Raw genomic sequence first — 287,295 nt, 5'->3', positions numbered from 1 at the left:
AGTTAGAAGGGGTGTTCAGACACCCCCCCCCCCCCCAGCAGGGCGTGGAAATCCAGGACCCCCAGCCGGGCGCGGGTTAACTAGCCTCATCATGACCCATCACACGCCTACTGCTCTGATACCCAGAATAAAAACACCTAGAAGGCGTCGCGAAATTGTAGCAGACCTCAGTCACCTACCCACCCCTAGGCCATCCCTCTGTAGTGTCGTGCAATTGCAATAACATCAGCTCGCCGGATCCTTCCGCAGCGACATCTATAACAGCTAATGCTTCCATCGTATTCCTTACAGATGTCGCTTCTTCAATATTCGATAAAGCAGGAGCCAAGTAAATGCAAGGTGTACGCTTCATGCTGAGCAATGTGCATGGTAAACATTGATTTCCGATTTTGATAATGGTATCAGCTTTGCAGTGAAAGCCAAGCCGTGGAAAGAGATGCTATTTATCTAGACCAATTGGCTGTCCTCTCGGTGTCTCTGAGAGATTGGAGTGTCGAGAGTGCTTCCGTTGTTTGCTGTATTGCGTATGGTGCAGTCATCATGGGAAAATTTAAAGTTTAAACAACATGAAACACATGAGAAAATTAAAACGATAAAATACAGGGCTGGAAAATAACACAGTTGTACTTCATCATGCATGAACTCGAGCTAAGCAGCGGAGATTCAGAAAGTCACTCTCCCACACACACTCTCACACTTAACTGTCTCAGAATTATGACTACCTACTGTTTGCATCACCAAATGTTATGCTAGTTGCATCGCTGATCCAATGAATCTAAATGGCGTCTGATATGATTTTGGTACGATAAACGAAGATATGCGCGATTGTAATAACTGAATAATATTTTATAAAAAAGATACTTATATATTAAACAGTGAACGAGTGGTTCCAGTGCCGGGACTGACTCCGAAATTTTCATACACAATTGAAAATGTCGGTTTTATTGAGCCTCCACGGTTGCTGTTTCGATAGCCCAGATTAATCTTAGATAAGCGGCAAGAAGCTTACCACCTCGACGGACAGTGATAAGCTTCGATAAGCTGTTAAAAGCTCTGGTGAGCTGCAGCAGGCTGTGAATCTTTAACTGGAAACCCCCGATCAGATTTCGAAAAGATGTTGCACGTCTTCGCAGTTCATGCACCTACCCACAGGTAATAAATTACTTTTAGTATCTGCCACCTGTGCGGCAGCATATAACATGTTGATGCTATTGACGTCATTGCTACATTTATGTGAATTACTCTCGCTGGATAGTCCTCAGCAGCTAGCGAACTAAGCCGCACAATGACACCTACTGACGCGAACTGACTGATGACTTATGACACCTCCTGACAAAATAAAAAAAATAGTTTGAATTTCAAAGAAACTTTTCCTCAATAGTTGATTAAAATTACAATAAAAAGAAATTATTATATTGTTTGTCAAAATTTCGAAAAGTTCGTTCATTCGCAAGCCACATGAAACAATTGACAACAATTGTTTGTCACATGAAACAATTGTCACATGAAACAATTGACAACAATAATTTGTCACATGAAATAATTGTCACATGAAACAATTGACAGCAATTGTTTGTCACTTGTTTCATATGGCTTGCGAATGAACTGTTGTTCGAAAATTTGCCAAACAATATGATGCTGGTTTTTTATTCTTATTTGAACTAGCTATCAAGGAAAAAGGTCATCTGAAATTCAAACTACATGTCGCGTTTTTTCCAAATCCCATATCTGGTCTCCCTTGAATTTCCGACAAGTTGAATAGAAACTTTCAAAAAAGGTAGTCACTCTTTTTTTCTCAAGTTTGTCTGTCTTAGCAGCTCAATCGATGCTAGGATAAGCTTACGGACACACATTTTGATCAGGGTCGGATGACAGGACACTTTTTAAAAGGGATCTTTCGTGCTCCCCGGAAATTCACGGGAGCACAGATGTAGGTTTGGGTAAAAATCGTGTCGGATGTCGATATATCAAGATGTTCCTCGCCAGAGCACTGTGTACTATTTCATAAGAAACAATCTTACATTACTGTTTGCTTATTATATTTTTAATAGTTAACATAATTTGACATAACATATCGACATCGCCGATGTAACAGATTAGGTGCGCTCTTGTTTGAAATTAAAAACAAACAAAAATTGAACTGGCATGTTACCTCATCGGAAAAACTGAGGTTAATGACACTGGGTAACGTGGTATATTGCCGGCAGGGCTATCGAGGTCTGTTTGATTTTTGAAAATTGATCCGGTTGTTTTGGCGATACCAGGAACCAGAAACGACCCCTCTGGGCAAGCGGGAAGGATCCGGAGGTATTCCTCCGTGACGCAAAAACTGGCAAAATGAAGTTCATGGTGATGTCCAAATCCCATATCGGCATTGAAAATTGTTGTATTTATAATTTCCCAGGCCCCACATCAATCACAAAATTATGCCCATTACTTTGTGTGCTTCTTTTGGAACAAGAATCTGATCTAAATAAGAATTATATAGAGCTAAGAATAAAAATGAAATACTTTAGAAAATAACCAGCAATTATGAGAACCAGAACTATGCAGTGTGTGATGACCAATACGAAACTTTGTTTCATCCTTGGGGTGTCCGTTGAGTGAAATCAACAATCTTCCGAATAACTTGAGGTACTAAACCAACCGCTCAGCACTTACTACATCCTCGTGCAATTACATCTTCACTAATGCGTCGCATAAACCTCATATCATGGATTAAGCCAGCCTACCAAGTAAGTACACACACACACATGCAAATACCACCCGCTAAACTGTATGATAGTGGTAACGTATAAAACAGCACGTGCGAGTCAGAGCAGCCACCTGCCGGTCGGCACAGCTCGCCGGCTGAGGGACGTTTCCTGCGCAGACCCGCCGTCGTCAGGGACGGCCCCCACGCTGCCACCATGCGCATGGTGTGGTGCCTGGCCGCGGTGGCTCTGGTGGCCACCCTGATGCCTGTGATGACAGAGAGCAATTCTTTCGGTAAGTGTTACTTGTTGTTTCCTTATTTCTATATTTTTATGTAGTTGTTTTCAAAAGGTTGCCGTCCGCTGTCTTTTGTCATTTCGTTCAGTCGAAGACAATAAATATCGCTACCGATCCATATGATTAAATGATGTTAACACGCGCACCGACGGGGGGGGCGGATATCCCCCCCCCCTGAGGTTTTTCGCGGATAGCGGGAAAACCGCGGCACGAAGCGCCGCGAAATTTGGTACGACTATTCTCTCATCAATTTTACACATGGTGTGCAAGTTTGAACCTCCTAACTTTTAAGGTCAGGTCACCAGGTCACTTTGAATGACCCAACCTCAAGTCACTTTTTTGCAACTTTGTCACCGTGCCAGAGCTACAGTAGATGTCGGAGGCCTTTGAAAGTCGCAGGATGTTATTAGCAAGATACCTATAATAAACAGGTAGATCCGATGTTTTGAGTAAAGCCCTGGTGACGTCACGGATATTTCTTATATGGAGAATTTCACCCGTAAGGAAAATATTTTACATACAAAAATTTGTATGCTATTAGGAAAAAATACAATCTTTCAATTCCACCATGAAAATTATATAATTTAATTAATAAACTCGAAATCCTTTGAGTGTTTGTCCCAACCCTCTGTTATACCTTTGGTCACGTGACTACCATGATACACTTTGCATTTTACAAGGTTATGACTTAAACGGAAGTAATAAATGCTGCAAATGTATTATTTATGATGTTTTAGGCAGCAATCGTGTGAATATATCCTGAAATTATGAATAATCTGCTGAAAAGAAGTCACGTGATGTTACCAGATTGTGCTCGGACAGCATCTTCTTGAATTTCGATTTTGAGTACTTTGTACCTTCATTGAGGCCTAATAACGGACGTTTTTAGTTATAAAATGAAGCACTGAATCTAATTAGGGCAAAATTTAATCATTTTTGCACTTTCAGGCCGGGCTATCCTGGCATGAACTTCGGCAAGTTTGTGTGTAAAGCCTATGGTGAAGGGAAAACTTCACGCCCGGCTGACGTCACAGACCTCGGCTACCAAATCGTGTCCGGTGGGGGCTGGTTATTAGGTCATTAGTAGCTACAATTTGTTTATCTCGGAATTTTGATATCGGTGACCTAAGGTCAGGTCAATTTCGTGACCTCCCCATTATAAGTCAATGGGGGAAAAATCAACTCCCTGTTTTTACCACTAAAACGGGTCGGAATGGCCCCATATACCATACATGACTTCATATACGATCAACCTTCACTACCTTGAGGTCTGTTTTGCTGTTGGGCAGCTGTAAGGTCATGTGACGTCATCAAAGGTCACCAAAGGTTTTTTGCCAATAACTCCGTACAGGAACAAGATACAGCCGCGCGGATGGTCTCATTGTGTTCAGCTCGTCAAGACGCATCGAATGATATACATGATGACCTCGAGGTCACGTAACCTGAGGTCAACCTTTGACCTTGACCTTTCGAGGTCAACATATATATCATTCGATGCGGATTGACGAGAGGATCACGATGATGCCCTTAGTTTGTTCCTATCTTGACTAATTCGAAAGTTATTCGAGAAAAACTCTCTCCATATCTAGCGCCGCCATTTTGACTTTTTCGACCCCTGTGACGTCATCTTTGACCTGACCTGAAAATGACCTTAGTAAAAAACTGTAGACCTTGTCCGTGCGTATCCGATGCCGTTTACCGCTTGTCGCTATCTTGCTTCGTTCTCGAGATCTCAGGGGGGGGGCGGTCATCCGCCCCCCCCCCCCCGTCGGTGCGAAGTTGGCGCAGACCCCCGTCGGTGCGCGGGTTAAAGCAGAGTGGGAAAGAAAATAAAGTCAAATAGTAAGAAAATTAACGTCACTCTCATTCTATCTAAAAGTAAATTCCGAATTCGAAATAAAACAAACTTTTTTAGAAGCTTTCGGCATTGCGCCATCATCAGCTCTGGAGTTTTATTTGCAAACATTTGAGAAAATATGCATTCGGGCTGATAGTTTTGTCTGCAGTATTGCAGTATTGCGTTGAAACATATTCAAGAAAATAAAGTCTGCTGAGCAGACTTTATTTTCTCGCTGTGAGAAACACGTCTCCCCCAGAGAGCAAATATTCGCTGTTTTGTGGTCACTTCTAGAAACTAATTTTGACCTTATTCTTTTATGATGAGTTAAAATCTTTGTACATATTTTTATCCAAATTGGAGAGAGACCTCAGAATGTCTCCCTACATCTCCCTCGCCGTTACCCGTATGTATGGACACCAGGGCCCCGTTTCATAAAGCGAGTCCGTAACTTACGCCGGTTTTTGGTCTTGTATTGCAAGTGCATGTGAAGCGATGACGATAGTTTGAATCGTTGAATTTATTTCTCTTGCAAGCAAGAACAGAAGGGAGAAGGGGAAACAAATTTATCGCTTTACATGCGCTTGCAATACAAGCCCAAAAACCGGCGTAAGTTACGGACTCGCTTTATGAATCGAGGCCCAGGACGACACTCAGTGGTCAATGCAACCCTGACTTGCACTGACACCCACCCGGCTTCAAATTTCCGCTTGATTGATAAAGATAGGGTAAAATTGTGGGAGATGTAATGCGTGTATGTGCTTGTTTTTTTCAGAAGTGAGAAAGGCAGATGCGGACGAAGGATCGAATCTAGTGAAGGCAGCAGATACAAAACCGCTGGCGCAATCTGGGAGCTGGGACGTCGGACATGTTGCGGCAAAGCCACTCTCACTCAACGACGGTAAGCTCCGATCGCCTTCAACATTAGAAGTATAACTACCTGCTTGTTACAGCTACGAGCAGCGCTGAGTTTGAATAGCTTAGTTCTAACAGCGAGCAGCTAATGCTTGAATTCTGCATTGTATACCTGTTCAAGACATGTTGCCTGGTTGCCTGGTTGCAACATATGCCTGATTGAATCCCACAGCTTCAGCTGTCTGTTTTCAACAAGCTCAAATCCTGCATGTGCTTACAGACATAGCGTTCTGTACTTTGTAGATGATATTAAATGCTCACCAGTTTAACATAGATCCCTAAGAGGCTAGAAATAATTAATCGGCGTTACTTAAAACAAAACGCGTATATGCCTAACCCGTTGACGTCCCCGCTCTCTCTCTCTCTCCCTCTCTCTCTCTCTCTCTCTCTCTCTCTCTCTCTCTCTCTCTCTCTCTCTCCCTCTCTCTCTCTCTCTCTCTCTCTCTCTCTCTCTCTCTCTCTCTCTCTCTCTCTCTCTCTCTCTCTCTCTCTCTCTCTCTCTCCATACGCATGCTATTTCAGGTCTTCTTGGAATCACTTCCAAGCATCGCAGACCCAAGAGAGCAGCGAGACGTTATGGCAGAAGGTCATCACGTCGCCGATCGACCAGCAGCAGCAGAAGAAGAAGCTATCGTCAGAAGAAGCAAGTTCGTACCCGGCGGAAAGCGAAGAGCCGACGCAGTCAGAAGTCAAGAAAAGCGAACAGAAGGAAACAGCGTACATCCTCTACTCGCCGCGCACGGAAGCGCAACAGGTCTAATGCACGTAAGCCTAAAAAGAGCAAGAGAGGTCGATCTTCTCGAAATCCAAAAAAGAACTCGGGCAGACGCAAGTCTAACGGTCAGACCAGCAGGAATAAGGGCCGTCGTACCTCCTCTAAGAAGAGCAAGAACGGCGACAAGTCATCTGTGAAATCCCAGACTGGCCAGAGCTCCCTCAGCTCTGCGCAGAATACCATGACGATGGGCCCTCAGGCCAGCAGAGGCATGTCTCCCCAAGGACAGCCCTCCAAGGGGCGCCGGGCGCTGGGCGTCGGTGGTCGCCTGGCCGAAAACGCCGCCCAAGCATCTGTGGGAGGAGTTGTTGGAGGAGTTGTGGAGGCCGGCATGCAGAAGGCTCTAGATAAACCGGACGATGCAGAGGCACCAAATGATGCAGACCAGCCTGCTGATGCGGCTGAACCGACTGATGCGGATTGCGTGGCTGATGCAGAGGATCCGAATGATGCAGATTGTGTGAATGATGCGGATGAACCGGCTGAAGCAGATTACGCGGCTGATGCACAGGAACCGGCTGATGCAGATTATGCGGCTGATGCACAGGAACCGGCTGATGCAGATTACGCGGCTGATGCGGATTACGCGGCTGATGCAGTTTAGCCATCAGCACCAGCCACGGGTCTTCGCTGGAGAGGGGGTGCACCATCAACACCAACCCCAGCCTCGAGGGCGCCTAAATCCTCGGCGACAGGTACTCTCAGAGCGTTGGCTCAGAGTAGCAGCGCTAGCTTCCACGAGCAACCGACCTAAAAATGGACATTTTATACATAGCCAGATCATGAACGGCCGCCATATATTCTGGCGCTGTGCTGTTCTAGAGGAGGACAAACCTGCTTAACAGTCACGTGAAAAAGGCAAAGAAATCAAGTGGCTAAAATGTGAAAAAATCTGACTAGCTTTGATGATCAGGAGCAGGACAGGACGTTGATACGAGTATGCTTGTGAATTTTTGTCGGAATCGTGTAGTGTTTGCATGGCTCTGATGTCCTTGATTATATTGGTGTGGCCAAGTTAATTGCGATCTTCGTTTGATTACCGCCGCATTTTATCTGCATAATGCATGCTTATTCATTCCACTGAAATGTCATCTAATCGATGATATCTTGATCTATGTTTAAAGTGATGTTTGTGAAGATTTAATCGATGTGCATTGCTTATAATCAGAATGTCACTTACGATTTGCCACAACGCTCATGATAATCCTCGTTATCCGAAATCCATTGCTAGCTGCTTCATGAAATAAAACTTTCCGCATGACCGCAGTGTTTTTCGTGTCTGTTGACACCAGCAACTTTTCATGAATCCACTCTAAATTAGGAGTGGAATGTCACACAATTGGCTGCCTGTTTATTCACACACCGGCATATTCACATCCGATGACCATATCGAAAAAAAAATGTTTGAATGGTCATTCTTTGCATGTGAACGTGACAAAATGGCGTCATTCGTCAGATAATCCGTCGCTAAAACGGCCAATGGCGCATCACGGATGAATACTGGCCGAAAAAGTCGCAGAATTGCGTGACCTCCTGAAATCAAGAGAGTCACTCGCAATAAAAGTGATTCCGCATCACAAACGGACCAATGCTCGCATTAGCGGTCTATTTTTAACTTTGCATGTGCCTCTCCACTCAAAGGTGCTCCATAATATAACGGGCATATAGATAGGGTAGGACTGAGAACCGGCGCTTAACTATATCGACTGGCAAACGGAAACGGACGACATGTTGGGTAAGAAGCGTCAGTCAATATGGTGGAGTGTAATTTAGCAAGGCAAGCCGCAGCAGCACGTCAAATGCAACAAGAATGACATTGGGCAGAAGTAAAAGGAATATGACAGGTTACAAGCGGTAGCTCAATAGCAGGTCATCAACAGGTCAACAGGTCACCATCAAGTCACCAACAGGTCACCACTAACAAGTCATTACTAGGTCATCATCTCACCACCATCACGCGATCAACCACTCTCATCATGTCATCATCATTAGGCCCCCCCATCCCTCCCCCCCCCCCACTCCGTCTGCCGGGTCGCGTTGGTCATCAAATCTGTCACGCACGCGATTGGTTCCCGCGGGCGGGCCACTCCGTCCCTGGTTCCTGGAACCAATCGGTTCTGGACGAGAGGACCAGACGCTGGCACTCTGAGGGAACTCCCAGGAGAGGGGGCGGGGGGGGGGGCGCTGATGGATCGTGGTGGTTGGTCAGTATTCGGTAGGTATGCAGTCTACAGTCGGGATGTTTATGGGTAAATTGCCCGGTATATCACGCAGAATAACGACGAATATGCAATGGCAATGTGGTGGGAAGCATAGTAAATCTATGATGATAGCCTTTCTCTCGCCGTTCTCACTGTTTAGCGCTCTGGAAAAGCATATAAAATTTTCGCATGAAAGCGCATTTCTGATTAGGCCTCAGGAGAAACAAAAACGTTCAACAAGAGAGGATAACAGGTTGTTTAAGGCCCAAATATCATGCTCTTAAATCGAAAAAAAACAGCATTACAACTCAGTCTCTGTTCGCAACTCGTATTACATTATCGTAACACACAAATCGCATCATATCGTAAGGTAGACTGGGACATCATAACACAGGCCACGCTCGCACCTTGCTTATCTCGTCCATTAAAAAATTCACGCCAACTCACAACCCTCATTCATGCCTGGGGGAACTTTGCCAACCGGACTAATCCTTGCTAGCTAGGTGTCTATTGTCTGTCGCGTGTCATATCCCTCCCTGTGCGTCTTGTGACATATCCCTCGCTAGCCGCGAGCCGGACGCGTGTCCTCGCGCGCTGCCTGCCGTGTGGGAAGTAGTTCAGTGGGGCCCACAGCCGCCCACCGCACTGTAGGCCGGCAGCCCGGAAAAGCGCTAGAAATTCCCCCAAACTGACTGTCCGCAATATGAACAAAAAGGGGATCATTAAATCCCAAATTGATCGAAGAATACGATTCCGATGCCAGTTTTCCCCTAAGGTCAAAATTCAGGTCGTCAGTTGTCACCAAACACAAGACAATTTAGACTCTCTAGTGGCCACCATATTTACCGATTTTAATGATGATCTTTAGTGGTAATTTATTAGTTGACCAATCGCCGTTTTCAACGAAATTTTCTGTCACACTAGTTCAGGGCACTGTTGTTCACTGTGCCAACAACATTCTTACATATTGCATCGCTTTTCTGTAAGATAAGCTAGATTTTTGCAAGCAGCTGCAAGGCGTAATTGAAAATAATATACAATTCTTTAATTAGACTTTTATAAAAATGTGATTTCGAGCGGCTAAAAATGAACATGCTATACTATCCTCTGATCACTCATCTTTCGTTCCATATAGGTGCTTTGCTGCTTTTCCCTGCTACTTTTCGAGATATGCGCCTGTAAACCACATGATGTATGGGCAATTGTCACCTCGCCGCTATACTGAAGGCCCGACGCTCTTTAAAGCGCTGGAGCTTGTGAAAAACGAACGCTTATAATCTGAATAAAATATATGTCCCTGAGCTCAGAATTGACCAACGCACACGATACTGTCAACATTTTTGGGTCAAAGTCAATAATTCAGTCATTACTAACCCTCAAACACAAGTCAGTGACAATCAACAACAACTTGCTCTTTAGTTAGACTTTTTGAAAAATGTTATTTCGAGCCGCTAAAAATAACCATGACGTAGAAAACACTAATCATATTTCTGTCATGCCCTACTCGCAATTTTTGCCAATGCCTGCTACTCTTCGAGGTCACGTGACCTCACCATTAAAAGTAATTGGGGAAATAAGAAAACTGTTGTTTTTGCGCATGGAATGATCTGAAACTATCTCAAGCACACGGAATCGTGATTTCATGCACTCCTTGCAAGATCCGATGCCTTACTTTTGCATTTTTGACCTTCCGTGACGTCATTTATGATGTCACTAGGGTCATAGAGGTTTCTTGTCAATAACTCGTAATAAAATTGAGCCAGCGACTCGGGAAAGCCACCAATGGACTCGGGAAGACCTCCCGAATCGAATGATATGCGATACGACCTCCTTCGATTAAGTTCGTGGCCTGATGGGCTCTGACCTAACCTTGACTCGAGGTCAACACCTTAAGTTGACCTCACCCGAACAAAAGGCATAGGTACCATTCGACGCGGCTGAGTCAGGCGAACACGACGGTGCCAAAATCGCTGCTCTGCGGCCATTTTTTGCGAAATTATTTACCAAAAACCAAACCCTACCTTGGGCTTTTTTACTTGACCGCAGAGGTTACCGGTTGACCTGGGACCTTAAAATCGGGTATAAATCTCTGCGTCTTGCAACGGCGCACACGTTTGTTTTTTCTGCGAGGCTCTAGCTCTATTAGGGGCGAAACGGCGAAAAGGGGTCGTACCACCCCCACCCTCCCTCGGCCTGCCGAGGGGGAGGGGGTCCGACAATAGGCCTGGCGAGGGTTAAGCAGCCCCACGTCGTTTTTAGCATGTTTGCTTGTCACTGAGATCAACAATTCAATCACAAATAATTTCTAGCGCTTTTCCGGGCCGCTGGCCCAGTGTGCACCGCTCTCCCTCGCCGAGGTAGCGTACCGAAACCTCGCCGCAGCAGGCACAGTAGCGCCACAGCGCCAGGTAGCGGACGGAGGGCCAGTCAGCCGGCGACCGCACTACCCGCAACACACACCGGCACGGGAGCGAGACGGGAGGGGTGGAGAGGTGGACAACGGTGGACAGTGGACGGTGGAGAGGAAGACTGCAAACAGCATACAAGAGACAGTGAACCGTGGACAGTAGGCAGAAAGGGAACAGTGGACGTTGGTCTGTTGACAGCGAAGAGTGGGGAAACGAGAAATAGAAAACAGTAGACAACAAACGATTGACAGACGAGAGTGGAGCGAGAACATTGACGTAACATAGCATCAGGGCTGTCGACGATGGTTTCCAGGGTATAACTAGCGTCCAAAAGGAGCTAAGACGGTTCCAGTCAGTGTGTGTGACCTGTGCTTGGGTCACGTGACTCGTGACCTCTGACGCGACCTGACGTCAGGCTCGGAGCTGAGGTGACCGAGGTGAAGACAAAACGTGAGGTGCGAACTGTGGTGAGAACAGGGAGTGAGCTGTTCACATCGGTGAGAAGTCTGCACGTGTGGAAGAATCGAACGAGCCGCTAGCTGCGGCTTGTGATAAGACACCGTCTCAACGAGTCTGCGATCAGCGATGATAATGCTTGGAGAGGCGTTACTTCTGACGGTAAGTTTCAGTAGTTTGTGGGGGGGGGGGGGGCAAGGAGAAATTCATACGTGAGCTTATCTTAAGTGCAAAGCTACAGCTTGTGAGTTCCTGGCTTCACGAAGTTTCAATTTGCAGTAAAACAGTTTGCTTGGTTCTGAAAATAAGGTGAATTGCAATAAAAATAAGAAAACCTAAGTGTCGACGGAGTTATATCAATTTGTGCATTAAGATGTGGCTTTGTCACATTTGTATGCGACGTTTTGAGCCACTTCGAATTCGTCTATTTGCAGCATGTGTACACAAAAAGTGCGGCAGCTGCTGGGCTTCCTCAACCAAAAAACAACGACATGCGAAAACACCCGCGGAAGTACCGTGCAAACCTTTGTTCCAGCTTTTAATCCACTTAAATACGCTAATTGAAGGGAAGTGGAACTATTTCGTTATTAATGAGCAAAAAGTCGGCATGCTGGGGTGCGAGCGGCAATAATGCCAGCCTTTGCCGTCGGACCTTATCCTAGTGAACGGTAGGTTGTGACATCTGGTCCCAAAGAGCCAAATAAGGCACGGCGCCTCCAAACAATCCCTCTCGTTTCATCTCGATAGTCCCTGTCCTGTTGTGGCGTCGCCCTTCTCCTCGACAGAGAAGGGCTAAAATATGCTACCTAGACTACCAGACGCTATTGGTAAATAGAGAAAGGTGCTACAAAAACAGACGGCCACTGATTACAAAAACAGGTGACGGTGCAAATCTGCGCTGGCCCGGGGCTGTTGTGGCGGCCCTATCCTGGTTTTTGTCCTACCCATCCATCCTTCTGTCCCGACCCACTGCTCCATTTTCGTTTGGCGCTCACCACCTGCTGGTTTCCCAAGACTATTTGCGTGCATTTTACGCTAGAATTAATAGCTGTATTTGCTCGAGCGTTAGACCTGAATCCCGAGCAGCTGATGCCTCGGCAATGGTTTTAGCCCTACGGATGTCTCGGTATGAGGGTGTTTGTGAAGTGAAGGGCAATGAGCCGATCAGCTGTGCCGTCACGACCACTACCGCGGAATGAAAAGATTGGTTCGACAGGCTTTCTTACAGTTCACTTTTGCTTCGATAGATACATACAATACGCAAAGGTTTTTTCACCTAACCGATTGTAGATGAGTCAACATTTTTTTGCCGTTTTCGTCGTTTTACTTCGTGATGATAGATAAATCACAGGTTGATGAAATAATAATCAAACCAAACTTAACTGAACTTCGATGATTTTCTGTTTCAATCCCGCAACGTAATAAATTTCACTATCGCCTGGGTACTTCCTGTTACTTAATCAACTAACCCAGCCCGTCCGGCCGGCCGGCACTCAGCCGTCTCAGCGACCCAGCCCCCCCCCCCCTCCTCCCACTCAGCTGAGCCGCCCCCCCCCCCCACCCTCCCCTCCCCTCCCCAGCAGTGTTCGTTGTTCCGTATCGCCCGCGTCTGAGACCGTGCAGTGACCCGGGTGACCGTTCCGCTCACGCCATCCATTGTTGTCGGTCGGTCGGACACAGAGGGTGGTCAGATGGGTCATTGTTGGACGGTGTTCGGGTCAGCAGCCGAGTGTGGAGGGAACTGTTCCGGAATTTGATCGACGATTTATCATATTCAGTCCTGGATAAAGGGCTGCCTCATCTAGGCGGAAATGATGCTTATATTTAACGCTGCTCGCTTCTGAAGGAGGGACTTACATAGATAACATAGCTGTTCGCTGATAAATCCAGGGCAAATCCACAAGAATCTATAAGCCACGCGTCCCCAGGCATGACCAATCCATTTTTAGCAGAGTGCCGCAGGATATGAAAACGGACAATCCGTCGGGCACTGCTACCTCAGGCTTAAGCAGTAAAGACTGTTGTCACGCAGTTTATCGTACAGTCAATCTTGAATTAAAATTCAAATCGGAACGGAAATGTTACCCTTTTAATAAACAAAACCCTTATCTGATCGCCGGGCGCTACCATCCAAGGATCGCGAGGTTTATTTTAGCGCTCCACCCCGCACTAAGTGTCATTCTATCATTCCACAACAGCAGGGCGCTATTCCACCGTTCTACAATCACACAGTGCCCTACCCCCGCCCCTGTCCGCTCATCATTGTTCGGCCCCTGTCGGGTGGCTGACCTGTTACCGGTCAGTTGCAGAGCGACTTTCCCTCACACCGGCTGCTGCGCTGCCGTCGGTCGCCGTCCCACAGACACCGGCACAGCCAGTTTCACCGTGCCAACTTCTCAGAACAGTGATTAACACCAAGATGGCTCAGCTAGTAATCCGGACAACTAAACCCATATGGCAGGACAATGCAGAGGAGAAAGTTGTGTTGAAAGGGAAATGCTGACGTCGGTAATTACGGAAAATACTTGTTTTGAATGTGTGAAGCACCAATGTGTCTAATTTCAGAGTAATTTACGAGTACTGATGCAATTAACTTCACGCTTGTGCATAACTCAAATGAATACTATTTTCGGATAACAAAATGATTTAAGTTATCTAAAAAACGGTAGGGTGCATAATTGCATAATCTGCCATTCCCCAGAAGGAAGCCGGGTATCTATTTACCACGCTGCAGCCAGTAACCAGTAACCACCCTCTGTTTTCGTTTCAGGTGTGTGCCCTGGCGGCCTCTGTCGGTGCTGTCGAAATGACACCACCCGATGGGTACTACCTGTTCGACACAGCTCCCTTCAAGACACCGCCCAAAGTGCGAAAACCACCGTACGCGCAAACGTCCAAACCGTGTCCAGGTAAATCTGTCGCTCACTGGTGCTTTGAATGTAATTTTGTTGTATTTTTTATTCGATGTCATGGAACAAGAGGAAAATTGACGCCCAGTAATAGTCCAAAGCAGTCAGTTGTAGCAATCGATGTTTTTATTTTGTTGAACGTAATTTTGTACAGCTTCCTAACCACAGAAAATAGAAAACCAAGGTTTCATAGTTTCTCAATTCTAGGTTGTTTCAACATACGTTTTGAGTTCCTGGAGATCCAATTTACCGTATTAAAGTACGTTAAATTAAAGTACTTGTTGGCATTCTCAACATCCTACATCCTGTAGTTGAAATGCCGAACATCAGCATTCCCCACCGATGTGCAGCCCTTCGTTTGTTGAGCGGCGAGTACCATTAGTGGCCGGTTTACGAGTAAATGGATACTTGGAACGGGTTATTTACTTCAATTTCAGCAAGCTGCAGCGAGAATTCTTATCATTTCTTATGAGGACTTACATAGATAGACAACGAACAACACTAACTGATCTACTCGCTTTACTCTTAAATGGGCCATTCTGACAGTCATACCACTCTTGGGGAGAGGGTGCTTACGTTTGCCGTTTTTGGCTTAATCGTTCTGGGCTAGAGAATGTGCTAATGTTCATGTGCTTTTCATTTTTTGTCGAAAATGCACAGGGAGTCGCTAACATCGGCACTCGCAGCTATTTCAACTAGAGAGTTGCTCTTAGTTGGCAGGACCACACTGATGCTCTACTTTTACACAACTCAATTATCCAGCAAGCAAAGCTTCTTATGGAAACACGACTCAGAAATGCGTCCTGACGCAGCAATCGGATTTAATTTGTTAGGCCAAATTCATCAGATAACAATGACGGTTCGTAATTATGAAATTAGTGTTGAAGACGCAAAAAAAAATCAAGCATTTAATTATCAATAAACAGATCTTCCCGCAACTTGATTAAACCTCTGGATAAGTGCTTCTTTTTGGCAAACGAATTGAATCCATGAACAATGAATCCTAGCCCGCCTCTACCCAAATACCAGCTCGTCTTTGTTCATTTCATTGTACCTAATATATTTCGTAGATCCAGCCCTTGACTTTTGACGGAGCGTCGTCATATGCTCAGAACGAGCCGGCGAAACTTGTACCCAGGCTGGTTTGTAACGAGTTAACCGAATCTAGATCAGTCAGTCCCTCTACAGAACTTTCCAGTTTAAAACTTTGCTCTCATTTGGGGTTTGGCGCAGCCTGGCCTCTCCGCTCCAATCCGAACAGCTGGGCTCTATTTTTATTGCACGCTGTGCCGATGGCAGCGCACTCGTAGTCTGACCTTTGGACCATATGTGTTCATGTCAAACTTACTCGTTGTTGCAGAAAAATGAAACAGTCTTGTCTAGGGCTGCTTAGTTATTGGTGGCATTTGTGTTCTACTGATGCCACACTGTCATAATCATTTCGACTGCAAAACATTGGAAATGTTTACAAGCAATGCATCTAGTGAAGAGATCTATCTTTTGAAGACTGAAGAGAAAACGGTAGTTTGAGCTCTGACTTCTGCAAACCGTCAAATCCACAACATATTGTCCAGTGACCTCTCTAGCAGATCTCAGTAAGTACTGACAGCGGCACCGGCCGCCACGGAAGCCTAGGGTCCCGAGACAAACGCATTGTTATGCTAGTACAGGCCCGAATCGGTATTCCGGACGACCTTTTGGCCCACAATTGACGACATCCCAGGCTGGACTCCTGGCTGAATCATGGCCAGCCTACGGAATTTCAAATATGGAGCTCTTCTGAATCGTGTAACATAGTGCATCAGTGTTTGGCCTTTGAACATGTAGGATTCTTACAAATGTAATTTGTTTCATTAGGACACTTCGTGACAGCTATAGCCTTTCTTGTGTTGGCTGCAATCTAAAAGCAGGAAAATCACCGTCCTTTGAAGGTGGACTTTTCTTGCATTTCGACAGCTTAGGTGTTTATTCAAATGAGATAAGAAACTAACGCACTAAAATGTGCGTTTGTCTTACCTTTTCTTTTCAACTTGGTATGTCAAACGATCGCAAGTAACTATAAGATGAAGATAGGTTATCTGGCATTTGTCTCTCTTATGACAAGCTTCCAAATACAACTCAACGTATATCCTTTCGTCCTTGAAATGCAACCAATGCAGACTACGGAATCCCGTAGAAAAGCCTCCTGTGAAATATAGTTTGATATGTTGAAGTATTCCAAGAATTCATAAATGCGCAGCATAGTCTGAGTTCCTGATTTAATTATTTAACGGAATAAAAGTGATGCATTTTTCATGCATACCAGGGCCTGGAAGCCATAGATTGGATAAACTCAATATTGAATTTCTGATATGAGAGCGTTATTCGAAGGCAGAATGTAATAACAACATCGCATAGCAATCTCTTTCTGGCCTGCTTTGAAGAGCTACATTGCTTTTGCAGCCTACTGCGGCACATAATTGCTTGTTCAGTCACGCGTTCGGAAATAAAATAAAATATTAAACATCCAACCGAACATCCTGTTGTGCGAGCGAAAGCTTAATTGGATTCCCAGTGGCTTTATTATCTGCATTGGTGGGAGGCGCAGGGTGACCGCGCGAGGCACGCGACCTCGTGACCCCTGTCCCAGTTCAGTGAACGGGTCTCCGTCAACCCCCGAGTAATGAGTTGACGCTGGCAATGACCCTTCATGTGGCGGCAGTGACGCTCCATGAGGGAAATGACCCTTTGCAGGACGGGTAGTGACCCGAGTACCACGCTGGCAAAGGCGAAAGGCGTGTGGGTCGAAAATATGGGCACACGCACGCATGCCATTTTGTGTTCGCCCATACACAACGTTGCCATTGTGAAACGGTGGTCGATCCATAGTGTGGAACTGTTGATGGCGGTGAAGGGAAATTCGTCAGGGAGCCTAGTGAGAGGACTGAGAAAACATTGGACAGACTGTAGAAAAGGCGACAAGCTTGATTGGAGGACTGGCAGACTGTGTGACTAGAGGTCTGGCGGTGCAAAGAATGGGTGGTGCGTTGCTGGCACACGCTTTCATGTTCATTATTTTCCTACTTCTGTTCTTTCATAAAATATGTCATTTGGTTGTCGTCTCGTATTTTTCTCTCTGGTGATTTGTCTTGGCTCTGTCATTTAAAAATCATTCGACCTGACGGTTCCACTGAAAACGGCGAGATATTTGCAGCTTTCCTTCTAATATAATTCCTTCACCGTGGCACCTCGCTCACTCCTGGGACAACACTTGCATCTTTTATCAGGCGGAACAGAGGGAAAGCAACGTCCCCACTGACTGAATCTGACATTCATAAATAATCTAAACAGACGGAGCAAATAAATCCACGCTTTTCTAGAAAACCACCCTATACTCCCGTATCATATCATCTCGTCTCGGTCAGCCACCCACCAGTGCGCGGACGACACGTGTACCGTCCGACTCCCTTTGTCCTCTGTTCCGGCAGCGCCCGGGGCGTTTTGCTCCAATAACCCGGCCACGGGCGTGCCTCTGTAGGCTCTAACGTCAGGTAGCGGGGTTAGTTTATGGAACGGTCTATGAACGGGCTCAACATTGGTCAAAATATCGCCCTTGGTTGAACCCCACACGGTGGAAGGGCTTGGTCAAAGAGCCATGCACGGATGCAGACGTGCACAGTCTTGGTAGCGGCACGGGGCCGGCGGCCGGCCGTCGCGCGGCCGTGGCTCTCCTAACCCAGTTCCTAGGCGGCTGCGCCCAGCTGCCGCCGACCGCCGACCGCCGACCCCAATCCAACATCGTCCAGGGGTGGCGGAACGACCGACCGCGACCGCGACCGCTGACCACCGACCGACCGACCACAGCCGACAGACCGACCACAGCCGACATACCAACGACGGGTAAAGACCAACGGCGACCGACCAATGACAGACGACGAGCGATCGACGACAACTGACGAATGATGACTGCGAAGTGCGGATAGCTGTCCACTGACCTGACCAGTGACCACTATCCATCGAATCACTGACGGCTGAGCAATGATTGCAGACCGCTGACCAAAGTGACCAACCACCGTCTACCATCCGTCCACCTCAACCGTCCACCGTCAACCGTCCCCCGTCCCCCGTCCCCCGTCCACCGTCCAACACCCGCCTCCCCCCCCCACTCCCCCTCTCCCTCGTCGGCAAAATCAGCAAAACACGTCTGGGGCCTGATGAGATCTCGCGCCTCTCTGACCGCACAAGTGGGCACCAATGGACCAGCGCTGATGAGACATGACGGACGATGAACATCGGAGATTGCGCGTCAATCGGAACTGCGAGCGTGCGTGGTCAGGCTGATCCTTTGCGGGAGACGTGCTTGGGTTTGGTGAGTAGGGATGTTTCGGGAAGTGACGCGAGGTAGCAGCTTAGCAGATGAAGGACATATAGGTCGTCAGTCGAAGAATGGTGTTCAGGCTGTGATATTGTGATCATGTAGATGTAGAGGTATGTAAGGGTATGTTAGCAAGCGTGTGTCCGTCAGTTGTTCGGTCAAAAGATTGTGAGGATCCACGGATAGTTTTTCACTAATCTGGTTAACTTATCAGTTGATCCACAGTATAACTTCCCGGTGTTAAATTCCGCTGCTAAACCGCTTTGCTTTCCAAATGTTGTCCATCTCATCGATTAATTATCTGACCATCTTTTGTTCAATGGCATATGTTCTATTAAATAGGTGATTGTAGTTGTCCGTCTATTGCTCAACAGATACGGTTGCACAATGCACATGTTCTATAACTACGTATTCAACCATCTGTCCGACAATCAGGTCAGCCATATGTCCGAGCCATCTGTTTCCACGACCATCTGTGAGATAACCTGGACACCTGGACTTTACGCGGTCAGCTTTCCGGTCATACACACAGCTGGATTTCTTCGTCAGATGTTCGGTTGATTGTCTGGACAATCATGTACATATAGCTGAGTGTGGGACAAAATATGCGATAGACTACTCGGTTGACTAGTTATTTGGTAGCCTTGGAAGATGCAAGATCAGTTGTTGAGTCAACTGCCTGGTTTGCCGCTCAGCCAACTGCGTAATTATGCACCGCGGTCAATTGAGCAGATGACTTTCCGTTCAACTGAGCACTCAAACCCACATGTTCGATCAACTGCGCTTAACTTATTCCACCCCAGTCCCGCCAGCCAGCCTGCAACAGCCTGGATCTGTAGCAAGAGTGAAACTGTCTACAACGTCAGATCAGCAATGGAAATGTGCGAATGGATTCCGCGGCGACGTGCCGTGTTATTTTCGGCAATAGAAAGTGCTGTCAGTCATTTTCACTTGATGACGTAGATGGGCTTCAACCGCAAGTGTTTTGTCATGAATGAGTCATGAGAAATGCAACGTTCAGCTGAAGAGCTGAACCGTAGTATTGCAGCGGATATATCACCGTCAACTGACGATGTTATTGCGTGTCTGAAGAGGGATGAGCGCACTCGAGCTTAAATGATTAGCCTGCAGTTTCAATTAAATCGATCCCCAGAGGACTCTAATGCGAGCGATCCTATTACAAAGTAGTCGTGGCGTGACAGCAACGCCCATCAAACGGGTCCCATGGTAGACGGATATTTATGACGTCATGAGATTAATGATTAGTGAGACTAATGAACCAAAAACACGACAATGCTTTCATCCTTATTTCCCTTAAAACACTCAATTATCTGCCAACAAAGATACATAGGTAACCACTAACCAAGCAACAATCTAATATTAATGTTTGGCCCCAGCTTTTTATTTTGCATTAAAGCGACTAAAAATGAAGAAATGAACATTTCACACGCATGTGTATGCGTCATGTGACAAAAAAATGCAGCACGCGATATTTACACTCGTTCAAAACTTCCTCTCATACTATAGACGCCCATAAGCCTGCCGTTCTCTTCACCAGGAATTTGCATCAGTTGTTGTCTGTTAGGGCTTGGGGAAGCATGCCTTCAGGGGATGCCTAAGTAAAGGATTGTCGCCCCTAACACGGTGCTGATTCTCAGGGGAGGACGGTAGGAAGGCATCTGAGATGTCCTGTGATAGAGATAGAGAGAGGGAGGGAGGGATGGGGAGAGAAAGGGATGGGGAGAGAAAGGGAGGGAGAGAGGGGAGGAGAGAGGGAGGGGAGTGAGGGAGAGAGAAAGGGAGAAAGAGAAAGAAAGAGACAGAGAGAGACGGAGAGAAAGAGAGAAGAGAGAGGAGAGAGAGGAGAGAGAGAGAGAGAGAGAGAGAGAGAGAGAGAGAGAGAGAGAGAGAGAGAGAGAGAGAGAGAGAGAGAGAGAGAGAGAGAGAGAGAGATTACGCTGGTTATCGTCATGCTGAATATAGCTGCCACTGCATCAAGCGTAAATAAATAAACTCAAAACACCAGTGCCATTGGTAAAACGGCGTTCGTTTAGGGAGAGCTCTTGAGTAGCGTTTCACTACGTGACCTGCTTGTCCATCACCTCATAGGACTTTGAAATACCCGAGAGTTATGCGGACATTTCCGGAGGCAAGAACACAACAGACGGATGACAATGCATTAACGCTATATTTAACACCCAGTCGATGCATCTGAAAATTGATTGAACAAAAACACAACAAATCTGCATGAGTTATATAAATAATGGCTTTAATTGACTTAAGCGTTGAGACATTTTTCGACATCATCAAATCATTGAGGTTGGTGGCTTGTTGTTTCTTCCTCCTTCTAACATTTTTCTTCTTCTCTGCCCGCAGGCCTGGACTCGCCAAAGGAGGACATGCGCCTCTCGGAGACGCTGTGCGGAGACCTTCAGACAGGAAAACTGCCCAAGAACCCCATCCAGCCTGAGGGATTCGACGGACATGCCTACCCTTTGTACGCAGGAGCGGGGCGGGAAATCAGTCAGTTAATTAGAACATCAATTATACAGTCGATAGTCGGCTTATGTGAAACGAGGATATGGCTTAGAGGGGAATTAATAGGTCTGCATGTGTAAGTACTGCGCAGCCTATTGTATATGTTGCCTCGCTTAAACCGATGCATCTAAACGTATCCAGACAAAAGTATGCTTGCCCAAGCAAACCAGGACTGAAGATATGCCTGTCAAAATCCAAACCCAATCTGACACTAATATTTAACACGACTCGGTCCGGGTGGCGTTTTACGACCCACTTATGGCAGCAACCCACTGTAGCATTACCGTCACAAGAACTTCAGAATGATGCTGAAATTGTGTGCCACCCATGCCTGAATTATGTACGGCCCAATGTTCCAACACCATGGGCTTGATAGTTCCATTTCTAATTCACATTCTCGCTAATGAATTCATCAACATCGCTAACAGTTCATAGCTGACAGTTTGAAATACCCATCGTGTTGGAGTATAGTCGCTGGCTATTCGCAACTAATATCAGCGGAAATTACGCATATGGGCGCTTGGAAATGAGAACAATCCAAACGAAATGAAAGTAACTAACTGTGAATATTAGGTGCTTTCATCAATTCAATTTCACACCCTATTTATTTCAAATAATTATTTTTTCCAGAAATCACTCAGCATGTTACTGTGTACACTGAACAGTAAACGAAAAATAAACAAGTTTAATTGAATTTTATTTCCGTATTTCTAGAACCTCAGTCCCCCCCCCCCACCCACCCCCTGAGTCGTGTTGTTCGACACCACCGCCGTCTGTCCAGGGCTCGGCCCTATCCAATCAATCTCCCTCCATGGGGACACAAACTATGGCCTCCGATAATCGGCCCCGCACCACCAAATTGGACAGCACGGTCAACAGAGCGTGCGTCGTCGGGTCGGGTCGGTGCGGTCACATAGCAACCAGCCCGGGTGGTGTGGAGGGCTTTATTTATGGAATTTGTTACATGGGCCTGTTATAGACAGGGGTGTAATATGCCGAGACAGCGATATAAAAAGTTAGGTTTCAGCCAGTGGCATAAGGTTTCAGTCGTGAATATCTGGGGCCGATGCTCATTCAGAAGTAACTAACTAACTGGGAGTGGAGTAAAACAAAAACGTAAAAAGCGATTCCAGTCGATCGCGCCGCTGAGATTCGAACCCACGACCGACCAAAACACTATTTGGACGATATTTTGGAAGCGACGGCCATGGAAAGATATTTCTCTTAGCTGTAAGCGAATGAAACTACAGCAATCACCGAGGCGGACACTTCAAACCAGCCAAAAGCCCGCCTGCACCACCACGGTCAATTATTTCCTTATCATTGTGCTTGCGCAAGTATCAGTACATGTGTAACCGGGCGGGCAGGCGGACCGGCAGGAACCGCTCCAGCGGCGGTCCGGCCCGGCGGCGGGCCGGTGACGTCATCAGTGACGTAACAGTTTCTCCCATGGCCATGTGGGGGTATGGTGTGCTGTGTTCAGTTTGTCCAAGTTTACATAGAGCTCCAGCAATTTGACGCACAAACCTGAAACCACTTGACTCTGGTGCACTGCCTAGTGCCTAACCAATCAAAATGATCAACTATCTCTCTCTATTCACAGCGAGCTAATCAAGAACAAATCGTTGGAGTTTTTCGGCTCGACTCTTCCCATTCTGAAGAAGGACCCGACACTGCCCAAAGTGGCACGGTTCCAGAAGCCGAGCAAAATCAAACACCACGCGTAAGTACTCAAATCAATGATTTGGCTGAATGTCAACACGAATCTTGTTGAATATTTGCTATGGTCTCTGCTTGCTGTGCTACTCTGCATTGTGTTATGGGCTCTTGTGATGCAATGGTTAAATTGATCAGTCAACATTTTCTCTCGATCAGGATTCTTCTATCAGCGTGTTAAATTTATACAAAATCAATAGAGCGGTGTCTTATGCAGTCAAGCGGCAAGGCGCCGTGGTTGTGATAATTCCTAAGGCAATGTGTCGAAACTTCCCAACAGTCAACATGAATGTCCGTCGTGTCTTCAATTTCCTTCGTCGAGCGATAAACATCATGTGGGAAGTGCAGGAGACGGGTGAACTCAGTCCTTCAGGTTATGATTGTCACATCGCCCCTCTAAAGTAATATCATTGTATGAACACGGCAAAAAGCAAATGTTACATATGTGCCTTCTACAAATACGAGTCTGAATTATTTTTGTCACCGTGCTACTTCTCTCAATTGCCACAAATATGAGCAGACAGCTCTATAACAGAAAACGACTCAGACATAGCGGCAACTTGTTGCTCCAACGAACAGCTTCAGAATATCAAATCAATCTTCCTAAGAAATTATGTAGCATGATTTGTTTCGCTACCCTCGTTGTTATCATTTTCACGCCCTAGCGACTGCACCACCCTCGTCAGTAATGGTTAGCACTTTTGCGCTTTTGTCTGGGACCTCTCTTATTTCTCTGAGGACGAGGAAAGTTGACGGCTGAGCGGCGACTTCCCCTCGAGTTGGTCACCTGTTGCGCCGCACCCAGAGGAGCCAGCGGGCCTTGGAGCGAGCAAAGTTAGGCGGCCAAATGTCCAGTCAGATGGCCCCAGATGGTGATGGTGATAAAGTTGATGGTGATGGTCAGCACCGTCTGCTGTCAATATGAGGCAATTTTGGCGCTGTTCTGGGGACATTTGTGGCGCAATATTGGGGACATTTTGAAGACACTTCGGAGTGCTGAGAATTGAGATCCTTGTTAGACTGCGTTGGTGCTACTCTTGACGGTTGGTATACATATTGTAGGCGTCGGTTTCTGGCATTGATTTAGAAGCAATTGAGGTTAAGTCTTGTGAGCATTGTCCTGAGTTTCAAGTATAAAGCACAGTTAATAATTCAACACCCAATAGTCATGCATTGTAGCCGCGGCACATACTCTACGATGAACAAACGTCAAGACGTACCCGAACTTCATGTATAGTTTCTACAATAGCCACCCAGCCGTTTCAGGCCCATTTTATTGGTCGCAAATCCCACGACCATTCCCGCTACCCGCTGCGTTATCGGCCGCCTCCAGCGCGTCCCCTGTGACCCCTGACCCCGCCCGACGGTGACCTGTCTGTGACCTTTGACCCCGTCACGGGGGCGCTGGTCGGGTGCCTCCCTCACAATACATAATGCATGGCATGCGGCTCAATGGTGAGAGAAGGTGGGCCGATGGGTGACGCTACTGGTGAAGAATGTACGGAGAGAGAGAGAGAGAGAGAGAGAGAGAGAGAGAGAGAGAGAGAGAGAGAGAGAGAGAGAGAGAGAGAGAAGGAGAGAGAGAGAGAGACAGACAGAGAGACAGAGAGACAGAGAGAGAGAGAGAGAGAGAGAGAGAGAGAGGGAGAGAGAGAGAGGGAGATGAGAGAAGAGAGAGAGGGGGAGAAAGAGAGAGGGAAAGGATGGAGGGAGATGAAGCAGGAACGAGAAAGCAAGAGGAGATAGAAAATAGTAATTGCTGGCCAAGGCAGATGGATGCAAATGCAAAAAAAAAACTAACACAAAAGTAAGTTGGTGCATTGTAGACATCCCCTCTCTTACCCCTCCCTGTCCCGCCAAGGAATCCTCATGTTATTACTGTTTGTTTCGCATTGTTTGACATGGGACAACTGTTGCAGGCAATCAAACGGTCTGTTTGCTAAGCGCGGCCGCGGTCGGCGCTCGGCTGAAGGTCAAGGTCAAGGTCAAGGTCAGCCGAAGGCGGACGCTGGAGACGAGGAGCCGGCGAGGAACAGCCGCGGATTCTGCGACACCAACTGGGGCGTGTGAGTATTTGACGGTAATTATGATATCTCAAATGTTACATTACACCAACTGGAGTGGTACACTCAAAGCTTTATGCATAGGGACTGTTTCTTTACGTAATGCTTCCATCCCTAAAAAGCATTTCTAAGTTCCATCTCAGCCTTCAGCAGACATGCATCTTAGCGTTGAAAAAGCAGGAGATGCAATATGCATGCATTATTTCGTATGCCTGCAACGTTATCCAATGCAACAATAGTTTGCGTCAGGGATTCCTAACTTTTGCTGAAAGATCGGGCCTTGTCAAAGCCAGGCTACCCAGGCAAAACTGTGTTTGTCTTCACAACTTCTGAGCTATAGCTATGCTCTGCTACAATGTTTGCAATGCTTTTCATACTAGACTCTGTTCGGGCTTGGCTATTTCTGATTACGTGACCCTAGCATTCCACAGTTTCGCTCTTTTGTCCTGCTCAGCGAGAAATATTATCTTATGATCTTAAAAAGACATACCTATTACCTACACCGGTCGTTGAATTAATCGAAAGACGCGCTGTTTACTGTAAATGCATCGGTGCCAAGAAACTTACCCAATTGCTTTTGAACGTGGACGAAACAGGAACTGGAAGAAAACAAGTCCTCCATTGTATTTAGTTTAACCCGCGCCCCAGTGGCGGTCTCGGCCAACTTCGCCCTAGTGGGGGAGGGGGGAGGGGGCATATGTTACCACCCACCTCTAACTCAAAAACTAAGAGGGCTAGAAAGACGCGGTAAAAAGCAGTCGATAGCTCTTAATGCGTACGTTTGAAAGTATTTCAGTCATTTTTCATCTTAGAGCAATATTGGGGTCACCAGAGGTCATCAAAGGTCAAAATTTGCCAATTGTCATTATATTTTTCAGAAAACATGCCGTTATCTCAGGAACTATGGTAGCTAAAAAAACGCAGGGAACAGCAATCGATAGCTTTTGAGCTCTTCTTTTGATAAGGTCATTATCAAAATTGACCTTAGGTCAACGGTTTAGCCTCCAGAGGGCAAAAACTCCAAAAATAGCTGTTTTTAAGAAAAGTGTTTTTCGACAATAACTTTCGACTACAAAAAGCCACGACATTTATATTGCCAGAATCGTGTTCCTCTCGCCGAGACGCGTCGAATGAACTATAATTTGACCTCAGGTCACGGTCATGACCTGACCGGAAAAGGTAATGTTGTATATCATTCGATGCGTCTCAACAAGACAAACACAATGAGACCATCCCCAGCGTTCTATCTCTTTCCAATCGCGAGTTATTGGCAAAAATATGCTTGCAGGCGCGTAACCACGAGTCCGAAGTTACTGGGGACCACATGGAAGGCCGCGAAGACCAAATATAATATTTCAGGATCAGCCTTCGCCCGAGTGTGTGGAGGAGGGGGTGGGGGGCGTTTTTGGCCACACCTGCCATTTTTTTTTTTTTGTTGTTGCGCGTGTAAGCACAACCGCGGCGCGCACCGACACAGGTAAACATGACACACTGAACCAGAAAATTGCACCTGTGACCCCTTCTATGCCTCTGAGATCATCTCAGGTCATGAAAGATCTCCAACAGTTTTTTACCATTACTTTAGGTAGAAACATGTTAGAGCGCAAACACCATGGATGTGTTCAACTCAACAATACCAATCGCATGACATGCAACATGACCTTTTCCTTCCATGCGTCTCGAGGAGACCAACGCGATGCCGGTAAAATCAGCGCCATGCAATTTTTGAGTCAAAAGTTATGATACAAAAACCTTTCCCGCAAAACGCCAACCTGGAAGCTAAACCGTTGACCTTAGGTCAAAGCTGAGAACATTGCTCAGAAAGGTCTTTGAAAAAGCTATCGAATGCGCTTTCCCGCAGCACTGCAGCTCTATTGGTTCCTGACGTATGCGCCGATTTGTGAAAAGTTGTCAAAATTGGGAATAAAAGTTTGTGAAAATTTTACCTTTGGTGACCTCCAGTGACCTGAGCGATGACTTGATCAAAAATGACATAGGTAATTCTGAAAGATACTGTAGCGAGCTATCTGCTGCTTCCTACCGCGTCTTTCTAGCTTGCTTAGGTAATCTGGTGTGGCCAAAAAGCCCCCCCCCCCCACCACCACCAAGGCTAAGTTGGTTGAGAGGCCCACCCGGGCGCTGGCTAAGCAAAACATCCAGTTTTGTTTTCCGTTGACTACATATTACTCTTCACGTCGATTTAGAGACAATAATTGGCTATTCAAGCAAATTGAGGTCGTCGGTTTTACTGGGGACGGTCCCCAGTAACCCAAAAGTTACTGGGGACCGGTCCCCAGTGTCCCCAGTGGTGGTTACGCGCCTGTATGCTTGTAGCCTCAAATGACCTCGGATGACCTTTCTAGAGGCTATCAGCAAAAAATGACACCAAGGTCATCACGGGTGGTCCAAATCATTGTGATTCTGAAATATTTGAACTGTTCCTATGCGTACACACAGATCTAGAGGTATTTTCATTTTTCTCCATTGACTTGTAATGGAAAGGTCACGCCACTGACCTGACCTTAGGTCACGGATATAAAAAAAATCCGAGATATACAAATTGTAGGCGCCCATAACAGCATGCAATCCATCAAGTTTAAAACCTTTCTGACAAACACTGCAGGCTGGACGTGATTGCAAACTTTTTTTAGGCTTGGTCAGTTAACTTAACCTGGTGACCTGACCTGACATGATCTGGGGTCAAAAATTTCACTCACACATTGTCCAAAATTGATAATTGATGTACCAAAAGCTACCCCAAGCGGCGCGGCGCTACGCGCCGCGGTTTTTTATTCACACGCAAAAAAAAAAACGCGACAGGGTGGTAACATATGCCCCCCCCCCCCACTGGGGCGGAGATTAATGAACTTTGAGCGTAGTCTTAAATTCATCCGGATTCCTACCATATACGTTAAACGGTATTATGATAAGCCGTATCAAAAGTTCATTGCTTGCAAACCAATCACCCATTGTGCTTATGTTGCACGTTTGCTTGGTTTTCGTCTCCGGTTAGAATTTGATCTTCACAACTGCCGGCAATTTATCTTCGAAACACTCAAACAAGAGGTTTGCGTTATTGATTCTGTGGACATTAGAGAAGCAGCCCGACCAATATCCTCCCACAGGGTCGGGACATTGACGGATGCTCCCCATTAGCTCCCGTTCGGTCTTGTGACGTCACAGGCTCACGACAGTCCGCTCCGAAATCGATGCTGCCGTCAGCTATGACGTCACTCGGGCTTCAGTAGCTGACTGTTCAACTTCGATGGCTCATTTCGGAGTTGGGCTGATTGTGTAATGTGTACCTATCTGAGCTGCCAATCTGGTACAAACTTAAATGAAAGAGAAATAAGGGTTGACGTCATTTTGAAGCTCAGTGACGACTGACGCACCTACCTCTTTGCCCTTTACTGTTACCGATTTATTCGTCAAATGCTAGCGGCTATTGATGCAGGAGTAAATGGTTTAAATAGTGGAACCGCAACAAACATACCCTAATGCAACTTTGGAAGAACCTATCTAACGTAATACCATTGGTAATAGAGGTAATAGGTAATAGGTATTTCGGCTTACGGGCCACCACAGATTGCTGTATTTGGGTACGGTTAAGGAGATCATTTATATGTATCCAGTCCCCATGGCCCATTGACAAGAATACGAGTACTCTGCCTGTTCACCAGTTTTCTCTGCATTCTATCCCCCTGACCCTGTCTCCGGGCTACGCACCTGTTGCCCCCCCCCCCCCCCCCGGGAGGCGCTATTGATCTCTCCGCGGGCGGTACGGGAGTCAGCTGACTGCCTCTGCCTGCCCCCGGGGCACGTGACGTTCGACCAATCAGAGCCGCCGACCGGACGACCGCCCCGGGCGGTGTGCCCCGACAGGTGTTGGCCGTGGTCAGGGTGGGGCCTCCCCGGGGATTTGATTATCCGGGAAACATCATCTGAATAATAGTTAAACTGATCAGGAATGCCGTATTTGTGTTTATAGGATGTTGGATGAATGTGACCTACCAAAAGAACGGTTATCTGTTTGTTTGTTTTTCTTACTTATACATAAAGTGCTGCGTACCAACTTGTCACTAATCAGTGCATTAATTTTCACCGAAATAACTTTTTGAGAATGATGTTGTATTTCAAGCGGATTCTGATTGTTAATATGCCCTGTCTTCGTGGAATCGTAACACCGATAGCCTTCACCGTAAAAAAATGTGAAATAAAATATTTGTGTAGAGAATCTTAGCTTATGGTGCATTAATATTTGCAATAATTTTAGATCATAATTTGCGCGTTATTTAGTGAGTATGTAACCCTACAGCACTAATATAACCCTTCTCTCTCTCTCCCTCAGATTCTGCACCCTGTTCAGGGGCTGGTCGGGCGGCGGCGGCGGCGGCGGGGACTCTGACGAAGAGGTCAGCCAGAGGTCATCCCCTGACCTGACCTCGGGAGACGCGCCGCTGACCCCGTGTCCTTCGGTGGTCGACTACGTGACGCCGGTGTTCGCTCGGAACTACGAGGGGATTTGGCGTTACGTGGTGCAGATTCCTCACGAAGGGTACTTCACTCAGACCATTGAGGTCACCAGCTGCGTGTGAGTGGGGTCAAAGGGCCTGATTGGGGCTTGGAAGTTCAAATGGTATTTTGGAAGTAAAATAGTATTTTAGCGGTCTGGGAATTACGCGAGATTACACAATATTATACCTTTCAGATTCATTATAAATATAGGTAGATTCATTATAACGTTCAGTGTATTGTTTAATCGTTTGCGATAGGTAGCGTGCTTTGAAATGAATAGCAAACCAGTTGATTCACTTATCCAAAGATTGATTAATTATGAGGACAGTGAACGCTAATCTTGAGACATTTTAGCGTTCCGGAAAGTCTCATTTCTCCTAAGCGCCCTTGGCTACTCGAAGTGTCTACTCAAAATACTCAGGTCAACGTACCTCGCGGCTTGCAGCGTAATGCTATTAATTCTAAAACTCATCAAGGTACAATTCACTCTAAACGTCTCACATCTGCGCCGCCCATTTCGCGGTCGACATAGCAGCTTCCGGCGTCTTTCTCTTAAATCTCAGCTCGTCCAATTCCATTGTCAGCTCGGTGGTTACACATTGTCAACCAATTAGGCCAGCCTCAGCAGCAGCGATGAGCGCTGGCGAGCGCCATTGTCTGACAGTGTCCCGGATTTTACGCTGGGCTGATTTGAATACGGTTCGGTCTCAGTGGCCGCCCAGGTCTGGTTGAAGAAAATTGTGTGCCGTTTGGTTGAGTACGCTCCACTAGATCCAGTTCATTTCACTCAGGAGTTGATTTCACTGTGGACTGTGGAGTGGCGTCACTCAAGCTATCAGACGTTTAAAGATCTTCAGGCTAATTGTACGGTACAGAGAACTCGAGTGGGTTTCGATTTCTACAAATGTAGAGTATGCATGGATAACGTTTCAACGTAAGTGCTCTCGAAGCATACATCTCATCTGAATGTCGCTTCCTCGAACGGTAAAACCATTCAGCGAAAATTGGTAGATCTCGGATGGATTTCACCCAGGCACTGTCAGAGCCCAGAGCTGAAATAAGATCACTTTCCGCGGAATCAAATGACGCGGCTCGGCCTGACAGCGTCCCCGGCGAGCTGACTGGTCCCGACAGCCCAGGGCGGAAGTGAGGGATGTTGCAGCAATATATGCAGCAAGTTTGGAAGTTGCTCGGGTAATGGATCACCGTTCTTGATCTCAAGAGGGCGATAAATACATGCAAGTTCTCAAAGATGGGCGGAGTATGAGCCCCAAATGACAGGTAGATACGATGATCACGTGGCAGACGAAAATAATTTCGGATAGGGAGACGTTGAGTGACACAGCTCATAGAAAGTGTGAAAATGTGTAAGGCAACTGGTAATGACCGTATGGCCTGCCGTAGGATATCTGTTCACTGACTTGTGCCCCCTCCCCCACCTCCCGGACGAGTTACTGTCACCTGATGGAGGAATGTGTCCCTGACCTCTCGTCCCTTGCCTCCAGGTCATGCAACTGTCACCTTCTGAAGGGACGTGCGCCTGACCTCCCCCTCCCCTGCCCCCAGGTCATGCAAATGTCACCTTCTGAAGGGATGCGCACCTGACCTCTCCCTCTCTTGCCCCCAGGGCAAGTCGTTGTCATCTGCTGTATGACTCGCGTATCTGACCTCCCCTCCCCTGCCCCCCAGGTCAAGTCGTTGCCACCTTCTCGAAGGCTCATGTCTCTCCTCTCCGCGGTGGATCTCTCTACTAGTCGCCGAACTATTCTACCCACACCAGACCTTCCCCCTGGCGGCGCCTGTGACGCCGCCGCGGGCGCCTGTGAGCGGTCAGCAACCGCCCGCCCCCGCCCCCGCCCCAGCCCAGCTACAGGAGCGGGCAGGGCGGCCGGCGGAGCACTGCGACGGGACAGATCAGCTGGGCTGCTATCAGGTGGGAATGGGAGACGGTGGGTAGGGGGATGGGGTATCCCAAAGGTCACCAATGGAGACTAGAAATCAGATCGTGCACATTCACATCTCAATCTCAGCAATATGACTAGTGGCTTATGTGAATTGGTATAAATGTAACAATGTAACATGCAATAAGGCCTCTATTGAGACACTCGTAATGAAAATTTATAAACTCAAGATCTGTTAATTTTGTAAATAGACCTGTGACCTTTCATAGACCAAGTACCTGTCGTGTATGCTGAAGTTGATGTTCATTAATGACTTAACTTTCAAGACCAGTCAACTTCATCGTCGAGGTCCTTAGTCCAGTCAAGTTTCATGCTCCCAATAATTAAACACGGTAATTTATTCTCACACATTAGGCTTCTCTAAAGCAGACCCACCAAAATAACGACGTCATTATCTAACAGCATACCCCACTATGTCAGTCTATTTTGGTCCTCGTTGCTCGCCAGTCGGCGGCCACGCCTGGTCATAATCCGACCGCAGCGGCCGCTCTGGGGATTCGGCCCGTCTGTTCGGCTATATGCGGCGCTACGTGCCGTCTCCGCCCCGTGAGAGCACCCCTCTCCCTCCCCCCTGGTGGACCATAGAGCTCAGAGGCTGCCGACACTGCCCGCTCTCCCGGCCGCTGCTGATATGAAGCACCTCTGAATGGCCCCGGCACCGCGGGCGCCATACCAGCCCGCGGCGGTGGCGTGGGTCAAAAGAACGGGCGCTGGAGAAGCTCCTGTGGGACGCTGCATTCAATGGTCTTAGACGGACTCAATGGGCGCTCAGAGGTCAAATATTACCACCGCGAGAGCCCCTCCTATTCCTCCCACACTCTCTCCCCCTCCTCCTCTTTCCAAGGTAAAGAAGGGAGAAATGTGATAGACATTGGACAATGTGGAGTCGCGGGACGGGCCGCTCTGAAATCGATACAGCACGTCCCAGCCGATTTAATGGTGGCACCAGCTCTGAAAGGCGTGTTTTTATCGTGTCACTGCGCCCCTGATTGAGTTCGACCGTCCGCAGAATTCGAGAACGATCCGTGATGCCTCCAAGCGGAATGGCCTGGAGCTCCTAGCGGGAGAGCTACCTACTCGAACGTGATGATCCGATGCATGCCTAGCTATATGAATTTGATTTAAAATCTAAACATTACATGCGTCAAATTGGCATATTTCCTTTGCAATTACGAGTGCTTTGCATAGCTCAGCTTGCGTAGCTCACTTTGCTGTGTACACCAGGTCTTTTACTCAACTGAACGACCGTTTGCGATGTTTACCCCTTCCCTGATGTCACAGTCTCTATTCTCTGCATCCCCTTCTAGAGCCCCTGGTGACGTCACTCCGTACCCCTTGCTGGCAGGTTCGTCTCTACTACGACTGGTTCCTGGTGCCGGGCAGCTGCAAATGCTGGAAAAACGACGTGTTCGCCCAGTACCGCGCGGCAAAACGGACCCCAAAGTCCGCCGGCCACTGAGAGGGATCCAAGAAGGCGCCGAGAGGGGACCAAGAAGGCGCCGATAGCCTGAAGAAGACACCGAGAGGGTACTAGGGATTTGCTGAGAGATGACCGGGAAATCACTGAGAGTAATTTTCGTGACACTGTATTGCAAGGTTATGAGAGAGTGCTAAAACGCTCTTTGTGAACGCCGAGAGCGCTGAAATGACTCTGAGAGGGTGCTTAGAGGTCTTAAGGGATATCAAAGAAGGCAATCGATCACCAAGATGTGCGTACATTTTTCCGGCGGTGTGACTGAACAACGGCAGCTTACTAGCAGCGTAGTTATACGATGCAAAGTAAACAAAATATGAAGCCAGAGGTATGCTATATTTGTTATAGTTTAGATGTGTGATTGCGCTTATTGTCAGGTCGGCATCTTTTCGAGTGCTAGAACGAAATTTCCGACATCATTTGGCATCATTCATGTTTCAAATTGAAATTACTCAAGACGAATAAATGATAAGCGTTTCGTGATACCTAGCCCAATAGTTGTTAGGCTCTCATATGTGTATGGTGTAAGTTAAGCTTCTGGTCAAGCGCCTTCTTGGGCTTGGCACATATTTATTTGTAGCATCATTCAACCAACCAAACAAGTTTGTCCAGCATTGATACAGAGTTCATTCATGTTTAGTTTTCTTTGCCAGGATATATTCCTCTCCGAGAATGATCGCAAATGTGCTTAGCTCAGCCATGGATGATATCGGAGACTCCACCGAAATAGAACCGGTTGTTTTGTTACGTGAATGTGTGATGCAGTGGTAGAATAGTTTGTTTACTGTGGATATTCCGTCCCGTAGAAAAGTATGTACTATGTACCGCTAAGTAACTCTGTAATAAATTGAGTTAATGTTGTTCCTCACATATTTCCGAGAGGTTGGGTGTGCAGCTGTCCCGTCAACAGTCCGGTCCCATTGGGATTGGGGATGGGCTCGGCCGCTGCGCCACAACAGCCGGTCGGTATGAACCAGTCTAATGGGTTCCTTTCATCGCACGGGTTTGCGCTGCCTTATAAATACACAGAAAGGGGCACAACGGCCCCATCCAAGCCATCAGAACCTGTTGTGACAACACCAAAACAGAACAAAGATAAGATAATACACATGCAAGATTGAGAAAGAACTAAGAAGAAAAGTTCAGTACATCACCGAGAAGATCCATGGAGATGCTGTCACGTCAGAAGTAACTCCAGCTCAGATGGCCGTCCTCGGGGCATTTGAAGCTCCCTCGGCCATCCACCATCCTGACCCGAAGACTTCAGGGCTCATGCGCACAATTGGTCACTGGTCACTGAGCCTGATCGTGTCACGTCACGGCACTGGTCACAACACCGCTCGCACCACTCACACAAGCACCACTCCGATCTCAGCACATTTCGTGGTCTTCCCACACCTTCACACTTCGTTAACCAAGCACTTATTTCCCCAAATCCCATCACACTCCACCCGTACAATAAGTAATAACTGCGCGCTACATTTCAGACTTATGATTGACCTTGACTTCTGCTTGGTTGGCGCGTCGTACGGAATGCTCGTCTCTGATTGGTCGACACAGCTGTCTCTAGACGCCTGGGGGGAAGGGAAGGGGAGGGGAGGGACCGTATGGTGGGGCGGGGAGAGGCCCTGTCGGGTTTTCCGCGTAGAAACAGGTGATTGCACTCGGCTGACATCTCATGATTTGTTTTGTTGGGTTAGGCCCTTTCGGTCCAATTAGACCATTTCAGAGCCGGGAGGATGATAGGATATAGGGGGAGACATTGGTCTGGGCAGGCACCCTAGTGAGTCGCCGGTGCTGAGCCCGTCCAGAGGACAGGCCACCCAGCCCCAAGGCACTCACTGCACCCGGCTACGGGGTGCGCTCCCTCGGGAGCAGCGGTGCCGCTCCAAGGGAGCAGCCCGCATGAGATAAAGTTGCCTGTCCAGCCCGGAAGGGGGCTGCGGCGTGGAGGAGAAGGATTTCAGTATCCTGAGGATAGAAGCACGGAACGGTGACATCTCATGATCTAGGGTTGATTAATGATTGATGGCGTGCTAGAAGACAGAGTTGAGTATAGGTAAGTTTTAGGCGCAGACCAACCGAATAAGGTCTGAATAGGTTTGTCTGATGCACTTAAAGTGTAAAACATGGTAAACTTCAAAATATATCATTTAGTTTGCCATTACGAGGCATTATTAATAATCCTGTATCAACCGACTCTGATTTTTTTGCAACGTTTACAAAATTTCGCTTTTGCCGTCGTTGTTAAAACCAAGTTAAAACGTGTGCCTTATATAGGTACCAGCCGTAGCCGTTCTTTTTTTCGCGCGGAATTTTTCACATCATCTGCCACCGATTCCATTTCGCTGTCTTTCGCCCATCCGCTGACCGGGGGGAATTTTCGAATCTTCACTCGGGCAGAAACCAACTGAGTGGCTGAGAGCCCGGCCGAGCTGTCAGAGACTCGGAAGTCAGAACGGTAGACAGATTCAGCAGAGTCGTTCAATGCCGGCGCGAACTCCTGGAAAGCGGCTCTAGGCGTCGACTGCGTCAATTTGGAATCTTTGCGACATTCAACGGCGCACATGTGGAGAGGTGAGTAGCGTAACGCCACGTAACGACAGGACGTTACGACAGCACGTAACGACTACACGTGAGTTTCCTGAGGTGTACCGGTATCCCATGGGAGTTATCTGGCCGAAAAGTTACGTCGGAGACGCGCGTGGCTGGTGATGAGCTGGTCAGTGGTTAAGGGGGGGGGGGGGGCCTCTGTGTGTAAGATATGCCAGCATACCGCCTCAGTGCGATCAAGATACGATCCAGAACAAACCAAAATTACAACACATAAGTGCTAATTTTATAGCTCAGAAATGAAGATTAGGCGTTACGGCAATAATTCTTCCTTTCGTCATCGTGCAATGTGCTAAATCGGCTATACATATTCAGCAAAGTGATGAGACATGTGAACACTATACGAATTTATGAATCAGCAAAAAAAAAATGTATCGAATGGTGTAATGCGTAGTGTATTTGTAATGCAAGGCTTGTCCGTTCAAACGAAAAATGAACGAGCGGCCGAACCGTCCGTAATGGAAGACAATGATGGCCTGCGAACTGGGAAAGGACAGTGGATGCCACATATCGTCAGACCCCATCAAACAAAACGTGTCAGCAGTGCAAGACATTATTTTTCATCACATCATTGTCACGACCAGTATCACAATCCGTACGACAAGCATGTTAGCCACCACTTCTACTGTCCAACTAGTGCACCGTACATTGGATCGATGCATCAATTACCTCTAAGAAAAATGTGACATACCTACACCGTGAAATGTATGTGACGACGCGGTCAGCGGCTGCAGAGAGATCCAACCGCTGCCTGTTGCCGCGGTGATGGCAGTTTTTATCATAGGTTGTGTTGGATGATTGCACAGTTTAGCTCCGCCTGGTTTGCTCGTCAGAATGGATCGCTAGTTTGTGATCGCTGTTGCTGTTTATCAATTGAGGCAACGCAAAGGCCGAGGAGCGCTATCTAAAGATGGCTTTTAAATCCGTGTTTATTTTGAAATCCCGGTAAAAATGACTATAGTATCCATAAAGGTCACAGTTTCATGCAGCAATTTCAACATCGAAAGCGGTTCTGTGATATAACTAACGTAAAATGTCTATCCTATGTGGCCAAAAGGGACTCTATTGCGAAATCAGCGAATGGGGGGTAAATGTGAGCGTTGAATTATTCGCGGGGCTACGAGTAAAAGCACTTAGGCGACCTACCAGAGCCGTACGGGTGCATATTCTTCTGACCTTTTCCTGAGACCTTTTCTGGGTTCGGCCCGTTGTGGTCTGAGTAAATTCATTTCAGGCATATTAAACTCACATGCGCTGCCCTGGAACGAAATAAAACGCGTGCCACTGATGCCAGCATTGAATTGACTGGCATGTGGCAGCCTGCTGTTAGGGTTTTCTACCTTCAAAAGCAGGAGGCTGACAAATGGCTTGCGTGCTTTGCTAGCTTCGTTAACCCGCGCCCTGCTGGGGGGGGTGTTTGAACACCCCCCCCCCCTTGTGGTTTTTCGCGAATATCTCAAAAACGGCGGCGCGGAGCGCCGCCGTTTTTGGTACACCTTATCATACATCAATTCTACACATGTTGTGAAAATTTCAGACCAAGGTCATTCAAGGTCAGGTCACCAGGTCACTTGAAGTGACCTCACCTCATAAAAAGTTTCAATGTCTGTCATAGCTACACCGAGTGACCGATCGCTTTGAAACTTTCAGCGATTGCTAAGAGCAATAGCATGTACAAAATGTATATCTCAGAATTTTGATATCGATGACCTAAGGTCAGGTCAACTTTGCGACCTCCCCATTATAAGTCAATGGGAGAAAATTGAAATGCGCCTCTTTTGGACGAAAGACATTATAAACACTCCCAAACACTGAATTACAAGTGGTTTAGACACACTGAACATGAAAATGGTGTCTGTGACCCCTGTTTATGCCCTGAGGTCATCTTAGGTCACGAATGGTATCTAACAGTTTTTCGCAAATAACTTTTGATAGAGGCATGCTAGAGCGATGAAAACGCCTTAGATGTGTTCAGCTCGACGATACGGATCGACTGATATGCAACATGACCCTTTCCGGTCAGGTCATGACCTTGACCTGAGGTCAAATTTTCAAGTTGACCTTTCAAGGTCAAGTTATAGTTCATTCGATGCGTCTTGACGAGAGGAACACGATGCCGGTAAAAGTAAGCTCGTACAAGGCTTGGGTCAAAAGTTATTGCAGAAAAACTGTTTCCGAAAAAATCAGCTATTTTTGCAGTTTTTGCCCCCTGCAGGCAAAACCGTTGACGTTAGGTCAAATCTGAGAGAATTACTCAGAAAGGGCGTTAATAGGGCTATCGAATGCGCTTTTCCGCGGCGCTGTAGCTCTATTGGTTCCCGAGTTATGCGTTGGCTTCTTGGAAATTGTCGACATTCGACCTGGAAATCGGCGAAATTTTGCCTTCAATGACCTCTAGGGACCTGACTTTTGACCTGACCAAAAAATTGACCGAAGTGATTTCCTCATTATTTTTGACGCTCTTTCGAACGCCGCCTTCCGCGTATCGCTACGTGGCCCAGGAGCCGAGTTAGAAGGGGGGGTGTTCAAACACCCCCCCCCCCCCAGCAGGGCGTGGAAATCCAGGACCCCCAGCCGGGCGCGGGTTAACTAACTACAAAGGACGGAGATGCGTCGCAACCTGGAGCACCTGTTGCGATGCATTTGTTTTGAAAACCTTTCACTGGCGCCGTTTGGAATTGCAGTTGAAAACCACGCAGTGTTCTAGCCACTGTGGAGCATGCAGCGGTGTGATCAAGTGCAAATATGTAAATATCTTCTCTGTGCGTAATTCCAAATTCTGACCAGCCTTTAAAGAACCCTGAGCTCCACACCGGCTCTGGATCTCAAACCAAACTAATTCCTCTTCCGGCTGTTTCTCCTCACACCTCTCCTAGCCTCTCCGATCTTTCAGGTACAGCCCCCACCTCCAAACCAGAGCTTCAGAAGTCGAGCCAGAGTCTCCACTCTACCGTTCTCCCGCTGGCGGCGGTGGCGGCGGCGGCAGGTCGATACCGCCCCCGCCCCCGCCCGGGATCGGCGGGCAGACGGCGCGTCGCCAACGACGGTTGGTCATCGTCGGCGTCGATGAAGTCAGGTCCAGTCGGCGCCCGCGGTCGGTGGTGAGAGGTGAAGGGCCGCTCTGTTGGTCTCTGTGAGAAGCGTTGGTGGTTGAACTGTGTGAGGCCGTGGGTGAGAGTTCCTAGTAGAGAGAGGGAGGAGTTTGAGAGTTGGGAGGAACAGGGAGAGAGTTTGGAGAGGAGGCAGAGTGAAGAGGATCAATGGAAAACTGAGTGAGCGAGCCGAGATTACCTGCCGAGTCGCAGCGGCAGCGACCAGGTGAGGGCAGAGGGAGGGAGAAAGGAGAGAGAGAGAGGGAGAGAGAGAGAGAGAGAGAGAGAGAGAGAGAGAGAGAGAGAGAGAGAGAGAGAGAGAGAGAGCAGGGTGAGATGACGGGATAGAAATGATGGAAATGTGATGTGCAGTGTTTTCATGAGATAAGCCTTTCAGTTACTCATTCTAAACCTAATGCATGCTCTGAAAGCAAAGCAAAAGTCTCGTTATTTTCTACTTCGGTGGTACTATTTGCTAGAAAATTGTCTCTTTTATGCGTCAATAATTTTTATATTTCATGCGTGTCGCGTTTTCCAATTTGCTAACCGTGTTTTTGTCACGTTTTACATATTCCTGCGCCCCAATTCGCTGCGTGTTTTGCTACTCTTAATTTCAAGATACCTACTTATCATCAGCCAACTCAAATGATATGTACTGCAAGCGCGCACATCATATTACGCCGGAAGGCAAGCGGATAGCCTCCGTGGCATAATCCCATCGATTTGAGCTATTTTCGAGACTATACGGATGGGATGAATGATATCTAATCATCTTCAGATCAATGGTCGTTGATACCAATGAAAATGATATGGTAGTCCTAAGGTCACGATCACCGAGTTCTGAGTAAACGTTTATTCAGGAACGTCCAATGTCCGAACATCCGCACGCTCATGTTTGAATATCGGCAATTACCAAACGGTTACGTGTAAATGAGGCTTTTACACCTCTTACCTACCAGAGAAAATAGTGAGTGAAATTGACAACTCATATTCACCTCACTTCTGTTAAACACTAAACGTTCCTTACTTTCCACTACAACGTTGCAACCTTCAGTCCAAAGGGTCAGAGTTTGATTGTCAAGGTCACGCCACAGACATTATTATTTTTCCGTTCCCTAAATCCGAAATGTCTATTTCAGTGATATTGCCTGCCACTGTTCCGTTTCCTCACCCGGCCCGTTCCGTCCCCAGGGCCCGCGGCGGCCATGTCGGCTCGTCGCTCCTCCGAGCGACGTCACGTCGACTTCCGGTTCCGGACCGAGCCGGAAGTGGCCTCCTGGCGGCCCGCAGGTGGCCGTCCAGAGACGGTGCCCCTGCTCACCTTCTCACCGTCTCCCAATGTGGATCCGGAGCACAGCGGCGGCGGCAGCACGGGCCCCAGCTCGCCGGCGTCGCTCTCTGCCAGCTCCTCGCCGCAGGGCACGCCGTACCGACCTTGCTCGTCGCCCCAGGGCATGTACACGGCCGCCGACCTGCTGCGGGGCTGCACCGACCTGCAGTTCGCCGACTCAGGTGCGTTCAAACGACTGAGGTCGTCAGATGAGAGTTACCTACTTTGCACTTACTTACAGGTCTCGCGGGTTTTAGCGGTAGGTTTTGCACCTAGATAATCTAGTGTACTTCAGGCTATAGGTTTCTTCGTCTTCTTAAGTTTTAAGTGTTGAAGATGCGATCGACTTGTTGGTTCACAAGCCGGCCATGATCGTGTAAAATGGCTTCATCGTAGATCGGTTAGTTTCTGAGATATAACCGGACATGAAAAAGTGCAAAACCTACCGCTTAACCTCGCGAGAGCCGTACATAGTGAGAGAACTGGATAGAAGTCAAAGTCATCAAAGGTAACCAGCAACACGTCAGTATAAGTAAGCTGCCGGGAGCCCCGTATGAACGAGTTGAAAATTTGTAAAAAGTTGTATGAAAATTTACATAGATTAATGCCAACACAAAGAGCACAAAAGTTGCATGATTGTGAAATGTACACTGGTATTTGCATCGCATTTCCTTTCCGAAAAGTAGGTTTCTGAGAAAATAATATTGTATCGAGTCACTTTACTGGAAATAACTGGGCACGACAATCTCCCTTTATTGCATTTGTGCTGTGCGCCTTTATAGATAAAAGCCTGCATCTCACGCTTGGCCGATTGTCAACGCTTCGTCGAGTTGGACATTCCGCGAAAGGACAACAAAAAATCTGCAGATTAGTTTTGTCAGCGAGTTCGTATTAGTCAGGACAATAATCGCGGACGAGAGAACAGTGGACGCACGATTCTGGCTGACACGAGACGCAATACGGCGCCGGACAGAATGCATGGCGGGCTCTTCTTACAGGGAAGGTAGTCTTGGATGTAGGGCTCAAATGAACAGCTCTGCAGAAAAGACGTGCGCATATGTGCTAGAATAACGTTAGAAGTTACGTGTAAAAGGAAAGTTAGATATTAGACAAATGTAATTTAGTTACTTGCGGCGGCGAGCACTGCTGCGAAAAGAATGTCCCATGCCCCTCCGCAAGGCAGTAGAGCTCGTGAAGTCTTATTTCATCGCAAAGACCGTAGCGAAACGAAAACAATGTTACATGCTCGATCCCATCTTGATTGACTCAGCTAAGGCGGCCGTCTCAAATGGTACTCGACTCGTGGACCAGCATTAAATCTTCCCTCGTTTTGAAGAAACACAATCCTTATCTACTAAGTTCTTCCACTTCCTATTAGCATATTGTCATCAATGATTTTATTGGATTTACTTGCCATTTAGCGTTCGCCAACATGACCGGTTTAACGATTTATCGACTTAGCTTTCCTGCCTATGCTTTCATCGCAGCTGTCATCTTGGCTCAGCGAAGCTTTAGCATACAAATTCTTGTTTTCTTTTCAAATCGAGCCCACCATTTCAACCTAAACCTTTCACAAAGTTGGCGTTTTTCGTCACCACCTTTAACCCATTATCGTTGTTGATTTTCAGCAAACGGCTCCCTCAGTCCCGACGAGCTAACATTGGAGCTGGCACGGGCGAAGCTGAGGAACGACCCCAGTCTGTTGGCCGTGGCGAACAAGGTGGTGCAGGATGTACTGAGAAAGGCGCGGGAGGAGGCCCGGAGGAGGGTCAAACAGGAGGAGGACGCCGCTCAGGTGAGAGGGGGAGAGGAGAGAGGAAGGGAGGGACGGAGAAAGAGAGAGAGAGAGAGAGAGAGAGAGAGAGAGAGAGAGGGAGACAGAGACAGAGACAGAGAGAGAGGGAGAGAGATAGAGAGAGCGCAGAGAGGGAGAAGGAAAGGGATGTTTGCTGAATGAATGAATAGGCAATACTGAGACTTAAATCAACACTCCTGCAAATTGTGAATATGTATCAAAAAGGGACGATTGCCAATCAACAGCACGCCACGAAACTAATACGCAAATGAACCCCCAAATGCTAATATTTGATCTCGTTCGCATTCAACATCCACGCGACATAACTCAAAATCAAATTATGCATACAATCCCTAGTCCTCGTTAATTCCTAAGCCAAACAATTTAACGAAACACATAAAGTTGGGAAAATGTTACGGACTAAGCCTCAGTCCCTACAGGCTCACCAGCAATGCTGATTGGATGTTCGTTCATTGTCCACGCCAAGACGCAGTCCAGACCAAACACTTCGGGCACGGTGATTGCTGTGCCAACACGTCGATCAATAATTGGCTGTGGGTGCTGTGATTCGGAGCGTGTACTCATAAATAATGCAGGCACCAACGGTGTAGGAAATACGCACTGATGGCCCGTGGGTTTCCTAACGTAGGGATGAAAATAGCTCAATGGCAAATTCTGTACATTTATGCGACGTAAATTTAGGTAAATTTGTGTGACGTGTGGTTTGTTTTCTGTATGCATGAATTATCCAATTTGTTTCGGGAATTATCTTCAAGTTAAGAAGGGTGCCTTGTTTGGAGAAATGACTGTATTTGAGGAAGCTTTAGTCGCCATAGCACTTTAAGTGATGTTTGGAGAAAGGCAGAACCAAGTCACCCTCCACCCTACAATCTACACTGACAAACACATTCTCTGCATGCCGTAAATTAGAACTGGACCTGCACGCTCGCTGAAAGTTCACGGTTCAGCACGTGTTATTGCAGCCATTTGGAACGGAAAGAGATGACTCTTTAAGTCAAACTAGGATCTGAGATCCTCTTGTGCCAGCTTATGCGCATTATTTCAGAGAGTCTGAGCAGTCTAAGTATTTGTTCTTTATATTTTGTGAAGCACAGTTACCATTTAACTGTTGACCGTGCACACGGTCCGATATTCAGAATGTCTTCTCAAAACGAGAGTTCTGATGTTCTCGAAATCTCGGATTGGTCCGAATGTTGCCGGGTCCTAGGATGTTTGAAATGCTCCCGGAAATGGTGAGATATTCTGAATATTCACGACATTATGAGCCGGCTTCCACGCATTAATTCATAGTAACCAAAACCATAACCATTCAGTAAACATACCATTCCGAGTGCAGGGGCCAGGAGCCCACTGCAATGATACTGGTTTGTTGAGCTGACTGCAATGGCACCGGTTTGTTGAGCTCCCTGCGATGGCACCGGTGTGTTGATGCCGGTGAGCCGTCGGCTCCGTCGTCGTCCAATAATCATAAACCGGTCACTGCCGGCGGTCCGTCGATAACGATCCGCACTTTACGACACCGAGGCTAGCGCTGGGCCTGTGTGGAGCTGAGCCCTGCGGCGAGTGAAAAAAAAAACTGAGCTGAGCCCTGTGCCTTGTGAAGACACTGGTCTATACCGAGCTGAGCCCTGGGCCCAGTCCGCCCGTGTCTGCGGAGAGATCAGCCTTAGACGCGTTTACATAGGGTTTGTTGCAAGCTTATATCTCCGTCCATGATGTTGCAAAAGATGCCAATGGTGCTTAACAATTTACAAAATGATCCCCTCTAAATATCTGAAGACCACTGCAACGAAATTATCGCCAAATTAACGAGCTAGAGCCTCGTCAAATATGCTATGTAAACCGGGTTCTTGTACAGTCTGTCTTAAAAGTACCGCGCAAAGTGACGGTGGATCCATCAAGCCTGACCAAAGAAGGGCCTGCTATAATTTGAAAGTCACCGAACTAATTGACCTGAGGAATGGACGAGGATGTCAATTGCTTCGGTGACTCAAATTCAGCAGGCCCTTCCTCAGTCAGGCTTGATGGATCCACCATTACTTTGCGCGGTACTTTTAAGACAGACTGTACTTTGTCGAGCCGAGCCCGGTGCCGGGTGAAGACCCTGGTTTGTGTCGTTCGGATCGGAGAAAAGGTTTTGTTTGCTTCCGCGGTGAGGATATGGTCCGCTCTCAGCCTGTCGAGCTCAGACTCCGCTGATGCCGAGCTGAGACTCTAAGTCTGTGTCAAGTTGGACCCTGCGGTCTGTGACTGTGTTAGGCACTGGTCTGTGTTACTGTTGAGCTAGGGTCCGCTTGGTGTAGAATTAAAATTCTGAACTGTGGCGCTTTATCTCTCTATTTTTTTTAGCGCTCGTCTAAAGGACCACCGTCCTCAATCCGAGCCACCGGCCACCTAAGTAATTAACTTGCCTCCTCGGGCCACCACTAAAACTGCACGACAAAGCCAGCGAAACGTCTCCAAGCATTACGACCGACGCCCCGACCATACCACCACAATGCTATTTTGGTCCTGTCCCGACGTCCAGTGTCGCTGGATGACCTCCGCTCGCCAATAACACGGCACCCCGGCCGCTCCAAGCGGTGACAGGTCGCGTCAGGCCGCAGCAAACCATCGACCCGAGCCTTGTGGCGGTGGTTTTGTGGCGCGCACGGCTTGTGGGGGTGTTTAAGAGAGCCCGGACGAGAGCTGGTGGATGGGCGTTATGAGATGGCGATAAGCCGTTGTGATTTGAAGGTACATTGTATTTGGGTGTGAAAAAGTGATTTATGCAGCCTGGTGGCTACATTTTCTGCAAAAGTAGAGACATCATTGTCGTTCACCAAATGCTTGTAGAAAATGTAATTGAAGGTTGCACTTACACCGTGCAAAGTTCATGTGCTCGTTTAGCTTGCTCTGGCAATGGTGTGCGCGGCTCAGTCTATATCCATGCCCTGACTCTGACCCTCTTCCTCCTAACTCTGAGCCAACTTCCCTCCAACTCTTCCCTCTCCCTCTCTAACTCTGACCCCCTCCCCCCCCCCCCGATTTCACAGACGCCATTCGTCGGCGCGGAGTCGGACCGGTCCGGTTCCCTTCCGTGCGGAGCGGCGGCGGCCTCCTCGCAGCGGAGACGCACCGCCTGGGAGCGGAGGTTACGTGCCATCGTCTGTACCTTCTTCTCCTGCTTCGGCATCCGCCGCGGGTCCTTCTGATGGTCTGAGGCATCTCTGGGGATGTGGTTAGCTGTGTGTGACTGGGTATCCGCCGGGTATCCAGTCGGTATCCAGACTGGGTATCCGCCGGGCTTCTGATGGTCTGAGGCACATCTGGGAATGAAGCTAGCTGTGTAAGACTCGACATCCGCTGCGGGTCCTTCTGATAGTCTAAAGGAGTTCTGGGGAAGAGGGTGTTTCTGTTCTACGTGAGTCGGAGGTATTCCTGAGGTAGACTGAGGTGGTTTTAGTGTTACTTAATTGCAGGTTTTTATTGCGCTTAGAATCTTCCCTCACACGTAATTTCAGTATTCTGAAGGAAGTTTTCGACGGACACGCTCAGCTTGTGCTGTATTTTTTTTTAGTCTGATTAGAATGCTAATTTGATTCATTTCCTTTCCGTCAAATCATCAAATTTTGACGGAAAGGAAAATGCTTATCATTATTTATTTATTGCTTGTGTTTTATCTACTCGACTTTGCCTATCATTGGGAATCTGTCCTGTTGGCAATAAACTGAATAAATACAAATACAAATACAAAATACAAAATCAAATAATCTTCAAAGGCACGGGCTGGGAGCAGGATGATGGCTCTTTTGTGCGGCTCTTGAATAAAGTAATTAGGGCCGCTTAAAATAATAAAAAGCTCCCCCGAAAAGGAAGTTATGTGGCACTGTTACTGTGACCCATGTTTACTTAAACTGCTTATATTTGATCAGAAACCTCACAAACTGGTAGGATCATGTCCCGAAGACGTACGCGCTGTTGTTTTGCGTTACTGTTATGTGACTCTTGCCAATGAAAAACGCTAAAATCGGTATTGCACAGCACCTAAACATGGTTATCAGTTGCGAATTCATTTCTAGCACCGGTAATATAGCGTTTTAATTATTTACTTCACCTGATTAAACAGATCTCACCAGGTCCTCTGTACATGGAAACTGAGATTATGACCGTCGCGAATCGCTATGTCGGTCTGCGGCACCCACATTGACCTGCACCTGTTATGGAACTGCTGCAGGTTCAGGAGACAGCTCTTTCCCGAAGGTCTTCTTTAAGCCGCCTCGCTATCCCCCAAAGTGACGTGTCTATGCCACAGATCGTGCGGCTTCTCCGCCCTCAGTAGAATGACGGAGTGTTTGACCTGCTGTCCGACTCTTGTTCATGGATTTCAGTAGCAGCCTGTGTGCTGAGTTCTGTCCGCAGAATGGGGATGGCGCTGTGGCGCGTCGGAGAGCAATGTCGAGGACCTACAATTAGAGTGATGTACCTACTTTAGGTTTATGTGTGCATTGCGGTGATGAACAGATGACCAGATGCTAATGTGGGAAAAAAGGGGAGGACTAGATGTTGATGGAGGGTTCGCTGGGGGATGGGGGCACAGACGGGGAGGGGGGGCTGTCGCACCATCAGAGGGCTGAATAGTGACTAGCTATACGTCGGAGATACATGTTGGATGACTCAATGGCCCGTGCGAACTGTGTTTCATATCATGTTGAGATGAGCGACTGAGGAATGTAGGCAAAGTGCGTGTTCCCCATCTGTACCCTAGGTAGGTCTCTGCCGAAAGGACTATGTGAGCGGTGTGTTTGGTCGACATTTCCCTCAGCCTTATAAAGCCATAGAAATCCGATATTTTCTTCAAAGTTTAAAACACTAGTACCTAAGAAGGATATGTTTTTTTTTAAATGATTGCTATTTCGTGCAAAACATGTAAACCGATAGTTCTTGAAACCACATACCTAACATTTCGCCGATAGCCCTACGATTCAACTTGGTATGTTGTGAAAGAGGTGCGATACAAGCCTTTCACTCCTATCCCGATCGCACCTCCCATAGGTACAGCCAGTGCTATCACTCGAAACCTCGCTATTTTTGTACTTTAACGCTGTGAGCTATATACTCTGGTGATGATAAGCGTAGATCGAACACCGGCGTTGGCTTACTAGAGCGATTATGGAGGCTCCGATGTTCGATTGAGCGGTGGATAGTGAACGGCAGAGCGCATGTCCTGACTGTTTTCACTGAAGCAAAAGAGCGCTGTGGTAGTGGTAGCGATTGTGTGGTATTTGGACCCTGACTGTATTCTGCTTGTACCTGTCGTGATGAGTTTGTATGGAGGGTTGTGCTACAACTCGCGTCGCGCTGAAGAGCTGATCAGCTCGAGCCTGTGAGCATCCGCCGAGCGCGATGAATGTTACGTGTTTCTAAAGCCAACATCTGAATGTAATGTTCTGTGGTATTTGACGGTGGGCGTTTCAGGTCGAATGGATGAATGGCCGACAGAATTGAAGGAATCTAAAACACGTTTTCCGAAATGCGACTCAACACCCCGCCAAACGCTAGGCCGGTTTCCACACACAAATGCAGTCTCCTGACGAACACGCACCACCACTTATGATGCCCTTCTAAGGTTTCAGCAGGATATCATCCGCTCTGTCTGTCTCATATACGTATACCTACTTATGGTAGGCACACGAAGCCACACCGGTGTTATATCGGCTCTGCTCTCACTGCTCTCTCTCTCTCTCTCTCTCTCTGTCTCTCTCTCTCTGTCTCTCTCTCTCTCTCTCTCTCTCTCTCTCTCTCTCTCTCTCTCTCTCTCTCTCTCTCTCTCTCTCTCTCTCTCTCTCTCTCTCTCTCTCTCTCTCTCTCTCTCTCCCAGCACTGGACTGCTTCGTTCCGTCCCTGTGCGTCCATTTCTGTACCTCACCAGTAACCAGACACCATGTGTGTCTCTCTAATGAGTGACACGGCGCCGGAAGGCAGGGGAATAATGACTCCGCCCCTCCCCCCTGCGGTAGGCCCATACTCATTACCAAACACACCCTCTGACAGGGCTGCGGAGTCGGAGTCGGAGTCGGAGTCGGTCGGAGTCGACAGTTGTGACCGGAGTCGGAGTCGATATTGGAAACCCCAGCCGGAGTCGGAGTCGGAGTCACCGAAAATCTGCCGACTTCGCAGCCCTGCCAGGTGTGCGGAGTCGGAGTCGGGAGTTGGAGTCGATCGGAGTCGACATTTCTGCCCGGAGTCGGAGTCGGAGTCGGAGTTGGTTTTTGAAAGCCGGAGTCGCCGTAAATCCATCGACTCCGCAGCCCTGCCCTCTGATTCCTGCCACCGTTCTCAGTACACGCAGTCTACCGTCCCTGCCTTCACTGGACTGTCCTTCCAAATTCCGCAGGGCCTTCAGACAGCTCATTCAGTCAGGGCCCTTCAGTCGGCTCAGTCTTCCCAGCCCTCAATCTTCACCAGACTGGATTATCCGGTGTTCGTTCAGTCCAGAGGCTCATGTGACTGCTAAATCCTGAGTCTTCAGTCACACTATATCATTCTACGTCCGTAGTCAGTACCAATTTTCGCTATTCCTTCGGACACTTACTCATCTGAGTTTGTCCCCTGCATTTCTGTCACTTTCAGCCATTTTAGCCACTTCAATCCATTTCTTCGGACTGTGTTCACTCTCAAATATTCTCAGTCCTATTGCCCTGCGCTCCGTCAACTCAGCCCTCCCCGCTTATTGAGCCCCGCAGCTACACACAGCCCTCGGCTTTGAAGTTCCCCCAACACTGCTCGAGTTTGACGACGCTCAAGGGCTGAGTCCGAGCATCCTTCAAGTGCTGTGCAAATTTGGCGTAGTTCTCGCGTCGGGATAAGTTTAGCCCGGCCCGCCAAAGATGGGGGGGGGGGGGGATACCACTTTGTACGAGAGCGTGTCTTACCCAGAGCCGTTGCCGAACGCATTGCCCTGGGGAGACCATTCTAGTCCCTATATACATTTCAGTTTTCAGTCTCAGTCTACGCAAATTGCAAAACGCCAACTAGCTAAAGCTATCACAATGTAAATTACAGCGAGTGACGTACCAAACCATTTTCGAGTGCTATCCTGCTGTATCATTCGGATCGTGGTTAATTCGTTCACTAAGAGAATTCGCAGGATGACACACCCATACTTTTCACAGCCATCCGCACCTCTACTGTCCCATCCAAAAACTCTCCATTTTTTTGTGTCGGTTTTATTATACAAAATGAAGTCAAACCGCTCTCTCTCTCTCTCTCTCGCTCTGTCCGCGGTCGGCGCCGTTACGGTACAAAACAGACCCGGCGGCGGCGCGCGGTTTCTCGTGTAACAATTTGGCGCCACCGTCCGCCGGCGGGAGGCGGGCGGCTGCTTTCACATTGACAAGGCACCATTGGTGCGCCGTCCAGCACGGCGCTGCACCACACATTCACTAGACTGCCTACGGGAGTGGGGGGGGGGGGGGGACGCGGGGGTGTCACAGCACCCTCCACAAGCAATAACACCGGTTAATAGAGCGTTTTACACAACACAAAATAGACGTCGCCACCGTCGTCGCAGCGCGGCGGCGCAGCGTCGCGCGCTCTCAGCATTAACAAGCACATTTGCCACCAGTCTGCCTTCATTTCGCACCCCTCTATCCGGGGGGGGGGGGGTCGATCCACCCCCCGCCGCCAGCACAGTCAATGGGGACTCCCGGGCTGGGGTTTGACGCCGCTGTGAGCCGGGACTGCCGCCGGGCTGGGCCCTCAGCGCCGCCCTTTCGACCAGTCTGATCACACTGTCGATTAGACGGCGCCTGAAGTCGAGCCTTTCCAATGCACTTCTGTCCTAGGACGAAAGGATCGGTCCAAGAGGAGCGTCCTACTGTCCATTTGAAGACGCCCCTCGAGCCAGTCCAAAGGTCTGTCTGAGTCTGTCATCATCACTGCTTCTCTAAAACAGATGGCGTCCTCATCGCTGGCATCTACGCTCTTCCCCCCTACGAGCGTCTTTGCGAGTCCAACGTAAAACACTTGTCTTCATCCGTCTGTCTATCCACTGCGGGATCCAAGTCTTTAAGCACGTGTGTGTTCTGTCCATATCACGATCACACTATTCAACACTGTCGCCGTCTCGTCTATCCGTCTATCTGTCTCCCTCTTGCTGTCCGCCTTCCCGTCTTCCGTCCGTCTCATGCACTGTGGCGGCTGACTTTAGAAGGCGTCAGTCGGTCGGTCGGCAGTCTAGGTGGCGCTGGAGGCACTCCGAGCTTCGAAAGAGCAGCCGGAGCCTGGCAGCCTCGGCGCAGTCCCCACCGGCGGCAGAGCTTAGCCTATCGAGAACTAGACCCAGCCCGGCAGGACAGCCACTAGCCACAGCTCGTCAGGCTTTCAGGACTATCTCGGGCCCAGCGGGCTTAGAGACCTCAGTCACCAAGCCATCAGCCCCAGCCCGGCGGAGCAGCCCTACCCATCCCGGCAGGGAAGCCCTGACCAGCCCGTCGGACAGCCCCGTCCCAGCCCGGCGTTCCCCCAGTCCCGGCTCGCCTCAGCCGAGTCCCCTCGGTCAGCTAGCACCAGTCGGCCGTGTAGGTGAAGTCGCGGAACAGCGCCTGGTCGGGACCGGTCAGCACGCGCGCCTCCTTGGGCGGCGTCAGAACGGCCCGCTCCGAGGTGAACTCCTCGTCAAAGTTGGACACGTCCTCAACGCTTTTCTGTGGGAGGAGGGAGGGGAGGGTTAGGGACTGGAGATGGCACATTACCTACACTTTGTTAGCACACCGCTACGAGAGTTTCACCCGTGAAGGCCAACTTGTCACACGATGGTCAGATTTAAAACGAAAAAATGAAGCAGCGGTGAACATAAGCAAAGTGTGAAAGGAATAACTACGCAGCAGTCTGTAAATGCATTGTAAACTAAACAGCAGAGAGCCAAAGAGAAAGGGTAACAAAACAATAGCATGTCAAGTACTAAAGCCCACTCATCCGACATGAAACCGGTACGAGCTACACCCCCTAGAAACACCCTCCCCTGTCTCCCGTTACTCACGATGGTGGGCACGAAGGGGGGCCGGACGCGTCGCGCCAGCAGTTCCTCCCAGTCGACTCCGCTGAAGAAGGTCTGCTTCTTGACGTCCTCGGCGTCTCGCTCGCTGGCGCCCAGACGGCGCTCCGGGTTCTTACGCAGCAGCTGACGGAAGGGGGGGGGGGGTCATGGGTGGGAACGAGGGGGAGAAGGCAGATAAATACGGAGGTCTAAATAAACCAAAGAGATGAAGTTCGGTGGCCTGGACACCAGGAAATCGGCATATGAAACTACAAAACAATCCACAAAAAACATGATTGTCTTACTTTAGCTAGGGAAAATGAGAAAATTTGTTATAATATAAACATTGAAAAAGTAAAACAAGGACGTTTCTCTCAATCAATGACTGAAAGCTTCCACCACTGCAAATAACGGCATACCACTCACCGCGCCCTGCCATCTAGCAAAAGTTCTATAGTTTCTTAGCCTCCCCACCAGATGTCTCTCCCATCCCCCGTCCATCCCGCTCAAGTCCGTTCTTTTCCCTATCGGCACTCACCCGGCGCATGATGGCGATGGCCTGCAGCGACAGGAAGCGCGGATATCTCAGCTCGTCGTTGACGATACTGTCAAACACCTCTTCCTCATCATCACCCGGGAAAGGACTCTCGCCGACCAGCATCTCGAAGATGAGCACGCCCAGGCCCCACCAGTCGACGGCGCGCGTGTACGTCTGTTCTGTGAGAACCTCGGGAGCCAGGAACTCCGGGGTGCCGCAGAAGGTGCCCGTCCGGTCGCCGTAGCCCATACCCTCTTTGCAGAGACCGAAGTCGGCGATTTTGACGTAGCCGTCCGTGTCGAGAAGCAGGTTGTCCAGCTTCAGGTCACTGTGGAGGGGGGGGGGGGGGGGAGAAGGGCAGGTCAGGTCAGGTCAGGCCAGTTCAGGTAGCATTGATAGAAACGTTACAAGAACCATAAATCTTCCACAGCTGAGATGTGAGCAGTGTAAAAACAGTAAGGCATTCGTTTAGGAGATCGGTTAATTTTGCTGAAATCATTTTTAGTGTTTAACGCACCCGCTTACAAAAAACAAAACAAAAAAAAATAATAATAATAATGGGCGCAAAATAATCAATGAAACATAATCTTAATCATGCTAATAATATGGAGAGGCGATGAGTATCACTAAAGCTCAATATTGCTTACTAACGACCTTTGGTGTCATGCAAATACTCAATCCTATCTCCCACCGAAAATTTCCATCGTAAAACAGCAGCTACTGTTTAAGGAGCGCGCATAACTTCACACACATTCACTCCCAACATGGCACTGATCCCGTCTGAGCCGGGGATAATCCACAATGGGGGAGGGGGATAATCACATCCAGTCAGAGGTGCGGCACACACGGGGAGGGGTGGGCGTGGAGGTCATAAAGCTCAAGGTCGGATCTCAGTGGCACGTGCCAGTGCCTGTCTTTTTACCGCGGCCATGCGTGATGAAACAGCCACAGCCTAAAAGAGTACAGTCTTTTCAGCCCGGCTGCCGCGTGGTCCAGAGCTATGGCCGAGGAATGCAAGGAAAATAGAACAGGGAGGGCTAGAAAGAGGGCCAGCCCCAGGGCTAGAGAAAGGGAGAGAGAGTAGGATAGAACTTAGTTTACGACTAGGGAAATTGAACGAATTAGAACCAGGGACTAGCCGGGTTAAACTACCATAAGAACGTAGGCTGTAAAAGTAAGGCGAATGTGGCAAGGGGGGTAAGAGCAGCGGCGGTTACGTCTCTTACCGGTAGATGATTTTGTTTTCGTGCAGGTACTGCAGGCCGAGCACCACACAGGCGGCGTAGAACACGGCGCGGGGCTCGGTGAACACGTCAGAGTGGATGTGCATCATCAGGTCACCGCCGGCCGCGTACTCCATCACAAAACACACGTGACTCTGTGGGGAGGGGTACAGTTACTACATCACAAAACACACGTGACTCTGTGGACAGAGGTACGGTTACTCTATCGCAAAACACACGTGACTCTGTGGGGAGGGGTACAGTTACTCCATCACAAAACACATGTTACTCCATGGACAGGGTACAGTTACTCCGTCACAGAACACACGTAACTCTTTAACGGGAGGGACAGTGGGGTCAGCGTTCTCCATCACAACACACATGACTCTGGGGGAAGGGGTATAAGTACTCCATCACAAAACACACATGACTAGGGGTACAGTTACTCCGTCACACAACACACGTGACTGTGGGCAGGGTTAAGGTTACTCCATCATAAGCATTTGTCTCTGTGGGGAGGGGCAGACTCCATCCAATCACAAAATCCAGCACCAGGGCCCAGTTTCACCAAGTGCGGTAAACTCAATTTGGGGTAAAATACCAAACTACCCCACTACGTAACTACAATTATACTACCCCAAAATTAAGTTTACCTACCTTGGTGAGATTGGGCCAAGTGCCCAATCTCACCAAGGTAGATTAACTTACTTTCGGGGTAGTATTTTTCTAGTTACGTAGTGGGGTAGTTTGGTATTTTACCCCAAATTGAGTTTACCATCGACACCTCTTGAACGTTGCCCAGTATGCAAGGTCTCACCGAACGGTTCGCAAGGGCCGCAAAGGCGTGAAAAGTCAAGAAAACTGTCACAATGGTACAACTAACTCGTATTCCTAATATGGACTCTGCCGGCAGGGACACGAACACGCAGTCGACCGGCCCAAACCTAGCTAGTGTTAACAGAACCCCAGATCCCGCCTCTCACCCACTGACTGAGAGAGTCCTGTCATCGCCCCGTTTAACCAGTGTCTCATTAGCACACAATACGGCCACAGCGACAGAGAATACCCCGCCCCGAACCGGGTCAGACACTGGACACGGGTACACTTCCAGTCCAGCCCACGGCTCTCAAACGGACCCTAGTAGTAGAAAACCCTAACAGCTAAGAGTTGGACATTGGTCAGACAGGTCAGACAGGACAGGTCACTGGCGGGCTCGAAACGCTCGCCGCTCGCACCGTGCAATTTGGAACTAACGAATATTTTGATTTTCTTATTACATCCCTTTGTTAGGCCCCATATATCGTAGAAAATTCTCTCATCTATCACACCATGCGTTTTTCTAAACGTTAGAATTTGGGGCTAACATATATCCCTCACAAGCAAACCTTTACTACAACTAGCTTTGATCTTAAGCCTACGTCCCTATCCCTTTTAACCACCTTCCTGCCCACTTCCCCCTCCCCCTCTCTTCCTCCCCGCGGTCCGTACCTCAGTCTGGAAGCAGCTGAACAGGTTGACCAGGAACGGGTGCCGTACAGAGTTGGCCACCTCGAAGATGCGCTTCTCCGCCAGCAGTGACTCCACCTCGTCGCGGGAGATGATGTCGGCCTTCTTCAGCGCCTTGATGGCGTAGTACTCGCCCGTGTTGCGGTACTGAGTGAGGATCACCTGTTGAAGGGGGAGGGTTAGTGTACCAGTTCATAGTACTCGCCCGTGTTGCGGTACTGCGTCAGAATCACCTGTCCAGAACGGGTGTTGGTTAGGAGGTGAAAACAAACCAGAGACAACAGAATCGTATGAATTGAATAAAAGCTCTGCTTGCATCCAAAGCATTCCATTTAACATTGAGAAGCGAACGGTTTCCTGACCGATTCCAGACACTAAGTGGAGGGTTTGAGAAGAAATCAGTTGATGACAAAATATTTATCGAGTCTTTGGACCCCAGTCCAACGCCTAGTTCTCGACACCCCTTTTCACTCGTTCTTTGGCATTGATTTATCAGACAAAAATTACACAATACATTATACCAGTAAAACGCCTTTTGGGCGAAGAACGAGCGAGCGAGATAGTGAGCCCTGCACGTGCGCAAGGGCGAGAGGGTACTTCCAACAGGCTTGTGCAAAGCACCCTTCTAACCGGTCGCTAGCGGTGTGCCAAATTTCAGCGCAATCGGCATAGCCGTTCTCGAGATCTGGAAGCGGCACACTGCACGTGCGCACGTGCAAGCGGGGTTCAAACTGACTTTTGCACGGCACCCTACTAACTGGTCCCCAACCGTGTACCAAATTTGAGCGCAATCGGCCCAGCCGTTCTCGAGATCTGGGAGCGCCCCCTGCACGTGCGCACGTGCTGTAGCACCCCAACTTTAACACATGCAGATGAATTATCTGATGGAGACCTAACTGTGTACCGAGTTTCAATTCAATCGGCCCAACCGTTGTGCCGTTATTGAGGTTGCAATTTTGGGGGTTCTTAAAAAATGTCCAACTTTACCACGCGCCACGTGCGGTGGTTGGCAAGAACGCATGGTGGCCATCACACCACAGAACTTTTACGTCCAAGTGACATTCAGTAAAGAAGACCGCTTGTCAATCGGATGTCCCGTTCCTAAGATATTAGCTTTTGAAAAGCGTCCCCACGGCCGGCCGGCCGGCCGGCCGGCCGCTCATACTCAGGATTTTCCCTTAATTCAGTATGAACTCGCTCGCTCGCTGCGCTCGCTCGCTCGTAATCATTTACCACATGCCGAGATATCCCTTTAACATTAGCACGTGCATTTGGGAAATGGCTTCGGCCCGCCTCGGCTAATGTTGAAGGTATTTGGGAAACGATTCGGCCCTAGGGCTTTTTGATTTTCCCAGACAAAGTTTTATTGAATATTCTGAGCGGAAGAACCAATTCCAAAGAAGATATTTACGGATTGTGTGTTCACTAACAGCAACAGCAAAAGTAAGTGACTGCGTGTTTACTTCCTTTTGCTGTCAAGGTACTTCAACTATAAACAAGGGTATCGTTCCAATGCCAATTTATTTATTGCAGCAGAGCATGGTCAGAATAGTAATTATTACTACATAATGCACGCAAAAAAAAAAACGAGCAATTCAAATGCGAGAGGCATCTTAACGTGCCACAATGAAACATTTGATATTGTTCCAGCTGGGATCCAAGACGCGTTTGATTCAGCGTTTCACTAAATTGTCAGTTTTCCTCACGGTTTCCTCACTCCTGCACTGGACTCCATATACTTCTTTGTTCTACCTTATTGATCCAGCTAGCATTCAAGACGCGTTTGATTTAGCGTTTCACCCAATTTTCAGTTTTCCTCACGGTTTCCTCACTCCTGCTGGACTCCATATACTTCTTTGTTCTGACTTCTGGCGCTTCACCATCTTCATCCTCAGCTTTTTCAAACCCAAAATAAGGGGAAAGTATGGAATTTCATCTTTCATTTTTAACGCAGCCCCACAAAAAAATACAAATATAATATAAACTGTTACGCCGGTACGGCATGTGGTAAATCTCTTCCCAACCTTGGGCTGTGAAAATGCAGTTTTATTCACCTTGGTTTTTTGCTACGGACCTCGTGCCTACCGGCACTCGGTCCTCCGCACAAAAACCTCGGTGAATAAAACGCATTTTCCCAGCCCCGGTCGGGAATATATATTCCTGTATGTTTGATGCAGTCTTGCAATGCAATCCAGCCATCCAAGAAACTTTGCGCGAGACGTTTTCTTGGATGGTTTTCTTGGATAGCTTGATTTCATCGAGGGCTTCTGTTTTAAAGAAAATTTGTAAGCTTTGCTGAACTGTTAAGTAATCAGAACTGCCAGTATTTCAGTATTTAACGTGTAGTTAATGTTACTGTATTTTATTTATGCATATTTCGGCCTTTTTTAAGCAAATAACGAACGATATTAAGAAACATACAGGAATATACATTCTTGGACGATACCGCGAAAACGAAATATTTCTATCGAGAGTTTTCAAAGGATTTCATGCACGAGGCCTTGGCCGAGTGCATGAAATTCTTTGAAAACTCGAGATAGAAATATTTCGTCGCGGTAGAGTCCCAGATATTATTTCCTGTATGTTTCTTAATATCGTTCGTTATTTGCTTAAAAAAGGCCGAAATATGCATAAATAAAATACAGTAACATTAACTACACGTTAAATACTGAAATACTGGCAGTTCTAATTACTTTACAGTTCAGCAAAGCTTACAAATTTTCTTAAAAACAGAAGCCCTCGATGAAATCAAGCTATCCAAGAAAACCATCCAAGAAAACGTCTCGCGCAAAGTTTCTTGGATGGCTGGATTGCATTGCAAGACTGCATCAAACATAGGTACAGGAAATAATATATAGGACTCTACCGCGACGAAATATTTCTATCTCGAGTTTTCAAAGAATTTCATGCACTCGGCCAAGGCCTCGTGCATGAAATCCTTTGAAAACTCTCGATAGAAATATTTCTTTTCGCGGTATCGTCCAAGAATGTATAATCCCAGTCTCTCCTCAGCTCAGTTTTCGATGTATGCTGCCCTTTGTTTCTCTCATCCCCTCTGTGTCCAGTCCGTCTCCCTCCCATTCCCACCTTTCCGAAGTGTCCGCGTCCGAGCACGGCGATCATCCGGAAGTTGTCCAGAGTCATACCGCTGAGCTGGGAGACTCGGTGCGACTCGTAGGCCGAGTCACGGTACTCGACGGCCGTGGCGCGGCGGCTCGGCCGCAGCGGCACCATCGGAGGCTCCTGCAGGGGGGGGGGGGGAGGTCAGTCGGGTCAGTATGGGGGTCACAGCGGCGGCTCGGACGCAGAGGCACCATCGGAGGCGCCTGCGGGGGGGGGGGGGGGGGTCAGTCGGGTCAGAGGGGTCAGTATGGGGGTCACAGCGGCGGCTCGGCCGCAGGGGCACCATCGGAGGCTGGCTTACAGGGGAATAGGACAGGTCAAATGGGTCAGAGGGAGTTTAGAGGAGATCAGAGGCGTTAGCGTTAGTAAAAGCTGGCCATTGGGCGTTGAACGAGGGTAACGGAAAACCAGCCATGACAAAATTAGAACAAAATTAGGTGAGCGTTACGAAATAATCAGAGATTATAGCAGATTTTGTACCCTAAAATTAGCTCAAATTAGCTCATTCGAAGGAATGTTGTAAAAACAACCAACCTTAAACATACAATTAAGAAACAGATGGCAAAAATCAGCAGCAGTGTAGCAACACCTATCAACGATGCCCTTTGAAATGCCAACTGCAGCTGCAGGCTGTCCCAAGCGGCGCGGATCAACCATTGTCGTTAGCCGTAATGATCAGAGCAGTGCCCGATTACATTGACACTATCAACACCAATCAATCCATTGAGGGACGTCTGTCATTCATATGACAGACCTTGGCACAAATGAAAAGATCGAATCTTCTTTCGTTAGCCTTCATTAGCAAGTGTAAATCAACAAAACAATACCACCAGGGTTGCTACACTGGACCCGTCCCAGCCGGTTGCATATATTTCTGTCGGCAAATCCCTAAGATGAGGGCTGCAGCCTAACCTGCACTGGGATTGCTTACACAACAGACCTGACATAAGTTCAGATCAGAGCCGTTCACTAGCCTCCCTCATTTACAGCTCATTTACATCCTGCGGCGAATGGTACGGCAAGATGAGTTACTACTCCCCTCTGGGTCTGTGATCAGCACATTGATCTAAGCCCGGGCCCTTTCAAGGTCGGTCGGGCCGTACCAGCTCCTCCCCAAACCATTCTGCACTGCTGACCAGACTGGAGGGTCTAGCCCAGGGCTGGACAGCTGTATTACGGGGGGAGGGGTATATATCGTCTCCAGTCTCCGGGGACCACACCCCTGCCGCAGGGAGTGCAGTTCCAATGAAGTATTGCGCTGCAGTAGCCGCCCGTTTAAACCCCCCCCCCCCCATTCGCCACGGGCCAGCGGTTTATTTGATGGGATACTGATGGGCTAGGAGACAAACTAATGATTAGCAGGGGCTAATAGATTATGGCCAGTTTGTTGAAGGTCGTGGACATTCACGTCTCAGATGTGGTGACTATTGAAGCCAGTGGGCATCACGGTACCCGACTTCGGTAACATTACTGAATAATATTGAAAGCAATCGGTATCCATATAAGAAATATAGACATTTGAAAAAAAAATGCATAATTGTTTTCGCCACAGACCCAGCTATCTCAATAGCTACAAAACTGACCCAAACCCCATCGGATCTATGATCCTACACCTTTTTGCATTTGAATTCAACCATTCGCCATATCTGTTTGAGGAGCCATTTCGACAATCGGCATTGAGCACAACTATTCCGGCGTGGTGTGTTTCATTTAAGCCATTCAGCAAAACAGATTGAACACTGGAATGAGCGATCTGCAAAACAGTTTAACAGTTCGCCAGACTTCGGCATAGAGGGAGCCAGCTCGGCATATGACGAATAGTTTCGACCATTGACGATTTGTTTTGCACAATGTTGAACCATTCGTTCAATGTCGAGTTGTAGAGGAAGATCGCCGAATAGTTTTGCACAATGGTGATTCTTTGTGACCAACCGCCCATTGGTAGCGCCACCTATATGGCGAATGTGTACAAATGTTTTGCCCGATGGTCAAAAGCTAACGCAAAAAGGTGTAGTAACAAACAGCTTCCCATGGACCACTGAATACCTCCTCCCCTCCTCTCTCTCTCTCTCTCTCTCTCTCTCTCTCTCTCTCTCTCTCTCTCTCTCTCTGTCTCTGTCTCTGTCTCTCTCCCTCTCTCTCTCTCTCCCTCCTCCCCCTACTCACATCATCCTCGGGTTCGACGACGATGGGCTCTTCTGTCGGCTGTGGCGCCAGCCCGCGACCCACCGACATATGAGTGACGGTGACTCCGGCACCCTCGTCCCCGACCTCGATAATGTTGACATGGCGGCTCTCGCGCTGCCCGGGGGCGCCCAGCGGCGATATGTCACCCGGCAGCTGCGGGGGAAAGAGGTCAGGTCAGGTCGGGTCACTTAGGTCACTGGGCAGAAGTCAGGTGAGAATACCGCGCCATTGTCATCCACACAATTTTTGCGAACAAAGTTTCATAAACAGTTGAAGTTCATTAGCAAGCCTACTATTTCCAGCAGTTTGGATATATTAGGTACACAAACTGGTTTGGTTATCACACTAAGCTTGTCCAAGGTCAACTAAACCAATCAGCTGCCCCAAGACCACCAAGTTGACAGTCAGCTAGCGCCTGCAACATTTTACCACGGTACACACACCCCGGTTTACGCAAGCGGAATAACCGGGGTTCGGGCAGCAATGCATAACCAGTCGCGTGTCTACCGGAGCAGTGCCATCTCTGACTGCCCCCCCCCCCCCTACAGCGGGGGGGGGGGGGCTACGTCACAGCGCGGCGATTTGGGCGCGCCGGGACAATAAATGGAGCGGGGCGGAGCCGCGGGTTAACTGGGGGTGCGCGGTTAATGATCAGAACATTACGGCCAAACCACAGCTGCCCGGCCTAATGGACGAACAAAACACTTACCGCTAATAGCACATGAAAACACCTCACACTGAACAAAACACAGGTGATTGTCGAACAAAACGCTTTGACCCAATCACCGGCAATGTGTACAGATAATGGTGAGCACCAACACTACAGGAAGGCGCACTTACCCATACGAGAGGCCTGCACTTACCTTCCCTGTAACGCCCACTGTTCGGACGAGGCTCCGATGGTTTGGGCCGGGGAGGGAGGATCGGATGGTGTTTACCACCTTTTACAGAGTCGTCGGTGTCAATTCACACCCACTCACCTGGTGTTGAAAGGCGAACAGAGAAGCTGGCTTCAATCAGCACGACATTGTAGACACGGATTTTTGTGTATACGGACTGGAGTGGCAACAAGTCTTATCCAGTGAAAATCTCGAGAATACCACGGCCGAACTAAATGACACCTGAGGCCTCTTGCACCAAACTACCTAGCTAGGTAAAATCGAAAAACTGGTTTCAGAATAAGCTAATCTAACGGTGGTAAATTTGTTTGCAATAGCCCAATACATAATCCTACATGTGCTTGCTAAATTTTGCACGCAAATTGTTACATTTAAGACTTGGACTGGGTATACAATGCAAAATAATCCAAGCATTGGTGCAAGAGGATTTTGGTGCAAGAGGCCTCTGTGCTTCAAATAGCAGCATCTGAGTACAGATCCAAAATCGAATTCCAAGCATAAATGCCGTGCATGAACTCCAAGCACCAGTTCCAAGCACCCACTCCGGGTCGGCGCCCGGCGACTCTCACCGACCTGACCTGACCTCACAGAGGAAGTGTGAACACCGTGTGCCGTCTCATCACCTACAAATAATCCCCGAGCCGCGACATGACATTATTTATCCCTGGCATAACTCAGAACCCTGTCAGAGCGTTTCCAACCAATTCACCCGTCTGCAATCAGGGATTTATGTGGGGATACCGCAATGATGACATATGTGGCGCCTGCAACCGGATAATCACTGCTTGCACCACATAGCGGAGTCACCCAGCAATCCACGGATATCTTTATGGTATTTTCAGCATGGTACGGTCGTTGTCCGCGATTACCTCTCAAGAGTAGCGAATAAACGACGGTCGTCGAGCAACCATCGGCAGTGGGCGGGGTCACAGTAACGGTGGGTGTGTCCTCTGCTCTCTATACGTCTCCACTGTCCATCTCTCTGTGCTGCCGTGGGGGCGGATCAACACATTTATCTGCTGCCCCCGCTTGTAACAGCGGTTCTAGCTGCAGTGACGGTCACAGGCGTCGGACGGTCGGTCCAGCCTGCAGTCGCACGGTCGCGCTACAGGCGGCGGCATTTGACAGTGACCGCGAAGGGACGCCCACGCAGAGAACACAGAGGGTGGACTGTCAACAAGCGCGCAAGGCGGCACACAGGCGGGACGAGACACAGGCGAATCAGCATATCAACTGTCCTAAAGCGCCATTTTCACCAGACATTAGCGCACGTCTTTGAAGAATGTAGGCATCCAGAAAATGAAAACAGCGTTCATGCCAAAATCGAGAGCTTACGTAAAATGCATGGCATGCAACATTGCGATATGGAAGTGAGATTACCGAATGGTGATCAGTTGCGTAACCGCAGACAAAACACTCAAAGCTTTGGAACAATAGTGTTAGGACGACACAACAATAGGCTAGTAGTCACTGACCCATAGCTAAGCGGTCAGGAGCTTATCTTTACATTGTCTGTCAGCAAGTTCACTTTTAAAACAGGGGATCACCTGTTCCGCCATCCGGTCCGCCTTTTCTAAGCAGCTGGTCATTGTTGACATACATGTAGATCAGCAGCAATGCGTACCCACATGGGCCAGAACTTTGAAAATGTTATTAGTATTGCAATCCGTCCAGCTAATTTACGAGTGACCAATTTAGCCTCTTGTTTCTATTCTATAAGGATAAATTAGACACGATGTCTGGCATAAGGGTTGAGGTAACGCCAACTTCTTAAAATATCGCATGTAAAACAATTTTCCACCTAACTCCGCCCCGCCACCCGTGCACTGTCGGGTGCGGCCCTCCCCCGCGGAGCCGGCGCTGTTTTCGAGCAGCGCCCATCACGCAATGCCGTCCATCTATCGGTCGGTGTGTCCGTGACGGCTGAGTGTGGGCGGGTGGCGCGTCAGGTGGACGACAAAGGCGGCAGTCGGACCGGACCGGACCAGGACCGACAGAGGAGTGACACGAGACCACCGGCGGCGGACCACGGACCATCAACAAAACAGATCCGGAGTCCGGGACTGCCACAAAATACCAGGAATCAGTGCGCCGAGACGGTATAGAACAGACATCGAACCAGTGCAGGGCCCCAGGTGGCCAACAATGGACCCGTAAGAGACCGCAAATGGGTGAGAGACGAGACCCTGTCAGCCGGCAGAGAAGTAGGGTAGATGCCAAAAGACGGAAATCGAGGACCAGCTCACTCGTGTGAATCAGGAGTGAGGAGCCCTTGTCATTCCAAGATAAACTATAGCGGCTACCCTTAGCAATAGCATAACATAGGATCGGACCAACACCGCTCCCAACCTTGGTGGGTACGCAGCAGCATTCGTCCTGTGTCACCAGACTGAGAATTCGCTACCATCCATTGTTCATAAACCGCCGATACAAACAATAGGGACGCCCCTAACGACGTGTCATCTTCGTACAAACTTGGGAGCGATAGCGACCTACGGGAGAGAACACAAGCTAACGCCATACGTCGACCAGATAGCGCCCTATGCGGACCTTCCCTACCATACATATGGCTAATGGCTGAACGAAGACGGAGACGAGACACGGCGATGAACAAAGAAACATGACAATTACGGATAGTTCCTAGTCTGAGGGCACGCTGAAGATGGTCATGGGACTCGGGATGAGAGATGCTGGTCTGATCAGCTGCCGCTGAGGCATATAGAAGACATTGCTCTTGTATCCCGTTGCTTTCCGATGCGAAGATCGACCTCAATCGTGCAGCGATGCTATTTACAGCCCTCTTAGGCCTAGTAACTAGTCTAACAGCGACTTCTTCAGCAAACAAGGAGCCCGGACAGCCCTGTGGAGGCGGGTTCTCCACACTGATAGATGATGGGCGGAGGCGGGCGGCACAGCTTCAAACCGAGCCGCGGAACGAGTAGTAGGAGAGAGGTAGAGAAGGAGGAGGAAGAGAGGGTTTCAAACTGCACCGCAAACGGGGGGAGGGACAGGGAGAGAGAAACCGGCCCGCCCACCTCGTGTTTATCGTCTATCGTCCCGCCTCGCCACCTCTCTACAGAGCGGAGCCGACACGAGAAACGCGGCGCAGTTCGCCACCACAGCGAATCGGCCCGACTTGGATCCGTTCAATAACGAGCTTCCCGACCCTGCGGCAGGGGCTGTCTGAGCTCTGGAGCCGTCAGGCGAGCTTGGGAGCTGCCGGAGGGAGCTGAGGACGCGGCTTAGCTGGGAGAAGGGCTTAGACTTACTGCTGACGAGCAAGGACTTCAATCGGCATAAATGGCAAATTAGTTTTTCATTAATTGGTTTCAAAGACCTTACTTAAAGTTCGTCTGTTGCCAAGCAGTGAACAACTTAAGAAGAGCCCAAATAAGACATGATCCTTATGAAGCGATCGTTTTAAGCTATAAAATGTCAAATAAGGGGTAAGCAGCACTCAACACAGTGACATGTGGCATTCCCGCACATTGTCTGCCTTTTAATGAGCTCCACTCGTTAAGCTCTCCAAATAGACACCTCCTACACCGTACAGACAGCCTCCTAAGCTGGGATCAATGACTGATGATACAGTCGACGGGAGGACTCCGTGGACAAGGGGCGTGTCACCACGGTCCGATGGGCGTCGGACACCGTGCTCCGCCCTATAGGACGGTGTTCTGATGAGTCCTAACACCGGGACATCTCGTGAGCTACAGAGACACGGCGGGACTCAGATGGAAGCCTCCATCCTGGCTAGAGCAGTCAATGACCGTGGCAACCCATAATCGACGCTTGCCATAATCGACGCTTGATAGCATACGAAGCGAAGTAGCTACCGTCTTTGTCTGGGAAACCAAGCTCGTCTTCGTCTAGGCAACCACGCTCGAATCCAACAACTGGGTAACCGGGTAGTCCCTTGATAGCAGCAACAGCCGCGAGGCCGCTCGCAGACATGTTTGAATAGTTCTCAAGTTATGGCTTTTCAAGAATCGGCCAGAACCGATTGCCGAGCGCACCGTCAGCCGACTTCCTAGCTTGTACTCTCATACACCGACTCCGGCAGTGAACTGTGCAGTGTGCAGTGTGCAGACTGGTAGCCCCGCCGCTCGTTCTATTGGTTCAGGGCGCACCGCTTAGTCAGTGTACCTTACACACACAGAGACTCCGGAACTCACACACGAGCCAAGGACGGTGGACTGTTAGCGCTGCCCGGCGGCACACACAGTGGTGGTGGGTGGAACGGAGACGGTGAGAAGCTAGCTCGCGTAGGTTCAGAGTTCGCACGACGAATGAAGTCACGTGGAGTCATTGGTAGAGTCATTGGCAATTTCATTGGCCATGACTGTAGAACTAAGCGCAGCCCAGCGGAATGCAAATTAATGTCACTGGCTGGGCTGCACTGCGCTGACCATAAAACGATGACATCAACCATCGAAACTGAACGGCCGGCGTTCTTTCGACCCTCCCGACATATACGTCTTCGTCATATCATTTCAACACACGAAATCCCAATCTAAATTTCCCCAGATCTATTTCAGCTCAGCACCTCTCATCTCCGTGAGGGCACTCGACCGTCCCGCTCCGTTGTGTTCCGCCGAGACTGAGCCTGACACAGCGTGGTGCTATTCAGCCCAGGTCAGTCGGGCCACCCGGGGTCACCTCGGGGTCACACCTACCACAGTCGACAGTCCGGGTCAAGTGGCACCTTTCGAAACGGCAGCCCAGGTATCTTCATCAACAGCACACGCGCCGAATGGCACGACATCGCGAGGGGAGGGAGGGATTCGCAGTCTCTTTTTGTAGGCTCTCGCTGGATATTCAACATGTCTTACATCACACCGACAGCAGTGGTAGGGGAACAAAAAGGTAAAACACTGCTCCTGGAACAGCAGCTATTCACGGCGAAAAATCCACAGAGCCACGATGGGTGATGTTACCGACAGCCATTCGCCTCCGTGCTGCCACCCACACATTGATCACAAAGTCAGAGCGAAGCATGTGCCAATGCAGATTCACAGGCGGGCTGAGGTCGCGAGTTTACCATCAGAACCGCGAAACGACCCTGTGTTGACACCAGGCTGGTATGTGACGAAGTGAAACCGGTTTTACGGGCTACTGTTGACATTCGGGCGGCACCTCGGCTGTGTGTTGAATATTGATGTTGGAGGAGCCATTCACAATTCAATGTCACTCCATGATGCAGACATTTGTATACCAAACCCCAACACCGGCAGTCACAAGTGGAGCGAGACTTCAGCTACTCGGCGAAGGGACTAGCCCGCTGGAACCGCAAGCACCATCACTTCTACGAACCAATATCGGCTTGGGGTGGACCGGTTCGTACAGCCTCCCACCTGCTGTGACTTCCAAAGCTTCGGGAGCTGCCCCAGCTCACAGCTTTGGCAGCTCTCCAGGCGAGCGGGCAGAAATCGGGGCAGACCGGCCTCCGACCGGGCCTGGGTCCGGTCTGATCAGGGCGTGGCAGAGCACTTTGGGATGGGAATCACGGACACTGGGGAGGAGCTGGCTTGAAAGACGTCCTCGAAAGATAATCCCGCATGGCTATGCAGGATTTACGATAAAAATGATAGCAAATTGCTATCACTTCGAGTCAGCATTCCACCGATGCCAAGAGTTTAGCGACGCAACAAGATTTCGCGCATTCCCAACATTACCCCACGATCGTTCTCCATCACGAATGAATATCGAAGGACATGAGAGGCTCCGGTACATCAGATGACAGGCTCCATCCACTATCCAGTCAGGTGACAGGCTCCGCCCAGTCAGGTGACAGGCCGCCAAGACAGTCACCCTGTCTGATCCAACCTCAGTGTCCACTCGCCTCCCAAACCTCACGATCCCGCCAATCCGGCATCGCAGACATTCAGGACAGTCTGCCATGTAAATCGGCCTCCGCACGGCCCGACATTGACCGTCCAGCCCGCGACTATCGGGTCCATCTCTGCCGGTAGTGCACACCGCCGCCGCGGGCTGCGGGTGCCCCTGAACTGGGTACCGGGGCCGCCGTGTCCGGTCAGGTAGCGTGACGGTCAGCGGCCGGGACATCTGGTCCGTCCGGCACACGCAGGAGGTGATGTCATCGCAACACCTGACGCCGTGATGTGGTGACGGCAGGAGCTGGATGACAACAGGTGGATGCTGAAAGTGGCATCCATTGCAACAAGCTGCATCTGTGTCAATGAGACAGCGGATTAGCGCCTCGCAAGGAAACTTTTGCCAAAACGTAATGCGCGTTATCAGCAGCAATGATAATTACAGTAATACTAGCACCTTGCAGAACATCAGCAACAAATACCGAGTTGTTGGTAACCGATTGACGAAATGGCCTGCATTTACGAGAAACATAAAAATCACAGGTCCAATGCCAGGTCCTTGAAGAACATCGGCAATAAATCTCGAATGATGCTTTACCGACTGTCGAGACGACCCGTCCACACCAGGCGCCAACCAAGGCCAGCTCCCTGTCCATAGCGGCGCCCTTTTCGGCAGAACTCGCCCCCAGGTGTGCTATAATGACCCAACGCGCGTGCCGGGCCGGGTCAGCCACCACCCGGCCATTACCGTGGTCCGGAAGGTGTCTCCCTTCACCGGAGCGTGCAAAACGTCCACCCCCGTGGCAATCACCGGTTGTGCAACCTCTCAGAGAGGTCGAGCTCTAGTGCACGGTCAACGGACGAGAGTGGACAGGCCATTCAGCAATGATGGTGTCAGCTGTTTAGTGTAGGTGCTAGGCTCGAACCTTCGCCCGGATGTCTATCCATCCAGGTGGCAATCCATCAGTCTCCATACCCGTCAGATACCGACTGCTCCGACCCACAACAAACCCACTCGGCCTCTCACGCCGAGTCGTTTGTCCAGCCTGCGCCGTGTATCACCGGCACACTGTAGTGTCCGGCCGCTGGGGCGGGGTTCCTCCCGGCTGGGGGCGGACGCTCTGCCGTGTCACTGCAGCACCATTGTGCCGAGGCGCCGGTCCACCCGTCTCCTGCAGCTCCGACAGACCCCTCGCAGAGGGAGGAGGGCTGACACGAAACGCAGACGCACCGAGCAATACAAACGGGTCTGAGGTTCCCAGCGAGTGACAGTCAGACGTAGGACAAACAATTGCTTTTTTGTGGTGTTCGGACAAACAAGGGGCCACAAACACTGAGGCCAATATGAGTCGCGACTCTCAACATGACAGCAGGATGATATGTAGGTAGAACAAGAGTTGGAAAGTTAAAACACAAACTACAGTACCGACCAAGATGGGCTTTCGTTTTACTATCGTCAATGGTAGCAAGCCTCCGTTTACACATATGTTTGGTCGCTGGAACACCTAGCCAAATTAATGCAGAGTGGACAGCCAACCAGGTGTCCTTCCGTGCCACCGCGGGCCCCATCAACCTGTCGGCGGGTGTGGGCCGCACAGGGTGGCCAGCTAGGCACCCGCCCTGTCTTATCACACTACCGGAACGCTCTTCAGGGCCGCTGGAACGAGTCCGACCGTCACCGCGACCTACGACCGTTCCGACAGCCACAGACAAGGTAATCACCGCAACGTGAGAGGAGACAAAACAGTGAAATTGAACACGAGCTAGTGTAAACAGCATGGACCATGGTGATAGGGTTTGTCATCATGAGACATTTCCCAATGCAGCAGCCTAATTTCATGCCACCTTAGGAAGCTAATCCGAGTTTTTAGATTAGCTCTGAACAACTGAAAACACAATACCCCGACTGTAAAACCTCCCGCGGGTTGTTTTACCACACCTAATTTCCCCACCTTCCGACAGTTGTTTTACGGGACCTAATTTCCCCCGCCTACACTGGACTCCATAGACTATCAATCGCCAGCTCGGGCCCAAACCTGCGGGAGAGCGCAGCCGAGCGGCGGCAGAGGCGGAACGGCGGAGACCACTCTGTCCGACAGCCCCATTCAGGTGTCCGAAACGGGGCCAATGAGGCGCCATTCATACAGCGGGGCTCACGTGACTCTAACAGCCACTGAGGCTGTCGAGTGAGCAGCCATCACGTGACTTTGGTAGCTGCAGAGAAGAGGAAGTCGTGACCCGGGAGCGTGCTTAGACGGAGAGCCGTGATCAGGGGAGAGAGAGAGAGAGAGAGAGAGAGAGGGGGGAGAGAGAGGGGAGAGAGAGAGAGAGAGGGAGGACACGGGACAGGTAGCGGGTCTGACTCAGGCTCCAGGCCAGGGCGGTCATACGAATGCGGCACAGGACGAGTACTCAGCACTCAGCACCTTACAGGTACTGAAAGTCGAACAATAAGTGGATGAATAGAGGGAAGGAGCACGCAATGATTGAGCAGCATGGAGAAACTCAGGTCAAAAGGTGTGGAAATAGTACCTCAGACTACCGGGGGTATAAGAAAATGAAAGGGAGAGGAAGGGACAGTGAGACAGACACTTGGCCGAAAGGCAAGCGACTATTACCATCACCGACACTGGCTCGGACACTGGACGCATATAAACTCCCCATTGTGAAATAGCGAGCAGATAAAGACTCGGCGACCATTAGTGAAGGGGCCCGGCGGGCAGCCGTCCGCCGGCAGAGGCCGATAAAACCTGAGCGCGGGGGTCGGAGAGAGAGAGAGGCGTGGTCATCAGGCGGCCCACGCGACAGAGTACTGCCGGGATGTGACCGGGATTGTCAGGAGCGGTCAGTTTCCTAACCGGCGCCGAGTCGATGAGAATGTCGATCGATCGATCTGACGCAGCGGGAGGCGACAGACGCCTGTCGACGCAGCCTCCACAGACTGGCGTCAGACTCTGTGCCGCAGACGGTAGACGGAGAATGGCGACACCTTCACACCAGCAACGAATGCACGGCGATTGGCGACAGCCTTACAGGAGGGTGTCAGGCAGCCGCTATTTCACCTTTTTACCAGTAGGACAAATAATCAGGTAAGAACGACGCAGATACTTAATCAGCCGATGTTGAAAAACGTTTTGTTATCCTGAAATACACAAACGATCTGATCGGTGATGTACTAATCAACCCTACATTCACTCAACCCTTTTCCCCCACGTCCCTGTAATCACCTGTCGATTTGCCGGAGGGCTGACCCTCAGTCGAAGGGTGTAGGGCGAATCCGAGGGGCGCACGTCATCCGGCTTGTCCCGCCGCTCCTCGTGCTGTTGGTGTTGGTGGTGATTATTGTGATGGTGTTGATGATGATGGTGCCGTTGCCGGCGAGGATGCGGCGAGCCCGGGTACCGAGTCCCTGGCTCCACCGGTCGCGGGGGTCGGTGTGCCACAGGGGAAGTGTCGAGTCCCCGTGTCTCACGGACCGGCACCCGTCGCCATCGACGTCTCCTATCCAGAGGGTCCGTCTCCGCCTCATCATCTGCGTCACAGTCCCTCTCCGAGGCGGGGGTGGTACCGGGGACAGAGACGGTCTGCTGCTTCCTCTGCCGCCGTCCGCTGTGCAGTCTCGACGGGGTGATTTTCGCACGGTTGTCGCTCCGTCGATATTGACTAGAGTGGTGTCTTTGACTACCGGAAAGACTGTTGTAGCCACTGTCTCGGCGACTCTGCTCATCCTCCTCTTCAGAGTCTTGAAGAGTGGAACCAGTAGTCACCAGCGTCCCTCCCTCGCCGTCGTAAAGGCTTACAAGTTTGGCAACATTTGCGCCACGAGCCCGCTGTCTTTGACAGCCTTTGCCCCGACTGCGCCTCCTTGACAGAAGCGAGCTGACAAACTGCTGGTGGTAGTCAGCCGCCTTATCCTGAAGTCTCTTCACCATGGCTTGGAGCCGCCCGCCTTTTTCCACACCGCCCTTTTCGTGTCCGGCACAGGGCACATAGCGGGGAGTGTTGAAGGTGATTTGTACGACAGCTCCTGGTGGAGGTCGGATCCGCAGCTGATCCTGATCGGCGCTGGGACAGGGGAGGAGGACCTGCCGTACGGCGTGGGTTCGGGCCGGTGAATGTACTGTGTACAGCATCGCGACCAGCACCGGGACCCGCACGTGCGATCACTCGTCTGTTACAAACACAACTCAGCCCAGCGGGGCATATGAGGGCATAACTCCATCTTCATTCACATCACAATCTTCTTAAATCTGTATCAACGGGTTCAGACGCGAATTCTGAGAGCTCAGCCGCTCGAAACCGTACATGCAGCTCTGCAACACCTCAAGCAATGGTTTGACCTCTGATCCTGTGTGTCACGAGGTTAGATACAGCTCTACCGCTCTCACTCGCCCTCACTCTACGTCTCCCTCTTAGCACCTCCCACCACACTTCCCTACACGTCTTTCACAGCCGTCCACGTCCACCGACCTCCGGTCCTCACACACACACGGCCCACCGCAGTCCACTCCAAACCACAGACTGGATCAGCAGTCACTTCTCCAGAGAACCGGACCGAGCTGACGGCGACGGTGGCGCCAGCGGCGGACGAGGCGCGAACTAGCCATCGGGCCGTCTGCCGCTGTGTGCTGGACCACGGTACATCGGCGACGGAAGGCGACGGAAGGTGACGGCTATACAAACCCAAACAGTCTGAACGACGTGAGGGGCGGGGCCGATGAAAAGTGGACACTTTCACTAGCGTCGATCTCGAGCAGCGGTAATATGGTGACGTGGAAAGTGCGCATCGATCGGAATAAAACGATTAGGAGGTGAGGTGTGCCAGGACACCTGCAACGGGGGACGGGGCAGACCGGTCTCTGAGTGTTTAAATTAGCATCATCGAGGCAGCCCCAGCTCCGTCTCTACCGTCACATCTATGCCGCAAAGTATCAGTACATACTAAGTTCTGCCACATGTCGACTGGAGCAGTGGCGAACCCGTCACGTCTTACACAATCCACCGCGCCGGCACGTCTGTGCACGCTACAGCAGCTCTCATGATGTCAGAGCTCCGTGATGGCATCTAACAGCCGGGATAAAGGGGGGCGGCCGGCGGAGCAGACGGCGTCGGTGGTCTAGACAGTAACTGTCAACCGCCATCAGTCACAAATGCATGCACCTATGAAGGTAGCTATGCGTCTCTCTCTCTCTCTCTCTCTCTCTCTCTCTCTCTCTCTCTCTCTCTCTCTCTCTCTCCCTTCTCCTCCTTCCTTTTCTCTACACTCCGATTCGTTTTGAAAGACACCACCATGGCACAGGACATGTATCTCTACCGCACTAAAACAAAGCTCAGCCGACCAACTGCCCCCAGTTCCAACGCCAGTCGGAGAAGGGACCGCCATCACCCGCCAAAACTCACACACTCGCGGAAACTCCCCCACTGTGGGAGCGACTCTGCCCCGGCGGCCAAATCTCTCCCTCCGTGCGCGCTGACCATCGCATGGTGACGTAACCTGTGCAGTGTCCAGCGGTGGCAGGGTGATGAAATACGAGCACCGAGGACCGAGAGGGGCGCACAGCTCTCTCCGCTAATGTGGCCCAAATCTCGGTGTACACCGGGTCTATGTTGTGTAATATAACAACATGATAAGTTAGTTAACAGAGCGGATAAAGATGCATTATCAACTCTCTAAGTAACTCTCTAACACTTTCTAAGTCGAGCAGATAAATTATGCATCAAGAAAGTCGCGGTTCCTTTTCCGTTTTTGCAATAAGCCTTAGTATCGTGTAGTGTCCAGTACTGTGTAAACTAGTGATGTCATTTTCCAAAAAATGTCTGACCGATACCGACCGAAACCAAAATTTGGTGAAAATTTCCGACCGAATACCGACCGATAAATCTCAAGCCAAAATTTGACCGAAATTTGACCGAAATTCTATTTGCTATTACTCTACCCCAAAATTAAAATATTTGGCAAATTCTGATGGAAAATAATGGGAAATGGCATTTCAGTCCAAGTTCAGTCAATCCTTAGCCACTGCAAAATACATTTTGTGGTAGAAGTTACATTGCTGAGGGTAGCAACACATGGACCTCAGCATTTCACAGATTTAGTTAATTAGAATTGTCAAGAATCTACTGTGGTCTATGTAAGGAAGAATGCTCATTCATGTTGCAAAAGCACGATCAATTAGTAAGTCAAATGGTTGGTAATAGGTACCTATGTTCATGACAACATTCCCTAGGAGAAAAGGCGGAATCAACACACCACAAAACACATCAAAACTGCTTGGAAACTTGCCTTGAGCCTTGAGATGTGGTCTGAGATACCCTACAAAGAATTTGACACTGAAAATCCAGCTGAAAAGGCAGGTACTAGGTAGCTCTGAGCTTGAATTTTGTCCCAAAAATGAAATGAAAATTCATTAAACAGGCACTTTGTCTTATCTCTTGTTTTTCTTATCTTTACAAGAAAACAAAATATGCAGAGACAAAACTAATACAAAGTGGCGCCAAAGTGGCGCAAAAGTAATAGAAGAACCAAGGATTGACTTTTTAAGATCCTCTCTTCCCTAACGAAAGGATGTATGATAATGACGTAATATTTATTTATATGCCCTTTTGGTAGAATTATTGGAGGGAAATTAATTTTCTTGTAGTGAATTACACTCACAATGTTGATTTCATTAGAATTAAATATCGTGTTGGATCATATACATCAAAAAAATAATAATTCACGAGTCAGCATGTAACAATCCAAAACTTTTTTTGCAGCAACTTTATCAGCTGGTTTAAAGTCTCTCTTATGGCGCATCTGTTTCGGAATCCTTCCTTGTGTTTGGAATGTGGAAGATTCCAGAAATTGGACATGGGCCGAATCTGTAGTTTTTGTCAAGATTCCTATGTTTTTATGTTGTGGTCATCTAGATTTCAAACATTTGGTTGGTACCTGCAATATTTAAGGAGAATGTGGAATAGTAGAACACCTGTGAAATGTAAATGTGATCACTGCTAAGTGCTAAGTGCTAACTGTCCAGTCTTCAGAAACACATTTCAGTAATCCAAGTTATTTTTGTCCTTGCATTTTTGATGACTGTATAATGATTTTTGCAGGCAATACTTCTTTGATTACAGGTGAAATTTAACAGTTAGACTGGAATAGAGTTTCAAAATTGTGTGTACTTGTGGGGCCAACTGAATCAAAATCAGCCTGCTTGTAGTTGTGGTTGGACAATGGGTGGCTGCTGCCTGCTGGGTGGGATGGCTAATGAAGTTGCCAAAATGTGGCATTTGACATTTGGGGGAAATTTTGCAACTCTATCATTAACATCCCAATAAATTTCATTTTAACGAGGCAAAAATGGAATACTTTCTCTTTTTGAAAATGGTTTCACTGGCAGGGTGACCGAAAGTGTCCGATTTTTTGGGGGCCTGACCGACCGATTACCAAATCGGTCAGCATATATTTTCGGTAACCGAAATTTTCGGTAACCGATTGACACCACTAGTGTAAACCAATACTATCTTAGTATCGTGAGCCGTTACGTCTCGTAAACTACTGCTGTCAGCGCAGCTACTCGGTCAGAGATACTATCTTCGTCGCCGATCCATCAGCGGTCCTTCTGCCTCCGCCACGGGCCCTGACCGATCCATCCCCACACAGACACACACTCTGCTACCGGTGTCCGGCTAATGACGACCCCGATGACGTCTGGAATGACGCCCGCAGTGGTATGCGTTCCACTGAGATGCATCGGATAGCGTGCTAGATGACGCATTATGTGCGATGATTATGCGTAGATGTTGACGGACGCTCAGGCAGGTGATGATGCCCAAACGGTTCCACTTACTGTAAAGTACAATTCCTCTGGCACACATCAAATGATGCACCCCAAGCCATCATCCTACATGGTAAGCTGTTTGACCCGGATGGCCACTTTATCACACGCTTCCCTCCAGTTGACGACTTGCTCACCACACTATCACATCAGCGGCCACATCCATCCCAGTGCGGTGGCCATATCAAACCACAGCTAACCACGGCTACCGCAGGAGCCGACACTAGGCCCCACGGGATGTACCGAGGCACCAGGAATCCAAGAAGCAACGCTGCCGGAGGCCTCAATACTATTACAGAGTCACTTTATGAAAACACTGTATTGAAGCATCAGCGGTAAGTGGAAACGACCACACGAGGACGTCAAACAAGCGCGGAACGCAAACGTCGCCTTGATGAAAGCTCCCAAAATTAGTCTTGTGGTCGGCGGTTAGCCAGAAAGCCACAAACAAGCCGATCGGAGCGCCATTACCAGGGATAAATAGCGTTGCCACTGGGGGCTGACGTCAGGGGCGACCGCCGACAGCCTTCGTGGTCGGGCGTCCTACGAAACTCGCTTATCGATTAGTGTTTTAATTTGGTCGTTGGTCAAAGTTCCTAGTTAAAGATGCAAAGGATAAAAAACAGCGTCGGGTCCTTTTCTCCTGCTGCGGACACACACTATAGGACCAGATCAGTGAAAAACGACTTCAGTCTAGGAACCCAGGCATATTCCCCTTTCTAACGAGACCACCAAATCCATTCACAATTCCATGCTGTGCATTGACACTGAATATGACAGCAGATGGCGATTGTGTGTAGGAAGGCTCCAGTCAGTAAAATGAAGCATCCACTGTGTCTCCATAACCGCCCAGAGCGACCCGCCCAGTGTCATAATTTACATCTCCAATCAGGGCTCGTAGCTGCTCCACCCTGCGGCACCGACGCACGGTGGGATCCAAGCCAAAAGACAGCCGGATCCTACCAAACCACAGTTGAAACCAGACGACACAACAGGAGTCAAGCAGATGGAGGCATGTCAGGGTCAGCAATAGCATGGCCTGGTCAACGCGGGCTCATCACCTGAGTATCTCCCATCCCCAAACCCTGAAATTATGACAGAAAGCGGTGGGAAGAAAGCCCCAATAATGCCACAAGATAACAGATAATAGTGGCGCAAGGGAAGCATCCGACTACTACGCACCGCAGCGGTACGTCTGGGAGGTCAAGTCCATTACCATAAGCTCTAAGCCGCCTTTTTCCTAAACGCCTAGGTCATACAGACCAGTTGGAAGGAACCACTTAGCTCGTGCCCTTGAAACTTCAGTGCGTTGTTGAAAAAGCAGATTTTTGACATCGCCACACGAAACCTGCATCCTCGTCATGAATAAACCATGCATTTCAACGACCCATGCCGGAACTTGCGCTCATGATAATGGCAATAATCTTCCATATTAAATCGGAGTCTCAGTCCCTGAGTACAGACCACATGACCGGAATACGATTAACCGATTATCGTGGATAATGCGACTTGGAATTTGTCAGAGCGTAGGTAGATTTAGATAAACATGGGCGAAACATTTGAAACATCACAGGTGCCGCCTGTTTAACCAGACACATGTCAGTCCATAAATATACGCAGAATTGATATGAGACAATTCCAGGTATTTGCATCATCTTCCGCCATGCACCATCGCCAAACAGACGTCATGAGTCTCAGTCTGAACAAACCCCGACGTCATGAGAACCACGTGGACCCCGACCACTCCCTAGTCACGACAGGCGTACGAGGTGCCTCATGAGCGAACTCCGGGCATTCGCAGAACTACAACACTACCTAACAAGCCAGCGTGGTGCGTCTTATACCAGACAAGATTGCATGAGAAACGTCCGTCTCAGTTCGAACGACATGGCACGGTAAACACGAAAATACGGCATAGACACAATGCCTCTCCGCGAATGGATCTTCTGCGCTACCGTAGTACCAAACGACCCAAGACACCATCCAACGCCTCTCCAGGCACTGCATCTGGTACTTCTCCCTACCACCCTCCCCCGTTCTGGCTTCCTCACCGGCGCCGGAAGGAAACACAGCTCACAGGAATGCTGACGGAAAACAAAGGTGCAGCCTGCACCCCGGCAGCTCCCAGACGCGTGTCCAGCCGTAAGGTCACGTACTGAGCAAGCACACTGCGGAATGGGGAGGGGTCTTCTCAGGATGTGGGGAAAGGAGGGGAGGGCTACAGTCCGACCAACTGGGACCTGGGATGTATGCTTACTTTTTCTCAAAGCTTGAAGGGTACTAGGGTTGCAGCGTTCGGGGTAAGCGTAGAAGAGGGGGGTGGAGGAGAGGTCTTTCGACATTATTCTTGTACATAGTTCAGGACACACCAAATCCCAGCTGTCTTCTAGACAATGTGAAATACAACAGCAAGTTGGTCGCATGCAATAACGCACAGACCCACACTGCATCAGAAGCCGACGTGCCCGACTGCAACTGAAGGCCATCCCACCATTCAATCATGGTCTGCTGGCAGAGGCCTCCCAACAGGTGCGGTCGACTTAGCTCAACGTCAGGAGAGGACCGTCGGAGGCACTCCCGTTTCTAGTCAGGGCCGGACGAAAAGGACAGCCATGGCATGGTGCAAGCGGCTCCCCGACATTGCACAGGTGCGGTTCGAGTCGCGCAGTGCCGTGCGAGAGGATAGTCGGAGGCACACCCAGTGGCTCGTCCTCCATCAGAGCTTGACAGGGACGCTCCCCGCTGAGTTAGCAAACAGCTCAGGTGACCGCTCCCAGTGCTACATCAGTTGAGATCAGCGGGCATTCAGTGACGTCATAGGCGCATGTACGTCATCTAACGTCAGCGGTCAGTGATGTCACAGACACATCATGCAAATGACGGTGGAAAGAGATGATGTCGTTGAACGTTGAACGGGGAACAAGTCATATAGCATGACAGGAGAGCTGCGCACTGCACCGCGTCCAAGACACGCGACATCCAACACTCGCAAACCGGTGTACCAGACTACGCGGGCCATTCGTCTTCGTACCGGTCAATGTAGCTGTCATGACTGTAGTGGGAGAACAGCGCCTGTCGGAGGCGCTGGGGTGACTGGGATGCCAGCCATGCCGGACAGTGTGCTGACCTTCCTAGCAGGGCAAGGCATCATTGAGATGGAGGAAGGGTTCCACCGAGCCATGGACAGGACCGTGCTGAGATAGAGTCAATCACGGAAAGCTACAACTGAATATCTTATGAAACGTCCTGTTAACGACAGATGAAATGTCGCTTCGCCCATCCAATCCAATATACTTCAATGGTCGAGTCAACATCCCTCTCAAAAGTGAGCAGCCAAAGTACCTCAGCACCCATTGTCCGCCCCCCTCCCCCTCCCGCGGGGAGCGCCGTCGGACCCCGTTGACCCTGGCTACTCTCCATTCCAACACCGTCACGGACTATTGCCTGGCTCCCGGGGCTGCGCCGCTCGGCATACGCCGTTCAGCATACCATTACGGCCGAATTATGCCTCAATTGCCGGCCGGCGGCAGGCGGAGTCACGTCTTTAGGTGAGCGGGTAACGCCATAACAATGACGGACGGTAACAGCGGAGCAGCGAACGGGTAACACCGCAACACAAAACAGACGTCGAGCTTCCCTAACATGTGAGGACCTTCTTGTCCAGCCTTGCTAAATACTAAGTCCGGCGTTCAGCGAGCGACGAAAGTCCAGCCCGTACGGTCACCGCTAAATGGACTCACTCACGTTACGCCACACCAGTCCCGGCGATAATTTAACGCCCCGTGACCAGCCGCGATACGAGTGGACCCGTTTCACAACAATAAATCGACAGATCTCTCCGACATCTGTTTGTGGTTCTGCCAACACCTGTCAGGGCGATGTTATTAACTTACACCACCGGCACTACAGTTCCGATCTACCGATCTACCGAGGCCTTTAAATCACCAAATCAGCTACAGGGAACTCACAGGTTTGGAATTCTCATCAGAGCCTTGACAGCACATCACCTTTCAGCGATAAACGATAAACAGCAGTCCCGCGGACAGCGCCAAGACAGACCGCAGCGATTGTAACCAACCGCCGTCTAGTTTGTTGCCTGACCGGTAGTCCACCCAACACCTCATCAGAGCAAACGCAACCCTCAACCAGACCAACCAGCCCTCATCGATGTCTAGTCCCTGACCGATTCTCTCCCGATCATTAACAAAACCAGTCAAGTCGTCCTACCATCCCCATCAACTCACCATTCAAGTCCCAGCAAATCACAACATAATCATCCCCCACCCAATCATCCGTCCAATCCCCCCCCCCCCAATGGCTGCTCCCTGAGCGCCCTTCATGGCCGATCAGATGTGGGCCTAGGCCGACTCCGGACGGACGTGATAACGCCATGACCATTAGTACCGATAAGTCGGCAAACACTGTGGCCGTCACACTGGAAGGTCAACTCATAGTCGATAGCGGTCACCTGCCTACAGGAGGCACAGGACCGGCGGCCGTTCTAATACAGGGGTTATCGAAGAGAGGTGACCACTGAACGACACATGAATAACACTCATGGAAGGACTGGACAACGGCGGGGCTGGCACTAGGATAGCAAGCTTATGAATGAAGCGTTCGTGTGGTCAATTGCACGCCGATTAGGGTATTGGGAAGAAGCTTGGACTTCCGGAGCAGAATGAGACCTTAGCTTGATGAATTATGCGTCGAGCCGTCAGCTGTCAGAAGTCTTGGTATTTAAACAAGGGCAGCTATAACCACCGCGACCATACCGGTGGCAAGTACGACCCGGTACTCCGTCTCCCATTTCCATACCACTCATACATCTCACACGATCTCCGCAGGACACCAGGATATCGTACGAACAAACAAACCCATCCGTCTGCATCACGGCCTGCCGAGCTTAATGAGGCGCGACGTCATGCAGGGCAAATCTGCGCGCTCCCTGCTCATTCATAGAGGAACCTCACAGCACGCCCGGTGCCCTCCAATATAGGGCGGGATTGGCGCCACTGGAGCTCCAAACACCCTCCAGTATGTCTAGCGCCACTGGAACGCCAAACACGCTCCAATATAGGGCGTACGTCTGGCACCACCGGAGCGCCCAATAATTGGCCCTCTCTGCGGCCATATGAGGCGCGGAGGGTCGTCCATAACCCAAATGGAGCGGCGACGTGTCGATACAAGGTCGTCTCGCGAAGACCTCCGGGGGGAGTGAGGACGTCCTCCGGGGATAAGACGGGAAGGTTAGCGGACAGGAAGGTACGACCAGGAAGGTTAGCGAGCCATCATCGCACCTGTAGGTGACGGCGTGTCGTCCCGATATGGCAGCGATATGGCAGCTCTGACGCGGCCCAGATCTGAGGGGTAGAGTGTACTCTCGGAGACTGATGATGTGATCGTGATGATTGATGATGTGATGGTGAGCAGTCAAGGGTACGTCCACAGGACGGAGTAAACATCAGCTCAGCCATATCCAGTAGGGAATAAATAGGCGGGACAGACAGGATAGGCGGGATACACCGGAGAGGCTAGGTGGTTGGACAAGCCGAGTAGGCGGGACCCGCCAGTCATCGTCGCTGAACCGTGACAGCCCGTCCGATACACACACTAACACCATGAGTCGGTGTTTATCTAGTCAAGGTCATCACGCCGTTAATAGTAGGCCACACGGCCGCGCTTATCAATTAACCTGATAGCGACAAACGACGTGATATTCAAATGCGCAGAGGACCATAAAATTTCAAGGCAGCGATTAGTGAGATCGCCCAAAACACTTGCACTTTTACTTAGCACCGCCCGTACGAAGAATCCAGTCGAGATAATTCAGCGACGCCCTTCCGAGACTCAATATTCGGGGCGCCATGTATCTCACCTACCCCACTCACGTATCGTTTAGCCTGGCCTAGCCGGTGGCGGCGGCCGGGGCGCGCTGTGCATATTCATACCGTCTCCCCGCGCCCTGCTCTGCGATATTACGGTCATCCCGGCCTGTCGGACAGGGTCGGGCCGTGCAGCCCGCCGGTCGAGGTCAGGTCATAACTGACACTTGGGACGGCGATAGAGCGACCGAGCGCTGCTGAATGCAGTCAGGTCACGACGCCATGGGGGCGAAATGGACCGCACGCAGGTAAGGTGGCGCGGCCAGGGGCACTGGGGAGCTTTAACGTCCCAGTGAGTGTCAGAAACGCGGGCCCAGGGGGTGAGATTCCGCGAGAGCAGGCTCTGCAGGGGGAGGGTGATCCTTCGGTATCAGGGTATTTGAGATTTGTCAGGAATGATTAATGAGTTACGCAACGAAAATCGCTGTGATAAAAGCTGGGTCAAGCTGATCACCGTAAAAAGGTTAAACCTGCTACGGCCTCGGATTAAATTCTGCACTAACCTCGTTTTTACGAGACCGCCTGCCATTTGGAAAATCCTCTTTCAGCGTCACAAGAAGCGCCGCCACAGAAAGAGTGCCACTACAGAAAGCCTTCTTTCTCAAACGAAAAATGCAGGATCAGCTCCACTTCTAAATACTGCCTAACAAGCTAAGCCAACCTTTCCCATCCTAGCCTACGCGACTGTCAGATATCGCTACCCTCTCTCCCTCTCGCATACAGATTCCCTGGCATGGCGCGCCTCAGCATCCCACCCTGCGCACAGTACTGCGCACACCCCACTGCACCTCCACCGTGTCCGGGTTCACCCCACACCAGCTCCTCAGGCAGCACCCCACCCCTGCGCACAGTACTGCGCACACCCCACTGCACCTCCACCGTGTCCGGGTTCACCCTCACCAGCTCCGCAGGCAGCACCCCACCCCTGCGCACAGTACTGCGCACACCCCACTGCACCTCTACCGTGTCCGGGTTCACCCCTCACCAGCTCCTCAGGCAGCACCCCACCCTGCGCACAGTACTGCGCACACCCCACTGCACCTCTACCGTGTCCGGGTTCAACCCGCACCAACTCCGCAGGCAGCACCCCACCCCTGCGCACAGTACTGCGCACACCCCACTGCACCTCTACCGTGTCCGGGTTCACCCCTCACACCAGCTCCTCAGGCAGCACCCCACCCCTGCGCACAGTACTGCGCACACCCCACTGCACCTCTGCCGTGTCCGGGTTCACCCCGCACCAGCTCCTCAGGCAGCACCCCACCCCTGCGCACAGTACTGCGCACACCCCACTGCACCTCTGCCGTGTCCGGGTTCACCCCGCACCAACTCCTCAGGCAGCACCCCACCCCTGCGCACAGTACTGCGCACACCCCACTGCACCTCTGCCGTGTCCGGGTTCACCCCGCACCAGCTCCTCAGGCAGCACCCCACCCCTGCGCACAGTACTGCGCACACCCCACTGCACCTCTACCGTGTCCGGGTTCAACCCTCACCAGCTCCTCAGGCAGCACCCCACCCCTGCGCACAGTACTGCGCACACCCCACTGCACCTCTACCGTGTCCGGGTTCAACCCTCACCAGCTCCTCAGGCAGCACCCCACCCTGCGCACAGTACTGCGCACACCCCACTGCACGTCTACCGTGTCCGGGTTCAACCCTCACCAACTCCTCAGGCAGCACCCCACCCCTGCGCACAGTACTGCGCACACCCCACTGCACCTCTGCCGTGTCCGGGTTCACCCCTCACCAGCTCCTCAGGCAGCACCCCACCCTGCGCACAGTACTGCGCACACCCCACTGCACCTCTACCGTGTCCGGGTTCACCCTCTGCGCACAGTACTGCGCACACCCCACTGCACCTCTACCGTGTCCGGGTTCACCCTCTGCGCACAGTACTGCGCACACCCCACTGCACCTCTACCGTGTCCGGGTTCACCCTCTGCGCACAGTACTGCGCACACCCCACTGCACCTCTACCGTGTCCGGGTTCAACCCTCACCAACTCCTCAGGCTCCCAGTGCGTCCAACAATAACCCGGAGTTCAGCACACGCTCGCAGCTCAGGGAGCGGCGTGCGGCAGCGGTAAGTGCGATTTACTGGCGTCCCCGCCCCCCGCGACCTCGAGTAGGGAGGGGTAGATTCAGCAGGATGTGGAATGGCGTGTAAACTTCAGCGAGCCAAGCTGCGGTGCAGCCGGGGTGAAGGACTGTGTTGTGTGCGTCTGAGGCCCGTCATCCACCGCGATTCAGCTTGCACCATTGAATACGCCGAGGTCATCCATAACCAACAACAAACTGCATGGGTGACTGGTTATGGTTACGTTATGAAACTTCCACCATCATTCAGGCAAATTTACTGAACGAAACCTGATTGTTAAATTGTCACGTCGCGTGCCATTCACGTTTGCCGAGCCGTGGTCTGAATGGCCAGGAAGCCGGCTATCTCTATTAGAGAGAAACTCGTCTAACAAAGCCTGCAGTGGGCTCACGTGTCGCCCAATGCCGGCTGACGGAGAGCTGTGTGCCAACAGAGGGCCATTCTCTGGGGCCGAGAGTGACGGCTCAATGGAGACGACAGCGGATGGTGTGGGGACAATAACGACCGGGTACTGGAAACCTGGCCGTCACCGACTGTCAACACCGGCCGTCACGGTCTGTCACAGCCTGTCATCAACGTCTACAACCCATCAGTCATGGCCTCTAAGCACTGCCTGTCACGGACTGTCAATAAGACCCATCAAGCCCTGTCAATAGTGTCACGACTTGCCAAGGCCTGCCATTGCTGGCTTTTAGCAATCAGTCATGGCCTGTCGCTTCTGTCTCATTTTTAGCAACACCTCCTTCCAACACACGCCAATACCTTCATTACCCGTCATCCACCCGTCACCTGTCAACACCTGTCAAAACCGCCATCACCAGTCCGTCACAATCCGTCACTGCACCACCACAATCCGTCACCTGTCCACGTCCGTGACAGTTTAGTAACCACCCTTCCCAAAATTACGAAGCTCCGTCCCTCGACCGCATTATTAGCGGTCTAGCTCGGTGCTGACCCAACCAGGGCCCGAGGCCGATCACGCAACACATACTGCCTGCCTTTACCCAATAGCCGCTCTGAGGCGCGGAGGAGGCTGGGGACTGGAGACTGGGGGTTGGAGTTTTTAGGGATGAAGGCTGGAGGCTGAAAAGGCTGGAGACTACAGTCTGGGAACTAAAGTTCTGGGTTCTAGAGACTAGTCTGGAGACAGGAGTCTGAAGCTTAAGACTGGAGTATGGGGGCTGGTGTTCTAGACCTGGAGGCTGGAGTCTGAAGTTCTGGATTCCGGAGTATGGGGGCTGGATGTTTGGTCTCTCCGACAGACAGACCGACCGGGCTTACTCGACATCCCCAGCCGCTTCTAGTTGGTAAGCTGGCAGCCCGAGCCTCCGCAGCCGATTACAGGCCGCTCCCACCGCCCGGGCCGGCACTCCGCGTGCATGCCAGGGTGCTGTGGATCCACCGGAGTTGTACTGCGCAGTGGACACACCTCACAGCTAGATGGTGATTGAGTGCCAATAATGATGATGATGATGGCATACTGATTACGCCGATACGACTAGCATACTGATTCGCCATTGTTTAAATGCCATTGACATTCGAATCAACACGGCAGATTCTTGGCGAATCGCCTCAGCCCGCTCGAATAAAGCAACATCACAGTGCCCCTTCTTTATCATCCCCACCAAGAAACGACAGCCCCAGGCCAGAGGTCACGTGACAAACAGTGGTTACGAGGCTTCGCTGCCCCTCTCCCTAGCACTAGCATCAGCCCGGCAGACAGGGCGAACGAAGCACCGCAACCTCAAACTGCCCTGTTTACACGACACGTGCGCCGCCATACGCGCCGATAAATCCCAAAATGTGCCAATAAATCCCAAAACCGGGCCTCCTGCAATATTATCAGCATGTCGAGCGGCCGAGGAGGGAAGCGATGGATCATTTATCTGAGGGCGTCTGCGCGCCTCTCTGCCCCGACCCTCGCGGTACGCTGAGGAGGGAGGAAGGCAGCCTCGTTCATCACCAGGTGAGCGATCCAGAGATCGGAATCGCTCTCTGCTCCGCCCCTGACTGGCTGCTCTGCGGTAGGTGACCAGAAAGACGCGGCAGGGAATGGATATTTAGCTAGGAAAGTGACCTTTACTCTAATGGAAGCTAAACTAGGAAGGCACAGGTAGTGCTTGCTAGTGGGAGGATATACAACGCAAAAGGGTAACTGGGCACAATTAGAGTGAAACGGATTGCTAAAACGTTCGAGGAATTATTAATTACGCGTCGTGACTAATAAATCGAGGATAATTAGCTAAAATGAAACAAAATAAAACCAACAGACGTCACAGAGGAGATTTAACAAAGACCTCTGAACGTCTCTGGTGAAGTTCGTGACAATTGTAGCACGAAATATGCACTGTGCATTTCTGAGAATAAGCATGCAATAAGGATGTTTTGCACACGTAACGTGCGCATAGCTCTTGAAGGAAAAACGACCCAAACAAAAGATTAAAGGCTAAGCGCGATGCACATTCCTCAACACGAAATTACTTCCACAACAAGCGTGCTTCATTTTCCTACACGTCGCATTTGCTGAGGCCCCACACTCTGATGGAGCGTTCTGCAGCCCTGTTCAGCACTGCGGACACACAGGAGCCGTGTTTTTCTCGGTGTAAACACCGGGCGTGTCGCGGCAGAAACCCCCTACAGAGAGGACCCGACACCGCCCGACTACCGTCCGGCGGGCCTTCAGAACACAGAGACCGCTCCACACACACCTCCGGGCACTGGGCGGGTCCGTACAAAGACAAACTGAGATGATACCAGATGTGGACGGCGCAGGTCAACGACTGGGCACTGAGTGTGGGTCCCTACAACGACCCAGCGCGGATTCACAATGACCCAGGTGTCCTCCCAATGACCGGACAGTCCTCAGAATAGCCGAGAGTCCTCGCGCCCGGCGCCTGTATGTCCTCAGAATAGCCGCGAGTGTCCTCGCACCTGTGTGTCCTCACAATGACCTGGCGTTCCTAAGAATGATCCGGCAAATCAGTACAATGACTGGCACTGGCAGATCGCTCGTTACTTCTGTTTTGCTCCAAGTGAGCTCATCTAGCACTGTCGTGTACAGCCGACAAACAAGACGCACCTCAGCCCACACACGGAGGGTCAACCATACTGTCCTGATGAGAGCCTGCAGGATGAACACTTATCCTACAGGCACGACTTCCAACAATAACAAACGAGTTACAAAATGGATCGCTTTGGTAGAGGAGCTGGAACCCACCAGCGATGGCTCCACGCCCATCATAGCTCAGGAAAGTTGCATTTTAGGTCTAGAAGGCATCAAAAGAGGCTCAACAGGGCACGTGAATGAGTCCTGAATTCCGCTGCCTGTCCCCGGCCTGCAACCATCCCGCCCCGCACACACACCTGCGAACATTAGTCCGTGACTACCGTGGGCGTCTCTGTCTAATTGATGGTGTCAGCGGCCGACACACACACGGACAAACAAGTGGTGTCGGATGGGCGGCGCCCCGTGTGTGTAACGGGAGGAGGATAATTGTCTCACCGGGGTGCCGGGAGTAGACAGTAGACCCCAAGGTTGACTACAATGCCCCAGAGAAACGAACTCCTGTGATACATAGCCGAGAGCTTCGGTATCAGAATACAGCTCAATGCATGGCATGCATGGAGCAATTCGGGCGTACTGTTTCTCGAGCGAGGTGCGTTACATAGCCCACAAGCACGTATACACAGGTGCAGGTGGACGATCATTTCCACCGATACCATCAGAGCGAACACCACCGTCTCCATTCCTCTCCGGTCATCAGGCTCGTATTCAGCACCCCAGGGGTTCGCGGGATGAGCGTCTGTGTGGTACAGTACCGGTCAACACCCCGTGCCACCCGCGGTGGGGGTCATAACTCACAGCGTCCGTCGGCACGGCGCGGCTAGGGGAGGGGGGGGGGGGAGATGGGATATAGGTAGTGCCGCTGATAGACCCGGCAGTGGGGTGGTGCAGGGCACCTGAGCAAAGCGGCAGCGGAAAGGATCTTTAGACAAAGCAACAGTAGTACCAACCAATGATGACAAGGCGCAAGGTTGCCTTGGTGTCGTCTCTGTTTTTGATAATGGTCCTGACCTGACAATACGGCAGCGGAGTCCAACATATCCTACCAAGGCGGCAATGGAGTCCACCACACAACCAAGGCGGTAGCGTTCCGCAATCAGCAGTAGCGAAGCGAAACGCTGAGCTGACTCAGCAGTCGATCAGGAACACTAAACCCAGCCGTGGTATGGGGCGTGTCGTGACCAACAGCTCCGGCTCCGAACATGTCGAGGCCACACCGTGGGAACCCGGGCCTCCCGGAACAGAGCTGGGTTCGGCGCGGCCAGCGCTCACAAAGGCAACACTGGACGAGCTCTGGGCACAGGCTGAGGGCACACTGGGACATAGCGCGAGACAGGAGAGACACATAGCTACCCTACTGGCTACCAAAAGACAACGGCTGACCATGACAGTTAATCGTCAGAAAAGCGTTGTCAGAAGGCGGACGACACACCCTGAACACTTTTCGCAAACTACTGTAACAAAGTGCGACCCGGAAAGACCACGATGTCCGCAGTCAGCGACCTGAGCTCTGTTCGGTCGCTTTTTTATCAGCATGCTGTAGGTTTCACCCATATAAGGAAGTTATTGCTCGCGCTTCTTGGCCTCTCATTGGTCAAATGAGTAGACCATTTGAATTAGACCAATGAGGAGCCAAGAAATAGCAGCATGCTCGCAGCCTGCTGACAAAAACACTGCGACCGAACAGCGACCCGCTCCTGTCACGAGTTCCTCCGTGACAGGAACTGTACCATTCAGCGGCCCCGTTCACCAATGAAAAAGGTGACCGGTTTACACGGACGCGGTGGTCGGAGTTCGAGCGATGTGGTTCAGACAGCTGCACCGTGCAGTGTTAGAGTGGGAAATCGGCGGCGGTGAAATGGTTGGCGTAGCTAATTAACCAGGAAACCATGCTCGACACATGCCGGGTCAGGCTGATAACAGTTGTCGGAACTAAATGGGGACACCGGATTATCGAGCTTGTCAATCAAGATGACCGTGTTATTTCGTGAGCGGAATGCTTTGTTATATCCATCCATGACGAAGTATGGTATGATAGTCAGCGTATCTTTCAGCTCCGTTGATTTCAATCAAAGCGATTCATTCAATCACGTCTCATCACTCAATTTATCATATTCACCATCACTATCAAAACTCACCATCGGAACGTAGTTGCCATCGCTGAATTCCATCTCTAGTATCTCCTAGACCATCCCTCCCTCCCCTTCCCGCTGATCTAAGGGGCCTACCTGTGAGCTCGCACTGCTGACCCTCTGCATCAACGTCTGTAGACGACGGGAAGGACGGATCTCTGTCTTCCATCGATCCACGGGGCGATCCGAGGCGCGATCCGAGGTTCGATCTGAGATCCGATCCGGGGTCGGTCGAGGAGACTCATCCCCCGGAGACCAGTAGTCTGGCTCCGGTGAGAACGGTCGGCCGTCTCGCGAGAACTCCCGGAGGTCTCGAGGGGAGAACTCCCGCGGGTCTCGGGAGGATAGCGAGGGCAGTTCGTCCGGTTCGTAGTAGTCCTTCTCCGGCCGGCCGGTGCGCCAGTCGCTGTGGATGTCCCTCAGGTCACGGGTACTCCGCGAGTGTCTGTGACGAGAGTCGGAGCGGTCCGACTCCGGTCGCCAGTCCCACGAGTAGCCCGAGTCACGCGACTCGTCCGAGTCCTCTCGGGGGGACCTCGTGTTCCACAGGTCTCTCTCAGCGTCTCTGGCGCCCCACACATCTCTCTTAGCGTCTCTGCCGCCCTGCTGACTCCTCTCAGCATCTGTCGGACCCCGTTCTGTTCCCCGCACATCCCCCTCAGTCTCCCATCGCGGCAGTCCAGGCCAGGCCCTTCTCTCCCCCGCCGCTGCCGCCGCGGACCTCCCCATCGTCAGGTGCGCCGAGTCCAACCTCCTCTGCAGCTGCTCCCAGCGTCGATCGCTCGTCCGCCGTCCCAGGGAGCCATATCGCTCTGTCGGTGTCGACGGGGGGTCCAGGATCCAGTAACGACCTGCATCGGCAGCGACGGCGGCCGCGCGGCGTCGGTCCGCCTCGGAGGAGGGGGCGGCTGAGGGGGTAGCAGGGTGGTGTTTGGGCCAACCTGTCCGAGATTCAGAGGTGGGGACGGGAGGGTGTCGCCGCTGCCGTCGACCGCTGTGCAGTCTCGACGGAGTGATCTTTGCACGGCTGTCATTCCGACGGTAAGGACTAGAATGATGTCGCTGGCTGCCCGACAAACTGCTGTACCCGCTGTCTCGTCGACTTTGTTCATCATCTTCCTCAGAACAGGGTACTGCCCCACTGCCAGAGCCATCATACAAGCTCACTAACTTGGCAACATTCGAACCACGGGCCCGCTGTCTGCGGCAGTCTTTGGCGCGGCTGCGGCGCCGCGACAGAAGCGTACTGACGAACTGCTGGTGATAGTCGGCCGCCTTGTCCTGGAGTCGCTTCACCATGGCCTGGAACCTCCCTCCTCCACCATTACCCCCGCCGGCTGGCCGACAGGGCAGGTACTGGGGCGTGTTGAAGGCGATCTGCACCACGGTACCGGGGGAGGACTCCAGAGCCGGCTCCTCATCGCTGGAGGAGTCGGAGGCGAGCTCCGCCGGAGGAGGAGGAGGCGGGGGCCAGATGCGCCGGCCGCGCGGCGTGCCCTGCACGGTGTACAACATCGCAGCCACTCTGTTGCACAATGTGGTTGTCCTCAGTCCTTCAATAGCATTCCATGTCCTCTTTAGAACGCTCAAACACCTCTGCCCTGGTCCCCACAATCGAACCTCGCACACTTGTCAGTCCTCACTGATGAATCCAGCACTCCTCTCTCGGTCCTCACATCACACCTCACGGTTTTCTCTCGCTATGTCCAATGTCACACTCCCGTCACACCACTCAGTCCACACTCCCAACTCCCCAGCACACTCTGTCTGCGCGGCGGCGCCCAGCCAGCCGCCGAGTCGACTGTCGGCTCCGACCAGCCCGTGAGCCTCCTCCGAACGACAGACGGTGGCGCCGCGCCGCGGACAGCGCCCGAACTAACCCAGACGGCAGAGTAGTGGTAGTAACCAGCGCGGCCCGACACTTTCACTGGAGCGCTCAATGGACTTAGGTAGACCCCTAGCCAAGACGGCAGCGGCGGGGGCAGCGGTGGGGGCAGCGTTAGTACCGCCGTGACCCGCTCCCGTGCCATCAAAGGGACCGCGGCGGCGGTCGGTCTCGTTAGGCCCCATTACCCGTGTGGCCAGAGTGAGTACGTGATAGGGAGCGCGGACGGGCGGGGGGAGGGGGGGGGGGGGAGACGTGCCGATGGGCGCCCGGTAGCGCTGGGGCACTGGAAGGCCGAGCGCCGAGTGGTGAGTGGTTAGATAGATCTGAGTTCTGGCAGATATGACGTCCAGTTAGGTGGAAAAGTCAGACCAGTGATACGGCGATTGACCCAGGGCCACGACAAAAGCAGATCATTCATATCTTGCTCATCTTGAGTATGCTTTTGTGGATAACCACGGTAACCACTTTAGGTGATCCACGCCAAAACAGAATACCCACGATCCAAGATACAATACCCAGTATCAAACGGTAGCAAGCCATTATCGATTTAATCTGCACACCTGTCCTCATTTAACATAAATGTCAGGTTAATTACGTCCCATCACCAGCGCAGGCTGGGTTGATAGGGGCAGGTCTGATCATACAGCTCAGTGACCTTGACCCGGGCCAGGGGGTGGTATCGATCCCATCATCGAACATGACAGGAGTGGCATGGGGGGGGGGGGTAAACAGGTGTGGATGAGGGGTAAGAGCTGTAGATATATCACGAGGATACCATGAGGGCTACCCGAGGCGGTTCACACAGCCTTGCAGCCCCGTCAACCAGTTGCAGTAGCTAAATGCAACGGTAGGATAAGATCAGTGGTATGCGAGGAGAGATAATCCAGAACCATGACGGCATTACCTGCTGGTTGAATCAGTTCCACTGGATGAGCCGATGGAATTGGATTGGATGAGCTGATCCACCATTGTTTGAGTCGACACGGGTTAGCGGATGTTTTCCACTCGTTGCACCGTGCAGCGCCGGCGACATTCCTCAGAGCCTTGATAAGAACCGTGGGACAGAACATCAGCAATAAAATGGACCTTCCGCGGTAGCAGCGGTCTACCATGTGACAAAACAGCGGATGGACAGTCTGCCAGCTGTGTCAGTTTCCCCCAAAGTCTAAGTAGAAGCATGACAATAATGGACCGGTAGAATACTGACCGACACAGCCTCAAGAACATGCTTCACGAACGCAATCAGGCGTCTACAATGCGAGGGACAGCCTGAACTGCTGCAATCCATTCAGCTGAGCTGACATACTGCAGACAGGTTAATTGAGCGCAGGACAAAGCCCGTCCGGCTCCCTGCAAGGTTACCCGACAAGCGCAGAGCTGCTAAAGAAAACACCTCCTTTGATGGGGTTCTACGGACGCTGTTTGGCTACTCGTTTGGTAAACGCCGCGAAAGTGTTTTCCCAACTGAGTGCGTTGCAACAGCCCTTTGCGTGTTCTTTCACTAAGTGCCTACACGTCTGAAAAGGCCTTTGTATAGCCTTCGCGTGTTTTTCCTATGCTGTCTATGGATATTTCTTTGATATTTCTGAATGTTTTTTCTATGCTGTTGCCTGTCGCACAGTTTGCGACGCTCTGCGCTCCATCATTGATAACTCCCTGCTAGGTCCCAGTTTCGTAGCGTACCGTGCTAGCCTTCAATTCCAAGTCGCAGTCTCCATTCTGGTGCTAGCCGCCTGTCCCATATTGCAGTCTCCGTCCCAGTGTTAGCTGTTTTCTCTGAGTCGCAGTCTCCATCTCTAGTGTTACCTACCTACTCTGCATTGCAGTCCCCTGGTTAGCGCCCTACTCTTCGTCGCAGTCCCCGGTTACCGCCCTACTCTCCATTGCAGTTTCCCGGCCCGGGGCTGCCTCCCGCTACCTCAAGTTCCCACCCCTCGCCGTGCCTTACTCTCTACTGCATTCTCCACCACCCGCAGACCTGTGCAGGGGACGGCAAACCACGATAACCGTCAGATAGACGGCTGATACGCCGCGCAGAACCCGGGGTAAAGCCGAATCCTAAGACCGGAGCCATAGACGGACAATGGAGCAGAAGCCATAGCCAGAGTCGGGGGTTGGATAACTCAGCAGGGGGCGTATTACGGATGACACCAGAGACATGCGTGGCTGGTAGTAGTGCACGACAGACTTTCGGAGCACTCGTGCTGGTATGCGAGAGAAACTTCGCGATATTTACTGGGTAGGTCGGCTAGTCAAAGACTTGAGTGTGGATACGCGCAGACAAGCAAACAGGACTTCAATTTAAGCTGAAAGTCCGGGAAGCGATGCTAACAAGATCAATCTTTTAGACTCGCTCAATGCTAGCAGCAGTAGCCAAACGCGTGTTTTAGGATTAAACACAAAAATAGCCAGTCACGAGAGAAGCCGCCAAACATCGACTCCAAGAATAACATTTTGTGCGATTAGCAGACCCCAATAGAAAGCTAATAACAAATAAAAACCCGGATATATCGATCAGAAGCTGAGCGATTTATCACTGAGAAACTCAGTTCGCGAGGAAAATTGAATAGACCACACGGGGTGACTGGGATTATTTGGACTGTCTGTGGGGAGCTATGAACACAACTGGAATATATCCCGCAGAGAGGTGGTTCATATAGAGCACACTTAACCTTTGGTGTAATGTAATTCACAGCGGGAGATTCGTCATTTTGCCTGATAATCTTACAACTTAGTCTAAGGCAGTCGTCACATACTGACTTCTTCTATGCCTAATGATTGTCCAAATAGCTCAATCGGATTATAAAATGCATGCAAAGCGCTGAAAGCATAGCCTACGGAAGCTTTACTGCGAATGTTCTATGGTGTTAATTTCTCTCAACTTCAAACACTCAAACTGACTCACCTTCCCTCCCTCCCCTCTCCCCCTCACCTGTCTCCTGGGGGCAGTGGATAACCAACGTGTCGTTCTAAATGGCCCGCGGTGGCAGCAAAAACCGACCTCTGGCCACTCGGAATACCAATGGTAGCCCAGTTTGTTCGTGCCCCCCAGACGACACGTGTCGGAATAACGAGAGAACGACACGCAGATAAAATCACCAGGAAAAAAAAACTCGGGCAAACGCGGGACACTAGCGACTATCTGAATTAGAATACATCATACATCGCATAAGGGAAAATCGATTTCGATTCAATAGCGTGCGCATGTTAGCTCATCGAACTCGCTCGTCATTGACTATAACCGACCAATGCATGTCAGTTTCACAAGCCAATATCTTCACTATCATGCAGGCACTATCCATCATCTTTTCACCGCTGCGGCGAGCGGACAATGTGCAGCCCGCCGGCGGAGAGCGGCTTACGAACCCTCTATCGTCCGGGTTCGTACTGCAGTCGATCGAGAGTTGATAGCGGCCGCACGTGAACTGGGGCGGATGGAGAGGAAGGGCTGGAGTCAGGGGAGTGTAGTCACTGCCGTATAGTCATATATAAGATAGTCGGTGGTCTACGTCCCTCAATGTAGTCACTGCAGTTAGGTTAACTACGATTTACAAACGGCAGTAGAAAAGCGGTGGGCATTGGACAGCAGATAGATCCCATTTCTACCGCTCCGGAAGGCAACGGCCACCGAACGAGAATCTACCCGTCGCACAAACTGAGCTTTTGGTAAACACATTTTCTACAAAAAAAGTTTTTATGTATTTCCAACTTATGTCTATCAGATAGAAATAGCCACCGAACCACTAGCTCGGTAGAGTCAGAACCAACAACCTACTTCGGTCGCCTCCGACAGGCCCCAGCCGCCGCCGGACGTCGATTGGTCACTTTCCCGACACAGTCTGTCACCCAGCGTCACAGTCCTTTACCCAGAGCGTTACTTTCGGACCGTCACTCAGCGGCGCGCGCGTGCCGCCGGCCGTCACGAGCACGCGTCACGCGTCACGGGTAACGCTCAGAGTCGTGGGAAGTCAAGGGACGCGGTGGGAGAACGGGAGGGGAGCAGAGTCTGTCGCTCGGGCAGCGGTGAACAAATCGTCGTCTTTGTGTTGTTATCTAAAGCTTGTCTTAGTAACAGGAAAGTAAAAGTGCAACCTTAAACAAAACTAGTCAATGAATTTCATAACTAGAAGAAAACTGATAGCTTTATGACGCTCTCAAAATAATAGCAGTGCCCCTTCGCTGTGTTTGCAGGAAGGTGAGTTTTCCCCCACCCACACACGGACGACTGCAGACAAATCCCGTCCGCATTCCGCCTCAATAACCACCCACCCGCTCCGCGCCATACAACTCAATCCGCTGCGCATTGCAACACAAAGACGCCACCAAAAACGCCGGGTCGCTCAGTCGCAACTGCAGCTCTACAAAAACCTCCACGCTGTCACAGAGCCACAGCCGTGTCACAAAGCCAAAGCGCTGTCGCAAAGCTATATGCTCGTGTGACGGCGTCACTCGTCATCAATCATCGCGAGTGTCCTTGCGACTCGCTGGTGGTCCTCCCTCCCCCTCCCCTCTCCTACCCTACATGGGCTGTTCTGTTCAGCACCATGGGGCCATTCGAGCATAGAGCGACAGTGATGGTACTGGATAATAGCCTATGACAAAATGGTGGCACGGGATTTAGTAGCCGATTTAGTAGACTAGACGCCTTACAGTAGCCCCCCACGGCAGCATTAGACGGAAGCCAATTTGGTTCAGGACTTAGCAGTGACAGTAAAAGGCAGTGGCCGCGATGAAGTGAGATACTAGAGTGACAAAAGACAGAACCAATGTCAGCCGTGGGGCGGGGGAAGGGGACTGACGCGCGTCAGAGCTGCAGTGCGGTGGGTCTGCGGCCGCTATGGCCCCACCCACTGCTGACAGGCTATCACGACAAGGGCCTCACGACATCACGTCACGATACGGGCCTCACGGTACAAACGCCTGGTTACGGCTTCAGGATAGGTGGACAATAACTTATGTAAGGGTATAGGTGGGCGGGTGAACATGAGGGGATAGTATGGGTAGCAATAATCGAGGATAAGATGTCACGCAATTAAATAGAATGGCTAATTCGGCATGCACATTCTGTTTAACCTTATCGTCTATATACAGGAAAATCAGCGCTCATTTGTCCTCCAATAATTTCAAGCAGCGCTACTGGTTTTGAAGGGCAGACAACCACCCGCAATCTGCGAATAACTTCCCAGTACGAGCTCAAGGTAAATATTTACCAGGCCACTATTGGCACCGTCTCACATTGTCAGTTATTCTGCCAATCACCCCACGGGTTTTAAAACTAGCCGCGTATCGATTAATGCCTATGAGCCGTAAATACTCTGGTCAAAGCGAGACCCCATTCATTGGATACGGCCACTCTACCCCCCCCCCCCCTCCCCCCCGCCCCCCTCCTCCCCCGGCGACCGTATAAAGGTGTCAAGGTCACGGCGACGCACGACCCCGGTCTACCGCCGCGACACAGCGGATCGGTCATGGTACTGCCGAAATTGGCACCGCCGAGACAGACCACAGCTGACGACAGGAGGCCAGACGTGTCACAGAGGTCGGAATGGGAGATGAGACTGCTTAAAAGGAAATGTATGCCCAGACATGTCATGACAATGCCATAGCGGAAGACAAACAGAGAGGAAGGGCTACACATCGAACGGCCCATATCCTTTTCTTTATTGAAAGAATTACTTATTCGAAGGAAAATGTTTGGGAGTGAGACGATAGCAACACTTTATTGTGACAAAATTAATGTATGTCTGCCACGGAAATCAGAATGGACCAGGACGCAAAGCAACCGAAAACAAATGGCCTCTCTTCTATCTCTGTTATCAGCCAGGGAGCCATTCGTAATATCCTCACCGTCCGTGCCTGTCACCAGTACCAGCGGTAAATCATAGCACCACTGGCCCGATAATACCTCACAGCGCCGCCGCACTGTAGGCGATCCATGCATTCTAGCGCTTCAGGGGCCCGAAAAAAATGATGGCAAATATGAATAAATACTGGCGTATTTTGTAGCTAAATATCCCAGCACCCGAAATGTGACACTATTTGTAACATCAAGCCAAACACTTTCAAACCACACACGTCCAAACACGACCTTTTTTGGAGAGGCTGAGCACTGGTGCCTGGTCGTGATTTGATCCTAGTTATATTTAGAGCTGTAAATCAAGACAAAAGTTGAATATATTGAAAACTCTAATTTTGATTGAAACCTCATTCCTTGCGAAGTAATATGCATGCCATACTTTCAACTTTTGAAGCTTCTCTATATTTTTTATAATATTTTGCATTACACCTTTTTGACTGCATCAGTTCAAGACTGTGTACAACGTTTGGCAATGCGCATGTTTTACTGTCCGCGAGATCCGGCCACAAAAACACCATTACTTAGTAGCCTAATGTTTGTTCTCAATACCCTGTTAAAATTGTCTGCGACTTTTTGCGATTCACGGAGTTATGGGCGTTTTGCTCAACCCTTACCGTATAAGGTGGGGGCAGGGCCGAGGGGAGAGCGAAGTACCGCCGCCCAACCGAAGATTCTGTTCGCGACAGCTCCGAACTCACCAGCGATAGAAAGCTGAAACTTGGCATACCTGATCTTTGATTCAAGTCGAATCTTGTGACACCAACTACATTTTTAGGTCAGGTCAGTTCATGGACCAATGACGTCATAAGTGAACCTCTGCACGATCCTCAGATGTCGCAATTTCGCAAAGCCCTCAATGCCAGAGCAGCTTTCACATGGAGATGAAACTTACAGAACCTAGTATCCTCCAGAGGATTCACAGTTTGTATGTCTCGGATTTTCCCTAAAGGTCACATGAGGTCAGGTCGATCACATGACCTCACCATTGTGAGTCAATGTTGTAAAATGAACGCTGCTATTTTGGCGCCGGGAACGATAGCAAACTAGTTCAAGCTTTACTGTTGCAAGGTCCGATGCTTTACTTTTGCATTGTTGAACTTGCGTGACGTCATTTATGACGTCACTATGATCTGGTCATTATAGTTTTTGGTCCATAACTTCCCAACAAATTGAGCTAGCGATTCAGGCAAGCCACTAATGAACTCAGGAAGATCTGCCGAATCAAATGGTATGCAATTTGACCTCCTTCGACCATTTTCGTGACCTGGGAACTCTGACCTAAAAAACTTACAATCGGGTAGGTAGAAATGGCTTCCGTTCGGGGAGAGCAGCATGCCCACGTGGCACCGAAGTTCTAACTCATTTAGAGGCCAAACGGAAAACGAAATTCCTACTCCTTCCTTTAACTCCGTTAGCGTACATTCATTTCGCAACTTTGAATCCCAACCACCAAACATAAGCGTTACACTTACGTTGTAGGTAGACACGATACTAGGCACTAGCTAAAGCTATTTATTTGTAGAACATGTGATCGGAACGTTCAAACAACCACAATTTTTCGCAAGTCATGGTCTCCTCTTTTTTGCTTTGCAATTGCATCTTAGCTTTGCTTACATGCAATTTCAGCGCTAAACCATTTCTATTTCACCGATAATTACCTTCTTCCTAAAACACGATAACTTGCGATCTCCTGAAATGTGGTTGTCTGTTGGTACTATTTTCCCCCAAACAGACCAGTCTGAAAGCGCCTTTGCAACCACAGAGATCTCTATGTTTGCAACAATGTTTTCTTTGCAAAACCAGCACCCGTGGTTTGCGATCAAGTGGTTCATCCGTAACTGACTAGTTGAGAAGTAAGTCATAACACAGACAACACTGTATATGTTTTTGTTAAGCCTCTTCTGTCCTGTGTAAAGCCTATGGGGAAAAGGCATTGCTCGCTCTCTTGCACGTTGCAAAGAAAACCTGATTACTTCTGATGCAAACACTTATATCAGTTGAAGCGCACTGAAACTAGGCACAAAATAAGGGGTTTAAGGATGACTGGTTTTGAGTCTAACTTAAGATATAGCTCATGAAGTGCTAGGATAGCGAAATCGCCTACTGTGCGCCGGTTAGAAGGTAAATCACCCGGCTGTCGCCAGAGATCGCCCGTCCATCCAGGGGAGCGGCTGGCAGAGGCCGGGCTGACACTGACACCCTCTCTGGGTCAGTGTGGATCGACCTAGACCCAGATGGAGGTCCTGCAGACCGTGCAGACGGCGCCAGCGTATCTCATAAGATTCATGCCATGGCGGGCTCGGCGGCATGCATCTGAGATTGACTCACGGAGTTGCCGGATATCTCGAACTGTTTGTGAGGTTTGGAGAAAACCGACTGTCCGTGACATGTTACGATGATGATCAAGTTGGTGTAATGATATTTAAATTTAAATTTTGAGCATTTAGAGCTTTAAAAGAAGAAAATTAGCAGGTCAATCCATGCTTTGTAGCAGGTCACTATAGGCTTTGTAGTCATCCGGGTAAAGCCATCATTTTCTAGGGTAAATGACCAGACCATTTTGACAATGACAAACGTCGCCAAGTATTCCGGACCCGGTCAAACATCTCAGAGCACACGACCCACCATCATTTATCCACTAATGTTTGTTCTCATTTCCACTATGTTCCACCGTGCCCCTTTCTACTCGTTCCAAGTCGCGTTCAGAAAAAGGCAGACGGTGCCGCGAGCCAGTACCGAGGCTCACACCAATTTCTCCTCTGTGAGGCAGTCCATTCAGCCCCTCCCTCTAAAGACGCGCATGTCGGCTCGCGTTCAGCGTGATGTTGCATTACGTGATGCAGAGTTGCACACGGGCGTTTCGCCGCCCACCAGACACCGAAAAAATCGCCGGTGAAACGCTTATGCAGGAGAGCCAGCTGACGCAGCAGTGTGGTGAAAAGGAAAGGTGCGATTTCCGGTTATTTTGGCCGTTTAATCTGACGGGAAGGACTGGTTTAGATTAGTATGGGTGTTGATAATAACACAGTCGGACTGGGTTAATCTGTCCTGAGCCGTTCTGACATTGCAAAAATATGCAAATTTTGGGTACTGTGACCGCAGCGGGTGGTGGTTATGGTAGTTTAGTTTAGTCCCGATAGCTGCCCCCTCCGCTCGTTAGATATGTATTGCCGGCGAGTTGTGTTGCCTACACATGTGTTTAGAAGTTATGTGCCCTGCTTATTGTGTTTTTGTTTTCTCAGGAAACCGCTAAATACAGACTGAGCGGAACAGCAGCTGTGTTGGCGAGTCAACCGAGCGCACAGGGCTTCAGAGGTCACAGGTATGCTGTAAAACTGGCAAGATATGAATGAAATAAACATGTCGCAAAACTTCTCATGGAGTTGCTTGATAACGAGTAAGCCAAAAAAATCCGAAACGACATGCATTAACCCAGGCTTTAACATGAGGCTCGAGATCTGAACCAAATGAGAACGAAAGTAGCTTAGCGCCCAAAGTCCCTCTTGCGTCACAGTTCTAAATTCGAAGCTCCTAACGAAGATCGGTACGCCTTTCCACCGTGGGCCAATCAGGTCTGCCGTCATTGACCGGCCAGTTTACGAGAGTCGGCAACTCTAGTTTCCCCGCCTTCTGTTGCCCGCTTCCAGACAGCTACTGGCAAACAACAGCAAGAGAGGGGTTCTCGAACACTGGTGGAGACGTTATAGCCTGGCTTAAAAAGCAGTGTTGCGAGACAAGAACGGTGCCAACGAGACACAGCAACGGAAGGACTGACAGTACAGCCTGGACTCATCCAATGGTTTCCACTGCCCTGTTCTCTGCGTTGAAGTAGGCGAATCAGATGTCTAAAATTTACCAGGGGGCAGTCGGCTCCATGCTGATTTACCCTGCACATCAAATAAATACCTCTGGGTTGCCGCTATCCGTACTCCAAGGAACTTTCGCCCGGGCCACCCGCTCCCTTTCCCCGAAACCTGCTCGATTTCTGCTCCGCACCCCTCCTCGCTCCGTCTCGGCTGAGTTGATCTCTCAGCCGGTCTAGTTATCTAGCAAGCCAACCAGCCAGCAAGTAAGCTGAGTTGGGGAGTACAACGAGCGACCCTTGAAGAGAAAGTGACGATGGACAGCACGGAAAGATTAAAACGCGGCTGGGCTGTCGGTCAGTCCGGCAACACTAGCAATAAGAAAGGTCTAGGTTCTTGCGCTAAGAACAGACTCGGCTCTTGGTTCATTCGTGGTTTGTGACTTCGACCATCAATCAAACCGTGCAGCCATGAAGTAAATCTGTCACAATCAGAGTTGTCGCACGGATAATTGCCAAAAGCTGAGAAATTCACAGAACGTGATTTATACAGGAGAAAATTTCGCCTTTATTATATTGGTCACATTATATTATATTTGTCACATTATAGAAACACCAGTGAACCAGTTACCACGTCACTCATGACTGGGAATCGTGCATCGTGATTTCAGTCACGAAAAGTGACGGTCGACTGAAAAATGTGCAGTGGCGGACCGTTACCAAAGCTACCAAACAGAGACAGTGTAACGGCCTCACGAAGTGCCGATAAACTGTGTGACGGACGTGACGAACAGACACCGCTCTCGACGCAATCGTGTTTCCAAATCCAAAAATATATATTATTTACGCTTCAGCACTCCAATCACCTTAGTATTGCCATTCACGTCCACCGAACCGGTGGGTAAACGGTCTGTAAAATATGGCGAGAAGCTTTAACGTTAGATCTCCCACTAGTCTAGTACGGTCACGGGTCATAATTAGCCACTATATGCAGCGCCATGGTCTGGAGACCTCTCCAACAGTCCACCTACATCCCAAGGCCGGCCGTCTTCAGTACGCACCGCCCTCGGACGTCAAACAGCCCACGTGAGGGAGGGACGCTCCTCGGCACCTCTGACCAACGCCTGCGCTGACAGGGGAGTCAACATGTCACCGAGCTGAGTGGACGGGGGTGACAGCGAGCACAGCTCCAGTCGAGGTCAAATGAGGACCTGAGGCGACGGCTGGCCAGTCGAGATGTGAGCAATGACATGGAGAGGGGGCTTGCCGTCAACTATAGTAGTGCTACTATACTGCATCCTAGATGCGTTCATTTGCATGCTCATGCAAATGAACGCATCTAGGATGCAGTTTTTGTTTGTAAACCACGTAATTTCAATTGAAGACCGCGTAGTTTTTATGCACCCCAGCAATGACAAGACCTTTCATCTTTAAATTCCCCCTAACCTTGACCTGTAATGACGTCATGGACCTCCTCCCCTCCCCCTCCCCCCCCCCGAATCACAAATGGTATCAGACGACCAGGAAGCCTCCCGTTCGTTCATGTATCATCCCGATACCCATCGCCTCGCGGGCGCCGTCGCGGTCACAGCATCTCCGCCGCGGGGATGCCAGCGGCGCCGAGCGCGGGCACGCACCCACCTTTCACAGGGAACAATCGAACAAAGGGTTTGCCAAGGTCCTATGGAAACGAGACCGAGTCCATTGCGACACTGACCCACCAAATTAAAACCGGCGGTCAAATGGCTAATTCCACTGCCGTCAGCGTCTGTAATAATGCCGGGAGAGACACCCGTCATAGACAAAACACTCGCCATAGTTCAGCAGGGATGACTACAGCGAGCCAACGCTACTTGGCATGCCGCTAGAGCGACTAATTTCAGACACCAACGCGCACGACAAAAGTCCGGCGAGCGATAAGAATCTCCCGGTGTAACAGGGCACATGAGTCGGCCAATCAAACGGTCGCGATAATTTCAATGAGCGGGTCTGTATTCAGGGCGGGACTGGCGCCTGGGACGGGGAGGTATTGGGTCAGCCTGTCGCTCAGTGGCCATATGACGGTCCACAAATCATCAGCTCTATCTCAGATTATACCGGTCGTCATACACAGGAGCAAATGTCATGTGATGTAACCGGAAACAGGGGAGTGAATGGAACATGCATAAACGGAAGGAAAGACAAAACAAAGAACATGGACAGGACAAGTTACGCTTAAAACAAATACGGGAAGAAGGAAACGAGCAAAATGAGTGGAATGGGAAGCATACCCGGGATGATATTATAAACAGAAGCACGACCAGTGAGAAAAGGCAAGGACGGTATGCGCCAATCCATCAGCCCTGTCATAGCTCGGTCAGGGCGGACGTGACGGAAAGGTCTCCCTCCTCTTCCCCTCTCTCCGGAAAGAGCACTCGGACTCGACGGGCCCCTCTCCATCCCCTCAGGCGACGCAGTCTCTTGTCAGCTCCTCATTCAGTAATACTAGTCCGTGACTGTGAAATGGATTGATAGCATGCATCCACACATGCCCTGACAGCTTATAACTAGCAGTTGCTAGACTGAAGTCATTGGGGCAACCAATGAACTCAAGTGCGTGAAAGGCAGCATCATCAGATCTGGTCAGGGTTTCTTTGGGATTATCCCACCCTTGCCAACTAGCTCGTCATCTTGGGAAAGTGGCAGCCAAGTAGCGAGAAGGCTTGTTATCTGCCCGTGCAGATGTCTGAGATACTAGCTAAGATACTCCACTTTAAAGACGTGACGGTGCGACTTTTACTCACGAGTCCATTCATCATTACCATAGTTAGAAACAGACTCCCTCAGAATCTAATGGCTATTCATTATCATAACAAACCGATGCTAGCACATAACCATAAATAAAGCCTATCTTCCGATAGAAACTGACACGAAAATATGACCATTTAGAACAAGATGACCTCCAGATAGTTATCATTCAACACTCAATAAATCGTTACTAAGGCTCCAACAGATAATTACGTTGCCAATCATGCTAATCAGTCGATGATCGCCACAGCGGCAGCGGTGTTACTTTCGAAGAGCGTAGGAGCTCATTGAAAAGATGTTCGCGGAATCACAGACAGGATCAGGCTGAGTTGAGTGTAGTGTTGCCACGGGCAGCAAAAGGGCATAACGTGAAGTCATAAGATAAGTGACAGGTTTTTGAAGGTAGCTCGGAGAGTGGTTACAGAGCCTGTGTTATCGCCAATCGCTAATACATGTCACTATCAAAGTTTGTTCAAAGAATACTCATTAGCAAGGCGGTAAATCTGAGGCAATAACAAATCCAACCTTTCTTCTCGGTCTGTGAGAAACCACTCCCGCTTAGTGTAAATGTCACTATAATCGCCCGCATAACCCTGCCAGCCCGGACCCTAACCCCTGACCCGACCTTCCCCCCCCCCCTTGACACGCGTCCCACCCCGTCATCCTCCCCCATTACCAAACACCCCATCCCCCAATTACCCACATTAGCGAGCAGACCGCTAACCGGCCTATAGCGTGCGTCGCCACCTGAGGACCGCTCTATGTAGATGACACGTCATTGGACGTTCCACGCCCCGCCTGAGGGCATTCCGGTGCACACCACGCGACCCACGGGTGACCTCCGCGTGACCTCTGTCGACAATAGGCCCCGCCCACTGCCGGTGACGTAACCAGTTAAACTGGGGGCTAGCTCACAACCCCACCCCAGGTATGACGTCGTCATAGCCAGCTCTCAATAGACACATCAGAGACCCTTCAGTCCGTCGGCCCACAGTTTGATTGATCGGGAGACACCGTGATGAGAATTTACGCCCGAACCCGCGCAACTACTAAGGTTATCTGTCCGTAGAGTGATGGATAGACGCTTATCTCATTCTCGTCACCAATGAAGAGCGGTTGGGCTGGTCAGGAAACTGTGATTTAGAGAGTCTAAACTGCGTATTTGAGGTCCAACGCGAGAGGAGAGGTCATATAGGTCGGCAGTGGAAAATAAGTACGGAAGGAAGAGACGCACAAGGGTGCGTCTATGAACCACTAACAGAAGACTGCCGCGGTTCAAATTATAGTACGAGCGGCCCGGCATGCTAGATCATGGACTCGGCATGGACCGGGCTCAGCCATGTTCTGACGACCTCTCGACCTCTGCTACTCCTAGAATATAACCAAATTGCTGAGTTTCAATACCACATCTTTCAATACCACATCTACCACATCTCGTAGCTTGTATGCTATCCGTAATAGTCAGACTGACTTCCTGTCTGATGAATAATGTCTACACCCTTTCTGTATCCGTTCTTACATGACATGGTGCACCCCTGGCCATTCCATCTCCCCAGCCAGCTCAACCTTCGACCAACAGCACACTGAATCTCAAACCCAGCACTACACCTGGCGCCGGGCCTCTGCCCCGCTCCCGTGACTCAACATAATCAGAGGGCACCTTCTCTGATTGAACTGTCAAAACAGAGGCATAACTCCAGCCCGGGCCGTGCATACGGGAGAGCTCCGTAATTCAGTTAGTGATGGTAGCTACGAAATTAGACAAGTGCATTGACCAATGAATTGAACCGCTCTGCTTGTATTTATTGCATATGACGTACTCAGGAATTTATTTACCATCACAGAGCACAGATTTTCCGTTCAACCTTCTTCATAGCATTAATTCGCGAGTGCTGGTATGCATTCACTACCTAATGGTTTACAATCCCCGCCCTTTGGCTACCCCTGAAGCAAAACCCCACCCCTAGCAAACCATTTCTACCGTACTCCCAATGCCACCGAACGTTATCTAACGTTATCTTAGTCATCCCGTAACCACAGATTAGGCCGTCCCGCGGCGCTTACATTGCGTGGGCATGGTCCGTTGCACTCGGCTGAACTCGCAATAGACAGCCCGCCGGCCGCGGCCGCGAGCGGCTCTACAAGGTCACGGCGGCCGAAGAGAGGGGCGGGGCGGAGGGAACGTGGCGAAGTGTAGATACTGCCATCTAGGGGAGGGTGGAGTAACCTTAGCTTCAGGAGAGGCCGTGCGGAGCGCTGCTTGATGGATAACTTCGAGTATCTGCTACCCCACAGACTGGACACAACGCAGAATAATCCCTCACAAGAACGAAAGAAACTCAAGCTGTTGGAAAAGCCAAGTCGACTCCGCACCACTCATCAAGAAGACAATGCCGAGAAAACGTCTAGCCCATAGACTTCCATGCCTTGCTTACCAGTTCAATGGAAGAGGCCGATTTTGCAATGCATAGCCCAACTCTGGCTTTGATGTCATCACAGCCAAGAATGACCAGGCCGTGAACACATCTTGGCATTTTGCCGACGTGCCCAGTTTGGGCGTTTCCATGGACTTACCTTGGCCATCGGGTCGGTGGGAGAGCCCAGTTTGGGCGTTCCTGTGGACTTACCTTGGCCATCGGGTCGGTGGGAGAGCCCAGTTTGGGCGGAACGGTGGGGGTCGGCACTGGCATGGGTTTCCGATGTCCGTGTATGCTCGAGCTAGACGATAAACTGGAAACACAGGCACAGGGGTCAGGTGGGGTGGACATTGCGGTAAAGGAGATACACCACGTCACAAAACAGCCATGGAATGACAGTAACGGCAAACAGTAAACACCCTCAGATGGAGTCTACGACGGAAACTATTTTCACATAAATGGCACCGTTGATTACCCTCGCCTCAATGAGTATGTGGTGAACAACAAGTCCCTTTCTTACCTGAGTGAGTATACACTCACGGTGTGTTAGTTTTTGTTTGTTTGCTTATTGGGGCTTTAGGGCGCGCCGACTGCAAAGGTCATTTTGCGCCCTGAGTTAGTTCTTACCTGGGCGAATGTGAGTATATGGTGTAGGTTGTATCTCTCTTACCTGGGAGAGTGTAAGTAGTGTGTTCTGTATCCCTCTTGCCTGGGTGAGTGTGTGTATACGGTGAGTTATTCCTCTCCTACCCGTGTGTGAGTACATAGTGGGTTACATTTATCTCACCTGGGCGAGTGTGAGTATATAGTGAGTTCTTACCTTGGTGCGAGTAGGTATACGGTGTGAGTTATAACATTCTTACCTTAGTGAGTGTGAGTATATGGCGGGCCCCTCTTACCTGGGTGAGTGTGAGTATATGGTGGATTTATGGCGAGTTCTGCGTTTCTTACCTGGGTGAGTGTGACTATATGGTGGGCGTTTCTTACCTGGGTGAGTGTGAGTATATGGTGGGCGGCGGGGTGGTTTTGACGGCCTCGGCCATGGTGAGCGGCCGCGCGGCTCCTCCCTCGGCCGGAGTGAGCAGCTCAGTCTCCATATCGTCCGGCGGCGGCTCGCTGGAGTCCAGCCGGCCCAGCGGGCGCTGGAGCGTACCTGCAGTAGTGCGGAGACGGGGACATGAGTTTCAGGGCCGCCGGAATAGTGCAGGGGACAGGAAGCTATGAGAAATCTGTTTGAAGCGAGTAGGGGAAACCTTTTACTTTTTCGGAAATATTTATCTTACATGATATTCGACACTCAACTGTATTCATTTCGCAAGTTCCGCACAAAAACAGTGGCCATAAAAGGCATCATCTCCTCAAACTCACCACTCTCATTGCACCCTCACTCCCCGCTCTCTCCTTCCTCCCTCCCGCCCCCTCTCTCTCCCTCCACTCACTACTCTGACTGGACGGCTCCCGAGGACACCTCCCTCCCTCCCTCCCTCCCTCTCCCTCTCTCCCGACTCACTGCTCTGACTGGACGGTCCGGAGGAGACCTCCGACCCCTGCGCCGCCGGCAGGTCGCGCTTCATCAGACGACCCCAAGTGGCCACGTTGATGTTCATCTGTTTGGGACGCAGGATCGTCTTCCCCTTGTGCTTGAAGATCTTCCGCTGTCGCTGCAGCTTGGGCCGGCGCGAAATCATCGGGTTCAGGAATTTAATCTGCCGCCGAGAAGGATGACAATCGACGGGTTAGCGTTAATATGTAAAAACATACCCACCAAAGCTGCAGGGAGAAATGGTGCATAAACTGGGCGAATTAGAGGATCCCTTTATTTCATGCATTGGCTTTCAGCAAAGATGTAGCTTGGTCTAAGTAGAACCTCGAGAAATGTGTTAGATATCCGCAGAAAAGGTACCTGACCTTACTCTAAGTTACACCAACAGATTACGTCTCTACCATTCCCCACCAAACCTTAGCGACAGTACCGTTCATAACCCTCTGAGCAGTACCAGCACACTGTACTTCAGCGAAGAGGAGTCCCTCTCCTCCCCCCAGGGTATCCCACTGAACTAACACACGGTACCTCAGCGAAGGAGAATAACTCCGCTCCCCCACGTTACCTCAGCGAAGAGCAGTCCCTGCGGCTCGAGTTGGAGCGCCATACCGTCACGGACGTCATCAATAAACTCCTCCAGACGGAGGAACTTGACGGCACACAGCGAGCGCCAGTCGCGCCAGTAAATGTCCACCTGTGACGGACGGGTAAAAGTCAGTCACCGGGGGCAGTCAGGCATCAGTCACCCAACCAGTCCACGACAGCACAGAGAGCGCCAATCGCGACAACAGGTGTTCACATGGAACGGACAGTCAACAGTCAGGCACCTTAAGCGCCATATTTGTGTTATGAGGTTATCGGTGGAGCCAACGAATAACTAAATGCACAATTGTTGGCTCCACCGATAACCTCATAACACAAATATGTCCCTAGATATTAAGCGCCATAATATCGGAGGTGGTATGAGTCGCAGGTATTGAATGGCAAGGGACGGTAGCAGGTCTCATAAACGTCGGAAAAATGAAAATATTACACCTACTGGGCCCAGTTTCACCAAGTGGGGTAATTTCGGCATGGGGTAGATTTCCATTCTACCCCATGGGATAGAATCCAGTTTCACCAGCTCAAACTACCCCCATGGGGTAGTTTCGGCATCTCTTGTGAATGTTTGCTAAGCAAGCAGCATCAGCAAAACAACGGAACGTTTTGATTGGTCGAGAATTTCATTTCACGACGGCGTGAAATGAAGAACACATTCGATTTGGCTTCTTGTATTTGTCTACCAATCACCTTGGTAACGATGGCACCATGGCACCTCAGTTTCCAAGATTCACAACTTTATTGAGAAAGGAATGCAATGCACAACCGCGAATCTTGATGGATAGGTTACATTATCGAATATCTATTTATCTAGTTTTAATATCGAATAGTATCGAATATTTTAATATTAATTGTTTTAGTAAATTAGATGCTTAGATTAGATGTTTAGATTAGATATTTAAGATTAGATTAGATGTTAAATTAGATTAGATGTTTAGTGTTTTATAATTAGAATGTTTTAGTAAATTAGTGCATGTTTTAGTATCGAATACACCTTGCTTGGTATTTTTGACGACTTTTAACTACGAATCCTTTGCACCAGATGCTTTTTATTTCTAATGTGCATTACAAAATACATACATTACAGATGCACGGCACATAACGCAACTTAAAGGGACTATCCCACCTTCTAAAATGTTGTTAAAACCAGTTAAATTGTGCCCGACTTTATAGATTGGATGACCAGGAACACGGTTCTGGCATTTATTTTTCATTAAACATCTTAGGCTTCCCATATTCCAAACACAAACTTTCAAATATGTGACGTCACAGCCCAAAATTACCTCCTTCCCCAGGCCACATTACTGTCATAAAGCTGATTCTTTTTACTCTGTAGGCACCACAACTAAGTTCAGACCAAGTTTTAAGCGATTTTTCAACGAACAAACCCATTTAAATCAGAATGACTAAACGAGGTGACGTCACACTAACGGTCGCTCCATGTTGAAGATAGGGCCTTGCACAAGGCCCATTTTCAAATGAAGGGAACGAATTTCTTCAACACCAAGAGGCCGCGGGGGTTGCAACTTAGATAGATAGTGGTTTCTGAACCTCGCCGCAAACTTGGCTATCTCAACTCAAACCCCATGTTAAAGGTGGGATAGTCCCTTTAATTGAGATATGCACAACAGCGACAAAAAAAAAGATATGGAAAGTATCGAATCCACTTGGCCTGGTATTTTTAACAACTGCTTCTTACGAATTTCGTGCACCATATGCTTTTTATGGTATTATGATAGCAGGCGTCTCACATGCTGCCACCGGTTTGGGAAAAGTCGCTAGATTCGTCAGGTCTAGAGATATTTCTACCAAGTCGCTATATCATAGCGATATAGGGTTATCACATAGTGGTGAATGGTGATTTCAAAAACGGAGTCAGTTTTTTTCTGAGCTGGCGGGGGGGGGGGCGTTTGGGGGGATTGCCCCCCTTGCCGATAGCTCGGGAACGGCTGATCGGAGCCAGGCTTGCAAGGCGGCGTTGGAAAGCGGTCGAGTGGACAAGCCTAATTAGCAATGCAAACTATCATCGGGATACTGGGGGGGGGGGGGCGTAGGGGGGGATTGCCCCCCTTGCCGATAGCTCGGGAACGGCTGATCTGAGCCAGGCTTGCAAGACGGCGTTGGAAAGCGGTCGAGTAGACAAGCCTAATTAGTAACGCAAACTATCATCGGGATACTGGGGGGGGGGCGTAGGGGGGGATTGCCCCCCTTGCCGATAGCTCGGGAACGGCTGATCGGAGCCAGGCTTGCAGTTGCAAGGCGGCGTTGGAAAGCGGTCGAGTAGACAAGCCTAATTACTTAATTAGTAATGCATACTATCATCGGGATACTGTGGGGGGGGGGCGTGTGTGTGTGTGTGGGGGGGGGGTGTTGCCCTTGACCGATAGCTCGGGAACGGCTGATCGGGGCCAGGCTTGCAAGGCGGTGTTGGAAAGCGTTCGAGTAGACAAGTCACTATCATCGGGATACTGGGGGGGGGGGGTGCGTTTGGGGGGGATTGCCCCCCTGACCGATAGCTCGGGAACGGCTGATCGGAGCCAGGCTTGCAAGGCCCCCCCCCGTATCCCGATGATAGTTTGCATTACTAATTAGGCTTGTCTACTCGACCGCTTTCCAGCGCCGCCTTGCAAGCCTGGCTCCGATCAGCCGTTCCCGAGCTATCGGCAAGGGGGGCAATCCCCCCCTACGTCCCCCCCCCAGTATCCCGATGATAGTTTGCATTACTAATTAGGCTTGTCTACTCGACCGCTTTCCAACGCCGCCTTGCAAGCCTGGCTCCGATCAGCCGTTCCCGAGCTATCGGCAAGGGGGGCAATCCCCCCCTACGCCCCCCCCCCAGTATCCCGATGATAGTTTGCATTACTAATTAGGCTTGTCTACTCGACCGCTTTCCAACGCCGCCTTGCAAGCCTGGCTCCGATCAGCCGTTCCGGAGCTATCGGCAAGGGGGGCAATCCCCCCTACGCCCCCCCCCGTATCCCGATGATAGTTTGCATTACTAATTAGGCTTGTCTACTCGACCGCTTTCCAACGCCGCCTTGCAAGCCTGGCTCCGATCAGCCGTTCCCGAGCTATCGGCAAGGGGGCAATCCCCCCCTACGCCCCCCCCCCCCCCAGTATCCCGATGATAGTTTGCATTACTAATTAGGCTTGTCTACTCGACCGCTTTCCAACGCCGCCTTGCAAGCCTGGCTCCGATCAGCCGTTCCCGAGCTATCGGCAAGGGGGGCAATCCCCCCCCCCCCCAGTATCCCGATGATAGTTTGCATTACTAATTAGGCTTGTCTACTCGACCGCTTTCCAACGCCGCCTTGCAAGCCTGGCTCCGATCAGCCGTTCCCGAGCTATCGGCAAGGGGGGCAATGCCCCCCAAACGCCCCCCCCCCGCCAGCTCAGAAAAAAAAACTGACTCCGTTTTTGAAATCACCGCTATGTGATTACCCTATACAGCGACTTGGTGGAAATATCTCCAGACCTGACGAATCTAGCGACTTTTCCCAAACCGGTGGCAGCATGTGAGACGCCTGCTATAACAATACCGCTTTTTATTTCTAATGAGAATTACCTAGGTATGCACGACACATCCTCTTGCGGATTTAGGTACGGCATTTTATATTGATTTCAGTTGTTAGCGTCTTGATATTTGCTGGATATTTGCACATTGACCGTAATACATAGATGCCTCAAATCAAGGCCATATATAGGCTCAAATGATAATTTGAATAGATCACACAAGTACTTGGATCATTTCAACAAGACGCAGCATGTAACCACCGTGAATAATGTGCATTTTTATTGTTTATATTTCAAGGCTTCCTCATCCGGTATTCAAGGTCACTGTTGAAGAAAACTTTTAATAGTTAAAAAAGTAAAATTCCTGGCATTCAGCTATGGGCGACATCTATGTATAATGCTTCTTTTGGTGTTGTAGATCACAAGCATGGTGGCGCAGGCTACATGCAGTAAAATACTTGGATGAAATTTGAAGTAGGTATGCTATGAATAATTTGTACTCAAACGTGACAGGTGATTGGACTTCAATAAATTATGTTCTTATTACTATTTTACTGTCAATTCTTGCTCACAATCGGTATCATATTCACAGATTACCCCACGAATGTCTGCCGTAATTTTGGTCGGATATTTGGGGTAGAACCGACGATAATCAGCTGATTGATTGGCTTGTTCAGTTGCTCACGGACCGTGAGCATCTGTTTGCATGGCAAATTTGGGGTAAAATAAGAACTACTCCATGGGGTAGTTTGGAAGTGGCCAATCAGAACCTACCCCATTTGGTGAAACTGGTTTGGGGTAGTTTCGCCGAAACTACCCCAAACAGAGCTTGGTGAAACTGGGCCCTGGAGGGCATTCAATTGACACGTGCTCTCCATATTTTAGCTTCTCACGATTTTTGTCCCACTCCGCACAACCCAACATCAAGAGTAACACATCAAACACAACACAGATGAGACCTGACAACGCATCTCGTCCAGAACACTACAAAGATCCCACCCCTGCCCACCCAGTTCCGACATGTATGTACCCCCACGGGCGCTCCTACCACTTACCTCGAGCTCGCGCGACTTGTCGAGGTCGATGGAGAAGCGCTGGTCCCAGGCCTGCTGGGAGCACGCCTTCCAGCTGGTCTGGCCCACGGCCACGTTGTCCAGCTTCAGCACCGCCATAATCTCATCTGAACGACGGCGCGGCGGGGAAGGTTAGGAGCGTGAAAAGGGGGAGACTAACAGCAAGATACAGCGCTGCATTGGCTGAAAATGATTATATGTAATGCGTTAGAGCATCAATAGCAGACAGGAAAAGTGACCACTTATTTATTGGAAAGTAACTACTTTTTTACCGTCATGAAAGTAAGACCTTGGAAGAAATATAATTGGACATATTATAATTTGTTGAGCTGATTATAGAGGTTAATTACTGCAGAAACATGAACAAATTAAATGCAAATCACAAACAAATTACAACATAATGTTCCATACTAAATATATTCTGTGAAATGCACCATAAACTGCCCATGTATCTGCAGCAATTGTCAAGAAAGTCCCCCGAAAAGTGAAACCCAAGCGTGCAGAGCTTTGTGCACATTTACAGTACAAGTGCAGTGTTCTGATCCTCAGCTCCCGTGAAAGACAGACAGACAGAGAAGAAAACAGTGAAGAAGAGAGAGGAGAGGAGTTTCAGGGGCGGCCGCGCCAGCTCGCCGCGGCGCCCGCCAGCCGGGGCAAAACCCCTGAACAGTTTTTGAGCATCGATGGGTAAGAAATTGTTGAGGAATCGCTTTGACCAACTTTAATTAAGCTTGGCATACTTTTAAAGGACGGGTGATTTTAGGAGACCAAATGAATTTACTTTAAAAAATTATCCAGAAATGTTGAATTGAAGAGAGCATTCAGGGTCACGCTATCTCAACGAGTCATGAATGTTTTTCTCCTCCGTAGATTCGATAGCACTGAGTTGAGCTACGCTACCGCCGCCTGCCGGCGGGCGGCGCGGCGGTGGTTGCGTCCGGCGCCGCTAGGTGTCACCACTTACTGGAGGCGAGCTCGGCGGAGCGCGGCAGGCAGGGGTTGTTGAGGACCTGGCGTACCAGACCCGGTGCTGCGGCACACGGCACACAGAGAGCGTGCAGACACACAGACACACACAGACTGACAGACGGCAGCCCCGCTCATACAGACAGACACACACACCGCGCAGGACGGCAGGGACGGGCGGTGGGTTGGATGAATGACGTAGGGAATAGTCGCAGATAATCACTTGGGGAGTCTCGGGACGTTCGCAGCAGGATGCTGGAAAAGAATATCAAACGAGGATAATCGATATTTCAAAGCTGAAGATCGTTTGACTCGCTTGAAAAGCACAGTCAGAGTCATTGTGTTTAGACGGACAGACCATGAGGGTTGGGATTGTGCATAGCGGTGTCTGAAAGTCCGGTTAGTCACTCGGAAACACAGCACACCATGCCTGGAGCCTGGGGCGCCAAAACATTACCGGCTATAGACAGACGGCCAAGAAGAGACGAGTGCACAATCACAAAACCCACAAACACTATAAACTATCCCGGTATTCATTTCCCAATGTGCATTAATCGGTTGCAAAACTGGTGTCCCTGGTCTAAATATCTAGCATTTACATTAAAAAAAGAAGAATCTGCAAATGAAGTCAAAAGTGAGCCTATATACAATTAAAGGCAAGTGATCGCAAATGCGTAATACGGCCAGCTATCTGAAAAAAACACTGGATGATGATGACAATGAATTTCGTGCGTAAGTGGCGCAGCCGGCGTTTTGCTTTGTTACCGAAAAGCGCCAAAGCGCGGAGGACGGTCACAAACGCGTTATAAAGCATTAACACAAAGCTATCAATGACGGCGATATGAATAAACCGAGCGGGACTCTCCATAGTTTGACATTAGTGAAGCGGCCTCTCGCCTCCGCTAGTTTGGTAGATCCAGGGACACCATGTTAGTATTTCCAACACCTTGTCACCAAAACCATTCCCCTCCATTTCCTCAGCATGCCCAGACTCCGCAGGCACCCAGCTGAACCCATCGCATGGGCCGTTCGTTAGCGCCGTAGCGCCTACGAGCCGCCGGCGGGTGACTCACTGCTGGTCTCGTCTTTGACGCTGTACGATTTGGACGAGGAGCGGCCGGTAACGCCCTTCATGAAGAAGCGCAGGTCGGACGGGCTGGAGATGCCGTGGACAGAGTCCCGTCGGGACCGGCCCGGTACTTCCTCCAGCAGGCCCTGGCAGCCGAGCAGACTGAGGGGAGGGGGGGGGGGCAGGTCAGGTCATGTCAGGTCTTCTCCAGCAGACCCTGGCAGCCCAGCAAACTGAGAAAGGGGGCGGGGAGGGTCAGGTCAGGTCATATCACCTCCTCCAGCAGACCCTGGCAGCCGAGCAGACTGAAACGAGAGGTCAGGTCAGGTCACGTTACATCACTAAAAGCTGAGGGTGACCGCCCAGCAGTCTGGGAGAGAGGTGGGTCAGAACAGGTCAGGACAGGTCACTTCTTCCAGGAAATCCTGACAGTCTGCACAACAGCCCTAACTACAGCATTTCTGCAAATCGCTCACGGCAACGAGGACACACCCAATCCCCCTCGCCAACAATTGGTCGGTGCCTTATCTATACAGCAAATACTACTTCAAGCAGCCCCTCCCCAACCCCAAAACCCCCGCACCCTCCCCTCTCTCTACCCTCCCTTTCCTCTCTCTTACCGGACTTCCAGTTTTCCGGTGACGGCTGCCGTTTTGACCACATTAGTGCTGGGCCGGTAGCGCAGTGCGCCTGGACAGGGGGCCGCCGGGGGCGTGTCGCGTGGCTCCACACTGCGCCGGAAGTTCTCCAGACTGGCAGAGTTGGTGGAGGGTGACTGCACCTGGTCCAGGTCCTCCTTCAGCTCGTCAGCCTTCAGGGAGCCTGGGGGAGGGCAGGGGAGTGATGGTGAACTTGTTGGAGGAGGAAAGATGGAAGATGCTTAAAGTGACACTGAAGTTGACTTCGTCACAAATTCGGAACGATAACTTACGCTACTGTAGTCGGCAGAGGTGACGATAGAAACGAGACACGAAAACTATAACAGGCAAGGGAGGAAAAAAGGTATACAAATTCCACCAAATGGCAGGGGGATAGTTGGACGCGAGCCTTTCAATCCAACAATGACGAAACAGCAAATAATGACATCTGCATCTCTGGGTAACTGGTTGAATTGAGCAACAGTCAGATTGAAAACTACGCGTTTCAGAAAAGTAAGATTCATTCTCTGTCACAGGTGAACAGCTTTCAACATCCACTGCGTTTTCGTCTACTCTACGGTTTTCATCCACCATATACCCTCTCGAGTCCCGGTCAGGTAAAAACCCCACAGGTGCTCGCTGCTATAGAGGACCGGTCGACAGTCAGGGACCGTCTGTCATCACAGGGGCACAAAGACGCCCACCTGACAACTGGCCCGGCACACACACAGACACACACTCAGTACTCTGGGGAGTGGGACGGATCAGGGACGACAGGGACGAAAACACAGTGCACTGACGGCTGTGTGACGCACTGTTGTGAAACTGGGCACTCGCACAGTTTCACAACAGTGCGAGGCTCACAGACGGTATTGTAGAGCGCTGGGTGAGATGTTGAATACATCGCATTGGTAGGGAGAATGTGTCTAACGAACACAAAAAGAAACAAATTTCAACAATAATGCGAAGATCACTTAGATAAATATTTCAATCACGAAAGACGCAATCAACGAAAGCGGTTATTCACTAAAACCTATAGGGGTTTAAGAGAAATTTACTACAAGATCATGAGTACAATACGGTGCGCTAGCCTAAAACAATAAATAAAAAATGCATCCCCATCAAAGCCCCATCCAGCCCCATCTACAACCGTTCCGCACAGTACGCCCCAATGAGGACCCTGCCGTCTCGTGTTTCCCATTTCTCTCACCAGGTGGCAGCTCCTTCCGCCGTCGGTCCAGCGAGAGGCGGAGCAGGTCCAGCTTCCTGCTGGATTCCTGCAGACTCTGCTGCGCCTGGGGAAGGACGTGACGAACGTCAAGGGCGGCTTCATAGCGTAACAGCGCCGTGAGAAGGCGGCACAGCGCAGGTGGGGGAAGGATAAAGTTACAAAAGGCTTATGTATTGGGCACATACTGTTCAATACAGCTGAAATTAAGAACGGTTCAAAACAAAGGATCTGTAAATGCTGAAAATTCACGAACAAGTGTCAACGAGCGAATGCAGTGCGTATATGCGCATTGCGCACAGTGGCATCTAAGTAAGTCAGGTGAGCGCGGGGAACAGCTGGCACAAAGCCGTCGATTACAGCAAGCCCCACAAATTCATCCCACCACCAAGCGACACCTCACTCTCTGTAGACACCCCCTCCCCCTCCTCCCTACCTGATCGTCCCGGGACGACCTCCTGAGCAGTGTGGCCTTCAGCGCGGCCACGCGGCTCGCCTGGCCGGGCCGGTAGTGCCGCTCCTCCCCCTCACCCCTGCTCCCCGCCCCCTGACCCGGCCCCACACGCCGCGCCGTCTCCATTAGTGATATAGAGCGCTGGAAGAAGAGCTGTTTGAGCGCGCGCCGGCGCCGCCCCAGCTCGAGAAGCTCCTCGACGGAGCGGGAACGGCGCGGGGGAGGTTCATCCTCCATAGGCCACTCGTCACCGCTGTCTGTTAGGAGCTCAGACTCCGAGTAGAATTCAGACTCGGATGAGCCAGGGCCTGATGAGCTAGATGAGCCAGAGGAGCCAGAGGAGCTGGATGAGCCAGAGGCGGAGCTGGATGAGCTCTCGGTGGAGCTGGAGCTGGCCTTTCTCAGCGCGTGCTGCTGAGCCAAGGACCGCAGCGTCAGCACCGCCTGTTTGAGCGCGCCCAGTCGAGCGGCCCGCTCGGAGTTAGGTGATAGACGCAGTGTCGGCGGCGCGGGCACATCCAGTTTGGAGCGGTCCTTGTCGACCGCTAACCCGGGCTTCACAGTGGAAAGCGCATCTGAACCCTCAGAAGCCGCACAATCCCCCTCCACCAAAGAAGTCCTTCCTGAATCTGCTGACTCTCCCTTTTTGGGCTGTTCTTCATCCGGGCTCATTACATGTTCGCTCCGTGTACCGTCCAGTGACTCAGCACTACCATCCCGACCCCTCTCCGGTCCCTCCGTACCCTGGACTGTCCCCCCAGCCCCACTCGGCAGTCCCCCACCCGTCCTCCGCTCAGTCCGGGGTTTATAGATGACCGTCGCGGCACTGTTGGAGCTCGCACCACTCTCGTCACTGTCAGAATACACGGCCTGAGCGTGTAGCGCCGACAGTCGCGGCACCAGATCGGGTAGGTCGTGGGATGACGGACGGTGTCGGCGGGTCGGCAGGAGAGGGTCTGGGAGACGCTTAGAGGCCGCACCACCCTCCCCTGCTGCTGGCTCAGTCTCTGTCGCTCCAGCCACAGACAACTCAGACGCAGCCGCCAGTATGGACGTCTCACTGCGTGCTTTGCCAGCCGCGCGGAGCCGCCGCCCCGCCGTCTTCCCACCGCCAGCCGCCGAGACATTGAAGAGCGACTTTGATTTCCACGCCGAGTGTTTGAACCGGGCGCGGTGGCGACCGTCCTCGGCCGGGCCAACGCGCCGCTTTTGTCGCACGCGATCGACCAGACCGCGCCAGAAACCGCGCGCCTTCACCACGTAGCGGCCGTAGGCGTCCGACATAGCGGTGACCTGCGGCGGGTCAGGTCACTGGAAGTCACAAGGGTTTCTGATACAACCTTCGTCACTACTTCTAACACCGAAGGTCACCAGCGTCTCAGACACAAGAACTGTCCTGGACACCTCTGGCACCTGCAGAGTTCACCAGTCTCACTAAGCCACTGACTCTGATCCACCTGAGACCAGAGGTCCGTTCTCCAGTCTCTGACACAGGGTCTGTCTTTCTGAAACAGATGATACCACAGCTCACCGACACCAATGACGATGTTCAGGTTCTTTTTCAGGACGCCCTGACCGCAGAGGTCATCAGCACCCTCACAAATATCCAGCTGTGTCAGTGTTACACCTGGTGTCAGTGTCGCTCGATAGTGTCACGGCTGACAGTCTGGAGCTGACAGCTGACGGTCAGGTGACAGTTCGTAAACAGCATGCTGTCGGCGACTCACGGTCACTGAGGGCCCTCACCGGCACCAGCGTAACAGTCACGCACTATCTGTCCACACATAAGCATGGCGCTTTACAGGCTCTTTGCCAGCACGTCTGTCGACTTCTGTTCTGGGGATCAGTCACAGGCTTCAGAAGTGAACACTGTTCTCCTTTTCACTATACCACTGCTCACCATAGTTCGTGCGCTACAACTGTTCTGATACGCCACTTCTATTGTATCGTCACTCATGAGCGTTCGTTTGTTTCTTTTGGTTTTGTTTGTTGCCTCGGTTTGTTTCTTCTATCAGCCACCAGTCGCGCTACTGCAGACCTGACGAAACCGGGGACAGCCCCCAGGGCAAAGAAGACAACAAACTGCACTGCTAGCCGCTCTGTTTTCAAACCCCGTCACCTCATCCGTCCAGCGCACAGACCCGTCTACACAACACTCGAGCTTGATCCACTGCTCTTTTCTTGCTGCACAGTTAGTTTTAACCACACACACCCGTCCGAGCCCCCACACAATCACTCCACACTCCACTTTCTGCTGTCCCCCTCCTTCAGCCGTCCAGAAGCCCACAATCACAGACAAGCCAGTCTTCCAAACACTTGCATCCATACGCTAGAGTTCTCACGTCCACAGACTCTCACACCGCGCGCAGACTGCCCGCCCGTCTCTCAGCTCCGACCACCGGCCGGTCGGTAGGTCGGCAGGCGGTAGAGCGCACGTGTCGACGGTACACGATCGATATCGAGTGCTCCGGCCCCGCGGCCGCTACCGCTGTCGGGACAGCCGGTGTGGGCACAACACCTGTGGGGACGGCGACTCCGCCCACGACTGGCGACGGTATAGGAGCGAGAGAACGGAAAAGAACGGCGGAACGAACCGACAGAGCGTAGCAGAGACAGACGGAACAAATGGTGCGACTGAAACGATGCAACTGATCGAAGGAACGATAACGATAAGTAAATGACCAATCGACCCGAAATTCGTGCTTGAACCACGCAATGTAAAATAATTACCTTTTTCAGTCCAATTCAACATAGAATGTTTTATTTCTGAAGCGAAACACCGTATCCGCAGAACCATTTGTACTTTCAGTGATGTCGAAACATGTTCGTTACATGCAAGCACACAACTGGATCGCATGCATCTCTTTATATTACGTAAGAAGACATGACAAGTCGCCCATCCATTGATCCATTCTAGAGGCGTCAGTAGGCCCCACCTACAGAAGGTGGTGTCATCAGCATACACCATGACATGGCTCCGAGCTGAGTGGTAGGTCCCCGCGCCAGCTGTGACCCCCCCCCCCTTCCCGGCTCAGGTGTCGGGGGGGGGGGGCGGTGACAGCCAGGGGGTGACTCACACTCTGGTGAGGTGGGTGGTTATAATAAACAGGTGATAACCGGTCAAAGGTCAGGGCGAGTGTTAACAACGCAGAAAGGAGGCGTCTTGAAATCATGATCATCAATGAAGACTTGATCAATTAATCAATGAATCAATGAATCAACCCTACAGTGCAGGATATATATTGAGCAGCAAATACACACCATCCGACGGCCATGGGTAGCGCTATGCTTAAGGACAGCACAGGAGTTCATGGATCACGATAAGCCAGCACAATTCATTACATGCCACCAGCGTGCGAAATTTCAACACAAACATGAGGATTATCATATTTCCACTTCAGATTCAAAGGCATGGACTAAATGTGGCAGTGTTATGCTCCTGCAAACTTTCAGTGTAGAGCTCTATATGACCGACTGCAGTTCACGCATACAGCCACCATTTATAGCCAGTGGTAAGCTCAGCAGACATTTGGCCACAACGGCACTCGCACAGGGGACACTAGATAGTCGTCACTTCATAATAAGTTTCGTTTTCCAGCCTTCCCACCTGTCGGTCCCACCGATTCTTGTCGTCTTCGCAATTCCCTCCTCTCGGTCCGTGGTCCTACAGAGGACCGTGTGGTCTCCCGGACCAAACTACTCCCAGATGGAGACACAGAGGAGTCTCTCACGGGCACCCAAAAACCGTCACCACTCCCACACAACACAGACGCCGAGCGGAGGTCGGATGACGTCCTGTACAAAGCCCTGTCCGCTCCGCGGCGCATCGGCAGGGATCTGTCAGGGGTGGGATTTCGAGAGATCCTCTCTTCATGGTAGCATGCCTCCAGGGACCGGCAGAGGTTGGATGTCGTCCTCCGCAGAGGCTTCTGACCTCCCTGCTGAGGTGACGGTGGTACCCTTAGGTCAGAGGTCGTCCTGTGTAGAGGCTTCTGTTTGCCCTCTTTGAGGTCGGTTGTCGGTTTAGGCACTGACCTATGATGACCTTCCCTGAGGTCAGAAGTCGTCCTTCCCAGTGATCTCAGTTGTCCCTCTCTGAGATCAGAAGTTGTCCTGCGCAATGACCTTTGTTGACCTTCCTTCGGGCCAGACGCCGCCCTCTGTAGTGACCTATGCTGTTCTCTGAGGTCAGATGCCGTCCTTGACATTGACCTCTGTTGAGCCTCCCTTATGTCAGAGGTCACCCTGTGTAGAAGGTGACCCTCTGTAAGGTCAGAATCCGCCCCGTACTCCGTCTGTCCAGGGGTACAGCACCTCTCGGCTATCAGACCCCCGCGACCCCTCCGCCGTCCCCTCCGGGGGGAGCGGGACGCACTGAGTCGCTCTCCCTCCGCCTCCTGACCTCTGTCACGGGCCACCAGGCCCCGGTCGGCGACTGGGGTTTCCTCTGACGGTACGGACAAGGTACCGGTAGGAGAGCGGGCAGCTGGCTGGTCTTCGAGCGCCGCCTCTGGCGCCTCAGCTGCCGGTACAGAAAACACCAAACCACAGTCACTTCCAGCACACCCAGCGCTTCCATCATCACACTGTGTTTCCTCTTCTCTCTGCGCTGGGACAGAACGGCTGTCCCGTCTCTTATACAAACGGTGATCGCTCGCCGGTCGGTGTAGCATTGTCACTGAAGAGCAGCCATCACTGCAGTGGCCGGACCTGTCGCTAAAACCGCCTGACTTGTGACCGCAGTCGTCCGACCTGCCGCTACAACCCGAGTAATGACGCTGTGAGCGGGGGCGGGGGCGGGGGCGGCCGTGGGGCAGGGATCCTAGAGCCGTCACCAGTGCCGCCCACACAGTATCCAGAGCACCACCGTCACCAACTCTATAACCACGGCTATCACCAACTCTATCACCAGTTCTATCACCACGCTCACTAGCTTCATCAAACCGAGCCGGTCTCCGCCTACCGCAGTCCTCACACACGCCCAGCGGAGTGCCCCAGCCCTCTCCGACGGACGGCGAAGCTGAGCCGCCGCGCCACTGCCAGCCGTAGGAGCGGCGCCCGGCCGAGCTCCAGTCCAGCGAGCACAGGTCCGGAGAGGTGACGGTACGCCGCGGGGGCCGGGAGGACGGGGCAGTGCGGTCCGGAGTGACGGCCGTCGACCGCTGCCGGCGCCGGACGGAGCGCGGGGTTTCGTTACTTGTCGCCCTATCTCCTTCAGTGTCTTCGGCTGTCTCTCCACCTGTCTCTTCAGCCGTCTCTCTGTCCGTCTCTGTCCCCAGTCGACGCCGCTGCTTTCCATCTTCTTCCAAACTCACCACCACCCGCACCAGACCCGACCCTTCTCTCGTCCCTCGTCTTTCTGTCTGCGTTCCAGTCTCATGAGTACTTGAGCAGGCCACTTCACAGGATCTGCCCGGAGCGGCATTGGAGATATTAGAGACGCACGAGAAGCTCAGGCTTCCCGTAATAGCTGGGGTGTGGAGAGATACGCTCAGAGACATGGGTCCCGTACCTGGGCACTGTTCATGATACTGCCCGTGCGGACACGGATCCGGACACCGGCCAGGATCCGGACACGGTCTGTGACACTGTCCACAACACGCCTCAGGACACTGTCCTCTGTCCCTTCTCCGACACTCTCCCGGACTCCTCTCGTCACACTTGTTCTCCACTCTGTCTCTCGTTCTCTCACTCTTTCCTCCGCTCCGCTCAGCCATGGCTCTGCCGTCGGCCGGCGGCACTGCTCACAGCGCCACACTGGTCTGCTGGGTGGAGCTGAGGGCCCACGCCAGCTGGCGGCGCCGACTTGTCGTCATCTCGCCGCTCTGCCAGCGAGAGATCAGTCACAGCAAATCGGGATCGCTTGGTAACTCAGACCCTGGATGATATGACGAAGATCAGCTTCCACTGTTCTTGAGAGTTCCGCCATTGATGGAATAACAGAACACAAACGAATCCCATTCATTCATTCCACTGTCGTCTGTCCTTGGTGTCGTTTGTTGTTTCTGAGTGGGCGTGTCTCTCTCGGACCAGTCAGTCCCGCTGGCACCGCTCAGAAACCAGGCGCGGCGCCAGGCCGACTCTGCTGACATCTATCAGGGAGAGAACGAACTAACCCCCTGGCCGCCGGCCGGAAATGTGATGAAACGAAATGACCGCGACCACCCGAGGTGCCAACTTGTTGGGGACAGGCGAGGAATGGGTGGTAAAATCCGCCAGAGAAAAAAAAACGGAGTGATTCGCCAAGGTGACACATTCACAACAGTCGCCAACTTGTCTTCTGAAGAATCGATCGTCGTTAAATAAAAACAAGCCACACCCATCTGAAAACCCCCGCCTGTGAAACCAGCACCTCGGTTTACCGATCACACCTCAAACCATAAACAAAACTTGGAACCATTTGGCCGTCCGGCCCGCCTTATCCGTCACGCCGGATCTATTTAGACACGTGACAGTGACGGTCTGTACTGGCGTCACCGTGCGTCACGTCACGTGACGTCTAATCACGCTCCTGGGGCCCAGGGCCAACGTAAATACACAGCCCGCACCAGAGGTCATCCGACGCTGACAAACGACCTTAGAACGTCCGGTCAGGTGGTAAAGGGACTGCTCTGCCATAAACGAAGGAGGAAGCGTCTCAGATATCCGCACATTGGTCGGCTAGAAAACCGCCGAATATTGAACATGTCTGAATATTTGTGAAGCGGCTGTTGCCATGAGGAGACGGATTTCGGAAAATAGCGACTCGGTGCAGCGGCGGGTGAGCATAGTAACGCTAATAAATCTGCTCAACAGATGGCGCGCGGAGCGCCGCTTTATCAGGTGCAGTCGGGTCGCGAAATACGTCACCTCTGCAGGACGCTTCTCCCTTCAAACGGACCTTATGATACCGAGTTAAGCATTCAGTCGCGAATATCTACCCGATATCTGCATCAGTAGTAACCGCTACAACCCAACAGCTACCGATAGCGGTGCTACAAATAGCGCCTCGGAAAGGCATCTGACATGTCAGTCAATATCTGCACCGTGCAATCAGTGAGAGTTGTTGATTCAGTGGAAAACTTGAAGCTTGATTTTCGAGTGTCTATCTACGAGCGCTTCCTTGCCTGTGCATGCATCCACTCAGAGGAAACGTTACCCAAACATCGATCTAATTCATGAGTCCTATCTCACCGTATACGAACTAACCGACGCCAACGGGACGCGCGTATATCATCAATCACTCCAACGAGCCGCCAAACATGGAGTTATCCACCGGGCAGCCTGTCATTACCCGACACAATGTTGACAGATTTGACCGTCATATGGAGCCATATGACAAATTATGACGTGATTGAGGATTCCCAGAGCGTATTATCGGTCCATGTGACGGAAATGTATCGGTTTATCGCATGTAGCCAATTGTCGCCATATGTCACGGCAAACGTATGTGTAATTTTACACCAGTTATCAATTTACACTTCCGCTTTGCGTCAACTACATACCTACGTGAGAACACACACCAGAAATGGTATACTTGAAGCACGTAACCTTATTCTTGACTAAATCATCACCTGATTAGCAACTGCAAGGCAGCCAGGTGGCACATACAGTCCAAGACTTTTCTTCTCCCCTCACCTCTCTACCTCCTCATACCCTCTTTCTTTCTCTTTCTCCCTCCCTCCTCTCTCCCCAAACTCCCTTTCTCCTTCTCTCCCCCTCTCTCACCTCCTGTAGCGCCTTCTTATCGGTGACTTTGCCGCTCTGCAGCAGCCGTATGGCGTTCTTGGCTCCGTCCATCACTGCCGTCTCAATACGCAGGTGGTGGCGCAGCTCCTCGATACGCACATCCAGGGGCGTCAACTGGCTGGTCTCGTACGCCCGGTCCACCGCGGACGCTGTGGGGGGGGGGGGCAGGGGTGATCAGGTCACAGAGGTCAGTTGAGGTCAGGGCAGGTCATAGAGGGATCAGCTGAGATCAGGGCAGGGCACATAGGGATCAGTTGATGAGTCTCGTACGCACAATCCAAGTCCATACACAATAATTTGTCAGATACCTTACCTTTGTTACTGAAAAAGTACGAGAGCTTATATGAATAACCCGTGGAATGTACTAAAATAGCCATCAGACTGAACTGGGACTAAGCCTAGTCTCAGATTTTACCTTAACAATGTTGGCAAAATGAATGAACTGAAACAAAGACCTACTGCATTAACTTTAAGTTACAGGAGATCAGACCGATCAACACTTTTCATAACACCGCTGTCATAAAGCTCCTTACATCTGCTCACACCTGTTCGAGCCCTGTCTAAGCCAGCCATCACCTGCCGCTTCATCCCATTCACGGCCAATATCCAGTAATGCCACCATCACGACCGTAATATTCCGTTGGGCCTCACATTAGATCTCTATGGGCCTCAAAGGTTTGTCGACAAGACAGGCGAATGAGAGACGGCGGGGGGAGGGGGTGAAATATAAGCGGGGGAACAGTTAGTGGCCAGGAGACATCGAGAGCTGCTAGAGATCACAAGACGCTGCAGGTACAAATGTAACCGTCAGACGTAATCGAAACCAGGACATTTTTCTGGAACACTCTGTAGGATCATGAACTGCGACGAACAGGTTAACAAATACCGAAAGGAAGAATCGTGGAGTACCCAAGGCAGCATCACGAATCACGGTAGATTAAATCACGAGGAACGACAGGTCAAGTCACTCGCTAGGTTTATAAAGACAGGTATATCCGCCTGACGACAGAAGATCGTGAGACCGACCTTAAAAATATGACTCGGTTTATGACTCGGTTTTAGAGCATTGTTGTGCACCCAGTGAGGAACGTCCAAATAAACCAAACAAATAATACGCAAAACATCCAAACCTACTGATGCCTCTCGATGGTAGTACATCAGAAGCCCTTCAATACCCGTGCAGCCCTCAACGTGTTACTGCACGTGTTGTGCATGTAAACCGGGCGCCACAACACTGCCCCTCCCTCCCTGCTGAGAAGAGGGGGAGGGGGAGAGGGGGTGCAGGAGAGCTGGGAAAACCCAGCGCTATGGCCCGGACTGGACGGGCGAGCGGGCGGCTGGCTGGACGGGCAGGCTATGGACAGAGTCTCGGAACGGGAGAGGAGACAGGCAGTCACGGACGACTACACAGTCTCTACTGAGGCTGCTCCTGTCCTATTTCTTCCAACTCGAGCCCCATGGGAACAGCCACTGCGGACCACGCGTGCCCACAAAGGGAGGGATAGGTAGAGTCAAACTGAGCAGTCAGAGTACGGTTTACACAACACTACCTTAATTACCGTTACATAAGCTTCAGGAGAGGATCGATATGGGAGGGCACATACCTAACCACTAGGCACCAGTCGCAGGGCAGACACTTTGCTAGGATAGCAGACTCGGCACTGGGATATAAAAGGGAACAAAACTCGACATTGCAACTCTGACCTGACCCAATCAGAGAACGTAACAATACCTGCCGTCGTCACAGAGTTACGAATGAATAATAACACTAATCACAGGGCTTTAGGACAGCCGATCTGATACCAGTTATAACCGCGTCCCTCTGCGATAGTTACCGATGGACCGGCTCTCGCCGACGGAGCTCTGTGCCACGTTCTGACTCAGTTTGTTGATGCGCATCTTGATGTAGTCGATTTTGGCCTTGGCGTCCTCGAGCATCTGATGCGCATCGGCCAGCAGCTTCTTACTCTGCTGGCCGCCGGCCGAGTACATGCTGATCAGGTTCTCGGCGCCCTGCTTCACCTGAAAGAGCGGAAAGGGGTCAGGAGGAGCACATACTCGGAGAGCAGGCACATAGGTCATGGGAAAGCACATACTGTGGTACAAGCATAGAGAGAGGAGATAGGTCAGAGAGTGAGCACATACTGTGATACAGGCGTAGATAGAGGGAGGGAGACACGTCAGGGAGTGAGTGAGACAGGAGTGAACTTTCATACTCATTTCTGGCTAGTTCCGCAGTGAGGCACAAATCAAAACAGTTGATGAGTTTCAGTCCAATATGCTGTGTTTTCACTCAGCCTATCTATTGCAGACATTTAAGAAAGTGTCGGTGGGCGCACCGAACATTCATCAAGAGCCCTGTCTACTGTTAAAGCCACGCCTGACTGGGAAACTTTCCACTCTAGTAACGACGTGGCAATTGTCGAAAACGAGTCGGGACTAGTTGCAAACCGTCGCGACCGCCCCGCCCATGTCACGAGCAGGGAGAGAAAGCACCGCCTCCGGTACCGCCGACAGACAGACAGACAGACAGACAGACAGAAAGACAGACAGACAGACGGGCAGACAGACGGGAGGCAGGCCGGATCCACCCACTGGCTATGACGCAAGTTGCAACAGTCATAAACGCCAGTCTATTACCACTGAACGGGGGCATGGTAACAGACAAATGTTCCACAGCCGTAAAGGTGCTCTGCGCACACCACAACCCAGGGCTGGTACGTGGCTGCGTGAGTTGAATCGGAACCACTATTATGTTATGGTCTAATATGCTATGTTCCACTATGTTACGTTCTACTAGCGTTACTTTGCAATGGTCAATATTATAGTGAATTCGTGAACACTATGGAAATCATCAAACGAGCATCGGCGCGATTCATTTGGGTGGATGCCATCAGCAAATGGGCGTCGCCTTAGTCAGCCATCCCCATCAGCCTATCACCATCCCTCTATCCTTGACGGGTCATTGGCCACTCAACACAGAGATCTGCCCCCAGGCCAAGCGGTGAGTGAGTACACACGTAAGCAGCAGCAAGCAGGCGGAGACCCGTGCCCCCGGGCGACTCTCGTTACTGTCCGCACCGTACGCCTCTCTTATCTCTGCTAGCTATTCGTTCATTGCATCCAACGCTGCATTCATTCAACAGTATTCTGCAAAGATACTCAGCCCGAGTCTTTAGCATCATCAATCTTCATTGAATTGTACCCTCACCGCTCCGTCATTGCCTTTACAGTGCGTTGTAACGGTCGAAGCACCAGCCTCGCAATCAACAGACGCACCGCGCGCCTTACAACGGACGTAGTTAGCAAGAGATGGCCGGAAGGCAGGGAATGGCGACCGACCTGCCACCTGGTGGTCAGGGGTGGTACTAGGACAGTCGGCAGAATGGGCTATTAGTGCATAGTGGAGTGAGTCATAGAAGGGGTCGAGATGGTAGGGTTGATACTGCCGGGGGAGGAGGTGATTCCCCAGCCATTAGCTGTGCATCCGACATGAGGTAGAGAGAGAGAGAGAGAGAGAGAGAGAGAGAGAGAGAGAGAGAGAGAGAGAGAGAGAGAGCGAGAGCGAGAGCGAGAGCGAGAGCGAGAGCGAGAGCGAGAGCGAGAGCGAGAGCGAGAGCGAGAGCGAGAGCGAGAGCGAGAGCGAGAGCGAGAGCGAGAGCGAGAGCGAGAGCGAGAGCGAGAGCGAGAGCGAGAGCGAGAGCGAGAGCGAGAGCGAGAGCGAGAGCGAGAGCGAGAGCGAGAGCGAGAGCGAGAGAGAGAGAGAGAGAGAGAGAGAGAGAGAGAGAGAGAGAGAGAGAGCTCGATGTCGGACACATACTTCATACCCTTTTTGTTTCTATCGCGAAAAGAAGGCATACAGAAGATGACCTAAGTGTAGCTTCTTGTGTGTGTTTGTTCCGTTCTAGTCCGTAGCTGACCGAAATATTTACCTTCATCTCGATGTCGAGCTGCCGCCCCAGACTCTGGTGTCGCTGGTGGGTGTGTATGTCTGTGTGTCTGTATCTGTATCTGTGTACATAGTATCTGTCGTATCTACCTTCATCTCGATATCCAGCTGCCTCCCCAGACTCTGAAGCCGTTGGTCGGTGGTGGTGAGCGGGTGGTCCTCCAGGGGAGTGTCTCCAATCGGTGACATCGGAGCCTCTGTAACACACACACACACACATACAAACACGGTCAAGAGTCATACGTGTGCGGTGTGACAGTTTCAATAGGGATGACGCGGGGTCACGATATACGAGACACGATATGGGTACGATGTAAAGTTAGGAATGTCACAACCACATTGAAAACAGCATCAACAGCAATGTCAAGTAGCGCAAAACAAGGACAATCAAGTGGGGACAATCAATGATGCGCTTGTCAAATTTAACAAGTATGATCAAAGTACACGATCGATGATCAGAAGCCTAAGCTTTATAGCAGATAGGCTATAATCAAACTATGCACCTGGGGTTATCAGGTCAATGATCAGCATACCTACCACATGACACCAGTAGTCGGTGGCATTTGTGACCAGTTATCAGCACCCAGTTATCAGTATGCGTTGCAATCAGTGAACAACACTACGCATAGGCACCTTCTGCTAATAAATGACAATTGCCCTTACCAACTGGTGGCAAACCGCCACCTCCTTTCCGAGTGCGCCGGACAGTGATCGGCGTTCGGACCATAACGGACCGGGGTCAGGTCAGATCGGCTGACCGCGGCTCATCAAAGCTAACTAGCAGCAGGGGTGGCCGGCCAATGGCGGCCCGTACAGAGGTCATACCGCAGTGACACACTCCCACGATAGACGAGCAGGGATGGACCGCACAGCGCTAACTAAGTACCTACCCAGCGGAGTACGGAGGGAGGCCCCGCGCTCCACGTGCGAGGAGCAGGGCAACCGATGCCAGACACTGGTGTGCATTGTAGGACTGTGGCGAATGGTGTGTCGTGAGAAAATTGTCGGCTGGATGTGGGGCTTCAGGTCAGCTAACGGCCCAGTGCATTTGACTGGAAGATGCGTATAAAAAAAGAGCTAGCTAGACACCGCTTGGTGCTCAATACCAGCTGTGAGAGCACTTAGCGCAGTGAAACGGCCACAAACCAGCATCAATGAAGCTCAAGCCTTGGCAAAGCAACCGACTTATCTCCAAAACATTTGACAAGAATGCCAAAACAAAGGATGCGAGAGCTTAAGTGCGTCAGCCGAATGTCTCGCGCCAATCACTTTCAATTCTGCGCCCGAAATCACTGGGTGAATACGTCAGCCTGTCGCACATCCCCAGAGCTTCCACCCAGTATTGTGCGACAGAGAACAGGCCAAACCCAGTTCGGCGGTGTCCTTGAGACGAACAGCTAATCCGGACCGAATGCTATCTGATCCATCTGTCCATGACCTTCAGTTCTTCTATGAACCTCTGAACACCTGAGACGAGCGAAATAAAACATCGAGGCTGCCCTACTCTTCACATAATCATCCATCTCAGACACACACACACGTGACTACACCTACTAAACTCAGCAAAAACGACCCGTTCCTCTATCTCCCGCCCACAAAAACGACGCTAAAACCTCGCTCGACACAATGGCACACATTGCCGCTGGTTCTAGCCGGTCCGGTCCACCACCCGACCAGCTGGACCATCCGACGGACCATTGGACCGGACCATCTGTCCATGGTCCCGGAGCGCGCGCAGGACCGGCGGGACCGAACAAGGTCACAGCGGTCCGGGTCGGGCCGGTTTTTGTCACAGAGCGGTCACTCCGCCGAGGTGCTCTCGATTCACCGGTGACGGCAGCGTTACAGAGATATGAGGCATGATGACGCATGGTGCTGGTAGGAACCGTTACAGGGACGAGGGGATGGGTTGAGATGACGGGTTTATAGTGCGTACTGATGGTCGGATAATGGAGGCAGATCCATCAGAGATGTGCATTATTCACCGAACAATGTTCAGTACTTTCAGAGAAATCAAATGAATTGTAGTAGTAAAATGCACGAGTTATTTTCGCATCTCAGTTGACAGACGCAAGTAGTAACGAAACGTGCGAACAATTATGAGACTCAGATGATATCGCACCTATAGAAGTTAAAACATTGCTCAACTGTATACGAACTCCCTCGTCCGATGTTCATGTAAAACAGATAGTGCGTCATTCATCCACTCAGCGAAGTGGCATTTAAACCAGCCGCGCTATAAATAGCGACACCGAGTATCGGACCATGCGATACCCCATCGCTTGGCGATACGCTCCACACACAATGGGGCCCGTTAGACTATCGCGCTCCGAAGGTGTCTCGACGGACGGCTGGGTCGTCACGGTGTGGGGTGTGAGTGACAGGTTACATCACGGAATACGTTACGCGTTCCATGGTGTCGTGTCACAACACAGACCTGCCACACGACTGGAATGTAGCGGAGGATAGGGCGTATTGTCAGCGACAGCAGTCGCCGGACTGGCCTTAGAGTGACAACGAGCGGTGAACCGAACCTGGGCAATGGGCAAAGCTTGGCGAGCAGATCCGTGACTGAGGAGCGAGTGAGAGTTTCTCGTGAATGAAAGGAACTTTATCAGATCACCAGCCACTCCGCCATTGACGTGAACACCTGCCTCATCCGAGCTCTGGCAGTCAGCTGGCTGAAGCTCATCCGCCCGCCGGCTACAGCCCACCTGTTCATCTCTCGCCGTCTCCTTCACGGCTGATAATCCGATTTTCCAAACCCATCATCTCTCTCCGACCGGTCTTTCTGCCTCCAAACCACGGACACGACCACAGCACGGCAGCAGAGGCGGCGGAGGCGAACCATCACCCATCGCAAACAATTCCCTGAGAGTTCCCTCCCTCTGCCATCTCAGTCAGATTCGAGACAGCTCTCTCCCGTCAGTGTGACCGCGACTTTCGTCATGGCGCTCCGATCAGGGCGGCGCCGGGTCACTGAGGTCACTGAGGTCAGACGGGCACACATCACCGGCAGATTTCGCGCACGTCTCGCTAAACGCCGCCGTACTAGTGGAGAGAGAATCGCTCTCACTTGTGGGTCGTGCCACACTTGTGGGTAATGCGAGCTGCGTGTGGGCGCAGCGTGTTACGTGCTGCTAATATCACATGGTCGGTCTCTATCGACTGTAACAAGGCAAGTGATCTTGGAAAGTGGTTGAGGCAAACATACCGCCTGGGATAAATCAAGTTTCACAATCGTTAAAGGTAGTGTGCCACCTTCCAATGATTTCCCATTTTATTTTTCCTAGGATAAGAAGCTTCTGTTTTTACCTAATATCGCAAAAAATCAAAAATGGGCCTGGAATAGTGCCTTTTTTGCCTAAAAGTTTATCGGTTTTTCGATATGTATAACAACTGTAGTGGGCTGACCTGCAAACAGGCGTCGGCAACAATCGCGAATGCGGCGCACATGTGACATTAAAGGTATAATGTCACATGTGTTGTCGACATTGTGTTGTCTACGATTAGACAGCTGATAACTCATTCCCGTACGTCGTAACTCTATAATGACCTTTGCTTATTGTCACATGTGCGCCGCATTCGCGATTGTTGCCGACGCCTGTTTGCAAGTCAGCCCACTGCAGTTGTTATACATATCGAAAAACCGATAAACTTTTAGGCGAAAAAGGCACTCTTCCAGGCCCATTTTTGATTTTCTTTGCGATATTAGGTAAAAACAGAAGCTTCTTATCCTAGGAAAAATAAAATGGGAAATCTTTCAAAGGTGGCACACTACCTTTAAGCAAAGGTCATTATAGAGTTATAACGTACGGGAATGAGTTTTCAGCTGTCTAATCGTAGATAACGCAATGTCGAACTTAAACTGTAAGCCTGTATTGGTATTGTTTCTTTAATTTGGCTGTCGAACATTAATTTATGGTTTGAAATATGATTTTATGTAAAATAATTGATATGAAACAGCCGTCTCTTAAGTTATGACCCCATTTCACCACACGCAAGTGGCAGAAATGACAATGATCAGCTGACGCATTTTTCTTGGCCGAAGTCAGAGCGCGCGGCCCGACGCACCACGCGTATTTGGAAATTCCGACCTCGACGATCATCAGAAGCCACCTAACAGGCGTGTTCGAAACCGCAGGAGATGATGATGAACGGGTTTATCGAAACTTGATTGGATGAGCCTATCGGTAATAGCGATTTTAGTGTGTGCATTTATTGTTCATAGTGGTGTGAAATGTGGTTGGGGTACGACCGACAACCCGTCGGGGCGAATTTCGCACTGGGGTACTCAAAATTTTAAGAATTTAAGACGTTTCCATGAGTTTTGAAGGTATGGATAAGTTCTAAAAATCTGGTTCTCCTTATCCGGGTCATTAACTCCATATGGTCCAAGAAAGCTGGCACACTACCTTTAATGATTTTGATCATTGATATCAAAGAGAAAAACGGAAGCTTAGAGAGAATATTCAGGGAAATTCAGAATGCTATGGCAAGCACCTGTATCCTGCCACCAGTCCCACAATGTACGAATAAACCTATTTCTTCCTGCCCCTTCTCTTTGCAGCCACTGCGCTCATCCCACAGCGGACCGCGAGCTTCCAAAACGGTAGCTGATCCCCGCCCATGAATCCGTTCCAAGGACACACGATCATAGTCTTCCTAAACAGCTGCTGAAGCGAGTGCGTCGCATGTCTCTCGTATAAGGCGTGACATGTTGTGATTCCCACCTGTCTACCGCATTCCATAAAGAGGAACCAAACGCCTGCCGTTTGGTGAAGACGTAACGCATCAAATTTCTGCCCCGTTCGGACGTTATGTTCAGTAACAGAACACTGGACAGTGACCGCGATGGGACGGCGATAGATACAGTAACGTGACAGTGTGGCTGTGAGTTGTGACGGCCACTTTGTTCGTAATGTCGATGACAATCTGATCAAATCTTGCCACCTGTCTCTCTATCTCCATCACCAGCCTCTCTTCACTCCCGGTGCTAACCCCAGTCCACCGTCACCCACTCGGTCCCGGTATAACAGCCACTTTCCACGGCAGTTGGTCCCGCTCGTAATGCCCGCTTTACACGGTACTTGGTGAACGTCCCGTGAGAGCGGCAGCGGTCGTTAGCAGCCATAGGGCCTTGTGAGGGACGTCTCCAGGCGAGGTGACGCCTTAGCAACGCGGCGTGGATCGTCGGAGACACTGGTAGGGCAGTTGATCAGGGTTGGATGAAAACGAGCTGATGACTGGCTTTCAGGGTGTCTGTCTTCATTGGTCAAAACCCAGTGAGGTTTGCCCATCATGCCTATGAAGCAGACCAACGTGGTCGGTCGTGAATGGATCTTGTGCAGGAATCAAGAAATCGATATACCTAATCCAATCAGTGCGGACGTATGATCGCCATCCAAAAAGCATATGACAACGATTAAGGAAGCCACACATTTACCTTAAGCCCACGCTCAGGTCATTCACACTGAGCAGTAATATTGCCACAAGTCATGAAAATAGTGAAACAAAAACGCCAGCGTGCACAGCTTGGAACACCGTAAACGAGCTGCTAGTTCACAGTCTGGGACAATTACGGACAAAAACAAAAAACGCCCGCTATGGATTCCGATATCAGTTCCGCAAGGTGAAACCTATCCGTCGAACTGTTCACGAACAATGCACATGATCAATCCATTATGTCACCTTATTGGACAATTCATAATCATTTCCTAGCAGAACAGTGCAGTTTCCTCGTCACCTTTCACCGTTTAGCATTCGTTGCCCCGGGCGTTTGCAACGCAAACCACATCACATCGCTAACGGTAGCACGGGCGTCGAAAAAAGCCGCCGTACGGTTGGTAACTTTCGAATTTATGATGTGAAAAACGCTGAGCGGAGCCGGTATTTATTACTGGAAAGCTGTGTTCCGCCTTCCGCATCAAGGAAGTCTCCGATGCATCAAAAAAAAAACACCGACAGGCGGCGTCAATCGCGGTGTCAATTTCACACCTCAAATCGGCGTCACGTGACAGTTATTAGTTCGCAGTTTGCACCTCTGCGACCACACTGACAGATCCATAACTGTCTAGGGCGTAGGACTTTGGGCCGTTCATAGTAGGTAAGTCCTCAATGAAAGGACAGGTGAGATCGAGAGAGGGACGTCATGCACCACCGAGCCCCCCACTGGCTCGGCCTGGCGTCACGGAGACCCGTCACGGAACGAATCACGGACCACGACACGGACCCCGTGACAGACCACGTCACACATCGCGCCACGGGCTGCTGCGCCATGTTTTAACCCGCGCCCTGCTGGGGGGGGGTGTTTGAACACCCCCCCTTGTGGTTTTTCGCGAATATCTCAAAAACGGCGGCGCGGAGCGCTGCCGTTTTTGGTACACCTTATCATACATCAATTCTACACATGTTGTGAAAATTTCAGACCAAGGTCATTCAAGGTCAGGTCACCAGGTCACTTGAAGTGACCTCACCTCATAAAAAGTTTCAATGTCTGTCATAGCTACACCGAGTGACCGATCGCTTTGAAACTTTCAGCGATTGCTAAGAGCAATAGCATGTACAAAATGTATATCTCAGAGTTTTGATATCGATGACCTAAGGTCAGGTCAATTTTGCGACCTCCCCATTATAAGTCAATGGGAGAAAATTGAAATGCGCCTCTTTTGGACGAAATACATTATAAACACTCCCAAACACCGAATTACAAGTGGTTTAGACACACAGAACATGAAAATGGTGTCCGTGACCCTTGTTTATGCCCTGAGGTCATCTTAGGTCACGAATGGTATCTAACAGTTTTTCGCAAATAACTTTTGATAGAGGCATGCTAGAGCGATGAAAACGCCTTAGATGTGTTCAGCTCGACGATACGGATCGACTGATATGCAGCAAGACCCTTTCCGGTCAGGTCATGACCTTGACCTGAGGTCAAATTTTCAAGTTGACCTTTCAAGGTCAAGTTATAGTTCATTCGATGCGTCTTGACGAGAGGAACACGATGCCGGTAAAAGTAAGCTCGTACAAGGCTTGGGTCAAAAGTTATTGCAGAAAAACTGTTTCCGAAAAAATCAGCTATTTTTGCAGTTTTTGCCCCGTGCAGGCAAAACCGTTGACGTTAGGTCAAATCTGAGAGAATTACTCAGAAAGGGCTTTAATAGGGCTATCGAATGCGCTTTTCCGCGGCGCTGTAGCTCTATTGGTTCTCGAGTTATGCGTTGGCTTCTTGGAAATTGTCGACATTCGACCTGGAAATCGGCGAAATCTTGCCTTCAATGACCTCTGGTGACCTGACCTTTGACCTGACCAAAAAATTGACCGAGGTCATTTCGTCATTATTTTTGACGCTCTTTCGAACGCCGCCTTCCGCGTATCGCTACGTGGCCCAGGAGCCGAGTTACAAGGGGGGGGGGTGTTCAAACACCCCCCCCCCCCCCCAGCAGGGCGTGGAAATCCAGGACCCCCAGCCGGGCGCGGGTTAACATCCACTCACACCCCAGCCCTCCCGTCCACTCGCCTGTCACTCATTCTTCATGGATCACAGCGTTAGAACATGTCAGGGAGGCCGACAGATGACCAACCGGGATCCCGATGGACTGCAGAACAGCAGGCATGCAAATCTCGAGAGCAAAGTACTGGAGCTTAAATGTCAAAGAGCATGCCTTTCACGACTGCTGCAGCGACAAGGCTACACATAGCTTTGGTAGCATTAGACTTATGACAAAGAATAGGAGGGAGATAAGGATAATTCTCTTCAAAGTTCAACATCTCCAACGATCTGAGCAGAATGGTTGAAACCCTTGCCTACTTCTAGCAGCACCCAGAAAACCAGAAGTGGAAGGTCTGCCGGTGAAGCGAAGACCCCTGTCTCCCTCCCTCTCCAAACCTGACCCACCCCGTCCTCCGTCCTCCCCTCAGCGTCCCACGGCCTCCCCTACCGCTCGCCCACCACCACGTTCGTGACTGCCGGCAGTTGACCGTACTTCAGCTACCCGGCAATCACACGGCACTCGGCCGCTACGGACACGGGTGGATCCCAGGACGAAAGGGGCGCTGTGCTCCTGTGCGCTCCTAGCAGCTCCGGCCGCCGGCGGGGTCGGTGCTACCTACCACTGCTGATTGAAGGACAGTGAAGTTCTCTCGGTCGGTCTGCCGTGGGCAGACTGGAGTCTTCCGAAACGCAGTGAGGATACAAGATGATGGGGCGATTAAACAAGCCAGCATGGGTTACGGGGGTGATACTGCTCCCATAAAAAACATGGATTATGTATATCAGTGAGATAACGCATAGTGCGTAGAAGTCAGAACTGCGAGACAGCTTGTAACGCCATACGCCTCGGCCGATTTCCCCTGACTCCATTACCCGTGTCTCTGGAGCGGGTCAGGCTTCACGTGTCCGAGTCACGAGCCGCGCTGGGCTGGAACCACCTCCCCTCCCTCTCCTTCCCATTCGCTTCTCGCCGGGCGCACAGGCCGGTCGAGCAATCCGCGACAAGCAGGAATGGCTTGATCTAGACCAGTCTTGATCAAGCCGATTGAGATAAGCCACCAAACTGTCCGTCAAGTCTTAAATCGTCAAGCCTTGATCGAACCTAACTACTGTCATCTTGTTCAATCTCGTGCCAGCGGCCGGATCCTCTCACCAAAGACACCATCAGCACGCGACACAGCCACACCCGACCCGACAACGCGTCACTTTCTCCCACCACACTCCAAACGGCCCAAAATCCCTCCAGCGCATCTCCCATCAACTTCAGGTTACCACCTCACATAAAACCATCACCGGAGACTCTCGACACGAGAGCTCCCGCTCGATGGGACGGTTCGGTTTTCACTGAGCCTCTCTCCGGCCGGAGTATCCCATCCACAATCGCCGCGAGATCCACTTCAGTCTGGCGGCATCACGAGAGGTTCCACTCACAGGTCTCTCGGGCGGTTTTCACCGGCGGGACGCATGGTCTTCTCGTGGGAGGAGACGCTACCGCTGACTCTAGCCCGCGGCGTTAGCGTTTCCTGATTTTGTTCTCTAGCCATTATGCTCCCCTAGGAAAGAATCACACTTCATTCTTGGATTAATTTCCTTCAACTATACCCATTGAATGTCCCATGTGTTCAAGGGAGTTTGACTTCATTTGAAGATTCCCATGGCGTCTCCATATCTTTCCAAAACCACTCCACGTCAGCCCTTCCTCTTGGGCACCATCCCCCACACAACAACGTCACACACTGTCGCTGGACCATCAGAGATTTCCCCACGTCATCTCAGGTCACCTGAGGTCACCGGGGTCACCGCAGTCACTCATCACACACCGGGCCGAGTCGGACAGGGGCGGTGAACGTGGACACAGCCCTGTCACGCGCAGCGCGGTCCCACGCAGAAATTCGCATGCATTCAGGTCACACTTTCGAGTCAGGTGCGCTGGTGCTATTGGAGCCAGGCAGGCTGGCAGGCACTCAGGCAAGGAGAGGGGCGGTCATAATGTAGGGCGGTGTTGGAATCATTGAACAAAATGTTGAGAAATGCAAGCAATATGTAGACATACATATTCCTCACAAACCAGCACCATTCCGCTCTTCACCCCAACTCAGCTATCCAGTTATCCAGCATTCCGAACCCGATGCACTGGATCAGCTCCGATTGAAGCCAAAGTCAACCCAGACTTCCGCACAGGTTTGCGAACATGTGTGTCTGGTTAGATTCGAACAGCGATCAGTGCAGCTAAATAAGGCCAATGTCTGGCGTCGACCATGACCATGTCCATGACATTTCCCAAAATAGTACAAACCTTCATTGACCGGGTACATACCTTGCCTCAGCGAGCAGCGACCTATAATGGGTGAATGAATCATTGGATACCGTTTCCAGAGGTGGACGTAAAACACGGATGGTGAATCGATAGTTCTATCGGGCTATTTCGTGGTACATGTTGATGCTTGATGACAAGCCGAATATTGATGATGAAAAACAGGCTTTCCACTATACAAGTTGAGAATCCTGCAGCAGTTACATGATTCGGTCCTTTCCGATATATACGCATCTAATAGAAAAACGCTGCTGATGAAAGTCACTCCCATGCTGGCACGAGCAATACACGCCCGCGACACCAGCAACCCGATCTTTTGCTCTGTCCCGAGTGCAGACCAGGAGGTCCCCTCCACCACCCATCCCATGCCGCAACACATCCCACTCGTCCACCTCCCGACTCCCACCACCAGCCAACCGCGTCCCATCACCACCCACCGCTGTGATAAACGCCGCCCCTGCACGGCCCAGGCGCGGCACAGAGTCGCGCCGCGGAGGGACGGGAGGAGACAGCAAAAACCGGCCTGGAGCCGCCAACGGGCAGCGGACAGACGCGGCGGCAGATGGTCTGCGGTCGGCGGACTATGGTCCTGTGGTCTGCGGTCAGCGCCGCTGGACAGGCTGGGCGAACGGTGGGGGCTGGACAACAATACACAACAAACAGCCCACAGCGCCTGCCAGGCAACAGTCCGGGCCTATTGCCTGAAACGAGCTTAGTCTTCGCTATCACGGGAAATGTCAGTGGTGAAAACGCGGGTCTGTAACCTACCCAATAAATCGACACTAGTACTACAAAAGCGCCCTAACATCAGTGAAACAAGACGACAGAAACGAAAGCCAATTACCCTGTTGGCACGGCGCGGCGGGCGCGGCGTTTCGTCGGCTCGTTTCTGGTGAAAGGCGCCGCCTCGCCCGGCACGCCGAGCGACTCCCATCACTGATACAGCACGCACTCCTCCCCCCCGTTCGGCGGCGGTACCCGAGCGGCGGCAATTTCGCCGCGGTGACCCGGCGACCCGCGGCGAAACCAGCGCACTCCGGCGACCCCACACACTGCAGTGCGCTGCTAGGGTCGGACTCGCGGGCTGGCGATTTGGTTTTCAACTTCCCGGGTCGGACACGACTTGACATTGCGGGAATGACATACCCACGCTAGGAAATGACCACAAAATGAGCAATATGCGTGTCATTCGGAATCGATCATACGAATTTCACGTCATTTCGTAGGAAGTTACTCTAAACTTACCATTGACACTTTCCTCGAAAGGGGCACGCAAGTGCGATATCTAAAGAAAGGATTGGCTGAAGACAGCCGATGAGTATTGGAACTTCCCACTATTGAATATTCACGACACAGTCCAAGCCAGCCCCACGGGCACCACTATTAGGCACCTCTAGCAGACGAATAGCCACGGAGACCATCAATCACCGACTGAAGCAGAGAGAGTGTTGAAGGGGCCAGCCTGGGCGGCGGCGGCGGCGGCGCGGGTGGGGCGCAGGTGACCCATTTGACCTGGGGTTAACCACGCCAACAAAGCGTGCGCGGGAGCAGGAAATGACAGCGCCGGCGTCGGCTCCCACCCGGCCGCCACTTTCGCCGGCTGAGCGCGGCTCAACGACGCTCCGCACGGCGCGGAGGGCGACCCCGTTCAGAGCAGTTATAGGACGGGCAAGCCGGGGAGAATAAGGAGAAATGCTGGAATAGTAGTGAGAGCACTACGCGGAACAATCAGGAAAACCTATCGGAGGATGCAGCGTGCAAGGAGGCACGCAGACAACCATGCACAGGAGATAAGTGATGGTATTTGCTCGCAGCCAGGACTGAATGAAGCCCCTGGCAGGAGAATGAATGAAAGTCTCAGGTGGAGCTGAATGAAGGCTTAGCTGTTCCCTCACCGGCACCGGCACGGATTGCACAAGCCCCGTCTGCGGCGAGGGAGAGACAGTGATCTAGATTGGACGCTCTGCTCGGCGGCGGCTGGAGTGAAGGTGACTGTCGCCAAGACGACACAACAGCGGGTGGCTTTGTGATACGCCGAGGACAAAAAGACGGGCTCGGGATCAGATGAGCGATAAATCAGTTAAAGCCTTACCCACCTAGCTGTACCGTGAAAACGACTGGCTATGAAAAAACGATTTCATGAAGCTATTGATCTGATCTATTACAGCATAATGCTCTGATCGTCGGGCCTATGCTAGATATAGTGTAGTGACTGAGATCTCCAGTCCCCACCACATTCAGTCCCGTCATCAGTCAGCGCATCCTCTATTCCTGCAGACTACCGACTCGGATCTGTGCAGGTAACTTCAGCTTCAAATTGCCATCGTTTATAGCTCTTCTACCTCTAACCGTCACCTCAGTCCCACAGCCTGTCTCCACGATACCCCCCGAGGCGTCCCCCATTCTACGCTAACGCACACCCCCTCCCCGTGCAGCACCTCTCACTTCCTCCGCCTGCGGGCTCGCTGCGCCACGGGGGGCCGCGACTTTCACACGCACACGCGTACTCAGACACGTAGAGCGGCGACAGGTGTACGCAGACGCGGCTCACTGCACCCAGCTGCACGCTCAGCTGCGCGGACATGGCTCCAAGGCACGCGGACTTCTGTTACATGTGCTGCTGATTTATGAGATGAGGGTGACTGATTGCAGAGGGTCGACTGATGAGGGTAGAGCGAATATGGGTCCTTTAGCGGAGGATGGCTGACCCTAGAGAGGTTTACTAGCAGGACCATACATGATAAATCCGGCAGGTGACAGTGGGCGATGGAAAGCCACGTTCAAGAGCCTCCCTCGGTTGCCGACCTGACTGATCCCAACCTGGCTCTCCTGGCAAGCGCACAACCCCTACCCTCCCTTCACTAACCCAGCTCCCTCTCTCACCAGCGAACTGACCTGGTAGACTGGTGCAGAGCTGCTGCGTCGCGCCCGCCTCATGTTCCGCCTGACCCTGCGTCAACAGAATCTGACTGTCGAGCTCGTGCAGCTCAGCCTGCAGCTCCTGCAGCTTTGTGTTCGCCTTCTTCACGATGCTCGAGACGTTCTGCAAGCTCTTCTTGTCGCTGGTGGCTGTCCGCAGCTTTTCGGCGCCCTCTTTGATTTTGAGCTCTCGTCGGATCTCGCGTTTGATGTACTCGCGGAGCTCCTCGAGCTTCTGGGGCAGCGCGGCGTCAGAGATGTCCGGGGCGAAGCCGTACTTCTGTCCGAGCTCGTGAAAGGCGGACTGGGTGGCACAGTCGCCCTGAAATGACACAGAAAGGGGGAGAGGTCAGTACAGGAATGCGGCAGAATCACCCGAGATAAATATGCTGGGAGCGAGCAAAGGTAATATCAGAGGATGGTGCAGTCGTTCTGAAGTAGAAAAGGACGGGACGGTTCCCCGATGTTTATTTTCGTTTGGCATGGCAGTCTGAGCGCCAAACTATGCAGACCTTCTAGTGTCGAAACTCTGCGCCGCATCGTGACATGACAGAGACTAAGTAACGCGAGCAGTATGGGAGGCATACCGCTTCATGACACGAGCGTGACAACATCCTGGGAGACCTACACCACTGGAAGCACCGCAGACATGTCGCAACAGGACCGCACGCGCCGCCGGGAGCATTCCACGCGCACCGGCGTGACGTGGAGCATCGCAAGAGCGCCGTGAGGAGTCGCAGTCCAGGTTCTTCAATGACGCAGAGTTGTGCAATTTCCCATGGTGATGACGTGGTACCGGGACCAGAGCTGAGCCAGCTCCCATCACGAGCCACGCTGAATCGGGCGAGGGCACGGGCAACAAACCAGGGCGCGGTGCCACTCCCGTCGCTGTCGCAAATGCGCCGCAATTGGCGTTATTTGGGAGTGCATGGGGGCGGCCGGGGCTGCGGCGCACCGCCAAGGCTGCAGTGATTCCCAGAGGTTGAAGGATAGGGGCTGGGAGGGAGTGGGTGCGTCATTACAGGTCACGGCGAGGAGAAAGGTGGATGGAGGGGGTGGGGTCGCTGGAGGCAATGTCGCAAACAAGCAGCATTTGGGGCATCAGAGAGATTAAGTGGGAAGCATACCATGTAATGCACAGGTAAGGAGTGGGTAGGTTTATTGAGAATACAAGTAAATAGGTTTAGAAAGCATTCCGTAAAAACCTTGGTTGTTCTGCAAACCATTTTTATCACAAGATACTACACGCAGCGCAACCGTTGGATCAGTTTGAACTTGCTAACTTGCAATACCTAAGCATCCTGAACAAGGAAGCCGTCCTGGCTGTCCGCCTGCTCCTTCTCCATCTCGTATAGACCGTTCAGCCAGTCGCCAAGGCGGCAACGACACCTCCCCTCTTCAGCCGGCGACCCGCTCCGCCATGAGCTCTCCGCCACAGCGGGATGACCCTGTCTTCCACGCGGCGACAGAGCCACGGACCGGCCTCAGCTATCAGGAGCCATTATATGGGACAGGGTACGTGGAATGTTTCACTCCAGAGCTGCTGTACTCGAGGATTGACACGGTCTAAAGTCGCTCACTGCTTACACAGCATACACGTCAAAGTAGTCAGTAAAGTCTCCTAGGAATTCACTGTTCAGTGGCCAGTTTTCGTACATCTCCTATTCTCTCTTATGCGCAATCGATCATCAATCGTCTCAACATCGCCCGGTGCAAGTTAAGCCCAAACCACCACCCTGGCCCGGGATCACCACCCAATTCCTCCCTCGCTCGGGGCGAAAGGGCGCCACCATCGCCTCATCTCCTCCCTGGCCCACAGTTGAAGGGAGCGTCAATCCATCTCCTCCCTGGGTCGTGGTAGAGGAAAGTCACCGCCTATCTCCTCCCTAGCCATGAGCAGATCAAGTCCCCGTCTCCTCCCTGGCCCAGGGCGGCTGGGTGCCGCCGCCTCCCGCCGGGCGCTGACGACGGTCTGGTCCAGGTCCGGTCAGCCGCCTGCCGGCTGGACGGAGCAGCAAGGTCACAGCGGCCGGAGACCGCCCCCGCACCGCATACCTTCCAGCGGAGCCACGGCGGCGAGACCGGGACGGGGAGACGGAGACGGGAGACGAGAGGCAAGGAAATGAGGGAACGGGAGACAGGGAGATGAGGGAAGAGGGAACGAAAAGGGAGAAGGAGGGTAGGGAAATGGGAAAGTGGGAACAAAAGGGGAGACGTACGGAGGGCATACGGACAGACGGTACGGAGAAGGTGGAACGCGAGACGGGGAGATGAAGGAACGAGGGAAAGAAAAGGGAGAAAGGGAGATTGGGGAGACGAGACGTGGGAGATATAAGTGGTAGAAAGACCAGGAGACATAGTTAGATGAGGAGACAGAGGGATGAAGAAGGGGACGGTTAACCGGTGATAATTATTCGACTTCTAGGGCGCCCTGACCGAAGTTGCCTTCGACGCCCTACGGGTAGAACCAAGGGGAGGGGGACAAGGGCACGGTAGATTATACGCGGGAGGCGGGGTTGGAGACGACACAAGAACATGAGACCACTCTCAAGGCTGATGCAGCGTCCTAGATTTCAAACAGCATCAGACAAGGTGAAGGGATGACGGGCGATGGAGGCCAGACAGAGCTGGTGTCCATACCGGGACAAAGGCAGCCGCCAAAAGAGTTGTCGATTGGTGCCACGAATGGACTGAAGAAGCCGCCGATACCCCGATCGGTGTTCGGGTCACGGTTAGCCCGTGAATCACCGTGACCAAGTGAGGCCACTTACATGGGACGCGGGGGAGGCGACACGATGATGGAACCATTGAAAAGCTGCCTGTACCCCTCGCGCATACGAAATAACGATGTAAACAGCACTCAACCAAACCCAGCAACATGATGTTCGCCTTACATGACGAAGTTAGATCAACTAGAAGTCTAAGAGAGTGATACAGTTGTATCACGGTTAGAGGATCCTGGCCCCATAGAATCGCCAAGAGAACCTTGTCCAGAACAGACAACCCTGTCCGAGTCCAGTGAGCCCTGTCGGTCCGCCGGTGACAGGAGAGGACGGCTCAATCTCCGGACCGGGGAGGTGTGACGCGCCGACCGCCCAAACCGGTCCTGTCCAACCACCCCACCTCACCTCCCGCCGGCGGCCCGGGAACGGGACGCTGCCCGCCACGCGTCCAGTGAGGACAGAGACAGCACGGACCGAGAGAGACGAGTCCCAAATGGACCTGTCTGCGGTCCAGCAACTACAATCGGTCGCTCGTGAGTTTCTGAATACATCGAGCGTCAGTCAAGGAAAACAAATATCGCAGTTCAAATATTCGCGTAACGGGCGTCACACTTGACTAAGAATGATACAAACGAAGCTCGAAGCTCGAAGAAGCTACGAGAAGCTACGAAAGCTAGAAGCCCCACACTGTCCCATCACCCGCCTCTCCCTCCGTAGCGATCAGACGACGGGCGGCGGCTGACGTGCGCCACGCGGCGCCGACCGTTGGGGAGCCACCGCCGCCGGCAGAGAGCCGCTCAGGGGAGTGGGCGGCGGCGTGGCGATGTGGCGGACGACCTCGCCCGGTCTCTGACCCGGCTGGGCGGCTCCGCGGAGCTGCAGAGCTGCACCGGAGAGCTGCCGCAGCCCCGACCGGCCGGGCCGCTGACCAGTGCAGCGGGAGGAAGGGAATGAAAGGGCAGTGGATGATGATCGGGGCTGGTCGGACGTGCTTTCGGATCGGCATCAAAGTGTGACACCTTTTGCCATTACTCGGCATTCCCTAACACAAAATCAGAGACAAATTATCTGCAGACTAATGTGAGACACTCTTTTCCTGCGACTTGTCACTTCTATCGAATTCGACACCGAGCTCCAGCTGAGTGGTCGTATGTTGTCTCCCCGCCTATACCGTATCCGACAATTATTCCTCTGTCGGAATACCCGTCTGGGTTCGCGTGACGCTCCACCCGCCCATCACCCCATCCCAGTACCGATCACAGCCAATCACAACACATCACAGCGAATCACAACACGCCGCGAACACGGCAAAACATGCCCAGCTTCCGCCTCTGACGGCACGACGCTCACGACCTACACGACAGATAACAGAATCGACACACAGGCGGAGAGGACAGCTCTACATGATCGGCACAGCTGCTGCGGGCCTCGGGTCAACGTCATGCCATCAGTCGCTGGTGGGATGTCTCAGTCTAAGCAGTAGTGTTGGCCTTCCCAAGGCGTCCTTAGTAACAGGCCAAGCACCCGGCCGCCGCCGCCGCCACCGCGACCACAGGGACTGATCCGTCGTCAATGGTATTCAAGAGCCGTACTAAACACAGTGAGACGACACGACAGTGCAGAGCGCACATGACGTCATTGGATGGGACCGGTGACGTCACTGAACCTAAAGCCGGATGACATAGCCAAAAAACGAAGCATTCGAAACGCCAATTAACAACCGGACCGGAGAAGCCATCAGTGTACGGAATGAATGGGTTCGGGTAAGCGTTTATAGGGAGACGGACGATAGAAACCCGCGCACACCGCCGCAGAAAGAGAAAACCCATTACATCAGGCCAGTGGTAACCAAGGCGCCATGAGAGAAGTCACTCCACCAAGGTAATTTGGACGCCGTTAAAACATCAAAAACAAATTAGAAATCACCATCCAATGATACCCATGAACTCCGACAAACCATTGTAAGATCATCAACCACGCTGTTCAAGTGAAAGAGACCCGGATGAAGAATTCCTCACCATGGTAAGATCTCGGTCTGGCGCGTCCCGAGAATGTCCGGCTAGTGAAGGCGCATTTATCACCGTTTAGCCGCCAGACGCCCATCGTCCACCGTTCGGTGGCCGTGGTGGCGCTGACCGCGCGTGAGAGACACCGACGACAAACGACAGACGACAAATGACAAACGACAAGTGACAAACGACGGGACGGCAGTAGCGTTCCCACGGGTGAACCACACCCGCTCCCAGAGGTGGTCGGAGAAAGACAGCGCACGAGCCAGTGCGAGCTAGGTTAGATACTGATACGGGATATCGAGACAGGAGACCGAGATGAACGATGGAAAGCAAAGCATCGCCAAGAATGGACAAAGTGTGCTGACTGCTGACTGAGACCGAAGTTTGAGGACGTATCTCAATCCTCCGAGACACCCACTAACGAGTAATTCCGACTATTCCATCCCCGCAGCCCTTCCACCGTCTAATTGGCCTGTGTCTGCGCTCATTTACGAGGTCCTCGCTCTCCGCGTTACGTTCCTGGGTCACCCACCACAGTCCCGCCGGCGGAATGCCGCCCGTCCGGACGGGCGGGTCGATCGGCGCGCGTCCGGCTCGTCCGCAGCCCGGTGCGGCCGGCAGGACGGGTCGGACGGGCGCGAGCCACAGGATCTGGGACACGCGTCAGGTCGGAATACAGAGAAACGCACCAACCGGGGTCGGAACAGGTCACAAACCACCGACAAGGTAACACGGTCACAGAAACAACCAGGTCTCTGTGTTACAGAGCTAGAGAGCGACTAACAAACACATAACCACTTCTCACCACACACATGGTCACGTCAGCTGAACACACGGAAACACAGACACACACGCAAACAAACAAACAGCGCAGGGCGGAACGGGGCGGCAGACGGCGCCCCGCAGTCCCACGCCGGACGAACGCGGGTGTTCATCACGCACACACACAGTGCTGAGTGTGGGAATATCACCGCTTCCGGCCCATAGCAGAGGCAGGCTTGCAGGAAGGATATGATGGGGCGGGCATCACCGGGTATCTTATTCAGCTATTCAGCTATTCAGCTAATAATAATATAATTCCCGTGAAGCATCTCGACGATCATGCTTATATTTTTGTTGACATCATTATTGAAGACAGAAATGCCTCCTGTTGATTGCAAAAATGCGTAGCCAGATAAAGAAAAAAACGGTGGAGGCGTTCCCTTACAGAAAGATTAGCTCCAAATTTCCTGGGGCAGTCCACACCTCTGTCGACTGCGCACTGCGCACATCCGCAGCCACCATCCTCCCCTCTCTCCCCAACCCTGCCGCCGCGGGGCTTCGGCCTGACACCCGATACGACACGATATGTGACGGAGCGACACGTAACGCCCCATCGCCGGCGTGACTCGGCGTAACTCGAGACGGCCGCCGTCACCCGATCAGGGGCCGTCACAGCGCTGGAGGCAGCCCGGTCCGGCCCGGGGGCGGATGTGTGCGTCCGCTCAATATCCGGTGGACCGGTACGCCATGCAACGTATGCGGTAGCATGCGATATTTGGTATACAAGAGTGGCAGGTGTCGCGATTTATGATGATCGGGGCTGAGGATGTGAAGACTGCGGTAGTCCATCATAAGTCAATGTCAGACGCCATCAGAATAAGAAAAGGCTGCTTCACCTATACAGACAGCGCCGTAAAGCATCATGCATGCGTCTTATTTGGGAACTGCGCTGGGATTTATTAAGTGCCCAGCTTACGTCCCACAAACCGCACTACAGCAAGTAATTGCACCAGACAAAACAAAACTCGCTCGCTGATTGCTTCATTGTGAGAAGGCGGTCTGACCTGACCCTTGGCTAATTGGAGGTTTCGAGCACCACAACTCGGGTCACTGCGCGCCTGAGACTTGACCCCGTAACTGAGACATCACATTACAATGTACCGGGCGGCGAGCCCATGGCAGACCTGTCAGCGACACTCCAGTCAGCTGTCTGTCAACCTGTCAGCGTCGTGTACGGACCGTCACCGGTCAATCACGGTGCACAGCCTGGCAGCGACAGATCACAGCTTCACGGCAAGCAGCTGTCACTTGTGGTCAGAAACTCTCACGTTTAGGTAATTACGGACGAATAACTTAGCTCCTGGCGTGAACCCGGTGGATTGGGACATTGCCTTGCTACCCAACCGAACGGCAGAGTTCCATGTAACTGCAAGTCCCGTCTTCATTCCCTTGGTTCCTCATTGATCCACGATCTTCGGATGCAAGATCCGTGACTGTTGAGTCTTGAATCTTTGTGATAATGGAGCCTCCCCGTGTTTAAGGTTCCGTGATCCCTTGGTTTCATGGTACCTTGTTTCCGTGGTCCATCCCGTGGTCCCTTGGTCTCACATCCCGTCTTCTCTAGGTTCCCTGGTCCCACAGTCTGTGATCCATGGCTCCGTCTGACCGGATGCCGTCCGATCACCGCAGTCCGTAAAAACGGTCGTCTTCACGCCGTTCTGCCGCGCCGTCCCGCGCCGCTCAGCTGCTCAACGCGGCAAAGAATGGCGCTCCCACGCGAACGGCGGCGCGCGCCGGCCAGCTGGCGGGCGGGGTGGAGGGGGTGGGGGTGGGGAGCTACCTTTCGGAGATGGCTGCACTGACGCAGACAGCAAACTGTTACTAACCTCGGGAAGTAACAGTTTGCTGCTGATTGCTGACGGAACCACAGGAACTGGTATCAACATTTGATGAAGTGTCTTTGGGGATTCAGCCGGTCAACCGTCAACCCATGGACTCCGTGAATAATACAAATGGCAAATAAAATAAATAAAGTTGGCTCAACCCTGGACCGTTCAGTTAGTAATTCTTTTCAATGAATGGAATCTAAACCAGAACAGACACGCAGTCACTATGTTTCCAACGCTAACCATTGAACCGGTGATTGTGAGGCGTCCGTTTCAATGTGACGAACCGGTTCGGCTGTTCGTCACCCGTCACGACGCGTCACAAAGGACCGTGACGCGAGGTTCTCACGGACCCGGAACGGTGCAGGAGAGCCACACCCGGCAAAACATCCCGTCAGGAGCGGACGGAGACATCCCGCTGGGGGAAACTGGGCGAGCGGAACAGAGCTGAATACAGCCGGGCTATATCTCGGCACAGTTCGACAGAGCCAGTGACGCGCTGGGGTGGGTCACACAGACCGTCTGTAGTTTGAGGAGCTAGTTATGGCCAGTGGGCTGACGTGGGGAGGTGAGTATGACAAAGGAAGAAAGAATGATGACGGGGGCAGTTGAGGAGGTCGGTGTATTAATCATTAATCATCATAAGAGTTGGAAGAGCTTCAGCTGATATGGTTGACAAGACTCAGCTCTGAATACCCAGCATTGATACTCGGTGTTATGAATGGAGATTGGAGATAGGTTGGTCCACGGTTCAAACAGGTTCAAATGCTGCGCGGGGGAGGCCGGTAATACGAAGAGCACCGGCTACTATAAAGAAGCACACAAACTTTGCATGGCCTAAAGCATAAATAAAACCCCTATCTCCTATTTCTAAGCGTTTTAAAGGTGAGCTGCTGTCATCTGAAGTATGAGCCCAGTCAACCACCACCCTGTGACCCTACCATGGATGAAAGAACCTGAAGAAAACATTGAACATGAAACAAGAACATGAAGAAAGGTTCTCCTTCATCCATGACCCTACCCTCCCATTCCCGGTCCATCTCCCATCCCTCCCTCCCTCCCTCTCTTCCCCTCTTCCCCCCCCATATCACCTTCTCGGGGCTGGCGGCGGCCGCGGAGCCGCTGCCCAGGCTGCTCAGTCGTCTGATCAGACCGGGTCGAACCATGGCTGCCAGTGTCAGCATGCTGAATTTGGGCGCCGCCAGACCGCTGACCGGCCCGCCGTCGGTCGGACTGTCCGGTAACATCGTCCCGGGCACCAACTCAGCACGACGGCACCAGTCAGCGGGCCACGCCGGCCTCCATCTGTCACCAGCACTAGCACCACACGGATTGGCACCAGAAGAAGCACTAGCACTTGTCGGGAACAGGCAGCACCGGTCAGCTGTTCTTAACCGAACACCGAGGTCGATCGTCACCACTCAATGAATCGACACTAACCACTGGTGTCGATCACCGGACCGTCACCTGTGATCACCAGCCACTCGGACCGTCACCAGACCGTCACCAATCACCAATCACCACCCTTCCTCGGACCGTCACCGCTCCTCGCGTCACCGCCGCCGGCGCCGTACTGAGCCGGCTGCTCCGCCGTCACCAGTGCGCCGCTGCCGCCAGCGATATCCCTCCGCCCCACCGTCGCCGGACAGGCAGCCAGGCGGGCGACACGGCCGGGCGCGCACACCGGACGGCCAGACCGCGGCGCTCTGGACGGTTGGGCTGCGGATCTCTGGACGGTGGGACGGGGATCTTATGAGTCTCTCATGGACTGTCTCTTGCATGTATCCGCGTCTCTCAAGAGGCTCGACCGCGTCTGGTCTCTCACAGTCTCTCAGAGGTGTCTTACTAACGGTCTTGATGTGTGAGAGACGCAACCACCATGCATCAATACGCTACACGAAGAACACGGACCTACACGAGCTCAACACAGGTGCAACGCGGGACGTGACACCGAATGTGTCACAGACCGTGAAACTGAACGTGACACTGAAAGTGACACGTCCGCCGGCGGCGCGGCCCACGTGCGATGTGACGCCTCCCGTCCTCCTCCGAGCGCAGGGCGGTGGGCGGTGGGCGGCGCCCGGGGGCACGGCACGAGTCATACGTGCTCTCCACAGGCGGTGGCAGGTGCAACGGTGACTGGCGGCTGGCGGAGGGCTAGCTCACGGGTTGCCGTGCGGACAGAGCTCAGCGACTGAGCAATGGAAGGAACCGAAAACCAACGGATCGAAGTAAACTTGTTCCGAGAAATTCACGAGTGGAAGCTGACGCCCGCTAACCGCAAGAACTTTCCAAAGGAACAACACAAATATATGACCACGGAAGCGGCACAAACACCGAAAATAAACATATCATCAAAGCTATAGCCGTCGAGAGCCCCTACACGTTGTCATTTCACACTGACCAACCATCCGACCCAGTGCCCATCTCCACTGAAGCGGAATGACCTATCAGGAAGCGGGGTAGTTCATCCAGTGTTTAGTCCACTCGACTGTATCGCCGTCAGCCCTGATACACAAGGCACTGGACTGTATCGACGTCAGGTACACAGGTCACTCGACTGTGTTCCGTCGGCTGTATCGGCGCCAGGTTTGCCTGACCCACCGGCCGTGTCAGACGTTGGATCCGCCTGTCACCGCTGACTCCGCCCGGCTACGACCGCGTCAGATTTGCCTAGTGCACGGGTCATCCAGCCGTGTCCGGCTCTAGGTTCGTCTGGCTCAGCTGCAGTGAGCTCGGCTGCTGTGAGCTCGGCTGTGTCCGGTGAGCGCTGAGCTGCAGTCGGCTCGACTGAGTCCGGTCAACTGACCGCGGTGTAACGATGACCGGCCACGGGTCAGCGGCTGCTCACACCGCGAGACTGGGCACACAGCGCGGGTAAGAGAGCTCAGAGCTGGAGGCAGAGCTCAGCTCATGGTCCTCTTAGAGACCACGGAGACCAACTCCAGTCAAGTCAAGACCAAGTCCAGTCAGAGACCAAAGGACCACTTCATGGTCCTTCCAGAAACACCAGGGACCACCCCACGGTCCTTCAGGGATCCCACGGGCCAAACCATGGTCCTCTCATAGACACCGGAACCATGGTCCTCTCATAGACACCGGAAACAACTACCCGTCACAACGCCTAACCGTGGCAATGATGGTCCTCTTAGACCGTGATGGTCCTCTACAGACGACAGGGACCACCTCATGATCCTCTCAGAGACCATGGGCCCCTCTCTTACACCTGGGACAACCCATCATAACACTGTACCGTGACAGATCGGTAACCTCTGCCCCGTCACTCATCCCAGTGAATCACTGCGATACCGAGTTCCGATGTCAATCACGATCCCAACAATCTTATCAAAGTGCGTCACAGTATCCCTCGGTCGATAGCCTGTTGTGCTTTCCGTGGTGTCGAAAGGTAGCCGGTGCGATCAGGCCCCTCCCCTCGCCGCGGCGGAGGCTGGTGTTAGCTGCCATACACAGCGTTGCAGTTCCCGAGCGGAGACTGCAGTTCAGCATAAGGCGCTATCACCGATAGTGAGAAACGCGCTATTCGGCCCAAACCCGCACTTCTCTACCCAAACCAGCTGTGTCATGCCTATAAATAAATAAAACTAACGAGCCAGTCTGCCGTGCGTCACGGCACTTTACACCTTCTTGTTCAACACATCCGTGAACCACGTCGACTCAGAATTCACATCACACCCTCACCCGGCCCGTAAAAAGGTGAAACGTTCGCCGTCCCTCGTCGCCGCTGTGCCGTCCATCAGCAGTGACATGATGGCTGATCGGTTTACGGCGGAGCTGCTAGTGCGGACACGGCGAGGGGTCGTAAATAGGGGGTGAGCAGAATTGTTTCTAGCTGAGGTGGGGGAGGGGGGCTCCCAACGATGACTAAAGGCCTTAGGGTGGTTCGAACACACCTGAATAGCACGGAGAGGGAAAATCTGCTGTGGCAGGTAGCAGAGACAGATGAGCAAGCAGCCAGACCGAGAAACATCGCCTGATTTAAACGATTTCACACTACGGATCATATTATGGCATTAAGTACCATGCTCTTGTCAACGTGCAAAATATTGAAAAACGCATTTCTTTTCCTATTGAAATGAGCGACATTACCAATTGCAAAGTATTTGCCAAAAAACAGCCCCAAAGGCTGAAAAGTCCAACCATCACCTCGGTAGGAGGCGGAAATCCGGTCCATCACTACCGTCACGGGCAACACGTGCCGCCGCCGTGACGGCAGTGGCGCCCGTGACGGGTGACGGGCGTGGGCACGGACCGGAAGGGTGACGGTTTCACCGGGGATGGTCACGGCCCACGGGGAGCAGGAAAGTAAGGCCCCGAGGGAGGGGCAAGTCGAGCCATGAGGCAATACTGTCTGATGTTTAAACTATTTAGCACAATGGCTGTGAATTGTAAGGCCGTTTATCATCAACTGCATCCTAAAAAAACTAATGGTGATTTTAGAGCCATTTTCTCTTTACCCCACTCATGGCCAATCCGTCATTTCATTACCGTTCACAACTTACATAATTACAGGGTTTTTTTGTTTGTTTTTTTGTTTTGTTGGGTTAGGCCCTTTCGGTCTGACAAGACCATTGCAGAGCCGGAAGGATGATAGGAATTAGGGGGAGACATTGTCTAGGCAGGCACCCTAGTGAGTCGCCGGGGCTGAGCCCGTCCAGAGGACAGGCCACCCAGCCCCAAGGCACTCACTGCACCCGGCTACGGGGTGCGCTCCCTCGGGAGCAGCGGTGCCGCTCCAAGGGAGCAGCCCGCATGAGATAAAGTTGCCTGCCCAGCCCGGAAGGGGGTTGTGGCGTGGAGGAGAAGGATTTCAGTATCCTGAGGATAGAAGCACGGACAGGTCCTATTACAGGGGACTCATGAGACATGGATAGCTCACAGCATCCCGGGCCGGCGCATTTCGATGCCCGCTTCTGACCGGCCGACCGGCGGCTCTGGCTTTGGTCGCCTAACGACAGTGCGTGGGCGGCGGATCGAGAGCCGGGCGGCACCCGTGCTGCCATCTATGAGCCAGACAGCGAACTGGCGTGTTGCCGCCGGCTGCCGCGGGGTGGCCCCAGCGGCGCTTCCATAACAAGTAACAACCGCATCGAGACGGGTAGGTATGGAAGATGAACGATTGCTATACAACTAAACCAGTATAACGCCTTTTGGGGCGACTAACGGAGCGAGCGAGAGCGTGGGCCTTGCACGTGCGAAATTGCGAGGGGGTACCTCCAACTGACTTGTGCACGGCACCCTACTAACCGGTCTCTAGCGATGCGCCAAATTTGGGCACAATCGGCCCAGCCGTTCTCGAGATCTGGAAGCGGCACCCTGCACGTGCGCACGTGCAAAATGGGTCCCAACTGACTTGTGCACGGCACCCTACTAACCGGTCCCTAACCATGTACCAAATTTGAGCGCCATCGGTCCAGCCGTTCTCGAGATCTGGAAACGACCCCTGCACGTACGCACGTGCAGCAGCACCCCAACTCTGGCACATGGATATGCAGTGCCTAGTGGGTGCCTACCTACATGCCAACTTTCAGCGCAATCGGCCAAGTAGTTACCAAGATATTGCAACAATTACAAAAGTGACACCTCTTCGTTTTGCACGTGGCACGTGCATAAGGGGTCACCCGCATGCATCGGGAATAGTCCAATACTTGGTAGAAGGAATGAAGCTACCCTACAAAATTTACCGCATGTAAATCGGTCAAGTGGTTGCTGAGATATAAGCCTCGCAAAAGCGTGACCACGGCCGGCCGGCCGGCCGGCCGGCCGCTCATACTCAGAAATTTCCGTTAATCTAAGGAAAGACTACGCTCGCTTCGCTCGCTCCGTAATAAAAGCTTTCCAACATAGAAATGGTCCACCAAATTTTACATGAAAAAATCATGAGCTTAGGGTCTTTGCAACAGCATTCGGCAAGACGAAATACCGTAAAAAAAAGATGAATGGCTTCAATGTTTACAGAGGACGACCGAGTTAAAAAGGCGGAGATCAGAGTGCAGTGGCGCCCAGATCTGGGCCAGCAGACCACCCCGGCATCCGGCGATGGAGCGATAGGGCCGAGCGGGAGAGCTCCCCGCGGGGAGGCAGGAATTCCTCCTGCAGGGACGGACGGTGCTGCTCATGTGCACAACTGATAGAATAGAGCTGGGTGAAATGGAGAGCTGACATGTCTCTAAAACCAGTTGCAAAACATTATATGGTTCGGGATGGTGCACTTTGAAGAAGAACGTTCTACCCCTAACCTTAAGTTCTTTCCACTGATATGCAGTCAGCAGGACCCCAAATTTATCAGACTCAATAAATGTGATTTGGAGGGACGGTAAGAAATTAAGCCGTCTTAAGCTGACAGTAAATGCATATGGCTTGACACCCGTCCAAGATTGTGTAATCTGGAGATATCTTGGAATCCGATAAGTGGTAAACTACGTAATCGTTTAATGACAACGCTGCGGTATAATGGTTGAATTGGATACCGCACATACCAAAACTATGCCTGGTATAATCGTAGAATTAAGCCCAGGTCGGATAGGTCAGGTTACAGGAGAGGTTAAGGGTCAGGTCACATTCTCAGCTCATGAGTTGTTCTCTCCTCCCCACACACGCAGAATCAGCGACGGGAGAGATGAACAGAAGGGGTACAAACTTCTCTCCTCCCCCCCCCCCCCCCACACACACACTTACATAGAGCCTCCAAACTAACTACTAAAAGACAGACACACAGGTGTACAGACAAACACGCAGACGTACAGACAAGACATAATGACACACAGACAGATAGACAGCCAGGCAGGCAGACGGACACAGACCAGCTAGAAGAGAGCCGATGCCGTATCCTCACAATTGGAGCTCTCAGCTATGATTCTCCATCACTTTCCATTGTGATTCTCCATCGCTTTCGATTTTTCACTAGTCTCAGCTAAAGGTCTCCATCGCTCTCAGCTGCAAATCTCCATCGACTTCAGCCATGACTCTCCATCGCTCTCAGCTGTGATTCCCCATTGCTCTCAGCTGTGAGTCTCCAGTACTCTCAGCTGTGGTTCCCCACCGCTCTCACCTGTGATTCTCCAGTACTCTCAGCTGTGATTCCCCAGTACTCTCAGCTGTGATTCTCCAGTACTCTCAGCTGTGATTCTCCATTACTCTCAGCTGTGGTTCCCCATCGCTCTCAGCTGTGATTCCCTTTCTCTGCGTGGGTGGATCGCCATCCCTCTGACTGACAGTCGAGGTCGAGCCGACGGGAAGAGATCACTCGCGGCGCCCCACAGACAGCAATGGTATGTAAATAGGGTGCCGGTATTACCACAACAGGTCATGGCTTCAGGGCGAATCAGACCTGAATGAGACCGATCATAATTGCCCAAGGAAGAAGATGTAAGAGAGTTGATTGGTACGAATAGAGCCGGAATAGAAAGGACAAGGAAAGAGCAAGGTAAGAATACGGTGATGAGACCCGAAGAGTGTCGGAGCCGGAAGCCAAGTGAGGCCGGCAGAACAGCCTCACACCCCACAGCACACACAACAGCTTAGGCCCTAACGTCAGACTCAGAACCTTCCGTCTGAAGCATACAGTCAAAACCACATCTCTTGTCAAACGCTTCTAGCTGGGCCTCCATCGTAAAACCCCACCAGCTAAGGCCCCACCAGCAGCGCCTACCACCTGAGGCCCCACCTTTACCGTCAGACGGCACATCTCTGCCCAGCCAAGGTCGGTAGGTTGGTCGGCCGGTCGGTTAGTCGGTGGGTCGGGACTCGGTCGACACGCAGCCACCGCTGCCATCGGTTCCATCAGCAGCACCAACCGCTCGGCACGGACTGGGCTGGGACGGGACCGGGGCATGGTGGTTGCACGCACGGTGCCGGTACTTCCTGATCAGGTGATCAGTAGCCACGCGCAACGAACGAACCGGAGAGGGCTGAACTCAATGGCAGCAGCACTGAACAACGCGGGGAGAAGAGTACGACTCCTGACATTGGAATGCAACCCAAACTTTGATCACTGCGACGCTCACTGTTCCGGATCACTCGGAGACGAGAAAAACAAGTGGCGGGGTGATCGTGGATAAGAAATTGGAATCGAAGACCAGGATAGGGTCCCATAAGTTGGCGGTGCGTGTTGGCGATGGCGATGAAGGATCTCATTGCATTTGTCACTGGTCAAGTCATCGACACCCACGAGCGTCTCTGGTGCGTGGAATGATAGCAGAAGTATGCAAGCCTAACTGGTATTCGGGCCGGACAATCAACCCAGTTGCTTGTTTGAAGTTTCACTTCAAACCAGTTAACAGATGATTAAGCGCCTTGTTATATGAAATCAGCATACCAATCTCGTGACAGAAAAGTCCGCCCATTGTCAAACTAAGAGGGATGGACAATTAACTACATGAGGTCAAGACTATTGACGGAGGGATGGTCTCAAAAGACAGTTTATCCAAACTTCAAGAGACCAACTTTCGACGACTGACATGGCATGTTAGCGAAATCATAGAACCGTGCAAGAGAGCACACATCTTACGCATATCCAGGAAACCGTTTGAATGAGATAAGAGACGGGCCATGGCGAGAGTGGTAAATTGAAGTAGGCGCAAAAAGGACAGAAATAACAGATGGTAATTTTATGGATAGCGGACATAATGATCGATCAGGTAACAAATATGGAGGAACTAATAGCGTCAAGGACGAAAGATAAGTGAAACGAAACAATGTCGAGGTGAGTAAAACAGCAGCGATTGTTCAGTAAAAGAGCAACGGTACTGCGAGAGCAGATTGTTCATGAGAGGCGAAGTCCTCTAAAAGAAGAGTGAATGAAGTGGTTAAAACGAATCGAGGTACGGTGAGCAAGTCACCCGGACAAAAAAAGGTAGAATCTGAGGCTGCAATCCTAGGATCCTAGTTATCAGGCTCCAGTGGACAGGTCACGAGGAGAGAGAGAGTCGTCGCCACCACGTCAACACGCTCCTGTCCACTGCTGAGTACGTGACGGTCTTGAGGGCGAGTTTTTCGTAGGAGCTGCGCCGGACGTCAGTTTTTAATGCACGCAGCTACGTGGGCCGTTCACACGGCGAACATTGCCAGCTGGTGAGCAACGTCGGCTGGTCGTCGGGTCAGACAGAGCGAGCTCGTCGGGCCGGGTCAAGTTAGAGGCTATGTAGCTTCACCGCTCTAGAGGCTCAGAGGTTCCCTGACTTGGCAGGCGCACAGGCTGGTTACCTTTACTGCTCTAGACTCAGAAACTGGGTTCACCTCTCAACAGGCTCAAAGGCTGACTTCCCCGCAACACCCGAAGCTCAGAGGCTGACCAGCTTCACTGCAACAGAGGTTCAAAGACTAGCTGACTTCGCCTGGAGCCTCACAAGGTGGCTGGCTTCACCGTTCTAAAAGCTCAAAGGCTGTCTTCGCCACTCTACATCTCCGCCCACGGCAGTGACTGGGGACTGGCAGTGAGGCACGCTCGCAGCGGGGGGTCAGTTTCCCTTTCGACCACCGCCGCCTCCACCATAGTCTGGACTGGTCCCGCACAGATAGACGGGGGAGTGAGGCGGACTGGGGGCGGGTTACACAACACGACGTCTGTGGGTTCTGGAGCGGTATAGAGACAGGAACCATTCGTCAGGGTCGAAACGTGGAATTCGTACAGGGAAGGTCTGGTAAGCCATGTATAACAGAACTGTCGTATTGTTCTAATCAGAATGCATTTTAACTTCAGAAGGAGCGCAATTCAATGTATCTCAGTGATATGGTCATCTGGGCTATGACCGATGTCATCTCATCACGACGTTACGTAATGTCAAAAGGTATCCCAAGCTTCCATCTCCCCAACTGTCGTTCCTACCGACTACCGAGTCTCACCGTTTACAAGACACGAGAACTCGAGTCAGGCACCGGATATCCACCCAGTGACCTATCACGATGCAGGAGAGCATGGGTGTGATCTCATGTGCTGCGAAAGTGGAAACCATGCTTGTGTCCATGTTTCCGAAGGAACCCACTGGGGAAGGGGACCCGTTGCTGATGCTCAGAAAGCCACAGTTTGTCTGTGTGGTATAGAAAAAAGACATAACCACACGCCTTCAAATGCACTTCACTTCGTTTCAATTTACTCCAGATGCAGAGCTCATCTCATTCACTATCTAAAAAGCTCGTCACACGAATCATCTCATCTGTCACACCTGCCACTCGCGTTACACCTGTCAATCTGCCACACCCGCCAATCACGGCACATCCGGCCATCAGCCGCCATCTCAATCCCGTGAGTCCGTCACGGTTGGACGCTCTATCACCGTTAGGTCACGGTGGTCCGGCGGAGGTTCATGCTGACATGGGACGCCCTCACATGGAGCAATCTCAAAGCTCACCAAACGGTAATACAAAGGCAAGACGGTGAACCAAGCAGAACTCGCAGAACTCTTATTCCCAACTTGTATTCAATGGCCCTGCTAGGACATCAGAATGGCGTAATCAGCCGAATAAAAACAAAAGCCATCAAATGGCAATGATGACATTGGACCAAACTATAATCCCAAGTAGGTTTCTGACCCATGTGGGATCTTGTTTCACCGAAATAACACCAATGTCACCGGTCAGGGCAGCGGCATCGCGCGACAACCACCCCCAGCCCTCTCTCCACTAACCGACACATCCCGATCCGGCGCCAACTTCGTCTACCGGCTGACATTCCTCCCATATGGCGCCACAGCCGCCACCACGACCATTCATAAACAAATGACTCCCGGCTGGCGGCTGGACCCGGCCACCAGCCCCCGCTGTCAAACCCAAGGCTGGCGTTATCAGTGACAGGTCAAACACGTGTCTGCGTATCTCGGAACAGGTCCGCCGCAGCACAGACCGACGCTGCCGCTTCCGGCTTTGGGCTGGTCGGCTAAAACGTACTAAACGGAGGTGATAATTGATATTAATGATCGCGACATATGTAAGGAAAGATTTCGTCCCATGAATGACTGGGTGCCAAGCAGGTATACTGTTTTGCTATAAAAGTTGAGTGTTAGCCAAAGCATTGTCATCGATGACTGCTTGCTTAATCGACATTAACACCAGTTCAAGACAATCACCACCCATCACCATCACCATTACAATCACGATCATCACCACTGCGTGACGAGCGTCAGGCGGTCATCAGCGGCGTGTGCCGCCCATCAGCCCAGGGCCGGAGGCGTGTCGTGGTGGTCGGTCGCGCGTACCGACAGCCCGACCGACGTGGCGCCTTCGCCTTCGCCGGCGGAACTACAGGGGCTGAGGCACAGAACAGGAAGGCGCTGGGATGTGTAAGGCGCAAGGCGACCAGAAGCTGGGTGTATGAGACCACGGTTGCCTTCGTCCGTCTTGCATACATCCGCTTTCAGATGTATCAATTGGGAAGTTTAGTGTCTTCGCAGAACAGCAATCCAAAAATCGAACGCGAGAAAAGCAGCTGATAAACTTCCATGAATGACGAAATTTCCTGTTTCCAAAAGCGCTCCAAGATGACGAAATATGCGGTTATCTAACGCCGGGTCAACACGCACATCGTCCTGGCGTCTAGCTTCACACCTGGGTGAGTCTCATCTCCGTATCTGTGTGTTTGTTCCCTCTCAGCGCTGTTGACACAGATGTTTACGCCACTCGAGTCTGTGTCCATTTAGGGATCTCATCACATCACTTGTCTTCCCACGGAAAGCGGAGAACCATAGAGAGGCTTACGTAGCGGACTGCCAAGTGTCGCGAAGACTGACGGTCTAACAGCGGTGCCATACAGCCAACGGTATTGTAATGAGATTCGAGCAGCTCCACACTACGTTGAACGTTCCAACGTCTCGACACGACTAGGTCTACTCGAGCCATTCCGAGATCCATCCGGAGGTCCATCTTTGGCAGGTTTAGTTGAAGAGGCGTGACCGAGGCGGTCATGCAATCTGCACGGCGGAGAGTTCGATCCACGGGGGAGCGGCGCCACAGACGGGCAATGGATGCAGCACGCTCGCAGCTTGAGAAGCCAACTGATGGTTGAAAATGGTCCTCTAGGAAAGGTTCGAGCGAAGTTCTCTGATGAAGTGTTCGCGAGAGCCGCTCGACTAATAGCCCGCGCGAGCCGTTCTGAATGACCATCACGACCGCGGACCGCCCCTTCCGACGTGATTCGTGCCTTGTGCCGTTTTGGTATTCGCAGCAGTAAGATGGACCGTTACAAAGAGCTGTTACCAACCGTAGTCCAAAAATGATCTGTAGGGAATCGAAACGACGCTGACTGACTTTACGACCTTGGTCATATCTCGAGTAGAGTTTGGAAAATGGTCAGCCTGAGAGTCGCTGGACGATGACAGCCTGTTCTGACAGGTGCGCCAGAGGCTCCGGCAGCAGCAGCACCATCCCCGCTACCCTCAGCTCCACGACTGCCTTCCGCTCAGCCCGAGGGGAGGTGATTCAGCTGCTCCACCGAGCGGTCAGCTCCGCCGCGCTCACCGTTCGCCGTCGCTGCCTCCAATAAAACGATCTCTGTTCGCCGCCGGCACTGCCCCAGTCTGTTCTGTGCATACGAGTGAGGGCCAATGGCGGACTGGACTGGGCTTGGACTGGAGCGAATCAACTGGACAGGGTCTGTAGGACTGGGAAGGAATCAGGGCTGGAGTTTTGACTTTACTATGACTACCTGAACTGGACTTGAACAAGACTGTAGCTTTGATTTGATGAGGACTGGACTTATCTTGGACCTAAGCTTGGTTTAGACTGGACTGGTTGGTTAGAGATAACAGTTGAGAGATAACAGGCAGATCACAGATGATGACAGGCCCTTGCAGGGGCCCCCATGCCCATCTAGGCCACGGCGCTAGCAAAGAGCGGTCAGCACAAAGCCGCGGCGGCATGGACACTGATAGCTCCTCTCAGCTCCTCCCGGCTGTCCGTTGACAGACGTCGACCACTCGCGCGCACATCGCTCTCCAAGTCAGCGGATAAGCGTCTCTGACCGGGCGACCCACAGACTGTTATCGGTCGGCGACCGGGCGGTGTGTTGTCGGACAACTTCCGGCAAATGATAGCCGAGGTCGGTGGACGACGGGCGGGGTAGGGCGGGGTAGGGCGGGTCGACAGTTTTGAAGGGAGGGGTAGGGGTAGACTAGGGTGGAGGCGGGGTGGAGCACAGCAAAGACGGGCACTTCTAGCGAACGCCACGAGACATTTCCTCGCAGTTGCATGGGACCCAGTTCGCCGAAATTTAATTCGTTGTCTGGACCTACTGAACCGGAGCCCGCATTTCGGCGGCACCAGCCGGGAGCTTCAATAAACACTCTCAGCCGGGACCCAGTTCAAATAAGCAGAGATATTTGTCCAACCAAACATTTCATCCCAGCTACGCACCATGGCACCCAAAAACGTCTGCGTTTGATCACAGAGCACGCCAGGAGTAGTCATTTGTGCGTTTGGAATGTCATCACTCACAATATGGCGTAGTTTAATACTAAGACCAAGCCAGGTCAAAATAGATCAAGCCATGATATGATAACACGAACTGATTGTGCTGCAAAATCGAGGGTTTTCGCTCACACATTCGGGACACGAAATCGAGTTAATTTCTAGCATGGCAAAGGAGTATTGGCAAAGGAGTAATTGGCCGTCAACGTCTGGCGCATCTATCCATCCCTTTCGCCGCTTTCCGCCTTCCCCGAGTGGAAACAATAGTCTCCTTTGAGCGAAAATATGCAGATCCAACCGCCTGAAGAAATCAAGCGAAACAGGCGCGGTACGGATGAGCGACAGACGTAAAGCGGACGCGAGATAGGAGCAAGAGAGGAGCCATAAAGCGAGACGACAGATGGAGCCCGGTCGACGGCCATCCAATCCAAATTCTCGCCGATGCTTTCCCCATCACCAGCCATCTGCTCTGGTGAGGTCATGACCCGAGCGGGGAGAGGTAGAAGCGGAACTCCGCCTCACCGGGCCGACGGCGGCGCCGGATACCCGAGATCCGAGAACGAGGGCCGGGGTGAATGGAAATAATCTGTCGGCGACTTCACACGGCTCCGAGGCTGGCGTTTGGTCCATCAGTCGTCATCGAGGATCCGTCTCTGCCGTCGCTATTACCACATAACCTCGAATCGAGGTTCACGATATGGGTTCAGATGAATCTAGGCAAGGTCTTTGACCTAACCGACTAAAGAGTCAAACCGTGACATGTCGGTTAGTTTGAGCGTCGATTCCTGAGATCCGAGATTCTCACCAAGAATCAGAGAAATACAGCTGAAGTGAGTGTAGTGCATTTCAGATCCCGCGTCGTCCGCCTGCCCGCAAGTTCGTTGGACGTTGCCAAAGACACTGCCAGTCTCTGTCGTCTACGCCAGCTCCGACAGCCTCTGGCCAGTCTCTGCAGTCCGTGTACGGGTCTGTACAGCCCTCTCACAGTATCTGGTCACCCCAGCCTCTGTGTCAGACCTCAGACCGGCGCTCCGAGGGAAGACACGCGGCGCTCCGAGGGAAGACACGCCGCCCGGAGCCCCGGGCGGCGGCGGCGGCCCGCGCCGAGCTGACACCAATGTGCCGACCGCCGGCAGCCCCGCGGCGACCGCTGCAATCTGCATACGGAATGACCCCGGACAGGCACGCTCAGACTCGCCGGTCAGCTCACCGGGACTCAGACCTGGCTCACGGGGCGGGGCAGCTCTCAGTGGCTCCTGGGTCAGCCCAAAGTGGCTCTTCCCTAGCTCAGCTCACTGGCCTCTTCTCTGGCTCAGCTCACAGGGTGGATTAGCTCACCATGGGCCAAAGGATGGGGTAGGTAGCATGCTTATACACATTCGATGACAGCACAAAAGCAAATATTCTAAACAGTCATAAACTGGGCTACTTCACGTGACCCACCATAACCCAAATCGCGTTATAATATCGCAAATATACGCACCCTATGTAAATAAATAAATCAAACCACGGCGTTCCTGACCTGTTCCAATTTTAGAAAGCCGAGGGCCCGCCTAGCCGACGTGACCCTTCACCTTTTCATATAGTTCTGCCCACATGATTCGCCAAGTGGTGAATGGAAAAGAGGCTAACGGATCTCGGCGAGGGAGGATGCCTCCAACACATGCATGAGCCAGTCGGACAGAATATGGCAGTGATTTAGCTACAAAGCACCACATCCCCAGTCAGCACACGTTCATTGGTCTCAGGCACGTCACGAATTTTCAGACACGAGTCATCGTCTGTCTGTCTGACTTCGAGTCAGGACCGTGGGAGTCGATGGGGTCAGCGGCGGAGTTGGACTTACCATAATGTAGAGCAGACTGTCCACTCGGGACCCGTAGGAGACATGGCCTCCGTAGCCCCCAGTTAGAACCATTGTGGTCCGCCGGCCGGTCAGCCCGACCTGACCTGACCTGACCTCACCCGGTCACCGGTCAGAAGCCGCGGCACTCATAATTCCGAACACCTCTCCGAGTACTCTCGGACACGCCGAGCACTAAGAGCACTCCAGGCACTCGAGCCACTCCAGGCACCCCCTGAGACACTACCTCAGCTGATCAGCTGACACTGGGCACTCGAATATGCTCAACTCAACACAACTCTTCTTCAATCACTCGCCTCACGGCTCGTCGCAGTACATTGCTGGAAGGACCACCTCACTCAGCGGAGGTGGACCACCTCGAGCCCCACCTCCGGCCTTTGGACACGTCACCACAACTAGCCGGTTAACCTTACCGACCACTCTGCAAGCCCCGACGGCCAACTGTGCGATGTCACAGTACGGCCAAACTGAGGCCAGACTACGTCCACAGCACGGATAAGGGCGGACCAGCCGGCTCTCACACTGCGATAAAGTCAGAGTCAGCTGTGTCGTCCGACTGTACTGACCACCACTCCTCTCACAGCCACAGAAGCAGAGCTGCGTAAGCTCCGCACCACAGAGCTGTGTCAGCTCGCAGTCAAGCTACGTTATCTCTGCCACACAGAGCTTCGTCAGCTCGTCTGCAGCTCCCCACACAGAGCTTCGCCACCTCGTCACCAGCTCACCACCAGCTCACAGACACTGAGGCCCCGCCGCGGACGCACCGACCTCGGCTGGTCTCTGACGCTGACTGGCGCCGGACGGTCCAGAGGCGAGTGGCGTCGAGCGGCCAGCCAGGGCCCGGGCCAGCCAGCCGGCCGGCCGGCGGGGCGGAGGCGAGCGGTGGAGACAGAGGTGGAGGGAGGTCGAGAGAGGGAGGTGGGTGGGTCCATGGGGTAGAGGGTGTGAGGAGCTGAACTGACAGGATGCGGAAAGTGCAGGAAAAGGGAGGCGCAGAGTACGAACTGAAGATGCTGATTGGGTGTAGAATGATAAATCACTTGAAGACAGAAGGACGGAAAAGGGGAACGAACATGCGATCAAGAAAAGTGATAAAAGGTTACGGGTAAAAACTAAAAAGGGAACAAAAAAGGCGAGTCATACAGAAGAAAAAGACAAAAAGATGTATACTGAATATGGCGGACATTACTCAGGAAGGAGCAAGGAGACGGTAGGTATGAAGAATCAGCTGACTGGGTAGAGCAAGGGAGGCCGTCTGGGCAGAGCGGTGGAGGAGCGCCCGCCCCAGTCGGACAGCCGGGCCGTGGGATCGCGACCGATGGCCTCCAGTCGGCCCGACACCTCTCTCCTTCCAGCCGACCCCTCTCTCCTTCCACCCGGCCCCTCTCTCTTCAACCTCGCTCTCTTTCCATCCACCGGCGGCGTTCGGCGAAACCCGGGGAAGGCACCGCGAACCCACGTGGCTGGCTCATAGACACCGAGAGAGGAGGGGCGGCGCCGACGGGAGAGGGAGGGGGGGGGGCGGCGCCGGCCAGCGGAGGTGGGTGGCCCAGACGGGGGCGGAGCAAGTTGGCAGTCGCTGAAAGAAGACCGATTGCAGTATTGTCCATGGACTGACTACAGCGAATGTCGCAACTGACACTGCCGTGCCTTCACCTGGTCAGATCGACCTCCAAGTCAGGCCAGCCCAGGTCACGTCAGGTCAGGTCAGGTAAGGCCATATCAGATCAGGTGGAATTGGTATGCACTGAAGCCGTTCCAGGATTATTGCGCCTCCACGATACGTCCGCGAATGGTGTCTACTGTCTATGCACCAATACCGGGGGTCAGAGGGGTCTGCAGTTGGACTCTGAGAGCGCCCCGGCGACCGAAGCGATGGTGACCTTGCCGGCTAATGCGTCGGTGACCGAACGCCACCACCCCTGGTGGTGATGTTGGTGGTGGTTGTGATGGTGGCAGTGGTGACTGGTTACTGTCGCATCTTAAGGTCAGGGCCAATACATGCAAAGATGAGACCTTTCCAGCACCAAACTCCACGAAATAGATCCCACAACCCATCGTTTGGGGCATCCATCTCATGACCACATATCCCAGTCTACATGCAAATCTGTCCAATCACGGTCCATCCGCATCTTTCCACATCACAATTTCATCTAGCCGTGTCTCCAAAACCGTCCATTTTCCATTCACATCGACAAAACATCCGACAGGGCTGGACTGGCGGTTGGTAAAGCGTGCGCGGGGGCGGTGCCGGTCGCGTGGGGGCGGGGGCAGATCACGTGGGCGGACGCGGGGGCGGGTCGGCTCATCTGTCCCGTCCATCCCGACGAACGACGCGGGCCGTCCCGCCGCCGTCGGTCGGAGGTCAGTCGCGTCGCCGCCGGCTGCGGGCCGCTCGTTAATAACCATCGCCGTGGCTCATGTATCGACACATGTAAATGGCGAGGTCATTAGCGTCCGGCGCCGCCAGTGAAAGTACTCCGAGAAAGAGCCACCAGCTCTCCACCGGTGTGAGCTATGGTCTACCACTGGGAGAATCCCCACACAGCTCACAGAGTGAAGCTGGCCTAGTTTACATTCGCATGAGATAACCCTTTGTTCTGAAGTTAATTACCAGTTCGTGAGCATCAGAAACAAACTTCCGGCACTGAACATCTCACAGTGTGGGGCGATTTTCACACAGCTCAGGCCGGCGGCCGGTCCATTCGGGTCTATCTGAGATCGGCCGGGGCCTCGGTCACACTCTCCCTCCCGCCGGGGTGGGATGTGGAAACAGACACCTCGCCCCGCACGTCACGGTGCTGCCCAGGGGCTGGCGGCGGTATCTACATACGCGCCACAGAGCCGAGCGTTAGATGGGATAGGTACACCTCCATGGATGGAAGACTATACAAGACAGCCTCGAGGGAACAGTCGTGTCTCATACATACTCATGCAAATTGTCCGTAGAACCATCAAGAAAAACGTTGTCATTGTGAAACAGACAATCTGCCTACTCACCACACGATTTCGGTTATTTCGAAGTGGGTATCTGACAATCATGACCTATTCAAAACCGAAAATTGTTGGTCGGAGAAAAGATAGGCGGCCCTGAGAGTAAGCACTCAAATCTCAGCCCACACCAGGCCGACCCAAGGTCTCATCCTGGGCGGGAGGGGACACGTCTCGGCCAAACGAATCACTAGAAAGTGCGTACTCCACGCCGCCTGTACCGCCGGCGGTCTCTGACGAATAGTTCCGCGGCCACAGCCGACACCGCGTGGGCGTCGCCGTCAAGGGCGCCCACCGCGGCGCCCAGAGACAGCCGCGAGATCGGGAGACGCACTCCAGACACGACCGAGAGACGCGCGAGACACGCGCGAGGCATGCGAGAGACGCGTGCGCAGTGTGTGAAAGATAACACACATGCCAGCCAGCGAAACAGAACACCCGAGCTGCGTGATACGCACTCGATCTCCCCGCACCAAAACCCTGACTCGGGCTATTTCCCAGGCTCCCGCTCGAGCTCTCCCGAGCTGCAGCGCCACGCCAGAGCTGCGGCGGCGTCTGCGGCGCGGATTACCGCCCTCCCGACCACCGATCGTGGGCTAATCCGACTCTCAGCTCGCTAAGGTCGATCAGGAGGCCGGAGAGCCATTTAGCAGCCAGTCCGTATAAGGAGCCGAGGTGTAGCCCGCAGGCGGTGAAGAGAGGCGCGGCAATATCCCAGGGAGGCTGGGACGGCGGGTAGGCCGTGAGCCTGGCACGCGTCGGCCGGATGGTGGGGGTAGTCTGAGGTAGTGCGGGCAAAAACTCACCTCTGCATAGATTAGAGCGCGCAGCGAGGAGAACTCGACTCGCTCCATCGGTAAGCAACCAAAGTCGAACCACCCGTCGTCGATGCGAAACAACACTTCCGAATCAAAGGTCACTCTCAACCAGCCGGTCGTCAGCGAGCTTTTCCGAGTAACGAGTCCTGCGAATACCCGCTGACCCCACAACCCCGGCAGGTCGGCAGAGCAGCGCGGTCGTGCGCCGACGGCACAGCCGTGTTTAATTAGCCAAACAAGCCGGGGCTCCGTTTACACGGCCCACGCCCATCGTTCATTAGTTGAGCGCCGCGTCTGCTGCCCACGTCGACGAGATTGAAAACACGGCGTGTGTGCTGCTCGGAGAGAGAGAGAGAGAGAGAGAGAGAGAGAGAGAGAGAGAGAGAGAGAGAGAGAGAGAGAGAGAGAGAGAGAGAGAGAGAGAGAGAGAGAGAGAGAGAGAGAGAGAGAGAGAGAAAGAAAGAAAGAGAGAGAGAGAGAGGGGGATCCACACACGATTTGGAGAGCAATGGAACAACTGACACGTGGCGCAAGGTGATCCGACCTGTCCCAACCTCACCTATCCCGTCCTGTACCGTTCTTTTCCGTCCCAAGCCGTTCAGTCCCAGCTCGGGGACGCAGTCACCCCGCTGGACGGTAGACACTGCCGGTGGATTGATGTTATTCTTCCATTTCACAGCGAACAATTCACTTTTTTCTCGTTCAGTTCGAGAGTAGAAACTCCCGATCGGGCCACCCCATTGTCATCCCGTCTCGCCTATGCTCTCCCTCCCTCTCTCCGCTCTCGTTCTCCGCTCTCTCCCCGCCCCTCTCTCCCCTCTCGGCGGGGTGCCGGACCGTGGCAGTGCGGTGTCAGCCGTGGCTGACCTCTGACCCGACACCGGGTGTCAGGTGTCAGACGAGCAGTCACGACCCAACCGGCCACCGAGGAGCGCGGTCAACAACGTGCAGAAGACGAGACGGGGAAGAGGCGGCCTACAGAAACGAATGTTACTAACTAATGAAAACTAATAAAAACATGGCTTGCATTCTTCTGTTTTACACTACCCAGATGCACCAACATCTATCAAAGGAACTCTGCATCTATGTCTCAAGTCCAAGTTTCCCTACATATAATCACATAAAATCAAGTGTCAGCCAAAAAGAGTCGACGAATCGAAAATCCCCTAATCACAAAGCCTCGGCATTAGATCCAGCTCCGGCCGGTTTCCTCTGTTCAGCGGCGTCACCCGTCACCTATCACCCTGAAAAAACACACTGTGAGTCCGACGCCGCCCAACGATGGACAGTGGAGCCCCGTCGGCACACTGTTTACGGTATATAGGACCTTGCTGTTTACGCTCGCGGCTAACTGGCCGGGTCATTAGCGGGGATCGTGTGGTGACGGTACGCTGACGGACGTAGGAGCTCAGAGACTGGGTCGGTCTGACAGAAAGGACAGCTCAGAGGCTGGGTCGGTGTACCAGAAAGGACAGCTCAGAGGCTGGGTCGGTGTACCAGAAAGGACAGCTCAGAGGCTGGGTCGGTGCATCAGAAAGGACAGCTCAGAGGCTGGGTCGGTGCATCAGAAAGGACAGCTCAGAGGCTGGGTCGGTGTACCAGAAAGGACAGCTCAGAGGCTGGGTCGGTGTACCAGAAAGGACAGCTCAGAGGCTGGGAGAGAGACTGAGAGGTTAACGAGTCAGTCCATTAGACTAGAAGTCAGAGACTGTCGGGAGAGTCCGAAGGACATGCAAGACTGGGAGGCGCACAAGCCACAACCTGAACCTGTCCCAGTGTCCCACCGATCGTCAGCTAGAATAGTTATTCCAGCGTTCTATGAAGGATGCATGCCTAACATGAATGGCGTCGTTGGCGTCGTACCATGTACGAGGGGGTATCGAAAAGTTCTGATCATCACCATGAATTAGATGTGATAGAAATTTGATTTTTTTACATGATGTTCATTACTCCTTTACAAGTCACCACACACGACCGCAAACTTATTGCATCGTTTCTTGAGCTGCCTCAGGCGATCATTGTAGGACCTTTGCACTGTCCCGTAAATCACTGCTCCACCTCATCAATGACGTCATATCTGTCCTTAAATCACCGGCCATACTGTGAATTCTTCATCTCCCGTAACAATCAAGAGTCAGTTAATACCCGGCCAGGTGAATTTCTTAGATACGGTAGGATTTAATGTCCACATCATGTTGTTTCTTCAATCACAACTCAGGACGGATGGGCGGGGGCGCTGTCGGTGCGGATAAAACATCTTTCTTGGGCTTTTTTGCGGCGATTCTGCTTGAGGCCATCTCGCAACTTCTTCAAAAGTGTGCAGTAGTGCTTGCTTATCATTATCCGACCATCATCAAGACAGTCGGTAATGACTATCCTAGGCCAGATCCAGAACACTGACAGCATTGACCTTCCATATCGGCTTCTGCATCTTCGCCTTTTAAGAAGGACAGATGTGCCGTACTTAAACTTCTTGATCATCTTTTTGTCTCTGAATCATACACATAGACCCAGCATTCGTCACAAGTCATCAAATGATCGAAGATGTCTTCAATTTCCTTAAAAAGGCCTAGTTTTTATTTCGAAAGGCCAAGACGCATTTTTCTCTTGAACAAAGTAGGCACACGAACTTCTAAGCGGGCTGACTCCCTTATAGTCCGTAGTTCTTCGCTGATAATATTTTCAGGCACTGCCAGCATTGAGACCTTTCTGTTGCACAATCATCTGAAAGGTCACACGACGCTCTGTAAGGATGAGGTCCTCCACTTCCTTCACAGTCACCACCTTGTCGGTCACTGGTAGTCACTCACTTCTTGACTCCCCTGCAAGGGCCATGCAACCAAGTTGAAAATTATTTCTTCATTTTCGGTAAGTGCATGAGATGGGGTTTCCTCGCCATAAACTAATTTCACGTTCTTGATGTATTTTCTCAGTGTGATACCGTCTCAAATGCATTAGTTGGATGACGGTTCGCTCCTCAATGGGCCCAATACTCATCTTTTTTACTTCTAAGTCTCTCCTACATAAGATAAAACCACTTCTCAGGATTTTCTTTTCGGGAACATTGTTCTTAAGAACCAAATATAATACCAACCAAAAATCATCAAAATCGGTCTATATCTTCTATGTGATGATCAGAACTTTTCGATACCCCCTCGTAGCATGCTTCTACGCTTCATGTCTCGTTCCTCATGAGTTATCAATGGCGATACAAGCTTTGGCGCCAGCCGGACCCAGCTCATCTTTGGTCATACACATGCAGGTAGGTACAGACTTTTCGGACTCAGCTAGCTCTGGTCAATGGTCATACACAGTGAGCAGAGCCATCAGACCCAGCTCACCTCCAGTCACCATGCGCCCGCCGGCGGCGTTCCGTGCAACAGATCCGGGTGAGTCCGCAGTCCGCAGTCCGCCGTCCCGGCACTCCCCGACCATTCCTTCCCACCCCCGCCCTGTCCGGCAGACCGGCCGGCCTGAGCGGCCACTTGAGCTCTCCGTTCGTTCCTCGTCTGCCGCGGTCAGTCGAGAGGTCAATCCCGGATCACCCACGCCTGCTGTGCAAAACTGACCGGGTGGCCTCTGGTCTCAAAACCTATGAAGTCAAGTGGAATTGAGAGGAGTCAAGTCTGGCCATGTCTGGTCTCGTCTAATCAAATGTTTCCTCCAGTCATGTCCTGCTCTGTTCCGTCTTCTCTTGTCCTGTCTTGCCCAATCTCGTCATTTCTCACCTCGTCTCATTCCTTTTGTCATTGGGATGGCACGCGACCCATTGCGATCACGACTCGACTGATCAGCCAGCAGCGGCGATTGACCTGCGCCAGTAAGCGACAGTAAAGGCAGCCATGAAGTGAATGAAGTGCTCTCGCTGACAATTGATTGAGGACTCCCTGACTGAGGACTGACAGTCTGCGGGATCCACAAATATACACACCACTTGGGCCTGCTATTCTGCGCACCCACAACCCCCCTCTAACCGTCACAAACTCTAAATCCTGGTACGAATTGTGGCCATGTTCTGTGGGTTGTCTCTAGCTGACAGTCATAAAAACACAGACGGACTAACGTGTCAGAAGGGGTGACAAGGAACAGGGGAGACCAGGGACAGATGGAATGGACACAGATGGCACAGCCGCTACATCCGGCACCCTGTTGGCAGTAGAAGCAATCTTACAAAGTGGCGTGGAGAGGATTTGGGAGGCACTGGTTGAAGCTAAAAAGCTACTGCAAAATGTGTCGCAAGCGTCTACGTCCATCAGAACTTGGCGTTGTCATGAGTCATTCAATTGACGTGGATGCCCATTCACCAGAGCTGGTGCTCTCCAGCATCATTGTTAATGCTGCCAAACGGTGTGAATAACAAACTAACTACGCCACTTGCAAAGATAACTGCGCCACTTGGAAAGAATGGGCCCAGTGGCCGGCTCCGCTGGCGGGTTCGGCTCCACCGCTCGGTCTCAGGCTGACCGCCGGGTCACGCCGGGTCACCGGAGGTCACGGCGGGTCAGCCCGGAGGTGCCACTCCGGTAACGGGTTACCACCCCGTGATGCACTGCATAGCGGCACGGTGGCGGCCACGTCCGGTCAGAGGGCCGGGTTTACACCGGTCAGAGCGGTGGGGGTTGGATTCACACCGGTCAGAAAAGATCCGCCTCACACCGGTCACCGGTACCGACTACAGCACGTGGTCCGCAAGCTCGTGAACAGGCAGACAAACTTCTCACAGGTCAAAGGCCACAGAACTTCAACGAGCTGCCAATGAATAGCGAGATCATTCAACCGGCACTGCTGACAATCTCACCGAGCACCGGAAATCCTCGAGAGCCTGATTTGAACAACATCGGCAGGTAGACCGGGTACCCGCATGAGTGCCGTGCGACCATTCAAAACTCCTCACGGGCCCGTCTCAGACGACCCGACCCGGCCCGGCGGGTCTGAGGTCACCAGTCAGCTGGTCCGCATTCACACCACCACCACCTCTACCGCCACCACCTCCGCTGCCACCTATCCCGCCGCCGCCGCTACAGCGCTAACGGACAAGTAATTTCGGCAGACGGCGCCAACCGTGCCGGGCCGGACCGGGCCGGGCTCAGCGGCCAGCCCAGGTCACCGGTCAAACGGTATGTGAGCCGAGGGCCGACACCGGACGTCGGACAGCCGCCGCCGCGGGGGTGCTGCCGGCGCCATCCAGAGCTACTCAATAGAGAGATAAATTGACCGTAAAAGTATACTGCGCAAGGCAAAAAGTGCGCGCTCGAGGATGGTGTGGTGTGATGCATGAGGTATTTGGTTTATGATTGTTGATCTATGGGTAGCGATAGCAAAAAATGCGGGCCGGAAGACCCCTATCACATTTTACAGGTAATAAATTTAACGCAACATTTCCCAACTGACCTATAAAATTCATTCATGGTACAGCCGTTTTTCGACAAACCCACATACCTAGTTCAGCTTGGTAATGATTGTTTCCCAAGATATGCCACAGGCCGCACCACAGTAAACGAATCATGATAACCTAAAATATCGGCGTACCCTGGTACTTCCAATAACAGCCAGAGTGCTATGACCGGGGTAACGCCCCCTCTCCCGACAGAGCAAATACCTCCCCCGGACAGGGCAGAGCCAGTCTGTAAGAAGTCTCTCCGACCCCACCGGCCAGCTCTGACCCGCGGGCCGTATCTGACCGGCCACCGCCGCCGCTGTGAAATGGGCCGCGGACGGCGCTGGACGGAGAATGGCACGCGCCTGCGGTGAGGTCACCAGACATCGGCCGGTGCCACGCCGCCTTTCCCCTTTCCCCAGCGCTCTAGCCTCTACCGCTCATCCACTCTTTCCCCATAGTTCTCCCATGGCTTTCTCAATATTTCACCTGGATGCTTGCTCTACAGTCTACACTGTTCGGTCTCCCCTAGGCCCGCCAGGGTGCAACTGCCATGCTGTTGCCATAATTTGAATTGCACGGTGCCACGACTTTTATGCTGGCCCCCACTGCTCCATCACAGAGTTCAGGGCAGCTGCCCGCCGGCACACCTATGATCCGGTTGGCTGCACTCGGATACTGTTAGCGGACTGTTAGCAACGTTCTGCCAGCCTGACCTGCTTAATAATATGGTATCAACCAAGTATTGCTGAGCAGACTGGCTCGAGACCCTTCCATCATATTCCCTCTAGTTCTGAGCGACCATAGATGCACTATTCTGATGACTAAAGAAGGGAAGACATTGTCAGCTTTGCCATCCGTTCTCTGACGAAAATATGCCTGGCGAGCAGGTAAAGGTTAGACCAAACCTCTGTGCACGCTAGACAATCGTGGCGCGCTGGGAGCATACGTCGACGATCGTGGCGCTCTCAGAGCATCCGTCGACATTCGTGGCTCATCCCATTAGCGTGTGCCGGTGGCGCGCGCCGCGCTGGCCGCCGGCGCGCCGCCGCTCGCCGCGAGATGACCGGTGAAAGTCTGCCGGGTCAGCACGAGCAGCGGCTCCCACGCTCCGGCTGCCCATCTCCGCCAGCGGAACTCCGAGCGGACTCCGCGCGGAACTCCGCTCTCCCGGAGAAAAGGAGGCGCACCTCTCGCCGGACGGAGCGGCGCCATTTCGCCTGTATGAGCGGGGTGCGATTTTCTCCAGCCCACGCCGGCCAGGAGACAGGTCACGTCAGGCGGCGGCCGTCTGATCAGGATAGAGTGGAAAATGAGGTGGAATTTCACCGTCCCTGAATACAATAGGAGGGTGAGGTGGTCCCGGATTGCAATGGAGAATAACCCAGACACTCAGACTCCGATCAACCCAGAGAGAGGAGTTCTGTCAACCCTAGCGACCAATCTGTCAACTGTGAGACTAGTCTCTTAGCCTAGTAACCAGTCCGTCAAAACTAGTCCGTCAACCCCGAGAGCGGTCTGTCAAATCACACCGCGGGTATCCCGATCAGTCATCTGACATCAGACACCCCGCCACCGCCGGCTCTTCTCTCGCTAGCTCGATCGGCCAGTCGGTCGGTCGGTTGGCTGTAAGATGGATGAGGCTGTTACAACATCTTCTGAACAGAGGTGCCGCCGGCGGCAGCGGCCACACTCCGCCCAGCTGATCTCTCGGATAGGTGGGGGCGTCACCTTCCCGCCCGCAGGGGCCAGAGACGTGGTGGGTAAGTTTCCATGGTGTGATATCGCTCAGTGACTGTTCATTGCGGGCATAGCCAAAGCTGTGCCAATTGCACTCGACGGGAGAAAGACGCATGGCGACGGACGTTCAACGCTAGTCCAGGTCAAGTCAAGTCAGTGCCGTAAAGCACAGACCCCGAGTCGTCTGCTGTTTCTCTTTTGTTACCGGCGCAGCTGTCTGATGACTTTCTACAGAAAATAGTACCTGATGTAGCCGCGTCATCATCCACATCAGCGGCACTAGCGACATCAATATCAGACAACCATTTAGTAGCCGCATCACTAGCCACATCATCGCTTGCATCACTGCTCACATCAGTGGTCCCGATGCGGCCCATCAGAGGCCATCACAGTCAGAAACTGAGCGGCGCACGAGCATTAGCCCCGGAGCGGGGAAGATGTTTAGATCTGCCCGATTACCAAATACCCATGTCCAATCGAAGATAATACATGATTGGGTGCGATAAATACGCATGAAGAGTAAGCTTCGCGGGTCGAACGCTCAAAATTCCATACCGCATCAGCCGTAGTTTTGGTTCATAGAAGATTGGTTTTAAATAGCCGTAGCCAGCACATTTGCTGCGTAATAGCGCGTCCGCATTGGTCAATCCGTCGTGAAATGATCATGCGAACGGGCGATCTGGGCGGAAGAGCGCGGTGGCGGCGAGGATTGATGGTCAGACTTTCCCCGGGCGTCCAGCGGGGCGGCCGGCGGGGCGTCGGAACGGACGGACGGCAGTTGAAGACCCGGGAGACGGCACCGGGCAGTCACGGTGTGACACTGGACGCATGTGTAGTGGAACAAGCGTCAGGGACAATGCGCAAGGAGTAGAGATGAGAAGTTCGGTGGCTTAGATTGGGCTCTGAAGATGCACTGCTATCCAGGGCTAAGCGTAGCTCTGCTTAGTTCTGTGCCATACCACAGAGTTCGGCACTGGTCCAAGTTCAGCGCCGAAACAAGACCATGAGTGACTTCAGCTGCTCTCCTGCTCCCCTATGGAACGCATCTGAGTTCAACGCCACGCCACGCTGCAGCCATGAGTCAGAAATCATTACCCTCAGTCACACACAACTCCCCTGAGCGCTGACCTCCTCTTCTGGGTCAGCCAGAGCCCTCCTCAGCACCATACCACCACACCACAGCTCAGTGTAGGAAGGCACACCTCCACACCTCCTCACCGGCTCTGGAGCCGTTCTCACGGCGGCAACGGCTCGCATGTCATGGTAATAGCCCGGTAAATAGCCTGGCCAACAGCCGCCCCCGCCCAGCCAGCCGCCCCCGCCCCCGCCCAACACGGCCGGGCGGGAGCGCCAACGGCAGAAGTACCGCCCGCCCACGCACGTGCATACTCAGAGAGAGGAGCGCCGCGCACTGCGAAACAGAAATCCATTATTGCGGCGTCAGGTGGGCAAAAACGGAGGTGCTGTGAGCTGGAGGGGGGGGAGTGGGGTAGTCACGACAGAGGCGGAGCTCATCACCGGAGTGGCTGCAGAGGCGCCGGGGGCACCGGAGATGGGTGATGGAGGGTCACTGGGTCTGGTGGTCATCGTCAGGGCAGTAAAACGGCGGACAGGAGCGGCGGATACAAACCTTATCATGGACCCAGGCTCGATATCTAGAATATATCCTACAAGACTCAAATTTGAAACAGAAGCAGACTCGAAGCATTAAGTCCCCGAGAGGTAGTGGAAGGGAAGCATGAAGTCCTTCTTTTGTACCACACTCCGATTATAACGATATCCAGTGACTCAGAAAATCCCCCCTTTTCATTCCAGCACATCACAGACTATCCGGGGTTTCTCACTTCTCTGACGGTATGTCCACATCCACCCATCTTCGGATTCAGCAAAGGACCACATATCACCGAACAGGACACAGCTCAACAGCCCCAATGGACTGTAACAGGACACTGGTGGGGTTGATTGGATCAACGAGATGGGCTGAGAGACGTCATACGTTGAAGCTGAAGTCATCATACCGGCGGCAGATGGGGTGACGTCATCAAACCGGACCGAGGAATTAGGAGTTGGCTCCGGGCAACAGCAAGGCATCACTGGTAATGCCCGGAGGGTGACGTCATCCAGGACCTGGAGTGACGTCACCCAGGACGTAGGTAGAGCTGCCAGTAACTGCCGCAGCTCGGTCATGGGATAAAAGAAATAGATCAAGACCGACCCAGAGAACTATTATCTTTTCACTTATTCTACCGTAAAACATTCACAACATGTGTTGGAGGAACAGCGAGTATCACGGACATCTCAGTATGAACATTCCCTAAACACCCGGCAGCGGACAAGTAACCAAAGTCTCGAACTATCAGGTGGCAAACAGCGCCATATCAGCGGCCAAACCCACAAGGAATCTTCTGAATGTCGCTATCTGTTATCAGACGATCTCAGCCAGCCAGGCAGGCGACAGACCCTGCGCACCATCTAGCGGGGTGATCTGCAACTACAGCCTCCACCGTCCACCGCAGTGGCGCTGCGGTTCAGACGACTGACGGGTGTCCAAAGTGTCAGGAAATCTCCTCCCATTGCAGTACCGTCTTTCCACCACAGTCTGGGACAGTGATTTTTGCACCGCCGATCCCGCTATGACCCGGCGCTCGGCGCCGCTGGCACGCAGTTTCCTCCGGGCTCCGAGCGAACCTAAAGCCGAGGTACGGTCTTCCCCGCCGTCTCAGCAGTCGGTATACGGTCCGTCTCCAGAGAGCAGCATGTGCAGCCTGTATACTATAAACGCTATACGCTATACCGTATACAAGGTCTGTAAATGGTTAGTCTCCTGAGTACGGTACATACATTCTACATACGATATACCTCCGGTATCTGGTATACACGGACAATAAACGGTGGGTCCCTGGAGCTTGAAATATACGGCCAGTCTCAAGTGTATGTTAATTGGTATATACGGTCGATTTCCGGGCCTCTCGCCGGTATACAGTCTGAACCTCGAGTTAAGTATACACTATACAGTCTGTCCCTCGAGTACGTTATACACAGTCGGCTCCCAGTCCTCTCGCCGGTTACAGTATGTCCCTCGAGTACGTTATACACATTCGGCTCCCGGGCCTGTCGCCAGTATAGTCCGTCCTGCCGCCGGTATACAGTCGGCTCCCGGGCCTGTCGCCGGTATATAGTCTGCTCCCGGGCCCGTCTCGGCGCGCTGAGTGATGACACAGAGCCGCCCGGCGCCGCTCGGACGCTTCACTGGCGGACGGTCACACCCCAGTCACAGCGCCGACGGGCGGTCACACCCCAGTCACAGCGCCGACGGGCGGTCACACCCGAGCAGCGGCCGGCAAACAGGCCACAGACGCCGCCTCCTCAGTGATCGTACCGACACCGCTGCTGCAGGACGGCAGCAGAGGGGGAGAGACTTAGGTATGGACACATGCAGAGAGAGATTTGCGTAATGCGTATGGACACATGCAGGCTGGTGTGAGCAGACTGCTGGTGGTAGCCTCTCAGGTTTAGGATTTCAGGATAAGGATCAGGATCAGGATTTAGGATCAGGTTTATGGCATATTTCCTACTTGGGCTACTTGTGCCAAAAGATCGGACAGAATGTGCTTGATTCAGCGGCACAAGTAGAAGGGGTGACCGCAAGTCTGAAATAGCTGCAACCAATAGGATGTGATGCCTGCAACTAGGAGGTGTAGCTGAAATTTCACAATGGCATCCAGCATCAATGTCTGTCATCTCAACAGCCGTTACTGACAGCCTGCCAGTCTCCGCGCCTCACAGTGACACCAGAGTGACCCCTCTGACACCGGCCCACACGACAGGCGGACGGCAACCGACATGTACACAAACGACCCATGCAATGCATCACTGAGCGGCCGTCCAGCCGGCCATTCCGTCCGAAAATTAGTGACCGCCGCGGGCCAGAGCAGGGCCAAACACAAACATCCGCCCGGGGCCGGGTCGGGTCGGGTTACGGCCCGCGGCGGGTCCGGCCGGGGGCAGTGGATGGCACACGGCGCCTGTCACAACACGGGCCGTGGAGAGAGGCGGGTCTCCCCACAGTGACCACGGAGGACGTCCATGGAAGAGAGGGTCACTCAAACTTCATTGTAACGAGACTCAAACTGCACCTTCGCCCATTTATATCACCGTCATGGACAGCGAACTCTTTACACCATTCGACACTACCAGATGAAAAAATAAATAACGATATTCAACTAACACTAACCTTCCTAACCATGCTTATCAATCTTATGGATCAATCACGCATGTTTATCAATTTCGAGACACCACACACTACCACACCCTTCAATACTCCTCCCTCCCCCTTCCCCCCACGGGAGTACTCGTTCATTGCATCAGGAGGGGGGGGGGGGCGCTGTCCAGTGTTTATGGTACCGGCGGACCGCACTGGCACCGACACGGGCCGGTGCAGCCGCGCATACACACTGTGGGGAGTGAGAGAGACATTGGAGTGACCAGGCTATGGAGGGCAGACATACTGGGAGAGTCGAGAGACGCCAGGAGACGGATACTTTGAACACAATTAGAGAGACTATGGTCGAGAGACTGTTCCAGTCGCACTTCCTGACACCTCTAAACTCCTCCCAGAGCAAGATGGAGGAGGTTGGAGCAGGGCCCTCCTTGGCTTTGTAGGGGCTAGAGCTGCCACTGGAACAGGAAAGCAATCTTGGAGGAGTTTAGAGGTGTTATGAAGTGCGACTGGAACAGACCCATTGAGACACTAGGAGGCGATAGGAAGCAGAGTGACCCAGCGTTGTAGCACATACACTGGGAGACATTGGGAGCTGCTAAGGGACACTGAGAGACGCACGGAGATGGGACAGAGTGGCCCAGCTATGGCGAGACATACGCGCTAGGAGAGACACAGGGTGACATTGGGGGGGGGGGGACACTTGGAGATATTAGGAAACAGAGCATCCCAGCTACGGTTTGATGCAAACATAAAAAGACACTGCGAGGTGCCGGCCAGACAGTATGGTGGCACATAGGACAGAGAATAGACAGAGCAGTGTCCTAGGTAGATGCAGAGGCAAGGAGAGCAGAGGATTGGATATTGAAAAAGGAAATCTGGTGAATTGCTCAAGACTCAGGGAATGTCTGAGAACTAAGAAACTAAATGGAATGTGAAACAACTTCTCAGTGCATATTGCTTCAATGAAATCCCACCAGCAGATGCTTAGGCAGCAAGTAATATTTGTTAAATACTGGGTGTTGAGTGGATGTTGCAACATACATTCAACATAAAGGTTCCTGTACAAGCCAATGGTGCAAAATGCAAATACAGATAAGCACATCAAACATGTGCCATGTTGGAGCAAGGATAAGGTGCATTACAGGATAACTGATAGGTGCCAGCACATTCTTCATGAGTACCAAAAACTATGCATTGAAAGGTGTGAGTGAGTAGGAGCAGGAGATCCAGTGGCGGATCCAGGGGGGGGGGGCTGCGGGGGCTGGCAGCCCCCACCCAAGGAAAACTGGCGCCAACTGCGCGGCGCCAATTTTCAATTCGCAACTCATCGGAGTGCCGCATACTAGGACTAGGATGCAAAAATCAGTCGAATAACGTCGTTTCAGTACGCTCCGCACCGATATTTCCAATCGTGTGGTGTCACTGTACATACTGATCCTGGGCGCCTCTTGTCAGGGCCACTGGGCGCCAATATTTCAGCGCCAATACGATGCGACTATGGCGCCCATCCGGGGCGTGGCGCCCAATTATGACCTGCAGCCCCTCCCCAGTGAAAATCCTGGATCCGCCACTGAGGAGATCACTTTGTCACTAGCAGATTCCAGTGAATGGTTTAATAGAACAAAGTTGATAGTGGGAATGGCACCACCATACATATATTGTTCGTCAAAATAGGCACATTTAAAGCATCTGACACCAGAGCATGTGCAAGATACAAAACAGGTACTATTGCCTGAATATGAATATTGTCAGTTGTGCAAATCAGCTTCAAAACAACCTTCAACAAATATGTAACTTGCGAGCTATGTTATCAAATCAAGGAATACAATTAGTGATAAAGCATGCTAGTGGCATATAAGGTGGATCTGATGTCTAGCCTTTTAACAAGCTATGTTTCATTTGCTATATAACCTGTCCTCTAGTCTGCACAAGCAGGGGTCTAAGATCTCATTTCTGAATAAAAAACAAACACATGCTACAATAATGACATAGAGAATGGTAGAAAAGGAAATATGGCCAGCATCAACCAAAAAGAAATATGTGAGCAGCACTTTCACCTCTCACATCCCATCATTTCAACAGCGAACACTGATAAATTCAAGTCAGGTTTAAGAAGCTGTGGCAGCTTTGAGAGTCCATATCTATAAAATGGAGTGAGTGGTCAGCTCATAGCATAGTGAGCTGATGCATAAATTAGGTTGGCAGGACCATTACTGGAAACATTTCAAACTTGCCAAATCAGCTACACTGCCGGTAATATAAAATGGAAGGTTTGGGCATATCTAATTTTTTTTTTAATTGAGGACCAAAATCAGGTTAAACAGGGTAGAGCAGCATCGTAAAAAACTGTGGGTTTTCTAGCACTCCAAATCTGTGCTCCCCCCGCCCTCAAGCACACTATCTGACTTTACGGCAGCAACAGACGGTCACCTGCGCCGGGGAGGTGGACTGGATAGGTCTATTTTTCATTGACATGGGCTGATGTGTTTAATAAAATTTAGCTATTACATTAATTTCAGCAGAAAACAATTATAGTTAAACAAATACCTTTTCTTTCACCTCACTGTGTGTTGCAAACTAAGATATCATAAGTAGCAAATTTGCCTTCTTTAGTGTTACGAAAACCAGGATGCACTTGTAGCTTGTGGAGAGAGGACAAACACAATGTGAACAATCGTTTTTTGGCATAATATTTAAAAATTCACTTATGTCTTCAATCACTCGATTATTTTCCACATGATGACTAGAAAATTGTGAAAATTTGTAGGTGCTTTTGATTGCGCCATAATTGCCACAGTAAAATGTAAATGAAAATGGGCCCACCGAATCATTCTGTGATGCAGTAACTAAGTAAAATATGAAAATACATGAAACCTGATCCTAATACATGGATTGGGTCGTCAAGATGTCTTACCTGAACGCCTAGAAACGAGTTGTTGGGTCCAAGATCCGCCATTTTTTGGACGACTTCGAAACTTGAAGTCTTAATCACCGTCACTTAAAAGCCTAATAACAGAGTTTATCACGCCACAACAGTTCAAATCACACCACAACAATCACTCTATAGCGGTCTATCATTGTAAATTGATTCACTTTTTCAAAAACAACGCGCAAGCACACCCGCACAATCCCAACGAAACAAACTAAAAAACGGCCACACAAAGCACAAGTTCCATTTAGCTCGCATTTTGTTTACTTATTTCTCCACCAGGTTTTTAAATATTGAAAAACAATACACATTTTCGTTCTCAGTTTCGTATTATATTACAGCGCAAAATATTTCAATAAATTTTCGATTTATGAATGAAACAGATTCACATAAAAACATTCATTTTTAAGCACCACACCTAACCTGAACCCGCAGGTGGTACGATTTAGAGCTGCTATTTTACCCTGTTTACAGACCCAGTTTACGGACGTCTGACACGAGCATAACTGCCTGCCACACCCAGGCACTACACGGGCATCACTTTCCTAAATTAATTGATGGAAGCCTTAAATTTCAGTTCATTACAGCAAAGGTACCTATTTTTACTGGTAATCCGGTAAGGCTACTGTAAACCGACCTCCGCAGCCGACCTTCATCCAACATCCCTCCGAGATTCTGCATTCTGCAAATAGTCTTCCTCTCCTATTGTGCACACTGTTCAGGAAGTCGCTGGATTCCGGAATGCTTACTCTGGACTGGAAGACTGGGAATGTGGCCCCGATCCACAAGAAAGGATACAAACAGTCCCCCGGAAAATACCGGCCAGTGAGCCCCACTTCGGTCCCCTCCAAGGTGCTCGAGTCCATAGTGAGGGACCGGCTGATCCTGCACCTGACTGACCATGGCCTGCTGCACCCAGCTCAGTAGGTATGGGTTTCTGCCGAAGCGGTCTTGTACGTCTCAGCTCTTGGGAAGTTCTGGACGACTGGAGCGCAGCTATTGAGGACGACAAACCACTTGACGTATGCAAACTTGACTTTGCAAAAGCTTTCGACCCGGTTCCTCATAAGCGCCTCGGGCCTCCCCCAGCACGGAGCGAGTTTTAAACTTTCGATTTTGACGGTTTGGCGCTCCTTCGTATAAGCGCCCCCGGATGCCAGGTCGCCCCTATTTCGACTTGCCGCCCCCCTCCCTCCCGAAAATTCCTGGATCCGCCCCTGGCTCCTGCAATGTATAATGCCGCTCTCTGGGTGCATCAATAGGCTATCTTCAAGTGTCAACTTCGATCAAACCCAAAGCTAGTTCAATAAATATTTATTGCGTACGATGCAGGACACACAATGCATACAAGAACAAAAGCACAAATAAGCGCACGCCAACGAAACAGTGTGGCAAAACAAGCAACAATTGCCATAAACATATGGGACAATAAGGCTAAAATCCTTTAACAACTATGCCTCTGCAGTGCAGTGGCGCCTGAGACACATTAATCTTATTTCTCAAGAACGTGATAAACCTAAAGGGTCTAGAGCTCGCGGAGTCTATCATTTTTCCATCAAGTACTGGTCTTTCGATCATTTGTTTCTCAGATGACTTCCTCCATTCATGGCCTCGCACCTCTCGTTAATGTCGAAGATCTCTTAAAGGAAATAGTTTACCGTGGGTTTCCAGCCGTTTACAATCCCACCTTATCTGCGTCCACTGTCATCCATCCCCGTGCCGTCGCCGTCCGGTTGGAAGGCGCACACTCCCCGCTGACTCTGGGAGGTACACCGCGCCAGGGCCGGGCCGTCCGTCTCAGAGTCACAGAAGGCTCCCGACTCGCACGTGGCGGAGGTCCGGCAGCAGTTGCCGACGGGGATCCGCTCCAGACACCTGTCGTCGATACAGAACCTGCCGGAGCCGCAGTGGACGTCTCTCGTGCATGCCACACACTCGCGCAGGCCGCGCTTGCAGTGCGTGGAGGCGCACTGGTCGTCCTCCTCACACTTGGCGCCGAGGGGACTCTTGGCCTGACAGACGCCCGCCTGGCAGAACTCGCCGCGGGAACAGTGGGAGCGGCTGGTGCACTGGACGCACACGTTGCCGCGACACTTGCTCGAGGAGCAGTCCGAGTCGTGCTTGCAGGAGTGTCCGAGCGAGAGCTTGGGTCGGCAGACGGACTCCTTGCATCGCTCCTGGGCGGCACAGTCGGCGTTGACGCGGCACTGCACGCAGAAGCCGCTGTACCCGCACAGGCCGCTCACACACTGAGTGTTGGACTCGCAGTTGTCCAGAAGGTCGGCCTTCGTCTCGCAGAGGCCCTTGTAGCTGCAGAATTCCCCCGGATGGCAGTCGGCCTGCCCCTTGCAGTGCACGCAGGTGTTGAGCTTGCTGCACTTGCCGGACTGGCAGTGACTATAGGCGCGGCAGCCCTCGTTGTACAGACCCAGCGCCTGGCACTTGAACACGTTGCAGAACTGGTGACCGGGGCAGTCGGAGGAGCTGCGACAGTTGACGCAGAGACCGTTACTGCAGATGTCCGACCAGCACTGATTGTTGGCATTGCACTTGCTGAGAGTCGGCAGGCGCTTCTCGCAGCGGTAGTTGTGGCAAAAGTGGCCAAGCGCACAGTGGTCGTCGTTGGAGCATTCGGCGCAGAACCCGCGACTGCTGCACACGTGAGACTTGCACTGGGAGTTCTGCCAGCAGGAGATGCTCGAGTCGTCGTCCGCCTCCTGGCAGACACCGTCGCGACACTTCTGGCCGGGCGGACAAGGTACCTTGATCGAACAGGACTTATGCCGCCCCGTCACATCCGTGCACGCGCCGTCCCGGCACTTCTGGTTCACACCACACTCTGAGTCGCTGTGGCACTTCTTCGACTTACCCGGGGTACACTCGTTCTCCCAGCAGGCGTGGCCGAAGGGACAGTCGGTATCTTTCTGGCACTGTCCAGTCTGAACAACCGTGCACTGGTTCGCCCTGCAGACTTGTCCGTGGGAACACTGGGAGTCGCTGTAACATTGGTTGGCCTGTCCCGGCCTGCATTGGTTCTGGAGGCATTGGTGTCCAAGAGGACATTCGGCATCATGGTTGCACTCGTTGGGCTGGACGGCTGCGCACTTACCCTGCAAACAACGGTGACCCTGTGGGCAATCGGAATCGGTGCGACATTGACTGGTTTGTACCGGTATGCATTGATAGTTCTGGCATTGTTGACCGTAGGGACACTCTGCGTTGGTGGTACATTGGGGAGTCTGGACCGTCTTGCACTGATAGTTCTGGCATTGTTGACCGTAGGGACACTCTGCGTTGGTGGTACATTGGGGAGTCTGCACCGTCTTGCAATGATAGTTCTGACATTGCTGCCCATAGGGACAATCTGCGTTGGTGGTACATTGGGGAGTCTGGACCGTCTTGCACTGATAGTTCTGACATTGTTGACCGTAGGAACACTCTGCGTTGGTGGTACATTGGGGAGTCTGCACCGTCTTGCAATGATAGTTCTGACATTGCTGCCCATAGGGACAATCTGCGTTGGTGGTACATTGGGGAGTCTGGACCGTCTTGCACTGATAGTTCTGACATTGTTGACCGTAGGGACACTCTGCGTTGGTGGTACATTGGGGAGTCTGGACCGTCTTGCACTGGTAGTTCTGGCACTGTTGCCCGTAAGGACACTCTGCGTTGGTGGTACATTGATGGGTCTGTACTAGTACCACCGGTACCACCGTGCATTGATAGTTCTGGCATTGCTGGCCATAAGGACACTCTGCGTTGCTGTTGCATTGATGAGTTTGCACTAGCACCACCGTACACCGGTAGTTCTGGCATTGCTGGTCGTAAGGACAATCTGCGTGGCTGCTACACTGGTTGGTCAGTTTCTGCCTGCACTGGAAATTCTGACACTGCTGACCGTAAGCGCAGTTGGCGTCGCTGTAGCACTGGATGACCTGAACGGCCGTGCACTTCCCCTGCAAGCAGCGTTTTCCCAGCTGACACTCGGCGTCGGTTTGGCACTCACTGATCTGCACCACCGTCCTGCACTTGTTCTGGAGACATGTCTGGCCGTACGGACAGTCGCCCTGGGAGCGGCACTGGACACACCTGTGGTGCTCGCAGACAGAGGTTCCGGCGCACTGGTGATCATTGGAGCACGGCACGCACTTGTAGTTACTGCAGACCAGTCCCGCGCCGCAGTGGGCGCTGCTGGAACAGGCCACACACTTTCCGGAGAGGCAGTGGCCGTTGGCGCAGGGACGGGAGTAGTCACACTCCTTCGTCTTGGCCGGCACATAGACCACGGGGATGACGGAGATCTCACCGCCGCCGCATCCGGCGCCCTGAAAAACCGACAGGGACATGTTATGGACTGGTATACGGCACATTTTGAATCATTATATCAATTAGTGTCCAATCATAAAAATATGTTTGTCCTTTGAAGTTCAGCCCACATTAAACGTTAAAAAATAGCACAATATTGAGCACAAATTACAGACCTCGGCGGTCACGCTTGACAAACAAGAACACAAGACCCAAGGCGTCACACTAAAGGTCCCCTTTCGGTTTTCCTGAAGTTTTCTCACCTGACACTTGACTATGGGTCGGCTGGTGGTTGTGGTGGTGGTCAGGCCCAGCCAGTTGTGGATGTACTGGAAGAGGTACCGTCCACTACGGTGGGAGGTCTCTGTGCCATTGCCGCTGGACGTCTCTGTGGAGTTTTGGGTGTCGGCTGCAACGCACACCACCTGGCAGAAAAAAGGAAAGTCAAAGTCGGGTCATTGGATCGGAGGTAAAAAATCCAATAATGCTCAACTTCTGATGTTTATTCCCACTTCCTATAAGTGATGATAATTTTAGCTAACATTTTTATTGCCTCTATAGTTAACATTTTATGACATCTTTATCTATTAAAAAACCAAGACAAATAAAAAGCAATTGAAAAGAAAGAAGGAAAGAAAGAGAGAATTGAACGCCTGTCAACATGATCCCATGCTAAGGTGAAATATTGGTAAATACACTCTCTTTACCGTTACCCTTTACCAACTGTCCGTCTCTCCCCATAGCACTCACAATTAACACTCCGATACACGTTCGCAGCAGCATGTCTCCAACTGACCGTCCCCGTCACCCAAACCAATGGCCACTGCGCCAATCAGTCCGGGGGTGGCCGGTTAAATACTGCGCGTGACCCGGCCCAGTCCCCACACGCAGAGTTCCGGTCCCGCCCTGGTCATCGCACGCACTCATTTCGGCGACAATCAACCGCTCGGGCGACCGGTTCCCTTAAGAAAAGTGTAAATCTGGGGTCGTAAGACCGGCTTTGCCGCTCCGATCTGTCGCCAGGTCAGATGTCCGCACGCCGAGATTGTCGCGGAGGGTTGTTAGGTGAGGAATGTGTGGCGAAAGGCGGCGCCATCCGCCACTGTGACACGTGCCGCGCGGGGTACTGCAAGGACACTCTGTCGCCACTAGTAAAACACTGCAAATTCAAAGCGTGTTTGGGTGTTAACAGCAAAATATTTGATCACAGGACTATAATAGAATGTACAGAAGCCATTTCAAGGATATGAGAACCTATAGGAGGATGTCCTCCGATAAAGTGATGAACAGCTACAGTCGGATTTCTGTCCAATGGATGGTGGATTTCTGTCCAGTCGGATGCCTGTCCAATCGCTTCATCTTTAATGAAAAGCGCACGTGAAGCCTCAACACATTAACCACTTTCTAGCTAAAAATATCGTCCTACCTTGACTTTACTTTGTACTTTCTATTCTCTCCTATTGCTCTTCTCGTGTCGCATTTATTTGTGCTCTTACAACGATCCTACAGGCTCGACTTTAGTGCTATTCAATCACAGCCCACATCATAGTTAAAGCCACCGGTTCTATGTCACATATGTTCGATGTCCGTTTTTCATCCTCAATAAACAATTGTTTTGCAAAGTGATCAAGCCTTCTTGTGATCGACAGCCTTGTGATTCCAATTAAGCTGCAATGACATGAAATGCGGGCGAAACATTGATTAGACAAACATTAAGACAATAGTATATAGACATTGCAAAGGCAACTGTAGTCGCATCAATTGGCGATGTATCACATCCAAGCGTATCACGATAAGTTTTAATCATATGGCATTCTTATTGCGTTTTAAAACTGCTTGTAAAACTCAAATGATTTTTTCACTTCCTATACAGCTCATTTATAAGCACGATAAGGGTTTAATGAGAACTTCTACTATCTACCAATTATTGTGTTTTGAGGAACGATTTTATGAATTTCATCTTAACCCTCGCCCGTATAGGGGGGGGGGGGGGTCGAACGGACCCCCCCATGGTTTTTCGCGAATAACTCACGTAAAAAGCGGCCGATCACGACGAAACTCTCAGTAGCCTCGCGTTCATCAATTTCACACCTACCCTGAAAATTTCATGACCCTGACCCAAATGACCTTTGACCTGTGACCTACTTTTCGAGACCATGTTTGGCTGGAATCGCGATTCGGCGTATGTCGGCTCGCATTAGCCGCGCGTTTGCAGTCTTTTCGTGGTTTCAAGCGTTCAAACATGTGATATGATGTTGCCCCCATGCATTAGGGTGGGTGTCAAGGTCACCTGAAGGTCAGGTCAGGTCATTGACCTTTGATGACATCGGTTCACTTTTTCGAGTTTTACATGTTTCTAGGTCAGTTTTTGGAGCTGAATTCGAATTTAGCAACCATATGAACATTTACGAAGTAGTTTTGGTGCCTTCGTAACATGTTACGAAGCTGTCAGAGGCGGTTGCCACCTACTACGAATACCCTTACTGGTTGACCTGACCTGACCTGACCCGACCTGGCCTAAATACATGAAGACATCATCTGTGATCAAAACTAACATGATATTCGTGATCAGCACCCCGAAAAACCCCATAGCAGCTACACTTTACGACGTTCTAACAGGTCCCGATTTTCCCGCCTTTGGGGTCATTGACCTGACCTGCAAGGTCAACCAATGACCTAGGACCTTAAAATTGGGTATCATCGGCTTCCTCTCGTCACGGGCAACACGCTCGTTTTTTCCGCGAAGCTCTAGCTCGATCAGGGGCGAAACGGCAGGGGGGGGTCCAACGGACCCCCCCCCCCCCTTATACGTTCGCGGCTGGAAAAACACCAATACGGGCGAGGGTTAAAATGAACTTCGCTGCAATTCTGAATTTCGCCGTTTTTCCCGACTAATTTGTGTCACTATAGCCACGATGCACATTGCACACTGCACATTTCATTTGCCATCGTGCTGCTTGCTGCTTTCCCATACCTGCTACATTGCATGATTAAATCGAGACATCCAGGCATTTTAATGGCACGTGCACTGTACCACACTTTTCAAAGTTTAATGCAGTGATTTAATATTGCCAGCCGTGTGGTTCAAGGGGTGCGGTTAAACGCGTTGAACCACACGGCTGCTGACGTCACTATCAATTATAGTTGTGAGCTTTTTGGCAGGTATGGGAAACACCTTCCAGCCCTAAGGCCGGGAGTTCAATAAATATCACCTCGCTTTTTTAGCGAAAAGCACCTCGGGCCTAACGGCCCTCGGAGTTTTCGCTAAAAAACCTCGGTGACATTTATTGAATCATCCCGGCCCCGGGCAGGAATATATTTTGATGCATCCGTAAAAGGGAGGCGACTTATTGTCGACTACGCAACTAACAGTAACGCCAGCACAGTCAAGACAAGCAAAGAATGGGTTTCAGGTAGTCACTATCCAATTCGCAGCCGCTGCTCCCTTAGCCCGCGCCCTGATGGGGTCTGCCGAGCAACGCGGTCTGATGGGGGGGGGCATTTTGGCCCCCCCCCTAAGATCTCGAGAACCACGCAACATAGCGACAAGCGGTAAACGGCGTTGGATAGCCCCAACGGGGAACTTCCTTGTGACCCGATTTCATTGACCTCGGTCAAACCGATGACGTCACAGGTCAGGGCAAAGGTCGAATTTTCACCGTTTACAGGCATTTCAAGAAATGCGTTGTAAAATGGAGTAAAATGCATTTCATTGAAAATTATCGATGGGGAAATTTTCTTCAAACACATATTTTGCTATTTGAGGTCACTGATACCAGGTCAGGTCACAGAGGTCAGGTCACTGGGGGGGGGGGGGGGTCACAATATGAAAGTGTCGTGTGATACATGTTTTATGGTCCATTTTACCTACATGACAAATGCGATTATGTGGGTCAGGCAGACTTTTGGACTAGCTTAGGTCACGTTTTGGTCAAGGTCAGGTCAAGGTCAGGTCAAGGTCAGGTCAAGGTCAGGTCAAGGTCAGGTCAAGGTCAGGTCAAGGTCACGTCAAGGTCAGGTCAAATTAGGTCAAATTTCAAAATTGATATTTTTGCATAAAATGAGTATCGTTTCGATGCAGCTCGTCATGGGGAGTTCAATGGTGGTCTCCGTTTTGCGCTACGAGGTCTAGAATTGCTAAAAATTGAGTTCAAAAATTTGACGTCATCAATTTTTAAGTTTTTTTTTTTCGCTATAACTTGGCCAAAAAAGAGTTATCGATCTCAAATTTGGTATGTATATCGAAGAGCGCAGGGATTATCACATACATTCCGTTTTTTTGAAATTCGAAAAATTTTTGGAAATTTTTTGAGTTTTTCTAAAAAAAATCATTTTTTTTTATTTTTAGGGGTCTAAATAAAAAAAAATCGAAAATCCAAGATAACAGTTTTGTAGCGCTGTCTTTTTTCTACACAACCACATAAAAAACTTTAAAATTGCTTGTTAACTGTAGAATTGGTGAGCGTTTCAAGATGTCATGTTTTTTGCTCATTTTTTCTCGAACATGACCTCAGTTTGACCTCAATAACTCCTGACCTGAGGTGACCTGTGACTTGAAATTTTGTGTGAAGGTGTCAAACTGATGCCCGGTAAGGTACTTAAAATTTGGCGGCGCTGCGCGCCGCCGTTTTCTCGCTATTTAAGAAAAACCACAGGGGGGCCAAAATGGCCCCCATCAGGGCGCGGGTTACCGGTTAGGGTACCGGGATTCCCTCTCGTGCCAGCAGCAAACATTTCCTCTGTGACAGCTACGAGCGATTGAGTGAAGCGCCAGCGAAGCGACTATCGAAAACGAATCATGTTTGAATGTTTGCTGCGCAAAATATATGTACATTGAAGTAAAGAATATGTGTAGTTTTAATGTTACTAACCACTATCTATGACCACATGATTCGAAACTTATCGCTGTGATTTTATTTCGTCTGCATTTTCTCTTATATTCCCCATTTTATTGGGAAATGCCTGACATGCGAAAACTGATCACAGAAGACGTTTTTCATTATCATTAAAGTCGCAGGTTGAGCAAAGAGTGAACATATTTTTTCTTAAATATAACTTGCGTTTTTGAATATTGTAAGAGAGCCTTTTGTGAGCCTTCTTGTTAGGTACTCTCGAACACATCAATCTTTTGATTGGTTAGTCGTTATCTCGCGGACTTAATATTGGATTCCTAAGATATCTTCCCAACTATGCGCTCGCATCGTTTAATCCAAGGCAATTACAGCCTGTTCTGCGCCCCATAGAAGTAGGTTACCTTAGGGCTATTGTTTCGAGTCTGTGGCGCCAGGCACGCAGGTAATCGGTGTCAAACAGGACTTGCTGTACCTGCTTCTGTTGCAGCCCGGTTGCAGAGCTGTGTGCAAAAAATGGAGGCAGGGGAAGGAGAAACAGGGACAGATAATCGGGAGAAAGTATGCACCGTTACTAGGTGCGTTCTATTCTGGATGCTATTCTTATAATAGATCAGTCAAACTGATAAGCAGCAATATGATTTGTAACAGCCCAAAGATGTAGATAAATAATAAATAGTTTTTATTATTTATCTACATCAGATAAATATTGGTCGTTGATCCCAATTTAGCACCTTCCAGAACAGGATTTATATCAAGAGTGCACTGGGAAGAAATTATCTTATCACAATCCAACTATCTGAAAACAATTCAATTCGGGAAGCTTGTGACGGTCATATAGGAACCATGCCAATTGCGGGCATCTATGCTGTTTCACTTACTTCTGCCACACTCGCACATTATTTGATCAGTGAAGCCCCAATAGGGGAAGCCACGATAGTGCTCCGCGTAAATTCGGTGATTCGCGATGTGACCCATCACTGGCTGACACTCGTCCACGTCAGCCTGTCAGGGGAGGAGGTGGCCAGCGTGTGCCGAAAGGCAGCGGAGTTGTTACACCGAAATTCACATTTAAGTGTAACTTCTTCGCAAGCCGGTTAAGTATCAGAAAGGGAAACAGAAACAAAACGCAAAAAAATGGTTAAGCGATAGTATCCAGTGCACCAAACTAGAGACATTACGGAAGTCGTTGCTCCAGACTATGCATAAAATAATTAATCGTAAATAGTTAGTCCATAAATTGTTCTTAAGTTCAGATAAGATGCATCAATTGCCCGACGTTTCGCTTTATTAGCTTCCCAAGACGTGTATACAAAAATTCATAGAACATCCAGTAACACGTCTCCACTGTCCCCCCTAAAAAACAGTGTCTAGTATCCAATGACTGTCCAGTGACACGTGACCAGTGTCCAGTGTCCAGTATCCAGTGACTATGTCCAGTGACTAGCATTCATTGACTGTCGGTAAAGTGTCTAGTTACACGTGTCCACTGTCACGTGTCTAGTGCCTAATAGGCACTAGACATAGGCACTGCCTATGTCCACTGTCACGTGTCTTGTGCCTGTGTCCAGAAAACGTCCAGTGACACGTGTCTGATGTTCAGTAATAATCACAGTGCTCTCCAATAATAATCCCAGTGCTCTCCAGCAATAATTGTCGCCGGTCTCAGCGACCCGTTGCCAAACGAAATCCCGTCTTATTCCGGCCACTGACTATCTGGTGGTGACAGCGCCTATTTAAATCTGCCGATGCTTCATCAGGGTGACGACAGTTTGGCGACATCGCGACTGGTTCGTCCAGTTGTCGACCGTCATCAGAGTTCGCCACCTGCCTGTCTTCGTGCAAAACATGCGTGCACGGACTGATAGTATCGTTTTGGGTCGTAGGTGAAATTGTGCGTATTGATACTTAGTAGAAAGTGATGTTAAGAGGGATGGGAAAGAGAGAGAGAGAGAGAGAGAGAGAGAGAGAGAGAGAGAGAGAGAGAGAGAGAGAGAGAGAGAGAGAGAGAGAGAGAGAGAGAGAGAGAGAAGGAGAGGGAGAGGGAGTGAGAGAGAGGGAGAGGGAGAGAGGGAGAGGGAGTGAGAGAGAGAGAGAGAGAGAGAGAGAGAGAGAGGGAGAGAGTGAGAGGGATTGAGAGATGAAGTGAAAAATTTAACCGATGAATAAATATCTCCCAAACGAAACCGAGGCGTACTCGTATAAGCACACAACACACTTGCTTGATGGGGTTTGATGGTCCTGAAGAAAACAGATACTTGTTCGGTATAGTCAGATTCCAGAAAAAAACGCTAAAGTGTCATGTTAATTTTCATATGCATCATTGACGGTGAAAAAGAGACCAAAGTTCGTCATTTTACAGTTACTGTGCACCATACAGGTAAATGATGCAAGTAAAATCTCAGCTAGGCACAATGCTAGATGTCATCACCATAAGGATTTGTCACTTTCTGATATTTGATTCATCCTCCGCTTTTTTATCGGTCGTGTTATTGCGACCCCTTTGGCATGCAGAAAATAAAAACGGCGTATTTCAGGTGAACATCCGGCATCCCAAATCGCAGCCTTCAGTCTCTATGATTTCCTGAGCAATCACTTAGAACCGCCGGGAAGGTTTCAGCAGCCTCGTCTAGGTGGGATCAACGAGTACGACCTCATCTTGACCTCAACTGACCTTCGGCTTAAACGGCCAACACTTCGTTTAGTCTGCGCGCTCTTTAATCTTCATGCACGTGCCCTTAGGAGAAACTTCATATAAACGTTTTTTTAATATCATCATTTAGTTTTTTTTTTTTTAAAGGAAAGGTGGGAACCAAGGGCTCCATGGTGGTCGACGGTCGAGGTAGGTGGATCGGGAACCGTTGCAGTGGAATATCTCCCCTACACAGGTGTCGCTGTGCAAGGAGTGCCGGCGCTGGTACAGCGCGGGTAGATGTCGCTGTTGACTAGTGGACAGACACCCCTCCCCTAGTCCCTGAGCGGTGAACAGTGCAGTGCAGTGAGATAGCACTCGGCAGGGGGTCTCTCACTGAGCTCACCCCGCTCACTGAGCTTACTAGGGCGTGTAACGACTAATGAGTTCATAGCTATTGACAGCAGATCATCCCCGTCTGGAGCAAATGATGAGCCGTCGTTAGGAGTCTTACTTGCGCCTATCGGCTCAGGAGCTGGGACACTACCCCATATCACGGTACATAACTACATAACTAGTTAACTACACACACTGATATAGTAAACGATCTAACATGTGACCTAGCTTGACGGTGTCCTGGTCATATCTCCCATTGTGTGGGATAGTGTATGAGGAACATATATTAGCCTCTGCAACTGCGACCTCATGACCGAAAAACAGCTAACTGTTCGACCCGTGTAAATTATACTATAAGTGACTTGCTGGTTGAATTATCGCTTTTAAAACAAATGCAATGTCACAAAAATAACGTACTTAGGCAATGGATATCAAAAATGCTGGCAGTTGCAGTGGAGTTTAACTACACACTTGGTATGAAAACCCAAAGATGCAAAATATACATTGGTAACCTAGAATTTCAATTAAGATTTAATTGACAATACTTAATTGCTGAGGAAGAATCAGCTAACAGGTGAAGGTCTATCTCCACCACCAGCCCAGCGCCTTGATCAGCCGGTAGCCAGTGCACACTTTTAGGGACCAACCGCGCCAAACAGCACACGGAGGCCCCAGGCTGACGTCTGAGTGAGAGACTATCCGACTCCGGTAAAGGCCTGACAACCCTGTCGATAAATCACAGCCTCTGTGGAGGGCGGGACGCCCCAGCCGTCGTGACGCTCTCCGCGCTGAGGTATTGTCCGTCGCTCTGAGGGACTGTCGCTCGTGACAGGAGCCGTGTTAGCCGTGTAGGGGAGAGTGGGGCAAAGCGGCCACCCTAACGCTTCTTACGATGCCGACGCTTGATTTCTAAACTTGGAAAGATTCTTTCTATACCAATGTGATCCCTATTAAATTGCCTTTTATTCCAACTGCGTTTCATTTACAAAGGCGTTCACATATGGGAGATATTGACAAAACCTTAAACCTATAGCATATTGGCCACTTTGCCCCATCCCTGAGGCAAAGCGGCCACCGGCGACTTCTCAAGTCCCGATATGAGAAAATGAATAGTTGCCTCATATACGACTAGGGTATTTGATGGTGACAAAGTTTAAGTGAGGATGGATGTTTACTTAGTTATTTTCCCACCTGTAGATAAACAAATAAAGGATTTTCATGGAAAAACAATTAACTGCATTATTTGGTAACTCTTGTAACCGAAAAATGGTCAAACTGAATACCTGACGACACATTGGAATATAAATAATGTTTTTATCCAGATGGAAACAAGTTATGGCCAATTGGGGTCTGGCCACTTTGCCCCGGCCACTTTGCCCCGCGCATACCGTCCGAGGCAAAAATATTCCAGCTCAGCTATAAGTGGAGTAAAAAGCATTAAAATTGGTAGGAGTCATGTACGATATCCACACAATGCATGGACAAGAACGCTTATAAAAATTACAAATGGTTATGGAATAAAATAACATTTAAAAACTGTAAACATAGTTGGTAACCTGGCAAGAAATGCTTTTCCGTGTTTCACAGAACAATGGCGATGGGCGTGAAACCACGGTCTGGCTCATTCGAACGGCCGCGAAGAGAAGTATAATTAGAAACCATAAATTGGAACTGACGCCAGATGTGGAGGGCTAAAACGATGGATGGCCGCTTTGCCCCGGGTGGCCGCTTTGCCCCACTCTCCCCTACCTCTGATAAAGTCGTCTGACTCCCGTCTCACCCCTTCTCAGAACGGATATCCGGCGACCGAGGCCGGCCGAGCTCGTGACCGAGCGAGCGCCTCCTCTGCATAAAAAACACCGGCGACAGTGAGGTACCTTGAGCCACCCCTGCCACGAGCAGCTCACCGGGCGCCCAGCGGCTAGGACGACCCTCTTGACAGCGAACAGTCGTGACGATTTATTTCCAAACAGCACCCACCGTGCATCGGAACATGGTGATGCAACTCACAGCGTGCTCGCTGAGCCGGCTCGCGTCGAGGATGAAGGATGGCATCGTGAGTGAGCGCCATGTCACCGGCGGTCGGTCCCCCGGATCCGCCGGCTCGTCATAGCTGGATCCGGAGATGGATCTGGAGGTGGATCCGCCCGGATCCGCTCCAGGAAGCCACTCGCGACCGGTCGTAAAATGGGTGTGTGCATCTGCGAGGCGCCTGTCAGTCTCGACCACAGAGAGGGGGGGGGGGTAGTCGTCAAAGGGGGTGAGACTGCATGGGGGGTGAGACCCGGCACCAATCGTGGCTGGTACGGCGGTCAGTACGCCAGAACGGCGGCAGAACGGCGGCGTCTGCGGAGCCGGGAGCACGTCCCTTCCGAAGCAGGTGAGGAGGCCGTGCGCTATTCGATCTCTGCTGTCCTCTGCTATGTGCCCTCTAACTCTGATCTCAGCTTCTGGGGTAAAATTTCATGTTTCTGTTGATTTAATTATTTATTTATTTATCTATTTATCTATTTATTTATTTTTCTATTTATTCATTATTTCCTGTGGTGAGTATCTTTCCGACGCGCAGGTAGTTGATTTGTCATAAAAGTTTATTTTATCTGGCAAAATATCGAAATTCTAATGTAAGCAGTTTGCTGAAACTGCAACAAAAACACATGTTACTTAGTGCCTACTGCCTACTCATCCTAATTTTTAACGATGTCGTAAGACACCCAAAAACTGCTTTCACATCTATCGAATCTAGCGACTCGCAGTTAAAATATGCTGTTCCATGTCACAGTTTTACTGCTCAAGGTCAAAGCCCTTTTACAAAAAACCTCATAGCGTATCTTCAATGGGTTCAAGACTGAGTTGGCTTTAAACCTTTACCAAGCCTTCAACTCCAAGCTATATCGATGCTGACTGGCTTCCCATTTTCGGTGACTAGCATAACTAATAAACTAGTTGAATAACCGATCAACCAACATAACTAATTAACATGTTAGACGTAGTTTGACACGACCAAAGCTGTTTTAATGCATTAACCCGCGCCCCGCTGGGGGGGGGGCAGAATCTGCCCCCCCTCCCGTTTTTCGCCAATAGCTTCTAAACGCGTTACGCCAGCGACGTCAAACTTTCAGTACCTTATCATACATCAATTTGACACGTTCCCTGAAAATTGGAGCGAAATCCGTCGGAAATTTTTTGAGAAATTGCCGTTTTAGTGACGTCATGTTCGCCATTTTCGCCTAAAAAACGGCAAAATTTCAAACGCCGCTAACTTCCTCATTTTTAAAGGAATCAAGACGTAACAAAAAAGGTTATACGTGATTCTACTTTGTCTATCAAATGGCTATCTCGGTTTTTTTGAAAATTTTGGATTTTGGCCAAAATTTTTCCAAAAAACTGACTTTTTCGGGAAAATATTTATAAAATCCAAAATTTTGAGTTTATCGAAAAAACCGGAATATATGTCAAAGAAGTATTCTATGTGCACCTACATACCAATTTTTAGAAGAATCGGTTCAAAAATGTGGGAGTCATTCAAAATTTTATGACGTCACGACACACCAAAATTTTGAAAAATGATTTTTTGGAAGTTCTAGACCTCGTACGGAAATAAAAATAGCACCATTCGATTCGCCGTGAAAAACTGCATCGGATAGACACCTTTTTAGGCCTTAACAACCAACTTCAAAATTTGACCTCACTTGACCTGACCTTGACCTGACCTCGACCTGAAATTCATCCAGAGGTGGTCCATATCACTTATTGAGTGTGCCTATTGAATTCCATGAGTAAAATGACCCATAAAACATGTGTCGCACATGCCCTTTTCTATATTTTGTTTTTGGTGACCTGACCTGACCTGACCTGACCTTGACCTTGACCTTTGAATGACATTGTGTTCAACGAATATTGTCTTGGTAGTCTAAGAACACGTTTTGGGCAATCAGTCTCAGTCCATTCTTCGGCAACTACGGTGCAAGGCCGATACTGTAGAAACTTGCATTTTGTACCCTTGACCTGACCTTGACCTGACCTCTGACCTACTTAAGCAAAAAAATTTGGGCTCTTAAGATCCGCCTTGTTGAGAGCTTTCGATTGCCGTTTTCCCCGTCTTTCTACGACCATCGGTTCGGAAGTTAGACAGGGGGGGGGGCAGAATCTGCCCCCCCCCCCCCAGCAGGGCGCGTATGGCTGAATAGCCCAGCGGGGCGCGGGTTAATATTGTCTGTTAAATAACGACAAGTAGTGGGTACCCCTTTACAACGCGCAGTGAAAGGGGAGCGGGTTTCGCTTACCCGTCTTCTTTTTCAAATATCTCACGCCGTAGTCATTCTATGAACGCCAAATTTTCAGCACCAGCCTTAAAATGAATTGCACCTCTTTCCGTGATTGCAATAGGTAAAGCGGTCCACAGACTACGTGCGCGGTCCACTGCGCGTGTTAAAATACATTTCTTTATTTTTATAATTAATAAAGTTTCTATAACAGCAGCCGAAAGTTATCGGGGAGAATAAAAATTATCCTTTTTCCAACCAGTTAAAAAAGCACGAGCCGAAAACATCTCGTTTAGTTATGGTCGTATTTTTGGTCGCTTATCTATTTAATGAGATCAAGTGAATTTAACCCTCGCACCGACGGGGGGGGCGGATATCCGCCCCCCCCCCTGAGGTTTTTCGCGAATAGCGGGAAAACCGCGGCGCGTAGCGCCGCGAAATTTGGTATGACTATAACCTCATCAATTTTACACATGGTGTGCAAGTTTCAACCACCTACCTTTTAAGGTCAGGTCACCAGGTCACTTTGAATGACCCAACCTCAAGTCACTTTTTTGCAACTTTGTCACCGTGCCAGAGCTACAGTAGATGTCGGAGGCCTTTGAAAGTCGCAGGATACTATTAGGTCATTAGTAGCTACAATTTGTATATCTCGGAATTTTGATATCGGTGACCTAAGGTCAGGTCAATTTCGCGACCTCCCCATTATAAGTCAATGGGGGAAAAATCAACTCCCTGTTTTTACCACTAAAACGGGTCGGAATGGCCCCATATACCATACATGACTTCATATACGATCAACCTTCACTACCTTGAGGTCTGTTTTGCTGTTGGGCAGCTGTGAGGTCATGTGACGTCATCAAAGGTCACCAAAGGTTTTTGGCCAATAACTCCGTACAGGAACAAGATACAGACGCGTGGATGGTCTCATTGTGTTCAGCTCGTCAAGACGCATCGAATGAGATACATGATGACCTCGAGGTCACGTGACCTGAGGTCAACCTTTGACCTTGACCTTTCGAGGTCAACGTATATATCATTCGATGCGGATTGACGAGAGGATCACGATGCTGCCCTTAGTTTGTTCCTATCTTGACTAATTAGAAAGTTATTCGAGAAAAACTCTCTCCATATCTAGCGCCGCCATTTTGACTTTTTCGACCCCTGTGACGTCATCTTTGACCTGACCTGAAAATGACCTTAGTAAAAATTGTAGATCTTGGCCGTGCGTATCCGATGCCGTTTACCGCTTGTCGCTATCTTGCTTCGTTCTCGAGATCTCAGGGGGGGCGGTCATCCGCCCCCCCCCCCCGTCGGTGCGAAGTTGGCGCAGACCCCCGTCGGTGCGCGGGTTAATTCATTGACATACACAGTGGTTCTCAAAAGGGTGCTCAGCATTCAGTGTGCACTTATCACGAACATTTCACTCTTTTACGTCCTTCTATACGTTATCGCAACGTAACCCAGCATCGTCGACCACTGACTGACCTGCGGTCAACTCCACAGAGATGGCCGCCCTCCTCTGGCTGTTGGTCCTCCTCCGGGTGACCTGCGGCGTACCGACGACTCCCGCCACCCTCACGGCTGAGGACCAGGCCTTTCTGGAGGACTTTTTCTCCTCGGCCGCAGCTCAGGTGGCGGCGGACGCCCCCTCAGAGACCGCCCCCGTCCCGGCCTGTCGGTGTGTGCCCGCCGGCTGCTGCGGTCAGGACGTGACCTTGACCCCGGCCCGGGTGTCGGGCAGCGGTCAGCTGGACGAGAGGTCAGGTCACTCGGCCCCGGCCGCGGGCTGTCGGGGACGGGGTAACGTGTGCTGTCCGCCCGAGGAGGTTGTGGACGGCACCCAATGCCGGCAGGGAGACGGAGACTCAAAGGTGGGTATCTCGGGTCCAGGCTGAGAAGAAAATGGTATGGCTCGAATCTGGCTATGAGGGAAGTTCTGTCCTCCTTTTTATAATGTTTGTATCGTTTGGATCAATATCTTAGTCGCCATATCAGTGAAAAGATTCGAAATGAGTCACCTTAACGAATCACGTCGACGATTATACACCAAACGTGTGTAGGCATAAAAGATACAATGAAGTATGACTAGATAAGTGAAACTTTTTTAAATATAAAGGTGCTGTATTATAGAAAGCCTTCGCAAACGCGCTTCGAATATATCATCTTCAGTGCTAGCTTCCCATAATACAAAAAGAAAAAAAAAGATTTTTTTCTTTTTGTATTATGGGAAGCTAGCACTGAAGATGATATATTCGAAACGCGTTTGCAAAGGCTTTCTATAATACAGTACCTTTATATTTAAAAAAGTTTCACTTATCTAGTCATACATGTCACAATGAACGTTCAACAAATACAATGAAGTACGAAAGATTCCTTAAAATTGCGATCGATTATGAATTTGGTCCATGTCAGGATTGAAATCTATTGACTACTTTTTTACAACATAATGACACGTTTTGCACCTACAGAACGGGACAGCAAAGCTGTCTCAGGAGCCAGGATGCGGCACAAGAACCAGCGTCGCAAGCCATGTAAGTTGGCTCTAGTAAGTCTCGGCATACTGACAGTCGGTAAAAACTATAAAGTGTTAGCGCAATTTCATGATGGCTCAACTTTGATACGCTCAACAGCATTTAACTGTTGAATGGTCTTCATGCTACGAGGCCATAGATATGCCAGATAACTTATGCTTTGGCGTGATCTTATAGCTATTGCTATCACCAGGACGCATCTTAATCTTTTGGCCACTGATGCGCATTTATGATAACATAACCGTGATAAACGCCCACCCCACACTCATCAGACGTTTTGATTTTCTTAGGACCTACCTTCAGTTGAATTTAGATCTCATGTTAGATTTACCTGACATTCAGTTACGCTTTAAATCTTACGTTCGTGCTTCTAATTCCAATCGCATGCCGATCCCCTGGCACGCCATTCGTCAGGCGATGCGTGCTCATGTCCAGGGATTAGGCTAGCGGTGCTCTGTGATGTTCTAGTTTGATCACTGTTGACAAGTTGTTGTCAGCTCAAGTTGTAGTGTCCTGACAAGTTGTAATGAGCATTTTTGGCTTAGAGGCGAAATGCACCGACGTGATGTATCAGTGAAGCGTTCTCCGTGGCTTTACTGATAACGGCGTATGTGGTTGTGGTATGTTACAGGGAATAATCATGTGCCCCATCCTGTTTGCTCCCTGTCAGAAGCACAGACATAACGCTGTGTAAAGATGACAGGCAGCGACAGCTTGCTTCAGATAGCTGCTCGACAGTCTGCTGTCAGAGGCGCAGTGTCCTCCATTCATTTTTTCTAATGAATCACTATCTGCCGAAAGCCTATGTGGGCTACAGAAGATGTCACAACTCTGGTCTCGATTGCTCGCACAAAGTTTCTGCGGCTGATCACCGTGTGTATTTCTGACAATCTGCGGTGTGTTTCAGGGCGACGAGGTGACGCCCGGCCAGTTTCCGTGGCTGGTGACCGTCTGGGAGCAGGGAGGGACCCATCTGCGCGGGGCCGGGGTCCTCATCCACTCCAAGATCGTCGTCACTGCCGCGCACATCGTCGAAGAGTAAGACATGATGAATTGACGAGAAAGCTTGCTTTTCGAATCCGATAATATCTTTTTTCGTATTTGGGAAGGGAAGCCTGCGCACATTTCTAGGCTCTTTTGACATCTATTGTCGTTAATAGTGGCTCACTTACATTCGCTTAAACGTTTTGACGTTCACGGTTCATACATGTAGCTCAAAAGTATCTGATGATAGTCAGGCCAAATATACTTACTCAGTACCTAATTGTCCTGACGTTCGATTTTTGTCGGTGACAGAGTAAAGCAGGTTTGATCTAAATATGATACCACAATTACCTTTATTATTGTTTCGGCTTTGATGCTCGTAAGAGAAAATAGATATAAACTCTGACAATTCCCCCACAGCGAGCCGGTCGAGTCTCTCGTGGTCCGCCTGCCTTCGGGCGCCGGTGGCGACCTCACTGTGGCCGAGTCCGTACTGCACATCGACTGGGGTGGCAGGGCGCGCTACCACGACCTGGCGGTGCTGCGACTCTCTGAGGCCGTCCCAATCGGTCCATCTGTGACCCCCGCCTGCCTGGGGCCGGCCACACTGGACCCCGGCGAACCTTCCCAACTCACCGGCTGTCAGACCGTACAGATTATCGACGGTAAGGCGCGCGGCGGATTAGATCCGCCGGATTAGGGCGCCTTCTGCGTGTTTTCGTGTTGTGGTTGCGGAGGGTACGGCTGAATGGTGTGGCGTGACCGACTGAAGCCGAAGTGGGCCTGTTTTCTACGAGAGAACGGCTGTAAGGCTAGTTCGGCGTCTCTGTCGGAACGTTTGATGTGCATCATTTTTAGCTTTCCGACAACTTGATGCGAAACAGAAGCATACAGTCGTTTCTTCCGAAATTGATTTTTCCTCTGGCTCCTGGTATTGATATAACTGTACCATATCCGTCAATCGACAGCATAACTTTCGTGCCCTTCCATTTTCGCTCATTCGCGAATTGTTGGGGAATCGCGGATCACTGAGTGGACTCCACATTCCCAAAAACTACACCAATGCACAGTCCCACTCCCCGTGTTACACAGCACGTGCCACGAGCCAAGTAACGGCATCATAGCTCTTTCCCGTGCTGGTTCCTGATATATGATCGAACTATAGCTATAACGACTCAGTCGAACTTCAAGCTGTCGTAGGTAGGTACTCGTGATATTTTCTTGTCTTCTTTATCTTGACACCTAGCCTCTCCTTTTCCTCTCTCTCGCTTTCTCTCTCTCTCTCTCTCTCTCTCTCTCTCTCTCTCTCTCTCTCTCTCTCTCTCTCTCTCTCTCTCTCTCTCTCTCTCTCTCTCTCCCTCTCTGGCATGACCCCTGACGCCCTCTGTCCACAGAGGAGCGGGTCAGCTCAGTCCGCGCTACCCCTCTCCGTCTATGGTGACCCCTCTGTCCATTGGTGACCCCTAGCGCCCTCTCTGTTCCCAGAGGAGCGAGCAAGCTCAGTCCGCACCACCCCTCAGTCTATGGAGACCCTCTCTGTCTAATGGTGGCCATTGGCGCCATTTGGCGCCCCCCTCTGTCCATTGGTGACCCCACGCGCCCTCTCTGTTCCCAGAGGAGCGAGCGAGATCAGTCCGCACCACTGCTCTGTCAATGGAGACCCTCTCTGTCTAATGGGGGTCATTGGCGCCCCCCTCTGTCCATTGGTGACCCCTGGCGCCCTCTCTGTTCCCAGAGGAGCGAGCGAGCTCAGTCCGAGCCACCTCGGTCCACCTCCTGACGCGAGATCAGTGCGAGGAGGGTCTAAAGGCCACCGGTAAACTGCCAGAGACGTTCGGACTCCACTACTCGTTCATCTGCGCCGCTACTGAACCGGGCTCCGAGTCGGCCTGCCGGGTCAGTGCCCAGTGGGGACTGTGGGGCGACACTGTGGATTGTGGAGACTGTGGATTAACGACTGTAAAGACTAGGGAGTGCGGAGTAAGGGTAGTAGACTATAGGACTGTGAGTACTGTGTGCTGTGGACTGTTGGCTGTTGGTTGTTGGCTAGAACTTGGAATTTAGACGACGACGACTATTTATCTTTCATCACCATGTCTCTCTGTTATTAACATTGCCCCCTCTCTTCCCGCCCTTCCAGATCGACTCTGGTGCCCCTCTGACCTGCGCTGACCCTCCCTCCCCCGTTGACCTCCCCTCTCCCCTCCAGACCGACTCCGGGGCCCCTCTGACCTGCGATGACCCGGCGCGACCCGGCCGGACCGTGCTGGTCGGCCTGCTCTCCTGGAACGCCGCGTGTCGCGGCCTGCTCGGCTGGCCGGACGTGTATACCAGGATGGCAGACGTAGACACGTTCTGTTGGCTGGAGAGGACCGTCACCAGGATGGTGGAGCAGTCGACACCCTTCTTCGGAGAGCCTCTCTGTATGTGAGCGGCAGTGGACGGAGAGAGAGTGGGGGAGAGGGAGAGAGTGGGGGAGAGGGAGAGAGTGGGAGAGAGAGAGAGGGAGAGAGTGGGGGAGAGGGAGAGAGTGGGGGAGAGGGAGAGAGAGAGAGAGGGAGAGAGTGGGAGAGAGGGAAGGGAGAGGGGAGAAGGATCCGAGAGACAGCGTGGTCACTAGAGAATCGGTCAGGGCAGAGAGAAGCGAAGAAATAATATAGACCTGCTGGAGGAAATGGCGGTTTGCAATGTTTTTTATTGTTTTTTTTTTTTTCGCTGGGCAGAGATGTTTTGTCGAGATAGTGACTGAAATGGTTCTATGCCCGTGGGTATTTTATTACGAGTGTATAATAGGTCATGGTGGTCCGCGTCAATGGATATACGGCTCATTCCACGGATGCAAAAGCGTTTTGATGTTTGAATGACTTATTATTTATCAGCAAGTCAATCGACGAACAATATTTGCGTTGCTGCTGAAATATACCTGATATTGTAATAAGGCAATTAGTTGCGATTTGCGACTCATGTGATTAGGAGCCGTATTGGACACAGGTATAATTTTGCAGCTACGAGAGATGATGTTTTAACTATGCTTCAATGTCTACCTTTATAGTTTTTTTTCTTTAGCTATCGGTGAAACAACGAACAGTTTGAAAACAAAGCCATAGGATTACCATTACCTACCATGGATTACATAGTATTGAAGGATTATGGTTTTTCAGTCAACTAAACGGGACGTTTCGTTTGGCTATATTGCATCCTTTGGCATGTCAAACGTAAATATTTCTGGCATGAACTCTTGCAGAGAAAACTGCAAAATACATTTCTAAAAAATATTGAATTTCAATTTTCTTTAAAACTTGCATCCTATAGTTTTATGGCGTTTGAGAGACGTTGAAGCTATGAGATAAAATGAGGCTGGGCGGTATATTGAATTAAAGGGGATATATGTATGTACGTTGTAATTTGTATGTATGCTGGAGGAGTTGGTAGCATTGCCCAGGTGAGACGGTACTCTGAAGCACATCATTGATCACTCTACCTATCCCCTTTTTGTTTGTTTTAGTTCCTTGTTTCCAACAGATTCCTTATTTATGTAGGTTTCAGTTCGCATTACTTACCAGACTTTCCCACATCGAGACGCTTTGTATATCTCCATCCCGTGATGAATTTGACGTATCAGAAAGTCTCTCACACAAACACACAATTTCCCGGCCTGGCCCTCCCGCCCTACCGTGCCGGGCGCTCATAACCCAGTCAGTGGAGGTCAGTTTGGGGAACGGGCCCCGTCAGCCGCCCGGGGAACCCCGCCGGAACTGCCGGTCCCGGCGGACCCGCCGCCCCGCGCGCTGAGGCTGCACCATTCCGTGGGTATACCGCCGTCAGTTGTCAGACCTGAGACCACGGAACAGGGCCGCGCCGGGCACACAGCGGCACGGGCGGCGCCGGGCATACAACAAGGCCGCGGTGGCACCAGGGGACGACGGACGGCATAGGACACAGACAGCCTCAGGCCTGGCAGTCGTAGCGGAATCCAGACTCAGAAGGGCGACTCTCAGCGAACCTGGACTGTTGAAGCGTCTCTCAGCAGCGTCTATACGGAGCGTCTCTTCACGGCCTCAGCGATCTCCTCTGGTCTATAGGTGGGTCTGGGGCGGGCTGTGGGTGTAGGGTCTGACCTGTCGGGTCGCCTTAGAAGGCCGTAAGAGGTCTCAGGGTGCCTCAGAGTGTCTCAGAGTGTCTCAGAGTGTCTCAGGAGACCTCGGAAATCCGCTGCGAGCTGAGAGAGCCCGCGGCGCCGGGACTGAGTCCGCCGCTGGGGCGCGGCGATACGGTTCGGTGGGGATCACGGACCAGTTTTGTGCCCACATGGTGCACCGCTGGTGAGCGCCGGCCGAGGCCGCAGCTGTGGCCGCCGGGCGGGGAGGCAGGGAGTAGCGGAGACGGCAGAGTGCGACACTGGGACACCACGGTTAGTACAGCGTGTGTGTAATTTTGTCAGTTTGCCGCATTTTTGTGGGGAAAATATGTGTTATCTTTTGGAATTGCTCACCAGTTAATTTTTGAAGCCTGAAATGCATTCGAGTGTGACTGGTGATGAGGATAATATCCAGATCCAGATAACATCGTAACCTTCTGTATCCAATTATTAGATATATATGGTTACCATGTTATTTGCTAGCACGAATCCCTCTTATGTGGTGCAGAATCTTGCCAATTTCGCTTCCATTTTCACTAGGATACGGAAAATATGAGTGCCCACTATCTGAGCGTTGTAATCAACATCAAAATTAATTGTTCACCCTAGCAATAGCCCATTGCGACGAACTCTAGTAAGTACAAGATAAATGTTAGGTGATTGCGTTGTCGCCGCCGGGGAAGTCACTGACGGGCACTTTTGACATCTATTTTACGTGATCACAAGCGCTAAGACAGCTCTCTCTGTAAAACCACCGACCATTACCACTAATAACGACATCTACTAGCGAAAATAATTCTTCGCTTGTAACGTATCGTTAAAAAAGAAAAACAGAAAATGCTACGGATGGATAATTCAGTCAGCAACTCACGGCTACAGAGCCAATGCTATACCGCTGTCGGCAGTGTAGCCTATGAGTCACGACCGGCGAGTCAGCTGTTTTCACGAACACGTGATAACCGTGACGGTCACTCTCGGTACGCTCTCGTGACGGCGCTCACAGCGAGCGAGACATGCACCGCTCATCAGCCGTCAAGCCTTCCTCAGCCCGTGAGGTCCTCAGATAATGATCAAAGCTGCCCCGGGGGAGGGGATGGCATTCCGCACTTCACCGGCTGGAGAAGTAGAACACCAAATAACCAGCCACACTCACAGAGACACGTTACCTCGGCCTGTTTCCTGCTGACACAGCCGCCCTGTAACAAACGCCTGTGGGAACACCGGTGACGTATTCCTACTATGACGCACCGCGCCATGCAGATGCAATGTGCTGCGGCCAAGGTCGACTCTGCAACAAACAGCTGCTGACGACAGCTCAGCACGGTATAGGGTGATGAGGCGGTCCCCGCAGCCGCGCTAAAGGGTGGAGCTCATTTTCGGCTACGCTCTGTGTGCTAGAAGTTCAGATTTTATCCGAATTTCTATGATTCCCTTATTTTCCTAGTTCAGTCAATCCGGTTCTTGAAGTTATCCAGCCAGCAAATTTGGTCTAATAAAAAAGCTGTTGAGGGTAGGCGCCGACTTTGGAGACTTAACCTAGTGTTTGTGCATCCTGATAGGTATCGTTTTTGAGAGAGGTAAAGATTTCACTACATCCTTTCAGGAGCAGCATTGTGTCGTGCTTCCTGAATTCGACAGTAGTGCTCCACGATAAATATTTAATGAAGCGACTAGCGAGGGTCTCGAAATCCTTTCGTCAATCTCCTAAATAACCGCACCCCTGACCGGTATCCCGGACTTGAAGCAAAGTGGTTCGTATAATCAGGCGGCCACGTTACGGAACAGATAAGCTATCGCGGTGGGGACTTTGAACGTTGCATTGCGCACAACATGCTGACAGGCCGTATCAAGCTGCTCAGTATCTATTAATTGATAGTGATCTATGAAAGCGTTCAGGACCGTCTCGCGAATACCCAATGTTATCAAAGATGCAGACACAGTTACCAAAATGACATGGCTAGGCACACCAGTCTACTGCTTCGTAATCGAAATTAAAGAGAGCTGCGCTTATGCCTTGCAAACAACTACTGGGAATAATACTCAGTCCATGAGCAGTCACACGTTTTCAGTCATGTATAAACATATAGGTGGAGCGCTGAGCCCTCACACCCGAATATAATATTTACATTTAATCTGCGAAGACCTTGAAGGTGCGATTATATTACCTTGAATGTCAAAGGATATAAGAGAAATTTAGCGTGTACTTATGTAGGGTTCAAGCCCCATTATTGATAAGCGCCTTTTTTGCGTTCCGTTTGTCTGCAGGAGCTCTGACGGTGCCAGCTCTCGTGTAATATGAGGGAGTCGCGATCAGAGACCCGGGGCGGTGGCAGCCGGGCCAGAGCCAAGAGTAGGAACAGGAAAGAGGCGGACACCACCGCCGACGTCGCCGCGACGGGGACGGTCTCCAAGGCGGGCGTCGCCTCCCAGCCGGATGTCGTGCCGCCAGATCCTCCCTCGCAGCCGGCACCTGGTCCTCCCTCTGAGGTGAGTGTCCCTCTGGCAATGTGTAGACCAGTTCAGCAATAATGATCGGCTTATTGTTGGCGTGCAGTTACACTGCAGAAAGACTGGTAGAGAACGGGGAGGGAGTTCTGGCGTAAAACCTAGAGGGATTTTGGACACAGGCGGAGGTGGAAAGAAGGTCCATCACAGAAAATGAAGAGAGTTGCGAAAGAGAACAAGTAAGACGTTTTAGCAGGGAACAGGAAGACAGACCACTGATGGTCCCCTCGTTTTCGGTTTCAGCCGCCGCCGCCCAAGCCGCTGAGCTGCAAGGAGCTGGTGAAGCTGCACCTCCATCTGCTGGAGAAGGAGCACAGGACGGAGGTGTGGGACCGCCGGCGCCTGTACGGCCGCGACCAGCTGCCGGGGCTGCTGGTGGCTCAGCAGCGCAGGACGCGGCACCGCTTCCACGAGCTGCTGCTGCGACCCGCCGCCGGTCGGGACGCGATGTTCCCCAGAAACTGCATCTCCAGCCGGGACAGTGTCAGGGTGCGGGTGGGCGAGCGGTGGCCCACGGCTGTCGTCCGGCACAAGACGGAATTCGAGCTCACTCTGGTGATGGACAAGAACAAGAGTAAACACGTCCCCCTGCACACGTTCGTGGACGTGCATAAGATGCACGACGACAGCACCCACGAGAGGATGTGCGCCGCCCTGAAGGCCCTCCCGTCGCTGAAGTCCGGTCCAGTGGGACGTCTCCGGGCCACCCTGTTCGCCGAGGACGCCTGTCCGCTGGAGCCGCCGGCGGCGCAGCTGCCGCCGCAGCTCCTCGACGAAAGCGGCCAGCTGCGGCTCTTCAACACCCTGCTGGACCCGTCGCAGCGCGCGGCAGTGGAGTTCACCCTGCGCCAGCAGCGGCTGGCGATCATCCACGGACCGGCCGGTACCGGGAAGACCACCACTGCGGTGGAGGCGATTCTGCAGCACGTGGAGCGAGGTCAGCGGGTGCTGGTGTGCGCGCCGTCCAACACTGCCGTGGACAACCTGCTAGAAAAACTGTGGGAGGCCGAGCTGGGAAGCATGGTCCGGCTGGGACATCCAGCGAGGATCCAGGAGAACCTGCTGGACTTTTGGATTGACCAATGCGCCGCCTACCTTCTCGATGACTGGGAGAAGAGATTGGGCGAGGACTGGAACGACATGCCCAACGAAAAGCAGCTGAAGAGAAAGGTCATCGAAGACGCGGAGGTGGTGCTGTGCACTCTGGCAACGGCCAGCGAGCAGGGGCCGCTGAAGATCACCAAACAGGGTGGTGAGTTCGACCTGCTGGTGATCGACGAAGCCACGCAGGCGCTGGAGGCCGCCTGCTGGCTCGCCATACCGCGCGCCAAGAAAGTGCTCATGTTCGGGGATCCGGAGCAGCTGTCTCCGATGCTGCGGAACAAGTCGGCCGAGAAGGGCGGCCTGTCCGTGTCGCTGATGGAGCGCCAGCTGCAGCTGCACGGCGACGCGCTGGTGTGTAAGCTCGGCGTCCAGTACCGGATGAACGAGCACATCCAGGAGTGGTCGTCGGACCGCTACTACGGCGGCTTGCTCTCGGCGGCGCCGCACGTGCTGCGCCACCGGCTCTCCCAGCTGCCTGGGGTCCGGGACACGGCCGAGACCGGCCCGACGCTACTGCTGATCGACACGGCCGGCTGTCGCCTCGCCGAGTCCACCCCCGACCAGACCCGCTCTAGACAGAACCTCGGCGAGGCGGCGCTCGTGGCGGCACATGCGGCCGCGCTGGCGGCCGACGGCCTCCTCCAGCAGCACATGGGAGTCATCACCCCGTACGCGGCTCAGACGGCGGCCGTGCGCGCGGCGCTGCGGCGTCACAAGCTCCCCGACGTCGAGGTCAACACCGTGGACGGCTTCCAGGGCCGCGAGAAGGAGGCCATCCTACTGTCCCTGGTCCGCTCCAACCCGAACCGAGACGTGGGCTTCCTCGGCGACAAGCGACGGATTAACGTGGCGGTGACGCGCGCGCGTCGGCAGCTGTGCGTCGTCTGCGACACGGAGACGGTCTCCTCGGACGAGGTACTCGCCTCGCTGGTCACGCACCTGCGGCGAAACGGCGAGGTGCGATCGGCGCGCAAATGTCGCCTGTGAGGGACCGGACATCTCACTGCAGAGCGTAACGCCACCTGGGAGTCACGATCCACAAGCTCTGAATGAGGACGCGGCACCTGCGAATCACAAGTCGCCACCTATAAATTGCGAGGCAGTGCTCTACACATGGAAAATTGCCACCTATTAGAGACCTGGCTTGGACAAACCCAGAGACAAAGTGTCAGGGAGTTAGCATCAGAAGAGTGTCGGTGCAAAGGCCCGAGGTTGGCAGGGGGAGGGGGGGGGGGTCAGGGGACCAGGCCCGGTGAGCTGCGTCAGTGATGTTTGCGGCACCGAGGCTTGGCGTCGTTGGGAGTTTTTAGGCGGATGCCAGTGATCTGGCTGTGAGGGCATTCAGCTGTGATGTCGGATGTGATAAGCGCCGGGATGCACAGAACAGAACTGATATACTATATTTTGATGTGTGAAATGTTTAAAGGGGTTGCATTTTAGCCTAGAATAGCTTCAATAAATTAGACGACTATCCTTTACTGTGTGCTATCAATAACGTCTTTTAACGATTACCGGCACTATCACATGAATGAATAATAAATATCAATAGGAATGAACGGTCGTTGAGCAGAATCATGGTGTACATACCTAATGCCTATCTCAGAATGTCTTGAACGAGACATATTTCGAATGTCAAATCTAATTTCACAGCCATCGCAGTTCCATAACCGTCACAGTTGCTGCAGTTGTCATACACGTAGTAACGCGACACAGCGACTACAGGGATTGCCAAACCCTCACCTCCCCACCAGTTTTAGATCGTCTCTGCGTACCCACCCCTCAAGTTCCCCGTAGTCCTAGTTAATCCTCCTGCCCGGTCCTTTCTGTCCACACGACCCTCTCTGATGGCCGACTGCCGCTACTCTCAGTATCTCTACCACCAAACAACACTGGGATCTCGTCCCACCGTCTCCCACCACGCCCACGGAATGTCTACAATGAACGGAGTGCGTAGAGACAAACGCTCCGGTTGTGACGCCTCGGCTACCTGTGTGGCATGCCTGATTTACATGACTGATAGGTCTGCTCCTCTCATTGATCAGAAGGTGTATTACATGTCGCCCCAGAGACGCAAGACCAGGGAGATGACTCGGGCGCATTGATGACATTTCGACCGACCTCCCAGAGTTTCGGGTTGATTAAGATGTGAGATTAGATGAAGCGCCTTTGTCATCGGTCTAAGAGACAGGGAAGAGATAAGAAGTGAGGCAGGGGAGGGCATCCTCTCCAACGCTGGTCACCGTCTCGTCCAATGACCGTTCTACCTCATCACCTGACTCCTCCCACTCCTCCTCCCCTACCATCGAGCCCTCCTCAGACCGGACCTCTGAGCCCTGCCGGACTCTGCCTTCCGACGGTCAGCGCCAGTCCGCGGCCTCCCGTCACCGTGTCAGCCGCCCTCCGCCCGCCGGTCCGTCTGCTGACGCCACTGCTGGCCGTCCTGCTGCTGAACATGCCGTCACACCAGCTGTCTGTGAAGTACGTCAGCCCGCCGCAGCCAGGAGAGTTCGAAGAGGTTGCGGTGTATCAGGAGCACGATGAGCTGTTTGGAGAAGAGGTATGTTTCACGCTCATTTGTTTCGTCCGCTGGTTGTCCCTTCTTTCATTCATTCGTTAGTTATGCTTGTTCACTCGTGAATGATTCATATTCTAAATATTTGAATACGTGCGAACAAAATGCCAAAGCAAACGTTAATCATGAAATGTATCAATGCTGAATCCCGTAGTGCCGGATCCTTTTAGCAGATTCTCTTGACATTCTGTTTGTCTTTGTCAGGACTACATCAAGGACTACATCAGGCTGGATCATAACACCACCACACCGGCAGCCGTCGACGTCAGGACCCCTTCCAGCGCCGATACCGCCAGCCGCCAGGATAGGGACGAACGCTTCATCATCTCCTGGATGAAGAAGAAGAAGAAGAAGAGGAAGCCTTCTCCGCGGAGGTGCAGCTCCCGCATCCTCCACGAGATGATCTCGCTGGAGGGTAGGATTAGCCGGCTCACCAGCGACCAGAGCACGCTGCTGCTACGGCTCAGAACAGAGCGAGCCTCGTGGCCGGAGGTGCTTCAGCCGCTGGAGAACATCGACAAGTCCCAGAGCTCTGCCCAGGAGCTGCGGACCGCGGCAGACGCGGGCTGCGAGACGGAGATCTACCTCAGCGGCCAGGCGGCAATGAAGGAGCGGCTCAAAGAGGTGGAGAGGGAGGTGGCGGAGGATTTCGCGGAGCTCCCCGCCGGGCAGGAGGCGTTCTTGGAGGACATGACTGCGGCTGAAGGCGTCCTGCTTTCGGAGATCGATAGCAAGCGCAATCAAACAGTCAGTGGCCTGGTGACTCTGATGGAAGAGGCGGCGGCCGATGTGAAGATTCAGTTCGGTCTATGGCTCTCCCTGGCCATTGACTTCGACGTTGAGTTATCTGTTCTGGCAGATAAACTAAATGGAACGTTTTCACAAGTGGCTGAAATTGAGAACCAGTTGGGGGAAGTTGAGACAGAGACTGTGAATAAGCTTGACGAGATGAAGGCGGCGTGTTCTGAGAAGTTCGCCGAAGTAACTGACGCGATCAATGAGTGTTTCACATCACTGTCCACGTGGCACCAACGGCCGCTGTCTCATGATGGTTGTAAGAACTGAAAACCGGAAAGTATAAGTCGTTTGCCGTTCGATTCTTTCTTGACTTGATAACTCGCAATGGTGAGTGACGGTCTGCTGAAGCCACGCGCCGTTTTGTTGGTACCCTTCCTGACACATTGGCAAGCTGCTCGTTAGTAGTTCTCTTCAGTCTGTCAGTAAAATGTAAATAAACGAGGATGGAAGTGTGGATGGATGCATTATGTAAATATAAACCATTTGGACCCGACGTGATTTGAAAATAGGTACAACCTTCTGATCTGGAATCAGACGCGCTACGTTGTGCCACGGAGTCGATAAGGTAGGGCGGGTAATGATACTTGCATCAACAAAAACCGAACGACAGGCAAGGAACGCTATATGTAAGTAGATTTATGGTTTAGTAAGTTTAGTGGGATATGATTTAGCAGGAACACTAACTAAACCATAATTACGATGAAAATTTCAGATACAGTGACTCAATCGGTATTTAGCAAACCTTCCGCTTTCATTAGTTTATATCCATTCGCAGGCCATGTGCACTGTGCACTGCAATATGCACTTTGGTTAGAGTTTTAGGCATACCTACCATGCTTTGCTCTGTGCAGCGTGCATCAACGAAAATCATAATCGAATTGTTTCATGACATTAAATTGAGCGAAGTTATTCGCAGCTTTGCGCTATTTTAAACGTTTCTCGTGCCTCGCGTTTGCCGAAATAAATGATTAAGCAACAGAACACCTAAGAGACAAAAAGATCGGGCAACGACCTGCCGCCTGTGAGAATCGAACTCACGACCCCCTGTTTACGAGACAGGTGCTCTGCCCCTGAGCTAAGGCGGCGACGGAAGACCTTAAAATGCTATTTTTACACAAAATGACTCTATAAAGCAATCCATTAAAGCATTCCTCCAGTTTTTGTGCGTAGGAAGTCTCGAAGAGAGCTGAAAAACAAAAATAGAGACTGACTGATGATGAAAACGATCGAAAGGCAACTGGTATTGACAATTAAGACTACTCACACACGAAGTCTTAACTTTACATCCCAATGCCCATGACAGGGCATGACCATGACGCTCCATCCATTTCATGTCGATGTCACGAGGAGGCTGCTGAAAATTGAAAACAGCCCGATAGGCTCGTGGAACAGAGCCCGCCGAAAACTTTCATCTTCATCTACATATCGACTTTCGCTAGGTTTGGTCAAAAGTGAGAACAATGGCGACTGTGTCGCGCTGCGTGATGTCGCCAATACCGGCGCGTTCCGTCATACATACCTCTCTGTCTCGGTTCTTTGGGGTCGTGAAACTTGTCACGGCTGCCCGGCCGCCAATGCTGCATTCACGACCTGCACGTGGGGTGATACCGGGGACGCGGCCCGTGCAATTATAATCAGCCGCAGTCTGCTTTATTCTGTTTGTTTTGTTTTCGTCACGGTGGTGAGCTGTAGAGTGCGACCTTGCGCTGTGTTTGAATGACACGAATAACTTTTTCGCGGTAGTGAAGGTGAAAGTCGAGGAGTTTCTACATGGATATGTAACTGAGCTCGGTGAATGGAGCGTCAAACTTTTATGGGCAAGTAAAGCATGAATAATAGATATGTATATCCAATAAAAATATTTTTAGACCTCCATTATTGATAGTCGCTGTCTAAATTGTCGTTTCAAATAAATCATGCCTATCTTGTCCTTATAATCGGATATAGCCAAATCTAGTTTGAGTCAATCACATATCCTTCAATTAATAGGCAATAAAGCATCTCCATTCTTGGGTAAAAGGGCTAACTCATAACTCATCAAAAAATATTCACCGTAACACTTACCATACATTGTAATCAAGTACCACTCCTACATCTCACATCACGACAAAATAATTCCCTTCAACTCCCTTCACAAGATACCCGATCCGACCATCAACCCCACCTCACAGTCAATCCTACTGCTCTTCTCATGACACAAATCCTACGGATAATCTCACTACAACCCCCCCCCCCTCCCATTATCCTCTGTCGGGGGCGCTAGCCGGGCGGTCGGCTCGCGCGCTGTGCCGCTCCAGTGCCCCGGGCGTTTCACCGTCGGGGCGGAGTCGGGTCCTATACGTGACACACAGTCGGTCGGCGGCGGGGGCCCGGGTGACAGGCGGCAGGGGTGGTGCCGTGAGTGTGACACTCGGACGAGGCAGCGTCGGTACGGTGAACGGACGGGGAAGCAGTGAGCCGAGGTACGAAACAGCGGGACACGTGGAAGGGAGTGGTGTGCTGACGTGAAACTATTGTGGCCAGTGGTGGCGTGATTTGGTGCTAGTGCGAGTGCTATATTCGTCGTTTTACCGAGGATAGATGTGCTCCGATTTGTAAAAGATTGAGGGCAGAGGCCAATTCAAAGATTTGAATTGACACTCACTGTCAAACTGACATTGACAGTTTGCGGTCAACAAACAAGCCCGTGAAGAGAACTGCTGCCATATCCAGAAACGAGCGAAGCCAGGAGAAAAGTGAAGAAACCACTGGTGCATGTAAAATCACCGTCCCAAATGATCCGACTCACCGCCTCCTGGATTCACTGTTCGATCGTCATGAGCCGGTGATCCACAGAAACACTAAAGAGAAAACGTTTCACAGCTCCCAGCTCAGCACTAGCACGTGGATCGGACAGATTGTTCCCTCGGCTTTGGCGGGTGCACGTATCCTCAGCTGTATTCGTCAAACACGTGTCCTCAGGTCTACCGGACAGTGGACTGTGTCCACAGCCCCGTCAGAGATATCGTGTCCTCAGATCCGCCGGACACCGTGTCCCCGGACCCGCTGTGTCCGCAGCTCTTCACCCGCGGCAGTCCGTGTCCGTATCCAGGGTGTGGCACACACACCGCACCCTCCCCTCCCTCCCCCTCCGCACAGCACCCGCGCTGACCGGAAGCTAGCGGAGGGTGGGGGCTGTACCCCGGGTGGCGCCGCGTTCCACGCCGGTCAGTCACGCTGTCAGTCGCGCTATCAGTCCGTCAGTCAACCAGTCAGTATCGCAGTCAGTCACATTGTTAGTGATAGTGCTGGTAACAATGGAGTGACAAGTTGCTGTGCTGATTTTGGCAATTGTTCACTCATGAATTGATAGACATTGTGGTAAAGAAACCAGTGGCTATGCCGCATTGTCTCACAATCATGAATTGAGGGTTGGCATTGAACGAATAGTTGAAATACGCCATAATCATTTCGTGACAGCTGCCCAAACGTGTGCCGTTCTACACGCTGATCCGTTCCAAGAAACTATTCAAACCCGATAAGGGCACGTGTTTAAACGTTAACTGTAGTGCACGTGTTCGATCTCCAACACGGAATATCACGAGACGTGCCGTCTTAGGCCGTGTTGGCACGTGCCCGCTCGATTACATTAACGGACAAGGACTACTCGTAACCTGGGACGCCGTCTTCAGACATTGTATTTCACGGAGGTCTGTTACCGCTCCTGAATACACCACCTGGACTCCAGATTCCAACACTCGATGCTCAAGTGGCGCCGGTCAGAGCTCGGTCTCTCAGAGGCGGACAAAGAGACGCGCTCGGGGGTGGATTCGAACCCGGGACCTCAGCAGGCTGCGAGGGAATCCGAGATGTGCGGCGAGTGTACGGACAGCGGTCGGGAGGCCACCGACAGCGCCTCCCTGACCTCGTCACAGCCGTCGAACGTGTCCTCTGGGTGTTCCGCGTGCACGGATACCTCAGCCGTCCCTCGCAGCGAGGCTTCCTCACACAGCGCGCTGAAGGTGCCCAACGCGAGGAGACGCCCGGCGGCCGACCGGCAGAGATCAGACTCACTGGAGGGCCACAGACGTCTGCAGAGACACAGCGGCGTCTGGGGCAGCGCAGAGCACCTGGCGTCGGAAGAGGACAACCAACATGACCTCCAGCACGTCCACCCGGTCCGGAAGACCTCCAGCGTGGACGACCTTCTGGAGACCTCTGATCGTCCAGTGCGGGGGATCCTCCGGCGCCGCGGGCCCGATCGGTACGGAGGCACGCCCAGCCGACCGAGGTTTGTGTTCTCGCGGTATAACCCCCAGTTCCGGACGCTGCCGACGCCACGGAGAGGCCAGCAGACCTGCTGGCCTCCGGCCGACCTGCCCGTCCAGAAGTCCTTCCTCAGCCTGCAGAAGTTTCGTCGGAGGGAGCGGGGGCGCGCGAGGGAGTCCCGCGCCGCGCGGCCGACGGCAGCGGATATCGCCGTGCTGAGACATGACCTGCTGGAGGAAGCTCGCAGCCTGGGGTACCTCTCTGCCACGGAGTTGGGAGAGGTGCGCTTCTTCTCACACAAGGAGAGAAGTAGCGCCCCTGGCGCCGGCGCCAGACTAATCTCCGAGAGTGAGGCTGATGAACGTACGGACGGAGACCTCCCTCGTCTGAAGGACGTTCCTCCGGAGCGTCGCGCGGTGAAACAGCAGAGACAGTTGGCAGCGGAGCTATGTGACGTCATGAGACGTCCAACCCCACCGCAGTCGGCCCAGCAGGGGAGCTCTCGGGCCCCCTCCTGGAGTGTCCCCCTGCCGGGAGTGGCGGAGGAGGAGGAGGAGGGGCAGCTGGAGACGCTGCTGGACGAGTTGGTGAACACGCCGCCCTCGCTGAAGCGCTGGTACCAGGCGGTGTCGGCGGCCAGGCGGCTGGGTCTGATCCTGCCGCTGTACCGGGGACTTCACGATCGACTCGACCCGGTCACACTGGCCAAACTACTCTTCAAGGTCAGTGCTGGGGGAGGGGGTATTGTACATATGTTTGTGTGTGTGTGTGTGTGGGAGGGGGAGGGGAGTGATGCAAGGATTTGGGGACGGACGGGCGGGTCTTTGTTGTTACTTTGACGTTAAACTGGGTTATGACGTACCCAACAAAAAGATACAACAATGAGGGCTGTGTTTATGATGAATTAGCACATACAATAAGAGGCCAAGGACAAAATGAATGGCACATTAAAGGTGGGTGAAAAGTTCAGTCTTATCATTTTATTGAGCGACGTTCCATATTTTAATACACCTACAGGCAATATAACTGATTAAAAAATGCAATTGAACCATTATACGCAATCGCTGCAAAATATCCCGAGAAAGGTTGCACATTCAGTTATCTATGCTACCATCAGTTGCCTATTCTTTATGGTCTCTGAAAACGTTATGAAATGTGAGAAGCGCCGATCGTCATAATGGTTGATCGTGAATTTCTCCAGGCTGTTGCAAGCGGTTCGTGAAAGTGACTGCGTGCACCTCCCACGGTGCGCTGGTGATGGCACCAACAGGAGGTGCACGGCGCACGCTCAGGTCACGCTCCCGTCCCCATCCCCATCCAAAGCCATTGCACCATTCCGTGTCGGGATGACTCTCCTGACACTCTGTTAGATCCGTTCCACAGCGGAAGTCTGCCGTAGCGAGAGGTGGTTTTTGCAGTGCTCTCTTGTAACGAAAGCCTGCACGCGTCCTTGTAAGCTGTTGTGCCGTGAGGTCACGCGAGTGGGGACGCTTTCCTGTGCGTCTCCGAGGTGGCGGTCAGACCGACCACAGGCGGTTCACCACCAACAGCAATCGCCGCGTCGCAGCTGGGGTAGCACTAGCTGATGTCGCTGTTGTAGCACCACATCCGCCCTTATCGCTGCACAGTTTGTGACAGCTTGTCATTTTCACCCTCCGTTGTTGTTCGAGCGTTTACAATCTTGAGGCGTGACGAGTGAAGGTAATAAACGCTTCGCTATTGGTTGATGTTCCTAAGCGCTACTCTATAAACTTTTTGCGTGATTTTTCTTCGGGCTTGAACATTTGGAACGATGTTGAACTATTTATTATTTTAACAATGAAGAGTCGTCATTCCATGGGACCTAAAATCTTGAACTTACCTACTCCGTGGGCCGAGCGAGCAGCTCAAACAGACAACCGTTCTTTCAGCGTGAAACGCCCAGCAATACGTAGCGCGTGAAATCAGAGAAATTATCGACGCATCGTTTCACTAATGACCTTCATGTGTGCGGGCCCAGCCGGGCCCTGCCCCGAGTCGCCCGGCGCCCGCCAAATCGACATGTTTGGCTTTCACGAAGCATTGGCTTACACGGACTGCGCGCTCGTTTAATTAGGACGTGCAGGAAGCGTAACTGCAAGGGGTGAGCCCGAAATACGGATTTATGGAAATCCGCCTGCACTAGCATTGCTTTGCCATTACGCAACGTGTGAAAGCAAATGATAAGTTTGAAACAAAAATACCGTGGGTGTTAGTCTATGCATCTTTTGTATGTCTTCAATACGGTAAAAAGAAGGACTGACTAGCATACGTTTTAGCTTCACCCAAGCAGACGGAAAAGAAACCTTTGTTGCTAAACCCGTTACGAAGAAGCTGAAGGATTTTCATTCCTCAATTAGTAAAAAGGCATGCGTGTCATTCAAACTGCTTGCTTTTTTCAACAGTCTCACTTAAGCCAGTAAGCGCACACTAAAAGAAAGTTCCATGTCTACGCTTTTCCATCTCTACTTGAAATATTATCTCCACTCGCTGTACCACAAGTAGTCTTCCTCGCTCAGTGGACGGTATGTGCTCGATCAGTCCTCGATGCTCTGCCGGCTGGATGTTTCGTGTGTCTCGATAGCACCTGTCTTTGCCCTCTATCTATTGTCCAAGACTCCATGTCTGCTGTCTATTGCCCATCATGCTGCATCAAATCATGCACGTCGGCACGTCACTCAAAGCGTACGATTTTGAGCTATTTCCGTCGCGCTCCACCCTGCATTTGATGCGCAGGCAGGTCATGAGGGGCAGAGGGGCAAGGGGGGGGCAGAGGGGCAGAGGGCCCGAGGGGAGGGGGAGGGACAGGATCCGGTGTGATCCGGCCTCCGTCACGCCCTGTGGTCACGTGATCCAGACAGGATAGAGGTCGGGGCGGGGCGCGATGGTAGTCACGTGATCAGTGGATTTCGGGATGACCCATGTAGTCATACAGGCGCGCACACATCCCGTGCATGCCGAAGTGACAGAAAGCATATGATGCCTCGCTGAAACTCTGGCTCATTGCCGCCATAAACGACACATAATCCTGATAAGTCCTGAGAAGCCTGATAGGCACAGACATGCTGCTCGAGCGACTAAAAATTCATGAGTCCTCCGCTAATTGTGTCGCATCATTCCTTTGCTATTTCTACTTTTAGAAGTAACGATGTGCCTCAGGACGGTGGCTCGTGACGTCACACTAAATGACACGTGACGTCACGGTGTGTCACCCAATCAGCGTTCGTGACGCCCAGTTGAGCGTGTTCAGCTGTCTCCGAAACACGGCCTGTCTAGACCAATAGGTAACCGCGTGATCGGCCAATAAATTTCGGAGTCTGGTATAGAAAGGGGAAAATTGTGGGCGTGAGCACCAGGCATAGTTCGTGTTTCTCATAAATGGGCTGGGTAATTGTGGTTATTGGTAAATATTGACATCTTAAATGTCACTTGTTAAAACCACCAACAGATCAGCAGTTGATAATACTGTGTCGCGAGCCTTCGACAGTGGCGGCGGAACACCTTCAATTAAGGGGGGGGGGGGGGGCACTGCCGACTTTTGGTCCCATTCTTTCCATGCAACGCCCATAGGTCTAATGTTGAAATGGCAAAGTCAACGGGGCACGGTGCCCCGGTGCCCCTCCCCCCCCCCCGTTCCGCCGCCTATGGCCTTCGATAGGTACTTTTATTTTTCCTTCCTCTCTCCTTTTCCTCTGATCGACATCACCGGTCGTGCTCCACCTCTTTCTTTTTCGCTCTTCGCCACCTCTTTTCCTCCTCTCGCTTTCTTCTCTCTCTCTCTCTCTCTCTCTCTCTCTCTCTCTCTCTCTCTCTCTCTCTCTCTCTCTCTCTCTCTCTCTCTCTCTCTCTCTCTCTCTCTCTCTCTCTCTCTCTCTCTCTCTCTCTCCAACCGAAAGTCGTCCATTGAGCACTGCCTCACGGTCGGTCGACGCGGGGATCCTCTACCATGGTGTCAGACATTTCGTGAAGGTGGCACGGTATCAGAATTCCGTGACTCGTGACACAGTGTCACGACCGGAACGAGCCGGCACCGCCACCCACGGGTGCTCCGCCGTCCGAGACGCTCTCGAAGGAGGAGAGAGTGAAAACGCCGGCACGCGACGCCTCAGTGCAGAGGGGAGGGGAGGGGTGGGGGGGGGGGGGGTGACATGCGTATCGCCGCCCGGACAAGTCATGTGAGACGGGAGGGGACGCGGGGGGGACGGCGCACTCACGATTATTTATTATGGCGTCGCTAACTCGCAGAATTGTTCTCGGACCCATACTGATACCCCGAAGTTGAAGCGTCGTTTTGGTTGAAGACCGTTGTTATTATGGTAAGCCTGCACATGCTCATTATACCCGACGCCGTCAGTGTTACTAAACAGAGTTGTGTTTTCGCTGGAATACTAATGCCCAGTCTATCAGCTCATGCTAAGTCGCATTCGTAACTACCGACAGCAGAATATGTACATTCGCAACACTGACAGCAGCAGGAGCAGCAGCAGCAACAACATAACTCGTTCATGTTATCCCTGACTATTCCAATCTCCACCACGGCCTACACCAAAGAACCAAACCAAAGCATCAACTTTCATAACATATCGCCTTTTACGTATAGGTAAATACTAGGGTTACCCGCGTGCTCCGCAACGCGAAGAAGGGTTATTTGTGACCCGTGGGTATTGGGTTGGTCTGTGTCGATTTGGTTGGTATCCATTTCGTTCGAATGCTTTTTGATGGCCAAAACAAAAAAGATACATCGCATCGAGGTGCCCCTGTCGTATTATCATGCGTTCTACTTAAGAATGATTCGAAAACTGGCGTGAAGTCTTTTGAGGGCCATCGATGAATTTCGCTAAAAATGACAATGTAATGGTTTGGAACATTTACATTTTTTAAGGATACTGTTGCTAATCATGCGAAAATGAAGAGTGAATATTGGACAGAATTGAATGCTCTATCCAATGGTACCATATTCAATTGCCAAAGGTATCAGGTTATGCAGCAAACCCCGTGTGATTAATAAACTGGCACAAAATTGACAAACACCATTTTCTCCTGTGATTTGCACCACCTTGATTTGGATCAATCAGCTTTTCACAATTTTTATATGAGAGGCGGTACCTTTCTCTTGCAAATAGGCGTTGATTCAACTCGCTCCATTTAACTGTCACCTAAAAATAAAATCAATTCCAAAATCCGCCCAAAACCGCAATTTTTCAACAAAAGTGCCCTCCCCGGTGCACGTGGCACGTGCCATCCACTGCATCGCACACCATTCAATTGCCCATTCAATTATCTACACGATGCTGTTTTCCCCGTGCCGGTCGGACCCCTGGTCACCAAGATATTGCGCCGGAACCGGACCAGTGTCGGCCAAAATTAGCCGTTTTCTCCCGATTTCGCACGCCGATTTATACATGTAAAGTCTATGACGCGAATTTGCACTTTTTGGGCACGCACCACGCGCTCCCTATCGACCCGATCGAGCTGAGACTCAAATAGTAATATAGATTTATTGATGCCTTCATGAACCCCTCCGTCTAAAAGCTGTAACTTATTTGAGGGAGCGTTCGCGCTGTGAATTCCGATAAGTCTGTTTTATTTTCCTGGTTGGTTCTTTCCCGGCTCACTAAAGATAGATAATGTTGTTGCAACAGTTGTTTTGGGTCACACATCATGACGGTAGTGGATGTGAGCCAGCCACCTGTGAGGCGGTATAAGACGGACGGACCGACCGGCGACCACACCTTCAGTGAAGGCGACTGGTCCTCTGAGGTGAACACATGCTTCCTTGTGCAGCACCATGAAGCTACCGTCATGTCTCCCAGTGGTGATTAACGTCCTCTGGCTGCTGATGTGCAGCTCTGGTTCAGCCGCTGACCTGACCTCTGAGATGACCTCTGAGCTGACGTCTGCTACTGACGGTACACCGCAGGAAGATTCGATTGTGCGCGACTGCAGTGACGTGCCCTTAGGATCCCCCAGCGGGGCATACTTTATCAAACCTGATGGTGTGACTCCGACCCCAGCCTACTGTGACATGGACGACGGCGAGGGATGGACCGTCTTCCAAAGAAGAGCCGACATCACACCAAGGCAGGACTTCTTCCAGGACTGGGAGGCCTACAAGTGGGGCCTGGGAGTTTTCGTTGGGGAGTTCTGGTGGGGACTTCACTACCTCTGGCAGCTGACCTCCCAGCAGGATCGCGAGTACGAATTGCGGGTCGATCTTTGGGATTGGGACGGGCAAACGAGGTACGCCACCTACCAGAAGTTCACCATCGCGTCCGAGGCTGACGGCTACCGACTGGACTTTACCGACTACGCGGGAAACGCCGGGGACAGTCTAAGCTACCACAACGGGATGCAATTCTCCACGTTTGACCGGGACCATGACGCCTGGGATGAGAGCTGTGCAGCTGAGTGGCAGGGAGCCTGGTGGTACTATTACTGCTACACCTCGAACCTGAACGGCAGGTACCTTTCCGAATCGTGTGACTGGACGGGCATCATGTGGCGAGAATGGAGGGAAGAGTACTGCCTGAACGCCACGACCATGAAGATCAGACCAACAAAGAAGGCGTGAACGTCCAAAACCTCAGCCGACTTGACTCGGCACGGTGGTATCATGTCGCAACGATTGATACAAATAAAGCATCGGCGCTCAGCAACTGCTGTTTTTAGTTACACTGAATTCGCGAGTGTTATTGTTCTTCATCCTAGAGCGTTATTTCAAGATAACTTCCGACATGAGAATTCACTAAAAATGAAATGAAAAATACTGATGTTGTGGCATTGGTCAATGGTCATGTTTCGTTTGCGCCGTGTGCAGTCCTCAACGATTTCATTACTTAACTTACGAGTTACGAGGGACCATTGATTATTTTGTTTGTTATCGATGGCTCACCGTCGTTGAAGTACTTACATGCATAAGTCTCCCTGAGGGATAATGGCTTGCCTATCTGCTTCGAGCTTCAGGCTTTCCCGTCGACATTAACCCTCGCCCGCACATGCCATTTTCCCATCCTAGAACGCACATGGGGGGGGGGGGGGGTTGCCACCCCCCGCGCCATTTCGTTCCTGTTGGAGATAGAGCTTAGCAGTAAAGACCAAAAAGATTCTTTGGGAAGAGACGAATCCAATGATACCCAGTTTTACCTTCTCAGGTCAGTCATTGACCTTCCAGGTCAGGTCAAACTAAAAAATGTTGCTGTTTTGGGTCACCGTTGGATATCAAGTGTGCTGCTTATCAATTACCGATGACGATGCTGTTTTCTGGTGCCAAGGCAGCTAGAACCTCTTTGTCACACTACCCGACCAGAATTTTGCTGCTGAGGTCATTTCAGGTCAAGTTAGGTCAAGGTCAATTATATGTGTTTGTATGTCTGTGTGTGTCTGTGTGTATACTGATGTGTGCACCGATTGTTTTTGGGTCCATATTACATGAAATCATGATCTGAGAAGCTTTTACCAAAAATGCAGTCAAAAAACTTCAAAAAAAGTAAATTCAGCTTGCCTAAAACGCAATTATCTTAGGTGACCTAGGTTGACCGTCCTTGACCCTGACCTTGACCCCTGTACATCGTCGAACAACATGTTCCATGATAGGTAGGAGGTAAGACTGGCAAAAAAGGCCGAAATCAGGGTGTCAAAAGCTCATAAGGCCCATGGCAAACGCAAGATGTTGAGAATTGGCCATTTGGGTCATGACATGACCTGAAAAACAAGGTCATATCTCCGAAACCAAAAATCACAGAAACTTGAAATTTTCAGTGGACATCAAGAAAGGATAGAGGAGCAGCTATACGAAAAATCAGCCTTCTAGCTTTAAAAATGTTGAGTGCAGAGCAGAAAGACTACCTGGGGGGGTGGCAACCACCCCCCCCCCCCCCCATGTGCGGGCGAGGGTTAAGAGTTCGCAGAACGTTTTTGGCCTGCTGAAAGCTAAAAATGTATTCAACTGAAATTATACACGATGCCTTCAATCTTCACTCAAATGAGACGTGGCATATTACCCCCAAAAAACGAAAATATATGTGACGGCACTCTTAGCTGACGGAGACCACTATAACGGCTAACTTCAACTTAATAAAACATTTACACACTAAGGGGCACAAGGCGAGCTACGGCTGAGGGAGCCGAAACAATGCCGGGAACAATGCCATTGTTGTTGTTTGTGACGCTGGCCTCTGTGGAGAGTGACCTTGACCTCTGACGTTTGGAGCTGTTTGGTCACATTCAGCTCCTAACAGAAGTGCTTGTAAAATGACGAACTCAAGTTTATTGTACAAGACAAAGCTTTCGATACATAAAGTATCTCGATCACTGTCAATGAGACCATTTGTCAATGAGACCCCGACTATTTTCAAATATTCTACATCTCATTGACAGTGATCAAGATAGGTACTTTATGTATCGAAGCTTTGTCGTCATTTTACATCTGTCATGGATTCGTTACAATGAAGTGCTTGTATCGGCTTATCGCCATATTCATAGAAATCGTAATGTAACCCGTCTGAACGAAAACTACCTTTCATCCTCGCGGTACATAAAACACATAAGCACTTAGGATCTCTATATTCATACGATATAATTATTAATCATACATTCACATCACTGAGTCCCATTGCCCTTCAATGTTGGAAGTATTTTTGCTGGAACGGGCACGGACCGACTATTTTCTCGCCTATATTAGGCTCAACGCGGCTCCACTAGCTCCCAAGACATGACCTGACTGGCCCCTTCTCGGCTCACGACTGTGAGTTTGAAAATTGATCGGCTCGTACTGGCCCTGACTGACCTCTGACTAGCCCCCAACGGAACCTCGACTATCCCCGACTCTGAGTGACCCCTGACTGCCCTGACCGGCCCCTGACCTCCCTGGCCCGGCCCTGACCTCGCTCCGCCGTCGGCAGGGCCGCCACCACCTGATGCGGGCCACGGAGGAACACTCCAGCGAGGACCCCGCCCTGCTCAGCTTCCCGGAGGAGGCCGTTCTGCGCGTCTTCACCAAACACAGGCAGCACAGACATGGTGAGTGTTGTCCGCTGTCTGATCTACAGACAGCAAAGACAGGGTGCGGGCCGCTGTCTGGTTCAGAGACAGACAGCACAGATAGGGTAGATGTTGTCCGCTGTCTCATCCATTTTTCGACCACAACGGGTGTCTCGTGTGTCTACATGAGACACGCGGTGAGCACTGAGCCCGCGATCTGCTCCCGAGGCAGACAATGCACGCACGCTGAGCTCTGGCCGTTTTGCTACAAGCATAATGATAATAACTCACAAGACAAAAGTCGCCTGAATTATGTGTCTACTCCAGACACAGACACGGCGCACACAGAGTGCACTAGTCTCTTTATTTGGTCCGGACAGACAACAGACAACTCTCGAGCGGACATTGAGCACCAGGCATTATCTCTTGTCACCGCCTCCTGCACCCAGCGCCACCTACATAAAACTGTGCTCACAGCGCTACCTACACTGGTGAACCGTGAACAGGAACTGGTGGCTGACGGCAGGGGCTCTGTTTCGCAGGCATGCTACTAGTGGCTAGCGCTATTACGCTTTCAGTTTCCAGCATCAACAAACGCGGACGCTCACAACGAAAGTTGTTGATGTTTCCATGGAAACCGAATGCGCAATAGCGCAAGTAGCGGCTGGCAGCATGCCGTGAAACAGGGTCATGGCACTCGCAGCCTGTGTTGATGATTTTATGCAGCCGGCTACATAACTAGTGTACCCATTGTCGGTAACCTGAGAAAAAGATGATCACAGACCTGAAACGGCATAAGAACAGTCCGCGAATGTGATGTTGACTTCACCACCGACTCCTGTTTTATTTCCGGGCAAGCTTCCACGCCAGCGCCTCGCCAGCCGCCGTCAGGGTGAAGAGCGAGTATCCGGTCATGATGCCGTTGGTGCCTCCGATGTTGGCCAGCAGAGTCGGCAGGGTGAAGGAGATGGCTTCGCTGACCTCATCGGCCTTCAGGCTGACGGACAGTGTCAGCACCTGCCGGCAGCTGTCCTTGCTCTTGTCGTCCCCAGGAGACCAGTCCGATAGCTGGTAGAATGTTTGCCGACAGGCAGGTGGGCAATCGCAGCCTTGTGTGTCGGTGGCCAGGCGGTCATCAACGAACGTTTCGAGGTCTTTCGGTATTGTGCAGTCGTTGATGTTGGCCAGTTTGTCCTGAGTATTCTCTGTGGGCTCTAGTCTGATGGAAGCGGGCTGTGTCTTCCGACTGTATCTCCATTTATAGAAAAATGAAAACGGATCGACCTCGTCCTCTGGAGTTGGGAGCTTGGTCGGCCTGTACCATCTGTATGAATCGTTATATGCGCAAGTCTCCTCGATGCGCTCACACAGCCGGTTAATTCTTCGATTCTTGCTGGATTTCATTTGCACGGGCCTCGCGCAGAGTGGCAGGTGGTCGAGCGGTCCGCTCATGTCGGGCAGGTACACCCCGGCGCCGACCATGTGCGGCAACCGGCAGGAGATGTTGGCCGCCAGACGACTCCACAGACACTCCTTCAGACACTGGATGGCAGAGTAGCCGGGGTCCTCCCGACACGGCCGGCGCCGCACATTCACCATGCTGAGCATGCGGGCAGTCAGACGCAGCGTGAGGTCTCTCTTCAGGGGCAGGTCCACCGAGACGGTCTGCTTAATGTCCGCGCCCAGCGCTTCGGCGGCTAGATCGCCGACATTCGGTTCCTCAGTCTCGTGCAGAAACAGGTGGTAGGTTATGCCTCCTCCTTTGAAGAGCTCCGTGACCTTCAGATTCAGCACCAGGTTGACGTCGCTTTTGGCCCGGTTTCTCAGGTATTCGCTCGGCTCGAAAGTCAGACAGAGTGTCGGAATCAACTTCTCGTCAAGTTCGGTCAGTGTCAAGTAGTAGCGCGCGCGCCACCGCCCCAGCTTACTTGTGCCTGGGAATGTGTGATATTTAAATTGTTCCGTGGTCTCTCTGTAGTAAAGGCGCATATTGTTGACTTCCCATTTGTTCGTCTCCAGTAAATCCACTGTCGTCATGTTGTAAAACTGCTCCAGTGTGATCTCGTCCTGAGTGAGATTCTTTTCCATGTCGCTGAGCATTTCTGTGTCCCTCAGTTCCGAAGAGGGACAAATTGTTAGACGTGGGAACGGGGCCTGCCGCTGGAACACGATTGACTTGACTACTACGGGCTGGAACAGGTAGTCCTGATACTGCGAATGCAGCTTCTGAAAGAGATATACTAGTAGCAGGAGACGGACCATCCAGCGGAGCAGCGGAATCACCACTCCGAGCAGTTTTCCCCTGCCGCTCTTTGCGCGTGCACCGCCCAATCCGTCTTCGGCTCCTCGTTTGGGAGCGCCATCGGTCGTTTCGTCCGTGTCATGTGGTGGGATGTACCAGGCAAGCTGGATTTCATTGGGCTTTCTGGGAGAGCCAGAGGAGAGTGCGCTGCTTGAACACACCGAAGCTAAATGATTTTGGGCAGATGCCGACTTTTCTCGCCAACTTCTGGCTGCCGACTGGTGTCTCTAGCCTTAGATGTTGGCTGATTTTCGTTTGCTTGCTAGCAGCTACTATCTCTCCTGAAAAGGCGAGCAGATTTCCAGTGAATAAATCAAAACTAGGAAGATATCGAACAAGAAAGGCCCTTGAAACTTGGCTACAATTAGAGTAAAGTGGGAGAGGTGGGACGATGGGACACCTGTAGGTACTATCTGATATACCGATCAGAGTAACCATAACTTTTTTTGCACATTTTCATTTCTTCGCACGAAATTAGTTGGTGCACATCACAACGAACGGTTTTCTGTACCGATTGCTAGTTAACCCGCGCCTCGTTGAGGTCTGGCAGGTTCCCCGTTCCACGTCCTGTTGGGGGGGGGGGGGGGGGCAATGGGCCTATTTTATTTTATATTGTATGCAATGCAGGGCAAGCCTCCAAGAGTTCACTTGAAATGAAAACCACAAAACAATTATCTCTCGAAAGGCAAATTTCTCACATCTTACAGGAGAAATCGGGGTTGTTCGCCTCACCAGTTGCCGAACGACGCATTTCTCACCGTTCTCCATATAAATCCCAGTTCGAGCCTCTGAAGTCTCGTTCACACGCCAGTGAGACGTACCCATTTCCGAAACCGAGTTGGTGTTCTGTACCGGTGCGTCTGCACCGCAGTATGATCTCACACCAATCACCAGTGCAGCGCGTGAGACCGATCACCAATCACCAGCACAGCGTGGTGACGGCGGACGGCGCACCACCTGCGTTAGCAGCGGGCTGTTGTATGTAGGTGGTGCCGTGTAAGACGGGCACCTGCACCATGGGACTGTATAACGGCAGCTGCAGGGATGAGGGCGGAGCGGGGCGACACCGATAGCCGATCGGATGCTCCATTGTTCCATATACTCGTATACCTAATCCAAGACGGTGGAAGGCAAATTGGGAAATAAGCAATGCTACCCTTGTCTTTTGTGAAGATGGTCCAAATGGTAAGCTATTTGCATATCGAGAAATAACACAAAAATCAAATCAGCAAAACTTAACAGCAAACAAAGAGACGAACAAACTGCACAACCTGACAAAACAAACGAAACAAAGCTCAACAGAAGCAAAACTAACCAAGTCCTCTCGGTATACTGAACTGGCTATAAGCTATACTGAACCGCGCAATTCCCTCCTTGCCTGACAGCGAGTCACGGTAGCCTTATAACCCACTCCCTCAGATCTCCACAGTACGTGGGCTAGTCACTGTAACTGCAGGTATAACCCACTCCCTCAGGTGGCTCCACAGTAAGTGGGTTAGTCACTGCAACTGCAGGTATAACCCACTCCCTCAGGTCTCCACAGTAAGTGGGTTAGTCACTGTAACTGCAGGTATAACCCACTCCCTCAGGTCTCCACAGTAAGTGGGTTAGTCACTGCAACTGCAGGTATAACCCACTCCCTTAAGTCTCCACAGTAAGTGGGTTAGTCACTGCAACTGCAGGTATAACCCACTCCCTCAGGTCTCCACAGTAAGTGGGTTAGTCACTGTAACTGATAACCCACTCCCTGTTTGCGGCACCTGGCTGAAGCTCCGTATGCGCCACATACAGAGGTACTGTGTGCCGCGCTGACAGCACAAACAATGAGTTGTGCCGCGTCACAACATCTGCTACTCGCTGAGAAGCGGAGAGACCGATACGTGACCCAATGCCGGCAGCATATGCTTTTGGGCCTACAACTCTACCCAGTGTTGGCAACTGAGCCCCACGGGCCCGTTCGTATGACCCAAAGCTACGAAATGATCGTCTCTGGACCCAGAGGCTGGAGGCACCTGGTCCGTCTAGGCCCGTATTGGATGGGGTCTGCATTAGATGTGAGTGCTATCAACTAAACAATAGGCATTGGGCTCCGTCCAGTGGCCACACCTACCTATTGCAAAAAGGCAGTGCTGAGTAACGTCTTATCATCAGTCATGGAACTGGATTACCGGTTGGTAACGGTTAATTACCGGTTGATTGGCTGATTCACACGCTCGCTAGGCATTCAGCTGTTGTATGGCACACACAGACCCCGCCGTCTGTTCGTCTGCGTTCCTGCGCACCTAACGGTCCACAGACCGGCCGCGGACTGCGGACAACATCTGCCGAGCGTCTCCTGCGGCGCGTTATGATCCACTGCGCCGCCACCGCCGCGCCGGGCGTCAGCTGGCGCGCCGCACACGCCGCCGTGCGTCGGGATCGGAGCGGCGGGAGCCGCCGCTGGTGGTTGGCAGACAGGCGGACCGCTACGGCTGCCGCTAGTGGTGTCTGCGGTACCGCAGCAGCAGCAGCAGCAGCTGGCGCTGAATCAGCTGTCCAGCGGGCGGCACGTTCACAGAGAATGTAGGTCTGAGGCGCATACAGCGGAGGTCGAGCGGGCAGTTATGACACAGCGGTGATGGAATGGCTATAACTATGTGAGGTATGGTTTGTGTGGCATGTACGGCCGTTACCACTTACCCATGTTCGAGGAACTAAGCGGCCTTTATGACACGGAATGACCACGTAAAAGCTTCCTCATGGGACATTAAATGTACAAACAATGAATGAATGAGTGAATGAATGAATGAGAATGAGTGAATGCAAACAGCGCTAAGTGTATCGTTAGTCTGTACCTACTCGGAACAGAGTGTCAAGCAGTCAGAGTTGCCAGCTCTCAGCTGCCTCTCGTGGGTGTCGTTTTTTTCTCGCTAAGTGTATCATTAGTCTGTACCTACTCGGAACAGAGTGTCAAGCAGTCAGAGGTGCCAGCTCTCAGCTCTGCTTCTCGTGACTCGTGAGTGTCGTTTTTTCACCAGTACCGAGACGTACCGTCCGGTGCCCACACCTCCCCCTAACCACCCCATCCCTCCCCCAGGTTGGTGGTTCGGCGCGTACCGCGGCCGTCACGGAGTGTTTCCCTGCCGACGGGTGGTGCCCCTGTCCCGCGGCTGGTACAGCGCTCACCATCAGGTGAGGTGTATTATTTCAGAGACAGAGGTTGGGTGAAGATGATTTTCGAGACAGGTTCAAAGTGATTGAGTATGCTTTACACCGGCCACCTTGCCCGTGGATGTATATTGATGCACATTCATCATAAGACACATACATCTATCCCTTCACACCAGAACTGCTCTGATTGTTTTTCAATAGAAAAACGCAATTCTAACGAATAGTGTTTGTCTAATTATATTTCAAACAGCCTGCGGTCATTGAAACACTCCCGAGCGCCGTATGGCTCGCGGAGGCTCCCCACAAATCGCGTCATCTGTCGGAGGCGCCAGCCGCTGTGAACCAGTAGCGGAGAGCATGTAGCGGGGAAAAACAATTATTACAGAGCTGCGGGAGCTTTTACGAAGCTGTGGCCTGTGGGGACTGGGGAGAGCTGGAGAGAGCTGCGGAGAGCAGAGCAGGAAGCTGCTTAGAGCTGGGGAGAGAGAGAGAGAGAGAGAGAGAGAGAGAGAGAGAGAGAGAGAGAGAGAGAGAGAGAGAGAGAGAGAGAGAGAGAGAGAGAGAGAGAGAGAGAGAGAGCTGGGGAGAGCTTTGGAGAGTTGAGGCATACCCACGGTAATAGCTGGCCGTAGTCGGTGACATCAGAACATTCTAGCCATTCTTTTGCAGTTTGCGCGCATATTTTCACTGTGGACTCCCTAGCTGTTAGCACCAGACCAAACGGGATTTCAGTGTCGCTGATTTCAGTCATGAATGCTGCGTGCTGCAGTGCAAAGTGCGAGAAAAGCTAGACAATCTGTCACGGGTTCATGAATAACGATTCATCACACAAAGGGTTACTGCCCATTGTCCCCTTCAATCGCCGCCAAGTGACGGCGCTAGTCGCTACTTCCGTCTTTTCTGAGAGGCTTTGAGGTCACTATAGAGACGGGTCATAAATCCCGCAGTGGTCCGACCAGGCCAGTGACCGCTCAGACTTTCAATAAGGGTCAAACCCCGTACCTGCTTGTTCATTTGAGAATGGCTGGGCAATAGATGAATGCATAATTTTTTTTTAGGCGGCGCGATCAGCTCCTACCTCATCATGCCTCCCCACCTTACATATTATTTAATATTTCGCTATCGTATATTGTTTGCTCAAGCCCGTCGTCGTTAACCATCGGACTTTTATTATAAGGAGAATGTTTACGAGGTACCGTGGGCGTGAACATACTATTTAGTCTAACCAAGTTAGGGTGCCGGCTGACCATAATTGTGAATATAAATCAAAGTAAATAATGATCATAATAACCCAATTATCCAGCCTTATAGAATTGTTTGCCAGTAGTTGTTTGGGAGCCTGAAACTCGTGAAATCTCCGGAAACCCGGTACTTTTTCTGTCGCTATTAGCGTCTTGGAATCGTTGGTCTGTTCCAGGTCACTAGTCGCGCGAGGAAAGGAGGGAACTAGGGCTAGACTTTAATTGTAAGCCTGACATTAATTGTACGCCTCTCTTACTTGATCAAACCATTGCTTCTCTGAGCAACGTCACGATAATGTCTTCCCGGAGCCTTAGGATCTGCGGAAAAATTTAATACTATCTGTAAAATGTACACGCAAAATGCAAATGGAAGTGCCGAATGGTCGGAGAGCAAAAGTAACATACACTGAAAGGAAACGGTTTAGTTCATTTTAATCAGGACCTTTCTACACCTCGAGCGTTGCATTTAATCCTTCCGGCTTTGAATCTCGAGGTGATTCTCGTTAACCCCAATTGCCTAAAAGGGACAATACCAATATTTTTGGCGAATCTCTTCTGATAGAGAGCGGTCCCATCTCATTTTTGACGCCCGATGAAATCGGTACCGTCTCATTTTCGAACTGCTCGCACACCTCCCTCCCTCAGCTGGGAGGCACTGAACCGAATCGGGTCGGTCCGCCGCCGGTGGCCGGCGCCGCTCTCTGTACAGCACGGACACACTGGCCGGGCGTCGCACACCGTTAGAGGAGATTGGGGGCGACAGTTGGTGCTCTTACAGTGGGCGGCAGTCGGTCAGCGGCAGCGCTCGGCGCCGGTGTGGCCCGGCCCCGGACGGCGGCCGAAGTGGAGGAGTGGAGAGGGGTGCACTGTGGGACGTGGAGTGGTGCTCTGTGCAGGGACAGTAGCGCTGCGGTGCTGTCGGTGTGTGTTTCTGGGACAGTGATAGACTAGCTGTGCAGTGATTGACTGTTTGGGACTGAGGGTGTTTGAGGCCTGTGAGAGAAGGACTTGCAGCTTGTGAGCACAACAAATCTCTGCAATGCCGGACCTCAGCTCCCTGCAGACCGAGAACGCGGATCCACCGCCGCCTCGGCCTCCGTCCTCCGAGTCAGCAACACCGTCCATCCCCGTCCCCACCGGCGGCGGTCACAAGTTCTCCTACACCAAGAACTGGGGAGAGGTGAGCGACACGCTGAGGAAGAAGCTCAGCAAGCGACTCTCGGTGCTGAAGGAGAGCGACGACAACTCCGGGGACGAGGACCGCGCCTATCGCTCCGACCGCAGCCACGTGGAGGGCTCGCGCAGTCCGCCCGACAGTCTGCTCTCGGGACACGGCGGATCCCCGCACGAACGCTCCCCAGACGCCCTGCTGGGAGCCGATGGCCTCTCGTCGGTCCGACACTCGCGCGCCGCCATCTGGCAGAAGATATCCTCCGCCTCCGCGGCGCAGGGACCTCCACCGAGCAGGTTCAACCGCGTGGGCACCACCTTCCAGGGTCTCTACGTGGCTCCGACGGGGCCGCACGCCAGCCGAACGAGAGGTGACGATGACGGCACGCGCAGTCCGAGGACGGGGTCGGGTACCCCGGATAGGGAGTACCGCTCCCTGGCGGCCTTTATCACGCGGTCGGCCACTCCGGAGCGACTGCGGGCCCGGGCCAACACCCCTGGAGGGGGAGGGGTGAGCAGGTCCAACACCCCTGGAGGGGGAGGGGTGAGCAGGTCCAACACCCCCGCAGCCGGCAGGTCCAGCCGCGCTGAGACTCCTGAGAGACGCGCCAGTACTGAGACGAGTCCCAGGGCAGGATCCAGAGGACGCCAGAGTCGCATGTCTGTACGGAGGCAACGAGACGAAGGTGAGCCCACCCGTAGCTCAGCCCCATCAAGGAATGGCTCACATGGCCCCAACGGAGATGGGAAATCTCTTGAAAACAAACGGGCCTTTGGTGACGACGAACTGCACAGTAAATCAATTGAAGAAGAGGATATTGTGCGTAACCAAAAACATTCCAAACATACTAATGGTAACGACTTTACAGAACCCGAAACAGTTCCGGAAAGTCTTGAAGATGATGATGACGATAACTGTTTGGCGTGCAAAAGCGAATCCCAGAAGCAGGACCCTGATTCGGCTGCATCAGAGATGAACTCACCTCGATCCATGCGTTCCGGCAAGTCTAACCAGCTCAGTACTGATGGCGGCCTCAGAGAGTCACCTGATGATTACCGCAGTAGCCACAGCAGTTCTGTTAGTCACAGAGAGTCGTCTAAGACAAATATTGAGGAAAGTGAAGATGACAGGTCCACAAGTCGAACATCCAGAACCGTCACACACTTCGTCGAGGTAACGAGCATGGAAGATGGCAACAAGAGAATCACATATGTCGAAAACGGTATAACCGTGGAACCGGTGGTTGTGAGCAAGACCAAAGGGTCTTATAACAAGAAAACGAGAACGAAAACACCAGCTCCAAAAGCTATCCAGGAAGATGGTAGCAAAAGAGAAAAGAGGCATATAGACTCTGAGAGCTTGCACTCAGCTCAGTCATCGAGGAGCTCCAAGTCAAAACAAAACCAGCTACTTTCTTCCCCTGAACCGTCTAATGTTTCTCATGGATCTAGCCCTAACTCGTACCCTGAAGTCAGTGAACTCCCAGACTCCCCTTCAAGCTCCGAGGCAGATGCCAAAAGTTCAGCAAATAAAGAATGGCCACTGGAACCGGGACCTCACACGGGTGCCATCCCGAAGAGGCGAGATCGGTTTGGAACGCGGGTGGTGAAGTTCCCCAAGGACCGTCCCCGAGAGCTGTCTGGTGAGTCTCCGCCGACTGAGACTCAAGAGGACCATGCAAGTCAACCCAGGGATATCCATGGCCACAGAAATTCCTCCAGTGTCCAAAATGGTTCAGTCAAAGGTTCTGGAATTGAGTCAGCCGGAAAGAAAGAAGAGGTCAGTCCAGCCAGAGGTCCGGAATCCGCTCAGTCGTGGACGGCAGAAGCAGAGATACAGCGAGGCAGTGTGGCCAAGCGCCAGGCGCTCTACGAGTCAATCAGCGAGGTGAATGCAGCGCGGAGGAACCTCCCTGAAACGAAGCCCGAGCTGCCGCCGACGCCTCCCGCGCGGCCCGCAGTGATGCACCCCGCTCCAGCTGCCGCCCCTGCACCTGACGCCACACAAGCTGCCGTCTCTGCCCCCGCCTCTGCTGACACGAGCAACGTGACCTCAGCGGAGTCTGCCCCGGCCGGGTCAGTGACCTCCGAGGAGACGGCCAATGGGACGGCGTCCTCGGTGGCAGGCAGCGACACCAACGGTAGCGAGAGGAACTACCGCCTGCGCAGGTCGGCGCTGGAGGCGCTGCCGGTGCGGGTGCCCTCCGTCAGGGAGCTGGTCAGCTCGCGTTTTGTGGAACCGGTGAGTGCTAAATAGGGGGCTTGAGATAAACTGTGGAAAGGGCTGACGAGTCTACCTCCAGCTGATGTGAAACCGTTTCTTCGGTAGGCCTCCCCTTGTAAATTACCAACCAGCATCCTCGGTGAAAGTCCCTTTCTGACATTGCGTTGACAATTACGAGGCCACTGGGTCATTACAGCCAGGGATGCGGAGCCGTGGAAATTTCAGACGGCTCCGGCTCCGGCTCCGGCTCCGGAGAAAAAAATCGGCTCCGGCTCCGGCTCCGGCTCCGGGTGAAATGTTATGGCGGCTCCGACTCCGGCTCCGGCTCCGAGTAAAATGGTCCGGCTCCGGCGGCTCCGGCTCCGGCGGCTCCGGCTCCGACTCAGTACATCCCCTATGCAATCAATTAAATACGGGTGGAAGAAAAATTGGATTGGTTATACGCGTTACTCTTTGCCATGACCGGCTCATGACCGCGTCCCCGCGTAAACGCACCTCGGAGAGAACTGGCAGAACAAGGACTAGGAAGCGATGGCATTGGAAACGCAGTCGCCGCGAATCGGAGTTCACTGAACCATCGTAAGCTGACACCCGTCTCGGCAGAGACGGTGCTGGGAGTCGCAGTCCACTGCACTGGCTTGAAAACAATGGCCGTCACCTGATGACCGGTCCTCATGTTCTGGGGATGCAGTAGACGTGGGTGGGGGGGGGGGGAGGAGCAGACAGGAAGTTGATTGCGTACTGTGGGATACTGGGGATATTCGGCTTTTTTCATTCACTTGATGGCCCATGACGTAAGAACATACCATATGTTTCACTGCCTTGTACTGTCAAACCGAACTAGGTCAATTATTTTTTTCCTCTTCAAAAAATAAAAAGGAGCCGGAGTCGCCCCCTTTTTTGGCGGCTCCGGCTCCGGCTCCGGCTCCGGTCTATATTGTTTCACGGCTCCGGCTCCGGCTCCGGCTCCGGGCAAAATATGCCGGCTCCGGCGGCTCCGGCTCCGACTCCGGCTCCGGCTCCGCATCCCTGATTACAGCGATAATTTTTATGACCACTTAAGGGCATCATATAGCGCTTCATTTCGGCCACTTCTTCCTGTTATGACTGGGGAGTCTGGAGACCTCATTATTACACTTGAACCTAAGCATTTTCGGTATGCGTTTACCCCCAGGTTGTGCGGAACCACTTTTGCTTATCTTATCCCGATGCATCCCCCGTTCCTTCGCCTTCAGTTGTTCATTTCCTCACATCATTCGCTTCATCGCTGGATGAGTTGTTTATCGCCATTGCGTGCATTTCGCTGGGCGGTAATGGTCCATTATCAAGGCACGTGGAGCGGAACATGATTTGTTCAGATCGCACCAAACGACAACAGCTGGTTGACGAAACCGTTACGCCGGGTTCCGGGCGGCACCACCCCGCCGCCAAACGGGCTGCGTAGTCGGGCATTCTGTGGTATCGGCAACCGTTAGCCGTTCTGTGGGACCGATCAGAAGTGGCTTGGTTCGTCTGTTGACGGACTAGTGACGGAGTGTAGGGGTTGCCAGACTGCATTCTTCTCTTCCTCTCCTCGTCTTCACTCCAGTGTCCGCGATGGACGCATACTGACCTCGCTGTTGACGTGCCCTAGGATCCTGCGAAGCAATGCGTCTGCTCTGTTTCCCGTCCTCACCCATTCCCTTCTTCCTGTCTTCATCCTTGCATCCGTTCCATTACGTCCTTCAATCCCTCCGGCCTCCCGCTCCCTCCCCTCTGCATTCCCCTCCCTCCTCCCCACCACTCCCCTTCACCACACGGTCCGGCACCCCGTCCCTCCCCCTCCCGGTCAATGGGGACACAATAGCCCATTATCCGGGCGGGTAGCGCCGATCGCCGTCCCTACCGCTGGCGACGGGCACTGCCTTTCTTGGAGCGGCCACACCGCCGTGCCGCCGATGGAGGGTCGGCCGTCCGCTGTTTGGACTGGGTGGTATGACGTCACGGATGACGTCACCGGCCCGCCGCCGAGCCGGTCCGCCGTTGGAGCCGCTCCAGTCGGCTCGCCTGCCCGTCCGGTCACTACGTACTGATACTTGCGCAAGCACAATGAAATGGATAATACTTGTCTCTGGCGGTGCAGGCGGGCTTTTGGCTTATTAAAAGTGTCCGCTGTGGCATGCAACACATTGTGATGTTTATCTATAGGCGGAATTTATAGCAAGAAGTGTCTTGTCAATCGTTTTAAGCATTTGATGCCTGACTCATCCACAGCATGTGGGTTCGAAACCCGGAACGGAACCTGGAATTTTTTGCCCGTTGGGCTACTCCCAGCGTTCAATGCTTTTCAGAGCTACCTACCCACAAGCAAATGATATTATCTCTCAAAATAGAAATGCTAATGCCTTAAGCTTAAAAAACGGCGGCCAACTTCAGGCTCATAGGCGCGGGAGCCGGGGGGGGGGGGCAGTGGGGGCAGCTTGCCCCCCCCCCAACTCTGGGGCCGTGGGGGCGGTGCCCCCACAGCTTTGAGACGGAATACCACACTTTTTTTGCAAATGTTTTCTTTTTTTGTTGAAAAATCCGAGGGGTGAAAAATAAGTGGCCTAAAACCGGTGAGAAACCTAGATTTGGGGGTACCCTAGGTTAATCTCTATTATGGTGTGCCCCCCCCCCCCCAGTCGGAAAGTAGTTCCCACGCCCCTGTTCAGGCTTTTCGGACGAATCTCCCGCATAGGGAAAGTATGCGTCGCGAATGCATGCTATCGTAGTTCGAACTACAGACGCCAGTGTGAATTGTCCAGCATCAGACAACCGAGCCGTGCATGGCCCGTCTCTGCGGGCAATTCCGTTTAGTCTCAGGCTGCTCTACACACATGTAAACCGTCGTTTGCCGATAAATCGAAACTCTCCAATTTGCCGAAACTCTCCGGTCTGCCGACTGCCTCTCTAGGCCGGCGCTCAGCTCATTCCGACCGTGTAACCGCCACCTGAAGGCCGGCGTTCAGCTCAGTCCGACCGTGTAACCACTATCCACCCCCGTCCGAAGTGTCCGCTATACGGTGACGGTTTGACGGCGGCGGCGGCGGCGGCGGCGTGGCGCGCTCACCCGTAAAATCGGTCACTGTGCCTGCCCGGTACGGCGGTCAGCCGCACTGGGATCGGGAACACGCCTAGATCGGTCTGCGACGATTGGAGGTGTGCGTTCAGACCCAGATCCATGTCTGAAAGTGCACTGATCCGGAAAGAATCGCCGAGAGTTGGGAAAGGAGGGGTCGCAGGAGCTAGATTTGATCAGATCTGGTGATCGTTCGGTTTACTGGGTCAGCAGTGAAAACTGAAACCAAGTCTGATGAGAGGCGTGTCAAATTGTGTCCATAAATAGTGGTTAAAGTAAGTTTTCTCTTGATCTACCTATTCCCACTTCGTAGATTCCCAACGTGATCAAAGGAGGTTACTCTGGTATCTAAAGACGGACTTTGGCAGGGCAGTGTGTCGGACTCGGTCTGTGTCCGACGTCACCGATATGTATCCAGGAGTCCGTGTCACGTGTGTCCGACATGTGTCCGTGTCCGCCATGTGTCCGTGTCCGCCACGTGTCCGTGTGTCCGCCATGTGTCCGTGTCCGCCACGCGTCCGTGTGTCCGGACTCAGCGGAGCGACCTTGACGGTACATACCACTGGATGGAGCCGCGACGGACGGCCCGATAGTTCCGCTCAGATAGGGTGTGGATAACGTCATACATTCCACCCTGACAGACGGTGGTATTAGGAGGGGGGGGGGGGGACAGGGGGCCACTCATGTGAAAACAGTTCTCCATAGCTCGTAACTTCAACCACGTGGCCCGTGTCCGGTGCCCGTCCCCACCAGCTTTGAGGATTATCTTACCATTCAGTCTCTTGGGTTCCCGTCCCCTCAGCCACGTGGGCTCCGCTTCGCAAACCAGATGTTCCCCATCCCTCCAGCCACATGGGTGGCTTATCCTTCATTCAAGTAGCCGATGTCCAAACTTGAGCCTAGCAGTCACATCACACATGATAACTGCTGCTAATTTCTCTTGAACGTTTACTCCCACTCTAAAAATGGTCAATCAGAGCTCTAATTATAGCCGGGTAATCCATTAGGAGTTATGGAGCTTAACTCTGAAGACGGCCGCGGATGGCTGTTTCGTTCTGGATTTACATTTGCTCGGTGATCCGTGCAGCAGAAACGGCGCTGTAACCAGCCGGCCGTGCAATAAATTTACTCAAATAGAGCCAGAGCCGGTGTAATAAGCCAGGTGTGCAAGCAAGTGTGCACACGTGTGCACACAGTGAAAATATGTTTGGATTGCTGCATACAGGTACGATTTGAATCCGTTAAGGTTAAGTCTGAGCCGACCTGAGGTCCGGCACCTACATATATGATTAACTCGACAAGCTGCTTAACTGCCGCTCAGCCCGACCTGTTGGCCCCGGATGTTCCACCGACCGACCTGACCCGACCTGACCTGACCTGACCTGACCTGACCCGACCTGACCTGACCTGACCCAGCGCGCGGTCCGGACTCCGGCACGCGCCGTCCAGTGCGACTGAGGCACCATATGGCCGTACTAACGGTTCAACAGCGGACCGCCCACCACACTACACCCGGTCCACCCGGCTCAGTACGGGAGGGACGATACCGTACCGTGTGACACCTACCGCACGGCGTCACACAAACTCCGCGTCACGGCTCTGCAGCAGCTGACTGGCCGTTATGGTACCGTGGCGGGACGTTACAGGGCCGTGACGTGCGAATAGTGACGGCGTTTGACGCAGTGTCGGCAGTTGGTTCTGAATAGGTAACGGGTGGGAACAAAGTGCTGGATGAGCGAGCGCAGCGCTGTGCTGAATTGATGACGGCCTAAACAGCTAGTAGGAAATTTACGAGACTGACTCTGGTTTAGATGTGAGTGTGACCCACTAAGCTCCTGGCTCCACACACAGACAGACATACAGACAGCAGTCAGCAGCGTTCCGTACCGCGGTGGCTATGCTTATTGCTTATCACTGGCGGCAGTCGGCACTTTCACCCGGTAATGTACCGGTTAAATCCGGATGCATGCACTCCGGTCAGGTCAGCTGCCGGTCAGTCTGCGGAGCCTCTGGAGTGACGGATGACCTAGTGGCTTAAACGGATGGTCAGACATTTATGTATGCATGTATGTATGTATTAAATCCGTAGGCACTACGGCTCCTTTGCACCGCAGCAGCCAGGGTTTATGACCGACGGAACCTGCCCTGAAATGGAAGTTATCAAGATCAGTCTTTTGCTTAAAACGATCTGAAAAGAAAGTTATTCTTAGAACTTTCGCTAATTAATGACCATGGAGATCCCGCAGACACAATCGATGATGATACTCGGGCTTCGTCATGGAGCGCTCGGATGTTTTACGCTCGTTATATCCGGAAAAAAACTGTGTCATGATGACGAGTGTGCTTGCAGTCCCGTGAGTTAATCCCCCATAGTTCCCAGCTATTATGTAGCTTCTGGTGACAACTTTGCATCTCTTCTTGCAGCCCGTCAGTGACCTTGAGCATGGCAACGCAGAGGAGGAGCCTGACGCGTGGATCGCCGAGCCATTGGACGAGGAGCGCCAGGGGGCGGAGTCAGACGGCGACTCGTCCAATCACAGCCAGGACTCGGCCAATCACAGCCAGGGCTCTGGGTCAGCGGTCGACGATGGCAAACACTCACTGCTGCAGTTCGCGATGACGAACTTCAGAGGTGCCGAAGAGAGGTAAGTTCAGCTCTCAAAGATCCAGACTAGATCGGCAAGCTGTTGGGAGCCGTTTTAGAAATGCAGCGTCGCGATAACACTATTATCGTTGATAGTGTCGCCGAGCCTCCGCACCACAGTAATAAGAGCTCAACAAAGCTGATTAACTTACGGGAGAACCGTACTACACCTGCTTCTCGGATAGTTTTGTTGTTTAAAAAATAATATATGAATTTATGCAACAAAACATCTATAATTGAACACATGACATACCAATCGACGACCTCATGTATGATCTGCAGTTTCAAAATAGGACGTTTTCCAGCGTGACATGTTGCAATGTCTCCTGATGTCAGGTACAATCTTGTCAAGGACGAGGACGGAGCGCACTCAAAGATGCTGGAAACCAAAAACAAGAAGAACAAGAAGAAAGGCAAGGAGGACTGGACATGGCGGGAACAGGTAATTAATTAGACCGTACTGCTGCACTGTGCTACCTGTTGGTCAAATTAAAATTGATCGGTTGATGTGAGAGTAAATAGTCGATCAGAGCTCATTGAGCGCTTGTCATTAATCACCCCTTGTCTTCAAAAGTTTTGCTAGGTGACCCGTTTGTCTTCAAGGAATCTTCTCTCAATGGCCATGTCCTGAAACCTCAGCGCTCATAATCTCTTGTTAAAGTATCGCCTCTACTGCAGTCCAGTCCCTAAGTCTCCTTTGAAATCAACAGCTCCTTGCGGGCTCCCATGTCCAGACATCATGTGACCTCGTTGAGTCGTGACCTCCTCCGTCAGGTATAGCTGGTAAGTGGACCGACTGTCCCTGTGACCTCACGTGACCTCATGTGACCTCACGTGACCTCCTCCGTCAGCTGGAGCTGGTCAAGTGGACCGTCCGTCCGTTATGACCTCACGTGACCTCATGTGACCTCATGTGACCTCATGTGACCCTCCCGTCAGGTGGAGCTAGTCAAGTGGACCGACCGTCCGCTCCGCGTCTCGCTGCTGAAGCTGAGTCCTCCGGAGCTGACGCGACTGGCCGTGGAGAGTTTCTCGGCCATCCAGCGGTACATGGGCGACCAGACTCTGCCCCGAGAGGTCACAGATGTGGACTGCGTCTACACGGTTCTCATGGTGAGAAAATGGAGGGAGAGGGAGAGGGAGAGGGAGAGGGAGAGGGAGGGAGAGAGAGAGAGAGAGAGAGAGAGAGAGAGAGAGAGAGGGGGGGGGGGGAGAGCGACGGGCAGGGAGCATCTCGTAGGTCCCCAGTCCCAAGACACAACACCGAGGGATACCGTTTTTATTTATTTATTTATTTACGACTTCCGCAGACACTCCACAGTGCAGACGTGGCTATTCTGTGTCAGTTGTTACAAAGTTAAAACATGGGTAGGAAACTTGTCAAAAAATCACAGATAGTATCACAGTCATACCTGCACGCTCACATGTACACATAAAAGCTATGACAGAACAAGTGCCTTAGCAGCGCGCTTGAAGCCCCGCGAGTCTAGCTCCATGGCCCCCACCGGCAACCGGTTCAGCAGCGACACTGCTCGGTAACCAAACGAGCGTTGGCCGGCCACTGTGCGCGTGGCAGGGGGTCGTAGGCGTGAATCCGATCGTGTCACACGCTCACAGGTTCGTGCTTCAGAAAAGGTCGTGAACAGAGAGGCGAGCTCGGCAGGCTCACCACTGGCACGCACATTGTAGGCTGTTGTCAAAGTCCTCAGCTCAAACATCTGTCGCGGCGAGAGCAGCCGCAGGTCATTACGGGCGCGAGAAATGTGGTCATACTTTCTCAAACCGGTGACGACACGAGTCGCGAAGTTAAGAACTTTTAAAAGTCTCGTATCGTTCGCGGCCGACCCGTTGCCGTACACAGCCACGCAGTACCTGAGGCGCGAGATGATCAGCCCCTGAACAACAGCTAGAAGTGCCGGCTGCGGGAGGAAATGCCTCAGGTGACGGAGACCGATAAGGAGGCCAGTGCACCTGCGAATGATGTCACTCACATGTGCATCCCAGGTGAGGTGCCGGTCAAAAATCCCACCCAGGTTCCTCACTGTGTGACTCTCCCGAACGGTCTCCCCACCGATCCGTACGCTGACAGGGGCGAGGTTGCGGGTGTTTTGCTTGGTTCCAAGGAGAAGGAGTTCGGTTTTGGAGGTGTTGAGCTTAACCCTCGCCCGCACATGGGGGGGGGGGGGGTGGTTGCCACCCCCCCAGGCAGTCTTTCTGCTCTGCACTCAACATTTTTAGAGCTAGAAGGCTGATTTTTCGTATAGCTGCTCGTCTATCTTTTCTTGATGTCCACTGAAAATTTCAAGTTTCTGTGATTTTTGGTTTCGGAGATATGACCTTGTTTTTCAGGTCATGTCATGACCCAAATGGCCAATTCTCAACATCTTGCGTTTGCCATGGGCCTTGTGAGCTTTTGACACCCTGATTTCGGCCTTTTTTGCCAGTCTTACCTCCCACCTATCATGGAACATGTTGTTCGACGATGTACAGGGGTCAAGGTCAGGGTCAAGGTCAACCTAGGTCATCTAAGATAATTGCGTTTTAGGGAAGCTGAATTTACTTTTTGTGAAGTTTTTTGACTGCATTTTTGGTAAAAGCTTCTCAGAACATGATTTCATGTGATATGGACCCAAAAACAATCGGTGCACACATCAGTATACACACAGACACACACAGACATACAAACACATATAATTGACCTTGACCTAACTTGACCTGAAATGACCTCAGCAGCAAAATTCTGGTCGGATAGTGCGACAAAGAGGTTCTAGCTGGCTTGGCACCAGAAAACAGCATCGTCATCGGTATTTGATAAGCAGCGCACTTGATATCCAACGGTGACCCAAAACAGCAACATTTTTTAGTTTGACCTGACCTGGAAGGTCAATGACTGACCTGAGAAGGTAAAACTGGGTATCATTGGATTTGTCTCTTCCCAAAGAATCTTTTTGGTCTTTACTGCTAAGCTCTATCTCCAACAGGAACGGAAATGGCGCGGGGGGGTGGCAACCACCCCCCCCCCCATGTGCGTTCTAGGATGGGAAAATGGCATGTGCGGGCGAGGGTTAAGGCCGTGTGCATGGAACCACGATGAAAGGGAGGCCAGGGTGTTTTCCATGCGCTGGATGAGGAGTGGGATGTTTTGTTTCAAGTCGGACATAAGGATTTGGGTATCGTCAGCGTACTGGATCACATGGGCGTCCGGCGCGTGCAGGCTGAGGTCGTTGGCGAATATTGTGAACAACAGAGGACCAAGGACAGAGCCCTGGAAAACTCCCATGGTGTTAGGAAGAGGTTTAGAAGCCACTCTGCTGCCGGAGGAAGTACAAATGGAGACTGACTGAGTATGACCGGAAAGGTATGCGGAGAACCAAGAAGGATCGATGTTGTAGAGCTGGAGCTTGGTTAGGAGTTGGGAATGAGGAATCATGTCAAAACATTTACTGAGGTCCAAAAGGCACAAAAGGGAGACGTGACCTCGGTCCATGTTTGAAAAGATGCGGTTTGTGACGGACAGCAGAGCGGTTTCTGTGGAATGTTGAGGACGGAAGCCATGTTGGGATGAGGATAGGAGATGATTGTGAGACATGTAAGTAAACAGCTGACGCTGCACCACACGCTCCACAATCTTGGCCATGGTGGGGACTAAGGAAATGGGGCGGTAGTTGGAAATAATAGAGGGATCGCCGGATTTGAAAATAGGATAGGTACACCAGAGAGTGTTTCCAGGTCTCGGGAAAATCACATGAGGTAAGACAGGTATTGATGATGTGGAGTAGGAGATGTTTCGAACCGTGAGATGTTTCGGCGGCTTCCTACACGTCTACCAGCACAGCCCGACCCTATCACGTTTCCTTGGGAAAACATGTGACGTCACATGTTTATCTGATGACGTCACCGGCCCGCCGCCGGGCCGGTCGGCCGCTGGAACCTGTCCTGTCGGTCCGCCTGCCCGCCCGGTTTCATATGTACTGATACTTGCGCAAGCACTCCGATAAGGAAACTATACACTGTGGCGCGGCAGGCGGGCTTTTTGAATGGTTCACAGTGTCCGCCAAGCTACCATGCGTGTGGGAATGTATAGATTTTGGCTGCAATTACACCAAACAGCGTAATATTTGTGATTTTGAGCGTAAGGGCGAGACTCTTCCACGCGCCGCCGGTTCGAACCGCGGTGCGCCCGGCCAGTTTTTGTACTGGAATTTTCGTGAAACGTTTCATATCGAGATTCTCACTTCTCATACCTATAACGGTTAGTGACGCATTCCAGGGACCAGAAGGTATCGCTGACCAGTGACTTCTGTCCTCCATATCTCAGGGCTGTGAAGAGGCGTAGGTAACCACTGCTCCCCCCGTGTCCCCCAGGCCTGTCACCGGTAAATACCGCGTGACGAGGTGTAACCACTGCTCCCCTTGCCCCCAGGCCTGTCACCGGTACCCCGCCCTCCGTGACGAGGTGTAACCACTGCTCCCCGTGTTCCCAGGGTTGTCACCGGTACCCCGCCCTCCGTGACGAGCACGAGGTCTAACCACTACATAGGTACTCCCGTGCCCCCCAGGCCTGTCACCGGTACCCCGCCCTCCATGACGAGGTGCAAACTGCAACCACTGCTCCCCGTGTTCACCAGGCCTGTCACGTGTCCTGCAGGCCATATCATGTTTCCTTGGGAAAACATGTGACGTCACATGTTTATCTGATGACGTCACCGGTCCGCCGCCGGGCCGGTCGGCCGCCGGAGCGTACCCTGCCGGTCCGCCTGCCCGCCCGGTTTCATATGTACTGATACTTGCGCAAGCACTCCGATAAGGAAACTATACACTGTGGCGCGGCAGGCGGGCTTTTTGAATCGTTCGAAGTGTCCGCCAAGCTACCATGCGTGTGGGGATGCAAATATTTTGGCTGCATTTTCACCAAACAGCGTAATATTTGTGATTTTGAGCGTAAGGGCGAGACTCATCCTCGCGGCGCCGGTTCGAACCGCGGTGCGCCCGGCCAGTTTTTGTGCTGGTATTTTCGTGAAACGTTTTATGTCGAGGTTCTCACGCCTATAATATTGAAAATAGCCGCTTCCCCACCAGAAGTGACCGTCGATGTAACGGTTAGTGACGTATTCCAGGTTCCAGTATCGCTGACCGGTGACCAATGTCCCCTCATCTCCTCCAGGGCTGTGACGACGTCTAACCACTACTCCCGTGTCCCCCAGCTCCCCGGTTACCCGCCCTCCGTGACGAGGTCTAACCACTACTCCCGTGCCCCCAGGCCTTTCACCGGTACCCCGTGACGAGGTCTAACCACTACTCCCGTGCCCCCAGGCCTTTCACCGGTACCCCGTGACGAGGTCTAACCACTACTCCCTTGCCCCCAGGCCTTTCACCGGTACCCCGTGACGAGGTCTAACCACTACTCCCCGTGTCCTCCAGGCCTTTCACCGGTACCCCGTGCTGAGGTGTAACCAATGCTCCCCCCCCCCCGTGTCCCCAGGCCTGTCACCGGTACCCTGCCCTCCGTGACGAGGTCTAACCACCACTCCCCGTGTCCCCCAGGCCTGTCACCGGTACCCCCGCCCTCCGTGACGAGGTGTACTGTCAGCTGATGCGTCAGACCACCAGTAACCGGTCCTCGCAGGCCGACTCGTGCGCGCGCGGCTGGCGCCTTCTCAGCCTGGTGGCTGCCTTCTTCCCCTGCTCGGAGAGCCTGCGGCCCTACCTGCAGAAGTACCTGGAGACAACCGCGCAGGATCCGCGCCGGGCGCACCGAGGTACGGAGACGGAGGACATACCAGAGAAGCGATATAAGGAATAAGTTTGTGACACTGACGTAAGAGAACCCGGTTCGTGTTGGGATGAAGGCAGAAGTAGGTATTACTTGCTAAGGTCTAGAAGCTAAGACATTTATCCGGGTGGCCGCTGTTTCGTCTTGGATATCGGTGATATTTTTGTCGATGTCTTCATGACTCAGAAGCCCGATCCGCCTTCTGTGACCTGATTTCATTGCTGCACTGTCTCTGCAGTCGCGCATGTTGTTTTACGATCTGACCTGACCGGAGGCCCTTTTCGCCGCAGGTACTGCCGCCGTGAGTCTGCAGAACCTCCGCCAAACGCTGCGGCTCGGAGGTCGGAGGAACGTTCCCTCAGAGGAAGAAATTGCCGCGGTGACGGCCGGGTGTACCGCGCGCCGACAGCGGTACCTGCTGCCCGGCGGTACACAGCGCATAGTCAACACGAGGTGTACCACTGTGGTACAGGTGAGTCCCCGAGCGGTATACAGTCAGCACCAGCCACAGGGGTACCGCCGTGGTACAGGTTAGTACGGTACCCCGACCGGTATATGTACAGTCAGCACCAGGGGTACCACCGCGGTACATGTATAGGTACAGGAAAGGGAGAAGCCGAGGGATGATGTCCAGAATCAGAGGATCCTATGCCGTCCCGTTGTGTCCAGGGATATCCACAGCGTCCCACAAGATGTCAGCCTCTTGTATCCTGTGTCGTGGTACCTATATTAGTTGCACATGATTTGCTCAGTCAAAATCGAACGTTCAATGTTCAATATCGAACAGCAGCAGAATGCTCTGTATCGTATATTAACCTCTCCAAGCCGTCCTGAGACACGTATCGTGCCACTACTCACGCAGTATTTCGTTCATCATGTCACCGCCTCTCCCCAGAACGTGCTGGTTGAACTCTGCCGCGAGTTGGGAGTTACCACGGAGGACGAGTTGGAGGAGTTCAGCCTCTACTGCGTGGTCGAGGGGGACGCCTTCACTCTGCCCCTCGCCCGGCACGAGTACGTTCTGGATGTGACCACAGAGCTGGAGAGGAACGAACAGGTACGGAGGGTTGGAGGGGGCTGAGGGGTACAACACGGTAGATAGGGCGGGAAGGGAAATGAAGATGAACGAAGGAATAAACTTGAAATAGATGGGGAACGATGACAGTCCGATGAGATAGAGGCAGATCTTGGAGTAAAAAGCAAACAGGACGAGCAGTTCCAATAGTAAATTCTGGAAACGGGAAACGGTGCGTTCAACTCTGTTTTACGAGGAGCATCATTCCCTCAGTAACATGTGTTTCACGTGGTTTCCAATTCAGCAATTGCTTCGTTTGACCGCAAGTCATGTTTTCTATCGTCTCTCGTGTCTGCAGTCACCCAATCTCAGCCCTCCTCACCCAGCCCTGCTCCGTCCCCTCGGCTCGGCGGTCGCCGTCTCACCCGGTCTGTGCTCTCTGTCTCTCGGCAGATGTTCCACCTGGTGCTGTGTCGGACCGTGTGGTCCCTCCCGCTGCGACTGGACTCTGCTCCGTACCTGGACGTGCTGTTCAGTCAGGTCACGCCCGACTACCTGGAGGGACTGCTGCTGGTGCTACCCGCCGAGACACTGCCCCAGAGCGTGGTGGTAAGGGTCGTGGGGAAACTGAACAGTAAACAGACAAACAGACACTGCCCCAGAGCGTCGTGGTAAGGGTCGTGGAGAAACTGAACTATACAGACACTGCCCCCACTGCCCCAGAGCGTCGCGGTAAGGGTCGTGGGGAAACTTAACCAGAGACACTGCCCCAGAGCGTCGTGGTAAGGGTCGCGGAGAAACTGAACTATACAGACACTGCCCCAGAGCGTCGTGGTAAGGGTCGTGGGGAAACTGAACCAGAGACACTGCCCCGGAGCGTCGTGGTAAGGGTCGTGGGGAAACTTAACTACAGACACAGCCCCAGAGCGTCGTGGTAAGGGTCGCGGAGAGTTTAGCCCAGAGACACTGCCCCAGAGCGTCGTGGTAAAGGTCGCGGGTTAACTAAGCCAGACACCCTGTTAAGAAAGTCATGAGGACAGCAACAGTCTGATGTCCAAGAGCGTGGTAGTGGTTATTAGGGTGGTAGATAGAGTAGAGAGAATGAACCAGGGAGCGTCATTAAACGATGAACGTATGCTGTTGACGCCGATGCTCAGCTCTGCACTTTGATATTATGTCTCAGGAATGAAAGTTAGTTTCATCTCGGAGAGCCGTGATGTTGCAACTGCAGCCTGTGAGGGGTCAATAGTAATTCAGTAGCATGCTGTGTGTAATGATCGCTATTCTCGGTCTCCACCCCGCCACCTGACGGCGCCTCCGTGTACCCTTAGTTCGACATTGCCCGCGTGGCGGCGCTGCTGCACCGGTCGGCCGGGCTCCGCTCGATGCCGACCATCAAGGAGACGAAACATCTGCTGCCCAAGGCTGCGCTGCTGGTGCGCGACATCAAGCCGCCCCAGTGGGTGAACATGGTACAGGACAGCTGGTCCGAGGTGCAGGACAAGACGCCCGCAGAGGCGCGACGGGCAGTACTCGGTTAGTGATGGAGGGAGATGGGTTAAAGGGCCTGGGATGAGGTATCATGGACTGGAGCGGAGTGACGACAGAGGCGAAGTGATCTGAGAAACGTATTTCATAGGGGGTTGGATGAGTAATAGCTGCATTAATGGTTGGATCTATCATGACAGTTTTTCTGAGGTCATCTCGCTATACTACATCCATTGTTCTGGTTTTCTCAGGAGGTCGTTGTATACTCGTATTGAATGTGCCCCTCCACAGAGCCAGAATATCCTCCGCCCGGCATATTCCAGTCATCGTGATCTCCCATTTATGACGACTGATGATGCCGTGCCTTTTCCACCACTGTCAATCTCTGATAATACACGAACACACGTCCTGTCCACAGAGACTCTGCGCGGCTGGCCGCTGTTCGGCTCGGCGTTTTTCGTGGTAGGAGCCGCTCCGGAGAGTCGCGGAGAGGCGGCCACGGACCGACTGCTGGCCGTCAACAGTGGCGGGCTGCTCCTACTAGATGCAGTCACACACGTGAGTCAGAGTCAGAGTCAGAGTCACCAACAGCGGCGGACTGCACCTACTCGATACCGTCACACACGTGAGTCGGAGTCAGAGTCAGAGTCACCAACAGTGGCGGACTGCACCTACTCGATACCGTCACACACGTGAGTCGGAGTCACCAACAGTGGCGGACTGCACCTACTAGATACCGTCACACACGTGAGTCGGAGTCACCAACAGTGGCGAGCTGCACCTACTAGATACCGTCACACACGTGAGTCGGAGTCACCAACAGTGGCGGACTGCACCTACTAGATACCGTCACACACGTGAGTCGGAGTCACCAACAGTGGCGGACTGCACCTACTAGATACCGTCACACACGTGAGTCGGAGTCACCAACAGTGGCGGACTGCACCTACTAGATACCGTCACACACGTGAGTCGGAGTCACCAACAGTGGCGGACTGCACCTACTAGATACCGTCACACACGTGAGTCGGAGTCACCAACAGTGGCGGACTGCACCTACTAGATACCGTCACACACGTGAGTCGGAGTCACCAACAGTGGCGGACTGCACCTACTAGATACCGTCACACACGTGAGTCAGAGTCACTAACAGCGGCGGACTGCACCTACTAGATACCGTCACACACGTGAGTCAGAGTCAGAGTCAGAGTCACCAACAGCGGCGGACTGCACCTACTAGATACCGTGACACACGCGAGTCAGTCACAGCGTCACAATCACACACGGACACACCGTTCACAACTGTCACACAAGTGAGTCACAACAGTCACACACAGACACATTGTTTACAACTGTCACACACAACTGTTATACACGTGAGTCACAATATAGTACATATGTGAGCTGCACGACATATATCGTTACAAAATGTAAGTGTTAGTCACGCCCGCTGTCACAGACGTGATTGGTGGATAATGCTAGGCACCAGTTGTTGCGGTGACCAATGTGCTTACGAAAAGTGCACTCATGCTCACCACGAATTTTTATAAGATCACATGGCAGCTTTGTGTCTGAATATAGATAGGTGGTTCAAGAGTAAAATTCGGCACACGATAGGAGTGTCGTCAGTAGGTAACATGATCGGACGATTCAGGACGCTCACGCGGGTCTGTTTGTCTACAGGAGACTCAGAGCCAATACCCGTTCAGCGAGGTGCTCTCCACGCGCCGCGTCCGCTCCGATGCCGGTGACCTCTATATCGACGTCAAGGTCGGCACGGCCAAACAGACTAAGGTCATCCGGATGCAGACCGAGAACGCGGCAGAGATCGCGCGCCTGATTCGCCAGTATAGCGCCGCGCAGCAGCGCTCCGGACCAATGGCAGAGCGCGCCCCTGAGCCGCGCGAGCGACAGGTGTCCCGGTAGCCAATCAGAGGCGGCACGTGCAGGGCTCAACCAATCACATCCGAGATGTGTTGTGATTAACCAATGACAGGCGAGACGTGCTGGAGTCAGTGAATTAAATGCAGAACGTGCTGCGAGCACCTAACCACAGGTCAAGTTAATGAGTTTTGGTCAATAAATAGCAAAACTCCACTGCTAGGTAAGCGGTGGTTTGCCGCTAGGATCGGGCCGAGCCAGTCAGTCTTGCGTGAGTAATGAAAACAGTTAGGGACCAAGTACTATACCCTGGAGAACACCAGCCTTTACGCGAGTTTCGTATGTCTGACTGAACCGACGCCAAGTCACTTTATGTGGTATCCTTTTGTTTATCCTGTTTACCCTTTAACTTTGCTCAGCCAACGTCGGGAAGACGAAGGCGAGCTGTTGCAGTCCTGTATGATTAGTGTTTTATACGAACGTTTAGCGCTGTCGTGCGCCTTTACCGTGGTGAATGAGGAACTGTGTGGAGACCAATGTTTATGCTGCTGTGGCCTGTGATGTTATCCCCAATATATGTAGATGTACTGCAGTATCAGTTTTGGGCAGACAGTCGACTCTTGCTTCCAGGAGCTAGTGATACAGGAATTGTGACAATTTAGTTGTTTGGAAACTGGATACCAGGGACTCGGCCCTTGCCGTGCGAGAAAATGACGATAAACGACACTGTTCCGTTTTATTTTGTCGGAGCAAGGACAGTTTCATGGAAACCACCAAACGACTTTGAAGCGTTTCAAAATCACTTACATGCACTTTTAATACGCCATCGAACACAAAATATGAAGTATTTCGAGAAAAAAAAAATACAAAACATGGTAGAGGAATGCGACTTCATCGGCGATCAACGTTAAGCGCTTTTTAAAAAGGTACAAATTGAATAAATTGGAGTAGCAACAAAGAACATATCTAGTGTGCAAGGTAGAAATACTCGGTGACACCCAACCACCCATCGAGAGCGGGTAGCATTCTAGGATGAAGCGATTGTAAGATCCACTTCACATGTCAGAACTCCCAGAGATCTTCAGTGTGTACCTACAATCCCGATCACGCACATAAAGCAGAGAAAATGCCGGATATTCAATGAAAAAGCGGTGAATGTTTGGTTTGACAGACGTTTACGTTGCGCTGGCCAGCGTTGGTCACCCAGCCTTTTCTAGTTGCCGATTTTGAGGATCTCGATCTCGAAGTTGAGCGTGGCGTTGGGCGGGATGCCCCAGGCGGGAAAGCCGCCGGCTCCGTACCCTTTGTGAGGCGCGATGATGAGTCGCGCCTTCTCCCCCAACGACATGGTCATGCAGCCCTCGTCCCAGCCGGCGATCACCTTCTGCAGCCCCACCTGGAACGAGAACGGCTTCTGGCCCGGGTCCGTGGTGCTGCCGGGGAGAGAGAGAGAGAGACAGGTCAGAGACGGCGGTATTGGGGGAGGGAGGGAGGGAGGGAGGGGGAGGGGAGAGAGAGAGAGAGAGAGAGAGAGAGAGAGAGAGAGAGAGAGAGAGAGAGAGAGAGAGAGAGAGAGAGAGAGAGAGAGAGAGAGAGAGAGAGAGAGAGAGAGAGAGAGAGAGAGAGAGAGAGCATCAGGCTAGCACCACATCATTCAATGCACTACATCATTCAATGCACCATAAAATACACAGGCTAAAGGGAAAGAAACTTGGCCCAGCTGCCAAAGTTTTAACAGTTTTGGATATTAGATAGTAGACCTACCGTCCCCACTAGAAAAATGAATGGTGTTGTCCATACATATTACATAGGTTAACATTTCAAGCTCACTGTGTAGTGGTAGGTACTTCAGTTAATGTAAGCTGATGCCTGGCCTACCACCCCACTACAGCACCACTTAGCGACTAGTGTCACTAGTTCAGCCACATGCTCACCTCCAGAACTTTTTGGGCGGGTCTCCGTGCAGCATGCCGGTGCACTGGACAGTGATGGTGTCACCTCGGTTGGGCCTCTGACCGGTGCCCTGCTGCAGAACCACCTTCTGTAGGCCCTCGGAAATCTGGGTGGCCATGGCTCTGAAATGCAGGTGAATGGAAACAGTATGAAAAAACAGGTACTGGACCAACAGCATATAACAAACTGAAAATAAGAAACCTATGGAAAAAGTTTGACTTTATCTCATGATTCACAACAGAAAATTAACTTGGTATGATTCACTCGAGGTTAATTTAGGTTGAAATGGTGATACTCATTAGTCAGGACTCCAGGAGTCAGGATGGGGGAGTGGCTGAGTAGTAGGGTTGTTCAAAAAAAACCGAATTTTGGAAAAGTATATGGGCTCATGGCTCATGTGGTGCGGTATTCTTTTCTGAGACCAATGATGCCCTTTTTACTGAAAAGTATTAACTGTTAGGGGCTCCTCAAACGGCTTAAAGAGGACCATGTTACGCCCGCCGACCGGCCGGTGTCAATAAGGGCGAGAGTTCGACGCCGCACGGCGGCGGCAGCGCCTTATCGGCACCGCGCGCCTTATCGGCACCGCGCGCCTTATCGGCACCGCGCGCCACGACATCTGCCGGGCGGCCGGCTGGGCGGTGGGAAGTTATAAGTGCGTGGTTTTATTGCACACGGTCGGGGTGAGCTATCCCATGTTTTCGAGGCGGAAAGTTTCAGTGCAGCATCGGTGCGTCTGCCACGGTGGTCTGTGTCGATGGTATAGAAAATAACTCAAGCAGAGCTCAGAAAAGAATGAATGATTCCGGGTAGTTGCCTCGAAATAATCCGTTTCAAGAATACAGCTGCCTTCTTAACGTACCGTACAGTGTCCTGAAATTGATTTTTCGGAGAGTGTGATGGAAGCCGCAAGGACGTCACTATTTGAAAAGGACGTCGATATCTGTGCGGAGCCTAAGCCACTGAAGATCCCTTAAATCTCTTAAAATTAGCGATTTTCACTAGCAATTTTGACTAATAGCACCTCAAGGCACCTCAAATGATCATATATAGACACAAAGTAATGCCAATTTACCCCTAGTACAATACAAAATTCAATCATCCACCACAAACATCAAAACAACACTTTGAAGATGCTTAGTTCTTGTCCATGATCGTACACAACAGTCAACAACAAATATGCTTCAACAAAAATCAGCCCAAGAGTCAGCGGCTATCACTAAATATTGACGTCATAAGAGGGATATTATATCGAGCAAGAGGAGTGACGTAAAAAACAGAAGTCAAAACAAAGAGTTGGTAAACAGTTAGAAAAATTAGTTTTCATAGCTTCCTGTTATGAAATTCAATTAAGAATACTCCAAGGTAGACGCTGAATTTTTCTTGGCTGGAAAAAATATGAAATCATTGTGCACTTTTCAGTTTTGTACCGACGTCGATTAAATGGGAATGACAAGGCCAATCGACGTCCCCAACATTGCGTGTATTTTTAAGCCAATGACGACATACTTTAACTAAAACTGTTGAAATTCGGTAACTTTATGTTAATTCAAACAAATAAACACAAACTTTTTCCCCAACCACTATCAACATATATGCAAAATTAACTACTTTTGAAGGGCATGCTCAAGGGGCAGCGCTACCCCGTTACTGTGACTGAGGGGGGAGGAAAATAATTACCAGAAAATAATTACCCCGTTACTGTGACTAATTATTTTCTGAGGGGGAAAAATAATTAAATATGTTACAGTAATTTGATACAAAAGATATGTTGTGTGCTTATAGATAAATGTCGAAGTAATATATTCGCACTATTAATTTTTATCTATACGCTGTACAGTTACTAAAACTGAAAAGTGGAAAACGACGTCCTCAGATCCCTCTATTCCGACATCTTTTCTCCTTCATATGGCAGCTATTACCGTCACATGGTAAAGGAAAAAAAACTATTCATATCTGACGCACAGAAAACGAAAATAAAACCGCTTTGTTTACTGTTGCGGCAGTTGGCCAGTGGTGTAGGAAAGGGGAGTTGAGTATAAGAGTGGGTTTGTGAGGCCTTAGGATGTATTTATTTTCATTTTGCATAGCCATGTTTTTAGGCTACATAGGTGATATTTCTTTTTATTAGTTTGCTTTTGGTGTTCGATAACCCTGCCGACTTTTATCTGTCAGGGACGTCGTTTGGCTTTCCGGGACGTCACAAAGAGAATCTGTTCGGGTGTGGGTTTCCACCCAAATTCACGAAAATCAGGACACTGGTACCGTATCACTTGTTAATTCTTCAAAAAGCAAACTCTGAGCAATAACACACCTCTTTGCATTGCTGTTGACAATTTACGTTAGTTTTTGACGGTGGCTCGCACCCCCAATATGCTGCCGCGCAACTTTATTCCAACGGCGAAACGGCAACTTCGCGAGAATCGAAAGTTCACGATATACGTACAGCAGGGGCTGGCAAGTGGCAATGCAGTATGCACAAGGACAGAATATGGAGGAGACCCGACAGTCATCGGCCCAAGTTTGGGGGTGGCTTTGACGAGCATATGCGTCACCAATGTCATTATTCAGATACGTTGATGTCAGATGCTGGGGCAACAGAATCGACGCCAGGTGTAACTTAGATTAGCGGGTCGAAAGAAAACATAACATGTCTGGGAATGACGGAGTGGCCACCCTGACAGTGTGACGAAGTGAGACATGAGTAGAGACATTAGCCGGAGTACCTACTCATATAAATCAAGCGCCGTTTATCCAATCCTTCGAGCATAAGCGACGCCGGCAGTCCGGCCAGGGCGGCCGTGCCCACCGATGCCGATCAAGACCCGAATCCAGACCCGGCATAGAACACAGCTCTGCCCTGACGTGACACATTACCCCGGTGTGTCACTCATGACGGATAGACCAATGCAGGAGCCTTGCCAGCCAGCTCCTGTTGTACCTACTTCGTTAAATTTTCGATTCTCGCTAAGTTGCCGTTTCGTCGTTGGAATAGAGTTACGCGGCAGCATATTGGGGCTGCGAGCCACCGTCCAAAAGCAACTTAAATTGTCAACAGCAATGCAAAGAAGTCTGTTATTGCTCAGAGCTTGCTTTTTGAAGAATTAACAAGTGATACAGTACGTTAAGAAGGCAGCTGTATTCTTGAAACGGATTATTTCGAGGCAACTACCCGGAATCATTCATTCTTTTCTGAGCTCTGCTTGAGTTATTTTCTATACCATCGACACAGACCACCGTGGCAGACGCACCGATGCCGCACTGAAACTTTCCGCCCCGAAAAAATGGGATAGCTCACCCCGATCGTGTGCAATAAGACCACGCACTTATAACTTCCCACCGCCCAGCCGGCCGCCCGGCAGATGTCGTGGCGCGCGGTGCCGATAAGGCGCTGCCGCCGCCGTGCGGCGTCGAATTCTCGCCCTTATTGACACCGGCCGGTCGGCGGGCGTAACATGGTCCTCTTTAAGCCGTTTGAGCAGCGCCTAGCAGTAATACTTTTCGGAAAAAAGGGTATCATTGGACTCAGAAAAGAATACCGCACCACATGAGCCATGAGCCCATATACTTTTCCAAAATTCGGTTTTTTTGAACAACCCTACTGAGTAGCCATGATGCAGCTGAAAAAGTAGGAATATGGTGAAACATTAAGTTTTATAGAACTTCTCAAAGCAAAGGTAACAACGTCAGCACATAATTAGCAGGTCTCAAAAGCATTTTTATCTTATTTCCTGTTAAGCTTAACTGAAAGAAACTAATAACGGAAGAATCACATCCCAGATCATACAGCATTCCTCATGATTGTCAATTAGGAAACCATCATTCAATTACACAAACTGAAACAACTCAAATAAAAAATGTCAGAAAATCGACATTCTCTCATGCCGCTACCTGGTACCTAATTCAGTCGGGGAAACTATGGTAAAATCTGCTATTTTTAGCAGTCTGCTATTTTTAGCAGAAATCTGCTAAAAATGGGTACGCATGTGACATCATCGTACCCAAATATAGCAGATTTGGGTACGGCCCCATACAAAAGCAGATCTGCACCCTAATTGAAGCAAATCAGAGGACATTCTCAGCACTATTCTAATCATGAATCTGCCAGGCATTTGATGCGCATTTGCTTCAATTAGGGTGCAGATCTGCTTTTGTCGGGGGCCGTACCAAAATCTGCTATATGGGGCGTTCCACGACAAATCGACAAATAAAAAATTAAATTTGCACCCTCATATTTTATTCTTCGTTGAAAACTGGTGTAAGGGGTTGTGATGGGCGGGGAAGCCAGCTGTGGCAAGGATTTTTTTCTTCGAACAACGGTTTCCGAGATATAGCCTCGAGCAATTCCTGGAGTTCGCGCTGCAGCCCTATGTTTGGCGGCCTATAACTCAGAAACTATTGTTTTTTACGATAAAAAACTTTATATGGTTCAACACACAATCAACCAACAAACATTTTGGCTATCTCGGATTTTCAATTTTTGAAAATTTTGATCACGTGACCTTTTGTCCTATTTTTCGAAGAGTGACCTTGATATTTTCCCCACTGAAAGTTGCAATTTTGTCTGATGACGATTAAAGCCTTATCAATTGTCATTCATATGCGATAATAAAAAAAGTGGTTATCGCCCTGTGTTGACCTCAGGTCAGGTCATTTTTATGACCTGTCCATTATTACGAGCGGGAGCGACAGCGAGATCTCGAGAATAAAGCAAGATAGCGACAAGCGGTAAACGGTAAAGGGTACACACGGATAAGGTCTATAATTTTTACTGTGGTCATTTTCAGGTCAGGTCAAAGATGACGTCACAGAAGCTAAAAGGAAGTCAAAATAGCGGCACTATACATATATATGAAGTTTTTCTCGAATAACTTTCAAGGTATCCCACCTAGGAACAAACTAATAGCACCATCGTGATCCTCTCGTCGATCCGCATCGAAACATATGTATGTTGACCTCGAAAGGTCGAAAGGTCAAAAGTTGACCTTAGATCACGTGACCTAGGGTCAACTTTTGACCTTTCAACCTTTCGAGGTCAAAATACATATGTTTCGATGCGGATCGACGAGAGGATCACGATGGTGCTATTAGTTTGTTCCTAGGTGGGATACCTTGAAAGTTATTCGAGAAAAACTTCATATATATGTATAGTGCCGCTATTTTGACTTCCTTTTAGCTCCTGTGACGTCATCTTTGACCTGACCTGAAAATGACCTCAGTAAAAATTATAGACCTTATCCGTGTGTACCCTTTACCGTTTACTGCTTGTCGCTATCTTGCTTTATTCTCGAGATCTCGCTGTCGCTCCCGCTCGTAATAATGGACAGGTCATAAAAATGACCTGACCTGAGGTCAATGCAGGGCGATAACCACTATTTTTATTATCGCATATGAATGACAATTGATAAGGCTTTAATCGTCATCAGACAAAATTGCAACTTTCAGTGGGGAAAATATCAAGGTCACTCTTCGAAAAATAGAACAAAAGGTCACGTGATCAAAATTTTCAAAAATTGAAAATCCGAGATAGCCAAAATGTTTGTTGGTTGATTGTGAGTTGAACCATGTCAAGTTTTCATCGTAAAAAACCAATAGTTTCTGAGTTATAGGCCGCCAAACATAGGGCTGCAGCGCAAACTCCAGGAATTGCCCGAGGCTATATCTCGGAAACCGTTGTTCGAAGAAAAAAATCCTTGCCACAGCTGGCTTCCCCGCCCATCACAACCCGTTAGACCAATTTTAAGCAAAAAATAAAATATGAGGGTGCAGGGCACTTGTCGATTTGTCGTGGAACGCCCCATATTTGGGTACGATGACGTCACATGTGTACCCATTTTTAGCAGATTTCTGCTAAAAATAGCAGACTGCTAAAAATAGCAGACTGCTAAAAATAGCAGATTTTACCATAGTTTCCCCGACTGAATTATCGCTTTGGAGTTTGGTTTGACCAGTTATTTCATCTGAAGCTTAGAATCACAATAAACGATACAATGAAGAAACACAAAATAAGAATAACAGCCTTATCTTACCTTTTAACAGAAGGGAAGGCAGATATTAGCTTCAAAATTTTTGATTTTTAATTTAACCGGCCCCAAAAGGAATGAATACGCACGCAGCGACAGGTTGAGGTGGCGCTAGAAATGCCTACTGAGACGATAAACGACGCAAAAGATCTTCAATTTAATTGCTACCAAATTACTACCAAATTACAAAAGAAAACTTCAGTTTATGAAGGAAAAACTTTACACCGAAATAAAACGTGAATAAAACCAATAAAACAACATGAGAATGAATAAGAAAGTGGAAATGAAAACCCTTAGAAAACAAGCGAATAAAACGACTTTTTATGTTTGTCGGATGAATACGGGTCTAAATAACGATTTAAGATGACCTGTTATCAATACACGGGCGTGAATAATAACAAATTCTCCGGCGCCTACCATTCAGTTCATCGCGCTGTCCTTCCCCATCACATCGCCATGGTCATATTCCCCGGCTCTGGCGCCCCAAAGAGCAATAGACCGCAGAGCCCAGGCCCCAGGCCACGACGAACGTGAGCCAGAACATGCCGATCACTATGAGAGCCTCGCGCAGGTCGGGCAGCTCCGCCAGCGCGCCCGGCCGGGGCAGGCACCGCTAGGGAGCCCCTCCTGGTCAGGGTCACGATGTCCGGCGGGGCCGCAGAGAGGTCAGTGGTGCTGACTGCTGGTGGAGGCTTCGTCCGTCTTCTGTTTGCTACTAGGACGCTCAGCTCCGGGCCATCAGTTAGAGCAGCCACTTCAGTCACCCCAAAAGCACCTCCGGTTGTAGGGGGCAAACAGTTTTTTTTTTTTCAAGCTAAACACGTCGATATTACACATCAACGATAACAGTTTATCGCCTCGGAAGCCGGACTTATGGAGACGCCTACTGAAAAGCACTGCTTAGGGCTGCTGAAATAAGCAAATTCAGCCCGGTGACGTCCAGCTAATGCGACCCTGTAAGACTGATCCGCGACCTTTGTAATACCTCTTCTGCACTAGGCGTGTGTGTCCCAGTTACGGAGGCCGAGAGATCAGGAACGCACCAGTTTTCCTCGTCCGCAGCCCGCAGGTTTGACGTTGCACGTGGCGTAGCGATCGCTCTCACTGGCAGTTGTTTAGGAGTGGAGAGAAGATCATTTATTGGGTTTCATGCAGTTTATCATGCTCCTGGCGAGCCTCACGGGGACATTGCGCGGCAATGTTTTGAATGCCGTCCTAGGCGCATGCTTGGCGCTTGCACTATATTTTCCGGATTTCATCATGGGTGTTACTATTTATATACACTGTTGGCGTTACGTTTCTTATCATCAGCTTTTATGCGACGGGTTACCTACAACAAGCTCACGCCACACAGTGGGCCAGGCGCTTCAAAAAAGCGGAATTAAATCATTGAGCACAGCTGCGGTGCCAAAAACGATTCGTTACAGGGTAAAATATCATGCTAAAGCCGAATCCGATATCCATTTTCAAATTTGATTGGTTACGCTAGGTCACTGACCTATGACGTCATTATTTAATTTCTGCGCTGCACATATGCCTGGGACAGGCGGGCACTATGCCGCATTGGCCGCGCGTTTGCAGTCTTTTCGTGGTTTCAAGCGTTCAAACATGTGATATGATGTTGGTCCCATGCATTAGGGTGGGTGTAAAGGTCACCTGAAGGTCAGGTCAGGTCATTGACCTTCGATGACCTCGGTTCACTTTTTCGAGTTTTACATGTTTCTGGGCTAGTTTTTGGAGCTGAATTCGAATTTAGGAACCATTTGAACATTTACGAAGTAGTTTTGGTGCCTTCGTAACATGTTACGAAGCTGTCAGAGGCGGGTTGACACCTACTACGAATACCCGGCAGGACCCATACTGGTTGACCTGACCTGAGCTGACCCGACCTGGCCTAAATGCATGAAGACATCATCTGTGATCAAAACTAACATGATATTCGTGATCAGCATCCCGAAAACCCCCTTAGCAGCCACACTATACGACGTTCTAACAGGTCCCGACTTTCGGCCATTGACCTGACCTCAGAGGTCACCATTTGACCTATGACCTTAAAACCGGGTACCGTTGGCTTCGTCTCGTGACGACCTACACGATGGTTTTTTCCGCGAGGCTCTAGCTCAATTAGGGGCCAAACGTGAGGAGGGTCGCATCCCCCTGTGCCGTCGAGGGATGCAAAACGGCCTATGCCGGCGAGGGTTAAACCCTTATTTGTCCATTTCGCGCAAAAATGCGCAAAATATTTGCATTGGGCAGCAAGCTATACACCTTGAGGAAAGTCAGGCAGCAAATATCTTCGTGTTGTTCGGTGACGTTTTCTTTATATCCTTATATAAATTCATTGCGTCGTTGCACTACCACGGTTCCGAACAGGCACTGTAAACCCCACCGCTACTAGTAAGCATGAAATAGTTCCCGGGAACTTGAGTACGAGAAACATGCGCAGAAATACCGGCTGTTTTTTTAAAGCTATTTTGTACGGAATAACTTTAATGATTTTACGCTGAGAGCTTTTTCCACCTCTCACACGCTGTATTCCTTACGTCATCGTGTCGCGGCGCCAACTGCCGCCGCGCGCCCGAGCCCGGCCGGCGGTCCACAGTGCACACACAGCTGTGCGCCATAAAACTAGCGCCGCAGGCGCAGGAAATGCGGCCCGCCGGTCCCACGGTCTCGGCGCGCCCACACAAACACGGTCATAAGCACACACGCACAATACACACACAAGGTACGCTACATTCTACTAATTCATAACACAATTCTATTACACTCCCCCCTGATTTATAAATCACCATACTGCGTCAGTGTAGCGGGACGCCGCTCCCGCGTGCTCCTGCGAGCAGCTGCCGACTCCTCGCCATCGTGCGAGGCCCCCTCCGACTCGCCTCGAGCCGCAGCGTCGGGAGTGACACGCTGCTCATAAAAGATAATTGGGGCGCCCTCGTCGTCACTCTCACTGATCGGCGTGCTCCTGCCCTCGGCCGGCTGTGGGAGAACGGCCAGCCTCAGGTCCCGCACATGGCGCGGCACTCCATCTACCTCAACACACTGTACAGACACAATACGGCTCACCGTCCCAAGTGAACTGGCCACGTCACAGCGGCGGCTCGGGTCCCTGACCCAAACCTTGTCCCCGACCGTAAAGCGGCTGATATCGGCATCAGCTGGCGTGCCTACATCTGGGACTTTCACTCGGTAATTAAACAGCGTTTCCATGGGGCTGGAGCTCTGATCCTCCGCGCGTGGCATCACGTTATAGCGATACACCGCCTCCACCACCGAACACTTCTTTCTGGCCGCTAACGTTTTGATGGAGCGGTGGTTGCGCTCCGAGATGCCGTTACCGGACGGGACATGAGCTGCTCGGTATCGAACGGAGACTCCCCACCGACTGACGAACTCATTGAACACGGCACTTCGAAACGATGGGTAGTTATCCGTCAGCAGCTCAGTGGGAGCGCCTCGCTCCAGGAAGATTGACTCGAGCTGCGCGATGACACTCTCAGCGTCCTGTCGCTTTAGGCGCCTCCAGATCGCGTAGCGAGACGGCCCACAATCCACTAGGGTCAGGTAGAGTTGATTGTCGGCGTGGCAGACGTCCATGCTCACTCTTTCCCAGCACTCGTTCACCCCTAGCGTGCCGCGCACCCAGCGCTGCGGCGCAGGGTCGACCGATTGGCACGCCTGACACTGGCGGATCACGGCACGCACCTGAGCTCTGGTGACGTCAGAGCTCTGCCTCCTGCATAGTCTCAGGGTTCGTGTGATGCCAGGATGGCCGCTGGTGTGGTGAATCCGCGCGATGTCGGGCTCTGTGACGACGGCACTGCACACCATCGACGCGCCCTGCGGGGTCAGCCACTTTTTTGGCACTCTCGTGAGCGCGTCGGCCCGGTTCTCAGCCGATGGGACGAATTTCACGCAGAGTTGCATGGCATATTCTTCACCCAGCTTCTTCACTGTCTCAAGACGCCTCCGAATTAGCATCTCGCTCGCTGCCTTGGTTTTTACACGGGCTCTGCCAGACAGGACGTCGGACAGCCAGTGATAGACGGTTCGCGAGTCGGTCATGATCGTCACATTCTTCAAATTCCAGGACAGTGCCAGATTGAGCCCTCGAATCACAGCATCTAGCTCTGCGAGATTGATGTGGGTGTCCGAGCTCTTCCGCAGCCAGCAGGCGTCTTCAACGACGCAGTCGTTGATCTCCAGCACGGCCCCGATGGCGAGGGAGCTGGCATCGACCCACACCACACCTCCGCCGTCTCCAGAGACATCCCACCGGCCCCGCGCGGGGTCAGATGTGTTCACACGCTCCACCATCTCAATGACCATTGCACAGAGCTCCGGGTCAGTGACCTCGTCATCCCATCCACTGGACACAGCGGTGACACGCCTCTTCAGATATGACGCGGCCACGCGGAGCCAGCCGGCCACAGGAACAAGACTGGTGAGTCGTCCGCACAGAGAGAAGACTGCCCGTCTCGTCAGTTTAGGGGGCGGGCTGATGTCGGTTCTGTCACGCCTCCAGAACAGCCCGTCTCGCTCCCCCCAGACCCTTAGGCCAAGCACACGGGCACCATCGATCACACTTTCTGGCGCTTTGCAGTCCAAGCCATGGTTCTCTAGATGGGCCTTCACTTCAGCTGCGGTGGCGACCTCCTCATTCACAAATATGTCATCGACGTAGGAGGATGTCGCGCTGTCTATTCTCTGGTCCAGCCCGAGAGCCATGCTGAGCACTTTTTTCATCACCAGCGGCGCACAGCCGATTCCAAACCCTAGTCTCGTCAGACACCACCTTTTGCCCTGAAACACAACAGTCTGGTAGGGCCACAGAGACTTGCTCACATGCACCTGCAGGTAGGCGTCTTTGAGATCCAGAAGCGACACGTTCCGTCCGAACCGGCGCCACTCGCGAATTTTCTCGCTACACACGTCTGCGGCAGCCGTATGCGAGTCCAAATACTCATTCAGCTCTCTGAAGTCCATGACCGGGCGCACTTTGTCTTTGTTCGGCTGAATCACCGCCATCAGCGGTATTGTGCCCTTTGCCTGTCCGTGGACACGCTCGTCATAGGGAACAAGCCATCCGTTTGTCACCCACTTTGTGAGCTGTCGCTCATACTCCTGCCTGGCCTCTGATGGTATTGAGTACTCCTCCGCTTTGTTGAACAACTGTCCTGGCTCGTCCCCACACCATTTCAATTGCACAGACCACTTTTTCTGGCTCTCATCGTAGCTCACAATAAAGTCCTTCTCCTCCTCGCGCCATATACCCGCCGCCGCCTCCGGCGCCGCCATTGCCCGCGTCTCGGTCACTGTCAGGGCCCCAATTGCCGCTGACCCAGATTCCGCCGCCTCGGTGGGTGCAGTCGACTCGGCCAGTGCCGCCGTCTCAGCTGCCACGGGCGCCGCCTCAGGCACCCGTCTCTCAGCCACCGCCGCCGTCCCAGCTGCCGCCGGCGCCGTCTCGGGCGCCCGTCTCTCGGCCACCGCCGCCGCCCCTGCTGCCGCCGGCGCCGTCTCGGGCACCCGACTCTCGGCCACCGCCGCCACCCCGGTCGTTTCAGCTCCGAACCTCACATGGTTCTCCGCACTCACCGTCACGCCACCCAGTGCACTCACGCCGTTCATCCCCAGGATAAACTCAAAGCCCAGCGGCTTCCGTGACACCACAAGCACGCGCACTGATACCGATTCGCCAGATTGCGATCGCACCTCCACGACACCCGTTCCCTCGCACCAGTATCGGTCACCGCTCACCGTCATCACGCTCACTGCGTCTCGATTCCAATTTCGACACACCGACACGTGCGCTACACACAAGCTGCATCCCGTGTCCAGCAGGGCGTCACAGGTGGCGCCGTCCACCGATACTCGCACAACGGGCAGCGCCCCGCTCACTGGAGACCGGGAGAGGAGGCTGGCGCCGAGCCCTCCTCTCCGCCGTCGTTTTCCGGACAGGACGAGGCGATATGACCGGGCCGGTTGCAGCGGAAGCAGCGCACACTGCGCCGACCGCCGCGGGCCCCGCCGCGCTCCCGCTGACCGCGAGCAGCGAGACAATCCCGCGACAGGTGGTTGGGCTGTCCGCATGAGTGACAGGTCACGCGGGGTGGCGCCGCCGACGTCCGCGCTGCTGCTCCCGTCGCTCCTGCCATGGCAGTCTCTTCTTCATCGGCGAGCACAGCTCGGGCCCGGCTGATTAGCTCGCTCAGCGTCATGCTTTCGACGCGGCTTCCTGCACGAAGCACACGGCGGGTGGTCTCCGGCAGTTTTGCCACGAACGCGCAGGCTAGGCCGCCGTCTGACATGCCGCCAAACAGGCCGGACAGGCGACGCAGCTCTGCAACGAAGACATCCACCGGCTCACCTCGACGGAGCTTCATCTTCTCAAACCGGTCATAGGCGTCAAACTTATCCTCTGCGAAAGCCGAAATCAGGCCATTTTTGATGGTCTCGTAGCCAGCCTTGTCCTGCTCGTCCAGCTGCTGATAGACAGCGAACGCCCCGCCAGTTAGGCGGAGGGGAACGACGACGTGCAGCGCGTCGATGCCACGTAGACGGCACACCAGCTCCACCTTCTCCAGCCACTCTGTGACAGGCTGAGTCGCTCCATCGAACTCAGGTATGAGTCGGAGATCGGCTGCAGCGTCCGCCGTACTCGCCGGCTTCACTCCACTCTCAGGCGCACTTTTCTCGTCCTTCATGGCTCTTACTCTCTGTCTCTCACACAAAGCCGAAATAGCTTGTAGAAAACCGAGCCACCTCTCACACGCTGTATTCCTTACGTCATCGTGTCGCGGCGCCAACTGCCGCCGCGCGCCCGAGCCCGGCCGGCGGTCCACAGTGCACACACAGCTGTGCGCCATAAAACTAGCGCCGCAGGCGCAGGAAATGCGGCCCGCCGGTCCCACGGTCTCGGCGCGCCCACACAAACACGGTCATAAGCACACACGCACAATACACACACAAGGTACGCTACATTCTACTAATTCATAACACAATTCTATTACACTTTTGAATCGGGGGAACGGGATATGGTACACAGCAGTCATTTCCATCTCCAGTCGGTAAGTCCTACTTTGCGACGTTATAGCATTATCTGCCTTGACATTGGGGAAAGGAAACTTGCTTATTCGGAAACTTTGGACATTTTTACAATACTCTATCCCATAATTACAGGAATTTCGCCGAAGTTGATTTTCGACTTAATTCCGCTTTTTTGATGCGCCTGGCCCACTGTGCGCCATACGCGTCTCAAAACAGCGGTAACGCCCCCGGGTGGGCTCGAACCACCAACCTTTCGGTTAACAGCCGAACGCGCTAACCAATTGCGCCACGGAGGCTGCGGATGGGGAGAAAAAGCAATTTACGCGCGCAGAAATGGTGTCGGCAAGAACACATTCTCAAGTTTCATTTTTTATGTAACTACCGTCTACCATTTAGTGGTCTGTAACTTGTATTTTGTTTATCAATATTCGTTGTATCCATTGTAGCGCAGACACACACAGACTATTAGCACTATAAGCTATTGTGTTAGCAGTGCTAACGGCACTATTGGCTATTAGCTTTTGTGACTGTTAGCACAGACACACTACCTACTAGCATACCTAAGTGAAATTTTGTTGAACATGAACGTTTTTGTTTCAATGAAGAAGGCAGAGAAGATGTGTATCCGGCGGCATTTATACGGCTTTTTAGCGCGATGAGTTATGACTCGTCTGACTTTCTCTTTTTTTGTGCGGAAACCGAATCCCGATAGTTCTTAAATATGATGTGGTGTCTGGTGAGACACTTAATGAACCGTTTAGCTCTAAATTTAATTCATCAAAGCAGGCAGGGCCTAGGTAGGTAATAGGTAGGTATACGTCTAGGCATATCACGAACATATGTTTAGGTAATAGGTATGCTTTATTGCAATAATCAATTCACTTCACTGCCAGAGCGCTACTTCCGGACTCATAGGGTAGGTAGCGCCAGCAGCAAGCATGTCACCGGAGCGCAGGCGGGGGAAGGGAAAGAAACTGCTAAGGAGCGGGGATGGGGGGGGGGAGGGGTTAATCGATGCTCGGTTTTTGTTTCTTCCCATGTAAGTACCTACTGCTGTAGAGCGTTACGTTAAAAGCATTGTTTTGGAAGGAATAATGGTCATTATGGCAATCGGCTTCGACCATTACAATTAGAACTAGCGGTAGCACTTACCTTATTACGTTTGGTCACTTGGAAATTGGAATGCCATAAAACCTGCTTCAGACTGCGTGTTATATAATGTATAGCGATGATTTACGAAGTTATTATGAAACGCATTTGGCATTGGCACCATTTGTTGGAAGAGTGACTCAATCGGCAGTGGCGTGACTGATCGACAGGGACTCTGCCCCCTCACGCTCCCTCCCTGTTTCCGCCCCTGCCGCGCGGCGCGACCTCAGCCGAGGTCACGTGACCCGGCGGCCGGCTGGCGCCTGGGGTCATGTGACCCGACGGCCGGCCGGCGCCTGGGGGCACGGACAGCGGCAGGGCGCCGACCGGGGTCAGGTCAGTAGAGGTCGGACTGCGGGCCGGGACGGCGCCGCCCACTACTCACTAGCCGGTGAACGGAGGGAGCCATACCGTCAGCATGTGGTCGAGGGGAAGATGGCGCGTCACAGCCTTGGTAAGTATGTTCAAATTTCGTCTATTCGAGTTTTGAAGAAGTTTTATTTGTGATGATTAAAATACTGTTACAATTAAGTGAATGTTTATTGCACAATGAACAAAAGACTGTACCGGCAATTAAAAATAGCGACACGCTAATCTACACAAATCATGCCCATTTTTCTTCTCGGCCATATCTCACTACACACACCACCCCCAAGCCATCACCCCTTCAATCCCAATAGTCTTTCCTGCATGATTAGTTAGCCGTCCGCGAGAGAAATACCTATACACAGGCACTTCTCTCAACCGGTATCTGTAACAATACTTTTTAGTTAAGTAGAATATAACTTTTTTTGAAAACTACCGATTAGGAGTTATGTTCGTGCTTCCCAGCGATGCGATGATATTGTGTGATAGGTATCTGACGTTTTTACGAGCAGTGCCGGAGCATTCAACACATTCACAAGGGCATTGAAAACGGGTATGAAAAAGGGGCGAGTTTTTACACTGAGGCATAAATTAATGAACTTGAGGTGAACCTAGGTTATATTGACATGAAAGATGAAGAGTGGACAAAATGCCCAGTGGCCAGTAGTATAAAATATTTTTTGATGTTTCTCCAAGGACAAATTTTAGTACTTATCAATTCTTATTGCACTTTTATTCGTTAAATCGTGTACCTGTGTAGCTTGAAAAACTGACCGTAGCAAACGCCGTGCCATTGATGAGCAGCTATGTCGTCCAGCTATTGCGACGTCTCGGCGCTGACCGCTCGGTGTTTTTCCCCGTTTCAGACTCTGATTCTCGTCTCTGCGCTGGCATCCGCCGAAAATCTGACCGGCGCCGACACAACGGATGGGGGACTGCTGGATGACCACCAGCCCGCAGTTGATAAACCGCGCGAGCCAAAGGCAGTCTGGACGAGCGGAGGCAGTCTGGACAACCATCAGTCTGGTCCAACTACCGGGAGTCTAGATAATCACCAGCTTGGTGCAGCGACTGGCAGTCTAGACAACCATCAGCCTGTTCCAGCCGCTGGCAGTCTGGACAACCATCAACCTGGTGCAGCGACTGGCAGTCTGGACAACCACCAGCCCGCAGACGACTCTCAGTCCGCTCCAGAAACGGGCAATCCGCCCACCAAACATCCCAATCAAGGAGCAGGACAGCAACATCATGAGTCGCAGCCAGTTCTTCAGCCTGGAGTTGAGCAGAAGTTCAAACCGCAGGCAGTTCCCGAGCCTGTCGTCTGGCCGGAGTCGGGTCAACACTACGGACCAGGAGTCGGTCAGCAACAGCAGTACTACGGTGCGGGCCCAGCGCCGGGACATCCGCACCCAGAGGCTGAGCAGACTTACAACCAGCTGGGAACCGGCCGGCCGTACAAACAGTTCGCCGCGTACGGTAACCAGCAGGGAACCAGCGGGTGGGACCGGCCAGGAACCGGTGGGTGGAACCAGCCAGGAACCGGTGGGTGGATCCAGCCAGGAGCTAGCTACGGGACGGGGAACCAGTACCGACCGGGGCCCAGTGACGAGGACTGGTACGAGAAGATCCGACGGCAGCCAGTCGGGACAAACTACGGGCCAGCGATGACCGTGCGCAGCGAGTCTGAGCAGAGACGTCCCAACTTCCTGCCTCCTGAAGAGGAGGAGGGCGAGGGATGGCTAGGCACGCTGACGAACGTGCTGGATTCGTTCACCGGGGTGCACCAGGGGTCGGACTCTGACGACATGGGCCAGCGGGAGCCTGATATGTTCCGACCTGATCCTGCTGCCATGTATCGACCGGCACCGAGCCAGTATCATCGACCGGGACCGAACCAGCGCTACCGACCCCGACCGGAGCAGCACTGGCCCGAGTCCCAGCGGCCGTACAGAGAAGAGACGGCGAATCCTCACCGGCCGGAGTGGCACGATCCGCACCCGCCGAGTCGGGAGTACCGCCAGGGAGAGGCTGGGCCGAGCCATCCCGAGTGGGGCAATCCTCACCCTCAGCCAGACACCAGGGAGTACCGCCAGGGAGAACTTCAGCCAGACGAGCCGGAGTCAGCTGAGCGAACTCACCCGGAGAGGGTCCGGCAGTATCGGCAGGGATCAGCCGATCCTAACCGACCGGATGTTGACCAGCACTTAAGACCAGCATCGAGTGAGCCCTACCAGCGGAAACCATCGGAGCCTTACCAGCGCAGACCAGCGGAGCCTTACCAGCGCAGACCACCACCCCCGGGGCAGGGCCCGACCGCCGACAGGAGATACGACACACCCTTCGGTCCCCAGCCGAACAACGACGCTGGGCTGTTCGCGTACCCCAGCGACTTTATCGCGGATCTGAAGAACGTCGCCTGGTGGTGCTTTGTGATTTTCGGCGCGTTCCTGCTGAATCTGGTTGTGTATAACGCTGTTTCGAGCCCGCTGGAGGCAATTCTGGCTGTGAATGGCACACTCAACGCCACAGGAGCGGCCTTGTGATGGCATGTTACGGCATAGTGTGACGTCGCATAGTGTGACGTCGCATAGTGTGACGTCAGGTTTGCGATATTATGCAAAATAGGTTTGCCAATTGTATTTTTGATATGAAGTCATTTATGAATGAATTATTTGTCCATTTGCAATGTGCCAGTACCGCTGGGTGGGTGTGTCGCATTGTTTTTTTTTTTTTAACGAGATGCTATTCGAAAAATATACAAATTGCCGGCGCTGTTTCCAAATTGTCTCGGTGACCATGTTAAATATATATGCGCTGCAAGCTGACATATTTTTTTGTTTAAGATATTTGCGTCACAGGTTGCATGGACTTTTTCACAAAACTGTTAGTCCTGCAACGGGGATAAGACTGGCTGCACGTTCCGTTTCTAATCCAGCATTCATTGTTGATTCCAATGTGCCATAATAAGAATCGTTATAAGCTCATCACATCACTGATTCAATTTTGCTAGCTTTCTCTAGCGCAAATGCCGAAAACAGTTTTGCGTCTGGAAGCGGTCATTAATTCCGACATCACAAGGCTGAATCAAATTTGGAGGAATGACTTGGAAGTGACCTAAATACGGTGGCACTTTTCCTTATTTTTCATATTCGCATTGCGTGCGAGAAGGAATGTGACCAAACGTGTGCGTCAGTTATTGAAAACAGCCCAGAGGCCGCACACTGCACTAGAATGCATCGCGATGCGTAAAACAGCCCACTAGCACTGCATCGTACAGCGTCTGACAACACCGCACAGTCTCAAGAAGCAGCCCACCCCTCGCGGTGCGTTACACCCCAGCACGTGCACTGCCGTTTGTTCAGACAAAGGCGGTGCCGTGTGGTCCAGTCAGGGCGTGGCCGCCCCTTTCCGTGCCGGCCCGTACCAGTGTGCGGCGTCACAGACGGACACGACTTTCCTCCCCCTGTATCCCCATCCGGGAGATACGGGGTTTAGGGACCAGAGGTGGAAGGGGTACTTTTGAACAGCTTAGCCAGCGACTCGCTTAGATTAATTATTGTTTTGATGAATGCTGGATGAATGTGACGTTTTGATTGCCCCAGATAATGTTTCAGGCAGAATTGTTGATGCTGAAAAGTCGTAGAAGAATCAGTCTTTGCTGTGCATTATAAAGATATATCTCGGCACATTATTTCTTCAGACTGATAACTGCCAAGTGCTAACTCTATATGTTAAATATTTTGTTTTTATTTTGCCGACAGGAAGTGTGCACCACAAATCTACACAGCGCGCGCCTGGAAACATTGAGATGAAGGAGGAAACATTAGTGCTTATCAGTGCATAGCCGAGCATGTCTTAAGTGCGGTTTTTCGATAAGGATAAAAATAGGAAAATCTGGCGGCGGAAAACAGATAATATGCTACGTGGCTTTACCTGTTTGGTCCGCCGCTCATGAGATCGGAATGTGCGGTTTCCTAGTGACTCATTCGCTACATCTGAGGAATAACTATTCCTGCAGTATTTTTGACGAGCTTTTGCGTCGTGCTAATAATTATGAGAACCGTCTAGTAACCACAGGTGCGTTGGATTACGCTAAAGACACGTCATTAGTCCGGCATTTTTAGTGTTTATATATAGGCCAACGTTAAGCAAAAAGATCAACAGTAAGTACGTAACCAGTATAGCGCCTTTTGGGGCGACTAACGGAGCGAGCGAGGGGGTGAGTCTTGCACGTGCGAAATTTCGAGGGGGTACCTCCAACTGACTTGTGCACGGCACCCTACTGACCGGTTTCTAGCAATGTGCCAAATTTGAGCACAATCGGCCCAGCCGTTCTCGAGATCTGGGAGCGGCACCCTGCACGTGCGCACGTGCAAAATGGGTCCCAACTGACTTTTGCACGGCACCCTACTAACTGGTCCCTAACTGTGTACCAAATTTGAGCGCCATCGGTCCAGCCGTTCTCGAGATCTGGAAACGACCCCTGCACGTGCGCACGTGCAGCAGCACCCCAACTCTGGCACATGGATATGCAGTGCCTAGTGGGTGCCTACCTACATGCCAACTTTCAGCGCAATCGGCCAAGTAGTTACCGAGATATTGCAACAATTACAAAAGTGACACCTCTTCGTTTTGCACGTGGCACGTGCATAAGGGGTCACCCACATGCATCAGGAATAGTCCAATACTTGGTAGAAGGAATGAAGCTACCCTACAAAAATTACCGCATGTAAATCGGTCAAGTGGTTGCTGAGATATAAGCCTCGCAAAAGCGTCCGCACGGCCGGCCGGCCGCTCATACTCAGAAATTTCCGTTATTCTACGTAAGACTCCGCTCGCTTCGCTCGCTCCGTAATAAGAGCCATATAGTTGTGCACTAGGGTTACCCGCGTGCTCCGCAACGCAAAGAAGGGTTATTTTTACCCGTGGGTATTGGGTTGGTCTGTGTCGATTTCGCTGGTACCTATCCATTTCGTTCGATTGCTTTTTGACGGCCAAGCATTTTGTAATAAAAAAGATACATCACACCGAGGTGCCCGTGTCGTATTATCATGCGTTCTACCTACTTTAGAATGATTCGGAAACTGGCGTGAAGTCTTTTGAGGGCCATCGATGGATTTCGCTAAAAATGACGATGCAATGGTTTGGAAAATTTACATTTTTAAAAATACTGTTGCTCATCATGCAAAAATGAAGACTGAACCTTGGTCAGAATTGAATGCGCTTTCCAACGGTGCCATTTTTAATTGCCAGATACATCAGATCATGGAGCAAAGCCATTTTGATGAACAAAGTGACACAAAATTGACAAACATCATTTTCTCCCGTTATTTGTACCACCTTGATTTGGATCAATCAGCTTTTCACAATTTTTATATGATAGGCGGTACATTTCTCTTGCCAACAGGCGTTGTTCCAACTCGCCCTGTTTAACGGTCACCTAAAAATAAAATCAATTCCAAAATCCGCCAAAAACAGCAATTTTTCAACAAAAGTGCCCTCCCCGGTGCACGTGGCGCGTGCTATCCTCTGTATCGCACACGATTCCATTGCCCATTCAATTATCTACACGATGCTGTTTTCCCCGTGCCGGTCGGACCCCTGGTCACCAAGATATTGCACGGGAACTGGACCCGTGTCGGCCAAAATTAGCCGTTTTCGCCCGATTTCGCACGCCGATTTATACATGTAAAGTCTATGACGCGAATTTGCACTTTTTGAGCACGCGCCACGCGCTCCCTATCGACCCGATCGAGGTCAGACCCCTCAAAGGCACGTCGCGCATCCTTGATCTATGATTTGTGCAAATTTCACCGGGCTAGGTGCAACGGTCTGGCCTGTAGTCCACGCAAAGCACGACCAAGTCGGGACCTCGGTAACGGACAGACGCACCCTCCTCAAATAGTAATATAGATGTTTCACTGATTTCTATTCAGTTAATTTCGTAAAAACACAGGTGTTTATTGAAACTCAAAAAGCGCCAATTCTTCCCTGTTTCCAGCCCTGCTACCTAATCATTATTGCATCGGTGCGCTAAACCTCCGCAAACAGCACATAACGCTTTGATAAACAATGGCTGTTCAATGTGTCAGTATATTCATAAATGCACATTACAAATGCATGTATTTTAGCACTAGTGTGTGCTGCATCATCCTCAATAGTTCCACCTTCATAATATTCATTTTCATTCATCATTCTTAGCATACTTACCATCGTTTATAAATATTTATCTCAATGGCAGCTTCATGACTTACATAAGCAACTGTTCATAATGGGGACAAACATGGACACTGCATGTGAAAAAACAATGAGACCCGACTTGAACACATGACTTGCTCTCAGCGCCCGGTGACAGGCAGCCGGACATACAACCACACACAGACAGACACACAGGGAGCGCAGACAGACATACAGACAGCGCGCAGTCGCCACTCTGGAGTGAAAGACCCCTCACTCGTCCGCCTCACTCCCTACTGGAACCGAGTCGCCCCGCGCGTCTGCCCGAAACTCCCCCTCGCTCCGCCGAAGCCGCTCGGCTCCGCCGCGAACGCCGTGCTCCCGAAGGGCGCCGAGGCGCTGGCGTCAAACGCCGTCCGGCCGGCCGCCGGCTGTCCGAACTGCTGACCGCCAGCGGTGGGGAACTGGCCGGCGAAACCCTGCTGCGCGCCGAATCCCTGCTGGGCCGGGAACGCCGGCTGCCCCGCGAAACTCTGCTGGCCGAACGGGTCAGCCTGGACGAACTGCTGGCCACCGGGGGCGAACTGCTGGCCTGCTGGAGCGAACTGCTGGCCCGCCGGAGCGAACTGCTGGCCGCCTAGAGCCGGCTGGGCGAACGGATCGGGCTGTCCGACGAACTGCTGGCCAGCGCCCGGGAACGACTGCTGACCGAAAGGATCGGGCTGGCCGATAAACTGCTGCTGAGGAGCGAATGCCTGCTGGCCAGCAAACTGCTGCTGGGGGAGGAAAGCCTGCTGACCGCCGAACTGCTGTTGGGGAAGGAAGGCCTGCTGACCGCCGAACTGCTGCTGCGGCAGGAACGCCTGCTGACCGAACTGGTCGGCGGGGGCGAACTGCTGTCCGGCGAATCCCTGCGCTCCCGCCGGGAATCCCTGCCCGGCGAACGCCGTCGGGGCCGAGGGGAAGCCGCCGGCGGCTCCCTGGAAGGCCCCCTGTCCGAACTGTCCCTGTCCGAACTGTCCCTGTCCGAACTGGCCCTGCCCGAAGCCGCCGGCCGGCCCGGGCTGACCCCTCTGACTGCCCCGCGGCGCCAGGCCGGCCCCGTTGGTGCCAAAAGTACCGTCCGAGGCGGTCGGGCCGGCCGGCCGGGCGCTCGAGGAGCCGCGCCGCGAGCTGCTGCTGCTGCCGCTGCGCTCCGAGTCGCGCGGCGACGTCAGGCTGGCCAGCGCGTCCGGTGGCAGGTGCTGCGGGTCGCGCCTCTCCGCGGCGCCGCCCTCGCGGAAGCGCGGGTTGGTGAACGGCTTGGCGCGGCCGAACGAGAACTTGGACACGAGGAAGTTTCCGTTGCCGAGGTCCTCGCCGAGCTGGGGCGGGGTGCCGGTGGCGGCGGGACCGCCCGGTGGTCCTCCGTGGCTGCCCGGCGGTCCTCCGTGGCTGCCCGGCGGTCCTCCGTGGCTGCCGGGTGGTCCGCCTGGTCCGCCTGGTCCGCCGGCACCGGCGCCGGGGTCGCCGCGGGGCGTCTTCTGGGCCGCCACAGCAGCCACCAGCGCCGCAACGAGAACAATCTGCGGAGGGAGAAACGGAACGATTGAAGAACTGGCCTGCATTATAACAAACAAGATTATCTTGATTCTGTTCAAGATATTTACATGTCGAAGCTATTTTTTACAGATGACATGAATCCTTTAACAGATAATATTATATTAAATAATTACATGAACGGAAATTCAACGAAAATTAAAGATTGCAAACAAAAATTATTTTCTAATCGTATAAACTCGAAGAAGATGCCAAAAGTCACCAATCATCGAGCTACTCATTGTTTTTTTCCAACAAAATCACGTCTAAATTGTTTTCGAAATTTTCGACAATCCTTAGAACATCGAAGTTTCACGAATTTAATTATTCACTGGCATCACTGTTCTTCGATAGGGTATATATCTCGCCGCTGAATTTCTCACCTTAATTGCCATCCTGTCCGTAATCAATCTGTCCGAGTCGAACACGTTTCAACGAATGACCCAGGTCCCACTGCCGACACTCCTTTATACAAGCGCCATTTCCAGAGCCGCCGGGAGGGGGGACCTGCGCAGAAACCTGCGCCCGGGACCGGAGCCGGTCCGCAGCCCCCCCCCCCCCCCGGTGGCGGTAAAAATCCCTATCTGCGGCGGTGCTGACTAGACTGTGAGAACGTTGTTGGGAGCACGGCGGGCCGGGCCGGCCGTCTTTCCTGCAGCGAGCGCCGCACCTGCCCGCCGCGGGCCGGCGGGGGGCGGCGGAGGGCGGGGCCGACTCTGCAGTTCTTTCTATCAAGATGGGGTTAATTTAGAAAAACGTTGGTGCAGGCGAATGATCGGTATGCACAGGAATGCTTCCTGTGATTGTTGCGCGAATAACTGTCATGGGAACATTGCATGGCGGCATTTGAAGCAGGCCGGATTCGCGCATGTTCTGTATTTTCCATGTATGTGGCGTTTTTATTCGCAATTTATCCGGCTTAGGTCGATGAATCTCAAGTACATCGCATAGTTGCAGAGTCCGAACTAAATTGACCCTCACTTTCACAAAATAGATCGCAATTGATCTGATTTCTAACGCCTGAAAAGTCGACCACTTTAAATGAGGGCACTTTCGCCTCATTGAAGCCACAGGAAAACAGTGGTAGACGACAGCTAAATCTGGTCAACAATGCAGGTAGCGCCACATCGTAAGTGTTATGTAAGTGAGTCTGATCGAGTAATAGATTACGTGAAATGAGGACACTTCCGCAAATACCAAATGGTGACGTTTACGGTAGCCACAGGAGGCAAACGGAGGCAATACTTTCACTGAAACATTCGCTGTGAATCTACATGGTTTTGTAGTTTTTAGCCTACATACGCATAGAGCAAAGCAGCACAAAGTTATGATGCAACGTCAGAGTTCCAACTTAGCTTTGACTTTTGAGAATCGCCTCTTAAGGTCAATATATGCTTAAGTTCATGCCAAAAATATCGCAGAAACGTATGACGCACGTCTTTTATCGTGCTAAGAATTGTGTTAAGAACTTTTTATTTTTTTAATGAATTTTGGTTCGAAGCTTTTGAATGGAAGGATTCACAGGGACCTAACAACTTCTTAAACCGTTCTAAAAATATTTCACTGCCGTTAGGCATTTGGTAACGGGGCGTTCCCTCAGCACGTTTGCCCATCGTCACGCCTACATTCTCAGTTGGTGTGACAGTTCTATGAATGATGAAGCACAACTCGGTCGTTCTGTGTCCGGACTTCTGCTCTTCTATGTCTGATTTGTGTACAAACACCACAACGTGATCAAGGTGCCGTTTTAACCGGCGTTTTCGTCGCCAACGAGTCGTTCGTTCGTGACGTTAGCATCGGCCGTTCACCTTGGAACGCTTTTCGAACAGCAGAAACACCCCTGTCTGTCCGTTAGTTGGAACAGGAGCTGCCTGACTCGACCGGACCTGGCTGCTGCGAGCGTGGGATCGGTCACATGGCTGAGTATAACAGATGAGGTCAGCTACATGGGATATATTGAAAAGAATCATGCGTGGTTTTGTGGTGCACACTGCGCACACTGTGCACAATGTGCACAATGTGAATAGCAATTGGTCGTTAAAGTCATCTCATTGCAGTGACGCTAAAAATAAGAATGCCGAACCTTACGCTCAATAACTTGCAATGGCATGGTTTGCAATATGCTTACGCAGCGGATATGTCCTCCCAGTCCACGTTCTTCATTCAGAATGCTTTATCATAAACAATAAGCGTAAATAATTTGTATGAAGTAAGCATAAGGTTAAGTAAGCTGTTTGCTTGTCAAACCCATTACCGTGTCAAATTGTTACTGGTTTGACGTGGCAGACTGCGCAAAGCACGGCATTGCTGTGCGCTGACCAGTCGGGAAAATATCTGTCAGGTGACGGAAGTGACTCAGCGACTCGGGATAAATCTGAGTATCAATCCCGGAACACACCTGAGCGGGTTTCCTGTCGAGTAATGAAGTCAAGGAGGGTCTGTCAGGGTTCACCATGGTGACTCAGAAATATAGCCGGAACTAGGGCCTGTCAGAGAGATCGGCTTCATTGAACGATCAGTAAGGTCTGTTTGCTAAGGGTTCGGGTGATGAAAACGTTTGTGATACAAGCAATAAATAAAACGATGAGTTGTGTAGCTCATTTTTTTATCAAAATTATAATTCCTTTCATCTAGTATAATTATTCCAACTGTACGATAAATTGCTCTTTGGGTTGGATTAACACACAAGCTCCAAAACGATCATTTATTCTGCCAAGTAATTTTCTAACGAAAATTATTCGCACATTTTGGCGTAAAATAACCACTCCCACTGATCCTCACTAAAAAGAACACATTTAATACCGGATGTTATCAGCCGATTCTAGACTGATGTGTACGCCAAGGCCGCTCCTTTGGCGCCGTTATTTTAGCAGATTTCCCAGATGACGGCGGAAACATGCTCTGGGTGTGAAGAGGCGCTTATCAGTGACGATCATCAGGAGTGATAATGAAATTACAGCGGTGAGATGCGGCTGTAGGAGTTTGGACCAGCGGAGAGTAAATAGTTTCCAACGGGGTTGAGAGCAAATGGCAACAACGGTGCAGCTGTGCAAAAACTGGGAATTTGTGGGCTGTTTGGAGCTTCATTCGACATGTAGTCTAGCTGTGAATATAACTTGAGGCTAAGATGAGATAATCGTGCCGATGATTTTGAGACACATACGCTGTGATGGTCGATTGAAGAAAGTGCTCTGTGTGGAAGGCAAGAAGTCCAGTTTCATCTAAAAAAATACCTTCGTTTTAAATCATTCATTATTTATATCATACCACTTGTAAATGATCGAGTTTTTCTCCCGGTGCTCGGCAGATAGCACAATAGCTACGAACGGTGAATTGCCCCGGCACCAGGCGCCAGCTCTGTGGCCCGTCAGATGGAACCGTGACTACGGTATTGTACGGTCGGAACCGTGCTCCAACGGGACACGGAGGTAATCAAGGACCAAACACTGCGGACACACCCGTATATGGAGGTGACGCCATTTCAGCGCAGGACAGGAATAACTCGAGAGTTAGACGGTGACACAACTCCGGAATACATTGAAAATGGAAATGAATGTGGACTGGACGCTTATCTCATCGCCACGCATCTATTCAGATCACAAGTGCATAAGGCGTTGTTTTTAAAGCACTATTGATTCAATGTAAGCTGGATAGATATCAAATTGCCCCGTCAGAGGACATGCAGGCAGCCTATCCTTCAAGCATGCTTGTCTTGTGAAACATTTTCCCATACACCAAATTAATTAAAATATGTTTTTATTGCCTAAATTATTGCACCTCTGCACATACGCTCGTGAGTTGCATCATTGGCTTAATGCAAACAAGCTTGTCACAAATTTCACGCAACATCTTAGGATGTCATGGTTGACTGTCATAAAAAAACGTTTTTGCTGCATGTCAAATTTCACGTCTACTGTAATGTTATGCCATAACTTTGTGCACAACAGATGCATGAACTGATTTTGCCGATGGACTGAGTCTATCTGTGACCTTTCACTAGATGAACCCCACACGTATGTACGAGCGTCACCCTTGAAATGCGGAGCAGACCGTTCATTGTTCTAGGGCACTCTCAGCCCTGAGATACAGTTCCCTGTCGGCGAGGGGGATGGTAGACAGACTGCTCAGAGTTCTCACCGCTTTGGACCGGATTGTTCTCCACTTTACGAGGTCACGGCCCGGGAGGAAAGGAGGTGCCGATTTTCCTCCCTATCCCGTGGACTGACGGACAGGCTCCCCTCCCCTGCAGTTCGATTGGTTCGATGTTTCGCAAATGTTGAGGATAATTCATCTAACCGGATCGAATTTACAGCTTCATTACACGTGGGCTCAACATTACACGTAACGCCGATGTATGTAGCACAGTTCCACAAAATGTCGGACAGTGGCCTGGTGAGTTCAGCGGTCTCAGTTGCATCAGAATCGCTCCCTGAACAGACGTGAGCCTCACTGTAGCGTTAGGTCACGAACTGGGATAGGCCGGGCGCTGATAGCAGTCCGATCTGACCTGCACGCCACGATGGCTCGCTATGGGAGTCGGGCGCTCCGTGAGCGGACGACATTCCGGGATAGCTGGGGCCCCCGGACAAAGGACGAACTCAGGCCGCGTCAAGGCACCCTGATGGAGAGATAAGGAGCGCTCAGTTCGTGTCAGGTGATGATAATAGTCCGCTGCACCGTTTGACCGTGATGAATACCTGGAATAACAGTCAGTGCAGACTGCAGTTATTGCAGTGCTTGATGAAATACTTTGAACAGAATTCGCTCAACGTCGAATGAACAGAATCAGCAAAACGTCGAACAAGCGATTTTTATCCTTTTATCTTCAGGCATATGTTTTTGTCTGAGTGATTTTCATTGATAACGCTGGGGCTTGGGGACAAGTGTAAAATGCGAGAAAAGCAAGCTTCTTAGCTCCTTCCCGGCTATCCTCTCCCCTATATCTTCCCAGCTATACAATCCGAATCCCGGCTGCTAGCAGTCATCCATGATCTATTCAGATTAGGTTGCTGATTGACACTAGGTATAAGTCATTTCCATAATGTTGCCATGATATAATATACCAAGCATTCGACCATTCTGACCTCATTGTGTTGTTACTTGCTGACACATGATTAGTCACCAGTGATCCGCGCTCTGTTGTGAGCCGGAAGTCAGGCTGAAGCCGACGCCCACATAACGGGTGGGTGTCGGGTGTCCCCTCTGACACCCTCAGGTGCTGTATATGCATGTGACACGCCCACTTCGGACTTCACTGTGAGAAGCAGGAAATTGAGCTAACTGAGAAAAGTTTGTAGTTCTCTTTTACCAGCGGTTGTAGGTAAGAGACGGTTGCCCATGATCCTACATTATCAATGAAGTCCGAGCAATGCCGTACAGCATAACTAATGCGTGGTTCACACCGGATCCGTAATGACCGTTACGTGCCGTAATGAATACGTCGGCGATTAAATAATATCTTGAAAGTGGAGGGCACAATGCAACGCGCATGCGTAGTTCGATTTTTTGGCGACGTAACGCCGTATTCGTTACGGATTCGGTGTGCACCGGGAATTGCCATGTTGAGCGCCGTCCTTCGAATCAAGTGCGCCAAAACTATTTTGCTTATAAACAATCGAAAAATGGGCTAAAGCTAAGAGCTGTTTCTTGATATCGGTGCGTCAGAATTTTAATTGGTTTTGCTCTCTTCTTTTTAAATTTATTCCTATCACTTTTGCATAGTGGTTTATAATTGTTTGGAGGCATATCATTGTTAATTACCTACAATTGTGGGCATGATACTATACAGAGAATCTTTTATCCTTTTTTGGCATAAACAAGAAAACATGCCTATGCTGGTCAACGCTGAAGTTCATTTTCTACACTCGTGAATCGCTGCTATCCATGGGCAAGATCAACGTACCTACGCATCGTACAGTTTGCTCAATTGGCCTGCGAAGAGGCGGTGCAGTGTCCGTCCAAGCATCAAGTCTAGCAGGGGCAATATGGGCAGCGAAGTTGACTCAGAACTGCATAAAAGACGCGGCACGAGAATCTATGTATTGGAATTTATTTTGTGGACTTTGAACTTGACCTGTAACATACCTACATGATTAGGGCTAGGCTAGGCCTACGAAGGAAATGTTATCTTTAAATAAACGAGTGAAATGTAATTACGGAACATGAATTTTATGTACGTCACTCAAGAGATACAAAGTAGGTTGTGACATACTGAAGGCATACCTACATGAAATAATGCCTAAAAATCAGTCGGCGAGTTGATACGATTTTTTCAAGTAGAAAGGTCCGCACTTGCACACGAGCAGACCGCTACCCGCTACCCAGACCAGCCCAATCAATCGCAACATGTGAGAAGGGGTGGGCACGTGCGCATGTGCCGACCAATACTCTCGCTGACCTTTGCAATCTGCATACTTTATATGCGTGGTGTCATTCAGCATACCAAAGTCCAAATGTGAGCGCTATCGGCCCAGCCGATCCCGAGATATGAAAAAGGGGTGCGCACGTGCGCACGTGCCGATCAATACCTTTGCCGACTTGTGAATTCTACATATAAGCATGTTATCATTCAGCATACTTGATATAAGCACTTTCGTCCCAGCCGATCCCCAGATATGAAAAAGGGGTGCGCACGTGCGCACGTGCAGATCAATGCTTTTGCTGACCTGTGCAATCTGCAAATAAACTTGGTGTTATTCAGCATACTTAATATGAGCGCTATCGGCCCAGCCGATTCCAAGATGCCAAAAAGGGGTACGCACGCGCGCACGTGCAGACCAATGCCTTTGCCGATCTGTTCAATCTTCATATGTACGGTTCTCCAGGGTATTAGTCGTTGGTCGCTCGGCGGGCGGGAGGGCAACCAGTTCCGCCCCTGTATCGCGTGACCCCTTGCTCCGCCCAGTTACGCACGAGCGTACTCCACGCCACGTAGTTGCGTGGGGAGGGGAGGGTTAGAATGGTGGCATGTGTAGAGGCTAGAACCGGTTTCCACCGCCATGCCACCGCCCAGCGACATGGAGCGGGGTCAGTGACCAGGCGCAGGGAAAGGTCAGAGGTCGGCTATAACGTAGAGCTTTGTGTCTCCCTCCCCTCCGCGTGTAACGACCGCACGACAGCGGCCGGCCGCCGATCAGGCTTGACATGTCAAGGTCACCCGCAGTCAACGGGCTCAGAGGGTTGGTCGAGCGCGCGTCCGTTGCTGACGACAGTCTCGACCATGTGCTATGGTGCCGATAGACTAGCGTGCGTAATAAGTTTTTGTTCAGTGCATATGGCTGCTGGGGTGTGTCATCTTGATATGATGCTTTGTAACGTCTATGATACGCTTAAAACCTCGCTGGCAATGGCCGAGAGGGGGGAGGCGGGTTATTTATTTTTGTTGATAGCTGCGAGAGCTGAAATTTGGCAAGCCTTTGATTCAAGCTGAAACCTTTGATTCAAGCTGAATTTTTATGACAGCAGCTGTATTTTCACCCTCGCCCATATTGGTGTTTTGCCAGCGTCTATCGTAAAGGGGGGAGGAGGGTCCCTTGGACCCCTTTGCCGTTCAACCCCTAATCGAGCTAGAGCTTCGCGGAAAAAGTGCGTGTTGCCCGTGACGAGAGGAGGCCGATGATACCCACTTTTAATATCCTAGGTCATTGGTTGACAGGTCAAAAGTCTAAGTTGACAAAGTTGTCAAAGTTGACAGTTCAACAACTCAAAAGTCGGGGAATCGGGACCTGTTAGAGCTTCGTAAAGTGGAGCTGTTACAGGGTTTTGCGGGGTGCTGATCACGAATTTCAAGTTAGTTTTGATCACAGATGATGTTTTCGTGCATTTAGGCCTGGTCGGGTCAGGTCAGGTCAGGTCACATGTTACGAGGGAACCAAAACTACTTCCTAAATGTTCAAACGGTTTCTAAATGCGAACTCAACTCCAAAATCTACCCCAGAAACATGTAGAACTCGAAAGAGTGAGCAAAGGTCATCAAAGGTCAGTGACCTGACTGACCTTCACGTGACCTTGATACCCACTAGAATCCATGGGATCAACATCCTTGCACATGTTTGATCGCTTAAAGCCATAAAAAGACAATAAAACGCGCTCTACTCGAAATACGCCAAAACGCGATTCCGGCCAAACATGGTCTCGGAAAACAGGTCACAAGTCAAAGGTCTTTTGAGCCAGGGTCATACAAATTATAGGGTAGGCGTAATATTGATTAACTCGAGGGTACTGAAAGTTTCGTCGCAATCAGCCGCTTTTTGCGCGAGTTATTTGCGAAAAACTGAGGGTAGGAGGTCTGTTCGACACCCTCCTACAAGTGCGAAGGTTAAGGTCAGGCCGTTGACCAATGACGTCAAAAGTGAACCTCTGTAAGGTCCCAAAATGTCGCGACCTCGCAGCACCCTTCGTGCCAGGGGACTTTTCAACGGGGAATGAAGCTTATATGATCTATTACTATCTCCCAGAGGCCTCACAACTTGTATGTAGCTATCTAGTATATTTCTTAAAGTCACCTGAAGTCAGGTCGGTCACGCAACCTCACGATTAATGATTATTAGTCAATTGGGAAATATGAAAGCTGTTATTTTGGCGCCGGGAGCCATCTAAAGCTGTCGCAAGCGCATTAATTCGCGATTTTATACAATCTTAGCAAGCCCCAGCATTCACTTTTCCATTCTTAAAGTTAGGCGACTTCATTTATGACGTCACTAAGGTCACAGGAGTTTTCACCAACAAGTCTCGATCAAATTGAGCCAGCGAGTCGTGAAGCCACCAGTGGACTTGTGAGGACCTACCGAATCGAAGAAGCGATATGACCTCCTTGAACCAGCCTCGTGGCCTGAGTGGCTCTGCCCTGACATGACCTGAGGTGAACACCTTAAATTGACCTCAACAAAAACAAAGTGTGACCGCAGCGGGTGGTGGTTATGTTAATTTAGTTTAGTCCCGATAGCTGCCCCCTCCGCTCGCTGGAATTATATACACGCCCCTGGCGTCTGCTGGGAGACCGACCGCATTGGCTGGGTGGCGCCGGCTCGTGGCCCCGGCAGAGGCGGTCTCGCCTGTCTGGTCCGTGAGGGGGTGGTGCTGTGGACGAGAGGGTGCAGCTGGCCGCTTTCAAGTTCGCCCCTGAGCTCGCTCCTGACAGTCTGGCCCGGGGCGGAGCTGGGCCGGAGTTGGGTCAGAGCTGCCGGCGCGTCTCGGCGGTGCGGGCTCCCGCTGCAGCGCTGGAGTCTGGGTCTGCGGTGGGCGCACTTCTTTGTTGTTGGTCGTGCTGAATTGCAGCGCCTCCGAGGCGCCGGAGCAGGTTGCAGTGTCGGAAGAGCCCAAGACTGGATCGCCGGGTCCGCCTCTGTTGTCTGGGAGGCCGTTCTGCGCGGGTGGCTGCCCCGTTACGTCGAAGGTGGTCAGGACCTCTCAAGCCAGGAAGTGGTACTCGTTGGTGAGTTCGAAGTTAATTTGTACTTTATAGTTACTTAATGGGTAAACCTGTGGGTAATATCTTCGTTATATTAAGGTGCCTTTTATGCCATTAAACTCGTTGTTGAGCGTTCGGTGGCGACATCTAGACATGTTGTCTGTCTCAGTCGCTAGATGGCAGTTGGATTGCTGCGTGTGGGACTGCGTCAAATCTGCCGCAGCTATGATCGGCGGCGATAGCGGCTGACCTATTGTTTACAATTATTTGTTACAATTGTTCATTGATGGATGTATTGTTTTCGTTTGACCGAGTTGTTTGTGATGCCAATGAGCACTCGTAAATAGTTTTCTGTTGGGCCTCACGATTCGTCGCCCCCTCCCCCGTTTATAGATATGTACTGCCGGCGATTGTATTGCCTACACATGTGTTTAGAAGTTATGTGCCCTGCTTATTGTGTTTTTGTTTTCTCAGGAAACCGCTAAATACAGACTGAGAGCGGAACAACAGCTGTGTTGGCGAGTCAACCGAGCATGCAGGGCTTCAGAGGTCATAGTTTCCAACGAACCTGTTCGTCAGTTTGAGGAGCAGCCCCTACAGTACCAAAGGTCGACTGGACTGCAAGTACCTCCATCACCATTGGCTACATCATATGCTGGGAGGTCTGCAGCACCTGGACATGTGGTGAGAGTGTCAGTGAAAGACTTGACTCTAAGATTGACTAAAGACTCAGTTAGCTGCTCGAATGAGATCCGTGTTTGAAGTTGAATTCTGCCGTCCAGAGCACTGAGCAGTGATTTGAATTGCATTGATGTGTGATGTTTAGTGGGGCAGTTGTGTATTACGCCATGCTTGTGTGTAACCCACTGCGTCTTTATTGGTTGATGTACCAACACATGCTTTGATAGTGCTCTTGGCTACTTGATGGGCAGTTATTTTGAACATTACCTTAGGTTGGCTGATTGAGCTTGGATATTACCCAAGTAAGTCCTGAAGATCACCAGTCCCTTACTCCTGAAGAACCTCGGATAGGATCAGTCCAGAAGACAGTTGACCGCATTATTATAGACCAGTACTTAAGTGGTACCTGGGCCTCTGGCTTATTCCATGTTTGCAGCTACTTGGATCTGGACCTGATGCTTGTTTGTATTGATATCTTGGCGCACTATCCAGAAGATCTGCAAGATTCAGAATGCTCTTTTAGTCCTCTTTGTTTTTATTGTTGTAGCCTGTAGGGATAGTTTGGTTCAATCTTGAAGCCGGCTTAACATCAGCCATCATGAAGAAGATGCTGGTTGTGGAGCTGAAGGACGAGTTGAGGAAAAGAGGAATAGACTCGGCTGGTACCAGATCAGTTCTCATCGAAAGACTCGAGCGAGCCATGCAAGGTGAAGAAAGGGACAAACTGGAGGGGCAACATGAAGAGAAAGGCAGTCTTCAAGACAAGCAGGAGCTGCAGCAAGAAATCGAGGAAGAAGTTCGTCCAGATGAAGAAGAGGACCTACCAATGGGTGCCTGTGCATCAAGCATCAAGCACGGCATACCTCTGTCTGGGCAGAGGTGTGGATCTGTAAAAAGTGGTCAATCACAGGTGTCTACAGCCTCAGCAAGGGCACTGGAATCTGCCAGACGGGCCGGCCTACAAGCTAAAATGAAGATGCTGCAACAAAAGCATCAGTTGGAAGAAGAAGCCTTAAGGGTGCAACGCAAGAAGGAAGAGATGGAATTGATGATGGAGCTGGCCGAATCCCAGGCCAGAGAAGACGTGTTGAAGGACTTTGAAGCATCCCAGGAACATCAACAGAGTAGCATTCAAGCCCAGCTGAATGCTCCTCCTGTTGCTACAGAAAGACTCGCAGATAACAGCAGTCAGTTGAACATGGCGGAGGCAATGTTGGAGAGTAGCAGAAGGAATCTGCTTCCAAGATCGGAAATTCCCAAGTTTAGCGGTGACATCACAAAATACCATTCCTTCATCAGAGCCTTCGATTCGAAAATAGGCAACAGGTTGTTGGACAGCGAGGAGAAACTTCACTTCCTGGAGCAATTTACTTCTGGTCGGCCAAGACAGATAGTCCAAGCCTGTTTCCACATGGAAGCCGAAGAAGGATATGTAGAGGCCAGAAGGCTGCTAAAGAAGCGGTACGGCGACCCTTCAAAGGTGGCTACAGCATACACTGAGAAGCTGCTGGACTGGCCGACTCTCAGCGCTGATGATGTGGAAGGACTTGACGAAATGGCTCTGTATGCTCGAAGCTGTTTCAATGCAGTCAGAGCACTGAGGGATCGAAGTGAATTGGACCATCACAAAACCCTTCGTATGCTGGTGGAGAAGCTGCCGTTCCACCTTCAGGACAGATGGAGAAGAGAGGCGGATGAGGTCAGCGAGCGAGGGAAGAAGATCGCATTCTCGGACTTCGTCGAGTTCCTGGAAACCGAGGCAAGAGTTGCATCACATTCAGAATTCGGAAGACACGTACTCAAGAAGACAGCAAGACGAAGTGACGTACAGCGTGTCAAATGCAGCAGGACGTCCCCAGAGGAGAAGGAGGTTTGCCCTTTCTGCAGTGAGGAGCACGCTCTAGATAGATGCCAGACCTTCTCTAACCACCCTCTTGCCGCTAGACAGGAATTCGTGCGTGGAAATCGTCTCTGTTTTGGGTGCCTCAAGTCTGGCCATTTCTCCCGTTTCTGTCCGCGTCGCCTGAACTGTTCTGTGTGCAGTGGGAGGCACCCATCGGTGCTGCATGTGTTCAGAGCCGTAGGAGCGGAGAATCAGCAGCACGGTCGTCAGGAGACTCAGATGAAGACGGAACCAACTCAACCGGCCGTGTCAGTTAATGCGATCTCATCCAGTGATCGTTCTATGAAGATGCCAATGATCCCCGTGAAGATTCAATACCGTGATGGTCCTCAAGTGGAGACATACATGTTTATGGACACGGGTAGTAGCTCGACATTCTGTACGTATGACCTCCTCCGCAAGCTGAATGTTAATGCCAC

At 51.5% G+C, this 287,295-nt stretch overlaps 12 protein-coding genes and 2 non-coding genes across 20 annotated transcripts; 7 read left to right on the top strand and 7 right to left on the bottom strand.

The window, feature by feature from the left end:
• The first annotated feature begins 2,830 nt into the window (after window positions 1-2,830).
• LOC122392188 (transcriptional regulator ATRX homolog) lies at window positions 2,831-7,269 on the top strand. Its single transcript, XM_043386791.1, has 3 exons — window positions 2,831-2,988; window positions 5,604-5,729; window positions 6,266-7,269. The coding sequence occupies exons 1-3, from the start codon at window positions 2,910-2,912 to the stop codon at window positions 7,120-7,122; spliced, it is 1,062 nt and encodes a 353-aa protein (XP_043242726.1). The 5' UTR covers window positions 2,831-2,909; the 3' UTR covers window positions 7,123-7,269.
• Window positions 7,270-11,108: 3,839 nt separating this feature from the next.
• Window positions 11,109-33,974, top strand: LOC122392187. The gene is made up of 8 exons (XM_043386790.1): window positions 11,109-11,745; window positions 14,354-14,492; window positions 21,223-21,343; window positions 22,988-23,107; window positions 25,020-25,166; window positions 29,512-29,754; window positions 31,368-31,611; window positions 32,985-33,974. Exons 1-8 carry the CDS (start codon window positions 11,713-11,715, stop codon window positions 33,096-33,098), a joined length of 1,161 nt encoding a protein of 386 aa, XP_043242725.1. The 5' UTR covers window positions 11,109-11,712; the 3' UTR covers window positions 33,099-33,974.
• A 15,181-nt stretch (window positions 33,975-49,155) lies between these two features.
• LOC122392199 (serine/threonine-protein kinase N-like) lies at window positions 49,156-180,522 on the bottom strand. 6 transcript variants are annotated; one of them, XM_043386804.1, is made up of 21 exons: window positions 180,254-180,522; window positions 139,505-139,850; window positions 126,894-127,000; window positions 124,690-124,876; window positions 122,834-123,003; window positions 114,655-114,739; window positions 113,427-113,628; window positions 112,811-112,968; window positions 111,736-111,801; window positions 110,754-110,878; window positions 106,151-106,279; window positions 105,553-105,748; window positions 105,030-105,195; window positions 104,253-104,355; window positions 59,540-59,713; window positions 57,338-57,493; window positions 54,233-54,412; window positions 52,748-52,899; window positions 51,522-51,849; window positions 50,987-51,127; window positions 49,156-50,651 (listed from the first exon to the last, which is right to left on the bottom strand). In XM_043386804.1, exons 1-21 carry the CDS (start codon window positions 180,293-180,295, stop codon window positions 50,508-50,510), a joined length of 3,357 nt encoding a protein of 1,118 aa, XP_043242739.1. In that variant the 5' UTR covers window positions 180,296-180,522; the 3' UTR covers window positions 49,156-50,507. The 6 variants fall into 6 exon arrangements, with proteins under 6 accessions (XP_043242739.1, XP_043242737.1, XP_043242738.1 ...); XM_043386802.1 differs by lacking the exon at window positions 180,254-180,522 and adding an exon at window positions 162,174-162,993; XM_043386803.1 differs by lacking the exon at window positions 180,254-180,522 and adding an exon at window positions 162,174-162,837 and having other exon boundaries at window positions 111,736-111,795.
• A 1,039-nt stretch (window positions 180,523-181,561) lies between these two features.
• Window positions 181,562-185,465, bottom strand: LOC122392186 (prion-like-(Q/N-rich) domain-bearing protein 25). Its single transcript, XM_043386789.1, has 3 exons — window positions 185,324-185,465; window positions 184,837-184,998; window positions 181,562-184,593 (listed from the first exon to the last, which is right to left on the bottom strand). The coding sequence occupies exons 1-3, from the start codon at window positions 185,354-185,356 to the stop codon at window positions 181,957-181,959; spliced, it is 2,832 nt and encodes a 943-aa protein (XP_043242724.1). The 5' UTR covers window positions 185,357-185,465; the 3' UTR covers window positions 181,562-181,956.
• An 8,793-nt stretch (window positions 185,466-194,258) lies between these two features.
• LOC122392208 (serine protease 56-like) lies at window positions 194,259-203,071 on the top strand. Its single transcript, XM_043386820.1, has 7 exons — window positions 194,259-194,831; window positions 198,223-198,590; window positions 199,188-199,250; window positions 200,158-200,288; window positions 200,655-200,899; window positions 201,970-202,130; window positions 202,444-203,071. The coding sequence occupies exons 1-7, from the start codon at window positions 194,639-194,641 to the stop codon at window positions 202,663-202,665; spliced, it is 1,383 nt and encodes a 460-aa protein (XP_043242755.1). The 5' UTR covers window positions 194,259-194,638; the 3' UTR covers window positions 202,666-203,071.
• Window positions 203,072-204,040: 969 nt separating this feature from the next.
• Window positions 204,041-209,537, top strand: LOC122392185 (DNA-binding protein SMUBP-2-like). 2 transcript variants are annotated; one of them, XM_043386788.1, is made up of 3 exons: window positions 204,041-204,316; window positions 206,638-206,859; window positions 207,121-209,537. In XM_043386788.1, the coding sequence occupies exons 2-3, from the start codon at window positions 206,668-206,670 to the stop codon at window positions 208,966-208,968; spliced, it is 2,040 nt and encodes a 679-aa protein (XP_043242723.1). In that variant the 5' UTR covers window positions 204,041-204,316; window positions 206,638-206,667; the 3' UTR covers window positions 208,969-209,537. The 2 variants fall into 2 exon arrangements, with proteins under 2 accessions (XP_043242723.1, XP_043242722.1); XM_043386787.1 differs by lacking the exon at window positions 204,041-204,316 and adding an exon at window positions 204,534-204,645.
• A 2,827-nt stretch (window positions 209,538-212,364) lies between these two features.
• Window positions 212,365-212,436, bottom strand: Trnat-cgu. The gene has a single exon. It is a non-coding gene; the product is annotated as a tRNA-Thr (tRNA).
• A 9,027-nt stretch (window positions 212,437-221,463) lies between these two features.
• LOC122392206 (techylectin-5B-like) lies at window positions 221,464-222,273 on the top strand. The gene has a single exon (XM_043386817.1). The coding sequence runs from the start codon at window positions 221,496-221,498 to the stop codon at window positions 222,186-222,188; it is 693 nt and encodes a 230-aa protein (XP_043242752.1). The 5' UTR covers window positions 221,464-221,495; the 3' UTR covers window positions 222,189-222,273.
• Window positions 222,274-232,079: 9,806 nt separating this feature from the next.
• LOC122392207 (serine/arginine repetitive matrix protein 2-like) lies at window positions 232,080-251,173 on the top strand. Its single transcript, XM_043386819.1, has 12 exons — window positions 232,080-234,701; window positions 240,205-240,425; window positions 240,761-240,866; window positions 241,364-241,537; window positions 244,848-244,880; window positions 246,003-246,183; window positions 246,488-246,669; window positions 247,093-247,254; window positions 247,666-247,821; window positions 248,544-248,748; window positions 249,119-249,258; window positions 250,384-251,173. The coding sequence occupies exons 1-12, from the start codon at window positions 232,329-232,331 to the stop codon at window positions 250,624-250,626; spliced, it is 4,176 nt and encodes a 1,391-aa protein (XP_043242754.1). The 5' UTR covers window positions 232,080-232,328; the 3' UTR covers window positions 250,627-251,173.
• A 127-nt stretch (window positions 251,174-251,300) lies between these two features.
• Window positions 251,301-258,691, bottom strand: LOC122392209 (peptidyl-prolyl cis-trans isomerase FKBP12-like). Its single transcript, XM_043386821.1, has 3 exons — window positions 258,564-258,691; window positions 252,516-252,656; window positions 251,301-252,014 (listed from the first exon to the last, which is right to left on the bottom strand). The coding sequence occupies exons 2-3, from the start codon at window positions 252,650-252,652 to the stop codon at window positions 251,795-251,797; spliced, it is 357 nt and encodes a 118-aa protein (XP_043242756.1). The 5' UTR covers window positions 252,653-252,656; window positions 258,564-258,691; the 3' UTR covers window positions 251,301-251,794.
• Window positions 258,692-261,338: 2,647 nt separating this feature from the next.
• Window positions 261,339-263,861, bottom strand: LOC122392196. The gene has a single exon (XM_043386798.1). It carries the CDS (start codon window positions 263,859-263,861, stop codon window positions 261,339-261,341), a length of 2,523 nt encoding a protein of 840 aa, XP_043242733.1.
• A 1,974-nt stretch (window positions 263,862-265,835) lies between these two features.
• On the bottom strand, window positions 265,836-265,909 carry Trnan-guu. Its single transcript has one exon. It is a non-coding gene; the product is annotated as a tRNA-Asn (tRNA).
• Window positions 265,910-266,725: 816 nt separating this feature from the next.
• Window positions 266,726-269,957, top strand: LOC122392205 (trithorax group protein osa-like). Its single transcript, XM_043386816.1, has 2 exons — window positions 266,726-267,216; window positions 267,995-269,957. The coding sequence occupies exons 1-2, from the start codon at window positions 267,181-267,183 to the stop codon at window positions 269,669-269,671; spliced, it is 1,713 nt and encodes a 570-aa protein (XP_043242751.1). The 5' UTR covers window positions 266,726-267,180; the 3' UTR covers window positions 269,672-269,957.
• A 3,250-nt stretch (window positions 269,958-273,207) lies between these two features.
• LOC122392203 (collagen alpha-1(I) chain-like) lies at window positions 273,208-275,342 on the bottom strand. The gene is made up of 2 exons (XM_043386812.1): window positions 275,267-275,342; window positions 273,208-274,870 (listed from the first exon to the last, which is right to left on the bottom strand). The coding sequence occupies exons 1-2, from the start codon at window positions 275,276-275,278 to the stop codon at window positions 273,599-273,601; spliced, it is 1,284 nt and encodes a 427-aa protein (XP_043242747.1). The 5' UTR covers window positions 275,279-275,342; the 3' UTR covers window positions 273,208-273,598.
• Between the last annotated feature and the right edge of the window lie 11,953 nt (window positions 275,343-287,295).

Source organism: Amphibalanus amphitrite, unplaced genomic scaffold (genome assembly GCF_019059575.1).
Source record: "Amphibalanus amphitrite isolate SeventyFive unplaced genomic scaffold, NRLGWU_Aamphi_draft 000474F_arrow, whole genome shotgun sequence".
NCBI lineage: Eukaryota > Metazoa > Arthropoda > Thecostraca > Balanomorpha > Balanidae > Amphibalanus > Amphibalanus amphitrite.
The sequence above is the reverse complement of the archived record's forward strand: the minus strand, read 5'-3'. Positions and strand labels throughout refer to the sequence as shown.

Coding starts and splice junctions, on each gene's coding strand:
- LOC122392188 (XM_043386791.1), top strand. CDS start 2,910: ATGCGCATGGTGTGGTGCCTGGCCGCGGTGGCTCTGGTGGCCACCCTG. Junction 2,989..5,603: donor GACAGAGAGCAATTCTTTCG/GTAAGTGTTACT, acceptor TGTTTTTTTCAG/AAGTGAGAAAGGCAGATGCG. Junction 5,730..6,265: donor GCCACTCTCACTCAACGACG/GTAAGCTCCGAT, acceptor ATGCTATTTCAG/GTCTTCTTGGAATCACTTCC.
- LOC122392187 (XM_043386790.1), top strand. CDS start 11,713: ATGATAATGCTTGGAGAGGCGTTACTTCTGACG. Junction 11,746..14,353: donor GAGAGGCGTTACTTCTGACG/GTAAGTTTCAGT, acceptor TTTTCGTTTCAG/GTGTGTGCCCTGGCGGCCTC. Junction 31,612..32,984: donor ATCAGCTGGGCTGCTATCAG/GTGGGAATGGGA, acceptor CCTTGCTGGCAG/GTTCGTCTCTACTACGACTG.
- LOC122392199 (XM_043386802.1), bottom strand. CDS start 162,245: ATGGTTCTAACTGGGGGCTACGGAGGCCATGTCTCCTACGGGTCCCGA. Junction 113,629..114,654: donor GCGGAAGGAGCTGCCACCTG/GTGAGAGAAATG, acceptor GCCCTCCCCCAG/GCTCCCTGAAGGCTGACGAG. Junction 105,196..105,552: donor CGGACCGTCCAGTCAGAGCA/GTGAGTCGGGAG, acceptor GCACTACTGCAG/GTACGCTCCAGCGCCCGCTG.
- LOC122392186 (XM_043386789.1), bottom strand. CDS start 185,356: ATGCTGCTGCGAACGTGTATCGGAGTGTTAATT. Junction 184,999..185,323: donor CGTGTATCGGAGTGTTAATT/GTGAGTGCTATG, acceptor TTTTTCTGCCAG/GTGGTGTGCGTTGCAGCCGA. Junction 184,594..184,836: donor GACCCATAGTCAAGTGTCAG/GTGAGAAAACTT, acceptor TCGGTTTTTCAG/GGCGCCGGATGCGGCGGCGG.
- LOC122392208 (XM_043386820.1), top strand. CDS start 194,639: ATGGGTGTGTGCATCTGCGAGGCGCCTGTCAGTCTCGACCACAGAGAG. Junction 198,591..199,187: donor AGGGAGACGGAGACTCAAAG/GTGGGTATCTCG, acceptor TTGCACCTACAG/AACGGGACAGCAAAGCTGTC. Junction 200,900..201,969: donor GACCGTACAGATTATCGACG/GTAAGGCGCGCG, acceptor CTCTGTTCCCAG/AGGAGCGAGCGAGCTCAGTC.
- LOC122392185 (XM_043386788.1), top strand. CDS start 206,668: ATGAGGGAGTCGCGATCAGAGACCCGGGGCGGTGGCAGCCGGGCCAGA. Junction 206,860..207,120: donor CACCTGGTCCTCCCTCTGAG/GTGAGTGTCCCT, acceptor TTTCGGTTTCAG/CCGCCGCCGCCCAAGCCGCT.
- LOC122392206 (XM_043386817.1), top strand. CDS start 221,496: ATGACCTCTGAGCTGACGTCTGCTACTGACGGTACACCGCAGGAAGAT.
- LOC122392207 (XM_043386819.1), top strand. CDS start 232,329: ATGCCGGACCTCAGCTCCCTGCAGACCGAGAACGCGGATCCACCGCCG. Junction 241,538..244,847: donor GCGTCTACACGGTTCTCATG/GTGAGAAAATGG, acceptor CCTTGCCCCCAG/GCCTGTCACCGGTACCCCGC. Junction 246,670..247,092: donor GGTGTACCACTGTGGTACAG/GTGAGTCCCCGA, acceptor GCCTCTCCCCAG/AACGTGCTGGTTGAACTCTG.
- LOC122392209 (XM_043386821.1), bottom strand. CDS start 252,652: ATGGCCACCCAGATTTCCGAGGGCCTACAGAAGGTGGTTCTGCAGCAG. Junction 252,015..252,515: donor CCGCCCAAAAAGTTCTGGAG/GTGAGCATGTGG, acceptor TCTCCCCGGCAG/CACCACGGACCCGGGCCAGA.
- LOC122392196 (XM_043386798.1), bottom strand. CDS start 263,861: ATGGCGGCGCCGGAGGCGGCGGCGGGTATATGGCGCGAGGAGGAGAAG.
- LOC122392205 (XM_043386816.1), top strand. CDS start 267,181: ATGTGGTCGAGGGGAAGATGGCGCGTCACAGCCTTG. Junction 267,217..267,994: donor GATGGCGCGTCACAGCCTTG/GTAAGTATGTTC, acceptor TCCCCGTTTCAG/ACTCTGATTCTCGTCTCTGC.